Source organism: Urocitellus parryii, chromosome 3 (genome assembly GCF_045843805.1).
Source record: "Urocitellus parryii isolate mUroPar1 chromosome 3, mUroPar1.hap1, whole genome shotgun sequence".
NCBI classification, from domain to species: domain Eukaryota; kingdom Metazoa; phylum Chordata; class Mammalia; order Rodentia; family Sciuridae; genus Urocitellus; species Urocitellus parryii.
The window spans coordinates 22,482,513-22,748,532 of record NC_135533.1 but is presented as its reverse complement, the minus strand read 5'-3'; the positions used below and the strand labels follow the sequence as shown (position 1 = coordinate 22,748,532).

General features: G+C 38.8%; 4 protein-coding genes across 5 annotated transcripts; 1 reads left to right on the top strand and 3 right to left on the bottom strand.

The window, feature by feature from the left end:
• Positions 1–6,513: 6,513 nt before the first annotated feature.
• Positions 6,514–49,811, bottom strand: Cep41 (centrosomal protein 41). 2 transcript variants are annotated; one of them, XM_026392792.2, is made up of 11 exons: positions 49,698–49,811; positions 34,952–35,015; positions 24,973–25,020; positions 20,853–20,914; positions 19,768–19,837; positions 14,016–14,160; positions 11,875–12,026; positions 11,413–11,480; positions 10,260–10,374; positions 9,599–9,814; positions 6,514–8,945 (listed from the first exon to the last, which is right to left on the bottom strand). In XM_026392792.2, exons 1-11 carry the CDS (start codon positions 49,728–49,730, stop codon positions 8,797–8,799), a joined length of 1,122 nt encoding a protein of 373 aa, XP_026248577.1. In that variant the 5' UTR covers positions 49,731–49,811; the 3' UTR covers positions 6,514–8,796. The 2 variants fall into 2 exon arrangements, with proteins under 2 accessions (XP_026248577.1, XP_026248578.1); XM_026392793.2 differs by lacking the exon at positions 34,952–35,015 and having other exon boundaries at positions 49,698–49,771.
• Positions 49,812–101,698: 51,887 nt separating this feature from the next.
• Mest (mesoderm specific transcript) lies at positions 101,699–114,330 on the top strand. The gene is made up of 12 exons (XM_026392779.2): positions 101,699–101,933; positions 104,799–104,953; positions 106,512–106,591; positions 107,008–107,085; positions 107,206–107,342; positions 107,523–107,581; positions 108,717–108,757; positions 109,533–109,603; positions 109,854–109,955; positions 111,249–111,325; positions 112,070–112,133; positions 113,028–114,330. The coding sequence occupies exons 1-12, from the start codon at positions 101,908–101,910 to the stop codon at positions 113,143–113,145; spliced, it is 1,008 nt and encodes a 335-aa protein (XP_026248564.1). The 5' UTR covers positions 101,699–101,907; the 3' UTR covers positions 113,146–114,330.
• Position 114,331: 1 nt separating this feature from the next.
• Positions 114,332–245,874, bottom strand: Copg2 (coat protein complex I subunit gamma 2). Its single transcript, XM_026392778.2, has 24 exons — positions 245,774–245,874; positions 244,621–244,673; positions 243,967–244,047; positions 240,157–240,228; positions 237,059–237,138; positions 210,533–210,608; positions 208,325–208,417; positions 207,363–207,449; positions 205,360–205,517; positions 178,776–178,909; positions 177,818–177,885; positions 176,602–176,790; positions 169,970–170,065; positions 169,225–169,468; positions 166,798–166,873; positions 165,744–165,847; positions 165,059–165,184; positions 163,625–163,687; positions 163,014–163,153; positions 161,192–161,363; positions 116,709–116,806; positions 115,736–115,874; positions 115,349–115,447; positions 114,332–114,875 (listed from the first exon to the last, which is right to left on the bottom strand). Exons 1-24 carry the CDS (start codon positions 245,808–245,810, stop codon positions 114,745–114,747), a joined length of 2,616 nt encoding a protein of 871 aa, XP_026248563.1. The 5' UTR covers positions 245,811–245,874; the 3' UTR covers positions 114,332–114,744.
• A 307-nt stretch (positions 245,875–246,181) lies between these two features.
• Tsga13 (testis specific 13) lies at positions 246,182–255,030 on the bottom strand. Its single transcript, XM_077796418.1, has 6 exons — positions 255,025–255,030; positions 254,849–254,920; positions 253,707–253,913; positions 249,080–249,222; positions 248,106–248,233; positions 246,182–246,351 (listed from the first exon to the last, which is right to left on the bottom strand). Exons 1-6 carry the CDS (start codon positions 255,028–255,030, stop codon positions 246,182–246,184), a joined length of 726 nt encoding a protein of 241 aa, XP_077652544.1.
• Positions 255,031–266,020: the final 10,990 nt, after the last annotated feature.

Genomic DNA, 266,020 nt, shown 5'->3' with positions numbered 1-266,020 from the left:
GAATCCTGGGGACTGTGGCAGTATACTAGTGACTAGCACCACGGCACACAGAGTACCCCAGCTTTTTTAAAAATAAGACTCTACTTTTTTGCTTCTTTCTCCATATTTCTTAAGATGTAAATGTGGAGCTGGGGTCACTACCACAGAAGTCACTGGGGACGCTGGTGGGCCTGGACTAGGGTCTGGGTGAGGATGGGGACATCTCCCCGAACTGGCCAGCTCAGATCTCAAGCTGCCTCCAGCTCTACTGACTTGAATCTTGTCTTTTTCACAAAAGGTGGTCTGAAAGTCAACTTTTTTTTTTTTTTGTCATTTTATGAGGGATATGAGGGAGTTTTCATCTTGGAGTTCTATTTTAATAGTGCTTTTGCTACCAAACATTCTGAAAAACAAGAACAAGGCTGACTATACATACAGTATATGTAAACTGCATACATAAGTTTATGAGACAAGGTGAGGTGTTTGGGTATCTATAGAAGGATAACCTAAAGATTTGAAAATATTTCCTTTGTGTTATGTTTTGGGAAACATCCTCCTCCACCCATACAATAATATTGTAGATCAGGGCTGGGTTTGTGGCTTAGTAGTAGAGCACTTTCTAGCACATGAGAGGCTCTGGGTTCCATTCTCAGCACCACATAAAAAATAAAATAAATAAATATAAATAAAATAAAAGTATTGGGTCCATCTACAACTAAAAAAGAAAAAAATTAAACAAAACAAAAGAAGATCGTAGATCAGCTCAACCTGTTTTCACTGCTTAGTTTGGCCAAGTAGGAAGACAATCACCTTTTATTTAATAAAGCCTGGTAAGAAAAGAAAATTTAGTAAGATGACTTTAGTAATAAATCAATATCAATCATAATAAATGCTTATTAAATGGAGACATGGAAGTTATGAATACTTAAAATTTTTTTCAACTGTGGGAAGAGCTTTACATTTTGCTTGCAAACATTTTTCTCAAATGTAAAAATTATGAATAAAAACATAAAATAATGCATTTAGAAAATATCATAACTTACATGAAAATATTAATGATCTTGAGGGGGTTAAAAATACAAGTAAGAAAAGGGAGGTTTAAGGAAAAGACTAACAGTTCAAAAGATAAATAAACAATTCCCAAAGCAGAAACAGAAAAAGTAAATGTAAGAAAGATACTGATCCTCAGTGATTCCTTGCACATCAAAGAAAAACAAAGTTGTCATTTTTCTCTCATTGGCTTGGCTTAGAATAAAAGTCTGATGACTCAGTGTTATCAACGGCAGGAAGGAGTAAGGAGAGTCACATACTGTCAGTGGGAAGATAAATTTGTGCCACTTTTCTGGAAGGCATATTTGGCAATATAAGACATTTATATATATTGCTTCTTTGACCCAGAAAATCCACATGGAAGAATTTATTTTATAAAAACATTTGGACAAGTTAAAAAATATGTAGGCACAAGACTGGAATAGTAAAAAGTCAAGGGAAAAGAATGTAAAGAACAATCAGTATTGATTAGTATGACACACACCCACGACGGAATAACATCTCGAAGCAGTAAGATCTGTGTTGACATGGACAAAATGTTCACAGCACTTTAAGAGAAAGAAGCTGGCTACAGGTGGAAGCATTCCAAAACTGGATTGTGATGGCTGTGCAATTCTGTAAATGCATTAAAAAATCCTTGCATACTTAAAATGGGTGAATTTGACAGCATGTGATTTGGACTTAATATAGAGTGAGTATTTTTTTAAAAAATAATTTGGTCAAATTAGGAATACAAACAATAATAAATGTTGGAGAGGATGTGGAAAAAAAGGAACACCTTTATACTCTTGATGGGACTGTAAATTAGTATAAGCACTATGGAAATCAATATGGAGGATCCTCAAAAGACTAGGCATGGAACACCATATGACCCAGCTAGGTATACTCCTAGGTATTTATCCTAAGAAAATAAAGTCATCATACTACATATTTATAGATGAACAATTCACAATAGCCAAACTATGGAACCAACCTCAGTGTCTCTCAAGGGATGAATTGACTAAAAAAAAAAAAAATGTGGTATATATACACAATGGAGTTTTATTCAGCCATAAAGAAAATATGTCATTTGCAGGAAAATGGATGGAACTTGAGAGCATTATGTTAAGTGAAATGAGCCAAACTCAGGAGGTCTAGGGTCATATGTTTTCTCTCATGTGCAGAAGCTAGAAAGGAAAAAGGAAAAGAAAGTTGCAGGGAGCAGGAAACCACATGAAAATTAAAGGGAGATCCATATAGGCAAGGGACCAGGGGGAGACAGGATGGGAAGCAAAAGGGAAATACTGGGGAATATCAGGCCAATTATATTGTGTTTATATATGCATATGCAACAGATGCCACCACTATGTACAACTATAATGTACTAACAAAAATATGGAAAAAATAATTTGACTGTTGAATATGAATCCCATTTTTGTTTAAAACACACAAACAGGTGATACTCAGGACATATCCTCCAATAATAGTGTTAGTAGATTTGCTCTTTATGATTTTCAGAATTTCTTACAATGAGCTTTAATAATCAATGTTTATTTGGGGATGTTTATCCCCAAAGCACACCAGATAATGAATCTGTGCACAAAGCTGCCCTAACATCCTCTTCTTTTTAATATCAAACATCTGAATGGGCATCTTAGTCTTTGCTCAGATTCTTTTTAGAATTTGTCTAATCTCACTTCTTCTGTTCTGGCCTCTTATTTCACCATCTTTCCCGGAACACTGCAGTTTATCTTATCTTCAGAAAAATTTACACTCCAGATATAGCTGGAAGCAGTAGTGTTACTATCAGAACAGGGATTACTGAGGTCCCCTAAGCCCTTCCCTAAGCACTCTGCTGTAGTCCCAGTGGAAATTCCCAAGAGCCCTTTCTGCTCACATTCAGTTCCCTTCACAATCTTGGGAATTGATTATGCTAACGCCTATTTTCCAGGGCCCCTCAAAGATCTTTAAGTGAAGTCATTTTATTTCTTCCTTACACCACTACAGATGGTTCTCAAATGTTGCCTGGGGGCAGTTGGTGGTCCACAAGAATCTTTCAGGTAGTCTCCGAATTAACACTCAGATATGCACCTCTAGTTCTCTGGCTTTGGCCTGAAGTTAAAATTGAAAAGTCATTGAATAAGATCCAGATATGACCTCACTGATCCCTCATTCAGTGCAGATCTATTCATCATCCTGGCGATTGTTCTGCAAGGGCAAGTGGGACTAGGTGGATCTGAGGATGCACAAGGGCTCTGGTTGGAAGCACTATGGGAACATCATTCCCTGAACACAGTAAGATCCAGATGCTACTTTTAGAGGAAACTGGTATGACCAACCCATACATTCAGAGTGGTCAGGCCAAGGAAGGTCTCTGAGAAAAGAACAGAGCACACATTTTATCTGAAAAACTGTCAAAGGGTAATGAATTCTTCCCCAAAGCTTTCAGGATCCGCATTAATTTGGCAACTCAAACTGCGAGCATCATCTAACAACCCCAGAGACCAAGACTGCCAAGTGTTTATTGCCAAAGTAAAAGGAGAAAATTAAAAGTCTCTGCTTAACCACAGCTGTGGTATCAGCTACATTTTTAGAACAGTGCAGTGGAAATAAGGGCTTTGCTGACATGGGCTGCAGGTTTGCCTCTGTTTCCCCAGGAAACTCAGGCCTGTGGTCATGGGTCAGTTTTCACAATTTATGTTTCAGCCTGAATTAGAAACATCATGACAAAGGAAAGAAGAGATAGACACAAAGCACATCAAGATGGTTTATTAAATGAATAGTTCAATCCATCTGGAAAACAGCTTAATCCCCCACCCCCAATCTAGTTTGTAACTCTCATTCTTTAAGTAGAAGACATGGGTGTCCACTGACAAAATGAACCTCAGAAACCCCGGATCAATTTTCTTTTAAGATAGGACCCTGTACACTGACATATTCAGTGGAAAAAACCATATCATTCCAGGGCACAGGTGTTTTTAGTTCCTAATTTTCCACTGCCTTTTGTGCAGGTGGCAGGAGGAAGCCTTCCTGAGGAATCTCAGTGATGAGGAGGGAAGGGAAGCCAAGGGCAGGCTACATTTTCACTGGGAAACAGAGGTACTGCCAAGGGGGACCAAACCTGGCTGTGCCTACCCAGAGTGGGAAGCTCAGGGTAGAGTGCCTACGAGAACATGCTCCGCCATCCTCAGGCTGGGTCCTAGCTTCCCATCAACTACTCAATGATTCAGGGTGAGCTGCTTCATTCCACTCAAACTTTAGCCTCCTCAGCTGAAAAGGTAGACACCAGCCTCACAGGACTGCTTGAGTTAAAGGAGTCAAAACACATTGGAAGGACTATGGGAACATGTGAAGCACTGTGTTTGCTCCTCCATACACATATAAATAAATTAAATAAAGGTATTGTGTCAATCTACAACTAAATCTGTACACACACACACACACACACACACACACAATGTTGTATCTGAAAGGGCTACCTAACACATAGTAGGTGCTCTATAAGTGTCTGATAGTATCTGGAAAGCTTCAAGATTTGGAAAAAATCTCTCTGATGGGGACGGCAGCAACTTAGAAGGCTACTGAGAAGACAGTGAAAACAGACCTGGCAGGTGGCAGTCAGCCAGGGAACAACTACCCAATTAGCCCCTCTGAGCACCTTCCACAGAGGAAGATCCAAAAACCAGATGCACAAGGGGACAAAACAAGCTTCCTAAGCCTCCAGAACATACAGTGGCATCGAATGGCCACCATAATGGACTTCAGTCTTGATTTATGTATTAAAGAACACTTAAGGGCCACTGTCACAGAGTTGGTGATCTGCACCCTCTAGGAGATTATTAAGGTCTAAGTGATTTCAAAGGGAAGACACAGTGATCTCCTTTAACAGAATGTAGTTCATGAGTCAATAGCATTTAATAATCGATATCTTGTGGGCTACACATTTTACTAGGTGCCTCAGGATGTTACACAAAGAGAATTTGCTTTTGCATTCAAAACAACAATGATCAGTACCAGAAAGTGACACCATGAGGAGATCATACTGTGACAAATACAGTTTTGTCAACACAACAATATCATGTACCCTGTTCTGTCAGAATTTTGAGATGGACAATTTCTACCATTACATTTCTTTATGTGATAACTGACCTGGATACCAATTTAAGAATGCCATCACATTAATTCCAATAATCACTACAAATCTAGGGAAGTATTACTAGCCAAATGTATTCTGAACACTTTTTAAAGCACAGTGTCTTATTTTTGCTTTTATATGAAAAATATATTTGCTAATCAAAAAACTTGACTGCATGTATTTAACATGCCCAATGTAATTAAACTTATAAATTATAATCCACATGTTTCTTAGGTTTTGGAAAAGGAAAGTATTATGAGACATCTTTGAAAGAGATGTGAAGAAAATAAACTCACATCAAAGACACTGAGAACATTCAGTTTTGGAACTGGAGAAAGAAAGGATCTTAATGATTATCTTCAGAGTAGAGCCAGAAGGTAATCATGGATTTGAATCCAGGTAGACAGAAATTAGTTATCCCCCTAAAAAAGTCAAATAAAATAAAAGACAGACTCTATAACCAATAAACAACATGACAGAAACTAAAACCAACACAAGAAAAATCACCTACATATTTCTTCCAGCCTAGGACTCTGGCTTCACTTATATTCCACTAGGAAATTACAGAAGAAAAGGTTTTTGTTTTGTTCTGTTTTCCTGGTGAGTAGCTTAAAGTCTTAAGAATTTTTGTAGAATCTAAACAGCACCCCAGGAAAAGTCCCTGAGTGACTAATGAACATTATGTGTTCTCTTTTAATCCTGATTTATACCAGGTCCAATATGATTGTGTTGGTTCTGGCTTCCTATTGCAGAATGAATGAAATGAAAATTACTTTTAGGTCATTTGAATCATTCTATAGTTTTCAATAGACTGAACCTGACATTATTACAGCCCAGGAAGTTCTCAGTTTTTGAATGAGTCCTGCAGCTTTCTTCCCCCTCCTTTTCTGCCTCTCTTTTCCCCCTTCCCTCTTTGTTTCTTGCTTCCTTCCTTCCTCCACTCTTCTCATTCTGACGTACTCATCTCTTTGAGGCATCTAACATATTATTAAAATTTGACCATCACTGACGCACAGTAGAGCGGTTACTGCACATTGGTAAAGTGTCCTCCTTCTCAGGGGTCTCAGGCAAGGGCAGGGAATGAATGCCCAGAACACTGACAAGGAAGCTGTGACATGATCTGGCCATCAGTCCCTGCCTGAGCATGACAGGAAACCAGGCCTTCTGACCAGAGAGTGTGTCTCTGACTCTAATTGGCATGATTTCCTGATTCATTTATACAAAGAATATATGCCTTTCTAAGAGATGCAGGAAAAAAAAGGTACTATTTCCAATCACTCCAGTCTCCTGGGGCTCCCCCAAATCATCCTGACAGGGAGGAAGAGAGAAGTTGGCAGATTTCAGCACATTAATAGCAAACGACAAATTAGTAACTATGTAACTATGTTCTTTAATCTTCAACATTCATAATTGCACAAAGTATCACTGATCATTTAAATAATACATGTCAAACAATCTAATGAAGAAAGGAGTAAGGTACAATGTTAAAAGCAATAGCTTGAGCTTATAAAATGTCTGATAATAACATTTAACACTCAAAGTGCAGAATCTTGACAGGTCTTCTGAAAATTTTAAGTCCTTACCAATAGGGCAAAGCACTATAGATAAACACACACAAATATATTCAACCTGCTTCATCTCTCTGCTGAACACACAGCAATTCTGACTTCCAATATATACATAGTGTTTTTAACATATAAAGCTGCAACTGCAGAACAGCAACAGGGGAAACTATCCTTTACTTTCAAAATAGAATCGGGTGGGGTAGTCTAGTCTCCTGACTAGCCAACTTTAAAATGGCATAACCAGAACTTTGTTACAGAGAAAAATATTTTTCCTTAAAAATGTATATGTGTTAAAGATGGCTGAAAATCTTGTCCACGCTAGGGGAAAGTTGAGTGTGGAAAAATCTGCATTTTTCTATCTATGCCATAAAGAAAATAAAAAGCCAGAGCATTCTGGCATTAGCAAAAGGCTGAACTAAGTTCTCAGGCAATAAATTTATGGGGAAACATGACGGGCTTCTCATTAAAGCTATGTGTACATTGGCTGAATTTTATACAAGATTCTTGAATCTTGTGGAAAATTGGGCACGGCTTGACATCTGAACAATGTCCCTGGTTTGTTTGATTTCTAAAGCATCGGAAAATGTTGCACTTTGAAAATCAAGTAGAGAAGAATAAACACACTCTAAAACAGAACTGGGCTGCATCTGGCTTATTTTTCCATATGTCTGCATGAAATATTTATTACGTTTATTTCTCTTACAAACACAGCCCCCACGTTAGAAATACTGCGGAGTTTTTTTTTTTTTTTTTTTTTTTTGGTGGTGAGAAATAGTACTTTTAAGGCAAATCTTACCCAGCAGCAGTAACCACCTAAGGATAGGCAATTTTCAGTTGGCTTTCAGAAGCTGGTTGCCATGACGAAGAACACAATTTATTCCTTAGTCCCTTATCACAGCTACGATCACAGACCATAAAAATTAACAAGGCTCTTTTCCTTTTCTGTATGATTTCAGAGCTCCTCATCCTTACCTGAGGTCTTTTGTTCCCCCAATTAAATAGAATGAATGTCAGTCATCTAGCAATTCAATTAATGCTGATTCAAAATTCCGGCCAAAACCAGAATCTATAATCACAACCTCCTAATCACAGCTCAGTCGTGAGAATGAAAAGTAAGCAGGAAATTGCACTAATTACTCAATTAGACTAATACTGTCTTTTAAAGCAAGGGCTTAAGGGTTGTCAGCCTGACAAAGGACTTCAGAGTCCTCCTCACCTTGTGTGTTCCTGTTGCCTGAGTGAAACTCGTGTTTTCAAGTGGTCATAATTTCTACTCATCTAACGCAGATGAACTCCATCAGGCAATGGAAATTTACAACTGATATACAGACTACAAGTGAGGGACCGTTCTGGTGGCTTCTAGGGGTTCCCAACATAGGCCTGTACAATGGCCAAGATGATCCCTCTTCCCAATGTGAAGACAGGAGAGTGCACACCTTTCTGGCCCCAGGAAACCATTTAACGAGGGGGAGTGCTAAAGAAAAGTAGTGCTTCTCTACAAAATCTTAAATTAAGCCATGCTCACAGGTACCAGACTCTGAACTCCCAACAGAGCCACAGCATGTTGGCAGAGCTCTTTAGAAAGCCACTCACACCTGGTGTGGGCCTATGGGTGGCTGGAACCAAGGCTCATACACACCCTGGGGACTGTTGCCCACGCCAAGCCCACCTGGAGAAGCCTTCATGAAATCAATAATGAATAACAAAAAAACTGGTTGGGAATAACATACCAGCAGATGTGACTGAAATATTTACAAAACAACACTGGATATAGAACAAACAAGCTGGACCTTATTTAAAAGAGAGAGCGGTCCTTTTTTTCCTATTTAGTTTCAAAAGACTTAAATATTCTGTAAACAATAGGGAGGACACTAGAGCCTGTCATGCCTCTGGTTTTTGTGGTTATCTGTCAAAATCCTTCCCGAGCTGGCTGCAAGGAGAGGAGGGGGAGACAGGGAGAGGGAAGATGGCCTACCCTACATGGCATGGGCTTTTCTCTACAGCGGTTCTGAAAATGACCAACTTGGGAACTGCGCAGGGATTCTGAAAGGAGGGAAAACATTTATTTGACTAAGTGAGATAAAGTCTTTACTTCCAGGGTTTGCCTTGCAGGTGGCCACTGCCAAGTGCTCGGGGGTTCGAGTGGCCAGCAGGGATCCCAGTGGGCAGGTTCTGACTACTGCGGGCACTAGGCACTTTGGAGTCTCTTCCAGAGGAGTTAGTTTGGTTCAGCCGGCCTGGAGGGAGCAAGAAAGAGGAGCTGAGCAACAAGAATGATTCCAGGAACAATCCGCCAAGTATACTTTTAAGTTAATGAAGTCCTAGTCTACCACCACTTTTAAGCTAATGAAGCCTGGTGCAGCATGTACTTTGGGCCAATGATGACCTATTCCTCATCCTTGAGATCCACTTGCATTGGGGAAGGGGGGAGGGATGGAGTGAAGCTCGGATAGCTTTTTTGCTTTCTCACTGTTATCCCCAACAAACCTAGTCTCTCATTTTTCCTTTGGTGGAAAGGGGTACAGGATGAGGGGTGATTAGAAGAAGGAAAGAGGGGCAAAGGTAAGACATAAGGACAAACCAGAAAGTGCTGGGTGGTGGCTTAAATGTACCCAGAAGCAATGGAAGGAAAAGAAAACTTTCTGAGAAGGAATCTGAATGCCTTATGCTGCGCTCAACCCTGCCTGAGATGCACCCTTTGACTGATAAATTCTTCTCTATGTCTAATTCTTACCACTATCAGGGGTCACCCCTACCTCATACCTGGATCAGCCATATTTTCAGATAGTTAAAGAATCTGAATAGGAAAGTGAAGTTTTTCATATGATGAGGGAATATTTCAAGCTACAAATCTCAAGTTTCACAGAAAACAAAGGTCAAAATATCTTACTAGGATTGTCTGTGGGACCCTGATCCTCTTCCAGATAATATCCTATCTTTTTTAAGTCTTCTGGGGTAAATCTCCATTTGTTCTCAGCCGGTGGGGGTGGCACTTTGGGGCTGGATCGTTTCCGGGCAGAACCAGGAGGTGGGGCCTGCTGGCAAGATGCTGGCAGGGAACCAGTAATCAGTCCTTCTGGGAATTTCTGAGCCAAGACTTTTAGACCTAGACATAGAAGAGCATCAAAACAAATAAACAAACATAAAACAAAACAAAAACAAGATTAACATGGTAAGGCCACATCAAACCCTGCATGTCTCCTAATCTTTGGTCACCAAGTTGAAGCCAACACAAGGACATGAAATCTTTCCTAATGGTTTCACCATTAAGCAAATTACACCAGAAAATGTTACACGGGAATGTTCTGAGAATTCCTCAAGAAATCGTTTTGCTCAAATCTTCAGCATTCTTCCAGAGCCCTGAAGCAACACTGTTATTTTAGGAATTAAAAACATGTGCAATAGAGCTAAAGGACAATTCACATAACTCCTAGTTCCTTTGAGAACACTAAATTCCATACACTGAGAAGAAAAGGTGATGGGGTGGGTTGAAGGACTGTGAGTCCACAGATCTATCTTTTAAGTCCTGAGGAGAAGGTGGCCTTGCTCACCTCCAGAAAGCATGAAGAGGTTTTCAAACCCCCGCTCACACATGGTGGTGGCCGCCTGGCTGGCCAGTCTTTCGTCGTCGTCATACAGAATGATGATCTTGCCGTGAGCATTTTTCTAAAAGATAAGTTAAGGATCCAGGCACTGAGCTAATGCTCCCAGATTATAAGAAACCCCCAGGTTTCTTCCTTCTGAGTTCAGGAAATGTCAGAGGAGTCCATTCTTACCCATCACACCAGCAGTTACTGGATATTTCCTGTCATGGAAACCACATGAGCTAGTTTTCTTTTCTTTTGTGAACTAGTATTACCATAGTCTGAGACAGTACTAGTTACATACCTTATTTACACCCTTTGGTTTTTTTCATCCCAGGAAGTAAATACTATACACTCTAGTATCCATTTTACAAACAAAGAATCTGGAAAATTTCTAAATCCAATGTATTCACTGAAGTCTTCCTTATAATAGTAAAAAGATGGAACCATCCAAAAGTCCAAAATAAAGGAATGGTTTAATAAATTATAGTAAATCTGAAGATGAGATAATATACAGTATCAAAAATGGAGTTTACAAAGAGCTTATGTTAGGATGGGGAGACATGCTGTAATAAGAAGTGGAAAAAAGCAAGACACTATACATACAGTATGGTTTCAACTTTGTAACACACACACACACACACACACACATGAGAGTCCAGAATAAAATATACCAATAATATAACAAGAGCCAATGCTCCAACTGTGTGATTATGGGAGATTTCCATTTTCTTTTTTATATTTTTCAGTATTTTAATTATTTTCTACTTATACAATTTTTGTGAATGAAAATCTTTTTTAAATAAAAAATTTTAAAGGAGAAAAAATTAAAATAGAAAAATATTTATTTCTTAAGTTCTACTTGGGTAAACTTTCTGGTGGGACAATATCTTAGGACTACCTTTCAACAGATCATAACCTTTCACCTAATGTTTTTTGGCCCAGTGCAGCATGGTTTGAAAGCATCTGCCTTCATCGTCAAGATTCTAAGCAACAGTTAGAAATCCAAAGTCTCAAATATGCTAACCTGACAGCCTTCTCCCCGGGAACACGTTTTATGGTACGTTTGATTCTTGTAATCCTCATCCTATCCAACTCCTTAAAATACAACAAAGGATACATATTCAAGAATATCATTTGAATAGGGGTTCATCGTTCTAGACAGAGTTGCAATTGGGTAACTGTAAGCTGTGAAGAGAAGAAAATGTTTAGAAGTCTGTAGCTCTCAGTACAACTTGGCCCTAGTTCCCAGCTGGTTTAAAATTTAAGAGGTAAATACATTTTCAAAATCATGAGCCATAAACCTAAATACACTGGGGAATAAAAAGAAACAGGACATTATGAACAAAGAATGAAGCTTCACTTCACTGTTCACATCTAGTATTGGTGAACCCTGAGCCATTTGAGAAGCATCAGCAGCCTCTCTTAGAGCACATGGTGGAGCCAACCTGAGAGGTTTCCATAATGGATCTAGTACACACACGGACTCCCTTGTCAATGCTGGTTGTGGTTCAGCCTGCCTGGACTCAAGAACAGTCTCTGTTCCTGGGAATGAGGTACTATAAAGCCCTCTCTCTCTTACCTCCAATGATGTGGCACTGCTGGTAAGAATCTCTATCACGAACATCTAGCAGCAGGAAGGGGCAGTCAGAATAAGGTTTGTCTTTGGTGTTAGGCTCTGCTTTCTTCACTAGCCCTTTGTCTAGATCCAGTTCCCCGACACCACTGATGACGCTGTAAGGGGAAAAAATAGGTCAGGAGAAAACAGTCAGGGTTTGGTGGCTTAAAGGTCAAATGCATTTAGAACAGTGAGATGAGTGCTCAATGTCTTTTTAAAAGGCACTTCAAAGGAGAAGGTAAATGAGTACAGTGTTCTGCTTCTGAATGCAGGATCCTGTGGATTCCTATTCTATCATCCTGGACCCCAAGAGGGGGATCCATGTATCCATAATTACCTCCAGACAATGCCTGGTGATGACATGGCCAAGGGGGTATAAAGTGTCGGGCAGCATACAGAGAAAGAAAGAGGGGAACAGTTAATTCCAAAGGATTTTGAGGAGTATAAGGAAAGCAGAACAAAGATTGATAAGGACAGGAAAAAACTAAAGGTGTTTCTGTGTGTATTACATATAAATATAAAGTGGCAATAATATTTTATATATTTCCTATATAGCCAAACACCACATAATGACATTCTGATCAATAAAGGATGGCATATGCAATGGTAATCCCATAAGATTATATTGCCTAGTCATATTGTTGCCATTTTAGTTTGGTCACTGTGTAAGTACAATCTATGATGTTCCCACCATGAAAAAATCACCTAACTACATGTTTGTCATAATGTTCCATCATTAAGTGACATGTGAATGTACTTACACAAGATACTGAACCTTAAAACTTTGAACAGTTAGTTATCTGCACTTATGTCCATTTGACTCATTACAATGTTGAAGCTGAAGAGGTTTTTATATTTAGTGGCATTCATATAAATGAGACAGGAAGAGCTGGGATTAAACTGAGAGATTCATTACTGACAGTTCTATTTCTAAGGTCATCTAACTACTAAAATTAGTTGCCATCTTAATATTAGAGAGGAAATGTGGTGAAAACATGAATCAAAGGACTAAGACGACGAGGTGTTATGAACAAAATGGCAAGTGGTGAGCATATCTGCAGTGGACTGAGAAGATGGTTACTTTCCTAGGAATATTAAGACACATATGCTAAGCCACAGTTTAGTATGTGGTGTATTTCCTCTTCCATCACAGCACATCAAATTCTGCATTTAAATTTAATAAACACTATGACTGTATCCTATATAGTGCAAATTTTGTTGAACCAAAGATGAAGAAACTCTCTTTCATATAGAACTACATCCTCAGTAGAAGTCCTTTAGGCCTATCTTTTCTTGAATGCATTTTTAGAGTCTTTTCACAGTAGAGATACTGATGATGGCAATCTTTTTCTAGTAGAACCTAGTTTCTCTAGTAGAATCGTTCTACCAGTAGGAGGGATGAATATATGCTAAAAATCATCTCCAGTTCTATAATCAGTGGTTAATATTTGTGAGAAAGTGCTACATGAAATAGAGCCCAAGGAATAAGAAAAACCAGTCACGTGCAATTTAAGAATCAACACAAATTGCTGCTTTCACTCTCCTTTGCTGTTCTCTGGGCTTTATTTTTCTGATTTTAGACAGAGCAATTATAAGCAGCAGTAGGCAGAAAAGGGGGTAAAAATCCTACTCTGAATGAAAAAACAGTACTTATAAAGCTAAGTATTAATAATAAACTTACTACAAAAGGGCTGAGAATGGAACTTGGGAGGGAAAATGAGTACTCTTGTATTAATATAGTCATTATTGGGGACTGAACCCAGGAGTGTTCTACCAGTGAACTATATTTCCCATTCTTTTTTATCTTTTATTTTGAGACAGGATCTTGCTAAATTGCCTCCAATTTGCGACCCTCCTGCCTCAGCCTCCTGAGTAGCTGGGATTATAGGTGCATGCCATTGTGCCTGGCTAATATATTCTTATATTAATTCAGTAAGACTGCGGTGAAAAAGATTCAGGAGATGGCATTTAAATAAAGAAAAAGTAGAAGGGCCAGAATTAAAATATAGGACCTCACTACTGCCAGCTCTGTTTCTAAGGTAATTAAATCACTGAAATTGGTGTTTAGATTAATCTGAAGGTAAATGTGACTTGGATGAGAGTACCTCTGAAGAGTGGAGCGACTAGAGTCCCCTGCTCCCGCACTGTTGATGAACTGGACTGGGCTGGGTGACTGCTCACCAGGGTTCCCTTTTCCATTGGTCCTGGCAGCAATTTCAGCATCGGGGTCTGAAGTTGCAGAATCATTGTCTAAAATTTGCAAATGAGACAATTAAATTTAACCTCAGAATTTGTACTTACTTATATTAAGTAGCTCCACAGAAATGAAGTCAAGAAAAGAAAATCTTATCACCATTATTAAATTTTTCTAGAAGTTGTAATGCACAGGTTCTCAAAATGCAAAAGACCCCAGGAGTCCCCAAAACCCTTTCAGTGGGGGGGGTCTGCAAGGTGAAAACTATTTTTATAAGATGCTATTTATCTTTTTTACTAGGTTGATATTTGTACTAATGGTGCAAAAGAATTAGTGGATAAAACACTAGCTCTAGCGAGAATAAAGGCAATGGTACCAAACTTTACTAGCAATCCCATTTTCACTCTCATGTGTGCACTCACAGAAAATAAGTAGAGCAGTCACATAAAAAATGTCCCTGATAAACAATAATAATTAATAATTTTATTAAATCTCACTTTAAAGTGAGTACACATCTTTTTAATGTTCTGTGTGATGAAATGGGGAGTCCACATAAGTCAAGTATGCTACATATGTCACTGCCATGGTTATCTCAAGAAAAAGCATCAGAGTGACTGCTGAGCGGCAGCTGAGCCAGCTGTTTTTGCCGAGGACACCGTTTTTGCTTAGAAGGAAAACTGACAGGAAAGCTCTTGTTATTTACACTTGTGTATTTTGTAGACATTGCCTCAAAAATGAATTAAGTGAGCCTGTCAATTCAAGGAAAACAACGGATGGTATTTGTTGTCAATGATTTAATTTTGAGCAAAACCCAGGATTTTAGAAACTGTATTTGCCATCGGGCACTGAAGTATGAGGAACTGCTTCCCCATACTTATAGATATTTCTGGGAAAATAAATGGTGAGATTAAAAATGTGATTTTTTTTGATAGTGTGTAAAGAAATATGTCAATATAAGATCATCATAACTCAGTGAAATGATATTTTCCAAATGACCACTGCAAGATATAAAATCATGCATGGGTAAAAAATTCACTGAACATGCAAAACAGACCAATGGATTTCAATGTAACCAAGTGTGAATGGTTCATTGATTCAGATTCTACTTTACAGCTAGCCTTTAAGAAATGACAAGTTGTCAAGTTTTAGTGTAGTATCAATGAAAAATATCCAGAATTATCTGAAAAGGCTATTAAAATACTCTTCCTCTTCCAACTACAGGTCCATGTGAGGCAAGATTTCTTCATGTACTTCAACCCAAATAGTACATTACAACAGACTGAGTGTAGAAGCAGATGTCAGAATCAGCTGCCTTCTATTAAACCAGACATGAAAGAGATTTACAAAATATGTAAAACAATGCCACCCTCTCTGTAAAATTTTGTTTTAGAAATATAGTTATTTTTCATTAAAATGCGTTTTTATGAGCTCGGGATGTGGCTCAGTGGAAGAACACATGCTTAGCACACATGAGGCCCTAGGTTCAAACCACAGTAACATACACACTAAGTTTTTGTGTTTGTAATGGGTTTAATATTGTTATTTTTAACTGAAATAATAAATACTGTTTAAGTTGTCAGTTTAAAAAGTTAGCACACTAAATATTAATAGAAATAATCTATATAAACCAAGGTTCTTTGAGGTCCTCAATAATTTTTAAGAATGAAGAAGGACACTGAGATAGAAATGTTTGGGAATTTGCAGTTTAACCAATACAAGAAGAAAGGAAACAGAAATAAGAGGCCTCACTTAAAAAAAGGATATGAAAATTTAATATGCCTATGATATGATCATATACCTAGAAACTTCAAGAGAATACAGACACTAAACATGTGGTTAAGATTTTTTAAATGCTAATAAATATTTTTCCTAGGTATTTATTTGAACATGAAAAAAAATCACACAGTACCTGCAGCTGTGAAATAAACTCTCATAGGAATAAACCAAAACAACTGTAAAGGATTTATAAAACTTACAGGACTTAAGACAAATTTTACTTAGGGGTCTTAAAGAAAACCTCAGTAAAGAAAGTGCCACACCTTGCATATTTCTGAGTGGTTGTCTAAAGGTGAAATGGTGTTAATCCTTTTCAAACTTAATTTTCATCTTGTAATACTAATCACAATAGATTTTGTAAGTGGTGCTAGGGATTGAATTCAATCTAGACAAGTGCTCTACCACTAAGCCATATCCCAGCCCTAAAAAAAAAAAAAAATTTAAAGATGAACACACACACACATACATAAATAAAATTAAGGATAATTTCAACAAACTGCCTTATCAAATAAATAGTAACATAAATGATCAAAATAGTACAGAACTATAACAATGGAATATAACACAGAACTTGGAAACAAATCCTAGAACATACATAAAAAGTTAAAGATGCACAGCTCAAAACAGTGGGTAAAGTGAAAACTACTAAATGGGTGCTGGAAGTATTTCTCAACTATCTGAAAAGAGTCTAATTTAGATAATCACCTTGCATCATATACCAAAATATATAACAGATACTTTAAATATAGAAAACACACACACACACACACACACACACACACACACACACACACACACAAACACCCCAATAGAAGAAGATACAGGCAAACACTTTATCTTATTTTGGAGATTATTAGTCTAAAGCAATAAAAGAAAACACAAAAATAAAGGCTAATAAGGTTTGATTATATAAAAATGCAAATTTCATATATTTCAAAAACCAACACAAAGAAAATTAAAAGGTGAATAACAAATTAGGAAAAGTATTTGTAACAAAGATGTATATGCTTAATTTATAGCTTTTAAAAATTAGCTCTTTAATTGAATAAAGATCATGTGCACAGGGTGAAACTGCAAGCCAGATGAAACTGTTGCTATGGATTGAAAGCCCTCCCAGACCATCCTTCCAGAAACCTGTGTATATATTTTACTTCTTCTCCCTTATACATAGCCAGAATAATTTCATTCATACTGTTTTATACTTTGGGTTTTTATTTTGGTGTTGTTTTATTTTCACTTAATAATATACCTTGGAAATTGTTCCAAATAATCAAGTAAAGATTTTTCTCATTTATTTTCAAGGTTGTATTTTATATAAAGATATCAATTATTCAGAGCTCTTACAAATCAGTAAGAAAAAACAAAGAGTATCCTATTAAAAGAGCTCAGAGCTTAAAAAAAGAAGTATGTATAACTAAACAATAAATAAATATGCTCATGCATATACATATACACCCCTCAAAGTCATTATCAAAGAAGTAAAAAATAAAACTACTAGATACCATTTTTCATCCATTGAATTGGCAAATATATTTAAAAATGATAACTATTCAGCACTGGATAGGATGGGAGAATCAAGTCTTCCCATCACTCCCAATGGGGTGCATCTAGGTACAGCCATGCTGGAAAGTGGTAGTCAGCATGGAGTCATAATGGTTCTACCCTTTAACCATCTGCAGCAAATTATCTTCAGAGAATAAGGAGAGTCATAGCATTTATTTATTTTATTTTTTTTAATATTTATTTTTTAGGTTTTTTTTTTGGCAGACACAACATCTTTGTTTTTGTATGTGGTGTTGAGGATCGAACCCGGGCCGCACGCATGCCAGGCGAGCGTGCCACCGCTTGAGCCACATCCCCAGCCCAGCATTTATGTATATATACTGCAGCAGCATTTTATTAAAGTGAAAAATCAGAAAAGAATGCAATGCCCAACAATAGGAGGATAATTAAATTATGGTATATCCCTAGGATAAACCTACGACAACACAACCTTTCCAATCATTCTTTTGAAGTCTATTTAACAACATAGGAAAGTATGCATTGAAAAATGTTAATTAAAAGCAGTATAATACAAAACTATACACAAAGAATACGGATTTGATTGGGGTGAGGTATAAGATGCAGGAGGAAATGGACCAAAATGTTAACAATGATTATTGTTTATTTTTTCTTCTTTATATATATTTTTTAGTTTTGTAATTTACTAGGAAAATACTTTTAAGTTAGAAAGAAAGCAATAAACATTGTAAAAGGAGATTTCAGAATTCTTCAAAGATGACCAGTACACATTCAGATAGGATCTGTTCTACTGGCACTCCTGAGTGGGTTATTATCTGTGTAGAGCACTAGAAAAACACTAATATTACTCACACATTATGGTGTCCTACTTTACAAGAGCCTATTTTGCTGCGCAAATTTATCTCAGAAGAGAAAATTGCATGTGCCCATATGTTCTGGTGCTGCAATCTCAACAATGAATTAAAGGACCAAATCTAGGTTCTTATATAACCCAGTTAAAATTGGGAGTACTTGTATGAGGAGACTCAATTATCTCTGTTACAAAGAGCCCTTATTTCTCTGCCGTGTGAGAGGCATCTGTCAAAGATAAATTCCTGTCGTTTTCAGATTCTCTTTATTCTCTCTAACAAAAACCAGCCCAGGGAAATGACAGTTGAGTTGCACAAAACCAGTGTTCAGACTTCCTGAGAAACTTGTCTTGAATTCAGAAGTCAAATTCCTGACCTACATCAACCTTAACAAACACATTCTCCTTCAGTAAACAGCCACACATTGATTGCGGGGTACTTCAGGATAAAATCAAGACCTGAAGTCTATGTATTCTTTTCATGAGCGTACAACTACAGAGGTTTTATTTTCCACTCCGTATTTAAGAAAGGAAATCTGGAGCCTGCTTATCTTTCTAGCCTTATCTCCTATCCAGTGCCTACTCCTCCTTTAGTCCACGGTCAGACTGGATGAATTGATTCCCTAAACATGCCTGGTGTCCTTTCCTCTCTATGCCTTTCTCAGGCTGTTCCTCAACTTGTAAAATTCTTATCTTAACCTTGCACTCCCACAAGGCCCCTGTGGAATGCCTTGAAGAATCCTACTTCAGTCTTCCAAGTGGAAAGAACTTTTCCTTCCTTGTATCTCCCCTAGTAACCTGCATCTTTCTCAAGAAAATTTCCAGAATCCTTTCATGAGGTAGTGAGAAGACACTGGTTACATAGGAGACACTTGGATTAGTGTCCCAGGTCCATTCCTTGCTAGCTGTATCACCCTGAGCAAGAGATTTAACTTCTAAGACATGGTCTTCTTATCTATAAAGTGTATGCTCCTTCCAGAGTTCTTGAGAAGATTAAGAAAAGTAACATGAAGTACCTAGCAACATATACTCAACAAATGATGGTTGCCTTTCATTTTTCCATTATTGGATCCTGCTGTATTAGTAATTCTATTGTACTGTTTATTCTCTTCACCCAACACATGTACTGGTATGCATGTGTGCACATGTGACTACAAATTCCACATAAACAAAATTGTTTGGTTCGACTCTGTGTCTCATAGCCCTGAATTCTGTGACCTGTATATATAGAGAAAGCACTAAAAATATTTTGAAAAAAAGTAAATAGTATATGAAACAAATCTACAATGTTAGATGTGTTAGACATGCTCTACATGTGTTAGACCCAGAAAACCAGATGGCTTTTTTTAAAGAAATTAGAATTAACAATTTAAGCACCAGGCAGCATTTCTAGGAGTAACAATAGGATTAAAATAGTTATATCAAAGTCCTGAGTCCTTATAAACACACCAGCAAATGTAGAATGAGTACAATAAAGTGGTCAATCTTCTATTTTCCCCACGTCCTGGATTCTCATTACCTTCTAGCCTTTGGATCTCCTCAGTTGTCACTTCCAGTGTTTGATCAGATAGAGAAGCAACTTGGATGACCTGAGAGAAAAAGAACAAAATGTGTAAATGTGTGTATATTTGTTTAAGCAGAGACAATTCTGTCTTTTACAAAAGACCAGGAAACATCAAAGATCAAAGATCTCTTGTTTTAAGCAGCTGTCAGTGTCTTGAACTATAGACTAAGTCTCAGGCTTTTCTACTTTCAGGATGGTAATTATATTGCAGATGATCATTCCAGAAGAAGAGATTCATGTAAAATATTACATGACAAACTTAAAAGACCAAAAGGATAACTTAGGACAAGAAACATGAATAAGAGCTTAAAACTACATCTGTTCTCAACATATTGTTGGTCTCAACATGACACAGTATTTCTTAAAAATGCAATACTAACCTACAAAAAACGTATACAGTATTGACAATGCTCATGTAATGAGGAAATAAATGTAATTATGAATATACTTATTATATAATAAGTTACAGTACTTTATATCTAAATACAGTATTCATTTTTCATGCTTTTCTCATAACGTAGCTCATAAGGCCCAAAATCCAACTTGAGTTATGCCAATGTAACTCTTGTTTGGGGGCTAGAGAGGTAGCTTATCCATACATTTAAAAATGAAAGAAGAAAATGACTTGCCCAAAGTAACAAAATAAATTACAATGGAACTGAAAAGACCTCAGTCATAGAAGAAGGAAAATCACTTGGGTTCCACAGGGGACAATATTCAAAAAAATTCTGAATCTGGAATTCTAGATTCTAAATATTGAGTTAAACGTAGAAGGTAAAATAAAACCTAAGCCATAAATTTTAAGAATTTAAAGCAGAATGCACATTTACTTACTTTACAGAATTCTTACTGAAGAAAAGAAAAATTTCACACCATCTTTATGTAAACATTCAGACCGCATACCAATTAATCCTCCCACAGGTGAAATTTGAGGAATCAGAAACAATTCTTCTGCACAACCCCTAGAGCTGAATTTAGAAATGTTCACATAAAGCAGCACAAATTGGTTTTAACTCCAATAGAAAGATCATTAAACTTACCAGCTGGGCAAAAGTGGTAACTTTTAGTCTCTTGAAAAGCTCATCTTTTTTGTATCTATAATCTGAAAAGCAGAATAAGACATGTTTATCTGGGTCTATTTTGCTTTCTTAGAGATTAAGACTTTCTAGTCATCAAGTCATATGTTATATCTTTCTAGTCATTTATATGCTTTTACATGTATTATTTCATTTGATCTTCATGATATGCTCAGAACCAGGCAGGCATGTAATGCTACCATCTCTTCATTTCCCCCTTGGTTTTGGTCATCAAGAGCACAGACTGCCATTTTCCTTTTACTAAGCTGTCTCTACTGTGGTCATGTTATATGGCATGCACTTTTGTAAGCTGCCTCAAATCCTTTTCAGGACAAACAGGGAATAAATGTCTACATTTTACAAAGAAGGACAGAGATCCAGAGAAGCTGAGTTACCCCAGGCCAAATGGCTAATACAATGTTTATACCCTACTATTCTGACTTTGGCTTCAAAAGAGAGCAATCCTTTTCCTGTGGTTGAAACTATGCTAGAGTCATTGGGACAACGTGTGTGCATGCACGAATGCACCCTGGGCATGAAGTTGTGACTGGTTCTTATAATATCAGTTTCTCTTAAAAAATGAGTTTTGTAAGACAAAAAAGTTCTGAAGATCTGTTCCATAACAATGAGAATATACTTAACACTATTAAACTGTATACTTAAAATGTTCAGATGGCAAATTATATATTTTGTGTTTTTACCTCAATTAAACAAAAAAGTAAAAGCCAACCTAAAACACTGACATTTATTCAGTGCTATCTTTACAGTTTTTATTATAACTCAAATGGGGGGTACTTTATACTTGTGTTAATAGTTTTCATATCACATTAAACAGTTACTAAAAACTGAGCCAATGTCACTTTATCAAGTATCTAACCTGTAGATATCTGTTAGAAGTTAGTTTCCTTAAACTTCTGAAGATGACTGTCAATTCTGAAGCATTTTCAGTGTTGAACCCTGCCCACCCTTATCCTTCCCTCCTCTTCTAGCTTTTTGTGTTTGTGTCCAAGACTCCTTAAATACTGCCTCATTATTTCAGAATTACTGAAGGTTAGCTGGATAATTGCTATGGCCTTCACAGCATAAATGTCTCATAAACCAAGACTCCTAGCAACAAGGGAAAGGATTAAAGGTATTTAAGATTATTTACTTGGTGTTGCTAATCAGTTCCACGAATTCTCAAAAAAACCAGCATAGACCGGATGGTTACTTTGGAGGATAATGTAAGCTTGGTTGAACAAATACCTTGATATTCAGAGTCAGGAGATGACACTACCTTAAAAACTAGTCTTCTGTAAATATTTCAAGACTCTTTCTTGCAGGGAATTAAAACTTCTGTTCCAAAATGTCTTGAGGAGAAAAATTTGGCAAATAAACTATCACTTATAGAAAATTCTTAAGAGAGCAACTTCTTCAGCATATAGTAAGGTAATAAGGCTCAACAGAGCTTCCAAAATCTGCTAGGATGAACATCTGAACAGGCTGAGCAGAAGCTTCAAAAAGTGAAGTGAGTAACTACAGCATTCCCCGCCATTGCCACCAACTTCACACCAAAAGACACCTCCGTAAATCAAAACAGCAATAACTCAGTCATGGAAAAAGTCGATAACTTTCAAGTCATTTGTACATTTATCCACTGAAATTCTTTTAGTATGGTTACATAGTTTCAAAGACTTTTAAGCATAAAGCATTAAACATTAAAATCCCATTTAACTAAACAGAGATTACATTAGACAAACACCAGGCTTTGCTGCATCCTAAGGACTGGCATTCCTATCGTCCTCTGTACAAAGCCCCCTGCACTGCACCCTGGAGCCTGAATGCCACGTACCTGGTTCTGGTTTAGAAGAAGAGCCATCAGTAGAACTTTCTGACATTATTACTTTGAGATAAAAGATCAAATTAGACGTCTTATAGTAAGTTTTAAACTCTATCAAAAGGATGGCTTGGAAGGCTCTGTCAACCTTCCTCGCAAAAGCAAACAGCTTTAAGAATGGAGCTTCTGCTACTGAGGCTTCTCTCAGATGCTGGTAGGAGACTAGAAAATTCCAGCTCAGATGTGCTATCAAGGTTTGCTTCTCCAGTGAGCCTAGGATCTGAGTCTGCCTCTCTCGAGTTACTGGAAGGACAGAGACCTGACTATCTAGGATGTTTCACATTGGGTCCAACTAGTGTCATTTAACTACCAAGCACCAAGAATAGGCTTTGTAAACAGTCAATAGTCACAGTGTCTGTTTTCCCCAGGTAGAGTTGAAAGAATGTTCAGATTACAAAGGATTTCTGCATTTGCAGGCATCTGTTAAAATGTGTTATTAGCAAATAAAAGGGAAGTTGGGCTCACAGTGGAAGACAAATCAAAGGAAGTACCAGGACAAGGTCTGATTTCACAGCCAGACGTGGCATCTGAGGTAATGTGGGCAGTGATGGGTCTAGCTAGAGTATCTTGCAACACCTCCCTCTCCACCAAAGAACCCTTACAACAGAACAAGGGAGGAGAGAAGGAAATAGCTTCCAAAATGTAGATACCAAACCAGAACTAAATGAGCACAAAGCAAGTGATCAAGTTAAGTGGAAACTCTGGCCTTATTAAAAGGAAGCCCCCAACTTCTAAGGGAGGAAGGTGAGTGAACATTTTCAAGGATGCTATTGTAAGAGTATTTCTTTTTGGAGAACCTACACTAAGGGTTTAGATATTCAAGATATCACACTGTACTCTAAAGAAATGTTTTAAGCAAGGTTCTACCAATTTGAGTAGAATGGGACATTTTTATGGGACAATTTCTGGTGAGGACATGTGAGCTTACACTCAGCTACAAATGGAAAGGGAGTCAAAAGAGACCACAAACCCCAACAGAAGCAGGCTGGCTGGATGTCGCCTGCTCTGGCTGAATTGAGGATGACAACAATGAAAAGTAGGTAAGTAAACAAGATTTTTTTCATGGTTGGGAAATTCAATATATTTCATATACGTTTTCTATGGACACATGTGTATATACTTAAATAATACCACAAAATGTATAAAAAGAAAAGGGGAGGATCCTGGAATATTACACATTTTTAAAAAGTGTTTATAGCACAATCTCTTCTAACTGAACATGGTACATAAAGGCAGTCAGTACAAAGCTGCTCCCAAGTCTACATCTATAGTACAAGGTTTCCCTGCACTGCAACAATTCAAAAGGAACATTATCATTTTAAATTAAAAGGTCTGTTGTATATAAAAAAAAAATTCTCATGCATTCTAGATTTGTAATTTTCTCTTCCAAGAAGATATATTTTACCAGAGTCAAATGCTGGACTGTGACCACAGGACACTTCACTACCATTAGCTAAATACTCCTAGCACTGGGTTCTCCTACTTAAGACACAAGCAGATGCATCTTAGGAAACAGATGTTTCTAGTTCTTTAATTCTGGCCAAGGCATGTATATTTTACATCAGTTTTAAACACAGATTGAAAAATCATGATTTTGTGCAAGGGCAATATACTCTGTGACTTAGTAAGATATCTTTGCAGTAGATTAGTTTTTAAAAAAGGATGTGCATGAAATATGATTTTTAATTAAGAGAAAACAGACTGCAGTGAATGGATAATGCCGAACACTGTGAATAAGCTCGCTCTTTCTCACACCTTTAAGTCTTCCATGAATACTCTTTAATTTATACTCATAAGAATGTTATGAAGAGAGAGATTATTATCCTGTCTCAGGTACAGACCAAATAAGAGGAGCAAAAAGATTAAGTACTTTGTAAAAAGCCACGAAGGCTGCAGCACAATGCACCTAGAAACTCGGGTATGAACCACTTAAGCAGAGCTCACTCCACCAGACCCCACTCTGCATTCCAATGATGATATCCCCTAAAGGACGCAAGTTGGGCAGAACTGAGATTCACAGGCCACCATCTTAGCAGCTGGTCAGGAGGGTACCCAGTGATTCCCACATACTTCTAGGCAGCTGCCAGGCTCACCTGACTCCCACAGCTCTCCACACATGTCAGCTGTAGAGTATGGTGGTTAGCTGATAACCAGCTTACAGAACATTATGGAGCTCCATTTTTCCAAGCCATCAATAGTGTTACTCACTTTTTTTGATCTCTTCTAGCTTCTCAATGTATTTCGTCATACTGTTACCTAAAAAGAAGGAAGAATTTTAGATATGCTATAAATGGAAGAAAATGAGTAACACTGTGAAAACAGAATGGAAAACAAGTACTTCCTGAGCATCCCTGGCCTGTTCCTATGGGATTTTGGACAGTGGGCCAATGGGCCATACACAATAAACAGCCTTTTTGATTACACAGCATCATTAAAAGTTCTGGAACTGAGGAAAATGTTTTGGTTAAATGCATTTAAGCTAGGGTGCATCCCCGGAAAAACATTTAGCAGTCTCAGAAAATACTAATGATTATTTATATCCATTTTTCCCCTTTTTGAGTGAAAGCTCTCTACCTCCCTATACCCCCCCCCTTGTCTGTTTGTGGGGAAGATACATAGAGGACCACCAAAAAAAGAAGCAATTTTCTTTGAATGTCTGAAGTGTGCCCTTGTGGCTACCCAAGCAACCCTTTCCTCTCTGCTTTGTCTTTGTGGTCTCCTCCTCTTTCCTGAACTTGGTCTTCACTATTCATGCTGATGTTGCAGCCTGAACTAGACCACACAGTTTGGATGCTAGTATTCACCATAGGCTTGATTTGCTGAGAAATAACAGCAGGTTCCCACCACTATGGAGAGTCCCCAGCCCTCATGTTTTATGGTCTGGTTCTATAATACTAGGTTCTAGCCAAGGTGGTTTGGAGAGTTTTCATACTTTAAAACTGGGCCAGAATCATTCTGGTTTTCAAATGAATTAAATTCTAGCTCTCAAGCCAGGGACTATTATTTTTTACTGGGCATGCTGCAATTTGACTCAATTCAGCACAGCAAGCTCTATCTGGCACCTAAAAAGTATGGCAAAAGAAAAACATTCAAAATAATTTCACATTTCTAAAATTGTGCTCTTAACATTAAGTCTTGAGAGGGCTAAATCTAACTAGGCTAAATCTAACTAGATCCCAAGTTCGGATCAAAGAAATGCTTCCAATTAATGACATGGATTGATGTTTTCAAGGACTATTTTAAAGTTTTCTTCATGTTTGGGTCAGAGCAATGAGAGAAAAACCTTGCTCTGAAAACCCCAATACATTGTCAAAACACAACTTACTTCATTTGTTGTTATAAATTTTCTATCACAAATTCATTATGGAATAAAAATCTACTGTTTTGTTTTTCATTTTAAGACATACACTCTTTTTTTTTTTTTTTTTTTTTTTTTTTTGGTACTGGGGATTGAATTCAGGGGCACTCAACCACTGAGCCATATCCCCAGCCCTTTTATATATTTTATTTAGAGACAGGGTCTCACTGAGTTGCTTAGGGTCTCAGTGACTTGCTTAGCACCTCACCCTTGCAGAGGCTGGCTTTGAACTTTCGATCTTCCTGCCTCAGCCTCCTGCCTCAGCTGCTGGGATTACAGGCATGTGCCACTGCTCCTGGCAAGACATACACTCTTTATCGGGACTAGAAACAAAGATTCAGTGTAGTCCTAGACCCACACTGTGTTCTTCCAGAAGCTGAGAGAGAGATGAAGTCAGTTAGGACTACTCAGAAGGCCTGAGGCTTCTCAAAAGAGATGTATGGCCAGAAGAGGCACAATAACCACCAAAGAACTGATTAAAACCAAATATGATCTTTTCTAGGTTCTTCAGCCTACAATTGACCTAAGAAGTGATCAGAACTCCAGAGGAAAAAAAAAACATAAATTTTTCCTGGACTTACACATCCCTCCTCCCCACTGCAACTCTAAACTTCTAAACTTGGGCATGGAGTTACCTGATCAATGGAATGAGAGAAGACTACAGCAAATCAGTATGCTGTTCAGCTTCCCACCACCTTATTCTTAAACTATTGGAGCTTTTGGTTGTATGTCCCTGACTCCCCAACAGCTGCACAGTGTTGATGTGGTGGTTGGTGCCTTTGGCTAGGGAAGCTTCAGGCAGTCCAGTCAGAAATTTGGAAATAAATTTCTCCTGTGACACAGCAAGATAGTAACTAAGCCAGGTCCATTCCCAATCTCCCGGTTTCTAATACGGCTCACAAAACACCTGGCTTTTCTAGCTCTGTTGTTTTATTAGTATTTACTCATTTTTGCAGTATTACAAATTGAACCCCCTCCCTGCCCCCACCCCCCCAAAAAAGAAATTGAACCCTACCATTGAGCCACGTCCCCAGCCCTTGTGTTTTAAAAACACGATTCATTGTGAGGTATGAAGTGCCACTTCCTAGACCAAGAGAGATGGGGACCATCTGATGTTAATTCCCTGAGGGATGGAAAATAGAAGCCAACCTCATTTATACTGTCTTTATTATTAAAAGAGTACATTTCCAAGTGACAGTGTTTTCTACTAACGAAGTGTCTAAAATTAATTTCCTTATTAATTATCAACATTTTCAGTGTATTTATACAGCACTCCATCTTGCATCAGCAGACCCTCCCTCGAGGCTCTGAGGTAAGCTGTGCCGCCTACCTTTCGTTTTCCTATCAAAGGAGATGACAGACAAGATCTTTTGCAGTTATGCAGATATTTGGCAAATTTATGAAAAATTCAAGAGGCCCATTAATAAGAAGCTCTTTTTATTACAGACATTCATTCTATCTAAGTGTGGAAGAGAAAAGTTTGGAGGAGAAAAGTTTGGAGGAGAAAAGGAAAGGGAGAATTTCCATATTGCTTCTTTTAGGATGACTGACCCCAAATCAATACAAAATCCCTAAATGTGATTTTAGAAAGTATAAACAGAGGCATTGTATCCTACTGTACACACTTACATGTTAACTAAGTGCCTTATCCAACTATATCTAATTGCATCAGAAAATAGTTTTTTAAAAAATATTAATTTTTTGATTGTAGATTGATACAATATCTTTATTTATTTATTTTTATGTGGTGCTGAGGATCGAACCCAGGGCCCCAGATGTGCCAGGCAAACACTCTACCCCTGAGCCACAACCCCAGCCCAGAAAATAGTTTTTGACTACCTTTTAAAAAGACTAGAAGAAAATCAACTTCATAATTCACTTATTTATAAACACATTTTAATATGTAAAAAGAGTCTTAAAAACTACTAGAGAGCTAATTTTTTAAAAATATTTGAAATTATACATTACTGCCAAATTTTGCTAGATAAGACTAATTTAAAAGAAAAAAAGACAGAGGCTCTCCATTACTCACTGTCTAAAACTTCTTGCTCTACTACTGAAGATGCCAACTTACCCACCTCCTTCAGTGTTGCCTTAATTATTAAACTTGACAAACTTCCTGTCAGCCTTAGGTTCTCTAACATAATACCTTGTTAGCTCACCCAGCAGGAAGCAATCCGCTCCCTCCTCTGAACTCCTAAAGCACTGGCTTACCACTCACAAAGCATCTGTCACTGGACTAGATTAGTTTTATGTACTTTATTCAATGCAGAGTCCAAGATTATTTATCTGTGCACATGAACACATACACTCACAACCTTTATACCTCCCATTGTCTAGTGGAGGAGATGCTAAAAAATATTTGCTGAATGGAATATACTATAAGGATCTACCCTTTGAAAAATCCTAATAGTAAGTTGTTTAATAATGTAAATAATCACGTTCTAATCTGGCTTGAGTTTTTGCACTGCTGATTTTATTTAAACTATACACAATTTGATATATAAACAAATTATGTTTTGTTTTTACTACTCATATGACCGATATTGACTCAGGCAACTGAGAAGTACATAAAGTGGTATTTGGCTTCTGCCTTGTTACAACTTTAAGTTGCAATGAAAGATATGTAACAAAAGTTTTACAATTAGAATCAAGAGAAAGGAACAATTCAACTCTATCAATAGTCCTGTGCAAAGGTAGAGTACAATTGATTAACCGAGTGACTCATTCATTAGACATTTTTTCCATTGCGGCTCTATAATTTAATAACATTATTTGTACTAAGCCTGTAAGAAAAGCCAGTGATTCTGAGCAGCAGTAATCTAAGGTGGGTAAGATTTATAAGGCATGAACTCAGTTGCTAAGAGACAACTCTAAGGCTTTATTTTTCTTCAATATTTCCCTCCTCTGAGGAGAAGTTCTTTTGGCTCAGAATTAGCAGAAAGCGTGAAAAGAGGCACAGTGGTCCTTTGTTAACCTCAATAAGTTCTACGTGTGTATAGTGCACCCTGGTTTATAAAAGCCTTTCACATACATCTCTTCCTTTGACGTAAGAGACAGAATTAAATACCAAATAAAAATGAAGAGCACCCAGTCTATAATGAGTTTGAATGCTTAAGATCAAGGCTATTAGCAAGTATTCAGGAAAAGTAAAAACTAAAGAAGAAAAAAGGAAATGAAATATTCTAGTTTATGCAGAAATAATTAAAGGAAGAAAAATTTTATAAAAATAAAAATAAGCAAAGACTGAATGGAGAAAGTTTGCAAAATTTGGAAAGTGCAAAGAAATGTGAAATGAGATTGAATATAGACTGAAGTAAGAGGTAATGCATCTGGCAGAAGAGTTAGAAGAGACAAATAAAGGGAGAGCCCTGTGGCTTGGGAAGTGTCCCTTAATCAGTCTGCAGCACTGCAGAACAGAAACCCTGTGAGGGTGCTTGAGAACACACAAGAGCCCTGCCGAGCTGGCTGAACAAAATGCCGGCAGGGGTTTCGTCAGGAGCATAATCCACTCATGGATTTGGCAGTGCTGGGGAGCTGGGAAGATACACTCAGGCACCTATAGAACAAAAGAAATGTTGGAAGTTCAAAATAATTCTGAGTTTTCTAGCTATGGTTGTACATCAGTGTTCAGGTTTCTATGAGGAGTCAGAAGTATAGGAACAAAAAATAATCTTTATGTAGGAGTAAAATATCAGTTTCTGAAGAATTCAGCAGATGATTTGGGAGAAGATCAGAGATATTTGGTTCTTGATCGAATTCTTGATTTGTGATTAATTCTTGATTTGCTCACTGGTAAGAAAAGATTAAAGACCCATCCATTTAGCCTTGAAATAGGAAATGCTCATTCATTCCTGGGTCTACTTCCTCTGACTGCAGAGCTTAAAAACATTCTGTAGATGAGAACTCCTAACTCTTACTTGGGCTCTAAAGTCTGTCCTGTGTTTTCTTACCCAGGACTCCTCATCTTTTCCACCTCACGCCACAAATAGCAATGATAATATTTGGACAAAACGCTGGGGTTTGGGCTGCCCCAGGCTCTGCTGGCTTCAAAGGATGATGGGTTCTGGGTCTTGGTACATAACCACAGGTGCTGCACACCAGGTAGAAGACCTCCTCTGAACAGAGAAGTCAGTTACAAAAATGTACAGAACAGAATACCAACATTACAATAAAATCTCTCCCCTAAGTGGACTTTAAAATAGATTCTAAATTTGAAACACACACACACACACACACACACACACACACACACACAATCAAGTCCTAGAATAAGATTTCTCTCCCACACTAACTTTAAAATATTTTGAGCTTTAAAGCACTGAGGCATGCTTTGGCCCTTCCAAAAACTATTATGAAACTAGTTTGGGAGACTCTTGTTTCCAGGAAGATGGGTAGATATACTTTACTCCTCCAGCTGAGTACAACAAAAAATGCTAGAAAACTCATAGAATAGGAGAAAATATCCACAATGATTATATTTCTGTAAATAAAAATAAAATGAAAATAATAATAATCAATAGTAATAAAGGGAGAAAATACAATGATTATATTTTATAAATAAAAATAAACTGAAAATAATCAGTTTACTTTTCCAATTTTGATTATTCAATTTACCATGTAACCACAGTGATCAAGACTGGGTGGTAATGGTAGAGGGACAGACATACTGATCAAGGGAATAGAACAGAGTAAGAGTCTAATATCCAGAATAAATAAAAGAACTCTTGTAATACAAAGAAAAATAACCCAATTTTAAAACAGGCAAATGATTTGAATAGACATTTCTCCACAGGAGATATAAAAATTCCAACAAGCACATAAAAAAGGTGCTCAACATCATTAGTCATTAGGAACACACAAATTAAAACCATAATGAGATACTACTTCACACCCACAACGATGGCTATAATCAAAATGATGGACAATAACAAGCATTAGTGAGAATGTGGAGAAAACAGAGCCTTCCTGCATTGCTGATGGGAATGTAAACTGTGGCTGCTTTGAAAAAATAGTTTGGCAGTTTCTCTGAAAATTAAACATAGAGTACCATATGACCAGCAATTCAGCACCTAGGCATATACTCAAGAGAACTGAAAACACATGTTCACACAAAAACTTGTATACATTGATGTTCAAAGCAGCACTTTGGCCAGAAAATGTAAATAATCCCAATGTCCATCAACTAATGAGTAGATAAACAAACACAGAATAGATGTATAACAGAATACTATTTGGCAATAAAAAGGAATGAAGTATTGACACCTGCTATAGCACAGATGAATCTTGACAACACTATACTAAGTGAGAGAAGACAGACACAAAGGCTATATATTTATTATATGATTTCATTTTTATGAAATTTTCAGAGTAGACAAGTCCATGGATATAGAAAACATGTTAAAGGTTACTCAACAAAGTAAAGATGTTAATTCTTTCCAAATTGATGAACAACTCCTATCAAAATCGCAGCAAATTTTAAATAAGGTTATCACAAAATTTGTCTGAAAAGAAACTGGAATAGCTAATTTTGTAAAGAAAAATAATCAGCATAACCAATTTTAATTAATCCAGTTTACCATGTAGCTACAGTAATCAAGACTGGGCGATAATGGTAGAGGGACAAATACACTGATCAAGGGAACAGAGCAGAGACCCAGCAACAGAACCACACATTTATGCCCAACTGACTTTTGACAAAAATGAACATGTAATTCAATGGAGGAAAAGTAACCGTTTAAACAAACAATGCTGAACCAACTGTATACCCATAAGCAAAAAAAGTTAATCTTGATTAAGTCACACACCTTCTATAAAAATCACCCTCAAATGTATCATGGACTTAAATGTAAAATTTAAAACTAGAGAGTTTTTAGAAAAAAATCATTGAGATAGGCAAAGAGTTCTTACAGTTGATAACAGAATCATGATCCATAAAAGGAAAAACTGAAAAATTGGTCCTCATCAAAATTTAAAACTTTTGCTAGATGCAGTGGTTCATGCCTGCAATTCCAGTTACTGAGGAGGCTGGGATAGGAGCAATGTGAGTTTGAGGCCAGCCTTGTCAACCTAAAGACCTTGTCTGAAAAAAATAAAAAGAGTTACTTATACTGCTCCTATCCCAGCCTCCTAAGTAACTTGAGATATATAAGAAACTCTCAAAATTCAACAGCAAAAAGCCCAACAATTCAATTAGTACAGGCAAAAGACATGAACAGACATCTTACCAAAGATATACAAAAGGCAAATAAGCAAATGCAATGTTCATTATCAGCAATTAGGGAAAGTAAAATTGCAATACATTACTACACACCTATCAGAATGGCTATCAGAGATAATGAACCACTTAACCAATGTGGTGGGAACATCAAATAGTACAATGACTTTGGAAAACAGTACAGCAATTTCTTATACCACACAAATAAACTACCATGTGACTCAGCAATTGTACTCCTGGGCAATTATGAAGACTTATGATCACTCAAAATATCTACATAAGCCAGGCAAGGAGGTGCACACCTGTAATCCCAGTTACTAGGGAGGCTGAGGCAGGAGGATGATAAGTTTGAGGCCAGCCTCACCAACTTAGCAAGACTCTGTGTGGAAATAAAAAATAAAAAGAGCTGGGGATGTAGCTCAGTGGTGCAGCACCCCTGGATTCAATCCCCACGACTGCAGTAAATAAATAAATAAATCTGAATGAATGTTTATAGTACTTTCATCTGTAACAGCTCTAAAGTGGTAACAATGCAGATGGTCTTCAACAGGTAAATACCAGCCACTAATACAAAGGAATAAACTATCAACACATGTAATAACCTGGATGAATCTTAAGAATTATGCTGAGGAAAAAAATGACAATCCAAAGGTTACATACTATAGGATCCCATTTATATACTATTTGTGAAACAAAATGATTGAAACAGAGAAAGATTAGTGCCTGTCAGGGGTTAAATATTTGAGTGGGAGTAGAAAGGACAACATAAGGAATCTTGGGGTGATAGAAATGTTGTGTACCTTGACTGACATGTCAATGTCAATATCACAGTTGTGACAATATAGTTTTTTAAGATGTTTCCATATAGGAAACTGGGAAAAGGGTACATGAAATCTCTCTGTATCATTTCTTACAAAATGCATGTGATTCTACAATTATCTCAGAATAAAAAGCTAATTTTAAAAAGTAGTTTAAAACTCTCAAGATATACTAGATATAGATATTTAATATATATTATAAAAACCAACATAAGTATCTCAATATTACAAAAACTGAAATTAATTTCAGGCACTATTAGTGAATCAAATTTTAGTTATGAATTAAGAAACTGAAAAGAAAGAATGGGGTGGCATAAACCCCAGTTTGATTTTCAAGAGAAAAAGAAATTACAAAGGCATAGACGAATCTAAGTATCTTAGATAAATCTCAGTTTTTACAAATTTTAATTTCAAAGCTATAAAGATTTCAAGGACAGTAGTCTTTTAACATCACTTCTGGACTCTCCCATATCTGGTGCTTACCTCCATATCACTTATTTCAGAAGGGTGGGCCACTATTGCAATTAAGGGGGAGGTGGGTACAAGTGAAGGAGCTCAGAGTACAAATAATAGAAGAAACAAGGCTGGGGGAAACACAGGGTGGTGAGACACTACACTAGATTTGGCACCTACTCTCCAGTATTGACTTTCTCACTCTGCTGACAATCCTGGCTTTAGCTTCTATATTGAACTCTGAGTAAACCACAAAATCTCCAGGCCACAATTTCCATCTCCTCTAAAACAGTGATAATATTTTCACCTGCCCATCAAACAGGATATTTGCAAGGATAAATATCTGTATGACAAGGAGATGTTTGAAAGAAAGGTAAAAAGAAACAGTATCTGCATTTGAAACATTTAATTGAAGTCCAGGTTATTTGAGGAAACATGCGCAATAGAAGATATTGATTTTTAAGGAGACTGCAGAAAGAGAAAGACAAAATAAATGAGATCATTTAAACAAGGACAACACCCCCCTTTGCTTTCCTCAGTTGTCTTGAGGTACTGGTGGAAAATTCAGTACTGCTAAAGGTAGAGAGTCCCCCAATCCCCTAGCAAAGCCATCTTAATCAGGTAGATTTTCCACAACAGGATTTAAAGGGTAGAAAAAGAAAAAAACAAACAACCCAAACCTCACAAGACTGCAAATCCACCAGGATCTGGACAGCAGTCCTCATCACGACACTGAAGGATGTGAACAGCAAGGAAATAAGTAGGAAGGTACTTGTAAACCATATTTCACCTGAACTGCAGCACTAATTAAATTTTGTCTGATATTTTAGTTACTCATTCAAGTCTGTCTGCCATCACTTGAATCTAAGCTCTTTCATTGCAAAAACCACAATCCACACTCATCTTTCTATCACCCAAAGTCCACAGTTTCACTTGTACCTTCTGTGTGAACACCGAACAGAACAAGCATGCACGTGGATATTACCACCAGCTTGAAGCAATATATTTAAGGTACTTCAAAACAGAAGATGACCTCCTGATATTTACTTAGCATCAGCACCATAACTTACTGAACAATGGTTTCCATTTCTGGGATTTCATTTTCTCAATTTCTATTATTACTAATGTGGTAATGAAAAATGAGCTAAATTATGTAACTGCAAATTTTTACTGATAATTTGAAAAACAGTTTTCAAAGATAAGTCCTGAGCCCAAAAAGACATCAGGCAAGATAGTGAGAAACTTTTAGCTGTGATTTATACCAGTTTTGATGGGCTGCTTTCTGTCAAAAATTAGCTATTGTATTAAAAAAAAATTCTAACTTTCTAAATCTTTACTCACCAGTGTCCAGTCTTGACTTGACATGCTGATATTTTGGGTTCTGTGGTATCCTTTTAGTCAAATACTACAAAATAAGAAAATCCACAATTAATTGGGTTAATGTAAAGATAAAGGTGGCAAACTCAGGAAAGAATCAGATACTTAAAAATGGAGAAAAATAATAAAATTTCATCGACTTTAAGGATGAAAGCTACTTTAGAGATCTAACCATCCCTACCATATAGAACTCTTTGCTATGGCATTTCTTCAGGTGGAGACAGTTACCTTGTTTCTGTCAAAACACATTTTGTCAAAATAATCTCAGAGCACTATGTGATAAGAATAAAAAAAAAAGCTCTTAGAAATTATCTGGGGGACTAGGATTGTGGCTCAGCAGTAGAGCGCTCGCCTAGCATATGCGAGGCCCTGGGTTCAATCCTCAGCACCACATAAAAATAAATAAATAAAGGTATTGTGTCCAACTACAACTAAAAAATAAATAAATTTAAAAAAAAAGAAAAATAAATTACCTTGGAATTAAAGTCATCACATTATAGTGATGTTTATAGCTACACAATTCCCAATAGCCAAACTATGGAACCAGCCTAGGTGTTCCTCAATGGGTGAATGAATGAAGAAAATGTGGTATATATACACAGAGGAGTTTTATTAAGCCAGAAAGAAGAATGAAATTATGTCATTTGCAGGAAAATGATGGAACTTGAGAACATTATGTTAAGTGAAATTAGCCAAACTTAGAAGGTCAAGAATTGGATGTTTTCTCTCATATGTGGAAGCTAGAGAGGAAAAAGAAAAAGGTGGGAGGGATTTCATGAAAATCAAAGGGTGATCAGTAGAGAAGAGGGACCAGAGGGAGGAAAGAGGGGAATAAAAGGGGAAATACCGGGGAATGATATTGGTCAAATTATATTGTGTGCCCATATGAGTAAACAACAACAAATCCCACCATTATGTACAACTATAACTTACCAATAAAAATATATGGAAAAAGAAAGAAAAAAATAAAAATAATCTTGGGCTGGGGATGTAGCTCAGTGGCACAGTGCTTGCCCAGCATGTGGGAAACCCTTGGTTTCATCCCTGGTACTACAAGAAAAGAAAAAAAAAAAACTTACATTGAGCCAAAATTGATCTCCCTTCAATTTCTTTTTAATCCACTGTTGTAACAGAGTGAATCATCTGCCCCTGCCTCAAGAAACCTGTTAAGATAATGAAAGACAGCTATCCTGCCCCTCTTTTTTAATGTTACTCTTTTTATGAAGGCTTTGGGACACCCTCTAGATTTTATCCACAGATCATCTAAAATATAGCAGGTGGGATCCAGACCTGACCAGATGCTGTCTGGCCAGGGCCTGTGCTGGCAAACTCTGACACTGCTCCTCCAAATCTGGGGCTCCACATGTGTCACTGCCAACAGACTGGCTCTTGTGGCAGCTGAGGCTCATCTCAGGTTCAGGATAAGTTTATGGTTAGCAAAAATGCCTGCCAGGTCTCCCTTTTGCTGTGTTTTGATAGTTAACACTTTGAATCCAAGCACAAGACATTAACCCATATTAAATTCCTGTGGTGAGTGCAAAAGCCATTAAGGAAGGGAAGGATAAAAAAAAAAGGACACTACAAAATATGGCTTTTTTATAGGTCTTTTTCTAGCCTCTAAGTATGAAATCCATATGTTCAGTATAGGTAGCTGTGGAATATGAAATATGAAATTAAAACTGGGTAATATCTTTCCAACTTCATCTTCTGCACATGTGCTTATGGACAGGAATGTCCCCGTAATATCTCCAGTCTTGGAGATGTCTGCCTAGAATGCCTTTCCTCAACTTGTCCTTGGACAAAATTTATTTCCTCTGTAAAGCTGTCCAAAGTGGAATTAGGTACTTTCTTCTCCTATCCCCCAGAGTATCAATACCTGCCTACTGGCTACAACTAGAACTTCTTCCCTACTCTAGGATTTCCTTGAAGGTTTATATTTGCCCAGGACCCAGTACATACTAAGTGTACTTACTGATATTCAGTCAATAAATGAGTATCTGAATAAAGACTGAATTACAGCCAACTATCTGGTTCCTTAGGAGAGAACATTAAAACTTAAAAAAAAAATTACACCACTTGCTTTTGAAAACAATCTATAGTATATCCTATTGGGAGGATTGCAAAATAAATTCCATACTGAGATACCTTTTCAAATGACCTACAAGCATAAAAAAAAAAAGGTAGGATACTTCTATGTCTGAACAAAATATCTGTTGATCAAAGCTGTGGATTTCAGAGACCAAGAATAATTTTTAAAAACTTGTGGGGGGCAACTACAGAGAGTTATCAACTTTTAATTTTGCCAAGTAAGAACACAAAAAACAAAACCAAAGCAAAACCTTACAACTACCATCTGTTATTTTATTTTATTTTTTAAGAATTGTTTATTTTTAAATTTTTAATTTAATTTTTAGCTGATACATAAAAACATAAGCCATCTGCTATTTTTTTTTTCCCTAGTGCTGGGGATCGAACCCAGGGCCTTGCACATGCTAGGCAAGGACTGTACCACAGAGCTACATCCAGACCTGCCATCTGCTATTTTAATGCCTAAAAGGTAGAAAAAAAAATCCTAGAGTAAAAAGTTAAGTTCTGGGCTGGGGCTGTAGCTCAGTGGTAGAGCACTTGCCTAGCATGTGTGAGGCACTGGGTTCGATCCTTAGCACCACATAAAAATAAATAAAATAAAGGTATTCTGTCCATCTATAACTACAAGAAAAAAATTTTTTAAAGTTCAGTTCTTAAGTAATATTAAAAAAACTCATATGACATGGTCTTCATTTTTTGTTTCACACCTGGCAAGTAAAATCTTTATTATGAACAGTTAGCACTGGTCCTCAGATTCTTTTTGCAAGCATTGATCTGTTTCATCCTTAGAAAAAGGTTACTGATCACTTCTCATTATGATCTGCTGTCTATAGGATAAAGTGACTATAACGTCAATTCCAATTCCTTTCCATTTTCCCTAGATGAAATGGAGATGATTCTTAAGTAATAGAAGGAAAATAAACATAAGACTGAAAAGGGAGATTTAGGACAAGTTCCCCAAAGAGAGACAATTTCATGGCAAAATGAAACAAATAGTACAAAGTCAAAGAAAGCAAATTCTAGATTTCAGTTATCTGAAGTTAAGAGACTTTTTTTTTTTGGCACGATATATTTTTATCATTTCTATACTTTATTTCCTGTTTTTACTTTTGTTTTGTTTTTCCCACCAGTTTCCTAGCAAAGCTTCTCTAGAAAAATTCCAGGCCAGTCTCTGCTGAACCAAGGGGATTTGTCCATACCTAAGCCAAAATAGCTAAGAAGTGAGGGTATCTCTGGGGACCAGGTGTGGTGGCGGCAGAATGATGAGGGGAGAGTGTGGACAGCTGCAGCCACTGAGCCCTTCCCGCCCCCGGTTTTCCCTTACATGGACTAATGAGAAATCCATATGCTGCAGGAGAAAAATGTAGCGTTTCTTTTCCATGTTCCCATTTCAGTCCAACTTTTTTTATTGCTGATTTTCTAGTACCAACCACAAAGTAAAGCTATTTGTGCTCCACTGCCAGCACAGTGCGTGTTTACAGTACAGCCATACTTTCTTCTTTAAAATTCTTGCTTTTGGGGTGACTGCTTCTTGACCTACTGACCAACTGGCTTTATTTCGATGACATAAACAGGCTGGAATGGTGGAAAGTGAAAGAGCTGTGAAAAGCAGCTGTTTCAAGGAAGACTATTCATTCCTTCAACAAAGACTTATTGAGCACCAGCCATTCACTTACTGAATGCCCACCAGGAGCAGACCCCTATGCTGAGGACACATTCAGCTGTCACTGACTTCTGGATACACTCATGACAGACAGTGGGGTGAACAAGGAGAGGGAAGCAGGGGTGTGATGGGAGCACAAAAATGGTACCTAATCCAGATTAAGTGTCAAGAACCATTTTCTGAAAGGGTGCCTTCTGTGCTAAACTCTGAGGACCCAAGGTTTTTCAAGGACACAGAGCAGTGGGTGGGAGACAGGGCCTGGCAGAGAGAAAAGCCTGGGCAAGTAAAGAGATAGAGAAGGTATGGACAGCTTTAAGAAAACTAATGGCAACTGGTAGACCTGGAACACTGGGGGTAGTGTGAGGATGAATGACGCTCGAGAGGCAGGCAGGAGCAGATCACAAAGGGCCTTGTATACAGGCTAACAAATTTGGATTTTTATCCTGTGGATCTATGGGTCTTAAACAGGTGCACTTTTGCCCAGGAACATTTGTTAATGTCTAGAGACACTTTGGGTTGTCACAACTGGGTATTGGGGGTTGCTGTTATTATCTTATGGGTAAAGGTCAAGGATACTGCTGAATATTCAATAATGGACAGAACAGCCCTCATAACAAAGAAATAGCCTAAATGTCAACAATGCCAAAGTTAAGAAACCCAAGAGAAGATGATGGGGAATCACTGAAAGTTTAGGGAGCAGTGATGAGATTATATTTCCTTTTTTTTTTTTTTAACAAGCTCTCTGTTAAAAAACTCTGGCAGCAATTTGGAAAATTTGCTTGTAGTCAAGAAGGGAGACAGTCAAGAAAATTAGGTGGGAGGGTATTGTGCTAAGAGGAACTCTGGTCCTGAGAAAGTGGCAGTAGAGATGAACAGAAACCATTTCAAGAAACATTTAAAATGTTGAATCAAAACAATGGTCAATGGCCTGTTGTAACAAAAGGACAGTGGTACCATGCCCCCAAAAAGGGAGTTGAAGAGGAAGCATATATGGAAAAACATGGTATGTGCATAGTGTTGTTCGTCACCCCCCAGTTATTTTGCCCAGCCAGCCGGGCTGCGGCAGTTTAGGGCATGAACAGTACAAGATATCTGTAGGTTATCTAAAATGGAAGTGTCTAGTTGGCTATATGGATCTGGAAATCAGGAGACAGATGTAGTCTATGAAAAAAAAGATATGGGAGTTATCAGCTATAGGCAACTGAAGAAATCATGATAATGGCCAAAACCCACTCTAGAAAAAGTATAAACTGAGAAGAAAAACCCCAACATTGAAGGTTAGGTGGATAAGAGGCAACTTCTGAGACTCAGAAGAGGCCATAAGAAAGTGAGTCATGAAAACTTAAGAAGAGCTGCAGAAAGAAAGGAGGGGTCAACAGGGAACAAAGCTGTCACGTCAGAGAACAAGAGGTCAAGCATGAACAGGTGAACAAGAATGAGGGTCAAGTAAAGAACAACAGAAAGGTGAATTTAGATTTAGCAAAACAGGACATTGTAGATGGCCCTGGTGAAAGCAGTTATGGTAAATTGACAAGGGCAGATGCAAAAACAGCAGGTCCCCTGTATGAGAGGAGAGGAAGGAAAGAAAAGGATGGTAAGTAGACAGATGGTCTTTTTGTTTTTTTCCCCAGTCCAAGAGCTAAGGGATAATCTTTGTTGTTGTTTTCTTTTCTTTAAGACAGAAAGAGAGAGAAATTAATTTGAGAATGTTTATAGGTTAATGAGCAGAGGTTCAGGTAGAAGAGGCAGCTTTGGATATATTTAAAATAAAAAAAAAATTTAAGATAGGTAGTCATAATGAAGTTCATCAAGAAGAATCAGGAAGTTAAGTTGATGTTTGTGGTATTATTACAGGTTCTTTGAGAACAACCGAAAATGTCAAAGACCCTGTAAGGGCTACATCTCTAGGGAGGGTCAAATAATATGTAATATCCTCCTTGTGTACCTTCCTTACCCAGCTACTCCACTTCTTCTGACTCTTGAAACCAAGCACAAGCATGTCTCCTAGGAATTCTCCTTTAAAAGGCCCCAGTCAGAGGGAAATATCTTCCCTGCCTAGATTTTACTTCTCTTTGTTCCATTCACACATCTCGCTCCCTGCATTTCCAACAGGGGCTCAATCTTGTACATCTCTGTACTTCCCACAAAGCCTTGTACTAGTGAAAGAGCAGAAAGTACCTGCCAAATGAAGACCTGAACAACATAAGTGTGCATGCTGGTGCCTATGTAGGTACACAGACATCAGGGGCTCTGGAAATCTGAAAGGAGATGGCTCATACATTGTAGAGTGAGAAGAGAGTTCACAGAAGAGTGGGCACTGAAGCTGTGTTTCAGGGTTGAACTTCTGTGGATAAAAAGATGGGGAAGAAGGATGGAAAAAGCACTCCAAGTGCATTTTTCAAGATAGCCGCAAGAAAATTTCCCATCCTAGTGTGATGTTACCTTCCTCCTATTGAGTAGTGGAACCTATGTTTCCTCTGCAGAATCTGGGTGGGTCTGGGACTGTGATGGAAGTGATATCATGTGACTTCTGAGGCTAGATCATAAAAGAAGTACCGCTTCTACCTGGTTCTCTCAGGACACTTGCTCTTGGAATTCAGTGATCATGTGATAGGAAAGGCCACAGAAAAGCCCATTGCGTGGCCAATAGACAACAATAACACTACCCTTGTGAATGAAGATGTTTTCAAAGTAAGTTAGCTCCAGTTCCCATCTGTCTACAAAACCACATGAGAGATTCCAAGTGAGAACCACCTAGCTGAGCCCAGTGAATTTTCAGAACCATGAGGGATAATAGTAAAATGACGGTTTCTTTTTTAAAATAGGGAAACGGTTCAAAAGAAATCAATATATAATTAGAACATCACTCCACCCTGATTATTCTCTAGCTAAGCTTCTTAGGAATAATAATGTACATTGCATATCTGCCCTTCTCTTTGGTCCATTATAGTGCTGCTCACTGAGGATTCTACCGCAGCTACCCAACATCTGATCCCCTATTTGATGAATATAATGGATACTCTTCAGAGTGTAACTTATTTTTCTATACCACATGACACTGACATATATCCCCACTTTCTTCAGTTTCTACTCCCTTGGCTTTGGCGGTATTCTCTGATTCTCTAATGACATACAGATCATTTCTCTGTCAGCCACTTAATTACTGTGCTCCCCAGGATTCCATCTTCTCAATCAATAGGTTCTCTGTGAGCCAAACACTTAGGCTTATTTCCATTTATAGGCATCTAATGTCTGATTTGTGAACTTTCAGCCTTGACTTCTCTCAGCTTCAGAGATAGATAGATAGATAGATCTCAATCATACATATTCATCCACTTATTTGACAAATATTTATGAAATACTATTGTGTGCAGGTAATGAGACAATGCAGCAGATGAGGTCCCTATCCTATGTTCTTGTAAGTATGCCAGAAAGCAAACTAGTAAATACAATAATTACAGATGACCTATACTGGGCAAAGAGAGCAGACTAAATTAAAGCATTTTATTTCACTCCCACCCAAAACCTTCACTGAAAGGGTATTATTACCTTTCAGTATTATACCCACCCACCCAAAATCAAACAGAGTGGGAGAAGTGACAGCAGTAGAACACTAGATTCTTGAACTCTAGAAAGCAGATCAACAAGTGAAAATGCCTGATGTACTCAAGATAACTGAAGACTAAGAAGGAATAGGGAAAGAAGCCAAGAACAAGTCTTAAAAGGCTGAGAAGTTGACAGACTCAGGCACCTCCAAAAGTGGGGAGTAAAAGAAGTGGCTGAAAGGACTGGTGGAAGCCTATTTGAGAAGCAGCTGGATCTCCAAATCCCTCTCCTCTGTGTGACTGCCCCGTGCCCATCCTAGCAGACATCTATAGATTTATTTCCTGGAAAGGATTTCTGGAGTGGGAGGTCTCCACACAGTAGAAGGCAGAGATATCTTTATTGAAAATGAGAGGAATAAATGAATGGTGCACATTAGTGTTGAGATTTAATCTCTAGGTATAATCCCACCAGGCATCCATCTAGGCTTTTACTCTCAGGAGACCAGAGGAATTTTCTGGAGAATTTGACCAGGCACAGAGGAAAGGCTAAGAGTGCAGAGTTGAAAGGGGGAGTTCCTAAATCACAGCTTAGTGATATTGTTCTATAATAAAGCTCACCATTTGCAAGCCTCTCCCCAATATACAAAGACCTCAACCACCTTTTAAAATCTTTTACTCAAAGAGCAAACAGATCGGGGGAGCGAGGAGCAGAGGAAATAGCAAGATAATAGGAAATAAGATTGATTAAATTATGTTCGGTCCATATATAAAGAAAACAGAACAAATTTATTTTTTTCCTTTTTTTAAAGAGAGAGAGAGAGAGAGAGAGAGAGAATTTTTTTCATATTTATTTTTTAGTTTTCAGCGGACACAACATCTTTGTTTGTATGTGGTGCTGAGGATGGAATCCGGGCCGCACGCATGGCAGGCGAGCGCGCTACCGCTTGAGCCACACAGATTTCACTATTACATATAAGAATAATGCACCAATTAAATAAAAAATAAATCTCCTACTCAAAAACACAAATTAATAACTGAGAACTAAAAGAAGCCTGAGATCATTATCTCTTATCCAATAGAATTAATACGACTAGGGTCCTTATAAGAAGAGACAACAATGAACTCCCTCTCCCCTCACCTTCACTGTGAGCACATTTACAAGCCAGGAAGAGAGTCCTCACCAGAAACTGGACTCAGTGGGCACCTTGATCTTGATCTTTTAGACTCCAGAACTATGAAAAATAAATTTCTGCTGCTTAAGCCACCCAGTCTATGGTATTTTGTTATGGCAGTCTAAGCTGATTGATACAAAAACAAAAAGAAAAACAGATATTTGGAGGAAACAGAGACTATACAGGAGAAAAACATTTTTTAAAGCTATTATTAGTTGGAGCAAGGTACAGTGGCCTGTTGAGAGCCACAGCCAAAGGGGCCCCAGCAAACTTCCAGCTGCCAGCTGATGATTGGCTCACAGCGGCCCCAGCAACATCTAGCTGATTGGCTCCTCCACGGAGCTGCTCATTGGGCTGTTTCCCTGCCCATTCAGACCACGGAGCTGCTCATTGGGGGACTTCTTTGGCTCCGCCCACATGACCCAGCCAATCGGCCTCAAGAGCAGGAGGATTGTGGGAGGTGGTGAGGTTTGTGAGGGGGAGAGGCTTGTGGAAGCCGGTGGTGGCAGTTGGGCTCTGAGGGTTTTTTCCTGAGGAGCTGTTTTGTTTGGCATTTGTAGTTCTAAAAATAAAGTTAGTTTCTTTTGACAAGTGGCTCCTGAATTGTGCCCAGCCAGACTGCGGCAGTGGCCCACACCTGAAATCCTAGTAACTTGGGAGGCTGAGGCTGGTGAACAGCAAGTTCAAGGTCAACCTGGGCAACTCAGTGAGACCCTACTCATAAGAAAATAAAAGGGTTAGGGGGTGTGGCCCAGTATAGAGATCCTCTGGGCTCAATCCCAGTACTGCAAAAACAAACCAACCAGGGCTGGGGTTGTGGCTCACGGTAGAGCATTAGCCTAGCACATTCCAGGCCCTGGGTTCGATCCTCAGCACCACATAAAAATAAATAAATAACATAAAGGTATTGTGTCCAACTATAACTAAAAAAACAAAACAAAACAAAAAACACCCTAACCAATACTATCTAATACTATCCTTTGTTGACCTATTCCTGGATCTCAGCACCCAAAAGGGGAAATACATATATATGTGTGTGTGTGTGTGTGTGTGTGTGTGTGTGTGTGTGTATAATATATAATATATATATATTCATATAATGTATCATTAGAGAAATGAAAATAGCATATCCAGACAAAAATGTATATATGAATATTCACTGTAGCATTATTCATAGCCCCAAAATGGAAACAATCCAAATGTCCATCAATTAAAGAACAGATAAACAAAATGAGGTATATCTATGTGATAGAAGATTACTCAGCAATAAATGGAACGAAGTACTGATGAATGAAATAACAAGAACAAATCTTAAATATCATGCTAAGTGGAAGAAGGCAGTTACAAAGGACCATTTTTCACGATTTCTTTTATATGAAATATCTAGACTAGAAAATAGATTAGTGATTTCCACAACTGGATGGGAAGGAGTGATGGGAGGATTGACGCCAGCTAGAGGTTACAGTACTTCTTTTGGGGGTGATAACAATGTTCTAAAATTAACTCTAATGATGACTGCACATCTCTATAGATCATTAAAAGGAGTAAATTTATGTGTGGGGCTGGGGATGTGGCTCAAGCAGTAGCGCGCTCGCCTGGCATGCGTGCAGCCCGGGTTCAATCCTCAGCACCACATACCAACAAAGATGTTGTGTCCGCCAAGAACTAAAAAATAAATATTAAAAATTCTCTCTCTCTCTCTCTCTCTCTCTCTCTCTCTCCTCTCTCAAAATGAAATAAATTTTAAAAAAATTATGTGAATTACCATCTCTATAAAGCTTCTACTATAAAAAATTAAACTGTAATCTGGGTGCTGAGATAGGAGGATCACGAATTCAAAGCCAGATTCAGCAATTTAGCGAGGCTCTATGCAACTCAGTGAGACCTTGTCTCTAAAATATAAAATAGGGTTGGGGATGTGGCTCAGTGGCCAAGTGCTCCTGTGTGGTCAAGTGCCCTGGTACCCACCCCCCCCCCCAAAATAAAATTTAAATAGTAAAAAGAGAAAAATATTAAAACCTTTTTCTTTCAAAAACAGCCTTGCTACAGGATTTTTAAAACTACAGGGGCTGGGGATGTGGCTCAAGCGGTAGCATGCTCGCCTGGCATGCGTGCGGCCCGGATTCGATCCTCAGCACCACATACAAAGATGTTGTGTCCCGCTGAAAACTAAAAAAAATAAATAAATATTAAAATTCTCTCTCTCTCTCCTCTCTCTCTTAAAAAAAAAAAAACTACAGCCAGGTACACTGATACACGCTTGTAATCTCAGTGACTCACAAGGTTGAGGCAGAAGAATTGGAAGATAGAGACCACCCTGGGCAACTTAGTGAGATCCCATCTTGAATAAAAAATTAAAAAGTACTCAGGATATAGCTTGATGGTAGAGCACTCCTGGGTTCAATCCCCAACACACACACACAATACACACACACAAAAAAAAAAAAAAAAAAAGGAAAGAAAGAAAGAAACAACATTAAGCTACAGACCAGGAGGAATTATTTGCAAAGCACATATCCAGTATAGAACTAGTATCTCAAATATAAAAAGAGCTCTCAAAACTCAACAGTAAAAATGTTCACTGGTGGGGGGAAGAACAGAGGTAATTTGGACTAGACCAAGGGGAGTGAGGAGAGGGGAGGGGGCATGGGGGTAGAAATTATAGCAGAATGAATCAGACATTATTACCCTATGTGCATATATGATTACATGACCTCTACATAGTATGAGCAGATGAAAGAGAAGTTGTACTCAACATTTAAGTATGACGTGTTAAAATGCATCCTACTGTCATGTATAACTAATTAGAACAAATAAAAATATAAATATTTTAAAAATGTTCATTGCATCAGTGTTTATAACAGCAAAAGGTCAGAAACAACCTAAAAGACCACCATGGAGGAATGAATAAATAAAATGCTACATTACTGTACGGCAGTTAAAAGTTTTAAAGTAGACATATCCATCTATATGGATGGAACTCAAGCATAATTTGCATGATAAAAGTTGTAAAGATAAATAGCATATTACTTTTACTATGTTTAAGCACAGAAAATAATGTTGTATGCCATGTAAGAAAAATAAAGCCTGTAAATTGGAAAGATACACATTAAATGTATGGGAGCAGATGTCTATGGTGAAGGGAGAAGAATGGAAGGTAAAAATAATAAGAACTAAAATTAACTATAACTGGAGACTATGAAGAATTAAATATCAATCCATTTGCACAAATTAGGTTTAATATAACCAGAAAAAACAAACAAACAAATGATTAATACTATGATATGACCATATCAAGTACTTAGGTAAGAGTTAAAAGAAAATAATTAAGTTGAGCTATAGTTTTCTAACATGGAAAGATATCCAAGATATATTAAGTGAAAAAAAAGTCAAATAACCATATGTATAATATTATAACATTTATGTAAAACAAAATTACAATATAAAACTCTTTCTATACACACACACACACACACACACACACACACCAACTTTCTCTGGGCAAATGGAAACATTGTAAATAGTGATGTAAAAAAAATTTCTTACATTAGTCATAGAAAACATAGAATAAAGTAAAGGCAAAAACTCTAGGAAAAACAAAGAAACATAAGAAAGGACAAGTAATCTCAACGATTATTTCTGAAATAATATTTACACAGTCACCACCACCAGCCACACTGACAACATCAAACGTGGTAAAACCAAGATGTTACAAAACGTGGATATCTCATACACTGTTGGTAGAAACAGTATATAGTCTCTCTGGAAAATAGTTTGGCAATTTCTAATAAAACTAAACATATGCTTACCTTACAACCTAGCAATCGTACTCCTGGGTGTCTATCCCAGAAAAAGAACTACACCCAATGTTGGTATAGTTATTTTAAAAGCCCCAAACTGAAAACAACCAAAATGTCCTAAAACAGAATCCCTAAAAATTAAAAACATATTGGCAGAAATTAAAAACAATAAAAGGATTAGTAGATAAAGTTAACCTCTTGAAAAAAGCAAAAAATATAAGGAGAATAGGAAATAAAAGTGAAGAATAAAAATTAAAGAACCAGCAATATACATGCAATATCAGAATAATGAATTTAAGACAAAGGATGGAGAAAATGGGAGTTCCTCATTTAGATGGTCATCCATCACTCTCCCAAAGCTAATCAAGGAGTCTCCATGAATTCACCCCGTTAGTAGGCTTTTCATTGCTATAGTCAACACTAGACAGAAAGAACTTAAAGAAGGTTTTCTTTGGGCTCACTGTTGCAGAGGTTTCAGTCCTTAGTCAGATGGCTCCAAGGCTGAAACATGGTGGAAGGATGTGATGGAGGAAAGTTGCTAAGCTCCTTGTAGCCAAAAGCAGGGAGGTGGGGCTTGGGACAAGATACAGTCTCCATGGACAAGCTCCCAACCAAGCCCCACCTGTCTACAGTTTCTACCACCTTCCAGTAGTCCACTCAGTTATCAATGGATTAATCCACCAATAAATCAGAGCCTTCATAATTCAATCAATTCCCAAAACACCTGACCTCCAAACATGGCTTCACTGGGAACAAAGACTTCAACACATAAGACTTTGGGGGCATTCCAGATACAAACCATAATATGCCCCTTAAATATTGCTCCCCAATTCTGTCTCCAGTTTCAGTGGCCTCAGTTTAGATCTGTATCAAGTAACCTACCTCACCAATCTCCCTATCTCTAGTCCTGGCCTCCACAAGTCCATTCTCCTTCATGCAGTTACAGTCATCTGACCATGTAAATACCCATGTCACTCCTTACTAAAACTTTTCAAAAGCATTTCAAATTCTGACCAGCAGGTAAGAGAATTAATTACGTGGCAAACTACTACTCTCTAGTAGTCTAGTAATCTACCCCCCTTACTCCCCAGAGACATTTCTTACTAACATTATTTTTTTTGACAAACCATAATTGTATATATTTATAGGGCACAATTTGATGCATGGGCAACACACACACACACACACACACACACACACACACACCCCAGTGGAATGATTAAATCAACCTAATTAACCTATCCAATACCTCACTTAATTTTTTTGTGGTGAGACATTGAAATTCACAATGTATTAAGTGTAGAGATTCTGCTGTGCAATAGATCTCAAAAATTTAGTCCTCCTAACTGAATGAAACCTTATACCCTTTGACCAACATCTCCCCCCCCCCACCTCCCAACCCCAGCTTTTGGTGACACTATTCTACTCTCTACTTCTGAGTTGGATTTTTTTTAGATTTCACATGTGAGATTATACAGTATTTAGATTGATTAAGTTAGATTTACTAATTGATCATGGTATTCTGCACAGCCTGAACTCAGCCTTTCTCAACACTGTACCAAGGATTCACAGAGATGAAAGGATTGCAACTCGCCTTTGGGATAAAGGCTAAGAACTTTAGCAAGACATAGAAGACCCCTCCCAACTTGAGTCTCTATAGACTCCTGCAGGGGACTGTTCAGAGCTCAACACTCAACTGTTTGCTCATGCTGTTCTACCAGGGATGCTTTTTCACCGGCCTAATGAATGGCCTTGAAATGCCCAGGACCCTTCTCTCATTTCCTCCCTTGGTCTTATGTGTATTAAAATCTTGTTTACAGGTCTCCTTGAGACTGACTTCCTAAAGGGCGGAGGCCTCGTCTTGTTCTCTAAGTCTAGCACCTACTGCGTGGTGGGCATCTAATATTTGTTGACCTTAGATGGACACGAATGCAGCAAAGAACTTAGGGTGAGATAGATGAAGAAGTTAGAGGTTCTGGGGAGGGGGGTAAAAGTATTTCCTTGTTTTGTCCCCTTTTCCAATGGGTTGGTCTGCTTGTTTCTGCTCTTCCTGTACCAACACCATTAAATGACGGCTCCCTTTCCTCTGGTTTCTCTAGTGCTCAGAGCTTCCTTTGTATTTCACTAGTTTTGCAGCTGTCACTCCTAGACTGTAAGCCCTTTGAAGGTAGGGGCTGTGACTTTATGTACTTTGCTCCTCGCGGCGACAAACCATATTTGGACGTCCAGTCCATACTTGGGGACTGTCACCACCAGACGCTAAACATGGCCTGGAGCCCCAGGCCTTCCCCCGCCCCCGGCCCTGAGCTCCGACCCCTCCTCACGCCGGCCGCTTCCCGCCTTCCGGGCGGCGGAAGTAGCTGTCTGGTCGTCCCTGTCCACGTGGCGCCTTTTCCGGTGCGCCCGCCCCGTCCGGCTCTGAGGTCCGGACCTGGCCCTCACCTCAGGATTCCCAATGTGCCTCCGGAAAGACATATTTGCTCCAACCGACCACGCTCGGGGTTCTAGCCTCACGGGTTGCCTCTAACCCTAGCTTTCAACCCCTACCCCGACCTCGCTCAGCCGCCTCCCTATAATCTCTTCTCCGATTGGCCTGTCTTCCCAGGCCAGCCAATGGCTGCTCCGCTTACTGTCTCAGTTCAGGGTCGTGTGAGAGCGAGACTACGATCAATGGTTGCTAAGGACTACGCGGGACGCCAGCTAGCCCGGCCTTTTGTGCGGACGTGCTGGACCGCGAGCTCCAGCCTTAGCGCGGGAAGTGGGGTTCGGGGCGGGGGCCGGAGGGAGCAGATTGGCGCCTGCGCAGTGCCCAAGGCAGGGGAGGGTTTCGATAGTGGGGACGGAAGGAGCGTTTTAGCTGATGGGGGAGCAGGAATGCAGCATGGGACGCACCTCCTTGGAGCCCACTCCCCGCTCTTAAGGCCATTCTAATCAAACATCTGGGCTACCCCTCCCCAGTAGGGAATACGATATGAAGCAGGAATGAGAGTATATAGTTTATTGTTTTCAGGTTAAATTATTATGCAAATTATGCAAAATATCATGAGTAAATACAGTAATTATTGTTACTTTAAAAGCTTTTACGCTAGCGAAAGAACGGCAGCTTTAATTGCAAAGCACACACACCATTCAGTGGCTCATCATTCATTTAACAAGTATTTAATAAGCACCTTATGAGAAAAGCTGCAGTAGGTTTTGTGGAGGATGGGAAGATGACTAAAACCCAATCCCGTCGTCATGGAAACCATTGTGACTCCTGCCACCAGCCACCACCTGTTCTCATTCCAGATCTGAAAATTAAGTCCTAGCACCTTTACAAAACAATTACGCACACAGTTTGACTTGGCTCTTAAATGTCCCACCAAATCCATCAAAATTATTATTTCCTTTTACATGGAAGGAACAACACAGTAACCCTTTGTCCTTTGCTCTAAGTTGTTTTTTTCCAGGAATGGAAAAAGATTACCCTGAGCTGTTCATATTCACTGGTTCTCTGAATAATAGCATACATGTGAGCCTCTTCAGGGTCTGTGCATATGACCCATTCAACAATGTAGTCTCGCATGTCCCTGTCCTCTCAGGTCCTTCAGCAACCCATTCTTAGGGCCATACCTTCGATAGAGTAGCCATTCAGAGCTGTTTGATCTCCAGGGTCTTGAACTATGGTCACAGCTGCTTCTTGAACTGCATTCACTCTTTCATACTTAATCAAAATTCCCTAATGTTCTCTGGTGTTTATCATGATTCCTTTTGGATCCTTTAGCATCTCTAAAAGTTCCAGTCTCTCATTCTTCCACTAGAATAAGGAAGGATTTGGGGTTGCAAAAAACTGGAAAGGTGGGAGGTGAGGAGGATGCTCATTTAGAATCATAGCAAACAGAAGCTTCCAGACAAATTACTATTTAGAATACACTGCTTACCTAGAATGTTTTGGGGGTGCTTAGAGATTATGAGTAGAATAAACAGGAAAAAGCAGAAAGAAAGATAATAAGTGACTAAGGGGTGATGAAAAAGAGAAAAGGAGAGACTTAAAAGATATTTGTAGGCAAATAAACAGTTAATACATGAGAAAACAAAGGGGACAAGGAATAAGAAGGTATCTAGGATGACTATAATTTTCTTAGAAGACTGAGTAAATGGATGGTAATGCAATAATCAAGTAAAAGAATAATGGTCAAGAAGCTAAAAAGCCCATTTAGCTTCTGTTCACTGTTTGGCTCACTCCTTTGTACAAGCGTTTGGGTTCCTCTTTGGTTCCGAGGGTACGGGAATATCAGTTTCATTGACCTTAACAGTCATAATGGTTGTCAAACTGGGGCTGCATACGAAGCATACGGAGAGAGAATGGGAATGTGAGTTCTTAAATCTGTGCTGTGTGTGAAGGTATAGCAATTCACATTCACGTTCCCTGCTCCCAACTTTGAATCTTTTGCAAAAGGGTTCAACAGCCATGCATTGAAATACTCTGCTCCAGAAGAGCCACCTATTTCCTTCACATTATGTTTCAGAGAAATCTTTGGAAAGTTTAAAGGTATAACCTAAAGGCTTTTAACATCATGATTCCTTTTGGATCCTTCCATGCCAAAACTGGATCAATATTAAAGTGATTACCCTCGATAGGGGAAAAAAAAAAGGTACATGATGAAGATTATAATCCATAGAATAAAAACATTAAATAAACATATGAAAAAGTGTCTAATAATTACAGAAATACAAAGAAAAATGCTAGATCTATTTTCCAACTAACAAATGAACAAAGGGTATTTTTCCTCTCTTCTTTTTGATGGTAATGCTCAGTGTTCACTAATGATTTATGAAACAAACACACTTGTTTACTATTAGTGTGAATATAAAGAATATGACCATCTTGAAAAGCAATCTGAGAGTGGGTATTAAAAAGTCCTCAATTCTTGTCAAGTCCTAATAGAGTACCTGGAACACAAACATAATAAATAAACCAATTTCTTGTCTTAAAAAAAATCCTCAATTCTTAATATTCCAAACATTTCTCCAAAGGAAATTATCAGACTGATGTTCAGGGATCATACCCATAGATGTTCATTGGAATCTGATTCGAAATGATAAAAAATTGAATCAACCTAATTGATCATCTAGTAAAAATGGTTAAAATGGCATATAAATAAAAAACAATTTACGGACCCATGAAAACGTTTTGTCTCAAGGATCAATTAAGGAATGGTATAGTATATGTTCCTGGTATAGTAACTGAAAGAGGATGGGGCAACTTTTTAAAAACGTAATTTGATGCCGGATTTTCAAGCAGAAAAAGCATAGGTATGCACATGGAAAAATTGAAAAAAAAAATTTAAATGTAAACCATCTCTAGGTTTTGGAATATGGGTATTTATTTTATTTTTAATACTTTTATGTATTTCACAGATTTTTCTCCAGTAAATGTGAATTCAGGCTATACTTTAAAAATCACATTTTCCCTCTAAGAAACAAAAAAACCTGATGCAGAGTTCAGTCTGGAAACTGTCTAAGGCTTTTGTCTGGGCTGATTTAGACCAGAGCTGAATTCTGAGTAATTCCTCTATGTGAAGTGCCGCAGTTCTTGGCAGTAAAAGACTCTCCAGGCACTTGAACGAGATCCTTGCAATCAGAGTCGTGATTGCTAAGAGGTTCAAGCTTTGTTTGTAAGAGAAGAAGTTCTGATTCTTTTCTTTAAAAGTTCCTACTTCCACTGATTAATCTTATTTTTCCTGAAGTTAGAAGTGCTCTTGTGAACTTCCATTTGTTTGATGTCTTCTTTTTTAACCCTGTATGGGTTCCTGAAAGCTTTGGGTCTCTGTAGAACTTGGGAGGAGCCCCAGGTAGGTCTTAGTGGTCAGTATAAGGCTAGTTTGTGTTTTAGGTGCTTCTGATCTGGTCAATTCCTAGCCTCCCCTACCTAGAACTCAATGAGCACTTTGGTGTTAAGCAGGCTGGACATTTCCCATGCCTCAAATCCTCTGGACTGTCCATCTTGGATCCCTATGCTTGTCCAGTCTCATCATCTCCACCCAGTTAGCTCTCCATCCCTCCACCCTTGGGTGTCAAGCGTGGTTTCCTGACTAAAGCCCAGCACCCTCCCCCTCAGGCCTGTCTCATGATGTTACTTGTTGGATATGAGCCTTGGCTCCTTTTCTTGGCTTCATTTACCCTCATTTCCTAAGTGACATGTACTTCCAGATGATTAAGGAGACAATTCTGCTCAATCCAGTCCAACCCTAGGGTCATTCCCTTGGCCCCCAAAATGAAACTGCAGCTGAGGCAGGCCTGAAAGTGAACCCAAAGATCTGCAGGCTCATCCTGTCTTGAAGTCCCTCTGACGGTGATAACAAGTTGGTGTCATTCTCCTGGTGGTGAGATGCGTTCAAGGGATGAGCATACCCACCTCTGAGTAGGTGACTGGGCCTTTCCTCCCTCCGGCTTACGCTTGAAGGGCTGAGTCTGGACCCAAAGGCCTCAATCATCCCTTCATCTCCTCACAGGGGAGATGGTATTACTTTCTAATGAAACAAATAAATTGAAATAATTGACATTATGAGTGCTTTTTTATGGGGTCAGCATTCCTACTCATGCAGTTCTACAGCTACCTCTATGGACATCTTAATTTGTTTCTGTTGCTATAACAAAATACCTGAGATCAGGTAATTTATAAAGAATTGAGGCAGATTTAGGTCAGAGTTTTGGAGGCTGGGAAGTCCTGGAGCATAGTGTCATCATCTGCTTGGCTCCTGGTGAGGACCTTCTTGCTGGATCATAACATGGCAGAGGGCATCACATGGCAAGATAGAGCAATCTTGCCAAGAGAAGTCACTTTTAAAACAGAGTCATTTCCTTAATAACCCATCATTCTATCAACCCATTAATCTCTGAATGGATTGATCCACTCTTAAGGACAGAGTCTTTATCACCTAATCAACTCACACAGGTTCCTCCTCCAACTAATTTTAGCATATGAATTTGGGGATTAAGTCGCCAACCCATAAAATTTGGGGGATGCATTCAAACATAGCAGTGGGCTACAGGGAATGCCTGGCTATGGTAGAAGGGATACCTGGAGTCCTCTCTCTGGAGATCCAAGATCTCCCTGACCACCTGAGATGGAGCCCAGAGCATTTGGTTGTCCTATGTCATATTCCAGCTTTTGGCCTGGGCTTTGCAAGAATAATGTTCTGCCTTAGATCCATTTTGTCTCTGAAGAACCGACCTGGGTCTCAGGATGATCTTCCTTGAGGACATGAAGGAGGAATGAGGTTGGGAGGTACCTGTCACACTCTGGACACAGTGGACAGAGGGGACACAGTGGAGAGCCGGTGCCCTAGGAAAAGGCCAGCGAGTGTGGATGAAGCATGTCCGATGTCAGATCATCAATTTTTCAAAATAATTTATAAACTTAGGTTTTTATGTGAAATCTACAGGCCACTAATATACAACCACTGTGCTAAACTCTGCAAATATAATTCCTGTTTTTCAAGATTTTTAAATAATCAAGATCACACCCAGGTTAAAAACAAACCAAAAGCCACATTAATGGTATTTCTGCTTTCATTTGGAATATGAAAAGCTGCAAGGGAACATCACTCCCGTCTTAACTATAGGAAAAATGAATAATTTGCAAAATCCATCCCCCAAATTTTATGTGTTGGTGACTTAATCCCCAAATTCATGTGCTAAATTTTCTTGAATCCTTCGGAGAGCTAAGGTCACAAGGTAGTCAGTCACATAACTTGACTCAAAAAAGTGACAAGCCCCACTGAGGAGAGAAGAGACACACCCAACTTTGACATTTGGTAGAACACTGGAGAAAAAGAAGTGGAGAGGAGAAATCAGCTAAAATGTTCACCATCACCTGGAGGCTGAGTTTGGGTTAGAAGATCAGTTTGGAGTAAGGAGGCGGGGGCTATACTGGTTAATTTTATGTATCAATTTGACCAGGCCGTAATACCCAGATATTTGGTCAAAAACTTTGGAAGATGTTTCTATGAAGGGACTATTTAAAATGAGATTAACATTTAAGTCAGTTGACTTTGAGCAAAGCAGATTACCCTTTATAACATGAGTGGGCTTCATTCAATTATTTGAAGACTTTAGCGAAAAAAAAGACTGACCACCCCCAGGGCAAAGAGAATTCTACCAGCACTCTTCCCTGGGTCTCTAGCCTGCCCACCTAGCCTTTGGAATTGCCAGCCTCCATAGTCTCGATAGATATTTACACACACACACACACACACACACACACACACACACGGCTTAGAACTTCGACCAATATAGAGCCCCAGACACAAGAGTTTATGTTCACTTGTAATGTTTTCTCCATTAGTGTCCCTGAATCCTCAAAGAAAGATTGGGGGCAGGGCAGGAGGTCAGAGGCTCCCTTAGTGCTATAGATTTGCAGGAAGTGATTGCTGCTAGGGCAAACTCAATCCATAGTGCCATATCCTATGACACTCCTCTTATTAAATTGATAAAACCTTAGGCCATTAGGGGAGGTGACCCCGGGGAGGGATAGAAACAAAATCCATCTACATCTGAGGAAAGAAAGAAAAGCATCAAGAAGATAGAAGCTGGAATCATCTGAGTGTGATTTTTTGATAGATCTTTAAAGCAAAAATGTATAACAAAAATGGTGAATAGTTTTCTTTTTAAAATAAACTCTGTTTAATTTAAGGTATAACTTAAAAAAAAAAAGAAGATAGAAGCAAAAGCTGTTTTCATATGGGGCTGGGGTTGGTGGTCAAGAAAACCTCTTTTGGGGGCGTGGGTACTAGGGGTTGAACTCAAGGGCACTCAACCACTGAGTCACATACCCAGCCCTATTTTATACATTATTTAGAGACAGGGTCTCACTGAGTTGCTTAGTGCTTCGCCTTTGCTGAGGCTGGCTTTGATCTTGCAATCCTCCTGCCTCAGCTTCCAGAGCTTGAAAGCCAGAAGTCAGGCAGGCATATTCGGGCAAACCCTTCAGTGACCTACTCCCTACACCAAGTACGAGATCACAGCCCTGTCCGGTGCACTGAAGGTAATGATAGCAAAACCCACAGTGGAACCAGCTCAGCTTCTGAGTAGATTAACTCAACCCCTAACAATAGTAGCCTAGCAGAAAACAGGGCATGACCATTTACCAGCATAATACACTTTTTAGTTTCTACTAGCTTGTTACACATAATGTTCTGCATTCAATATCAAATTATGACATTAAAAGAAAAGAAAAATGAGAGAGAGGCTTATTGTCAGGAGATAAAGCAATGAAGAGAATTAGCAATTAGGATCCATCAGACAGGGATTTTTAAAATAACTATGACTAATATGGTAAAAGTTCTAGTAGAAAAGTTAGAAACACATATGTGAATATATGGAGCGTTTTGGAAAATATAATTTATTTAAAACAGTCAATGTGAGAAGTAACAGTAACAAAGATGAAGGATTCTATTTTTTTTTTAAGTGCTGGGGATTGAATTTGAGGTATTAACCACTGAGCTATATCCCAAGCCCCCTTTTTATTTTTTGTTTTTAGACAAGGTTTTGCTGAGTTGTTTAGAGCCTCACTAAGTTGCTGAGCCTGGTCTCAAACTTGCAATCTTCCTGCCTCAGCTTCCTGAGTTGCTGGGATTACAGGCATGTGTCACTGCACCCAGAAAGAATTCTTGTAATAGAATTATCAACAAAGTGAATACAGCTGATGAGAGAATCAATGACATTGAAGATGAAACAACAGAAATAATAATAATAATAATAATTATTATTATTATTATTATTATTTTGGTAGCAGGACTGAACCCAGGGCTGCTTAATCACTGAGTCACACCCTGAGCCCTTTTTATTTTTTGAGACACTTCCTTTTAGTTACTAAGTTGCTTAGGGCCTCACTAAGTTACAGAGGCTGACTTTGAACTTGTGTTCCTCCTGCCTCAACCTCCAGAGTCACTGGAATTAGAGGCATGCTCCTCCATACTCAGCAAAACAGTAGAAATTATCTAAAAGGAAACACAAACAGAAAAAAATCAGGGAAGAGCTTACAGAACATTAAAAATTGTGGGAAAATATCAAGGAGAAGCTAAAGAGGGAATTGGACAGAAGAAATAAAGACATAGGGCTGGTGTTGTAGTTCAGTGGTAGAGCACTTACCTAGCATGTGTGAGGCACTGTGTTCAATTTATGTACCACATAAAAATAAATAAAATAAAGGTCCATCAACAACTAAAAATATATTTTAAAAAAAGAAACAAAGATATAATGGTGAAGAATTTTCCAAAATTAATGAAAGACAACAAACTAAAAATCCAAGAAACTCAACAGCATAAAAGCAACCAAACCAAATCAAGGCCAAAACATATATATTCATCATGGTCACACTGCTGGAAGCCAAAGATAGGAAATTTTAAAGTCACCCAGAGAAAAAAAGATATATTACATACCGAAGAACAAAGATAAGATTAGAGCAAACTTCTGGTCAACAACTTTATAACACAGAAGACAATGGAGGGACATTATTTAAATTCAGAAAGTTTTTTTTAAAAAAATCAACCCTGAATTCTATATTCAAGACAAAGTATCTTTTTAAAATAAAGATGAAATAGATATTTTTCAGACAAAAGTGAGAGAATTCATTGTCAGTAGACTTGTATTACAAACTGTTAAGGAAGTTCTTTGAAAGAAAAGGTATGCTACTAGTGGAAATTTTGGTATACATCAAGAAATAAGTAATGAAAATGATAAAATGAAGGTAAATGAGAGAGATGTTTTCCAGTTAATTTTTAGTCTTTTTAAAAGAACATTTACCAAGTACAATATTATACTGAGTATGATATTTATAGCATCTAGAATTAAAACGTAGGACAGAATTAGCTCAGAGGTTAGGAGAAGTGGCAATTTACTCTCATGAGGTCCTTAAGCTACACATGAAATGATATGTTATTTAAAGGTAGACGGTAAAAAGTTTAATATGAACAGCAAAGCATGTTGGTGCACTCTTATCATCCCAGCTACTTGGGAGGATAAGGCAGGAGGATTACAAGTTAAGGCTAGTCTCAGAAACTTAGCAAGACTCTGTCTCAAAATAAAAAATTTTGAAAAGGGCTAGGGCTGTAGTTAAGTTGTAGAGTGTTTGTCTATCATGTTTGAGGCCCTGAGTTTAATTCCCAGTACCATACAACACAAAAAGCTTAACATACATATCGTAAATCTTAGAGCAACTAGTTTAAAAAAGAGAGAAAGAGAGAGAGAGAGAGAGAGAAACAACTAATCAGGCAACAGTGAAGATAACATAAATTAAATAAAAGGACTCCACTTTTTTTTTTCTGAAAATAGTGGAAGATAAAAAAGAGAAATCCAGAGACTAATGGGACAAGTAGAAAACAAATAGTAAGATGTTAAGTTTAAATCCAATCACATCGAGAATTAGAACAAATATAAATGATCTAAACCAGGGGTTGGTAAACAATGACCCTTGTCTCCAAGCTAGCCTGCTGTCTGTTGTAAGAAAAGTCTTGGTGGGATACAGTTTCACCCCTGAATTTATGTATTGTGTGTGGCTTCTTTCTCATGATGCCAGAGTTCAGAACTTACAACAGAGGTTGGATGAGTTGCAAAACCTAAAATATTTGCTATCTGGCCCTTTACAGAAAAAGCTTACCAATCCCTAGTACAAGCACCCCAATTAAAAGGCAAAGATTGTCTGATTAGATTAAAAAAAAAACACCAAGTATTGCTATCTGCAAGAAATACACCTTAAGTGTATAAGTACAGAATGGTTAAAATGAATAGAAAACGTTATCTATGCAAATACTAATAGAAAGAAAGTTGGACAGGAAAAAAAGACTATTTAGAAAAAAAATTATTCAGAAATAATTCTGGGAAAACTGGATAGCTCCATGCAAAAGAATGAAGTTGGACCCTTCCCTTCCCTTATACTAAATATAAAAAGGAACCCAAAATGGATCAAAGACTTGCTTTAGTCTGTTTTCTCCTGGTATCACAAATACCTGAGATCAGGCAAGTTATAAAGAATGGAAGTTTATTTGGCTCAAAGTTCCTGAGAAGTTCAAGAATACAGAGCCAGTGTCTGTTCATTACCTAATGAGGGCCTCCTGGCTGCATGTAACATGGTGAAAAGACATTGCCTGGTGAGACAGAGCAAGTGTGCCAACTCTCTCTTCTTCTTGTAAAGTCACTGATGCCATCATAGGATCCCTAGTCCCGTGACCTCTTCTAATCCAAATTACCTCCCACAGGCCCCATCTCAAATTCCATTAACATATAAATTTGGGAATTAAGTTTCCAACACCTGAGCTTTGGAGGAACAGATTCTCCATAATGAGGCCTTTGAGATTCTGTTCTCTGCCCACTGTTTCAGCCCAATTCCTTGCCATCCTGAAGGCTCTAGCCATTTTGAGGTGTAGCTCTTCAAACATGCTGTGTGGTCTATTGGCCCTGATTGGTTGTGTCCGCTATTCCTTCTGTTTGGTAAATCCTCCCACTCTTCATCTGGCTATCTCCTACCCATTCTTTAGAATAAAGATGAAATCCCCTCTTTCTGGGAACCCTGCTATCCCCTACCCGCATCCCAGATTTTGAGAGGTGCTCTATTTAAATGCCTTCAACACAGTCATTTAAAAAGGCCTCCAGTTGAGCGTGGTGGTACAGGCCTGTAATCCCAGTGGCTTGGGAGGCTGAGGCAGGAGGATTGCTGGTACAAAGCCAGCCTCAGCAACTTATCGAGGGCCTAAGCAAATTAGCGAGCCCTTGTCTCAAAATAAAAATATAATAAAGAGCTGGGTATATGGCTCATTGATTAAGCACCCAGGGTTCAATCCCTGGTGTAAATAAATAAATAAATAAATGCCTATGCTGTGATAGATGGTTTCCTCATCTGACTCCTTCACTACCCCATCATCTCCTTGAAGGAAGGGATATCAATCCTCATTCCTTTCATCCCAGAGCCTAGTAGGGCATCTGGCATAAGGAAGGCAACTCAATAAATATGTCAAGAATGAAATTCTGTCAACACGGAGACACGAACATGGGAAGTCTCCCCCTTAATCACTCTGGTAATTTTTGACCTTTTTTCCTGCTGTCTAGAGTATCAGGACATCAAGAATGGAGGTGAAGTATCTCCCCAATCAATAAGTAATATCATCCTTTGCTTGTTAAAATAATGAGATCCGCACACAATGGATGTGAAGAAATGTCTGCAAATGTCATCTTAGGAAACAGGATGCAGCAGCGCCTGGAAATCTAATCAAGGCATGACGGAATGTGAAGGCGAGCTGTAACCTAATCAATGGCCTTAACAGCTGAAGAAAGAATATGGGAGCAGAAGGGGGGTGGTCTGTAGGGAGTGCTGAAAAGTGAAGCCAAGGAACAAACATTTGTCATCATGTCTCCAGCCCTGTCAAGGGAAAGAGCTGTTCTTTGACCATTAGACACAAATATGCAGTCCACCCTACATCCCTATGGATGCCACAGAGCTCATCCAATTCCCTCCCTTTGTTCTAATTTCATGCTCACAAACAACCTCCTGATTATAATTTGGCTTCCCATGTAGATTTTCCAATTGGAGAGAATGCGCTGACCAGTCAACATGAACATCTGGTCCATTTGGCAAGAAGCATTCCCTTTGTATATGAATGCATTGGTGTTCTGGTTTATACATCAGTCAGTTTATACACCCCAGGGGCTACAGAGGTGCTCATTCTCCCAGCTCTTGCTAAGACTGCCAGAAGTCCTGTTCTCCTTTGTTTGCACCCTCCCTCAGCCTGGGTGGAGGACAAAGCATCACGAATGAGCCACAGCTCCCCTGGGTCAAGTCCCTCTTGCTTCAGGCTTACCTCTTCCCCACCAAGAAAGGGCTTTGGACGCACCATCAGTGGTGGTGGTCTCTGCTCACAATACAGTTCTTACTCTCCCATGGTTCTTTGACAGTATGTTCCTTCATCTTAGCAATCACATTCGAAGGTTAGGAATTAAGAGAAACACTTCCAAAGAGCATGTTAAGAGTTTTAAGAGTTGAGATGGTTCTGGTATCAAGGGCTCAGATACAGTTAGGATGGAGGAAGAAGAACGAGGTGATCAACCTCTGCCTGGTTGGGTTAGTCATATAGATGCTTCAACAATTCTGTAGGCACCAAGGCCTCCACTAATAACTTGGGTAGTTCAGTGGCTGTTCTGGGGTGCTTTGTCTCAATGAGCTGCTTTGAATTCTGAGAAAAGTTTAGGAGCTAAATTAATGGGATCTCTGAGAGGGAATGCCAAATGGATCAACAGTTGGTCAGGAGAAAGACTGCAAAGATATACAGAGAATAGAGAGAAGGAAGATGAAGTTAGTATCTAAGAAAAAAAATTGGAAATTTGTACGAAATGGAAGAGAGTATGCATTTATCCTTTTCTTTTAGGGACTGATTTGGGGGTAGGAAATAGCCCACCTGACTTAGTCCATTTTCTGACAATGTAACAGAATATCTGAGTTGGGGTTAATTATAAAGAAAAAAAAGTTGATTTTGGCTCAGAATTCTAGAGGCTGGGAAATCCAATACTGGGCACAAATATCTTTCCAGCTTCTGGTGAGGGGCATGTGCTATGTTATCTCATGGTGGAAAGCAGAAAGACAAGTGGGCTTGTACAAAAGACAGAAAAGGGGACTTCACTCTCATGAAAACTACCTTTTTTCCTTGAGAAAAGCATAGATCCATTCATGAGAGTTCTGCTTCCATTACTCAAATATTTCCCTCTAGCGTCCCACTTCCCAACACTACAACATTTTTTTTGTGCTATAACAAATGTTAGTATTTTCTTTTGTTAGATACACTGTGAATGAAGATACAATAAAAACAGAAGTGCAGCAATATGTTTAACAAAACGATTCCAACCAACACTACAACATTGAGGAACTAAGTTCTAATACAAGAACTCTGGAGGGACCCATTGAAACATGGCACCAAATAGTTGATGAGGAAAGCTCCACCAGAAGAATGTTAGCAATCAAAAGCACAAGAAATTATACAATAAGAAAAACAATATTTTGGAAGCCCTCATGAAATTGTTGACTCAGGCAAAGAGCTTCATTCATTAGTGTTAAAAAACTGGTGAACAGTTGTTGGGGAGTTAGATACTTGTGCAGTGCTAAAACACAATACTTTTTGTAGAGGCAAAGGGGAGCAATCCATACAATAAAGGAATAAGGCTCTCCTCACCCTCATATCTGGGTGTCAATCTTAATGCTACAAATGCTAGTCAATAAGATAGATATTACACATCCTCTGATGTGACTATGTAGAATACACAATATAATCTATGGTGTGTTCTAGCCAAATATATTTAACTCAAATAGTTTAAATATCAATTTCTCTCTCTCTCTCTCTCTCTCTCTCTCTCTCTCTCTCTCTCTCTCTCTCTCTCTCTTTAATTTTTTGGCTAGGAGAGTACTCTACCATTGACCTACATCCCCCATCCAAAATATCACTTTTATTTTATATGCAAAATAGGAGATGGAGGAAAAAACTGGATAATTCCATGAGTAAGCAACCAGACAAGTTCAGAGAAGAGGATATTGTGTATTAAATGCCCTGACCTCTTAAACAAGTCAAACTCATAGAAAAGGGACTGTGCTATGTTCAAAGAGACTTGGGGCATCAAAGCAAGATGTCAAGTAGTGTCCTGAGTCAGAGGTTGATTTGAGCAAACTAGCTATAAAGAACACTTTTTCAACAAATGAGAAATTCGAATGTGGACTGAGTATTAGATGAAAGGAAAACTTACTAAAACAAGATTTCAGGGTAGTAATCTATCATTTAGTTAAAAAATACATATGGCGTAGAGAAAGATTTTAAAAGATATTGATGTGGGTCTTAGGCATAGTATATTAGCCTTTTATGTCTGGCATGTATCACTCAGCATGTTTTCCAATTTCATCTATATTGTTGCATGAATCATTACCTTTATTCCTTTTTTTGATTTATCCATTTATGGATATGCCACATTTTCTTTATCTATTCATCAGTTGATAGACACTTGTATCATTTTGACTATTATGATTAATGAATGCTGCTATGAACATTCATGTACAAGTTTTTGTGAGAATATATTTTCAGTTTTCTTGGATATATGCCTAGGAGTGGATTTGTTTGTCATATAGTACCTGCGTGTCTAACTTTTTGAGGAAATGCTATTTTTCAAAGCAGTTGCAGTATTTTACATTTCCACCAAGCAATGTATGAGGCTTCAATTTCTCCACATCCTTGCCAACACTTGTTCTTTCTTTCTTGTCTTTTTAGTGGTAGGGGATTGAACCCAGGATCTTAGGCATTCTAGGCAAGAAGTCTGCCAGTTCAGCTACATCTTCAATCCTAACACTTGTTATTTTCTGTTTTTTTTTTGTTTGTTTGTTTTTTCTTGATAATAGCCATCATCCTACTGTGTATGTAATTGTATACACACAATAAATGGTTTGGCTTTTCATTTTTCTTACCACTGACGGTAAGCATCTTTTCATGTGCTTATCGGCCATTTATATATATGTATATATATTTTTTGGGGGGGGAGGGGATTGAGGGTCACTAGGGATTGAACCCAGGGGTGCTTAACCACTGAGCCCTTTTTATTTTTTATTTTGATACACATTCTCTCTAAATTGCTTAAGGCCTCACTAAGTTGCTGAGGCTGGCTTTGAACTTACCATCCTCCTGTCTTAGCCTCCTGAGCTACTGGGGTTACAGACATGCACCATAGTGCCCTGACATTTTATATCTTCTTTTTAAGAAGGGTTTGTTCGAGTCCTTTGCCAATTTTAAAATTAGGCTATTTTGAGGCCTGAGGTTGTGGCTCAGTGGCAGAACACTTGCCTAGCATGTGTGAGGCACTGGGTTGGATTCTCAGCACCACATATAAAGAAATAAAATAAAGGTCTATTGACAACTGAAAAATATTTTTTTAAAAGAATTAGTCTTTTTTAAAAATAGTTGAGTTATAAGAATTATTTCATACAATTTAATACAAGATCCTTGTTGGATATATGATTTGGAAATCTTTTCTCCTGTATTTTTCACTTTCTTGACTGACCTTCAAAGCACAAACATTTTTTAAATTTAATGAAATTCAATTTATCTATTATTTTATAATAGTTCTTTTTTCAAATATTTTTAGTTGCAGATGGACAACATACCTTTATTTTATTTATTTATTTTTATGTGGTGCTGAGGATCGAACCCTACCACTGATTCAGAACCCCAACCCCTATCTTTTTTTTTTTTTTTTTGGTGTTAAACCTAAAAAGCTATGCTACTCTATATAAAGATTTACCACTATGTTTTTTTCTAAGAGTTTTATATTTTAGCTCTTATAGTTCAGTTAGTCTTTGATCCATTTTGAGTTGATTTTTGTATATAGTATGAGGTAGGGGTCCAACTTTCTTCTTCTTCATGTTGGTATCCAGTTGCCCCAGAAACATTTGTTGAAAGGATTATTTTCCCCCACTGAACTGTCTTGGCACCCTTGTCAAAAATCAAATGACCATAAATGTATGGGTTTGTCTCTTAATCCTCAAACTTCTTCTATTCATCTATATGTTTATCCTTCTGGCAGAACCAGCCAGCCTTCAAGACTGTGGTTTTAGTGTTTTGAAATTGGGCAGTGGAAATGTGAGTCTTTTGGTTTTGTTCTTCTTTTTTAAGATTGTTGGCCTCTTCTAGGTCTCTTACATTTCCATTTCAATTTGAGGATCAGCTTGCCAATCTGTGCAGGAGGGGATAAAAAACACAACTTCTTTGTGATTTTCCTAGGGATTGTATAAAATCTGTAAATAAATTTGGGGAGTTTTGCCATCTAACAATAATAAATCAGCATGTGTTTTCATTTCTTTAGGTATTCTTTCACTTATTTAAACAATATTTTATAGTTTTCTTTGTGCAAAACTTGTATTTCTTTTGTGTCAATACAAGCAAACTCGAAGGGTCTTTGCTGATCACGTGCACAGCTCTGGGCATGAGCATGCTGTATGTATACACACAGCTTTCCCAAGAACATAGAGATCTTTTTTAAAGCCCCTCGGGACATTTCATTCCCAGATTTTTCTTTTAAGCTTTTTTGGTTAGTCTATTATTTGGCCTAACCATTATTCACTGATTCAAGCCACCATGAAGTTAAACAATTATCTGTAATTGTTTTTGACAAACATCCTAGGAAAAAAAAAATTTTGCACTGATGAACTCTAATCAAATAAAGCAAGCCTCACAAGTGGGGTCTCCCAGGGAAACACTGGATAGGTAAAATAATGACAATTCTTTGTGAATAAGGCTTTTAACTAGCTCTAACTCCTTCAAAGAGGGGAGAGGGGAGTGCTGCCCTCTCTGTATCTGCTAGGCTGTTGATCTTCACTGCAATCATGGCTTCTTTGTTTTCAAGGCTACTGTGGAACTGGGAAGAGGGGAATAGTAATGGAGCAAGTTAAATTATTACAAAACTCACTGATTTGACTGAGATTCATCTGTTTTTCTTAAATAAATGCTCTCTTAATTGCTATAAGCCTTAGTTAATTTCTGGAGCTCTGAAAAAAAATTGATTCTGGAGTTTTTTTCTAGTCTTTCTATTGCTTTTATGAAGGAGAGGATTTTTAAGTTCTTAGGTCAGTCTTTTTGTTAACATTACCAGCAATGTTAGTCTCTTAGTGATGGTCATATAGTAATTTATTTTGTAGTGTCAGTTTGTTAAATTTTCTGATTTTTCTACAATATACATAATGTATATTGCAATAATAAATGGTCATTTATATATAAAGTAAAAGAAATAAAATCTAAAGCGAAAGTTCCTTAGAACTTCAGTTTTCATCTCAGAGTGAATTTTGTCTATTTAAACTAGGGACCATGAACTAGTATCATTTTTTAAACTTTCCCTTATTTGTTATTTCCGTGATCACTAATACTTTACATCTATTGACTAGACCTAAATTCCTTAACTAATTAATTAATCAATTAATCTTTTTTTTTTTGTGTGTGGTACTGGGGATTGAACTGAGGGAAGAGCTCCCACTGAGGTATGCTCCTAGCCCTTTTATTATTTTAATCTCGAGACAGGGTCTCTCTAAATTGTAGAGGCTATCTTTAAACTTGCTTATCTCCTGCCTCAGCCTCCCCAGTTTCTGGAATTACAGGTGTGTGCACCACTGTGTCCACCCAGCTGAAATAAAACCTTTAAAATGAGAAGTTTGTTTATATTTTTGTAGGGGTAAATAAAGAGAACAGTGTAGTGACGTGGCTTTCTGGTTAGATTTGAGAGAGGGGACTCCTTGGGATGGAGAGGTAATTATTACAGTGATTGTATGCCTGGTTTTCCTGGGACAATTACAGTTTATACCTGATATCACAGTATTATAATTAATAGTATCCACTTTTTCCTCTCAAAAGGGGTCCCAGTGTAGATGATAACTTAATTGTTGAGAGCAGCAGGTGAAGGGAAGCCAACCTGTGATTCAGAGACTGCTTCAAGAATGGAAAACGTGGGAGGCCGGTCTGGCACCAGGAATAGGCCTGGGGTTGAGCAATTGGAAGGTCTGAGCATGGCGCCCCAATAAATGCAGAGAGGTGTTTCACATGATTTCTCAGGTATCTTTGGGGCCTCCATTTCAGGGGAGTTCTTGGTTCAAACTGACTTCTTCTGAGTTACTACACTGTAATCACCAGGTCTTCCTCCCAGCTGCTCTGCCAGCAGGAGAATTCAGGCCCACCTCCTCTCCTGCAGACATTTCCCATTATCATTGGTAAGATTACCACATGATTATCCTTCTCTGGGCTCCTCGGGCCAGGATACAACTTGGGATTTGTGGTACTGAGTTCTCTGAGTGTAGGAAATGCTGCTTGGATGGTATTCTGGAGTCTGCAGTCTGTCTGATGCTCCTTTGGAGGTGCAGGAAGAGACATATTGGCTTCAAGAACTTAGGTACATGATCAGGATTGGAGGCACAAAGGCCAAATCCTGCTTCCAAGAGCTGAGGGAGAGCAGATTCTCAGGATTCAGGGGGCTGTTAAATGCAAACTCTGGCTTTAGTCAAAAGAACTCTTTGGATTCCATGGGTTGAGGCAGGCAGCTCATTTCGCTATCTTCTTGGTTTTGGTGGAGTGGAACACCAGAAAGGAATTCTCCTTGCCTGGGGCAAATATCTGAGTGTTGCTCATTGAGAAACTCAAGCACATAAATTGAGAAACCTTGTCAGTACTACTGTACTGCAAACCCTTTCTATGAAAGGGATCTTTCAAGGAAGCAGTCAAAGCCAGGGGAAGGTTCTCCTCTGAATACTTGCTCTCACCCTCCTGCAGGTGTGAGCCTGGGTGTTGATAAGGCAAAGCTCTTTCAAAATAGAGTTGGTGATGAGGTGTAAGGCAAATCAGCAGGTGGGGTAAAGCCCATATTGAACTAGACTCTGCTGGAGGGAGGCTTGTTTAAAAGGTGTATCTACAAAATCATCTGTCTCATTTACCTTTGTCTAATCAATGTAGTGAATTCCATCAATTGATTTTCAAATGTCAAGCCAATCTTTCACTCTTGGGGTAAACTTTACTTGTTCATGATGTATTGTCTTAAAAGGAATTATCCATTCACTATATTAATTTTTTTTCTAGGTTTATATAAGGGATATTGGTTTGGAGTTTTATTTTATTATCATATACATGGGTTTTAGCTTCAAAGTATTTCTGGTCTCATAAAATGAATTGAAAAGTGTTCCTCCTCTAATTTCTGAAAAAGTTTGTATTTTTTGAAAGATTGGTATTATTTCTTCCCTAAATGTTTAATAGAAACCAGTGAAACCATCTGTGCCTGGAGTTTTTCTTGTAGAAAGATTGTTTACACTCAACTTTATTGAGTATAATTTACAAGCAATAAAACGCACCAACTTCAAGCATACAATCCAATGAATTTTGACAAATGTATATATCCATGTAGCCACAACTGCAATCAATTCTATCACCCTTCAAAATTTCCCTTCATCTCAGTCCTGGCAACGTACCTCTCTGTAGTCCTAGGCTACCACTGATCTGCTTTTGTTACTGTGGATTAGTTTTGCATTTTCTATAATTTCATCTATGTAGAAACATAAGGGTATGATTACCGCTATTAATCATACTTTTTTTTAAAGTGTATTTTTATTTTTAAATTGGCATACATTAAGTATACATATTTATAGGGTACAGTGTGACATTTCAATCATACATACATTGTGTAAAATCAGGTAACTTGGGGCTGGGGTTGTAGCTCAGTGGTTGAGCGCTTGCCTGGCATGCGTGAGGCACTGGGTTTGATCCTCAGCACCACATTAAAAAATAAATAAATAAAGATATTATGTTCATCTACAACTAAAAAAAAAATTTTTTTAAGTCAACTTAAAAAAAAAAAAAAGGTAACTTGCCTGTCACCTCATCTTACTGTTTTTTAAGATTTATCCATGTTACCTTGGGTATTAGTCCTTACTTCTTTTTGTTACTGGGTATGGACAGACCACAATTGGTGTATCCATGCATGTTTTAATTGACAATGGATTAATTTCAGATTTTAGCTTTTGGAAATAAAGCTGCTTATTCATGTACAAACCTATATAGGGGCACACTTTTTTTTGGTACTAGGGATTGATCTCAGGGGCATTCAACCGCTGAGCCACATCCCCAGCCCTATTTGTATTTTATTTAGAGACAGTGTCTCACTGAGTTGCTAAGTGCCTCGCTTTTGCTGAGGCTGGCTTTGAACTTGAGATCCTCCTGCCCCAGCCTCTCAAGCTGTTGGGATTATAGGTGTGTGCCACTGTACCTGGCTATGTTTCTACTTCTCTCATGAATTGCTGGTTTGTATGGTGAGTGTATATTTAACTTCATAAGAAACCGACAAATCAAAGTGACTACACCATTTTTCATTCCCATCTGCAATATATGAGAGTTCCAATTTCTCCACAGTTTCTCCAGCACTTACTATTTTAATCTTTTAAAACTGTCTTCATTTTAATGGTTGATTAGTGGTAAATTATTATGGTTTTGGTTCATATTTCTCTGATAACTAATGATATTGTGGACTTTGTGTGTATTTATTGGCTAATTGTATATCATCTTTTGTGAAGATCTCTTCAATCCTTTGCCTATTTTTAAAGTGGATAGTTTGTTTTCTTTTTCATGACTTTTAAGAGTTCTATATACATTTTGGGGCTGGGATTGTGGCTCAGTGGTAAAATGCTCCCCTCACACGTGCGACACCCTGGTTTTGATCCTCAGCACCACATAAAAATAAATAAGTAAAATAAAGGTATTGTCTAACTACAACTAAAAAATAAATATTAAAAAAAAGAGTTCTATATACATTTTGAACATAAGTCCTTTGTCTCAAATCTATGTTGTGAATACTGTTTTTTGGTATTAGTTATAACTTTTATTTTTCAGGACTTTCTTCATTGCATTTCAAATTTGTTGGCATAAACTTATTGATAATATTATTTTATTATTATTATTATTATTGTACCAGAGATTGAACCCAGGGTGCTTAACCACTGAGCGACATCACTAGCCTTTTTTTTTTTTTTTTTTTTTTTTGAGACAGAATCTTGCTAAAGTTGCATAGGGCCTCCCTAAGTTACTGAGGCTGGCTTCAAACTTGTAATCCTCCTGCCTCAGCCTTCTGAGCTGCTGGGATTACAGGCATGCACCAGCACACTCAGCCTTTTTTTTTTTTTTTTAATCTTTTAGTGTCTATAGGATCTGTGGTGATGGCCTCTTTTCATTCCTGATATTAGTGTTATGTGTTCATCATTCCTTGATCCATCTAGCTAAGGGTGTTTCACTTTTGTTGATGCTTTTATAGAAGTTCCTTTTTACATTGTTTAATTTTACCTTATTATTTCTCTCCTTGTTAATTTGTGGTTCTTACTTTTGTGGATTATAGCTGCCTTTGCTCTTCTCTTTCTAGTTACTTAAGGCAGAAGCTGCCGTTACTGATTTCAGGTCTTTCTCCTTTGGGTTGGGTCTGTTTCCCTATGAACACTGCCTTAGGTGCATTCCAGAAATTCCAATATATTGCATTTTCATTGACATTCAGCTCAAATTATTTTCTTATTCTCTTTGTGATTTCCTTCTTGATTCATGAGTTTATTATAAATTTTCTCATTTAATTTCTTTCGACTTAGTTATGAAGACCATAGGAAAGACTATTGGTATTTTACTTAGTACTATACACCTCTAAGGGTTTTTTCCTGCCTGGGTTGGTTGCCTTCTGCAGCATTGTGATAAAGTTCAGGTACCCCTAGGTCCCACAGGCACATGTATCTGCTTGCCTACTCTCTGAAATCTCCTGCGAGGTGAAACCTCTTTCGGATATCATGTTGGCAGGACTTCTCCTTTATAAAATGTCACCTATTCCCTGTGCACGCTTCTTCTGTGTTCTGAGCTTTCTCCCAGAAAGCCATCTTTTCTGCCACTCACATAGGGATTTCTATTCTATGTGAGTAATTAATATTCCTTTGATTATATTAAAGGAGTATTGTCAAGTTGACATCCAAACATAAAGCTGGTGCATTTCTATGTCATGGTAAAATTGCTATAACAGGTTCTTATTGAGTTCTAATCTAATGTCTTTGTGGCCAGAGAGTATACTCTGTGTAATTTCCATCCTTTCACATTTATTGGAAATTTCCATGTTCCAACATGCAGTCTACCGTGGTGAATATACTATGTTAACTTGAAAAGAATGAGCATGTTGGGCTGCGGTTCTGGCTCAGTGGCAGAGTGCTTGCCTTGGTGAGGCCCTAGGTTCCAACCTCAGCACCACATGTAAATGAATAAATAAATAAAGGTCCATCAACAACTAAAAAATATTAAAAAAAAGAATGGGCATGCTAAAATAATTGGGAATATGTTCTAGAATGTCAGGTCAGTCTAGTTAATTGTGTTATTCAAGTATTCTGTATCTTAACCAATTTTCTATTTTTCTACTAATTACTGAGAAAGTGTGTTTCTTAGTTTCATTAACATTTGCTTTATGTATTTCAAAGCCCTGTTGTTAGGTATAAACACATTAAGTTTTGCTGATGAGAAGAATTGATTGGTTTAGCATTATGAAATATCTGTGACAGAGTTCTAAGATGACCCACAAAATTTTGTGCCCCTCTAGTGGACATGACCTGAATAATCTCCAGGACTCTAAAACGATGGATTTTAATATCAGGATGAGATTATGTTAGAAAGGCACTATGGAGCTTAAGAGGGGGAGAATTATTGGTGGGTCTGATCTAATCACTTGAAGGTAGCACATCACAGAAGGAGTCAACAATTTGAAGCATGAGAAGGATTCAGTGACAGGACACTGGCTTGCATTTGGAGGGGACCACATGTCAAGAATGGCAGGACTGAGAGCACTGGCAGCCAGCAAAGAAATAGGGAACTCAGTCATAAAGCCATAAGGAATCGAATTATTCCAACAACAAGAGTATGCTTCCAGATAAAGATCAACTTGGCTGATTTCAGTCTTGTAATAACCTGAGTAGAAAATCCAGCCATGTGCAGAACTCTGAATTCACGCATGGGAAACAACTAAGCTTGTAGTAATTTATTATGGAGCAATAGAAAACAGCTACAATTCTTCTTTATCTCTGGCAGTACTTCTCATTTTGAAGTCTACTTTTTCTGATATTGTGTAGTCACCTTAGATTTTTTTTATGATTAGCATTTGCATGTTATATTTCTTTTCATCTTTTTATTTTAGTCTATATATCAAGTGTGTTCCTTGTAGCAATCATATATTTGAGTCTTGTCATGCACTCTGATAATTTATACTCGATAATTGAATTTATTTATTTATTTATTGGCACTGGGGATTGAACACTGAGCCACATCCCCAGCCCTTTTTTATATTTTATTTAGAGACAGGATTTTGCTGAATTACTTAAAGCCTCACTAAGTTACTGAGGCTGGCTTTGAACTTATGATCCTCCTGTCTCAGCCTCTCAAGCCCCTAGGATTACAGGCCTGCACCACTGCACCCAGCTATTTTTATTTATTTACATTTAATTTAATTACATGTGTGGTTTGATTTATGTCTACCACCTTGGTATTTTGTATTTGTTCCATCAAATTTTTGATCCTTTCCTCCCTGTCCACCTTCTTTTGCTTTGATTGTATATTTTTTAGTGTTTTCTCTGTTGTGTTACTAGCTGTGGCTCTTAGCTTTATTTTCCAGTCGAGGTTCTATGTCGTTCAATATCCATACTTAACTTACTACATGGCATCTTCAAGTCATATCACGTCACATTAAGTATGCAATTGTACATTATGGAGAGTTTTCCGGTACTTTATGTTCTTATTTTCATACATTTTGCTTCTACACATACATCCACAAAACACTCCTATTACTTTAGTTTAAGCAGTTAGTTAATTACATTTGAAGAAATTACAAAAATAGAAAAATTTATTTCGACCCACACACTTACTGATTCCTTTTTTTGGGGGGGAGGGGCGTGTGTTGTGGGTAGAGAACTGACATTCCTTTCCTCAAGACGGAATCATTTTCCTTCAGACTGAAAACTTTCATAAACAAATGTTGAGGTCTGGTAGTACTGGAGACGTACTTTTTTAGCTTCATGTTTGTCTGAAAATATCTTTATTTCACCTTCATTTTTAAAACCTATTTTGAAATAAAAGGGAGTTCCCCTACGTCCCTGACCATTTCTCCTATGATTAACACTACATGACCATGGTCCATTTGTTAAAACTAAAAACCCAACATGGGTACATTTCTAATAACTCAACTCCAGACGATCTGCATTTCAGCAGTTTTCAATTAATGTCTTCTTTTTCCCTCTACCACTTTGCATTTTGTGGTCATGTGTGCCTAGTCTTCTCTGGTCTGTGAGAGTTTCTCAGTCTTTCCTTGTTTGTATTTCTTTGACAATGTTGAACAGCAATGGTTAGTGTGTGTGTGTTCTTTTTTTTTTTTTTTTTTTAACAGAATGTGCTTCAGTCAGGGTTTTTCTGTGTTTTTCTCCTGATTGGATGAGGGCCATGGGTTTTTGGAAGGAAGGCCACAGAGGTCAAGAGCCCTTTTGGTTGAATCCTCTGAGAAGCACATCATTTTTACATGACATCACTGGTGACATTAACCTTGATGACTTGCTTAAATCAGTATTTTGTAGGTTTCTCTGTGGTGGACTTAATATTCCTCCCTTTCCATACTTGATTATTTTTGTTTTTTAGTAGTGAGTCACTAAGTCAAGGAAAGAAGGGCTTAATTTCATCCTGCTGGAGTTGAGAGCGTCTATATATGTTATTATATATATTATTTGGTTCTTTTTTTAATCAGCAAAGGAGTTTTTTTTTTGATGAAATGTCATATAAAGTCAAGGTTGGTGAAGACATAGAAAATGTGTACCTTGTGTCCTACTATCCTCTCACCTGTTATAATTTTGAGGGAATTAAATGTTTAATGAATGCCTGCCACATACTAAGATATTGGCTTAAATGCTTTTGCATGAATTATCTGACTTAACTCTCAACAAATCATGAAATAGGAATGATTTTCTCTAATTCACAAATGCAGAAACAGTGGTTCTGAGAGGTTAAGTTGCTTCCTAAAATTACCCTGTTATAAAAGCACGGAAATAGATGGTCTAATTCTTTTTTTTTTTTTTTTAGCTTTATTGAGGTAAAATTGAAGTACAGTAAAATGCACATATTTGAAGTATGCAATTTGATCAGTTTTGACATGTATGTAACCAATACGATGAATATAAAGAGCATTTCTATTACTTAAAAAAATTTTATTGTTGTTGTTATTGATGGACCTTTATTTTTTATATGTGGTAATGAGTATCGAACCCAGTATCTCACACATGCTAGGCAAGTGCTCTACCACTGAGCCACAACCCCAGTCCTCCATTACTGTTTTTAAAATTTGAAATCATTCAGACTGTGTTTCCTGCATGATTTATTACATTAGAAATCAATCACCTTGGGGCTGGAGTTGTGGCTCAGTAGTAGAGCACTTGCCCAGCATGTGTGAGGCCCTGGGTTTGATCCTAAGCACCACATATAAATAAATAAATAAAATAATCCATTTACAACTAAAAAATATTTTTAAAAAAGAAATAAATCACCTTAAGATATATAGAACCCACCCCCACATGTCAACTATTTCAAAATTAGATGGCACACTTATAAATATTTCAGAGGTCAAGAAGAAAGCATAAGAAAACTAATTAAAAAGTGGTTTGAACTAAGTGATAATAAAAGTTTAAAATACCAGGGTCTCTGGGATGAAACAGTACTCATGTGAGCATTTATAACTTAAAATACTTGTATCAGAAAGAAGCTAGAATAACAATCAAATTATTTTCAAGTTATGTAATATGAAGGAAAAATAAGAGTAGGAGCAGAAATATATAAAATAGAAAAGAAATAATATAGCCAAAATTTGAGTAAAAAAATCAAATCTAATCAAGGAAAAAGCAAGAGCACAAAAATTAACATCAATGGAAAGGGAGCTATCAAAATGACCCTATGGATGCTAAAAAAAATATTAAGGTAATATTACAATTGTATGCCAACATATGTGATAGCTTACATACGTGGTCTATATTAGAGAAGGAACTGTGTGCTGCTGAGAAGAAAGTGTATTCAGTCACTGATGGATGAAATATTCTACATATGTCTGTTAATTCTAAATTATCAATTGTATTTTTTACTTTGATAACTTCTTTAGTAGTTGCTGTTTGGAGGATCTATCCAGTGCTGACAGAGGCATGTTAAAGTTACCCAGTATTATTGTGTTGTGGTCTATTTGATTCTTGCAATCGAGAAGGGTTTGTTTGATGTAAGTAGATGCTCCATTGTTTGGGGCATAAATATTTATGATTATTATGTCTTGTTGATGTATATGTCCTTCTTTGTCTCTTCTGATTAACTTTGGCTTAAAGTCCACTTTATCTGATATGAGGATAGAAACCCCTGCTCCTTTTTGTGATCCACACAATATGTTTTCTTTTTTTTTTTTTTCCCCATCCTTTCACCTTCAGTCTGTGGATGTGTTTGCCTAAGAGGTAATTCTCTTTGAGACAGCATATTGTTGGGTCTTGTTTTTTAATTCAATCTGCCAGTTTGTGTCTTTTGATTGGTAAGTTTGGGACACTAATGTTCAAGGTTATTATTGAGATCTAATTTGTATTCCTGGTCATTTGAGTTTACTTGTAGTTTTTAATTTGAATTAGTTTCCCCTTTGATTGACTATTCCTTTAGTGTCCTTTAGTGTAGTTCCTCCCTTTGCTGGTTTTCCCTTTCTTTCTTTTTTCTTTCTTTCTTTCTTTCTTTCTTTCTTTCTTTCTTTCTTTCTTTCTTTCTTTCTTCTTCTTTTTTCATTTTCATCTTCATGGAATATTTTGTTGAGAGTGTTCTGTAGTGCAGGCTTTCTAGATGCAAATTCTTTTAACTTTTGTTTCTCAAGGAAGGTTTTTATTTTATCTTCAAATCTGAAGGTTAATTTCACTGAATACAGGATTCTTGGTTGGTATCCATTTTCTTTCAGAGCTTGGTATATTTTATTCCAGGACCTCCTAGCTTTGAGGGTCTAGGTTGAGAAATCAGCTGAGATCCAAATTGTTTTCCCCCTATGTAATCTAATATTTTTCTCTTGTAGCCTTTAAAATTTTATCATTATTCTGTATGTTAGGCATTTTCATTATAATGTGCCTATTGTAACTTTGTATATTTGGGGTCCTGTAAGCCTCTTGTATTTGATTTTCCAACTCATTCTTTAGGTTTGGGAAATTTTCTGATATTATTTCATTGAAATGATTGTGTATTCCTTTGGTTTGTATCTCTGTGCCTTCATCTATCCTAATAATTCTTAAATTTGGTCTTTTCATTTTTAAAAAAATTTTAAATATTTTTTATATAGACCTTTATTTTATTTATCTATATATGGTGCTGAGAATTGAACCCAGTGCCTTACACATGCCAGGCAAGTGTGCTACTGCTGAGTCACAGCCCCAGCCCTAGTCTTTTCATCTTATCCCATAGTTCTTGGAAGTTATCATGGTTTCTTAACATTTTCTCTCCATGGTCAACTCTATTTTCAGGATTATATATTTTGTCTTCATTGCCTGAGGTTCTGTCTTTCAAGTGGTCTAGTCTGTAGGTGATGCTTTCTATTGAATTTTTAATTTCTTTTATTGATTCCTTCATTTTGAGAGTTTCTGCTTTTTTCCCCCCAGAATCTCTGCCTCTTTATTGAAATGATCTTTCACTTCCTGTATTTTCATTTCTTAGACCATCCTTTTCTTTGCAGATCAGTTTAACTAAGAACATTCTAAATTCCTCCTCTGACATTTCTTCCACTGTCATTGTTGATGGATTCTGTTATTGGAGTATCTTGGCTTGTTTGGGGTGGTTTGTTCCCTTGCCTTTTCATGTTCTTTATGTGTCTACCCATCTAACAGTATGGATCTGAGGCAGTAGAGTTTTTACCTTGTGAACTTATAGTGTCCCTGAAGGTTTCCAGTATCCCACTGTTTAGGGGAAGACAAATAATAACAACCAATGCAAACAATATACAGCATTAAGCCAAATAGTTCCTACTATAACATCTACAGTGTTAATTATCACAATAAACAGAAAAGATATGATTGGTTATTGCCTACAATGAAAACAGTACATTTGCAAAATGGTTTATGATTTCAAATGGTGGACAGAGAGAGAACAAAAGTGATATGGATGTGATGATCATGAAGGAAGAAGTGTCTGTGCTGCTGGGAATTTCTCCTTATTTTATTATATCCAACCTCCTGAATCCCTGATCTGCTTTGATTGTTCAATTTTAAATTCCAGTAAAGTTCCCTGCCTTTTTTTTTTTTTTTTTTTTTTTACTCACCTTGCTGAGAAGCTGCCTCTTTTCTTGGTTTCACTCTACCAGGAGAATTTTATTCTTAGTCAAGAATAGGAGAATCAAGAGAGAGACTCACAGATCAATTTCTCAACCCTTTTGGGGTCAGGAGGTTACAGATACAGGGTGAAAGAAATGAGGGGGAGTGATAGACTAATCAAAGAGAGGAATATTCAGGTCCTTACTGGGAATGAGTGGAGATTTTCCAGGAATTCAGGTGCTACTGCTTTTTGTTCCTTTTGTATTTTTTTCCTGTCATTGGCATGGCAATTGTCCACTGTCGTGGTGCTGAGGGGTGTGTCATTGAGCTTGCAGATAGAATTATATGAAGTCAGAGGCTGTCTGGAGGTTACTCTGGCAGCCATCTTGGATCCAAGCTGTTTTGGCCAACCCACCTGAGGAGGGACCCCCAGCCTAAAGGTATCCTGTCCTCAAAGATAAACACATTATTTATTTCATATCTAAAGAAGATTGATCTCTTTGCTTTCATTTTATTTTATTTTTGTTTGTTATGTATTTACTTAATTCATTTAATCATTAGGGACTCCAATATGTTTGCTTTGTACTTTGGATTATAATTCAATGCTGATTTGTGTTATTGCTCAAATTGTTCCTGATTTGGGGGAGTTGGGAGGTCTTTAGGGTTGATACCTTATGTTCCTTTGGCAGGGCCTTATTTTGGGAGATTTTGAGTATTTTCTTAATTTCTGTTACAAGAAGATGTTCCAGGTTTACCTTGGATTTCCCCCTGCTCAGCCCTTAGAATCAGTATTTTTTTTTTCAAGATAAGTATTTTGTTTTACTTCATTTTAATTATCATTGTTATTCTTATTTTGTAGAGCTGTAGATTGAACCCGCAGCTTCATGAATATTACGTAAGTGTTCTACCACTCAGGTATATCCCAGTCCAGTTTTGTTTTAATTTGAAAATGTTACATAGAAACCAAAATCTGAGCAATAGATCTGTTTGTTACTGCTAGGCTATCATTGTTTTTAGACTTTCTGAGTAGACAAAGCTAGAAAATATATGTATGTATGTAAATTCATAAACACAAATACACTGCTAATTGTTTTTCCATCTGTGTGTGTGAATCCATACTGATGCCTGTCCATCCAGCATCAGAGTCCACTCCACCTTTTCTGTCTTGCTTTTCTGTCACTTCCCTTTCCAACAGTGAGAAACCTGGTTTCCAGCATCCACCATCTACTTAATTTTTCTTTTTTCCTATACATGTAGAACAATTTCAGAATTGTTAATCTGTACTCCAGTGGGAAATTAATTAACTATCTAGGATACAGTGTTTATATACAGTTTCTTTTGTCTCTAGCCTTAAAGCTTCCAGCTAAAACTTCCAAGGTTACTTTCAGCAGCTCTTTTTTTTTTTTTTTCTCTCTCTCTCTCTCCACCGTGAAGAGTGGTTTTGTCATATATTTGTAGTACAGTTAGATTTATTGAAATAGTTGACATTCCATTCTGGGATTCCTCCAACAACCTGGCTGATCTTTATCTGTATCTACATCTAATCACTATCAGGATTTCTGTAGTGTTACAGCAATAGTGAGTCTTGAAATCAGGTAACATGTTCCTCTTTTTCAGAATTATTTGACAATTCTAATTCTTGAGACTTTCCTTGTGAATTAAAAAAATATATATTAAAAGCTACCAAAAACAAACAAACAAAAAAAACCCAAACACCTGGCTTTGTTTTTTTTTTTTTTTTTTTTGATTGGGACTTCATTGAATCTATAGAGCATGTTTGGTAGAATTGATACTTTTTTTTTTTTTTTGATACTGTAACCACTGAGCCACATCCCCAGCCCCTTTTATTTTGTTTTGAGACAGGGATTTGCTAAGTCATTTAGGGTCTCACTAAATTGCTGACTTTGAACTTGTGATCCTCCTGCCTCAGCCTCCCACGTTGCTGGTATTACAGGCATGTGCCTCTATGCAGGGCTAGAATTAATATCTTAATATTGTCTTCCAATCAATGAGCATGATATATCACTCCATTTATTTAGATCTTCTTTTATATCTTTCATCATTTTTTTTTTATTTTTTCACATATAGACTTTGCACATATTTTGTTAGATTTATAATTAAGTCCATTTTTTTCTCCCCCCCGCCCCCACCACAATGGGAAGGTGCTATTGTAAATGGTACTGTTTTGTTCTGTTTCATTGTTTCAGGTTCTAATCATTCAGTCTCCGACTATAGGAATACAGTTGACTTTTGTGTGTTAAATTGGGATCCTAACAATTTTTATAAGCTCATTGGTTAGTTTCAACAGATTTTTAAATGTAGATTTTTGGGGGGATTTTTATATATGCAGTCATGTTACATGTGACCAAAGTCAGCTTTAGTTATTTCTTCCTAATCTTTATAGCTTTTATTTCTTTTTCTTACCTTATTTTACTAGCTGAGACTACAGTGTTGAATAGAAGTGGTCAAGAGGACATCCTTTCCTCGTTCTATATCTTAGAGGAAAGATATTCAATCTCTTACCATTAAGTATGATGTTAGCTATAGGGCTTTTATTTTTTCTTCTTTTTTAGCTATTAGGTTGAAGAAGTTTTATTCTACTCCTAGTTTGCTGAGAGTTTTATCATAAATTAATGTTGACTTCTCCCAAAAGTTTTTTCTACATCTACTGATTTGATTATGTGATTTCCTTCACTTAGTCTATTAGTACAGTGAATTACATTGATTTTTGACTTTTGATCCAGACTAGTATTTCTAATATGTATCTCACTTAAACCACATGAATTATCCTTTTTAAAAGTTGAGGAAGTCAATTTGCTAATATTTTGTTATGAGTTTTTGTGTCTATGAAAGGTGTTAGTCTGTGGTTTTTCTTGTAATGTTTCTAGTTTTTATGTTTAAGATAATGCTGGCCTCATAATGATAACTCAGGGATTTTTCTGTTTTTTTAAATGTTGTGGAAGAGAGTGTGTAAAGTTAGTGGTATTTCTTCCTTAAATTAAATGAAACCATCTTGCTATGGAGCTTTTTATGGGGAAAAGTTTTAATTACCAGTTTAATTTCCTTAATAGATATAGGGTTATCAGAACTATATCTATTTCTTCTGTAGCAAGTGTTGGTAGTCTTTAAAAGAATTGGTCCATTTTATCAAAGTTTTTGAATTTAACTTAAGGGATAGAGTTACTTGTAAAATTGCTCAGTTGTTCTTTTAATATCTGTGGGATTTCTCCTCTTTTATTCTTAATATTGGTAATTTGTATCTGCTCCCTTTTTTCTTGGTTATTTTTTTTTTTAACAGAGAAGGGTCACTTGGGGGACATTCAAGGAGTATTGACATTCCTAGAACATTATACAATATGCACTGAACTCAAACATTAGTCTAAGAATACCTGTAGAATTTTTATTTTGGACTAGAATTAGATTTCTTAGCATCAGGAAAACCAATCTTATTGATCCTTCTGGGGACTCATATATCCAGATAGATAGTAAATTTATATTCAAGCATAATTTCTTAACAACTTGAGTTACTTTAGTTGTACCAATTAGGTAAGTCCCTTTAGATACTAGACTGGAATGCTCTTGTGATAAGGGGGAATAATGACCCAGGTTCCTGGAATCTTGTTTTTAGAAGCTCATTGTTCTTTGGAAACCAATGAAATTGATAAAGCTACAATCATCCTGATGAGGAAGAAAACATAAAGTACCAACATAAGTAATGAGTGAGAGGATATCGCTACTACTCCTACAGATATTGAAAGGATAATAACAGTTATGAAAGACTGTATGCCAATAAATTTGATAATGATATAAACCACCAAAACACACTCGTGATGAAATGGGTTACCTGAATTATTATATACCTTTCTTAAAATAATTGAATTGTTTTCAATTATTATATGGAGAATTGAAATCAGAAAGGGTCTGGCTAAATTGCTGAGGCTGGCCTCCAACTTGTCATCATCCTGCCTCAGCCTCCCAAGTTGCTGGGATTATAAGTGTGCACTGCTGTGCTAGGCAAAGTAATTGAATTTGCAGACTAAAAACCTTTCTCCTCCACAAAGCAAACTAAACAACAGAAACAAACAAAAAACAAACAATAGTAACAAACCCTCCAGGCTGAGATGACTTCACAGATAAGTTTTAACAATTCTTTTAAAAATTTCTATTTATTTATTTGGTGGTACCAGGGATTGAAACCATGGTGTGCTCTACCACCGCTTTTTATTTTTTATTTTGAGTCAGAGTCTTGCTAAGCTGCTTAGGGTCTTCCTCAATTGCTGAGGCTGGCCTCAAACTTGCCATCTTCCTGCCTTAGCCTCCCAAGTTGCTGGGCTTATAGGCATGTGCCAACATGCCTGGCAAGTTTTATAAAATATTTAAAGGAGGAATAATACCAGTTCTACACACAATTTTTCATAAACTGAAAGAGGAAGAACCACTTCCCAACTCATCTTGTTATGTTAGGTCAGCATCACCTTGATACTAGAACTGGACAAAAGTATTATAAGAAAATGAAAATTATATGCCAAAGTCTGTAAAGAACATAGGCACAAAAATTCTTTTTAAAATTTTGCTCTTTTTAGATATACGTGACAGTAGAGTGTACTTTGACATATTGTACATACATGGAGCATAACTTCCCATTCTTGTGGTTGTACATGATTAGACACAAAAATTCCTAACAAAGGTTTAACAACTTGAACATAAATTAAACAATAAATCAACAGTATTTACTTAAGAGAAATATGTCCGCACTAAGCCTTGCACATGAATGTTGAATAATGTCTTTAGTTATGATATCCTAAAATGGAAACAGCCAAATGTCTATGAGTGGCCAAATAAATGAATAAATGAACAGATTGTTGACGGCTATATAATTGATTCCACATAATGGAATACACTCAGCAATAAAAAAGAGTAAGCTATATACACAACAGCATGGATGGAACTCCAAACCATTATGTTAATTGAAAGAAATGGGTCAAAAAAAAAAGCACATAATGCATGGTTTCATTTATATATATAATTCTAGAAAAGTCAAACTAATTTATAAAGACAGCAATTGGATTTGGATCACCAATGACCCGGGGATAGGGATAGTAGATAAAAGGTGGGGCAAAAGGAAGCGATGAATTATAAAGGAAACAGGGAAACATGGGTGGGGAGCAGTGATGGATTTGTTCATTACCTTGAATATGGTGATGATTTCAGAAGTACGTATACACATGCTGAAATTCATGAAATGACATAGCTTTAAATATGTGGTGTTTTTTCTTTGAGGTATTAGGGATTGAACCTGGGGCCTCACACATGGCAGACAAGGGTCTGGCTTCATCTCAAGATGAAGATGCTCTTCATCTTGAGAGCATAGAGTGCTACACTAGACTCTGCCACTGAGCTACACCCCCAGCCCAAATAGTTGTGGTTTATTATACCTCAGGTATTTCTCCATACAGCTGTTAAAAACTCAAAAAAAAAAAAAAAGTGGAGTGAGGGCTGAGAAAAGCCTTAGATGGACTTATTCTCTGGCAGTCACCCATTTCTGGCTTTCCCACTTGCCTAGTTCTCATCATTGGATTTCCTGGGGCCTTGATCCTCCCTCATTTTGGCTCTGTGTCTTAGCTTCTATTTCCTATTGCAATGTCAGCAGTTTACAGGGTTAGAACTTGGAGAAGACTCTCTTCAATCTTTTGCTAAGCCCCCACTATGTCTTTAGTTTGCCTTCTCTCGTTTCCAAAGCTAAGACTCTTTCCAGAGCAAGTGTTTGTTCCCTATGTATGTCCTGTTTGTAGTCCCTATCCCCACTGGCTGGGCCCTTCTACTACATCTATGTGAACCCAAAAGTTGAATAGTAACAAGAACAGGTAGTTTGTGTTTAATGCCCTTGAGTTTTTAGCTGTAAAACTCTATCCTTGGATTGCAGAAGACAGTCTCACTTCTGATGATGGTCTCTGCCCCCTGTATCCAGGGCTTTGGGCCCCACCTCTAATCCTTCATATGCAATTTTCTTTCTTTTTTCCAGGAATCATTTTAACCAATTCCACAGCTTCCAGCTGCTTCATCTTGAGAGCATAGAGTGCTACACTAATAGCAGGCAGTTCTCCCAGCGCAATTTATGGCTTCACAGTTCTGAAAATGACAGTCATTTACAGTCTTCTCCATTAGTGCCCTGACCCCATCCTGTTTTGTCTGCATGTTTTTGGTTCCTGATGTCTGAAACTTCTTGTTGCTTTCCTACCTGATCACTCCAAGCTGAAAATGTTCCTTTTCCATTTTTTTTTTTTTTAATGGGCCTCTCATCTGTAGACCTGCTCCATATTAAGATCACGGATCACCTTTGTTTGTTTTCTGTTACTGGGCTCACTAATCCTTTCATTACAAACCCTTAGTTTTCCATAATTAGTTCTTCTAAAGGGGAGAGATGGTCACTCTTTCCAAAGTCCTATTGCATAAGCTGGTGCTGTCTATTTCTCTTCTATGATTGGGCTAATTGCTGTCTCCCCTGTCGCTCCAACACCTGGGTCAAACCCAGACTCTGCTTCTTGAGGCTCCCAGTTAGTGAGTCTTGCTATTTATTTAAGCTGACCCAGAGCGTTTCCTTGTTTATTTGTTTGGTTTTTTGTTTTTGCTTTTTTTTTTGTTTTAGGTACTGAACTTGAACTCAGGGTCCTTGTGCCACCGAGCTTAAACCCTTTTAATTTTTTATTTTGAAGCAGGTTCTCACTGAGCTGCCTAGGTTGGCCTCGAACTTGTGATCCTCCTCCTCAGCTTCCTGAGTACTGGGATTATAGGTGTGTGTCACTGTGCTGGCTGGTCTGGAGTTGTAAGGGAGTCCTGCCCCTCAGCTATCTTGAGCCCAGCAGTCAGGGCTGCTATATAATAGGGTGGTTCTCAAGCTTTGGAGTATATCAGAATCACTTTGAGGGCTTGTCAACACAGATTGCTGCTGGGTTTTGACCCCAGAGTTGCTGATGTGGGGGGAACTGAGTATCCGTGGTGCTGAGGATCCAACCCAGGGCCTCACACATGCCAGGCAAGTGCTCTACCACTGAGTCACAACCCCAACCTCCCCACAGCCTTTCTTGATGGTTATCCAACCTCTGTGTTGCTCTTCCCTTTGTCATTATTACTGTTTTCAGCTCCATATCTGTCCTTTGTGCTCTTTCTCAGGCTTTGTTCTCTCACTTTTCTCTTATCTCTAAGCTCTTGGACCGGTCTCTCTGGCTCTGCCTTTTCCAGGTTACCCAGGTAGGATCCCCTTCTCTGGTTCTGGCTTCTCAGGGTCCTCAATTCAGTACCAAAACCCTAAACCACCTTGCAGGGTGTTGTTCAAACCAACTCTGAATGAATCCAAACACAAACTTCCTGACTAACTTTCCCAAGCCATTTCTCATGAATCATTGCCTTCAAACTGGCCAATTAATATCAATGCATTTCACATTAGCTCCCGATTTCCTCCTTTCTCATCTGCCACTTCAGATTATCATTGTGGGTATCAGGGACAAGGTGCTGGAATTTATTTTTATTCTTACTTTTCTATCAGTGGTTCCCATGAACACATTCTGCTGGTATGCTCTGGGGCGGAGGAAGGAGATAGGCAGGTAGATCCCAGTCTGTGCACCTAGCAGATTCCCTGTTCCCTTCTGTTAAATCACTTGAGTGTCTGATCACCCATCTTCACCACTAAATGGAAACAACGAAAACAGCTTTCTTCTTCCTAACTTCATTTTTCAAAGCAGATAAATCTCTATTTGTCCTTTTAAGTATATTTCTTTCATGTAGTCTCGTCTGGTTTCTAAGAGTTCAACCATCTTAAGTAGTGCCTTTTTTTTTTTTTCCCTCCTTCTTCTTTCTCCCTTAAGCCCTTGTTATTTTCCTATTTGCCATTTCCAAGCTAAGACTGTCTCCAGGGCAACGGTCCTCTGATCCCCCGCGAGTCCTCAGCCCTGGCCCCTCCTTGGCAAAGGCCCTTCCACTATGTGCAAATTGGATTTTCAGAACCTAATGTTCCAGGTAGAAGCTGATTGTCTTTTTTTTCCTCCTTCCCCCTCCTTTCCCCCCCTTTGGGTTTATAATTATTTAATTTTTTCAACCCTTCAGTCAAAGAAGCTATATTGCCAATTTAATTCTCCCACTTAACTTCACCTGTTCCTATTCTCTGTCCTTTAAAATACACGGTGATAATCAAGATTTATTGATTAAAAATTTCAGAAGACCCCCAACCAAGAGAGACAGAATTGGCAGTGTCCTTGGACGTCTTGTGGTCACAGATTTCATGCTGATTTCCAGGAATTGGTCTTTTGGCTTTTTTTTTTTTTTTTTTGTATCAGGGATTGAATCTAGGGGCGCTTAACCACTGAGCCATATCACCAGGCCTTTTTATGTTTTATTTAGAAACAGGGTCTCATTAAGTTGCTTAGGCCCTTTCTAAATTGTTGAGGCTGGCTCTGAACTTGCAATCCTTCTGTCTCAGCCTCCCGAGCTGCTGGGATTACAGGTGTGCACCACCATGCCCAGGGGTTTTTTTTTGTTTGTTTGTTTTTTAAGCTGAAAATACAATACAGTTCTTTATTATATGTTTAACTTATAATTTATTTAAATTAATACAATTAACATACAAACTAGTAACAGTAATTGTCTTTAGGTTCAATAAGTACTTCAAATACAGAAATGGTGGTATGGCAAATCTTTATTTAAGCAAGTTAATCAACGAGTCAGCCTGGTTTTGAATACAGTCCTCCTGGGATAATTTTTATATCATCCCAGAGTGCATGAAGAGAGAACTCATCCTGTCACTGACTCCCATCCTTCAGAATGATGTGATCTATAATAAAGATTCTTTTTTTTTGTGTGGCCTGTGTAATAGAAAAGAAAAGAAAGAGAAAAGAAAAGGCCAGGTATCAGCTAATGGACTTTTTTCTTCTGGGGAAGGACTATCACTTTCCATTTTGTCTTAAGATTTTTTATTTTTATTTTTATGACCCTTTGTGGAGTTCCCATATTTTATTAAACCTGTGAATTCAAAGCCTCTGGGCTCCATCTCTGTCTTCCACCAATTCTAAAGTTAGGAGCCGGCTCACTAGAGCTTGTTTTGAGATGAACTTTCTCTGACCCCAGAACTGAATCTGCCTCTCCAAGAACACTAGATTCCTACTCTTACCAAGAGACATTCGTCCAGACCCTCAGCCAGGGCAGGATCCCATGCTTTCCACATGAGATGTCACCCAGGAATGCAGCTGCTCTGAGGGTTTGTGTGAGCAGCCCCCAAACCTCAGTCCCTCATGCATATGCTTATATTGGTTCTGCCAAAGCAGCCAGATGTTAGCCTTGTCCTCAAAATCCCAAACCTTTCCTTCTGAATCCTTGCCTGGCTTCCTCTTCTGGCAAAGTGTCTGAACACTGTAAAAAACAAAACAAAACAACAACAACAAAAATCCAAGAACATCCCTGATCCCCAGCCCTTATTCCTTATTCCTTAAAGAGGTACTTCTCAAATGTTTCCCCAAAGTCTTCCAGATGACAGCAGAGAACATCCTGAATTTACATGAAGTGGAGAGTGAAAGGCAATCTGAAGGGGTTATTGAAAGAAAGAAATGCATATTTGATCTTAAAAATCATGCAATATTTGTATTTGCCTTCATAATATATTTCTATTCGTGTTACTTAAAAGAGTTTCAAATGATTGATCATCAGGCAAAATGGGTGTGACCTTCAGAAGTGTACCTCTTGCAGATAGCATAAGAAGTGACCCCCACAAGTGTTTCATCCCATCCATCCCCACACCCCAGGGCATCCCTTCATACAATCTGACCCACACTCAGCTTGGCTCAGAGACCTTTTATTCATCTATAGAGCTAACTTTCTGTGTCATTTCCCTCAAGGGATGACTCTACTAATGCCCTCCAAGTCCAGTCGTAAGTCCACCTCTTTCTACAAATTATCTTCCATTTCTGTAAGAAAAGAGTTCCCTTTGGAGGGCATCTTTTCCAATCCATTTCGGATAATGTTGGTAAGTGGGTTGAAGAGTGAATCCCTCCCCATCTATGATATGCTGTCTTAAGATCACTAAAGGATATTGCCTTGGGCTCAGTTATTCCAAATATTTTTTAAAAATAATATTCTTTTTTTCTGATTGCAAAACTAGTAGATTAGACTAGTTACCTGCTGCCTCTGTTTGACAAGCTGCCTACTCTGATATCAGACCCTCCTTTTATTACCCACCTGCTGCTTTTTGGAAACCACTCCTCAGTGTGGGGCTGATTCAGCCCTGTTCCTGCTCAGCTATGGATGGTCTTGTGACTTGGGCCTGTCCATCAGTATCAGTGCTCAGGGAAGGGCATCTGTCTAAGCTGGGCCATTAAGAATTGGTCCAGAATTTACTCTATATGTTCTTCTGTGGGGTTTCTAAGCTTGTTGGCTGCTCTGTCATCATCACAGGGGGAGAGAGGCAGCTGGAGAATGAAGACTTGAACAGAAGGAAGAGCTGCCAATAGATGGGTAAAGCCTTATTTGCAAAAAATTTATCAGGGGCCCTGGATTCAGCTATGTATGAATCCACCCCCAGACTCTTCAGGCCCATGAAGCAATAACTTCGTCCTTTTCTTAAGTTAATTCATTTTGGGTTTCTGTTATTAGTAACCAAAAGAATCCTAATATAGAAGTCTCTTTGTACACAGATTTAACACTATAGAAATACATAATGAAGTGAACCAAAGTGTTTTTAAAAATATTTTTATGTTCTGGTTAAGAAGTTATTGCCTAACTAAAGCCCAGTAAGAGTTTTCTTTTGTAACTACTATTACAAATAGTTACAGTTCTTAACAATATTTAGGTATGTGATTCATTTTGAATATATTTTTAATATTGTCCATGATTCATTTTGAATTAAATTTTGTAATTTAGGTTTTTTTTCATTTTTTTGTGTGTTTTGCATATGTATATCCAATTGCTCCATTTTCCAAAAATATTATCCTTTTACTACTGAAATGCCCTGGCAACTTTGTTGAAAATCAAATGATCATATGTATGTGGGGCTGTTCCTATGCTCTTAATTCTGTGACATGGTCCTACCTGTCTATTTTCATATCCACATCTCTTTTTCCTAATTATTATAGCTTTATAGTTTTGAAATAAGATAATTTACATTCTTTAAGTTTGTTCTTTATTTTAAAAATTGGTTTGGCTATTGTATATCTTTTGAATTTCACATAGAATTTAGAATCAGCTTGTTATTTTTATGATGATTGTGTTGAATCTATAGATCAATTTGGAGAGAATTGGCATTTTTAACAAGGTCAAGTCCTCTAATACATGGACATGGCATAACTTCACTTATTTAGATCTTCCTTGGTTTTTCTCAGCAATGTTTTCAGGCTAGAGTAATATTTATTTATTTTCTTTTTAAAAATTTATATATGACAGCAGAATGCTTACAATTCTTATTACACATATAGAGCACAATTTTTCATATCTCTGGACAAGGACTTAGGAATAAAACCAGAGACCCTGTATCTAATAGAAGAAAAAGTAGGCCCTAATCTCCATCATGTGGGATTAGGCCCCAACTTCCTTAATAAGACTCCTTTGGCCCAAGATTTAAAATCAAGAATCATTAAATGGGATGGACTCAAACTAAAAAGTTTCTTCTCAACAAAAGAAACAATTTGTGAGGTGAATAGAGAGCCTACATCTTGGAAGTGAATCTTTACCCCTCAGACTGGAGTAATATTTAATGTTTTCACAGTATTTCAATATTATTAGATGTTACTGTAAATGATATTCTTTAAAACTCAATTGTCAATTGTTCCTTGTTGGTAAACAGATACACTATTAATTTTGTTTAACCTTGTGTTCTATAGTCTTATCAAATTCACTTATTGGTTTTGGAAGTTTTTGCATAGGTTTTTTGAGACTTTAACATGCACAATCATGTTGTATGTAATAGACACAGTTTTACTTCCTCCTTTACAATAGGCATAAATTTCATTTCTTTTTCTTACATTATTCCTTTGTTTAGGCTTCCCATACAGTGCTAAATGAAAGTATGAAAAGTGGATATCATTGCCTTATTCATTATATTAGGGAAAAGGCATTAAGAATCCTCTTAGCTGTAGGTTTTTCATAGATGGTATCCTTTACCACATAGAAGAAGATCCCCTCTATTTGTAGTTGGCTGAGAGTTTTTTTTAAAAATGGAGTTTGGGGTTTGCCAAATGCTGTCTTGAATATATTGAGGTGTTTTTCCTTCTTCAGTCTGTTAATGTGATGAACTGCATTAATTGGTTTCTGAATATTAAAACAATCTTGACATTTCTGAGATAAGCCCCATTTAGTGGTGATTTATCATCCATTTTATATATTGCTAGATTCAATTTGCCAAAAAAAATGTTAAGGATTTTTAAATTAATGTTCATGAGAATATTGGCATACAGTTTTCTTTTCCTGTAATGCCTTTTTTTGTAACTAAATAATGCTGGCCTTATAAAATGTGTTGGGAAGTATCTCCTCCTCTTCTATTTCTAGGAGACTTTGGGATCATTTATTCCTGAGATGTTTGGTAGAATTCACCAATGAAATCTCGTCTTAGGCTTGGGATTTCTTCATGGGAATGTTTTTGACTATGAGTTCAATTTATTGGTTAGATATAAGGATATTCAGTGTATCTCTCCTTGAATGAGTTTCATTTGTTTGTATTTTTCAAGGAATTTGTTTATTTCATTAAAGTGATTAGATTTATTGGTGTAAAGTTGTCCATAAAATTTCCCTTTCACCTTTTAAATGTCTGAGGATCTGCAGTATTCTCTATTTATTTATTTTTCAGTGCTGAGGATCAAATCCAGGACTTCATGCATGCTAGGCAAGTCCTCTACCACTGAGATACACTTCCAATACCTCTTTTCTTCTTGATAGTAGTAATTTTCTTTTTATTTCTCCTGATTAGTCCAACTAGTTTTGTTAATTTTATTGATTTTTTTAAGGAATTAGCTTTTATTTTCATTGATTTTTTATATTGAGTTCCTGTTTTCTTTTTCATCACTTCTCTATTATTTCCTTTCTTCTGTTTACTTTGCTCAAGTTAAAATTGTGGATTTACCTTTTTTTCTCTAAGTTTTTGCTTCAGTTACTCTGAGGTCTAGTGTCATATTGTCACAAGTTTATACATTTTTAGGATTCTCCTTTTCTTTTTCTGGTAAATTGGTTCCATTTTTTATTGTGAAGTCTTTCTTTATCCATGGTAGTATTCCTTGTTCTGAAAAAATTTAAATGTCAATTATGCTTTTCTGCTCTTTAAATTATCTTGGTATAGGTATTTTATTTTTCAATAAAATTATTATTGAGATATAATTTACATGTAATTCACCTATTAAAATATATAATTCAATGTTTTTTAGTATATTCACAGAGTTGCATAATTATCACCACTATCAATTTAGAATATTTTCCAGCTCCATAAAATCCCTGTATCCATTTGTAATCACTCCCTTCTGTTTCTCCTTCAACTCCAGACAACCACTAATCTACTTTCTGTCCCTAGAGATTTGCCTCTTCCAGTTGTTTAATAGAAATGGAATCATACAAAGTATGTTCTTTTGTGATTGACTTCTTTCACTTGGCATATTTTCAGCATGTATCCATATCATATTGTCCATCAGTCCTTCAATCCCTGTTTAAAAAAATTTTTTTTTGTAGTTGTAGATGGACAGAATGTCTTTATTTTATTTGTTTATTTTTATGTGGTGCTGAGGATCGAACCCAGTGCCTCACACTGTGCACGCTGAGCTACAGCCCCAGCTCCCTTTAATCCCTTTTATTGCTGTGTAATATTTCATTGTACAGATAGTCCACATTTTATTTATCCACTTATCAGTTCATGAACATTCAGTGGATTTGACTTAAAGGACTTGAACATTCTTGAGAAGCAGTGTTGTGGGACAGAGATAGTGGAAATGGGGGTGGACTGAGTGATAGATGGGAACTAACCCTTCTATGTTCATTTCAGAGAAATGAAACAGTCAAAGAGATAAGTAAATCCTGGGTCTGGCTTTCTTCATGTTTCAGTCTTTCCTGTTTGGTGCCATGTTAAATTCCCCACTGTTCAGACCACAGATGAGAAAGTCTCTGACATACCGTTCAGTGAAATCTTTTCAAATAAATAATATAATTTGACTGAAGAATTTTCTTTTTAAAATATTTTTTAGTTGTAAATGGATATTTATTTACTTATTTACATGTGGTGCTGAGGCTCGAACCCAAGGCCTTACACATGCCAGGAAAGTGCGCTACCACTAAGCCACAACTCCAGCCCCTCAACTGAAGAATTTTCAGTGGATGAAATGCATAGTATGGATCTCACCAGTCTTTGAGCTGCTACCCCACACACGAGAGGATGTTTTATTTGGAAGTGTTTTTTTGTTTTAGTTTAAAGTTAGGGTAGGGGCTGAGGTTGTAGCTCAGCGGTAGAGTGCTTGCCTAGCATGTTCAAGGACCTGGGTTCGATCCTTAGCACCACATAAAAATAAAATAAAAGAAAGGTATTGTGTCCAACTGCAACTAAAAAATAAAAATTTTAAAAAGAATAAAGTTAAGGTCAATCTTTGCAGACTGTAGAGTTTCTGTTGTTGCTTTTTTTCTTCATTATCTTGAAGTTAACTGTGAAACCACTTGTTCTTTTTTCCAGACAACATGAGCAGACCTTGACTCAGGGTCATTCCCCTTTGATTTCAACCAAACCTTGGGTGCTGACAATGCCCACTTCCTATACAGCTGGTGCACACAGAGCAAAGAGGGAGGAATGAACTCCCAGGCAGGAGCACTCGTGGGAGGGTAGTCTCAGGGATGACTAGGATCAGACAGAGTGGGCCTCCCACAGTGCACCGGGGAGCTGCCCAATGACTCAAGTGATAAACTACAGGATATAATTTCCAGGGGGTAGAAGGAAGGGACAGCGAGCCCAGACATTCTTTTAATTACAGCAGCTGAGAAAGAATTTTAAAGGTTTCAAATCTGGGGTTCACAATTTATCTTTGCTTTCCAGCTAGTTCAGATACTCTTTGCTCCTTATCTGGGCTATCGCAATAGCTTCTAAACCAGTACCTCTTTTTCAGGATCTTTATTCTCCTCCAGTACCAAATCTCCTTGACGGGCAAAGATGGCAGTCTCCTGCCCCACACTCCCTAAAGGTACAAAAGTCATGTTTGCTTGCAGAATAGAAATGGAAAGTAAAGACTAAGAAGCACACTTTCACTTGCCCTCACACCCTCATTTCTCTTCTCCTGTGAATTTAGAGACCAAATAACAACTGAGGGAAGAAGGGGGTATAAGATAATAGGGAGGAATAGGGACTGCAAGGTGGCTCCTCCTTAAGGTATTCAAATTTAAATCTAAAACCAACCAACCTATCAAACAAATCTTCCTGCAGACATTTCTTCCTGGACTGTCAATTTTCTACTTCTAGGTCTTTCCAGGCATTTCAAATATATATATACATAGACACAGATATTAGATAACATGGTACATACATGTTATTACACAAGCAGGATTGCAATATACATAGTTAAAATTTTTTTTTTTTTAGTTGTTGATGGACATTTATTTTATTTATTTTTATTTGGTGCGGTTGATCGAACCCAGTGCCTCACACATGCTAGGCAAACGCTCTACCACTGTGCCACAACCCCAGCCCATACATACAGTTTTGAACTTAGCTTTTTCATGTAACATTGAGAAGCTTTCCATATTAGATTACTTTGTATTAAATACTGGATCATAAATTGTATCCTATAGATGGACATTAAGGTTATTTCTAGTTTAGAAAAAAAAAATTCCAAATACTGCAGCATTGTTCATCCTTGGACACATGTCAGGGAGTATACACATGGGATAATTTGCAAAGTGGGATTGCTGGGTCAGTTTTGATAACCACTGCCAAAACACCCTCCCAAAAAGTTGTATCTATTGAATTCTACCAACAGTGTTCCTCTGTTTAATTTTGAACTTTTTTCCCCTTCTGTGTCTCATTAGTTATTCCCATCAGAATAGCTGCCCTCTTTTCCCTGGGCCAGAGTGAATTACCCACAGTAAGTTTCTTTACTCTGTTTATTGAAGAACTACAGGAACATAAATATGTTTTGCCTACATAAAGTTAATGGCCTGTGGTAAAGAATGTAGACTTTTAAGCAGCCTTCCATGTCGTTTGGCTGGGGAAACACTGGATTAGTGTGCTAGACACCTGGCATGGGTTTGAAGGAAAGAGGTGGGCCTTCTTGGGCCGCGCTCGCCAAGTTGGACCACAGCCTCCGAGGCCTACCCCTTTCCTCTTGCTTAATGTACACATCACCATGTCTGTGCTCAACTGTTTCTCCTCTCTAAGGAGGTACTGGAGCCTGGGGGATGGGAATGTATTTTCCCTTCATGGAGTCTGATTTTCCCATTTAGACTACCCGGTGGGGCTGGAACTTTCTTTGGGTACTGAGATACACCACCATAAGCTTATGTGGCCTCTTCCATCTCTCATATCATCTTGGTGAAAGTCTTTCTCCTTAGCCCAGTGGCCAAGCCTCCTGCCTGACAGGCACAAAGGAATGCTTGGAATGGTGTGGGCATTTTAAACCTGATGGCTTCTAAGAAACTGAGCCTCTTGTAGTACAATATTTTGCTGACAAATATTTTTGCAAAAGCTAGATAGTATTTCTCTGGTTCTAGCAACTTGCTTATTCTTCAATCACGGGATCTCTGCCTACCATCTTGTTTCCCTGCCATTCTTCTGATTCCCTGACAGATCCTCATCTCTTAGAAATTCCCACAGAATTTCCATCATGGATGCATTATATCACTTTTCACATTGCTTGTTGTCAGCTATATGTTTATCTCTACACTGAATTGGAAACTAGTTGAAGTTCTTAACAACACCAGTAAGAGTGATAATAGAGGGCTTCCTATGTGCTGGGCACTCTACTGAGTGTTTTACATATGTTAAATCATCTAGATTTCACATATCCTTCACAATATCTTGATATCGCCATCTCTGGCAACTTCTTGAAAAGTCTATATTGACTTTCAACTTAGATTCCTCTTGTCCCACTTCTCCAGAAGCTTAAATTTTTTTTAAATTGCTAATTGATCTTTTATTTAATTTATTTATTTGTATGCAGTGCTGAGGATTGAACTCAGGGCTCACACATGCCAGGCAAGCACTGTACCACAACTCCAGCCCTTCCAGAAGCTTTTTGTAAAAAAAAAAAAAAGTATTGGTTTACAATACATCAGTCCCTTAGCAAACATACTCATAATATTTATATAATAAGGACATGATATAGAATAATAAAAGCATTGTCTTTTCATTTAGCCTGACATCAAGAATATTTATTTGGCTTTATATGCCATTAGTTTAAATTAGAACACTTTATTTCCATCTACTAGACTAAAATAGCTATGTGCTTTCCCCTTAAAAGATAAATTAATTCTGTAAGCATTTATACTTTCAAGAAATGATCTGTGATTTTTCAAATATCATTTTAATTCTACCATACTTTTCAATAAATGGATAAACATGAGGCGATAGATCTGGATTCATATCCTGACTCCACAATTTACCAGCCCTACAATCTTGGCTAAGCTCCTTAATCTGCCAAAGCCTTTTCAGCTGTCTTGTTGGCAAAATTAGTATAATAACAGTTCTTCTTTTGTAGGATAATCACCAGAAGTAACTAAAATACATGAGGAGTTGGGTGCAGTGTCTGGCATAAAGTGATCAACAAACATTTGCTGTTCATTCTTCTCACCATGATAAAATGTTAGGTTGAGAAAAGGGACACAGAAATCAATGACACTGTCCCTTTTCTCAAGGAGCTCAGTCATATGGTAGAAGAGACAAGGTAGACCTGCAAACATCACTGTAAAACAGCATAAGTGCAACTGTGTAAGTGTGTCCAAGGGACAGAGTGCACAGGGAAGGAGATGTTCTTTCTGTAGAAGATTTCCTGGAAGTCATGTAAGATAACATTACAACTAAATTGACTTTTGAAGACTGATTAGGAATTTTTTAGGTAGCCAAAGCAGGGAAGGATATTTGGTCAGGGAAAAGGGCATGAAAATGTGGAGAAAGAAAACTGGATGGTGTTTTGGGAGGAACTAGAATTAGTAACATGAAGTCAAATTATGAAGTTTTGGGGGATGGACAAGATGGAAGGAATGAAAGAGAAGATTCTGGAGGAAGGCAAGGGCCAGGTTTTGAAGTGTTTTGCATATCAAGATAAAAAGGTTGAATTTAAAGTCAGTAGAAAGTTTTAGAAAAGAGGTGTGCTCAGGTTTGCATTTTGGAAAAATCACTGCCCAGAGTGTGAATGATGAACTAGAAAGGTGTCATGGTGGAGACCCAATCAGGAAGCAATAGTCCAAATGAGAGATAAAGAGGCTTGAAGAAGTGCAGATGGCAGTAGAATTGGAGGGCAGCAAGAGGAGTTCAAGAGAGACTTGGGAGGTCAGATGAAAAGGACCAGGAAGATTGAAATCCCTGACAGCCTGAACTCTGGGTCTCATTCCATCATGCCCTGAGTTCTGGCGATCTTGTGTGGGAAACTTGAGTGGATGGTAGTGCCATTAGTCAAGACAGAGAATATTGAAGGAAGCAAAGATTCTGGAGACAGGGGTCAGTTTGTGGTGTGGCAAAGAGCGGGTGGAGAAAAGGTGGTGAATTTTACCTAGCCATTGTTGAGTTATGAAAGTTTGTGTGTTGTCATGTGAAGATAAAGAGAAGGCAGGCAAATAATTCCGATCTATAGTGTGGGGGAAGAGGGTAGGGCTGGGGATTAAAAAAAAATGATAGTCTTGAGGTAACTATGAAATTAGTGTAATGGGTGAGGTAGGGGAGGTTCACCAGGATCTCTCCCTAGTTAGTAGCTATCAAAATATCGCTTCTTGGGCCTTCGCTTTAATAATCTAACGCGGAAAGTACTCAGATCAGGCCTTATATAATTCTATTCTCCTTTATCCACGCCTTAGACCCCTGTCCAAGGCATGGCCTGCCATTTCATACCCTTTGCAATAGGTGGCGCTGACGCCTGGCAGGGAGAAGGCAGCAGCACATGCTGGGCTCGGGGGCGATGGGCTTGAGTGCCGAGGAGGCGACGCTCTAGCCCGGAGCCTGATATTCGGTGGCTTGGCCGAGTCTTCCCTGGGGACTGGGTTAAGGCCGAGAACCTCTGGCCCCAAGGAGCGCATGCGCGCCCAGTCCCCCAAACATGGAGTCCTGTAGCCCAGGTCTTACCTGAGTCAGGTAAGAGACGGGCGGGAAAGGAGTGGAACCTCCACCCTCCCCCTCGCAGCCCACCCAAGAGTGGGACTGGCCCCACTTGGGGTAAATGGATGGTGCAAATGGACCACGCCTGTCCTGGGACCCAGCTGAGTGACAGTGGCCTAAGGGTGCGAGGATCTGGCGAGCGCAGGGTGCCCGGGGGTGTGTGGGTGCGCGCACGAGGCTTGCCACATGGGCGAGGGCCTCGGTCGTCGTCTCCCAGATCTCGGCCTGGACCAGAACACAAAAGGGCCCCAGCCATCGCCCGAGGCCTGGCTCCCCTCCAGCGTTTCCCCTTTCCGTTGGGCAGCCTGACCAGCCCTCCCGGGCGCCCTGGGGGGCTGCGCTTTCCCTCTTGGGATCGGCCTTTGTGTCTGGAGAGGTCGCAGGCACACCGATGTGACCGAGGGGTGGAGGGCGAGGCGGGGGCCAGGGTGGGAGGTGGAAGGAGCGGGGGTGCGCGGCAGCCTGGCGCGCGGGGGCTTCCCGGGGCCAGCGCTGCGGCTGCAGCGGCGGCATGGGACGGGCTGGGGCGCCCAGGGCAGGAGAGCTGCACTGGTGGCGTGGGCGGGGGCCCTGCCAGGCGGCGGTGGGGCAGTACAGCTGGGGAAGGTGTGAGATGACGAGAGCAGTAGAGGAAAACCGAAACACCTGCTCGTGGGTTGACTCATCCAGGCTAGGAGGAATAATCTAATATGGAAAGTAATGGGGGGAAAACGAGAAGGAGCCCTGTGCTGTAGCCTTTCTTCCCGGGCAGCTAGGAAGAAGTTGCCTATCAGAAAGAAGGTTTTCTTAGAGGGCTGTGGTGAGCGGCAGATGAGATATGTGAAAGGTCAAAGAGCTGTACACGTGTAAGATACTATTATCTATTAGGATCCTTCAACCTACTTATCCGTTAGAGTGGCTAAAATGGTCTTCAGGAGTAGAATTATGGGGTAGTAGTCCCAGGACTGGGATTGTGGGGTGTGTGAAGTAACGTAAAGGGTGTGTAAAGATAATTTAGGGGTGCCCAGTAATTATGTAATATATGGAGACAACTACAGTATCTGTCCTTTTTTTTTTTTTTTTGGTTCATCTGATCCTGGTTACAGGGGTTGGTTATTCAGCTGTGTTGTTTCCCTCTACCATTATCTTTGGAGATTTCCTGCAGAGATTGTTATCCACATATGGTTCCAAAGAGGGAGAAAGACAATAGTCACTTTAGGAATATGTTGGTTAAATTTGAGAGAGGATGATGTGATTTTATTGGTAATTTATTCAATTTGTCTTGCCCTCAGCATGAAAGCAGTCGGTTGTACAAAAGTGCTGGGCTGAGGGAGACTTGTCTCCTGGGTAGAAGGACCACCTTGGCCAAGTTCCAACAATTCTCTGAACTTTAGTTTCTATCAGGAAGGAAAAGAACTTAAAGGTCATTCAGCCACATACCCAGAGCTTGCATACATTCCATAGGGTTACCCAGCCTCTAGTGACAGGGAATTTGTCATGTCCCAAAATGGCCAAGCCACCTCATCCTTCTAGACACTCCTTCCTGACTGTTGGAAAATTCTGTATGTTGAATCGACATCTGTTTCTCCACAGTTTGCACTCACTGGAGCCATACAGAGTAAAATGTCTAATGCTGCTTCCACAAATATTTGAGGACTGCTAACACATTTCCTTCTTCCACTCACTCCACAAGGCTTCTTTTCTTCAAACTAAACATGCCCAGTTATTTCAAACAGGGAGGCAATGTGGGGCAGTGGAAAGAACGTCAGTTCTGGAGCCAGACACATCTGATTCCGTTCCCAGTCCCTTCACATACTAACACTTAGCGCTCTGAGCTGCTATATCTTTCTCTGAGATGTGTGAATGAAAATACTCATTTAGCTGGGTTCCCGAGAGGATTAGGGATAAATTGGGTGATGATCCATGCTCATAGTAGGAGCTTAAAGTATGAGAGCTGTTACACCTTTTATGACATGATTTGCAGTATATTTTAGTTGATCTCTGAACAGCACTGCTGTTTGTCTGTTTGTCTTAATATCTGCTCTGTAGAACAGAATAAAATACTCTCTGTGAGGTCTAGCTAGCAGAACAGTGTAGGATTAGCTTATTTTGAATACTTCTCTATAGTCTACAATCAGTAGTTTTTTGGAGTGGTATCACATTGATTTACTAAACTTTTTTTGTTAACTGAAATCCTAAGTTTTACAAAATGCTGCTGTTCAGGTTTCTTCCATTTTGCACCTTTTTAGTTTATTCAGATCTATAATTACTGCTCTTAAAAGTGGCAGCCCCAGTTCTATGCTGTTTTTGTAAATATCCTTGAATTTGGGTCTAAAATTGAGGTTAGAAAAGTATGATTATTGAGCCTGTGGAACCAGCCCTGACGATTTCCTAACGCTATTGTGCATCAATGAGATGGAAAATGCAGAGCTTTCTACACTAATTTTTGCACAAATCTGAGGTCTTACTGTGATAGAGTTGGAATGTGATAGGAATGTCTGATAAGCTGTTGTCTGAGGAAATACTGCTGCATGTGATGTTGGTCAAGATAGGATCCCTTTGGAAGAACTGAAGGGGTGCCCTGAGAGCAAGCCAGAGGCTGACTTAGTATTTATGTACGGTCTGTTTTCTCAGGCACTTCCAAGGGTTGTATACCTCGGGCCAGATTCTCCCTCTGCAGAGAAGCTTCCTTCTGGAATTAAGTCGGGCACCATTAGAAGATTCCTTAACTCTTTGACTCCTGGGGCATCATGGTCAGCATTTTCTCCCTCCACTTCCGAAGGCAAATTCCCGGCTTTAACCAAGCTGATTTGTCATAGAATGCTCTGCATTTTTCCGACTCATTGTTATTGTGCAGAGATTTTTTCCCAACTGGAATGCTTTTTCTATTTAACCAGGTTCTGGGCTCCACGGCTATCGATCTCCATTCCCCTTCTCCAAAGAAGTTTTTCCTAGTCACTCTGTGCAGGGAGGATTTCTCCTCACCATCAGATTTGGGATTTCTGTTAGTTTTTGGGAGCTTTTCCTGGCTCTCCTTTTTCCCCTAGGGGCTTACACTGTTTCTCCCCCAGTCTACACACTTGTTCCATGTGGGTAGATATGTTCTGTGGCCTTCAGAATAGGATCCTTTGTGGGGCACTTAGTCCATTAATTAGAAAATTGCCTTCATCTTGGATGCTGGTGCTTCTGGCCTGTGAGAATGAAAGTATGGAATTGTTTGTAGGTCTCAAAGGTTCCATTGAGGATAAATATGAGAAATATATAATGCAGAGGCCCTTGCTATTGTTTTCAATAGTTAAAATAGGAATGTCCTTACTTTGTTGAAAGGACCAGTTTAAATCTTGCTAAGTAATTCAGTCTTTAAAAAGTGGCAGTGGCTAGTTAGTATAGGTAATCCTCAACTTGTAAAGAGACTCATTTAAATTTTGTTAAGTAACCAATTAAGGCCTTTTAGGATTTAAATCCATCTGTGGCTTCTCTTTTTCTTTAGGACAAATTCCAGCCTCTTTCCGATGGACTACTCTTTCTAGCCTAATTTTTTGTCCGTTGGGGCCCGGGGGCCCAAAGGTCGTGCCTTTTTCCCCAATGGTTGTGCCGTCCTGAGCCTCCCATGCTTTGCAAATGCAGTCCCCTCTGGCTGGAATGTTCTTTGTCTCTCCCGGTAAATGTCTATTCATCATTCAAGACAACCCTTCCCCCCTCCTCTTAATTACTTCCTCCCCTTTGCGCCCTCAAATTTTTGTACTTATTCATGCAGTGTTTGTTAGGGGCCTGCTTTGTGACTGGCACCGTGGCGGGCTCTGGGGATACAAAAGGTGAATAACACTTGGGTTTGGTCTTTGAGGGCCTTACCGGTTGGGGAGGAGGGCGCCGATCTGTAACAAAATGTTGCTAGGAAATCAAAAGGAAATTTTTAAAAGCATCAATTCTTATCTCTACCCACACCTCCAGATGGCCAGTGTCTTTCTCTGGGGCAGGAGCCCTTTCTCATTTATTTTGTACCCGGCTCTTAGTGCTACGTGCTAAAACAAGCATTTGTTTCATGCCCCTCTTAATCAGACCTTGGTATACCCTCTATGCGCCACACGTTCTGATGACATGTTCCTAAGGCTGGCGTCTACAGAGTCTGGTGGGTGGCCCTAGGCTCCTGGTGCGATTAGATACCGGCAGCCTCGGCTAGCCCTGTGGCCAGACTTTTGCCGAGTGGTGCTGTCTGCACTGCTGGCCTAAGACTCCGCGAAGTATTGGAAAGGCTTCTGCCCAGTGCGGAACAGAGGTCTGCAGCGCCCCCGCTGGACCGGCCGGCTCTGGGATGCTGCCTCACTTGTTAACGCTCAGCCTGATCGCGGCCATCAAAATTTCAATTTATAGACAGAAAATGTATGTAGATACTCTGATGCTCGACACTTCTCTTTTCAAAGGTGTAATAAATGCCTTTTAAAGGACTATGGGTTAAAGAAAATCCCTTTCCTCTTTCCTGCACCTTTGGTGTCTCTGCATTATGATTTGCTGCACATAAAGGGGGTCTTGCTGCCCTGATTGTGTGGCAGGTCCAGTGCCGCGCGCGGAATCTGCGCTGCGGTGGCCTCCGGCATGCCAACCACGTCGCACTGCTGTAGAGGAAACGTGTCCCGCACTGCTGCGGTTGCCCGAAGGAAACCACACTTTGTGCAACTTTGGCCTGCTTTGCTCCGTAGCAGCCATCCTATATGTTCCCCCTAACCTGGAGAGTCCCACAGAGCTTATGGTTCCCTTGGTCATTACCCATACTTAGAGACTTGGGAGATGTTGGGTGCTCGCGGTCCGCTCTTTCGGACATGGGCACTCATAGGATTTGGCATCCACACTTTGGGCATTGAATGCAAACAGGCGCCGCGGCAAGGACCACAGCCCTGTTCTCCTTTAGGTCAATCGGCCACCCTCTAGGGCTGGGGCCTGTGGTTACTGTTAGGGGAGTTTTGGGGTCTCAGGGGTCTGCCATCTTTGCCTCAGGCCTTAACTTCCAAGGAAGGGTTCTGCAGCAGAATCACGAACTCAGGGTTTGGGGGTCTGCAAGGAAGCGGTGGGATGCTGGGGGCGATCTACACTTCTGAAGGCGCGTGAGGGGGGCACCCCACCACTGCGGCGGTGGCAGGGCTGCTGGGAGGGGCTCTGCGGCTGGCGCGCTCGGGAGGGGCGCTGCGGTGTGGTGGGCGGTCCAGGGGCGGGGCGCGGGTGGGCTCTAAAAGTCGGTGCCCGCTCGCTCGGCACTGCTGCGGCCACCAGCACTTCTCAGCGCCTCCTGGCAGGCGGCGGCAGCCCGGGCACCTCCTCTGCGGCAGCCGCGCCTCGCCAGCCGGAGCAGTGCCGCATCGCCCAAGTAGCCGCTCATTGCCGCCGCTGCCGGCTGCCGTGTGCCGGCGGTGGGCAGCGTTCCTGCCGCCACCGACCTTGCACAGCTGCAGGCGCCTCAGCGCGCCCAGTGCTCTGCAACCCTGCGGCGGGCGGCATGGGATAACGCGGCCATGGTGCGCCGAGATCGCCTCCGCAGGTGGGTGCGTGCGGGCTGCGGTGGAGGGCGCGTGGGGGTGTGGCCGGCTGATCCTAGTCTCGGGTGCCGGCCGATGCTGGGGACTCTGCCTGGCAGTGCCCAGCTGCCTTGTAAAGAAAACCCCACCCAGCCGGCCACCGTTCTGTCTCCTTGGTGTTAGTGGGGTCACTTCGGTCAGCCGTAGAATGTTTCAAATTTGGGGTCTCTGGCTTATTTTTAAACCCCGGGGTCGCCCAGTTAAGGTTTGAGATTTTTAGACCATGGGCTCACCCCAATATGATGTATGATCTCCAGACCCCCGGTATCGCCTTGCTGCGAATTAGGATTTTTAGATCCGGTCATCTTTGTAGTGTGACTTATGATCTTTACATCCTGGAATCACTCGTGTGGTTTACGATTTTTAAGACCCCACCATTGACGTGGTGTGATTTAGGATTTCCAGATCTAGTCATTGCTGTGGCGTGACTTATGATTTCGCGATCCTGATAATGCCCAGTTGTGATTTAGGATTTTTAGACCCTACCCTCACTGGCTTGTGACTTGGGGTTTCTAGACCCCAGTATTGCCCTGCTGGATTTGATTTCCAGACCCCTGGTATTGTTGTGGAGTGATTTAGACCCAGCTATTGCAGTAGCGCAATTTAAGATTTCCAGATCCTGGCGTCTCGGTGGCGTGTTACCGCAAAGGTGTGACTAGAACTTGCCGCGCCGTATCTCCAAGATGTTAAGTATTGTTCAGAGGTCGGTAACGAGATGTGCGAGGGGTAATTGGGATGCGACCAAACTGTCGTGCTGTAACCGGCAATGTTTGATTTAGCGGGTTTACAGAGCAGTTCGTCCTCTCACAGCGATGCCATCAGGTAATATTAGACAAATGCATTTTTCCCATGTACAAGATGAAGAAATCAAGGCTCAGAGAGGTTAATCGCCATAGTTTTTACTGGAGTTTGTTGAATTTATACTCTGAATCATGACTCCATCAAATAATGGGAATTTGGCAAAAAAATGGATTAAAATGTTAATCCATTTTATCTACGTACTTGCTTCACTACTAAAAATTCTAAAATGTCGGTGGAGCAATTTTACCGAGGCAATTAAGACAGAGAATAACTCTCTAAGGGGCTGATTTGCTTCTCAGAGTAAAAGAGGGCCAGTGGTGGGTTGTGCAGGAGCGCAGCGTGGGTATCGGGTGTGGGGTTTTTGCCCCCCCCCCTCATGGTTTGCTGCCAAAGGAGTCCCTCCCTGGTGCTTTGCTGAGTCACTGCAGATTCTGCTGCTGGGACTGTGAATGGATGCCAGGAGAGATGATTTGAAAAATAAATTAATTGAGGTATAGGGCAGATAGCACTGAGAAAATGATAAAGAAAACCAATTGTTTTTTTGTTATTTAGGAGGCGGTACTGGGATGTAGCCTGCCGCTATTGCGCGGTGCAGATTGTGATATAACCCTCTTGTTCCAGCACTTTTCCAATCGTTTCTATTATTACCTTGAAAGGTAGAACTAAATCTTGGTTTCTGTTTTATAGGCAGGTACTTCAGGGGCGGGGAAGACTACCCTAGTGATGGCTAAAAACCATATGCAGGGAACTGAGCTTAAGGGACATGGTTATTTTAGCATAGTGGAATCATGGGTATATTTTTTAGTAAAAAAAAAAAAAAAGGCATTTTTGTGAATGGATTTGCTCACGTTGGGTAGGGGTTGTGGCCAGATTACGGGTAACACAATGGCAGGGTGAGCGCATGGACGCAAAGCCGGTTTCACCAAGGTGTGAGCAATTGATCTCCTTTATTTGTGGCTATTTTAATGACAATTTTATTGACATCTCTTATTTTAAGTTTTGGAGGATATTGTTTCCATTCTGGCTGTTTGATAAAACAACTGGGAATTCTTTCCCTGGTGACCATGGGGAGTCGAAGACTGGACACAGGAAAAGGTTTCTAATTCAGTGTGCATGAATTATCTGGATCTTTGAAGTTCTGGGCATGGCAAGACTGGGTGTAGAACAGTGCTTTCTTTCCAAAGAGAAAAAACAATTCTCACATGCTGGGTCTGTCATATTTGGGGTGGTGGGGGGGTTGGGGTGGTGGTGGGGGGTGTCATGAAATTAATTAAATGAGTACTTAGAGTCTGCTAAGAAAAGGAGGAATATAATCTGTTGCCCAGACTTATTTTTAAGAGATTAGATATGCAGGCTCATAACAAAGCTGCTTATGTTGGAATATACAGTGGAGCAGCTGTCTTGTTGCTTTTACAGACTCTTTACCCTAAATGGTTTCTCAGCCCAAATCTGGACAGTAGTGCTAAAGGGAGCTTCTCTTGGATCAGAGGGTTGACAAGTATTTAAAATCAGAAGCAGCTCTCTATTTAAGGACATGTGATAAGTCAGTCTGTCTCTCTTTCTCACACACACACACACACACACACACATTTTAAGACATTAGTAGCAAGTATATGTATTTTAAACATTAGGGGTTGTTGAATAGGTGTTAGAGTTTTTAGAATATGCAGGAAGTTATATTTTTCCTTGGGAAACCTCTTTAGCAGATATCAGGAAGAGCACAAAGGTATATGTGTGTGTGTGTGTATGGGGGAGCTGAGGGGTTAAAGTGGCTGAAGGTAGGTAGAAGGTTACATACTCAAATAATATATTTTCCCCTTAAAAGTAGAGTGGTGAGCAAATTATGGTGATTGCCACAGCCACAGAGGTGTGATCTAATTCTACTTGATAAACTTTTTGCCCTTGGTGGTGGTGGTGGGGGGGCTGGTGGGCAATATAGTCACTGTATGGTACAAAAGTTTCCCACTCCTTGCTCCCAGCTCAGGTTGTGGAAGTGTACCATATTACCCCAACTGCTTTTCCCACAGGATGAGGGAGTGGTGGGTCCAGGTGGGGCTACTGGCCGTGCCCCTGCTGGCCGCGTACCTGCACATCCCACCCCCTCAGCTCTCTCCTGCGCTGCACTCATGGAAGACTTCTGGCAAGTTTTTCACCTACAAGGGACTGCGCATCTTCTACCAGGGTAAGAACTGGATTACTGGAATACCCTATGGGAGTGATCCTCCTAGGTCCCAGCCAAGGTACTTATTTTGTGTCCCTTGGTCTCTATTGCCCCTTAGTGATGGAGGGGAGTAACCCTTTCTCTGTTTAGTGTCCCTGAAGGAATGAGGGGCGTGGATTAATTCCCCTCATTCACTGGAGAGCCGGTTGACTCAGAAAGCTGTGGGGGTGGGGGTTGGAATTAAGAGTCCAATCTCTGTATAGGACTTTTTAGTAAGTATTTTTTTTTTTTTTTTTTGGTGTAGCTTGATTTGTATTCAGATATTAGTTTTCTCTTCTGAGCACCCCTAGTGTCAGGTTATATGTACAGTATTCAGAGATGTAGCTACCATTGTTTTTCTCCCCCCAATTCCTGATTTAATTTTATTGAATTGTTTTCTATAAAGATTTTTAAATGTGATTTAAGTCTTATACTGTTGTATAAATTAATTTGCTAATGATAATTACTATGACTGTACTTACTAAGTAATAACCATATGCCAGGCATCGAGTTACATTTTCAACCTTCATTGTTTCATTGAATCTTTACAACAGTATTTGGAGATAGGTGCCATTAATCTCATTTTATAGGTGAAGAAACTGGGAAACAGACTGGAAAAGATTTCTTTTGGGCGGGGGTCAAGAGCAATAACGAAAAATGTTTGTCATAAACCGTTTTTCATTATTGCTCCTGACCTCCTCTCATTTGCTATATTCAATTAAGTAAGTATATATTATATTGGTTTGGTTTATTTCCAGATCTTCAATATTTGTTGTTGCACAGATTATTTGTACAGATTAAGAATAAAGCTTCTTGGCTAAAGTATATAACATTTTTAATTGCTGTAAATTATTTTAAAAAATCTTATTACTGAATTTTCATGCCACAGGCAGTATATAAATGTATTCATTTTAATCCAGTATTATTAGTAAGGCATTTTATTGTCTATCTGGCTAATCTGAAAGATGTATAATTACTCCATAGTATCATATGCATTAAAAAATGTTCCTATGTATATTGATTAATGCTTTTTTGTAGTCGATATAATTGTATAATAGTATTGTATAATAGTTTGAACATTATGCTTTTGATACCAGATTGGTTTTCTTCTAAAGGCTCACAGGAAGAATTGCTCAGTATTATAGAATTTTTGTAATAAGTTACTGATAAATTACAAAAAATTTTTAGTTTATGTGTTGATGATACATTTTTAACTGGGAAAGTTTACTTTTTACTGTGAATAAGCTTGTATTTTAACTTAATATAAAAGAAAGGGAGATATAGATACGCCTTTCAAAGGAAATTTAAGTAAAGCAAGCTACCTTCATATTTTCACAGGAAGTATCCTATTTATAATTTTTCAATATACAGAAAAAGTGCCTGTTATTACTTGAAGCGATTAGCTTTCATTTTAAAAAGCAATATATCAGTTTAACTTGGTTATAGATTTTTGTCCTTTATACCATATTAGTTAAGATTTTAACATATTCAAAGTTATTTTTATAGGGAGTTGGCCTAATCGATCTGCCTTTTTTTCCAGACTCTGTGGGTGTGGTTGGCAGTCCTGAGATAGTTGTGCTTTTACATGGCTTTCCAACTTCCAGCTATGACTGGTACAAGGTAATGAAGTCAGATTTCTAGGTCCTACTATGTCTTAAAAAATACAAAAATCAAGGATTTTCTTGTTAGCACTACAAGGCTCTTGAAAATTTAAATCACTTTATGAAATAGCATTAAACATTTAACTGTTTCTCATTTACTGTAAGGGAGTAAAAAACACTTTGGCAGTCTGGAAAGGCTCATTGCGAAGTTAACAATGCTGGAGCTTCACCTTCAATAGATTAATCACTAGGAATCAAGCACTTTCCAGGAGGATCAACTCGGGGGTGGCTAGTGGTAGTTTCATGAGGTTTTCACTTTATCAAAGTCCATCTGTAAAGCTGGGATAGGGATGAAGCTTCTGTGCTACTGTGGGTCACGGGAGGGGAGGCGCAGCGCAGGAGCAGAAAATCCAAATCATCCTTCCTTTCTTATAGATTTGGGAAGGTCTGACCCTGAGGTTTCATCGAGTGATTGCCCTTGACTTCTTAGGCTTTGGCTTCAGTGACAAACCGGTGAGAAGCACCTATATGGAACCAGTATTGGGACTGGGGAGGATGTGGATGGAGGGGTCAGGCTGGCAGAGAGACCTGTACGTAACTTTATCCTGTGTATCTGGCCTTTCCTTTTCTTAGAGACCACACCACTATTCCATATTTGAGCAGGCCAGCATCGTGGAGGCGCTTTTGCGCCATCTAGGACTCCAGAACCGTAGGATCAACCTGTTGTCTCATGACTATGGAGACATTGTTGCTCAGGAGCTGCTGTATAGGTCAGTGAAGCCAGATTTCTGCCTCTTCACAGGCTGCACACTAGCTTAAGATGCTGGGAAAGTAAATTGTTCCTGGCCCCCTGCTATTCTTTTTTGGGGGGGGGCGGGGTTGTGATCAGCTGCTGCGCTGGTGTCAGTCTGCTCAGCTAAGTGTGTGTGTTTCCTCATCCCCTGCTCCAGGTACAAGCAAAATCGATCTGGCCGGCTTACTATAAAGAGTCTCTGTCTTTCAAATGGAGGTAACTGTCTGTCTTGGCAGAGGGTGGAAAAGTGGGGCATAGCCTAGGAGGGCCACCTTTAGATGATATAGGGACATCTAAGTATAATCTGATGATACTGCAAGCAGACACAGTCTTGAAGATCTTTTATCTTTTTTGTGCCGTGAATTGCTTTGGTGGTTGATGACATTTATGAACCCCTTTTCAAAAGGATGATTTTAAATATAGAAAAATAAATAGGCTTACAAAGGAAAGTGATTATGTTGACATACAGTCAATAAGAACCTGTATCACAGTAATATGTACTGCTTTTGTAGTGCATTAGACAGTGAGATCTAATGGTGGGTCTGGTAGCACTCTGATTAGAAGTAATGAGGAGGGTAAGTGCTGCTTTGATGTATTTGTAATGACTGTAGCAGGTTATGAAAAAAATAAGTCATAGATACCATAGATATATGGTATAAGTATTAGAGTCTTAAAATTCTTATTTGATGGCAATACCAAGTTTCAGGAGGAAATCAGTGGGCCCCAGATTAGAACTTTTGGAAATATTTCTTTTTCTTTGTGTGCCATTGAGCACTGCTTTAAATCCATGAATATCCAAATGTCCCCTGAATGCCTTAAGGGCAGCTTGGGAGAAGAGTTAAGTCTGTTCCTTTTTCAGCAATATTTATGTCTTTCTTCCATTGATTCTGGAGAGAAATGGAAAAGAAAAAACTAGTTGTCCCCCCCCCCCCCATTTTCTTTTAGGACCTTCACTTACTGAAAGAATCTTGTGTTTCTGAAGCCCAAATCATTAACAACACTGTGTTCTGTGTGGTGGGAGGAAATGCTAAGTGGAGTCAGCCTAGTCATCAGCATTATGGATAGTTGTGTAATTATTTTTCCCACCCTTAAAATGGGGGAAAAATTCCAGTAGGATATAATTTAATTAGGTAAACACAAAACACTCTGGAGAAGTAATCATAGAAAATAATAGTCATGCCTTGCTTAACGAGGGGGATACACATATATGCAGTCCGCTGTTGGTTGAAATTTGTTATTGGCTAACGGCCCAAAAGGTGACAAAGGATAGGGTGGATACTTTCTGATAACAGTCTTTCTTTTGACTTAAGAGTTGATGGTAAATGACTAAGAGAAATCTCTTCTTCTACAGGTATCTTTCCTGAGACTCACCGGCCTCTCCTTCTCCAAAAGGTTGGCTACTTCCCTGAAGAGGTCCTCAATTTTAAGGCTTGTGTTGATATTAAGTAAAGTAAACCTTTTAAGGGTTATACCTGCTGTAATGAGCTACAATTAATTTTCTCCTCCTTATGAATTCTTAGGCAAACAAAGCAGTGGAAGTGGCTCCTACATAAAACTGAAAACTATTTCTGAGAATGAGATGAATAGATGAACTATGTAAAGATCTGTGTCACAAGTATGAAGTATGATATCTGAACAAACTGGGATCCTAGTCTAAGCTTGAATACACAAAAGTTAAAAGCCCTAAGGATTTATGGCCAGATGCTATGGAGTACACCTATAGTACCAAGCTACTTGGGAGGCTGAGCTAGGAGAATGTCTTGAGCCCAGAAATTTAGGGCCAGCCTGGGCAACATAGACCCTGATTCTTTTCTTTTTTTGAGACGGGTCCCACTTTATTGCTCAGACTGGCCTTATGTTTTTAATCCCCCTGCGTCAGCCTCCCAGGTAACTGGGATTACAGGTGTGCACCACGGTGCCTGAGATACTGCTTCTTTAAAAAGAAAAAAGTATATTAGGGGTTTAGTGAAGTATAGAAGTGTAATCGTAATGATAATTAGAAATATATTTGTCTTCTATGAGAGAATAATGTGGGTAGACAAAACAAAATTGAAGCTAACCATGGAACTTTTCAGGGGGAGCTTTTTAGTTCCTAGTATAAAACTTTTTGTCCTGATGAGTTGGTTTCTCTGGATTCTTGATTTTTACTTTCACTTATTATCTACAGCTACTTAAAGATGGAGGTGTGCTGTCACCCATCCTCACGAGGTTGATGAACTTCTTTGTATTTTCTCGAGGGTAAGTCTTTATCAAAGATGGGAGTATGGCCTGGGAACGCTGTAGTGAAAAGTTGCTACCATTACAATTCAGGGCCAAATCCTGGGGTTTGAGATATTCAGGCAAAGGTGTTGGCCACTTGCCAGGAAAGTAGTAGAAGGAATTCATAAATCAGTTAAGGGTCAGACTTCATGACCTCTGAGGTTCCAGCCATATTTAACATTCTGAATTCTCTCCACACTTATCTTCCTGCATTCTGGCCTCTTTTCAGTCTTACTCCCGTCTTTGGACCATACACTCGACCCTCCGAGAGTGAGCTGTGGGATATGTGGGCAGGGATCCGAAACAATGACGGGAACTTGGTGATTGACAGGTAAGAAATAAACCTTTCCTTTGGGTTCTGGAGAGGCTCTTTTGGAAAGTGGGGCAAGATGCAAGATTGCTTCTATTTGATGACTTGTTCTTATCACAAGAAGGCTGGTTAGGACCTATGAGGCAAACTGAAAACCCGTCTTGGTCTCTGCTTTTCAAAAAGAAATAGATACGGTGAGCCCTGTGCCTAACCATTTGGTGCAAGAGGGGTGGATAAATAGCTATGAATTCTAATGCTAATTGACTGATACACTTTAGATGTCTTTTTTAATGCTTCAAAATGTCCAATCATAGTTGTGAAAGGAGCCTAGTACCTCTCAAAAAAGTATCAAGGCTCTTTCTTTTGCATATCTTTTCAATAGCAACAGGGAATGAGATGCAAGACTTCTCTGTCTTATACCAAGAACTGCCATGCCTTGGTTCTTACTGAGGGACCTAGAGATGGTAATATCCATAACTACTTGAGGCCCTGTCTTTTTTATCAGTGGGGTCAAGTAGCATCAGTGTTTTTAACTGATGACTTTGCTGGGATTGTGTGTTAGCAGGAGTCATTCCTCTCCTAACATAAGTCCTTGTGAAATCCTTCAAGATTAGTTTTAATATAAAAAACTGAAGAACAAACATGATCTCCTTAAAAATTCTTCAAAAAAGTGAATAATAAGAGGTGATATTTGGGTTCACAAATAATAATAATAATAATAATTATTATCATCATCCTGGAGTTGTCAGGAAGAACAGTGCATGAATCTGGGAGCTGAAATGTGGCTACAACATTTTGCACTTTAGGAAAAGGAATTCTCCCCATTCTGTCTGTGATCAGATGAAGTACAGAGATGACATTTTTATGTTCATGAGCTTCTACACTTAATTTTAGAGGACGATGTCAACTTAGAGATCATGTAGTTCATTCCTCCTATTTTAAAAAAGAGAAAACTGAGATCAGAAGATGTGTGTTATAACTTTGAGTCATTGAGCTGGTTAGTGGTGGAGCTAAAATCAGAACCTTAAGTCCAGGTTTTAGTCACATATGCTCCAAAGCAACCTTCAGCCTTCCTGAGCTCTCATTCCCTGCTTAATAAATGCATAGGCCCATTTGTGCTTCTGTTGATATGAGAGGTGTGATCACTGCTGTAGCCAGAGGGTACTTAATACAAATGGATAAAGTGGGCCATTCTCAGGACATCTAAGTTGCTTCCAGATGCAAAAGTGTTCCTTGTGGCTCAGATCAGGCTTTGGAGTTCCACTAATAATCAAGGTTTCTTGTTCTGCTCCTGCTGACTTACCTGTCCTATAGTCTCTTACAGTACATTAATCAGAGGAAGAAGTTTAGAAGACGCTGGGTGGGAGCTCTTGCCTCTGTAACTATTCCCAGTGAGTATTCTTACATTACTTTTGATAGGAAAACTTAAGTTAAAATAACTGCAACTCAGTTAAATCTGAATTTTAGCTAAACAGTAACTATATTTTGAGAACTAGTATCAACAAAGAAAACCAAAATTTTTGTTTTTTACCTGAAATTCAAATTTAACTTGGTGTCCTTTTATTTCATTAGCAATACTACTTCTAACATCTGGAACACCAGTGATGTATGTAGAGTCAAATGTATAAACCACTGAAACATGTAGTTGGCATTGGTGAACTACTGTGACAGGAGGCTGTTGAGATTACTAATCAAGAGGATATAGGTGGTTTGAGCTCATTGGTGTCTTCACTCTCACAGAATGAAAATATTGACATAGGCCTCACATACAGTAGTTAGTGCTCAAGAAATTATTGGTTGATTTCAAATAACTGTAGAGACTTTTAAACTATGACAATATCTTGGATTTACAAAATGAGAATGTTGAAAGCTTATTCTTTTTGGTCCAGGAACAGAAGACCTGGAAGGATAAAATGGCTGTATATAGGAGAAAGTGTGCCAAATGAAACAACTGACTTGTTCCCATTTTCTTTGTAGTTTACCTATTAAAAGAAGCTAGGTTTCCTATCAGAAAAAAATTTGTTTAATTTGCCAAAAAAAAATTTTTTTTTTGAGGTAGGGGAGTTAATTTTAGGATGGCAGTAGGAAAACAGAAATGAGAGCTGTTGGTAATTCATCCCTCTTCTGTTTCTTAGTTCATTTTATCTATGGGCCATTGGATCCTATAAATCCCTATCCAGAGTTTTTGGAACTGTACAGGTGAGTCTTGCTCAGAGGTGTTTTGTCAGTATTTCATCCTGACAGGGGTAAACAGAATTACCTGTTGAGGCTGTTGGCACTAGCTATTGTCTCTGACCTCACTGGCTGTTCATCCAGAAACCATATCATGGAAAGATCAAGAAACTGAGTTATATATTCTCTTATTGTGTATAGCCTGTTTTCACTATTACGGCTATTTCATATTCCTAGGTATAGAGATAAGAAAAAGCTATCATGTGAACCAAGGAATGAAAGTGGATATATCTTAAATGTTTGTTTTAATCTGACTGTAAAGCCAGTTTGTTGACCTAAACTGAGCAGACTGATAGGAGAGATTAAGAGGAAAAGTGCCTTCTCATTAGTTGTTATGCTCTCTGGGTACTTACTTGGAAGGTGTTGGAATATGAAATCTTTTTGACTATGTCATGTAAGACTGTTCCATACCTTCATATAGCCTAGTGGACATATATGGCCTAGTAGTAGATGGCTTGCTTGTAATTTTAGTCAAAATCCCCTCTCTTATCACCTCCTGAGATTAAGGAAGGTCCTTGGTTATCTTTGCTTGGGGCAGTGAGTTGCTGAGTGATCCACTTGTTCGATGCTTCATGCTTCTCTAAAGAGCTGAAAGTCATCCTGTTTTGCAACTGTTGCAAAAGTGTTATATTTTCAAGTTGTTGTGTGTTGAATTATGAACAATTAAAAACTAGTCTGCATAAGTGGAATTGCAAGTTTATCTGCCTTAGATAATTCCAAAGTAGAAGGCGAATAAGCTTTTTGTTGGTTCCTTCTAGTGTGATATATATCTGCAGGGGCATTTGGTGGGGCTTCCCACTGGCTTACCTCCTCCCTTCCCTCCAGCCTTAAGTTCACCTACATGCTGTTCTCTTCCACTAGGAAAACGCTGCCGCGGTCCACAGTGTCGATTCTGGATGACCACATTAGCCACTACCCACAGCTAGAGGATCCCATGGGCTTCTTGAATGCATATATGGGCTTCATCAACTCCTTCTGAGCTGGAAAGAGTAGCTTCCCTGTATTATCTCCCCCACTCCCGTATCTGTTGTGTATTCCACTTAGGAAGAAATGCCCAAAAGAGGTCCTGGCAATCAAACACTGTTTTCTTACAAAAGTCCACTTTACTCACATTGATGGATCAGAGTATAGAAAAAAGGCAGCAGAAACTCTGACAAAATAGCCCACCTCATTCCTTTGACATCTGATGAAGTATATAGACTTGTCTTTGTGTTATTAGGAAATTCTGATGAGCATGACTTCTCATGGATGCATAGAGACAGGCATTAGACATTCTTTTGCTTAGAAGACTTTTTAACACTTCTGTGGAACTTTCCTGAAGTATCTAAAAGTGCTAATTTCTGGCCCAACCCGAATTAGAATTCCACAGTAGAGAATGAGGAGTGGGGCCTGTTATCTCTCCTTGAACGGCTTGAAGGGTACATGGTTTTTAAAGTTCTCTAGGCAACATAGTTTAAGTGAGAGTGAATATCCCTTGTCATACTTTGGATTAGTTTCATCAGCTGCTTCAAATTATAGACTTTTTGTTAAAATATTTGTGTTAGTAATGCAGTATTTTAAAGTATGGTATAAGAGTGTGATATGCCTACACATTGTATATAGTTTATAAGGACACTAAAATGGCAGACCTTAACTCTGCCAAAGTAGTGAACCTTATTAAATGTGTAATTTCTGAGTAAACTAAATCCAAATTTTTACAGAATTTCCTAAAATCACAGACACTAAGAACCAATTGCATCTGTGCCAGAGATTTACTGTTATTAGCTGGAAAGATAAATTCTAACAGCAAATAATAGTCTAACTACTCATACCTCAGTGCTTAGAAGCATGTCCCTCCTGGGCTGAAGTGTAGGGAGGGGACCCTTGTATACTCGAGTTACCTTGCTGAAGTACACTGACTCCTCTGGTGATGGTGGCTTAGCTTTCCATTGGCTCTCCCAGAGAGGGTTTCTCATGCAGCTCAGCAGTTCCTGTACTTAGCCGACAGGATAGTTCCCAGACACTTTAAGAACAAATTCTCAAAGACCTATAAGCAAATGGTGCTGAATAGTTTTTTTTAAGCCACAGTTTCACTGTCTTAGTCAAAGTAGGATTATTAAGTGATTAATTTTAAATTCGTTTTTTAAAAATTAGGAACTTCAAGTATAACAACTTTGAAACTGGAATAAGTGTTTATTTTCTATTAATAAAAATGAATTGTGACTAAAGTGGATTCTGGCTTCCCCTCCCCCACCACCCCTTTGGGATAAAATTTTCCAACATTGCCAGGAGCTTTCACACATTAAACAAAAGAATACAATGAAGTTAAGCAGCTGGAATATAGGATAATATTTGATTTTCAAGCTCACCCAAAGCTGCACTGTCATACCAGAGCTGACCAAGTGAGAAAGGAAAAATCCAAAACCAAGGAACACCAAAACCCATGCACAAGGACAGACATTGGCTTAATCTGCTGGCTCAGAGCCAAGCACTTAGTTTGTTTAAAGTGTGATTTTGGGAAATTCATGCCGCTAGCCTAAAAGCTCTCTGACAGTGATGTACATACATACACATCAACTTCATCTTGCCCAGTAAGAACTTATCCAACAGAAGCCAAGATAACATCTACAGGTGTTCTCTCTTTGCTTCTGACAGTCACCTGCATGGTCACTCCATCTGCTAAGGCCAGCCTGGACCTCACCAATAAGTCAAAGCCACCTCTGTATATACCTGAGAGGAAAAAAGTGAGGAAAGGAAAAAAGTGAGGAAAATCACATTTAAGAACTCAAGCTCTAAATAATGAAATTTATCATGCTCTGCCTACATCTCCTTTCTATTATTTTAGTTTAGCTTTTCTAGAAATTTGTGGGAGTTGAATCCTTCATATAAATTCTATTTTTAAACAATAGTCTCATGAGACCAGGCACACAGAAGGCATTGAATAATATTGATTTGGAGTATTCAAAAGACAGAGGGAGAGGCAGCACTGGTAGCTGTGTAAGACTTCAGTATCTTGGGCCAGATATACATCTTAAAAGAACCTAAGAATCGCATGCAAAACAAATTATTCATTTTGACTGTACTTCAAATTCTTGCTCACATAATGGGATGATGGACAATAGCAGGGCACAGGATGCTCATCCACATCCCTTCCTATTAAATTTGGAACAAAATTTAAGAGAAATGTGATCCAAGTCTCTTACCTGCCAGATAGAGTGAGTGGGAATTCTTGTTCTCAGGTACTTTATCTGACCTCTCACATGGCTGCATGCCCAGAAATGTGATGATATTGCTGACAGCTTCTGTGTAGAGAAGGTTTATGCAACAGTATTAGAATAGTTCAGCACAGGGATCTGCCGCTGTTCTGGGGTGTCTTGGGAGCTGGGGGTAAACAGGGGTATAGATGGCATATAGGGAGGGTACTGGCCTAGAAAATAGTTGACTTAATTAGATGATGAAGACAGGAACCTGGCCTTTTAAGTAGATGAGTTATGAAGGATTTAAAGAAAAAGGAGTTCTGGAATAATATATATGTCTATTAGGTTGATACTGCTATCAGGCAATAACACTGGCAGCAAAATTGTTCTCACCTTCAAGGGTTTTTGTAGAGCTGAGGGCAAAGGTTTCCTCCTTCTCAAAGGTATCTCCCACCTCTTCCCAGGCGGCAGCAAAGTTAGGTTTCAGAACCTTCTGAATGTGATCAGACACAGTCACTTCAAGATCTTCCAGCTAGGGGTAATAAGCAAGGATCGATAAATAAAAATCCTTTTTGGTACAGAACAAAGAGGGAAGGAACATAATCATTTATCATTCTATGTTAAATCCCTGTTGGGGCCTAAGAAAAACTCTGTTACCACAACAGTTTAAGTTATGTAGTCTGTATAAACCTAATGTTGTAGGCCTTAACACAAGCAAGTAAGAAAACAGGACATCTGTCAGATCACCACCTGTAGCCCTAAAGTGCACAGCAGTCCTGTTGCCACACCCAACTATGCATTTCAGGTTGTTCAGTACCTTCTAAATATTACATTCACAAACAGGGTTTTTTGTTGTTTTTTTTTTTTTTTTTAATTTAAAGTTTTCCCTCCTTTCTGTGAAGGCTTTTCAGTCCCTGATCTGGCAGTAAGCAAACTAAAAGTATTGAAGCAGAAATAATACAATCCACTTTTAATAAAACTGATCTCATTTATTATAATCTCATGAAAAAATCATAATTATTTCCATCTCTTAATTATCCCTTTTCCCCTTATATCTTGGTGTTCACCTTAAATTCCCTGTAACTTCTCATTGTATCAACCAAACCATTTTTAGTTTGAACACCAAGATATAAGGGAAAAGGGGTTGAGTTTCTTTGTTTTAACTAATCTTGAAGTGGTCAATTTTAATTCTCTTTGCCATAATGCAATCCCATTAGAGAATAGGAGTAGTTCAGGTCATCCTCAACTGTAATCTGTTTAATAACAGGAAGCCCATGGGTTCATGTCAGCTGTTCCTAGAAAAACACTTCAAGGCAGAAGTCACTTAGTGTTGTAAAGGTGTCAAAGCTCTGCAGGGTCGACTCACCACATACTCATCATCATACCCATCCTCATCTGGAACTCCAGTGTTAGGGTCACAGTCCCGGACTGTAAACTTCAAGGTGCAGCTAAATGTGACTGCAACTGGGAGAGAAAGAGCAGGCAAACCCACATCAGTGGGTAGTGCAAGTTTGAAGTTTCTGTCACTACTTAGGAAGCACCATCCATACTGAGTACTGTGCTCCACGTTTTCAAATTACACACCCACATGCCCTATTTTCTAGAGTTATAGTTATCAAAGCAGCCTGCAATGAATGGGTCCAAAAGGCAGTCTCACTGAGTATGATGCTATGGATTAAAACAGTAAAGATGACATGGGCAAACAGTTTTTATATTGATGTGAACAAAGCAGCCGGGGAGAAACTTTTGGGGGCTTTTTGCCATGCCTGTCAAAAGGGTGTGTATGTTGAAAAATAAAAACAACCAGTGTTCCGGGACCTGACAAAGCAAAAAATACTGATGTAAAAAGCATACAGATCATCAAATTTACACTGACCAAGTACATCAGAGTTCAGTATTAAATACCATCTTTAGACTGTGGACTGACAGGGAGTCCACGGATCATCAGAATGAACTTGCTGTAAAAGTCAACTTTTAACCTACAGTTAGTAATTACTGTCAATTTTCGAGGTTCTAATATTGATAAAGTCAATGTCTTTAAATGGAAAAGTAAGTGGGCATCTTACTTTTATGCTTGAGATGACTGGTGGAAGTATTAAGAAATGGAGTTGTGGGCACATTTTTGGAAGGTGAAGTCTTCAGGAAGATAGGACTATCTAAGCTGTTTGAAGGAGGGAATTTAGGCAGAAGGCACTTAGGGTCTAATCCATGGTTTAGGAAAGGCTTACAGGTACAAAAAATATTAGAAATTGGAGCACTAGTTTGGGGGATGGGTAAGGAGAATAGATGCAAATGTAAAGATTACACATGACAGTTTGGGTAGTAAGACTTTCATCTACTCAGTCTTAACTTTAAACTCCATCCATCCATCAGTTCATCCATCCAACATACTGACATTTACACATAAAGGTATAAGCTAATGTGGCAGACACTTCAGACAAAAAAGGTGGCTGAGGCATGACCTCTCTAAAAACTGATTATGCTGTAGTTAAATAAGTGTGGTTTGTGGGAGTGTGACTTATCTATCTATAATATAAATTTTAATAAGTGCTGTGTGAGCTTACAGGATTAAGTGACAGGATATAACAGTTCAGTTGGATCTCAAAACTTGGTAGAAGAGCAAAAGTAAAGAGGGAAAAGTCCATGGGTAGTTGGCAACCATTTTGTTTAGTAACAAGTTGTGAAATACCTTGCATTTAAAATTATTTTATGATGACTTTGAGCAGCTGAGACTGAAAGATTAGAGGCAAGATAGGTAAGAGAGTGCTTAATTCAAACCACTGGTGGGAATCTTATTAAGAATGAGTCTGATGGTTTCAGGAGAATGCAGAAAATAGAGGATGGTAGTGAGTTGACCCATATAGGAAAGAGTATACTTATCAAGAGTGCAGAATCTGTTTCAGTATTATAAGGGGTGATCAAATTCTTGGGACTGGTTAAATTAGGTAGGATTTTCTTCAAGAGGAAGAGGAGAGAAGTGTATGTTAACACAAATGTAGCACAGGTCAGCTGAGAGAGATAGGACTATGGAAGGAACAAAGGTCATGATCAAGTATGAAGAGTCAGGATACACAATAAGTAATAATGAGATGTGTTCATATTAAGCAGGGGGGCTATAGGCAAACGAGGAAAGGGAATAAGAGACAAAACCAGAAACAATGCTAGATCACAGACTGGAGACAAAACTGATTGAATTTAATGTGGAAGTAAAGACAGAAAACTGGTCAGGAAAATGTTCCTGAAACTTTTATGGCATTTATTTTTGGTAGTGGGAACTAAACCCAGTGGTACGTTGCCACTAAGCTATATCCCCAGAGTCCTTTTTATTTTTTTATTTAGAAACAGGGTCTTTCTAAGTTGCTGAGGGTCTCACTTGAGTTACTAGGGCTGGCCTTGAACTTAGATTCCTTCTGCCTCAGCCTCCAAAGTCACACTGGGATTATAGGCATGTACCACCATGCCTGTCTGGTGGCATTTTTTTTTAATTAAATGGTTTGGTTGATACAATGAGAAGCTACAGAGAATTTAAGATGAACACCAATAAAAACCACTGGTAGTAATATCTCAGTGTAGTCAGAAAGGATGATTGACACTGGGTGATGAAGAAAGGAGGTAAGAGTGGTTTTTCCAGGGCAAAGACACAAATACCAAATGCACCACCATAATATCAAGATGAGCACTTAATAAATAAGAAAGGCAAATAACCAAAGGGAACAAGGAAAGTATGCCCTGAAGAGCTACATTAAAATTATTTTCAGAAGTGAGTCTCCTCTTATGAGGGCTGGCTGAAAATGAGAGGCGACTACTGAGGTGATTTGTATGAAGAGGAGGCAGAGTTAGAGAAAAGATGGATGCTAGAAATTAAGTAAGGAGAGGGGTATGTGAAATGAGCTAGGGTGTACAGCATATCATGTAGCAAATGTCAGAGTGGGGAATTTGGAAGGAAACTGTCAGGTCTCAACCAGTGGTATCCCTCAGTGGAGGGAAGACTGACAGAATAAGAGGGGGGGTGGTTAGGAAAAGAGTCCAGAAAGCTTTGTAGGGATAATAATTAAAGGAAAGGGTTGTGTTAATAGGGCAAAAGAGTAGGAAGAGGGTAAAAAGGGTGGATCTGAAACAGGCCAGCTGCAGCAATCCACATAGATCTGGATTGAACTGAGAAGGAACAGATAGATGCAGTGTAGTTTGTAGGAGGGTGAAAGCATGTTGAGCAGTGAGTGCCAAAATGAGCAGACACCTACCCAGAAGACAGTCTTCCATCCTTGGGCATGCTACACAAATGGCAGGAGGGCTGTTGAAGGTACTTAAAAGGTTTTTCTCTAGGACAAACAGGAGGAAGGGAGGAACAGTACAGAGAAACACCATTAAAGTTGCCCTCTGCTGTAAAGGAGTCAGTTACTAATGAATGACAGATGACTTGGAGGATAAGGCAGCATTCCTGGGCCAAACGTCAGGAGGAAATAAGAAAGAAAAGGGAAAGCTGGGGCTTTAGCTCAGTGGTAAAGTGCTTGCCTCGAATGTGTCAGGCACTGGGTTCGATCCTCACTACCACATAAAAATAAAGATACTGTGTGTTCATCTACACTAAAAAAAAAAAAAAAAATTAAAAAAAAATAAAGGAGAATGGAAGCAAAGGAAGGGACTAATATATAGTGGGAGGCCTATAGGCAAAGCAGGTATAGAATAAAGATCTCAAATGGGGCATCCTATAAGCTCAAACTAGGTCTAGTTGGTCACATTTTACGCACAAAGGAAATGGGAAATAAATAGGGTGAGAGACAGGACTTGAGTAGGAGGCTGCAGGAGATTAGGTCTTGAAACTTTGGAGAGAAACTGTTAAAGTAAAGGACTTGGTTGAAAGGAAAGTTTATAAGGAAGATGATTAAATGATTTGCTAATAGAAAGTTATTGCTGACAACTTCAGAGATATTGGGCTTTCTTATTCAAGAGTATGAATATGTAGTTTGTCCAGAGAATGGATTTCTGCTATTAGATGGGGAATGATTGAAGATTATGAGGAAGGAAATGTATCTGAGGAGAAGAATTCTGCATCCATTTATTTTGTAGCAAGATGGTATGTGAAAGTAGGACAGGTGGTTAAGATATTGTAGATTACTGTATAGTGGTGTCATTAAAGTTGTTCATAAAAGTTATCCTGCTTTGGGGAGATAGGCTAAAAGCAACACACATTTCCTAGGGAGAATACCACAAAGGACAAGATGGAGGCTAGAAGCTAAAAGGGAGAAAAGAAGTAGGATTTAGTCTGGGAGGTATAATACAAAATGTGGGTAGGGAAGGGCATTAAAGAGGGCCAAAATGAAGAATATGGGAAGATGGCAGAATTGAGTATGAGGAATATGTAGGTGAGAGTTAAGCTAGATTATAACTATAGGTGGAGAAAGCATGTGAAGAAAAAATGGCTAAATAAGAATTTTTGTCATGAGGGTGAGAATCTTTGCTTAAATTATATTTCAAAGAACAATTATGATCAATAGACTGAAAGGCCAAGGAGTTTAAATGGGATGGATCTGAGCCATGGTCAGTGGCAGGAACCCCTCCTATGGTCTGGACTAAACTAAGAATGCAAATGTATTCAGAATAATGTAGGAAACAAAGGAGATGAAAGAAAGAACTATCAAATCCTTGAGAATGACCTAAAGATGGCAGCTGAAGAAAAAAGCCATTGTGTAGGTAACAAGGGTTTCACTAGGGTCAATCAGGAAAGAGTGGAAGAGCATGCAGAAAAGATGGAGTCATTTGAAGACTGGCAGGTATTGATAAGAAGGATATGGCATGATAATTATACTAAAGATCACAATTAAGTAAGAAAGGGAAGACAGGAAACTAAGTTTTGGGAGCACTATATGAAGAGTAGTTAAGAGCAGGAGGAATGGCATGGGGAGATAGGATGAGAAATGGTGTTTCCCAGAGTGGGAGACCCTGTAAGACCTTATAATGTGAGTCTTTTGGTCAAATGTTGGCTTTTAATGCCAGACTTCAAAAAGCAGCACATGCAATGGGAGAACAAGGGTCTGACCAGTTAAAATGATCAGAAAGACAAGAATTAAGATGAATTAAAGAACCAGGAGAGAGCTCTGAGTATTTTTTTCTGTAGAATAGATTACCATACAAGAGTGTCTGGAGATCATGCTGGGAATGTAACTAAAGAGTAAAACTTCATTTGTTATTTCCATGTGTAGATGGGAGATGAGTTTATGCTATATGTAATTAAGATACTGGAGGGAACCCTCGGTCACCAAAGGGAGATAACAAATGAATATCATGTAACGTGCTCTTTACATGATGCACTGAGGTTACTCATAGAAGTAACTGTCATATGACAGGTCCAACTTAAGTCATTGAGGACCTTTATACTGTAAGTCACTCAGAGACCCTCCTGTTTGGGTGGAATCTCTATTTCTTAATGCTGCTCTCTCTGCAAGCATCTTTGGGGTAGGGAAGAAAGCACTAGGGTATGTCACACTGGCAAAGAAAAGTTTCAGCTTGGAAGTGATACCGACGGCCAGAATTGATCACATGGCTGCCTACCAACCAGCAAAAAGGTTCAGAAGTACAATCATGCCTTGTGTCTGGAACCACAGGAACATTTGCTGTACAGGAGACCAATGGACATAATAATTTTTCCAATTTACAATGTTAAACACCTTAAATCATCTGAACCTGTATTTAAAACTTACTATTATTAAATTTCCCTTCTCATTAATTCAATTATCTTTTTGAAAAACAAACTTTACTGAAAGCATAAATAAGTTTTGCAAATATAATGAATTAAAAAAAAAAGCAGTAACTCCATCATGTGAAGGTTTTTTTGGCAAATCAAAGTCAGATCCTAGATAGAGAAGCTGGATAGGGAGTACTGTTCAAAAGTAGACTGAATCCATTTGAATGAAACATAGGTTTCTAAATGAAGGGAGCTTGGCAATAAGGCGTTTCATTAGTTCATTCCTCCCTTCCTCCCTTTCCTTTCCTGTTTGTTGTTGTTTACACTTTATAGCTCAAGCATGGGTCCCTGGATAAGTTATCAAGAAGGACAGGAACAGGAAAGCAACAAATGAAAAGATCATCTGAAGGCTGCCAGATACTGACTGGAGGGAGAAGGCCTCATTTGGGCCAAAAGAAGAGGGATTAAAGCCTAGAGGAGCACTATATAACCTAGAGAATGATTCTGAGGTGGAATGGTAATAAGAAAGACCACAGCACCATAAAGATTCCCAGAAGGGAGAATTCAGTCAGATCCAGAGTGGCCTGCATAGTCAGATTTGCACAGAGAATTCAGTAAGATCCAGAGTGGCCTGCGTAGTCAGATTTGCTAGGCATAAGGCCAGATTACAATGATAAGTATATGGGAGCAAAACAAAGACCTGAACAACAAGCATCAAAAGTAGACTTATTTTTGATGTCTTCGTGGAAACTTTTTAATTAAAGGATTTGGCTGAAGGGAAAGTTAATGGCAATGCTTCTTAAATGTAGTATGATAGCATTACCTAGGAATTTGTTAGTAGTATAATTTTTTTTCCCCACACCCTGACCTTAGACCCACTGAATCAGAAACTCAGAGTAGCCCCTGTCAGTTTGAGCTTTAGTAATCTATAGTTTGGGGACTACTGCTTTAGACAAAGGCAGATTAAGAATAATTCTGAAATAGAACCTTTTCTAGCAACTGTCATTAGAATTAGCTGAAAATTGGAGAAGCAACTGAGGAAACTTGTATGAAAGGATAGGAGAGAGAATGAAGAGGATGAAGGCTAAAAATGGCAAAAAGATGAGGCTGGAGGGTGCAACTGGTAGTGTGCTGAAATGGCCAATGGGTAAGGGCATTAAAGAGTGACAGGATGAAGAACACAGTCAAGGGGTGAAGAAAGTCCGGAAGAGTGATTTTAATCCAGGAAGATGGCTGAATTGAATATGAGGAATATGTACTAACTGGAGGGATCTGGCAAAATACTTGGGCCAAAAGTCATGATGGAAAAGGAAGAGGAAAAGTTAGATGCTATCTAAGGGGGAAGCACATCTAAAGAGCAGAAAATTGGTTCTGAGTGAAGGGGAGAGTGGGGACATGAAGAGGAGGAGACCTCAAAAAGAATATATGTCCTTCATTATGAAAGGTTAGGATATACCTGGGAAATCTCCAAAAGGAAATCTAGAAACACCTTCTATAAGAGGAACACCAAAGATGTACTTAGAAATTAACATGTTAAGATTTGTCAAAAGTGAGGGAAGCAACTGAGGAGATTTGTATAAAAAATAGTAAAGAAGTAAAGAGTAGAAGATGGACATTGAATGCTAAATAAAGAGAGAGGATGTGTGAATTAGGCTAGAAGCAGAATGTACAGTATAGAAAATGAGCTGAACAGCAACTTTAGGAAATGGGAATTAAAAATTTGTCAGAGTTGTGTATTAACAAGGAGAGACAGTGAGATAAGAATGTGGCCGACGTATAAGGCTTTGCTGTCCAGAAAGCTTTGTTGGAAAAATACTAGAGGTTATCTGTGTGGTCAATATAGTGAGAGGTAAGAAAGAGGCTAAGTAGGACGGGCATAAAAAATAGGTCAGTAGCAAGATCCTACCAGATTTTAGGCTGAACTATGAGTACAAGCAAATACAGTAAAGAAAGTAGGACACAAGGGGAGATGGCAGTGCACTGCACAGGGAGGGTTCAACATAAGGCAAGTATCCAGAGGAAACAATTGAATCTGTAAGAATGTCATGTACATGGTAGCTGAAAGGAGGGTCAAAGGATAGGGCTGCATAATTCTCTAGGATACAATAAGAAACAAAGGGGAAAGAAATGGAGGAACAAAGTAAGATGAATGATTTGAATAAGGGAAGAAGTTATAGATTGATGGGTTATGGCACATATTTGAACCTAGGTTATGATGGAATAAGAAGGAAGTGTTTATTAGCTGAGTTAAGGACTGATGTACAAAATACAAAAGAGTTCATGGAGGGGCAGTGAGGTAGATCAGATCAAGTGTCTGAAAAAGAGATCCATAATGGTCAGATCTCAAATTAGGCCCAACTGGTCAACTTGAATGGGAAGGCTCAATGGTAATGAATGGGGTATCTAACAGAGGTTCAAGGACCTGGATAGAATGGGAACTAGTAGACTAGCTCATGATGCGATACATTTTTAATTAAAATTTTGGTTAAGAGCAAAGTTTAAGGGCATTTTAGTAAGATAAATTCTAAACAAGTACTGCTAGCAACATTAACATACATCAGGATCAACCAGCTAGGGCGTCTACAAGGTGAGTGGACTGTCTGTAGAGAAGAATAATTTTATTTCTTGAGGAATCATGTGAATCATGAGGGACTTGTACCTCAGGAGAATACTATATCCTTGGCTCTGATGAAATGATGGTCAAAATGAACAGGTGAGCTATGGTAGAGTATAATTAAGAAAACAGAGAAGGACTTTAGTGATAAGACGAGGAAGTGTGAATTAGAGCAGGGTTCTGGGTAGTCAGAGCAGTAAAAAGGCAAAGAAGCTATGGATTTAAGAGTCCTAGAGGGTTCTTGAGAAATATGTCAGATTTCAAAAGGGGCATAACTGGTTAAATGTTTGGTGTTATAGATTGCAGGGAATGAGTGGTGTAGATAATGAAAGGAGAAAAAATCTGGCTCTGGAAAGTAGATTAGTTCTTGATATCTTTTTTAAAGAATTCTTTTTAGATATACATGACAGTAGAGTGTATTTTGACCTATTATAATACATGGAGTATAACTTATTCTAATGAGGATCCCATTCTTGTATATGATGTGGAGTTTCACTGGTGGTGTATTGACATATGAATATTGAAAAGTTATGTCCAATTCATTCTACTGTCTTTCTGTTTAGTTCTTGAAGTCTTGATGGGAATTTAAAAAAAAAATTATATAAATTTAAAACCCTTAAGACAGTATTACAAATGATTACTTTAAGAAGCACATTAAGATAGTGAATTTCTCTTGGAAAGGAAAGTGGTAAATGATTTGGGGAGTGGAAGACAGGAAGTCTCGATTATATGTGCAATATTTTATTTCTTTTAAAAAGATCTGAAACAAATACCACTAAGTTATGAAGTAAGGAAGTGGGTTTTATGAATTTTGGGTTTTAATTAAAACTTAATTATTAAGAGTTGGGCTGATAAGAAAGGTTATAGGGGAAGATTAGGATGAATTTTGATAAAAAGATACTGACAGCAATGTAAAAGACATTGACTTGACTAGAGAGTGTGGGTGGGTAGTTTATTTGGTAAGAGGATTATCTGTACTTCGTAAGATTATCTGTACTTCGTAAGAACTAAGTGGTACCATTAAGGGAGTGCACCTCAAAAGTACATGCCTAGAGAAGAATAATGTATTCATTACTATGATTATAGATATAAGATAGTGCAAATAATTGAAAAAAAAAAACTAGGAAGAACTGTTCAAGTTTGTTCAGAAGTCAAAGTGTCATGTTAGAACTGGGTGTAAGAGAAACTACTGAGACATATAGAGAGAGAAAAGAGAAAGATGGAAGTTGAAATGTAAGTCAGGAGAAGGGGACCTAGGATTTAGGCTGGGGTGCATAGCATGCAGGTTTGCAAAATGTTAGAATACCTAGGGTATCGAGGAGGACCAGGACAAGACACACCGAAGGATAGCAGAACCAAAGTTCTAAAAGGGGTGTCTCTGAAACCAGATATCAACCAAGGGAGATGAGAGGAAGGCAAGAAAATGGCAAGATAAGAAATGAAGAATGGTATCTGGCTGCCCAGAAAGTCTTGCTGGAAAAAAGATTTGAAGCAATTGGTGCAGAAACAGAATGAGAAGTTGGAGTGAGATTAATGTGGATCAGAGCAGGAATCCTAGCAAAGTCCAGACTACATGGAAGGTGGAAACAGATTCAGTACAGAAATAGGAAGACAGAAGAAGCCTGAATAGTGCTGAATATACATATCCAAAAGAAAGACTATGTCCATTAGAATGATCTAGCTGAAATAAGAAATCTTGGAAATGTAAGGATCTGCAGCAAAAGGAGGAGAAAAAAGAGAAAAGAAGAGCCATGTTCTAAGTTGTTAATAGACAGAATGACATTATCTGAACCATCACAGAGTTTGACAAGACAAATGGCTATTGCTTCATACTTAGGCCAAAGGTCATGACAGAAGAAAAATGGAGGCTAGTCATTAAGCAAAGGGACATTGTTTGAATTAGCAGTTTTTAAGAAGGTGGAATGACTGGGCTGGGGTTGTGGCTCAGTGGTAGAGAGCTCACCTAGCATATGTGAGGCCCTGGATTCAATCCTCAGGACCACATAAAAGTAAATAAATAAAATAAAGGTATTGTGTCCAACTACAACTAAAAAAATAAAAATAAAAAAAATAAAAAGGTGGAATGACAAGACTATAGATTAGGCATGAATTAAAAAGACAAAGCTGTCAGTCTCAGAAGTGTGTAGAATGGAGAAGATCAGGGGTCAGAAAAAGTGTTAAGGATTACATGGGCTGGTGCTTGGTCTCTGTGGGAAATCTCAGTGACTGGAGTGATTGTTTGCTAGGAAATGTCAGAAATTAAGATAAAGCCTGAAGCAACCATTGCTGGAAGCCTTGAAAACATTAGGATTAATCTTTTTTAAAGTAGACATGAGAGAGTGTTTTGGTATAACAAATAAGTTCTACTAGTTGAGGATGGCTGGAATCATGATGAGGTAAAACTCAGGAGATCAATCTAGATTCACTGATGTATCAGAGTTTGTGGAGGAAAGAAGTTCAGAATGTTTAAGATAGGGCAGGGCAAGTGATCAAAGGGAGTTTAAGGAATCATGTCAAGACTGGCTAAAAGTGAGAGAAGCAACTAAGAAAACATATATTTTAAAAAGAGAGAGAAAAGGGGAAGGAAGAGATGTTTGGGTAAAGAGGAAATGTATGAATTAGGTTTGGTTTGGAATCTGCAAGGTACCATATGGCAAATAAGACTGAGACCAGAAAGAAGAATGCAGGTATCACCAGCATTCCTGTCACACAAATTAAATACTGCTTAACATGAAAAGTTCTTATATATAAAACTTCATGTGCTTGGAAAATTTGGTACAGCGAGTTACCATTCTTGTGCTAACAAAAACAATTGCTTGCACACAAGCCTGCTTGAAATGGTACATTTTTGCTGTGGCCATAGCTCTTCTATCAGTAGGCTCGCTTCCTATTCTGAAAGATTTTAAACATGTGCAATATTCCTGTCATCTCCCCAAAATATGAGTGGGACAACTTAAGCAACTCGTTAATTGGTAAGTAAACATTTCCACATTTTTTCTTTATATATTTCGTTTAAAAATACGTTTTTGTTATTTATCTTGAAATTATGTCATTGTTCCTTGCAGTGTAAAAGGAAAATGCAATTATGATCTTTATTTTAATATGGGAACTTCTGTACCACACACAAACATGTCTACTATTGATGAAATGTATGTAAGATAATGAGGCAGGTGTCCTTTAAAATAACCAAGAAATTTGTGAAAGTTTTCATCAGTGTTTTAATGATGGTTTGGAAATTATGTTGGGTTTTTTTAAAGGGAGATGGATTGGAGCTGTTTAAAATTTAAGATAATGCAATATAAATGATTATTACCAAAAACCGTTATTTAAGCGCAAAGGATATTGAAACTTTCCTGTGCTCATATGGCAGTTAAGTCAAGAAGAGGACTGTGGAGTGTGGTTGTTTTTAAAGAAAGATGAAAAGAAAATGCATTTATAAAGAAAAGTCTAATCAATAGAAAAGTCGGTGACAAGTTCAGTGAAGTGGATAAAAAACAAGGCAAGTGGTAGGAATCTTATCAGAAACAAAGAGAGAATGAAAGCAACTCAGCACAGTATATAAGAAAGCAGAGATTCAGAAATGGATCAAGCAATGAATGTAGAAAAAGAGGCACCTAACAGAAAGATACCAGTGAATGAATAGTGGTGATACAAGAGTATATAGGTGCTAATAAAAATAGTTTTTCCAAGGCTAAATAGGGAAAACAGAAGAAAACCAGTGGATAAGCAATGTAAAATTTACTTTTAGATAAAGGTCATGTAAGGTTGACATATTGCCAAGATTTGGCACTGTAATTATAACAAATGGAGCAAGAAAAAAATATTAGGAGGAAACTAAGTGAAATGAAAACATTTTGGAGAAATCTGAATAAATATAGAGCTGATAGCATCACAATTAGGAAACCTAGAAACAATGAAGTCAGTAAAACAAGGGCATAAACCAAAAAAATGGACATAGGGTTAAGAGAAACCAGTTACCCAAGAAGAAAAGAGTGAAGGTGAGAGACACTAAAGTGAGAAGACAACTATATGTATCAGAGTGGAATGTTAGATTTTCTAAGTCTGGGATTAAAGTAGATGCTGAGAAAAACAAGAAAGAAAAATATCATCAATATACACAAGGAAAGAAAAAACAGAAACATGTAGATTAACAGGAAGAATGTAGATAATGACCATATTACAGTGCATTAAAAAGAATGTGTGATGGGGATAGAAGTAGACAGTAAGGGATGGTCCTACATGCGGGATCTGGTGACACTTGATAGTACATAATTTTAAAGACAGAAAATGTTAGTACAAAACAAAAGGGAATTAAGAACATGGGCAGCTTTTGGGGCTGGGGTTATGGCTCAGCAGTAGAGCGCTCACCTAGCACAAGTGAGGTGCTGGGTTCGATCCTCAGCACCACATAAAAATAAGTAAAATAAAGGTACTGTGGCCAATTACAACTAAAAAATACACACACACACACACACACACACACACACACACACACACACATATATATATATATATATATATAAATATAAAAGAATATGGGCAGCATTTATATATCTAAGCTTCTGGAAAGGTCAAGTTTACAACCTAGATATTTTAGAGGAATCACTTAAAAGAGTGTGAGTGTGAAGTAGAAAAAAAAAGAATGGGAGAACAAGGCACAAGCAAGTCATGGAGGCTTCCATGAGAATTCTGGGTTTTTATCAAAGTTTAGAAAATAATGACAATGTAAATGTAAGAAGTATAAATGCACAATGGATCAGGTACACAAAAAAGAAAGATAAAGCTTACAACATAGGTTAAAAGGAAAAAGGAATTGTCTGACTCTCTAAAACAATGATTTTGAGGAAAAAAAGATGAAAATGAGGGGGAGAAAACATCAATTGAGTAATTTAGGCTGGGGTTGAGGCATGTTGTATGTGAAGGAGTAGACAGGGAGGGGAATGGGGTAGATCCCAGTGGAGAGTGCCAGGTCTAAATCAGAGGGGGAAGTGCTGAGATCCTAGAGCGAGGACCTACGATGGTCACCACTGGAGGAAGGGTGGAGGTAGGAGATGGGAGAGTGAAGTCCAGAGAGTACAGGTGCCGTCCACACCAGTGATTCTTAACCGGGGGTGGGGGGGGTGGATTCCACCCGAGGGGGGGCTGTGGGCACGGCCCCCAGGTAGGCCTATCAGAGCATCACGGGGAGCACTGATTTGCTCACAAACAGAAACAGCAACAACAAACTGACCCAAAGATGACTCTGATAGGCCACCTGGGTGTCGTGCATCCCCGGGTGGGAATCACTGGTGGAGGGGGGAGAAAGGAGATGGGGCAGAGATGGGAGGGTGAGCACCTGACACCTGTGAGTCAGGGAAGGTGGAGGCATCAGAGATATGACTGTCAATCATGGGAGGAAAGGCCCATCAGACCAAGGAAATGGATGAAGCAGAGAGGCACCTGGGAGGATGGAGGCTGAGTGGGGGTTTTCTGCCAAGGGCAGGGACAGCAGCACCAACAGTGTGGTTCCAGCTGAGGACTGAGGTGGAAGAGTGAGGCTGAGAGGGGTGGGTGGCACACAGGAGGACGATGTGTGGGTGTGTGGGCAGAGAGGAGCAGGCTGGTAGTACACAGGAAAGGAAGGGGCAAAGGGGAGTAGAGCCAGCACTGAAGGTGAGCTCATGGAGGAGCTGACTGCCAATGAAGGAACAGAAAGAGCAGAGGCGATGGGTGGGGATGGATGGCAGTGTCCAGGAAGAGACTGTTGTCAGGCCCAGTGTCAAGTCAGGCTGAGAATGGGTGTGTGTGCACTGGGATATAGTGGCAAGTGCAGGGCAGGAGTGAGGGCAGGAGACAAGTGTGTGTGTGTGTGTGTGGGGGGGCAGGAACAAGGTAGATGAATCAGGAGACGCTTCTTAAGAGCCTTTTCAGAATGTGAAAGAAAGAATGTGAAAGGCCACCTGAAAGTTTTCAGGGACTCATGGACCCAGAGCTCCAAATAGAACCCACAGCCTGCAGCCACAGGGACTGCTGGGTAGAACATGGAGGTCTGGTACAATCTTTGTGATGCAAAGCTCACTGAATGTGGGGGAGCAGTGGTTGTGAAGGGCAGGTCAAAAAGGGTGTGCACACACAGGAGGACTACTGGATCAGCCAGCTGATTCACAGATGGCAGCTGAAAGAACGGCAGATGGGGAGGAGATGACTGGCCCTTGCTATGCAATAGAGACAAAAGCAGGAGAAAGGATCAGCTGGGCCCAGGAGAGGGCAGAGGAGGTGAGGGGTTTGCAACATGTTGCAGAGCAGTGGGCAAGAAGAATGAGAAAGAGCAGAGGAAGGAGCCCAGCAGCTGGGAGAGGAGAAGGCTGTTGAGAGATTGGGGAAGGTACTGCACCAAGAAAGGCGCATCAGGACTGAGGAGGGAGAAAAAGTGATGAATCTGGATGAGCAAAGGCAAGCAGAAAAGAACATGGCACGGATAAGACATGAAGGAGAGGTGCGAGGAGGTCAAAAGTAATGAAGTTTTAGTGCTTGGATCATTTTGGAATCAGGTGATCAATGGTTGAGAGAATTACTCTGATATAGCAAATGACTATCTCCAATACTGCAGAACTGAGAAGCTAGGAGTATTAAGGATCAAATCTGACAGCAGATGGACTCAGTAGAGCCCTCTGGGGGCAAAGAGTTTGACAATGGTGGCAGCAGTGAAGACAGGTCAAGAAAGGAGCCATCAGAAAGAAAAGACTCATGAGTTCATGGATTATCTGGCAGGTGGCAGGGCAAGTAGGAATGATGACAACGAAAAGTAGAGAGTCTCTGGAAAAGTAATGGTAGAAAATGCAGGGGATTGCTATGCAAGGGTTAAGTATGTATCCAAGGTGGAGAGAGAGAGAAATGGATGTTGGGCTGTCATGGGAAGATGGTATACGAGATATCTGTTATGTAAAAGAGTCAGCTGAATAATAAGGGAATAGGAGGCACATGATGGGGACAGAGACTCATAAAGTAGTAGGGGGTCAGTTTTGAACAGGAGCTAGTGAGGAGCAGGTACAAAGTAGCGTCCCCAAGATAGAGGTCTTGGCAGATCTCAGGGCACAAGTCAGTAGGATGCATGGTGTCAGGGTCTGACCTTAGAAGCAGAGCACAGAATCAAAATCTAGGCATTTGCAGAATGGGGCCCTACAGAGGTAGTAGGGCAATGATCCACAGTGAATTGTGTGAAACAGACAAAACCAGGCAGCAATGCACTTTAAGATAGCTCCTGCATAGATGGCACTGGCAGGTAACCTCAGGGACATGGAGATGGATCCATGCAGATGGGTCTCCAGAATATGGATAGAAAGATGCTTGCAAATGTAGATGAGACAATTTGTAGTGTTCACTGTTTCTGTGCTTCTACCATTCCAAGGTTGCTAGAAGGCTGGACATGTGGCCTGTGGGGGCTGACTCCACAGGGAGTCATGCTAAACTCAGGGAGGGGTGAGAAGTTGATAGTGGAACCCAGTGGGGCTTTATGGATTTAATATGAGAAAGTAATGAAGACAGCCAAATGCAATTTAGGAGAAAGCAAGTTTTTAGAGTTGGAGAAGTTTGGGATTTGAAGAATTTCTAATTTGGGTCAATTCATCCAGAGGATAAGAGTGAAGGCAGGAGAACAGGATGGAAAGTTAGTATCTGTATAAGGAGAGACTCTTAAAATTTGAACATGAGTGATGTGAAGGTTGTATGTCAAGAGGGAAAGAAAAAACAAGTGGACTCTGGACACGATTAGGGGTACTATGAGGGCAAACTCCTTGAACAGGGGTGCATTTGGTCAATGGCGCTTTACTGGGGAAAATGGAAATGATGGAGAAAAAGAGGAATAGGAAAAAGTAGCAGGACTGACTGTAGAGTTTTGTGGGAACTTGCTTGATGGAATGGGAAGAAAGAAGAGAAAGAAATTATAGCAGAAAAGAAGTAGGAACAGGAAGGTTAAGGAAAGTAAGAGGAGGGAATCAAAGGAAGAAATGGTAGGTCAAAGGTTCAGAAAGAGAAAGTGGGACAGGGAGAGAATATAAAGAGTTTGAGCAGTGAGAGCACATCCAAGAAGTGAGAAGACTCATAGGGAGAAAAGAGTGAATTCAAATAGGTGGCAGGCACTAGGCCACACCATAGGGAGTTCATGCTGAAGTGAGAGTGGAGTGCAAAGTTGACAGTGAAACCCAGTGAGGCATCATGGGTTTAATATGAGAAAGTAATGGAGGCAGCCAAATGGCAATGCAGGAGAAAGCAAAGTTCTGCAATTTAGGGATTAAGGGTTTCTAAGATAAGCATGGGCCATAGAGATGAGGCAGGGATCCTTCGCTTGTCCAGGCAGAGAAAGAGAAAAAATGGTGTGAGAAAGAAAGGCAGCAAGGTGCCGGGCGTGGTATAATCCCAGCAGCTTGGAAGATTGAGGCATGAGGATCATGAGTTCAAAGCCAGCCTTAGCAAAAGTGATAGTGTAACTCAGTGAGACTCTGTCTCTAAATAAAATACAAAATAGGGTTGGGGATGTGGCTCAGTAGTCCCGGTGCCCCTGAGTTCAATTCCCAGTACCAAAAAAAAAAAAAAAAAAAAAAAAAGGATGTAAAATGATTCATCAAAAGGGGGAGTAGGGTCAGAAGACACTCAAAAAGGATAGAGTGAAGAGAGAGGGGTGGTAGGGAGATGGGCCAGTCCTGGAGTTGCAATGAAGTTACTTAAGTGCTCAGGCTAGACTGCAAGCCTGCATGGAAAGCAGAAACGGGTTGGGCATGGAAGAATATGTGCATTTAAAGCCTTGAATGTTGTTGCATGGGTGCAAATTTAGGGCCAGACTCTATTATAGGGAAAGGTGGATACTCAGATGGGTGGATATAGGGATTGAGGTTTCAGACAGATTGGGTTGGGGTATACTGGGTTGTACTGGAGGACATGTTTAGGAGAAGAAATGTTAGTATTGAAGGTAGGAGTGGACTTGGACCTTCGGGCAGGCCTCAGACATAGAGAGGTAATAATCATCTTCTACCAAGCTGGTGGACTATTCCATTTTGTTGTTGAGGGTGCTGAATTCAGGCTAGGGAAGACCAGAGTCAACTCAGAAAAGAAAGAGGAATTTTAAGTAGGGAAAAAGGAAAGGAAAAGGTAAGAAGCTGGTCTGTAGGAAAACTAGGAATTTGGAGACCAAACTGGCAGGATCTGTAAGGGCTTTTTTTCTGGTTAGAAAGAAGAGGATAGATTAAGGAAAAGAGATATTAACAACACTAAAGGATCAGATTGATAAGAAACCTGTGAGTGGGAGACAGAGCCTTCAAAAGAACAACTCTCTTGTAGACTGGAGTTGGAATAGATCCTGAATGAAGGAGTAAATAGGGAGGGAAATTTGGTGGATCCCAGTGGAGAGTGCCAGGTCAGAGAGGGAAGTGCTGAGATCCTTGAGCGAAGACCTCCAGTGGTCACCACTGGAGGAAGGGTGGAGGTAGGAGATGGGAGAGTGAAGTCCAGAGAGTACAGGTGGCGTCCACACCAGTGATTCTTAACCGGGGGTGGGGGGGGGTGGATTCCACCCGAGGGGGGGCTGTGGGCACGGCCCCCAGGTAGGCCTATCAGAGCATCATGGGGAGCACTGATTTGCTCACAAACAGAAACGGCAACAACAAACTGACCCAAAGATGACTCTGATAGGCCACCTGGGTGTCGTGCATCCCCGGGTGGGAATCACTGGTGGAGGGGGGAGAAAGGAGATGGGGCAGAGATGGGAGGGTGAGCACCTGACACCTGTGAGTCAGGGAAGGTGGAGGCATCAGAGATATGACTGTCAATCATGGGAGGAAAGGCCCATTAGACCAAGGAAATGGATGAAACAGAGAGGCACCTGGGAGGATGGAGGCTGAGTGGGGGTTTTCTGCCAAGGGCAGGAACAGCAGCACCAACAGTGTGGTTCCAGCTGAGGACTGAGGTGGAAGTGAGGCTGAGAGGGGTGGGTGGCACACAGGAGGACGATGTGTGGGTGTGGGCAGAGAGGAGCAGGCTGGTAGCACACAGGGAAGGAAGAGGCAGAGGGGAGTAGAGCCAGCACTGAAGGTGAGCTCATGGAGGAGCTGACTGCCAATGAAGGAACAGAAAGAGCAGAGGCGATGGGTGGGGATGGATGGCAGTGTCCAGGGAGAGAATGTTGTCAGGCCCAGTGTCAAGTCAGGCTGAGAATGGGTGTGTGTGCACTGGGATATAGTGGCAAGTGCAGGGCAGGAGTGAGGGCAGGAGACAAGTGTGTGTAGGGAGTAGGAACACGGTATGTGAATCAGGAATATGGTTCAGAAGATAGTGTAAGAAAGGATGTGAAAGGCAATGTGATGGGTCACCTGAACTCTTGGATGTGGGGTGCTGGAAAGATTTCATTGCTGGGCCACAAGGCAGTGACCATGAGAGTCTGAGTAACAGGTGTACATCAGTAGTGTTATGCAAGTTGAGTGAATGTGGTTGAGAAGGGAGTACACATCAAAGAGGACTACAGAATCAGAGTACTCACAGACAGTAGCCAAAAGCATGGTGGATGTGGAGGGTACAAGAATACTGTCATGCAGTAAAGGAGGAAAGATGGAGAAAGGATCAATCTGGGCCCAGGAGAGGGAAGAGAAGTGAGGAATTTTCCAGTAGGTTAGAGCATGATAGTAGCTGTTATAGTCCACTGGGTAAGAAAAATGTGAAGAGAAAAGGAAGGAGCCCACAGCTGGGAGAGGAGAGGCATGCTGAGAAGCCTGGGGAAGGTACTGTCCTAAGGGAGAGATGGCAAGGACAATGTACATGTGAGTGAATAAACATGAGAACTGTGTCTTAATGCAGGGGAAGAGCACAAGAAAGCCCAGCAAGGACAAAGAACATGGGCAAGATAAGGGGTGAATGAAGAGGTGGTGGTAGGAAGTCTAGGGAGAATGAGGCTATAGTGATAATGGTACCTTGAAAATGTTGGGAACCACTTTTTAACAAGGTGCATGGTGAGATGATGAAAGGGTAGGGCAGTGGCTCCAAGTAAGGGGACAACTGTCTCTAAATGTGGCAGTACTGAGAAGCTAGGATTTTCAGGGGTGAATTCAGGCAGCAGATGGACTCTGTAGAGCACCTTAGGAACAAAGAAGTTTGCGATGGTGGCAGTAGGAAGGGGTGGGTTAGGAGGTGCAGATGTGGAGAGAAGGACTCCTGAGTTCATGGCCTGACTGGGAAGTGGCCAAGGACATATGACTGAATGACGGAAAGGAATCAGAGGATCTCTGGAAGATTAAAAAGTGTGGGGAAAATGCAGGAGATGCCCTGGCAAGGGTTAAATCCACATCCAGGATGGAAAGAGAGAGACATGGGAATTGGATTGCCATGGGAAGGTGGTATCTTTGATTTGAGTTGTTTTGGGGGAGTTGATGGGGAAGAATGGCACTCTGGACATAAGAGAATATGAGCCTGTGGTAGACTCAACACAGGTTAGGGAGCTAATATGGAATAGGGGGCAGGTAGAATTTATGCAGAGTTCCCAAGCCAAGGATTTTGGCAGGTCATAGGGACAAGCTGGTAGGATGGGCAGTATCAAGGCCAGGCCTTAGGAGCAGAATCAAAAGTCAGCATTTGCAGAGTGGGGCTCTAAGAAAGGAGTGGAGCAAGGGGCTACAACAACTTGTAGAGAACAGATGAAACAGGGCAGTGTTGCTCTTTAAGATGGGTCCTATATGTATAGCACTGCAGATACCCTGGGGACATGGGGTGGACTTATATAGAATGAGTCTAGTATGTGGGAGAGATGCTTGCAAAAGAGGAAGAGCAGCTGGGAACCAATGCGGAACAGGCATTTTGCAGTGACCAATCTGTTCTTCTGCTGTTAAGAGGTGGCTGAAAGGAGAGAAGTGTACCATACAACAAAGAGATTCGACGGAGGACATAGTAAAGCCACAGGGAGGTAGAAACCAGAACCCAGTGAGGCATTAGTTTGTATGAGAAGGTAGCAGCGAGGGTAGGTAAGAAAGAGAAAACAAGGCAGTCCTGGACAGTCTTCAGGTACTGGGAGGGTAACTGTGATGGGCAGTGGTGCATTTCCTGTATGAGGCCCTATCCAGAGGAAAGAGAAACACTGGAGGAGAGGAGAGGTTGAAAGGAAACATAGGAGGTACCATAACTTCTGTAGAACCTGCTAAATGGAAAGGAAACAGAGATGTAACTATAGTGGAGCGGGAGAGATGAAAGAAAAAGCAGCCTAAGGGTAGGTAGAGGCCAGAATTAATGGGCAATCTGGGGAGTGACAGCTGATGGTTGCAAAAGAGAAGGTAGTAGGAGGAGGAAGCAGTATGAGCATGACAGAAGGTTCAAGAGGAGAGCAGGCTTCTATAATGAAAAAAGAGATGTGAATCTGATGATGAGGTGAGTCCTAAAAGTCACTGAGAGAAATATGGGATATAGAGATGAGGTAGGGTGCCTTCTATAGGCTCATGCATCAGAGAAGGTGTACATAACAAGCAAAAAATGGCAAGTAAAATTTGCCTATGGGACAGTAATGAAGTACAATAGGAGAGTCACCTAAGGAAGACAGACAGGATTCAGGAGAAACCAAGGGAGGGCAGACAGCAGAAAATGGGGTGGAAGGACACAGGCTGGACCGTAAAGGAAAGCCTGAAGAAGGAGGTGGTGCTAGAGTCCGAATGAAGGCCTTGAATGTGCAGACCAGCCTGCAAGGCTCAGAGTGGGAAAATAAAAGCAAAAAAGGAATGGACAGTACAGAAAGGAAGGAACATATGCCCTGAAGCTTCACCATTGTTGCAAGGATGGAAATTTGGGCCAGGCTCTTTACTACAGATATGGCAGGGAAGGGTGGGTGGCACCTAGGAGGATGGGTGGCAGGGATAGGATTTTGGTTGTGGTTTATTGGGGAATAGGAGGGCAAGATTGGAAATAGTGGACTGAGAGTGGGGAAAGGGAGTGAGGGAGGATAAGAGACATGAGCCAGGCTTCAGGCATTGAGAAAAGAACGCTATTGATCTGACCCAGAAGAAGGTTCCATCTCCAGTGCTGGCAATAATATTCAATTTACCCCAAAAGGAAAAAGAGACTAGTTGCCTGGAGGGTGAAAGGAAAAGCAAAAGTAATTACAAAGAATTTTCAAATCAAAGCAGAAGGCTCTGGAGGGGCTCCTGTCTCTGACAGAAAAAGAAGGGGATTAAGAAAAAGGGATAATAGTTAGCAAACAGAAAGATTAGATTAGGACCAAACATACTGACAGAATGCCTGAGAATCTATCAAGTGGGTCATGAGGACTCTGAGGGTGGGTGTCCGGGCAAACAACAGCTCTCTTGTGCACACTGGGGTGAGGTAGGTCATAGATGATGAGTAAACAGGGAGGGGAATGGGGTGGATCCCAGTGGAGAGTGCCCTATCCAGTAGTGTATGAGACCCTATCCAGGGGAAAGAGAAACACTGGAGGAGAGGAGAGGTTGAGAGGAAACATAGGAGGTATCATAACTTCTATAGAACCTGCTAAATGGAAAGGAAACAGAGAAGTAACTATAGTGGAGCGGGAGAGATGAAAGAAAAAGTGGCCTAAGGGTAGGTAGAGGGGGAAGTGCTGAGATCCTAGAGTAAGGACCTCTAATGGTCACCACTGGAGGAAGGGTGGAGGTAGGAGATGGGAGAGTGAAGTCCAGAGAGTACAGGTGGCGTCCACACCAGTGATTCTTAACCGGGGGTGGGGGGGGGGTGGATTCCACCCGAGGGGGGGCTGTGGGCACGGCCCCCAGGTAGGCCTATCAGAGCATCAGGGGGAGCACTGATTTGCTCACAAACAGAAACGGCAACAACAAACTGACCCAAAGATGACTCTGATAGGCCACCTGGGTGTCGTGCATCCCCGGGTGGGAATCACTGGTGGAGGGGGGAGAAAGGAGATGGGGCAGAGATGGGAGGGTGAGCACCTGACACCTGTGAGTCAGGGAAGGTGGAGGCATCAGAGATATGACTGTCAATCATGGGAGGAAAGGCCCATTAGACCAAGGAAATGGATGAAGCAGGGAGGCTCCTGGGAGGATAGAGGCTGAGTGGGGGTTTTCTGCCAAGGGCAGGGACAGCAGCACCAACAGTGTGGTTCCAGCTGAGGACTGAGGTGGAAGAGTGAGGCTGAGAAGGGTGGGTGGCACACAGGAGGACGATGTGTGGGTGTGGGCAGAGAGGAGCAGGCTGGTAGCACACAGGGAAGAAAGAGGCAGAGGGAGTGGAGCCAGCACTGAAGGTGAGCTCATGGAGCAGATGAGTATTGAGGAGGGAGGAGGAGGAGAGGTGGTGGATGGATGGGAGTATCCAGGAAAAGACAGTTGTCAGGCCCAGTGTCTATGCAGGATGAGAGTGCGTGAATGTGCTGGGATGTTGATGGGCATATGTGGGATAGGAGTGATGGCAGAAGGCAAAAGGAAGTGGGGACAGGAATGTGGTAGGAAAATTAGAGGCATATGTACATTTGAGAGCGTTTTTAGAAGAGTATGAAAGAAAGGACATGAAATGGAAGGACACTTGAAAGGTTATAGGCAGCCATTGTTGTTTGAGCCAGAAAAAAACACATATCTTGGAGACAGAGACATGAGCACGAGCTACCAAGTAGAGTATGTGAAGTTGGTACACTGTGTGTAATGGAAGGAGAAATGAATAGTTTGACTCGTCAGGAGCTGCCAACAGATCAAGGAATAGTACACACTAGAATGGACTGCTGAGCGACTGGACAAATCACAGATGGAAGCTAAAAGAATTACAGATGGGAATGGTGACAGTACTTTGCTGTGCAGTCAAAGAGGAAAGCAGGAGAAATGATTATACACTTGTGCACTAGGAAAGAAGGTGAGGAATTTATAACCCATGGAAAGCATAAAAGGGGCAGTGATTCAGTGGACAAGAATGAGAAAGACCAGAAGGAGCCTAGTGGTCAAGGGATAAGAGGTGGTTGAAAAGACCAGAGAAGGCACTGTGCCATTAGAGCCACCACAAGGACAATATAGGAGGGAATTAACGTGGGGAATTCAGAGCCTCTTCCCTGCAAATGGGGCAAAGTATGAGGGAAGTCCACTGAGAAGACAGATCATGACATGGATAGGAAAGCCAGGAATGAAAAATAGATAGGAGGGGCCTAAAGGGAATGAGTTTGTAGTAGTCACGGCACGTAGCAAAGGCTGGGATCACTATGTCATCAAAGAGCATGCTGAGGAGGCTGGGGTTGAGCTCAGTGGTAGAGCTTGACTAGTATATGTGAGGCACTGGGTTTGATTCTCAGAACCACATATAAATAAATAAAATATAGGGGTCCATTGACAACTTAAAAAAAATGATAAGATGAACAGAAATCAGGGGGAACAACTCTAAGAGAGGAGATGACTGTCACCAAAATAGTGTAAACAAGAAGCTAAGATGGTTAGGAGTGAATTCAGAAGCAGACGGACTCAGTAGAGCACCCTGTGAACAAAGAAGCTGGCAATGGTGGCAGCAGTAAGGACAGGTCAGGAAGGAAATAGACATGGTAGAAAAGACTCCTGAGCCCATGGAATGACTGTGAGGTGGCAGGAGAAGTATGAAAACTGGATGATGAAGAGGAAGCAGAAGATCCCTGGAAAACCAAAGTGGGAGAAAATGCAGGGGATGGCCTAGTAATGGTTAAATTCACATCAATGGTGGAAAGAGAGACACAGGATTTGGGCTGCCATGGGAAGGTGGTATGTGGGACATGTCCTGTTTCAGGGGAATTAACAGGAAAAGAAAGGGATAGGAGGCACTTTGATAATGAGTGAATGTTATATTTGTGGTGGCACCAGCATGGGATAGGGGGTAGGGAGACTGCAGAGTTCTGAAATTTGGCGTGTTGGGAGATCTCATGGATAAGGAGGTGAGGTGAGCATTATCAAGGCCAGACTCAGAAGTAGAGCAGAGAAGAGAAGCAAACCACAGGTGTTTTCAGAGTAGGCGTATGATGGAAGTAAAGCAAAGGGCCAAAGTGACTTGGGGAAAATGATGGTAAACTGGCAACTATATTAATTAAGACAGGTGCTGTACATATAGCACTGCAGGTACCTCAGGGACATGGGGTGGTCCCATGCAGAGTGAGTCCAGTATATGGAAGAAAAGGTTTCCAAATAGCAGAGGAACAGCTGGGAACCAATGCGGAACAGGCATTTCGCAGTGACCACTGAATCTGTTCTTCTGCTGTTCAGGGGTGGCTAAAAGGAGAGAGGTATACCATGCAACAGAGACTCTGCAGGGACACAGTGAAGCCAGGAATGGAAGGAACCTTCCAACCCAGTGAGTTTCACAGGCTTAGGGGAGACACAAAGGAAGGCAGTGAAATAGTAGTATACAGTAGAGGAAGGCCCTGAGAGGAAGAGAGGAAGGCCCTGAAAGGAAGAGAAGAAGGCCCTGAGAGGAAGAGAGGAAGGCCCTGTGGGGAGCTTAAGTATTCAATTGCCAGACTTCTTTCTTGGGTGGCTTGATCTAGAGATAAGAGAGGAGGAAGGCAGATTAGATTGGAAAGTGGTACCTGTGGAAGAAGAGGGTCTTAAAATGTGACCATGCATGTTGTGAAGATATTACAGTATTGATAGAGAAGGAAATGGGAGAACAAGATGACCTCAAATGGGTGGTGAGAGGCAATCACAATGGGCTTCAGTCACTTTATGGGGCCCTTCTGTGGAGAAATGGAAGTAAGAGATGAGAAGAAAGGAAGATTAGCACGAAGTGCAGGCATGGCTGTAGGGTGTTGTGTCAGTCTGTTTATGGAAAGGGAAGAGAAAGGAGGAGAAAGGTTACCATGCAAGAATAGAAGGAAAGGCCACCAAAGGGACTATTCCATGAATGGAAGATCTGGACTAATGAAAGTGAATGGCTGCAGGAGAGAGGGAGGGACAGGAATGGAAAGTTTCTGTAGCCAGAGTAGGTCTAGGGTGGAAAAAGACTCTGGAGAACAGAGGAGTGAATGTTATGACATGGCAGGCATTAGATCATTAAATACAGGCTGCAAAGTGAGGTAGGAAGCCTGACCTTCGCCAGAAAGATAAAGAGAAGAAGCAGGTCACAAATGAATGCAGCAAATAAGGATGTGACTGCAGAAGGCCCCGACAGAGGATGGAGAGTAGGGTAGCAGGGAGACAGGCTGGACAGCAACAGAGGGAACAAGGAGAAGAGTGCTCTCAGAGGTGAAATGGAGGCACTTAGAGTGCTCAGGTCAGCCTGTAAGGCTTGGCTTGGGGAAGGGAAAGCAGAACAGGGTGGACAGCAACAGGCAAGGGGAAATGTCTGAAATTTTAGGCCAGGCTCTTTACTACGGATCCGGCGGGGGAAGGGTGGGTGGGTGGGTGGGTGGGGAGGGTTGGGGTTTATTGGGTTGGTGGGGAGGGTGGGGCTGGGAACTGGGGTGGGGCGGGAGGTTGGGGCACGGGTGGGGGTGGGGTTTGGGGTCAGGGACACGAGCCAAGTGCCAGGCACTGAGAAATTAAACCTGTTGTTCCGATCTTAAGAGACAATAACATGTCCACTGTTCAGACAGACAGACACCTTCTGGGAAGACAGGGTAGCTTCAAGTAGGGAAGACTGGAAAAGTGAGGGTAAGGGGCTGGTTTTATAGTAAGGAAGAAGAGATTTGCAGACAAAGCAGAAGGCTCTGGAGGGGCTCCTGTCTCTGACAGAAAAAGAGTTGGGATTAAGAAAAAGTGATAATAGTTAGCAAACAGAAAGATCAGATTAGGACCAAATATACTGACAGAATGCCTGAGAATCTATCAGGTGGGTCATGGGGACTGCTGAGGGTGGGTGTCTGGGCAAAGAACAGCTCTCTCATACACACTGGGGTGAGATAGGTTGTAGATGAGGAGTAGACAGGGAGGGGAATGGGGTGGATCCCAGTGGAGAGTGCCAGGTCTAAATCAGAGGGGGAAGTGCTGAGATCCTAGAGCAAGGACCTCCAATGGTCACCACTGGAGGAAGGGTGGAGGTAGGAGATGGGAGAGTGAAGTCCAGAGAGTACAGGTGGCGTCCACACCAGTGATTCTTAACCGGGGGTGGGGGGGGTGGATTCCACCCGAGGGGGGGCTGTGGGCACGGCCCCCAGGTAGGCCTATCAGAGCATCAGGGGGAGCACTGATTTGCTCACAAACAGAAACAGCAACAACAAACTGACCCAAAGATGTCTCTGATAGGCCACCTGGGTGTCGTGCATCCCCGGGTGGGAATCACTGGTGGAGGGGGGAGAAAGGAGATGGGGCAGAGATGGGAGGGTGAGCACCTGACACCTGTGAGTCAGGGAAGGTGGAGGCATCAGAGATATGACTGTCAATCATGGGAGGAAAGGCCCATCAGACCAAGGAAATGGATGAAACAGAGAGGCACCTGGGAGGATGGAGGCTGAGTGGGGGTTTTCTGCCAAGGGCAGGGACAGCAGCACCAACAGTGTGGTTCCAGCTGAGGACTGAGGTGGAAGAGTGAGGCTGAGAAGGGTGGGTGGCACACAGGAGGATGATGTGTGGGTGTGTGGGCAGAGAGGAGCAGGCTGGTAGGGAAGGAAGGGGCAGAGGGGAGTGGAGCCAGCACTGAAGGTGAGTTCATGGAGCAGATGAGTATTGAGGAGGGAGGAGGAGGAGAGGTGGTGGATGGATAGGAGTGTCTAGGAAGAGACAGTTGTCAGGGGTAGGCAAGTCAGGTTGAGAGTGGGAGAATGTGTTGCAGGTATGTGGGGCAGGAGTGAAGGCTGAAGAAAAAAGTATGTTGTGCAAATTGTGGCAGGTGAAACAAGAATATGGTTCCCAATAGATTTTTTAGTAGGATCTGAAAGAAAGAATATGAAGGAAACATGAAGATTACCGGGAGCTTAGGTGGGAGGAGCTGGAAAGAACCCAGACTAGAGCCACAGGGACATCACCATTTGTATGTGGATTTGCTATTCTGTCTGACACAAAGATGCTAAAATTTGGTGGAATAGTGGGTATGGGTGGAGGCTAAGAAAGGAATAGTCCTGAGAGTTCTATAGAATCAGTTGGGCAATTGACAAATCTTAGCTGAAAGAATGCAGGTGGGGAAGTTATGACAGTACTTTGCTAGGCAGTACAAAGGAAACCAGGAAAAAGGATCAGTTAGGTTCAAATGAGAGCAGAAGAGGAATTTACAGACCATAGGGGGCATGACATAAGAGAGGCAATATGATGTGCTGGCTAAGAAGAATGAGAAAGAACAGAAGGTAAAGTCTCAGCAGATGCTGTGAAAGAGGGCTGTTGGGAGCATCAGGGAAGGGACTGCACCTAGAGAAACAAGGCTAAGAAGGAGAGGGTGTGAACATTAAGAATCTAGAAACTCTTCTCTCAAACTTTGGCAAATTACCTGATAAACCCATGAATGAGAAAAAAAACATGACATAAGTAAGACAAGTGAGGATGCAAGAGAGATGAGAGGAGGCCAAAGGAGAGCGAATCAGCACAAGTAGTGGACCAATGTTCAATGAAGGGCATATTGACATAATGAAAGGCTAGGGAACAACTCCAAGAGGGCTATTAAATGTTTCCAGCATGTAGATTTTTAGGGGAAAACAGATAGATTTAATAGAGCATGGTGGGGACAAAGCAGCTGGCAATGGTGACCACAGTGAGCAAAAGTCAGGAAGGAAGCAAATGCAGAGGGAAAGAACCTTGAGCCCATGGACTAACTTGGATGTAGGGAAGTACAATTGGACAGTAGAGAGGAAGTAGAGGGTCTCTGGAAGACAACAGAATTGCATGGCAAGTGGTAAATCCACATCTAGAGTAGAAAGTAAGAAACAGCAATTGGGCTGCCATAAGAAGGTGGTATGAGGGACTTGAGAAGGGAAAGAAAAAAAAAAAAAGGAACGGGAGATGGTCTGGACAGGAGAGGACCACTTCATTAGAAATGGTCAGTGTGGTATAGGTGCCAATATGGAAGAGGGGAAAGTAGAATGCAGAGTTTGCAAACTGAGGGCATCGGCAGATTCCATGAAGCAAGTTGTTGAGATGGGGGCTATTAATGCCCATCTTATAGGCAGAGCAAAGCAGAGCAAAGAATCAAAAGTCCAGGTGTTTACAGATCCGGGCCCTTTAGGGAAAGAGGGTAAAGGGACAAAGTGAGTTGAGTTAAATGGTGCTGCACTTTAAGTGACATCTACACAGTGGAAGTACAGGTACTGTAGGGACATGGGGTAGACACAGGCAGAGTAAGTTCAATACATGAGAGAAAGATGCTTGAAAATGGTAGAGGAGCAGTTGGGAACCAGTGCGAAACAGGCATTTTGCACTGACCACTAAACATGTTCTTCTATTGTTCAAGGGTGGCTGAAAGGGAGTGTCTGGCAGACAGACCCATAGGGGGATCTGCTTGGTGAAGGGGTATTATAGTTTTGATGCAAGAAGGTGGCGAAAGAGCCAACTATTACTGCAGAATCAAGCAATGGCTGTGGGGAATGTACAGATTGGGGCTTGGCTTCTTTTTTGGAAGTTATGGTTCAGAGGAGAAAAGAGGAAGGAAGTGGTTGGAGAGTGGGCCCTATGTAAGAAGACAATGTTAAACACTGAACGCAAGTGCTTTGAAATTAATGACAGTAACAAAGGATGAAGAAATGGGAGATCTGCACTGAAGAGACAGGTGGCTTCCAGGGCAATGGGCAGGGGTGCATTTTGCTTCATGAGCCCTCTTGGTGGCAAACAGAAGTGACAAAGGAGAGGAACGGATGCAGAGCAGGAAGTTAAGGACTGGTTGTAGTTCTGAGGGAACCAGCAAAACCCTAATGGGACAGGAAGAGAAAAGAATAAAAGGTTGGATTGGAAAAGGCAACCTAGGGGAAGGCTAGGTCAAAATCAATGAAAGATATAGTTGGTGACAGCTGATAGTTCTAGAAAATCAGAGGAATATGGAAAAGAAGAAAGAGATTGAGCAGTGAGGGTGGGTTCAAGAGAGCAGTCCCTTACTGGGTGTGTGTTGGGGGGTGGGCAGGCATGAATCTGATGATGTAGAAGACACTAGGTCACTAGATAAGTATAGGTCACAGATGAGGCAAGAAGTCTGCCCTTGGCCAGGAAGACAAAGAAAAGAAAGGAGGGCTGGTGTTGTGGCTCAGTGGTAGAGCCCTCGCCTAACATGTGTAAGGCACTGGGTTCAATCTTCAGCACTATATAAAAATAAACTAAAGATATTCTGTTACCTATAACTAAATAAAAAAAAAGGGAATCACAAGTAAAAAAAAAGCAAAAAGTGTGGCTATAGGAGGATGCAGAGCACAGGAGTCACCTAAGGGAGGGAGACAGGGAGCAGAAAGACCAGGGAGGATGGAAAACAGAGAGCAAGATGGAAGTGACAGGTTGGTCAGCAACATGTGGAGCAAGAGGGAGAAGGGAGCGATACCAGAATCAGAATGAAGGTCCTTAGAGGGCTCCAAATTTTGTGTCAAGCTTCTTATTAAGGATCTGGCAGGGAAGGGTGGGTCATAAGGATGGAACTTGGAACAGGAACTAGCTTGGGGTTGACTGGTTGGATGGGAAGATAGGGTTGAGGAGTAATGGAGTTCAGGATGGGGACACGAACCTAGCTCCAGACATTGAGAAGACACCTCACTGACTGAGCTGGTGAATGATTCCATGTTGTGTTAAGGAACAACTGGAGACTGGGAAGACTACTGAATCTACCCAAGGAACAACAAGAGTAGCTAAGGGAGGGTAGAAGGGAGGGCAAGGGGCGGTTTGTAGGCAAGGTGGAGGGACCAGAAGATCAAAGTGGTATGTGGAGGAGCACTTGTCCAGGAACCTTAAGTGAAAGGAGTGATTAAGAGAAGGGCAATAGTATTCTCCCAGAGGACCACATTTGGGTCAAATATACTGATAGCTGCATTGTAGTCTCATGGGTTTTGTGGTTCAGGAGGGCTGGGGTGAGGTAGGGCCTTCAAGAGAACAGTTCTCTCATACATGCTGGGATGGGTCAGATCCTAGATCAGGAAGGGGAATGAGTAGACAGGGAGGGGAATGGGGTGGATCCCAGTGGAGAGTGCCAGGTCTAAATCAGAGGGGGAAGTGCTGAGATCCTGGAGCGAGGACCTCCAATGGTCACCACTGGAGGAAGGGTGGAGGTAGGAGATGGGGGAGTGAAGTCCAGAGAGTACAGGTGCCGTCCACACCAGTGATTCTTAACCGGGGGTGGGGGGGGTGGATTCCACCGGGGGGGGGGGCGGCTGTGGGCACGGCCCCCAGGTAGGCCTATCAGAGCATCAGGGGGAGCACTGATTTGCTCACAAACAGAAACGGCAACAACAAACTGACCCAAAGATGTCTCTGATAGGCCACCTGGGTGTCGTGCATCCCCGGGTGGGAATCACTGGTGGAGGGGGGAGAAAGGAGATGGGGCAGAGATGGGAGGGTGAGCACCTGACACCTGTGAGTCAGGGAAGGTGGAGGCATCAGAGATATGACTGTCAATCATGGGAGGAAAGGCCCATCAGACCAAGGAAATGGATGAAACAGAGAGGCACCTGGGAGGATGGATGCTGAGTGGGGGTTTTCTGCCAAGGGCAGGAACAGCAGCACCAACAGTGTGGTTCCAGCTGAGGACTGAGGTGGAAGAGTGAGGCTGAGAGGGGTGGGTGGCACACAGGAGGACGATGTGTGGGTGTGAGCAGAGAGGAGCAGGCTGGTAGCACACAGGGAAGGAAGGGGCAGAGGGGAGTGGAGCCAGCACTGAAGGTGAGCTCATGGAGGAGCTGACTGCCAATGAAGGAACAGAAAGAACAGAGGCGATGGGTGGGATGAGTGTCTAGGAAGAGAGAGTTGTAAGGTCCAGTGGCAAGTCAGGTTGAGAGTGGGTGAATTTGTTGGTAGGTTATGGGCATGTATGAATCAGGAAGAGGGCCGAGGACAAAAGCCATGTGGGGACAAGAGTGGTAGGCGAATCGGGGCACAAATCCCCAGCATGTTTTTAGAATGTGTTTCTGAATGGACACTAGAAAGGTTACAGGAACTATGATTGTGATGAGTCAGAATGAACCCATGGCTTGGGGCCACAGGGACATAAGTGTACGCTTGCTGGGTAGAGCACACAAATTTGGTATAGTTTATGTGATGTAAATATGACTGAATGTGGTACAGCAGGGGCCTGTGGACAGGTCAAGATAGGAGTACACATAAGAGGACAACACAATCTCTCAGATGAAAGAATGACTGTACCTCACTAAGCAGTAGAGAAAAATGAATAGAAAGCCTCAGCAGGGCCCAGAGGAGAAAAGTGAGGAATTTGTAACACACTGGCAGAGCATGACAGATGTGGGTACACCAGGCAAGAATGAGACAGAGCCAAAGAAGGAGTCCAGAAGATGGAAGAAGAGTGGGCTATTGAGAGAATAGGAAAGGCACTGCACAACGGAAGGACAGAACATGGAGAATCCAGGAAGGGTCAGTGTGACTTGGGTTCAACAGAGGAAGTTGGACAGTGTTGTGCACTGGGATAGCTCCTTTACAAACAACACTGGCAGGTAACAACATGGACTCATGTAGATTGAATGTAGTTTGTGGAAAGAGAAAAGACCTGAAGTGCCAGCAAAGTGGGAAGGAACAAATGCAGAGAAGATGTTTTGTCATCATCAGTAAGTCTGTGCTTCCACAGTTCCAGGTTGATGAAAGAATGGAGATTTAGTGGGCACATATCTTTGCAGTATACTACAGTAGCTGAGCAGGGGGTGAGGGTGAGGGAGATGGTGAACTGTGGAAGTGCAGAATTAGAGGAAGAAATTTAGAGAAGCAGATATTTGAAACAGTTGGAGAGAACAAGGCCAGGTGAGGGTATGTTAGCAGTATGAATTCTTCCTTTTTGGGTGGCTTGATCAGATGATGAGAGAAGTTGACCGGCACTAAGGATGGAGAGTGGTCCCTTTAGAAGAAGATGGTCTTAATATCTGAATATGGCTCTTGTGTAAACAGTGTTGAAAAGAGAGAAAATGAGGAGAGAGAGATATGGACAGCCTCAAATGGTAGATAGAGAGCAACTCTGATGGGCAGGGGTGCATTTCTTTGGTGGGGTCTATGGTGGGAAATGGAAGGGATGGGGGCAAGGAAAGGATGAAGAGAATGAAATGCCAGGATGCCTGTAGCGTTTGTAGAATTTTGTGAGAACTAACTTGTTGTAACAGGAAGAGAGAAGAGGAAGAAATGTGGGAGTGGAATGGATAAGGAAAAGACAGCCTAAAAAAGTAAAGTGAAGGCTAGAATGATGGCAATTCCAAATTAGTGACAGCCAACTGTTCCATGAGAGAAAACGAGAGAGAGGTTGGAAAGAATTGCAATTGTGAGAGTAGGTAAAAGAAGTGTGCACACAACTGTACAGAAATGGGACCACCTCAAAGTGACAGGCACAGGGTACTTGAGAAAAATATGGGCACAGTGAAGAAGGAAAACTGCTTTATCAAGGATGCAAAAAGAAGAAATGGGTATGACATATACAACTGGTAAGCAACTGTGGGACTATAGGACAATAATGCATTGCAGGAGGAGATATACCCCACGGAAGATAGGGTGGAAAAAGCAAAGAGTGGAGGATGGAGCCCAGAAAGCAGGGTGGAAGTGAGACAATACAGAGTGCAACAGGAGGAGCAAGGAGAGGAGGGTGGTTCCACAGTTGGAAAGAAGGCACTTAGAGTACTCAAGCAAGTCTCAGTTAGGGGAAGCAAACACAGAAAAAGGGTACATAATACAGGAAGCAAGGAACATGGACTGTAAAGCCCTCAACATTAGGGAAGGATGTAAATCATTGCCCATGCTCTTTATTGAATGTTTGAGCCAGGTTTTTATTATGAGTCTGAAAAGGGAGAGAGAGAGCTGAGGTGGATTTCTGGTTTGGATCAGGGTTGATAAGGCAGGGTTTGTAGGCAGAGGGGTTTGGAATTGGGGGGGGGGCATGGTGGTAGGAGGGTATGGCAGAAGGAGATGAGACAAGTTGTAGAAAATTAGAAAACAATCTTCTTGGAGTGCGGCAGTAGAGGATTCCGCCAGTCAGTGCTGAGGGTAATGAATACAGTCAGGAAAAAGACAAGTGTTTCCATGGAAAAAAGTAAGAGAGTAACTTCAGGTAAAATGCAAGGAAATGCAAAGGTAAGTAGAGGTTTTGAAGACAAAAGGGATAAACTCTGGAGGAGCACCCCATCTCTCACTGGAAAGAGATAGAGGAAAAGAGATAATAGTAAAATCTTACAAGGCCAAGACTGGGATCAAAGATTGATCAGGAATTCAGGGAAACATATCCAGAGGGCAAGGCATTAAAAGTAGAAGACAGGCTTTTAAAAGAACAACACTGATGGAGACAGGAGATAGGTCAGGTCCTAGATCAGAGAGTAAACAGGGAGGGAAAATGGGGTGAATCCAAGAGGAAAATGCAGGGTCTACATCACAGGGGGAAGTGCTGAGATCCTAGAGGACCTCCAATGGTCACCACTGGAGGAAGGGTGGAGGTAGGAGATGGGAGAGTGAAGTCCAGAGAGTACAGGTGGCGTCCACACCAGTGATTCTTAACCGGGGGTGGGGGGGGGGTGGATTCCACCCGAGGGGGGGCTGTGGGCACGGCCCCCAGGTAGGCCTATCAGAGCATCATGGGGAGCACTGATTTGCTCACAAACAGAAACGGCAACAACAAACTGACCCAAAGATGACTCTGATAGGCCACCTGGGTGTCGTGCATCCCCGGGTGGGAATCACTGGTGGAGGGGGGAGAAAGGAGATGGGGCAGAGATGGGAGGGTGAGCACCTGACACCTGTGAGTCAGGGTAGGTGGAGGCATCAGAGATATGACTGTCAATCATGGGAGGAAAGGCCCATCAGACCAAGGAAATGGATGAAGCAGAGAGGCACCTGGGAGGATGGAGGCTGAGTGGGGATTTTCTGCCAAGGGCAGGGACAGCAGCACCAACAGTGTGGTTCCAGCTGAGGACTGAGGTGGAAGAGTGAGGCTGAGAGGGGTGGGTGGCACACAGGAGGACGATGTGTGGGTGTGAGCAGAGAGGAGCAGGCTGGTAGCACACAGGGAAGGAAGAGGCAGAGGGGAGTGGAGCCAGCACTGAAGGTGAGCTCATGGAGGAGCTGACTGCCGACGAGGTACAGAAAGAGCAGAGGCAGTGGGTGGGATGGATGGCAGTGTCCAGGAAGAGACTGTTGTTAGGCCCAGTGTCAGGTCAGGTTGAGAATGGGTGTGTGTGCACTGGGATATAGTGGCAAGTGCAGGGCAGGAGTGAGGGCAGGAGACAAGTGTGTGTGTGTGTGTGGGGGGGCAGGAACAAGGTAGATGAATCAGGATACACTTCTTAAGAGCCTTTTCAGAATGTGAAAGAAAGAATGTGAAAGGCCACCTGAAAGTTTTCAGGGACTCATGGACCCAGAGCTCCAAATAGAACCCACAGCCTGCAGCCACAGGGACTGCTGGGTAGAACATGGAGGTCTGGTACAATCTTTGTGATGCAAAGCTCACTGAATGTGGGGGAGCAGTGGTTGTGAAGGGCAGGTCAAAAAGGGTGTGCACACACAGGAGGACTACTGGATCAGCCAGCTGATTCACAGATGGCAGCTGAAAGAATGGCAGATGGGGAGGAGATGACTGGCCCTTGCTATGCAATAGAGACAAAAGCAGGAGAAAGGATCAGCTGGGCCCAGGAGAGGGCAGAGGAGGTGAGGAGTTTGCAACATGTTGCAGAGCAGTGGGCAAGAAGAATGAGAAAGAGCAGAGGAAGGAGCCCAGCAGCTGGGAGAGGAGAAGGCTGTTGAGAGATTGGGGAAGGTACTGCACCAAGAAAGGCGCATCAGGACTGAGGAGGGAGAGAAAGTGATGAATCTGGATGAGCAAAGGCAAGCAGAAAAGAACATGGCACGGGTAAGACATGAAGGAGAGGTGCGAGGAGGCCAAAAGTTAATGAGGTTGAAGTGATTTTGACATATAGGAAATGTTAGTATCAATAAAAGGCATGGCAAATGATGAAAGCTCACAAGGTTCACAAGTCTCAGACCAAAATTAATGTCTCTCCTAAAGTGGAATTGAGAGGCTAGGATTGTTAGTGGTATATTTAGATGGCAGATGAAGTGATAAAAGCATACTGGGCACCAAGAGGCTGGCCATATGGCAGCAGTGAGGGCAGATCAATAAAGGAACAGAAAAAGAAGGAGGACTCCTGAGTCCGTGGACTGACTGGCAGGTATTGAGAAATTATGACTGGATATTGAGGAGGAAGCAGAGAGTCCCAGGATAAGTAAAGTAGGGGATGTTTTGTTTTCCCAAAATAAGGGATGTTTTGGCAAAGGTGGAATGAGAGACACTGGAATCGGAGTGCCACTGGAAGGTAATATGAGGGTTTCAAGTTGTGTCCAGGGAGTGATGGGGGAAAAAAAGGGGCACTTTGATCATGAGATAATTTCATGAGACTTTATTGGCTTCAATATTCATGAAGACGCCAATATGAAAAAGGGGGCACATGGAATGCATGTTTAGTTCCCAAACCAAGGGCATCAGCAGATCTCAGGGAATAAGTGGGTATGATGAATGGTATCAATGTCCACTGTAAGAGCAAAGCAGGGAAGAGAAGCACTTGTAGAAGTGGGCCCTTAGGAAGAAGTAGGGAGGGGGGCCAAAGGGACTCAGGTTAACTAGAAGAAACTGGGTGGTGTTGCACTTTAAGATGGGTCCTACACAGACAGCACTATAGGTACCTCAGGGACATGAGTGGACCCATGCAGAGTGAGTTCAGTATGTAAGAGAAAGAGGCTTGCAAATGGCAGAAGAGGAGCTGGGAATCAATGTGTGACAGGCATTTCACAGTGACTACTGAATCTGTTCTTCTGCTGTTCAAGGGGACTTAGTGAAGCCTGGGTTGGGGAGAACCTTCCAACCCAGTATGGTGTCATGGGTTTAGAGGTAGAGGTTAGGTTAGTAGCAAATGGACACAGTCGGAAGGAGCCTGGCCCAGAACACAAGGGTTGAGGGATAGATAGAATGGGGGCTTTTCTTCTACAGGCTTTATCTAGAGGGTGATGGAGGACATGAAAAAGAGGGTGTGGATGCTACATACATAAAAATAATGTCTTAAAGTGAAGGTAGAGTGGTCATATGGTAATAAGGAAAAAAGCAGCAACACCAGAGGGCCACAGGGGCTGTCAGTATGACAGGCAGGGTTGTATTCTCTATGGTACCTCTTAGAGGGCAAATGCAAATAATGGAGGTGAGAAAAGAAGAGCAAGCGGTGGCAGGACTGGATAGAATTTTACATCAGCCTAGTAAATGAAAGGGGTTAGAGAAAAGAGAAAGGTTGGCATGGGCAAGATGAAGAAGGCATCTAATGAAAGGAAGAGGTGGAATAAATGGAAAATTCAGACCAGTGACAATGAACAGCTGAATAAGAGAAGGTGAGAGAGGGAGGTAGAGAGATTGAGTAGAAGAGCAAGTCTAAGAAGGGAGCAGAACCCTATGAAGAACAAAGTGAATATGATGACATGGCAGGGACTAGGTTGCTGAGAGACATACAGGTCAAAGAGATGAGCCATGAAGCCTACTCTTGGCCAAGGAGGCAGAGGAGAAACAGGTCACAAGCCAAAAAGTATCAAAAAAGGATGTGGCTGTAGAGGGTACTGTAATGCATAGGAACATCACACACAGAAGATTAAAGGATGCCCCAGGGAGGATGGAGACTAGAAAATGGGGTGGAAGGGGGACAGGCTAGAAAACAATAGGGAGCAAGAAGAGGGTGATCTCAGAGTTGGAATGAAGGCAATTAAGAGTGCTCAGTTCAGCCTGCAAGGTTTGGCTTGAAGAAGAAACCGGGGTGGACAGCAAACGGCAGGGAGGAACACATGCTCTTAGAGCCTTGACCATTGTTCCAAGCATGCACATTTTGTGCCAGGCTCTTTATTAAGGAACTGGCAGGGAAGGGAGGGTCACAAGGATGGAACTTGGAACAGGAAATGGATGGGGACTGGGAGGGGAGGGTTGGGGAACAGTGAAGTTCGGGATGGGGACACGAGCCTAGCTCCAGAAATTGAGAAGACATCTCACTGACTGAGCTGGTGAATGATTCCATGTTGTGTTGAGTAACAACTAGAGACTGGGAAGACTACTGAATCTACCCAAGGAACAACAAGAGTAGCTAAGGGAGGGTAGAAGGGAGGGCAAGGGGCTGGTGTGTAGGGAAGGCAAAGGGGCCGGAAGATCAAAGTGGTATGTGGAGGAGCACTTGTCCAGGAACCTTAAGTGAAAGGAGTGATTAAGAGAAGGGCAATAGTATTCTCCCAGAGGACCACATTTGGGTCAAATATACTGATAGCTGCATTGTAGTCTCATGGGTTTTGTGGTTCAGGAGGGCTGGGGTGAGGTAGGGCCTTCAAGAGAACAGTTCTCTCATACATGCTGGGATGGGTCAGATCCTAGATCAGGAAGGGGAATGAGTAGACAGGGAGGGGAATGGGGTGGATCCCAGTGGAGAGTGCCAGGTCTAAATCAGAGGGGGAAGTGCTGAGATCCTGGAGCGAGGACCTCCAATGGTCACCACTGGAGGAAGGGTGGAGGTAGGAGATGGGGGAGTGAAGTCCAGAGAGTACAGGTGCCGTCCACACCAGTGATTCTTAACCGGGGGTGGGGGGGGTGGATTCCACCGGGGGGGGGGGCGGCTGTGGGCACGGCCCCCAGGTAGGCCTATCAGAGCATCAGGGGGAGCACTGATTTGCTCACAAACAGAAACAGCAACAACAAACTGACCCAAAGATGTCTCTGATAGGCCACCTGGGTGTCGTGCATCCCCGGGTGGGAATCACTGGTGGAGGGGGGAGAAAGGAGATGGGGCAGAGATGGGAGGGTGAGCACCTGACACCTGTGAGTCAGGGAAGGTGGAGGCATCAGAGATATGACTGTCAATCATGGGAGGAAAGGCCCATCAGACCAAGGAAATGGATGAAGCAGAGAGGCACCTGGGAGGATGGATGCTGAGTGGGGGTTTTCTGCCAAGGGCAGGGACAGCAGCACCAACAGTGTGGTTCCAGCTGAGGACTGAGGTGGAAGAGTGAGGCTGAGCGGGGTGGGTGGCACACAGGAGGACGATGTGTGGGTGTGAGCAGAGAGGAGCAGGCTGGTAGCACACAGGGAAGGAAGAGGCAGAGGGGAGTGGAGCCAGCACTGAAGGTGAGCTCATGGAGGAGCTGACTGCCGATGAGGTACAGAAAGAGCAGAGGCAGTGGGTGGGATGGATGGCAGTGTCCAGGAAGAGACTGTTGTCAGGCCCAGTGTCAGGTCAGGTTGAGAATGGGTGTGTGTGCACTGGGATATAGTGGCAAGTGCAGGGCAGGAGTGAGGGCAGGAGACAAGTGTGTGTGTGTGGGGGGGGGGGCAGGAACAAGGTAGATGAATCAGGAGACGCTTCTTAAGAGCCTTTTCAGAATGTGAAAGAAAGAATGTGAAAGGCCACCTGAAAGTTTTCAGGGACTCATGGACCCAGAGCTCCAAATAGAACCCACAGCCTGCAGCCACAGGGACTGCTGGGTAGAACATGGAGGTCTGGTACAATCTTTGTGATGCAAAGCTCACTGAATGTGGGGGAGCAGTGGTTGTGAAGGGCAGGTCAAAAAGGGTGTGCACACACAGGAGGACTACTGGATCAGCCAGCTGATTCACAGATGGCAGCTGAAAGAATGGCAGATGGGGAGGAGATGACTGGCCCTTGCTATGCAATAGAGACAAAAGCAGGAGAAAGGATCAGCTGGGCCCAGGAGAGGGCAGAGGAGGTGAGGAGTTTGCAACATGTTGCAGAGCAGTGGGCAAGAAGAATGAGAAAGAGCAGAGGAAGGAGCCCAGCAGCTGGGAGAGGAGAAGGCTGTTGAGAGATTGGGGAAGGTACTGCACCAAGAAAGGCGCATCAGGACTGAGGAGGGAGAGAAAGTGATGAATCTGGGTGAGCAAAGGCAAGCAGAAAAGAACATGGCACGGGTAAGACAAAAGGGCATGAAGGAGAGATGTGAGGAGGCCAATGGAGAGTGGGGCTCTATTTTATTGGGTACCTTGACAATTTTGGAGACCACAATGCTATCCAAAGACATGCAAAATAACAGGTAGTAGGTGCAAGTCCTTTAGAGAACAGCAAAGCACCTGTAAATATGGTGGCACTGACAAGGTAGCATGGTTAAGGGTGAAATCACATAGCAGAGAGAGTAAAGCCTTCTAGAGACAAAGAGGATGGCTACTGGCAGCTGTGAGTATAGGCCAGGAAGAAAGAAGACACCAAGGAAAAGGCACCTAAGCAATTATATCGACTTTGACAAGGTGGCCAAGAAGTCTGACTGGAGTTTATGAGGAACAGGAGGATCTCTGGAAAAGTACAGTGGAAGAAAATGTAGGGAATGATTCACACAAGGATTTATTCCATATTCATTGTGGGAAGAGACATTACAGTAGGTAGCAGTAAAAAGAAAGTGATGGTTGTAAATTGAGATAGGTCAGGTGAATTGATGGGATATGAAGTAGACTGGACAGTACAGAACCTCCTGAATTTGTGGGTGCTCACCCTCACTAAGGGGGTCTGTGTGAAAAAGCAGGAGGTAGAATAGAGTTCTCAACATGGAGGTGTTCTCACATCTTAGGAGATAAGTCAGTGAATGACATGTAGGATTTCAAGGACAGACCATAGGTATAGTGTAGGCAGAGAAGTTAGTGTCTAGAAGGGAAGCAATGTCTTGCAGAAATTACTTCATTGATTCAGAAAATAGAACAAAAATATACTTATAGGAGGATACTATACATTTCTATACAGTTAAGGCTAAATTACAGGGAAGGTAGTGGCAAAAATCATTGAGAGTTCAGGAATTGGAAAGAACAGAGTTCAGTATAAAATTCCCAAATATATGAGATTTGAACATAGGTTGAGTTACATTTAACATGGTTTCCATTATAATTAACCTGGTTAAAAGACAAATATTAGTTAAAGTCAAAATTGGGTTGAGGGCATAATATTCATTTAAAATTTTCCCGGAAATTTCCTTACAGAAATTATTTAGGAAATTTTGAGTTGATAAAATAGATAGTATTTCCCTTTAAGCTTTAAGTACAGAAAAAGAGAAAACAAGAAATTGTCCCTAGATAATTTGGTGGCTGCCTGAAAGTTCCATCAGATAATCACTTGATGAAGCAATAGAGTCAGGAGAATAAATGCACATATAGAGATAAATTTGTGAAGTGGAATCTGAAGGGAGAGCCTGACCAGAACCTCATAAAACCAAGGGTGCAGGCTGATTGTGTTGGAAGGTAAAAGGGTAGAGATGTTTGGTCACTGAGAGCAGGTTAGTAAGTAAGCTAACACATATTCACATTGGGAATCTCATTTCTATGATCAATAGATCAGGTTTTTCCACTAAGGCAAAAAGATTAAATGAGTGTGTACTCTATGTTTAAGTTTCATTCTGGAGATATGCGATCACCTGAATAAAGTCAGCAGTAAAGATTAATGACATCAAAATGATGGGATCATTATATTTCTCATCATCTGGAACCATTTCAAATAGGGAATATCAAATAGGATAGGAAGATGGCTTGAAAAGAAAATTCCAGTGAGTTTAAAGAAAGGCAGGCTGAGTAAAGATAAATGAAACAATGAAAAATAAATTCTCCAGTAGGAATCTAGTCAGATCCTGGGAATACTGGCAGATCTTATAGTGGGTCCAATTGTAGAATATTGAGTTTCAGGCCGGACTTAAACAAATTCGAGTTAAAAATAGAGGAGATGGTAGTTGAATATTAATGTGCTATCAAACATGATCTTTCAGTATTTGACCAAGAACTCAGATTAAATGCTTAGCATGGAAGAATGCAAAGTTTCATTATGGGTTATTAATGTAGATCCCAGTGAGTAAATAGAGGTGAGTCAAAGTAAAAAATTCCAAGGTAAATATTACTTAATTGAAGTTGTGAATTCACACAGAATGCTAAGAGTTAATATGGTTAATATAGAACAAAAAACAGTGAGTTGGAAGGCTATAGATTCAAAGAAGAATTCTGGGTCCATCAGATTGCAGTGGAAGCTTAAGTCAAGATGGCACTTCAAGGACATGTGGGCAGGAAGTCCAGAGTTGAAGTATATATGAAAACATCATGTGTTGTTATATGGCAGGCAGTATCCCCTAATGAAAAACAGAGAAAAGAACTCACATACCTGTACTGTTGGAAATTGATTTTAGAATAGATGTTTTGTATCAAAGACTGTTTTTAAAATTAGTTATTTATAATTGTGAAATGGTTCCAGATAATGAGAAATATGATGCAATAAGGACTGGTAGTAAAATAACAAAAGCAATACAGGGTTTAGAATGGTTCTGAATAGGTAGTAGAATAAAAAGGTCAAGAGGTAGGGCCAAAATGGGGAGTAACTGATTGATGTTGCATATATACTATATATTGTTAACTGGTACAAGAATTATTTAGAGGAAAGTAAAAACAAAACAAAACAAAACAAAAAACCAAAAAACATTTTTGCTAGGCATGGTGGCACATGTCTATAATCCCAGCTACTTGGGAGGTTTGAGGCAAGAGGATCACAAGTTGTGCAAAGTCCTGGGTTTAATCCCCAGGATTAAAAAAAAAGAGAGAGACAGAGAAAGAGAGACAGACAGAGAAGAGAGGAGAGGAGAGGAGGAGAGGAGAGGGGAGGAGAGGAGAAAAAGGAAAGAAAGGGAAGAGAAGGGAAAGGAAGGGAAAGAAAGGAAAGTTGCTGAATGAGGATGCAAAAAAGGAATGTTGCCTTGAAAGGTTTTCTAAGCCTCACTGGGTAAATGAGTAAGAGAACAAAAGACAGTAAGTAGGAGTAATTGAGTCAAAACTTAACGAGGTTGATAACTTTTTCAAGAAATTACCCAAGCTTTGAAAGGAGGTGTTATGGTAATATCATGATGCTTGATTAAAGTATTTTTTTTTTCAGATAGGGTACATTTTTTGTACATTTATGAAGTAAGGGGGTGCAAGGAAGTTTAAAATTTCGAGAAGAAAGGTATAATTGAAGGAACAACTTTCTGGAGGATACTGGAGGGTGTATATCTTTTCACCTATGGAAGACTAGATTTTAAAGATGATAAAGGGAGAAAATAAATAATTCCAGAATTAAAATAGCATCTATTATTTACTAGGTGTCCAGCACCATGTTAAGTACCTTACTTAATAGGCTTACACAAAATAATTTGTCCAAAGTCAAAAAGTCAGTATGTAACATGTCCAGAAATCAAAACCTATATATTGTTTTCAAGTTGAAGGAAATCACGACCAAGTATTTCTATTTTTTTCCCTTGTAACTATAAGGAAAATATTTTTCTTAGATGAGATGTAGAGGTGACAGATTTTGATGTAACTGGTAAAATTGGAGTAACTGTAATGGAAAAAAGAAAGAAGAAAGGAAAGGAAGGAATAGTAAGGAGAGAGAGGAAGGGAGGGAGAGAAAGAAGGAAGGGTAAAAGACTTTCATTACCATCTATGCCCTGGTATTTCACTTTTTTCATTGAATATAGAAAATATTTTGGATTGGCCATGGATTAAAAAAAACAAAAAAACTAAAGAATAGAAAGGAGTTTGTAATGGGTCAGACATTATTAATAACTAGCACAAATTTTAAAGTCTACACATTGAGACAAGATACCAATTTTTTTTTTCTGAAGATGCATTGGTAAGAGTTTATAACCACATTCTATCACTGAGTTTAACATAAAAGAAAGGAAATTCTCTAATTGCCACATTTTTAATCAATGAAAATTAAAAGAGTCCACAGCCAGAAGACCAAAAGTTGAAACCTCTGGGCTAATTTGTAAGATAGGTTTCAAAAAGAAATATAAACATCTTAATGAAGAGGGTCGAGAAAACTTCCTCTTTCTTCCTCTCAGTGGAAGTGCTTTCTGTTATTGTTGTTGATGTTGTTGTTCTCCTATAATATATGTAACTTCTGTAACTTCAATATTATTGTATTGTGTATTTTGGTATTGCAAAATTGTACTTATTGTATTCTGTTAATTCCACTCCCTGGGGTATGGGGCACCTGTGTTATCAGTTATCAAAATGAAAACCTGGGGAATGGGAGGAGCTATTATTCTCAATTGACAAAGACTAGATTTTTCAATGAGTTCAGCATTTCATTTCCCTCTGAAATTAAATGACAAATTAATGGCATCCCTTAAAAAACAGAAATTTGGTGAGAAGTACAATGGGAGAGGAATTTTGAAGCAAGAACAGATGGCTACTGGAAAAAGAATGATACAATGTAGAGACTCCCAGGATGATGGCAGAAGCCACAGGGCTACATTAAGCAAGGCTGGGCCCAGATACTAGTTTGGATAAGGGTAAATAAATCTAGCTTTACTTAAGAGTACAGCCAGTTTAATTATTGGCTAGTGGACACATTTCAGGCATATCTAACTGGAAAGGAAAACAGAGCAGCAGAGAAAGTGAAGCTACAAGGAAACAGAACTTGAGGAACCTCACAAAGGGACAAAGGAGGTAATTAAAGGTTAAAGCCAGATGGCCTAAAGCTCAAAGGAGAAGTATCAGAGGCCAGATAGGAAAGTGCCTTCCCACCCAGGAGGTTATAGATCCAGGGTGGCTGTGGAATAAAAGTGCAGTTCCACCCAAGACCAGAGGGAACAACCTGGGATTCAGACTTAGCAATGGTGCCAACTTGAATCTACCTCGTGCCAGAGTCTGAGTAGCTTGGTATAGCACCCACACAGATAAGAATGGAAAGGGGCTCCAAGGAACCAACATTAAAGAAGGGAGTTAGAAGAGAGGCTAAAGGAAAGCAGGTTAAGTCTCAAATGTTAATGAATGATGACCAGGGATAACTATTTACTAGTACTTTTATGATTTCTTGTAACTCTGTAACTTCCCCAATATTTGTTAACTTTGTTAACCTTTGCTTTTCCTGTACTTACAAGTAGTAAAAATTGTTCAAAACATAAATGTGATGTGTGCTTATTCTGTTAAAACTGAATAAAGATTAAGAAATCAAGTACAAAAAAAAAAGAAAGAAACGAGAAGAAAAAAGAAATTAAATACAATAGATACTTGACTTTTATAAGTGATAGATCACAAATCTTGTAAATACTATACTATTGGCAGTAGCAATTAGCTCTCTTTTAAGGTCCACCCCTTACCCCTATATTCATAAAAGTAGAGAATTACAAAGCTTTTCTCAAATATGAATACACAGTGGTTGGCTAAGCTCCTCATTAGGCTGAAACATACAACCACAAGCTTTATGCTACAAGACCTTTAAAAAAAAGATGTATTTTAAAAATGCCAACCATCTATTAAATAAACGAGCTTTTCTAGGATGCCCCCAAAAGAAATATCAGGAAAAAGTTGATCATGATTCTTCACAAAAATGTCAATTTTTTACACTTACACACACTGTACACACACGCACACACATACATCATTATTATTAAATTAAGGAAAAGAATCATGTTCTTGAACCTTGAACATTTGTCCAGACATTTTAAGAGCTCAAGAGGTAATGCATGCACAATCACATAAGTATCTTCTGCCTTATGTGGGTTAGTACCTGCTGTAGGGTCCTCATCAGGTAAACGAACAAGAGTGTAACATATTCCTGGTTGATTATAGGTGAGGCTGGGGGCTGGGATACAACAGAGTACTTCATAGGAATCTGATGGCTCCATCTGCACTGTCACTTTCTCCAGAAGCTGATCATTCAGAGTATTGGTACAGTCAAACTAAAAAGTCAGCAAATGAAAAACATGTGAAAAAAAAGAAATGTTTTTCAATCAAGTTGTTCCTGTCCTCTCACATAATCTAAGATTCAGTTCTGGAACCCAGTACAACTTCCCTCTCTAAACAGCACTATAAGTTTCCTAAGATTTTTTTTTGGGGGGCGGGGGGGGGTTTGGCATCAAACCCATGGCCTTGCACATGCTAGATATGTCCTTTATCACTGAGCCATACCCAAGCCCCATCTATTTCTATCATTCATGAGTTTTTCTCTTTCTGATTCCTACAAAACAAGATGGCAGAAATCAGATGGCTGTCAAATCTAAGTTCCCAGCTCATTTAATTAACTTTCCTCCATCCCCCAGTACTGGAGATAGAACCCAGGGCCTTGTGCATACTAGGCAAACACTCTAACACTGAACTGTATCTCTAGCTCCCTCTTTTTAATTTAAAAATGTTTAAAAAAATTTATTTTGAGACAAGATTTCACTATATTGGCCTTAAACTGGTGATCCACCTACCTTGTCCTCTCAAGTAGCTGGGATTACAGGGTTACGCCACCATGCCCAGCTTACTTTGATGTTAAATGTTAATTTTTAAAATGGTTAAGACTTTATATTGTCTAATTTCTTCAGATATTTCAGTTTAATGTTCTTTAAAAGATTTTAACCATCAAAAGTTACACATCATATGAAGGGATCTCTATAATTCTGAAAAGAAAACTAAAATTGCTGCTAAATTAATTCTTTATAAAAGGAACTAGACAATTCAAAATAGCCAAGCTATGGAACCAACCTAGGTGCCCTTCAACAGATGAATGGAATATTACTTAGCTATAAAGAAGAATGAAATGGCATTTGCTGGTAAATGGATGGAACTGGAGAATATCATGCTAAGTGAGATAAGCCAGTCCAAAAAAACCAAAAGTCAAATGTTCTCTCTGATATGTGGATGCTAACCCACAACAAAGGAGGGTAGGGAGAGGAAGTACAGAAGTTCATTAGATTAGACAAAGGGGAACAAAGGGAAGGGAAGGGAGCGGAGATGGGAATAGAGAAGACAGTAGAATGAATCAGAAATAACTTTCCTATGCTCATTTATGAATACACGACCAGTGTAATTCCACATCATGTTCAACCACAAGAATGGGATCAAAATTGTAATGAGTTGCACCCCGTGTACATAAATGTCAAAATACACCCTACTGTCATGTATATCTTTAAAAAAAAGGACAAAATAGAGATTTGTAAACATGTGCAAATAGATAAGATAGATAAAAATAGCATCATTCTAACCTAGCATGGTGGCTTGTGCCTATAATCACATTTACTTGGAAGGCAAAAGTTGCAAGTTCAAGGCCAGCCTGGGCAATTTAGCAGTCCTTGTCCCAAATTGAATTAAAAAAATAAATTAATTAAAAGGGTTGACCCTGGGGTCAATCCCTAGAACTGCAAAAAAACAAAAAAAAATAAAATAAAAACATAAAAATAATATTAAAAGAAACAAAAATAAAATGCCCGATTTACAAGTCAAAAAATAAATATATAAAATTAAATGAAATGAGCTGGAATCATAAACTAAAGGGGAACCAACTTTGTCTCCAAACATACCAGTTTATACTAATTCCCTACAGGAATCAAGGGTACTTATCTCACCTGGAACACAATATGATTGGTAAACATGTGCTTGATACATCGTACAAAATATTCTGTCTCTGCTTCTGTAAGTTGAACAGGCTCAGATGACTTGAACAAGGGTCCTAAATTCATAAACTCAGGAATGGCTGCCAGTTGTTCTAGCAAGAAAAAAGAAAAGTAGGAAGAAAGTTAAGACATGACAAGGACAAGGACAGGCTTTACTAAAATATTTTAGTTTCCACAAAATGGGAATATATTTCAGATTCTATAGCCTTACTAACAGTTGAACACTCAATTAGTATGTTCCCAGGTGAATGCATCTTTAAGTTAGTGAGTTTAATGAATTACTAAAAGCAAAAAAAGAAACTAAATTCCTAACTTCTTAGAATCTCAGTTCCCTGTTAAGCAACAAGGCATAGGTAAGAACAATATTCCCAGAGTAGTTAGCAACTGAAAACTAGAAAATTCCATAGACTGTACATAGTTCAGTAACTATAACATATGACCTCAGCCATACACAGACATTCTAAACTGAGAATTAATCAAACCGAATAAAAGCAATAAAATTCATTTTATTTACAATGCATGGGGATTAAAGAATATTACTTCTACCTGTAAAATCAACATACCTTGGAAAATGTCTTGCCTGGAAGGAGCTAACTTCTCTGGCTTCGGAGTCACAAGTGTGATTTCTACAAATATAAGAGCCATCAAGTGAGCTTCCACTATTAGCTCACAATGCAGACAGAAAGAGATGAAGGCAGAAACTTTTGGTAGCTATACAATGAGCTACTGCTAAATTATACCAATAAGGTTCTCTGTCGGTTTGAGGGAAGTGGGTACTCACAATGCATTTAATGAACAAAATCTTATGTAATAATAATAAAGTCCTAAAAATATAGAATTTGCCTTAAATCGACAAGATTCAAAAAAATTACTTATAAAAGGTAAAATAATTTATAAAACAATTCTTATGATCCAAACAGGAAATAATACTTGTATAGAACTCCTTAAAAAAACCTGAAAATTAAGCATAAGATCTTTCATTCCCAGTTCTTATGTGTTCATAACCACTAAATACTTTTTTTTTTTTTTTGAGTTTTAAAGTTAAAACACACACACATACACACATACACACGTATAATATATCTGTTTTGGGGGATGGGGGTAGTACCAGGGATGAGTCAGGGCCTCGAATATGACAGGCAAGCATTCTACCACTAAGCTATATCCCAAGTCCTTTATTTTATTTTGAGACAGGGTCTCTTTAAGTTGTCCAGGTTGGTCTTAAATTTGCAATCCTCCTGCCTCATCCTCCCAAGTAGCTCAGATTATAGGAACATGTCATTGCACCTAGTTTCTTTAGAAATTATTTTTATGATCTTGCCCTATATTCTTTCAAGATAAACTACCAGTAGCAAAATTAAGTAAGAGATTACACAATTCAGAAAATAAAAATAGGTGGTCACAGTGTTATTACTATTACTGCTCTGAAATACATATTGGCAACTAATTTCAAATGCTGTTTAACACTTTGCATTAAAAAAAGAAAAAAACTTTCATTTTGGGACATGTTTAATATTCTTGCTCCTTATACAAAAAGCAATAGATGTTTAAAAAAAAAAAAAACTCCTAATAAAAAACATCATCTAGGGCCCAGTGGTAGAGCGCTTGCCTAGCATGTGTGAGGCACTGAGTTTGATTCTCAGCACTGCATATAAATAAATAAAGTAAAGGTCCATTGACAACTAAAAAATATTTTTAAAAAAATCATCTATCTTAGGGGCTGAGATGGCGGCTCAGCGGCAGAATGCCTGCCTCGAATGTGTGAGGTCTTGGGTTTGATCCTTAGCACCACATGAAAAAATAAAAAGATATTGTGTTAACCTACAACAAAAACAAAAACAAAAACAAAAACAGAAACAAAATCATCTATCTTAGTTGTCAATGGACAAACAAGTTCTAGTTTTATTTCCTAGTTCAGAAAATATGCTAATATTTACTAGTTTTGCAAAACCTATTTATACACAAAAAAACCTAACAGAGTTAGCTGTTGCCATTACCTGATTTTTGTTCAAAGACAGGAGCCATAGCAAGAGGAATTGATTTCAGATCAAAGGGTTTTTCTGAAGGCTCCAATGTATACTGATGTAAGGCCTTTTCCATCCCGGGAACAGAGACTGTCAGACCTGTAAATGCAGAGAAATCTCAGCATTGTAACCCAAGCCAATGACTGATAATGTTTATGTAAACTTTCAGAAGGAAGAGAAAAATAAAACCACAGACTTTAAAACCTAAGTAAAAATGAAGGTTACTATATAAACTTCCTTATCAACTTATAAACTGCCTGATTTCTTTCAAGAAAACAGAGCAAAAAACTTTTCAACAAACTGTAAGTACCTCTCAGAAAAGAAACCATTTTAGCTGTATTAGAGCAGTGAGAGCATAAGGAAAGGGAAAAAGAGCCAACACATTCAAAAGGGAGATCAAGAAGAACCAGGAATAAGCAATATTCTTTGGGCCCTTACATGCTTTAAGAAATACATTCTCACAGATTATTTTGCAGGAATTTCCATTCCCAAATTAGAAAATATCCTCGAGCACACAGGTTTCCCTAGAAATGGAAGTGCATTCAAAGACAAAAACCAAGCATTTACCTAGTGGAGTCAGCTAACACACAGATCACAAAATATGCTTCCAGATACCACTGGGGAACTAAAATATATCTATTTCTTGACTCTCACTGACCATTGAAGATGTATGTAGCATTTAATGCCATCTGCCTCTGCTGCAGCACATTCAGATAGAAGGTAGCTCTGTCTCGTACCTCATCATCAGTATCCATCATACACCTGACCAGAGGACAAAGAACAGGCATGTTACCTCAAAGATTTACAATAGTTTACCACCATACCAAAAGGACACAATTCAAGTCATCTGATACTACCTTTATAAAATAATTTGGTAATTGCCAATATTGGCTCCTAATGTCTCCACAAATCTTGGGAATTCATCTGAATTACTACAGAAATACTGTCATAGTGAATCAGAAGTACTACATAGGGAGGCATTAAAAGAACTACAAAGAACATAATAACATGAGACAGCAGTTGGTAATCTATTCTTGCATATGCAACTACACACTTTTGTATAATTACAAAATAGAAATATTATACTTTCCCAGGATACTAAAAAGATAAATAGCATTCCGAATCCAGTCATTGTTATTGTTCGAATAGCAATTTGTTTCATTTAAAATCAGTCAGCCTTTGACTTGTGACTTATCTGCTTCAATTATTAAAATGCAATCACAGAGCATTTACTAAAGCAAATCTTTTCCTTATCAAATATGGCATTATAGAGACCACAAAAACCTAATATTTTCAACTCTGCGTATGAATCACATAAGATCTCCTTAACATTAGTGTCTTCTGGGACTGGGGTTGTGGCTCAGTGGCGCTTGCCTAGCACGTACAAGGCACTGGGTTCAATCATCAGCACCATATAAAAATGAATAAATAAAATAAAGGTATTGTGTCCAACTACAACTAAAGAAAATATTTTTTTTTAAAAAGTTAGTGTCTACTATACAAATTGAAGTACATTTATGTTTACTTTATCAAAATCCAAACTCAAATTTTATTTGTATCTAGCACATATGTAATTATCAGAAAGAAAAAAAAATGCCATTTGCCCTTGATTCACTATATGAGCTCTATTCTTAGGCCCTATAATGCATATAATATGGTTCAAATAAATCACTACATAGCCATTTTTTTAAAAAAGTCGTTCTTTTACTTACCTTTGTAAGAGTACAAGGATACTTGGGAGAAGACTCTCATTCTGAGCCCCAAATTTTGCCAAAGCACTCACAGCAGCTATTATGAAGCATAAAATAAAGCAACATAAATACTGCCTTCTGAGTTAATCAATCATTCAAAAAAATTAGATAAGCGATCCGTGTTCAGTGAAGTCTCATGTTTTACTGAGTGTTTCTTGATCTTATTTCTTTAATACATTAAAGTATAAACAGAACTCTGAAGGCCCTTGAGAGCTCTAAAGAGAAAATTCCCAAAGAATTGAGGATAAAGAATCATGTACATTTTCTAAAAATTATCTTTGCTTCACTACAACCTCCTACATCTCATTGGTGTGATTAAGTTCTAATCCAAAATAAGGCCTAAGTTTAAAAAGAAACACTATTATTAAAATTCCTTTCACTGACTATTAGTAAAAAGGAAGGGGATGGGGGAGGGAGGAGAGGAGGGAAGGAATGGTAACAGGAGTTGGATATGATAAAATGTTATATGCATGTACAAATATGCTACAATTAAACACATTATTCCATACAATTAAAATCCACTAGTAAAATCTTTTACAATTCCTTTCATTCAATTATAATTCATAGCTTACCTAACTTCTGTCAAGAACTGTAGTAGGTGCTGGAGGTAGAAAGATAAAAGGCATGGTCTCTGACTTTAAGGAGTTATACTGCAGTAGGAAAGACAGGTTAAGTAAAGAGATACTTATAACACACCATAGTAAGGCCCTGGTAGAACTATATCCAGAATGTTGGGTAAGTACAGAGAAGGAGATTTAAATCAGAATTGGTGGTGGAAAAGAAAGACAAGGAGTTGACCCTTATTAGTTGAGCTAAATTTTGAAGAATAAGTAGTGTTTTAGCTAGAGGGAAAAGAGCATTTGAGGCAGAGTGAATAACACATCCAAATACTCTCTGCCCAGAGCAGAAAGCATAGTACATTATTGAACCCAGGTGAACAAGACTGAGCACAGGACTCACATTGGAGTGCAAAGGAGACAAGTGAGAAACCAAAGATAAAAAGTGGATATGGGCCAGGCACCAGTGGTGCACGCCTATAATCCCAGAGGTTTGGGAGGCTGAGGCAGGAGGATCGAGAGTTCAAAGCCAGCCTCAGCCAGGCACTAATCAACTCAGCAAGACCCTGTCTCTAAGTAAAATACAAAATAGGGCTGGGGATGTGGCCCAGTTGGTCAAGTGCCCCTCAGATTCAATCCCCAGTAGCAAAAAACAAACAAACAAAAACTGGATATGGTTTAGCCTCAAAGTTGTTATTGCAAAAACATTATAGAAAGAATAAATTTGCATATTTTAAAGATCATTCTTTTAGCAAAGTGTGGAAAAGGGACTGGATATGTGTGAGACTTGCAGCAATCAAATCAGTTAGGCATCTGAAATGTGGTGAGAGCCTAAATGAGTACCCATGACAACAGATAAGAGAATGAAGAAAAGGTAAGGAAATGAAACTGGTAGGTCTCTGCTAAAGAACAGATGGAGGCTATAAAATAGTAGAATAAGTTTCTGTTTTCACAGCTGAATGTACAATAAAGGTGGAGATTTCAATTTGGGTTACTTTGAATTTCACATTGAATTTGAAGTACCTTAGGAAGGCTGGACACAAAAGTTCAGGAAACAGACCTGACTTGAATGTCACAGTATATTAACAGAACTCTAAAAATGATCACTAAGAAGAATGTGTATGTTGAAAGAAACAAAACCCTAAGGATAAGTACTGTGTTAAGGAATAGATCTAGGAAGAGAATTTGTATAAATAAGGCTAAGGAATGTAAGAAAAATGCAGGCTATTAAGAAATCAAGGGAGGACTTCATGAAGAGTTTAGTTATATTGATCTGAATGAGGTGAACAAAGATAAGAACTTTAAAGTGTCTAACCTGATTTTTCAACCAGTTTTTAGGTAATTAAATAAAAAACAGCTATCAAAGATTTTTAAGGGAAAGGGCTAAATTACATAGAGCTGAAGAAAAAATGGAAAATTAGTTCATGAAAGCAGCTAGTAATGGCTACTTCAATTTATCTCTGAGGGAAGAAAAAAGTGTAGTAGGTAGTTAAATGAGAGACAAAGGATTATAGGAGGGCTTACATTTTTAATGAGATATTAGTTAATAGAGACGTATTTACACATAAATTCTATATGCATTCATATTTATTGCTATAATTCTGAAAAAAAATGGAGAAGCCTGTGATAATATTCTTATCTTACTGAAAGCCAATCTAAGGCAAAACTCTGCATGGAAACTAGAACTAACATATACAGGCCCAGTGTATGCTCCAAGATCCCACCATCAAATAAGTCTTGCAGCTTCATTTTCCAATTTCATTACCACCCTCTGAGTTCAGTATTTCAAAAGTCCAGCAGTTATATAATCATCAGTGTTCCAATAACTCACCAGCTCTGACAGCCTCATTCTCTAGGACGACCCTATTAAAAATGAAGCGGATGTACTTGGAGGGGACAGGTGTTCTAGGGCCCTCTTTGCCCAACAAGTGTAAAATCTTAGTAGCCAGAACAGTATGTTCACAGTCCTCAATGAATTCACAAAGGTGGGCTAGACCTGCTTCTTTACTCTCAGGGTTCTCTTCCACAATGTTGATTATGCAGTCCACAATGGCCCTCTTGTATTCAAAGCCTCCCTGGCAAAAGACAAGATAAAACTGTCATTCATTCTAAAGGTACTGGAGAAATGTTTATACTCCAAGACTTATAATCTTCAAATTTTAATTTCCTCCTTCTTTTTTTGGGGGAGAGGGGCAGTTCTGGGGATTGAATTCAGGGACACTTTACCACTGAGCTACATCCCCAGCCCTTCATTTTATTTTGAGACAGGGGCTCACTAAGTTGCCCAAGCTGGCCTCCCAAACTTGCAATCCTCCTTCCTCAACCCTGAAGGGAGGGGATTACAGGTGTGCAGCACTGTGCATAACTCTCCCTTTATTTAAAAAGAAAAACGAACCAAGTGTTTTTTCCTCCAAGTGAGAAAGGAAACAATATCATGTTTAGTAATGATAAAGTACCAACCAGAATCTTGAGAGGCATACCATGATGATAAAGAAATTTGCATAAAATACTGATATTTAATGGCATTCATGAGAATTTAAGACAGCAACTTCTTGGGTTAAAAGCAGTCTACTTACATCATCTCGGAGCATGTTGGAGAGGAAAGTCATCATGACGCTGTGCTTCCTAGGGTACTTCTGACAGAGAGCACTAATTGCCTGTACAACTACCACCTGCAGAAAAACAAACAGAATATTCACCATAGAATGACAACATAGAATGACCATCACCTGTAAAAAAAAAAAAAACACAAAAAAACACAAGACAAGCATCTTCACAACTTTAACTGGGCATATTTTCCCTGTGATTTAATGCAACCTAAGAAGGTGCTATAGTTACCTAAAATGACAATAATGGGTTTTCAAGAAAGCAGAGAGACCCCAAAAGGAAATAAGATATAATAGAAAAATGAAGTTCATTCAAGGGATCCAATATTTCTCCCCCAAACACATAAAATTCTTAAATTGAGCAGTAAAAGATAAAAAGCTTGAATAGTCTGATTTCTCATAAAGGAAACCAAGAAAGCCCAGGAACTATTTCATAGAGGTTTCTTAGGAAATGTTATCACAACTTTAAAGACAATGTCAAGAACTGTGAAGGGTGTGAGATTTTACCCTCTTTGGAGCTAACCTTCATAATTTCTTAGGTGATGGTAGCAAAAGACTCCTATATCAGAGATGAAAAATAGTATGTTATAACAACAGCAATAGCAAGAGTATCAGCATTTTGGAGCTGGCTGCTTCAGCCCCAAATTGTATAAGGCACATGCAAAGAAACTCAGATAATACCTGGGTCCACAGTGCATTGTGTCACAGCATAAGGATCCTTACCCATAGAATTTGATGATTTTATAATTGGCAATAAGTATGCCTACACTTTGGATTGAAGGAAAACATTACTAGACTAGATAGTAAATATGCTGCTTTTGTGCTCCAGAAGGAAGCACTGTTTTTTCTAGAGTTGTAAGGAAACCTTCTTCTTTAGAAGGATATTTTATCTATCTTCTAAGGCTGGAAGATACCTTGTGCTATACAAAGAAAACACAGGTAGGAGAGCAGAAACATAGGGCAGTTGGCACATAACTTATAAGGTGTGTAGAAATACAGTGAGACTGGTGGGGAAGTGAGTATTGTCTCCCAACAACAAGCTAGCACATAATCTATATCTAACACACTGTTTCAGAAAACAGAAAATGTCCATTATTTTTTATGAAGCAAAGATACTTAATCCTAATAAATTTCGTATACATGCATGGAAAGAAAAAAATTATAGACTGAAATAATTTGTGGATATTAATGTAAAAATTCTAAGGAATATATTAACTAAGAGACTCCAACACTACATTAATAATACAACCATGAGGAAATGGGATTTATACCAAGAATGCAAAAATAGTTAAACATTAGAAGACTGATATAAATTATCTTATTGATGAGTCTAAGCAGAAAAGGTGTATGTTTACACCCAAAATGCTTTAAAGCCTTCAATAAAAGGCTTTGTAAGGTCAGAAACAATGTAGGATGCCATTACCTACATTATTATTTGCCTTTACTCTGGAGATAATAATCAATGCAATTAATAAGAGAAAACAACTAGAGGAATAGAAACTGGAAAAAGACAAAATTCTATTTTCAGATGACATGACAGAATACTTGAATATCTTACAGAATCAATGATAAAACTAAGTAAATAAAATATTCAGCAAGAGAGCAGAATATAATATTACCATAGAAAACATTAATATTTATCTACAAGAATAACAACCAGTTAGAAGAGTTAGAAGATATAATGGATTAAAAGGGGAAAGGTGATAGAGGGAGGCTAAATAATGGGTACCAAAAGTTATATAGAAGGAATAAGTTCTAATATTCCCAAGCAGAGTGGGTGAGTATAGTTTACAATAACCTATTATATATTTTACAAAGAACTAGAAGAGAGGAATTCAAAGTCTCCAAAAATAAAGAATGATGGGCTGGGGATGTGGCTCAAGCGGTAGTGCGCTCGCCTGGCATGCGTGCGGCCTGGGTTCGATCCTCAGCACCACATACAAAGACGTCGTGTCTGCCGAAAACTAAAATAAATAAATAAATATTTAAAAATTTCTCTCTCTCTCTCTCTGTCTCTAAAAAAAAAAGACCATTTCCCACCTGCAGCCCTCTTCTAACTTCCAACCACTCTTCATCTGGCTTCTTTCTCTATTAAAATAAATAAATAAATAAATAAAGAAAGAAATAAAGAATAATAAGGAGATGGAAAATGCCAACTACTCTGATTTTATCAGTATATACTATATTCATGTGTTGAAATTTGATAATGTACCCCATAACTGTGGAGTTATCACACATTAATGAAAAATAATTAAAAAGTTATAACAGCAGTGAAAGGAATAAAATATTCAGGAACAAACACTTAGAAAATATTCAAATCCAATATGAAAATTCTTTTTTAAAAATTTTTTTAGTTGTAGCTATACCCAATACCTTAATTTTGTTTATTTTTATGTGGTGCCAGGGATCGAACCCAGTGTCTCATGTATGCTAGGCAAGCCCTCTACCACTGAGCCACAATTCTGGCCCCATGAAAATTCTTGAAAGGCACAAAAGTAGAATGTGAACAAATTAAAAGACATCTCTTGTTTTTAGTCAGGATATCTGAATATCATCAAGATGTCTCTTTTTCCCTAATATTAACTTACACATTTAAGGCGATCCCAATAAAAATGCCAATGAGATTTGTTATGAAGCTAGAAAAGTTAATACTATTAAGTTCATAAGGAAAGTAAACATGCAAGAATAGCCAGGAAAACAAGGAACTGTAATGAGGGTGCTAATAGATATTAATACAGACTACAAAACTTCTGTATTTTAAAACAGACTTGGGGCTGGAGTTGTGGCTCAGTGGTAGAGCGCTCACCTAGCATGTGTGAGGCCCTGGGTTCGATCCTCAGCAACACATATAAATAAAGGTATTGTTTGCAACTACAACTAAAAAATAAATAAATATTTTTTAAAAATAAAATAAATAAAACAGACTGCCCCTAAAACTCCTAAATCCTTGTCCAAACATTTAAAATGGATCTTCAGTATTCAATTATCTTGAGATTATACTTAGGAGTGAAATTGCTGGGTCATGTGGGATATGCATTCATTCAGCTTTTGTAAATACTACCAGTTTTCCAAACTGTAGTGACTTACATTCCCACTCAGTGTATGAAAGTTTTGGTTTTTCTCACCTTCATCAACATTTGTTATTTTCTGACTTTTCATTTTCATCTTTCTTATAACTTCATTATAGTCTTAGCTACATTTTCTTGATGATAATTTTTTTTTCATTTTATGGCCATCTCTTTATCATTTAATATAGGACTGTTAAAGACTTTGCACTTTGTTTTTTCTAGCACCAGAGATTGAATCAAGGGCCACTTTACCAATAAGCTACATCTACAGCCTTTTTATTTTTGATTTTGAGATAGGGTCTAACTAAATTGCTCAGATTGGGCTTAAATTTGCAATCCTCCCATCTCACATTCCCAAGTAGCTGGGATTACAGATGTGTGCCACCATGCTTGGCTGTACTGTTTAAAATGTTTTTATTATCTTTTTCTTTATGATTTCTAAGAGTTCCTTATATATTCTCAAATTGAGCCTTTTAAAGCTTAACTATATATGTTATTGCAAATATTTCTTAATCTCTGGATTGTTTTTTCCCATTCTTTATGGTGTGTTTTGATAAATGGAAAAATTTTTTTTCCTTTCTTTGGAAAAAGAAAAAGTAGGGTTTGTTTGTTTGTTTTTGCTTTGCTAGTGTGATTCTTCCCAGCAGGAGAAACAAAGAGTTTTTAAAGAGGTGTTTCAAAAGCCACAGTCTCGGTATGCCCTGATGGGGGAAAATGGAAAATGGAAATTCTTCAACCAGGTCTAGGTTATAAAATTTCCTTTGTGTCTTACTTTTAAATATTTTTTTCACTCTAGAATCATGAAGATGTTCTAAGTTTTCTTCTAAAACATTTACTGTTTATGCTTTTTATATTTAGATATGTTATGTACCCTGGAACTAATTTCTGTGTATGGGTATGAGGTAGGGTTTAGGATTTACTTTTTTCCCCGTTAGAATGTCCAACTGATAAACTTTCATATTGTTTTTTTTTTTTTTGAGTTCTTTTTTTAATATTTATTTTTTAGTTCTCGGCAGACACAACATGGGTGCTGAGGATCGAACCCGGGCTGCAAGCATGCCAGGCGTGCGTGATACCGCTTGAGCCACATCCCCAGCCCTTCATATTGTTTTAATAATATTTTCATCTTAACACAATCATTACCTGATATCAAAGATGTCAGAAAAGGCAGACAATTAAAAGCAAACAAACAAAAAATCCAAAGGCCAAAGTCTTAAACAGACCCTCTATAAAAAGGACATAAACACTAAAATGTTAGGTAAGAATCAGCAAAAGAATCAGAATGGCTGGGGGTAGAGAATGCTTTTGAAATTAGAAAATGCAGATTTTGGTCTTGGCATTTTTAGTAATTCCTTTATATTATAAAATTCCACACAGTCAAAGAAAATAAGAACACTTAATTTTTCAGAACTTGATAAAATTTATTTTATAGGGTTAAAAAACTAGACAAATTAGTGTCACAGGAAGGGATAGTGCCAATTGTAGAGGAGTTTGCCTTAGAAAATTTGAAATGGGTTTTTGAAACTTTTTCTTATGACATATTTCATACTACATATTATAAATATATATTAACAAACCTTTATAAAAACAAATGCCTATGTACTTACCATACGTTGTTTTTTTTTTTTTTTTTTTTTTGGTCCTGGGGATTGGACTCAAGAATGCTTAACAATTGAACCAATCCCCAGCCCTTTTTAAAATTTTTTTGTTTTGAGACAGGGTCTTACCAAGTTGCTTAGGACCTTGAGAACTTGCTGAGGCTGGCTTTGAACTTGTGATCCTCCTGTCTCGGCCTCCCAAGTCATGGGGGGATTACAGATGTACAGCACCACACCTGGCACCATACAGCTTTTTTTTTTTTTTTTAGTATTTATTTTTTAGTTTTAGGTGGCTACAATATCCTTATTTTATTTTTATGTGGTGCTGAGGATCGAACCCAGTGCCTCACACGTGCTACGTGAGCACTCTACCACTTGAGCCACAACCCTAGCCCCACCATACAGTTTTTTAAAAAGATTTCTATTATCTGAAATTCCTGTATGCCCCCTAGCTCCTCTGATCACACTTCACTGATACCTTTCCAGAAATACTCTCCTCACTACCTTAACCATTTCCTCACTTTACTTCAGTTTCCAAACGTTATCAGTGTTTTATATTTATATGAATACTATCGTATTGTATATAATCTTCTGTAACTTGCTCAACATGATATTTGCAAAATTAATGTATGTGATTGAAATGGTGTCATGGTTCCAAAGTGGAATTATGGGTTCTTTCTTTTTTTTCAGAAAATATCATCTTCAGTTTTTGGATTATTTTCAAAAGTAGTTGCATACAGGAATATACAGAGATTTCCATTGTTCCAAACCCTCAAGCACGATATTTTGATGTACTTTTTGGTGTATAAGCCTTTTGATTTTCTAAAACTGAAGCCAGTAAACTATGGCTCTATTTTGTCTGCATCCCATTTTTTACAGCTAAGTTGATTTTTAAATTTTTAGAGAGTTGTAAAGAAAGAAAAAAAAAAGGAAGACTATGCAACAGATAATGGAGGGAAAGCCTAAAATATTTATTTTATGATCCTTTAAAGAAAAGTTTGTCAATTCCTATTCTAAAACATCCATTACCAAACTTACTTCCTTCACAATCCCAATTTATTTTATAAAATGCTGCAAAAATGACTGTCATCACCTCCTAAGGTTCTCCAAAGATTCAAAATGCCCACTAGAATATATAGGCTTAGCTTATTTGTTTAAAATTTTAGAAGTATACTTAGTGCAGAGAGTAATGGGGTCAATTATATGAAATGGCTGAAGTAAGAATAAAACAATAAAATCTTTCTACTTTCATTCTCTTAACTGAAATTTTATTGTTTTTTTAAAATTATCTCTAATATACTCTCATTAGTTCTATTCAACACTGTACTGGAAATACTAGCTATTTTAATAAGGCAAGAAAAAAGAAAAGAAAGATATTTTGATTGGAAATAAAGTGAAACTGTCTCTATTCAGAGATGAGATGATTGTGTACATGTTCCCAAGGAATGTATATAATAATAATTATAACCAATAAGGGAACTTAACAAGGTCAAAGGATATGGAATTAATATGGAAAACTAATAAAAAAAGCTTTTATATACTACCAGTAAACAATTAATTGGTTATTTGCTTTTCAAATAAAGATGCCAAAGCATTCCAATGAAGAAGTATTTCAGATAAATTATGTTGGAATAACTGTACATCAGTAGAGAGAAACACTGAAATTATCATACAAAAATTTATTCAAGTTGGGTCATAGACCAAAATATAAAAGCTAAAACCATAAAACATTTAGAATAAAACAGCAGAGATTATCTTTATGACTTGGAGATTGATAAAGGTTATTTAGATTGTATGCCTAATGACTGTGAAAGAAACAAATTGATAAATTGGACTTTTTAAAAATTAAAACTTCTACTCCTCAAAAGACTTTGTTAAGAAAAGAAACAGATAAGTCACAGATTGGGAGAAAACACGTTCATGTTTGAACTTTTACCTTGAACTCATCTGAAATTTCAGACACAAAAGAAGATATCTGCTTCATGAGCCTGTCCACACTGCTCTCACTTCCTGTTTTGAGCAGAGTAGTAATGGCTAGGGTAGCAATGCTTCTGTTTGAGTCTGTGATCAAGTTTTCTAAATCCAGATTGCAGGCAGTAACAGCAGAGGGGTGCTTCATTGCCACCTTGTGGAAGGGCAGGAAAAAAATTAGTAAGCATACTGACATTGATAAAGGCTAAAACTTAAATTTTAATGAAAATAAGCAGTAGTTAAAGGGGACAATAAAGGATAAAAGTAATTGTTCTGGTAGCTCAGTGGTAGAGTGTTTGCTTAGTGTATGCAAAGCCCTGGGTTCACTAATCATCATTTAAAAAAAAAAGTAATTGTTTAAGGATTATTTTTAATAAGGTATAGTATATGATTTATTAAATGATTAATTGCTACAGTATAGCACAATACTCTCTTATTGCCCTATAACAAAACAATATCACAGTCTTTTATTATAGTTGACCTGCATTTCTTTATAGTACATGTGTCTATATCTATCTACTCTTCTAGATGTTAGATCTGAGAACAATATCCACCATGGTAAACAATGCTCAACTGATATTAATATATTATCACTTAGAAAACAATTCTGTAATTAAACAAGCAAATTCTAGCCAAAGTGCATTTCCCATGGTCACTAAAACATGTCTGTCATTCTCCCATTTCCTTGCTTTTGTTGATGTTGTTCCACCTCTGTCTATCTCAGATTGGTACAGAGTCCCTGACTCACAACTCTGAAAATGTGAAAATGCTCTGCAAAGCACTATCATTAAAATTCATTTAACAGCAAAACATTACCCAAATTAATGAAAAACTAAATCTTCATTTGTCCTTCTTAACAAGGATCATCATAAGTCTTGTGCAGAAATATTAGTGTGCCTTATGTTGCAGTAATTTAAATTTAAATAGTCACTGTGGTAAATAGTTACCATACTCAACAGTGTAGTTCTTGAACTTAAAGTGCATAAAAGTGAGAAATGAATTATAATATTCTGCTGAATGATAGTGTAAATGGCCATACCTAAGGCTACAAATCCAAATGAGGTGTTGTAGAAATGAAGACCATAAATTATATATACTAACCTTGAAAAGAAAGCCAAATGATCACATTTAATGTTTCTCAATCAGTGATGTAAGTCCATAGTTAGCAAAAGGAAACCTACCTTGTTAAGGGTCCTTACAGCTGCGTATCTCAAGGCTGGCTTAGGTGAGCTGCAGAAAAGTTGAAGAACTAAAACAAACAAACAAAATCCCTACATTGTTCATTTCATTGTATACGTTTAGATGAAAATACGTAATGAATCATTCAAAAAATGAATAAGAAAATTAGATTACAGCATGAAAAATTTACATGAAAAAAATGGAGCTGGGGCTGTGGTAGAGCGCTTGCCTGGCGCACGTGTGGCACTGAGTTCAATTGTCAGCACCACATAAAAACAAAGGTATTCTGTCCATTTCCAACTAAAAATATATATTTGAAAAAATGTATTATATCAGAAATAGGAAAAGCTATTAAACTTTATAAAATAAAGTTTGCTTCTAAGAATTATTGTACTCATTAATATCTGAATTTAAATGACAGAAAAATGGATAATTACAGACTGGGATGTAGCTCAGGGACAAAGCACTTGTTTAGCATGCCCAAAGACCTGGTTCAATCCACAGCAATACATGCACGTACATGCGCGTGTGCGTGCACACACACATATTATGGGAGCAAATGGACTTTCTAAACATTAAAGAAAACTTGAAGACATTAAAGTTATTTGTCTTCTAAGTAAAAAAGTTTTATATGAGGAAACAAATTTAAAAGTAATAAAGAACAACTCAAATAAATTACACATAAGTTATCAAAATGAAAAGGCTACATCTATATATAGTTAAGGTTCAAAAATCATTCTTTGGATGGGTTATGGCTCAGTGGTAGACTGCTCACCTAGCACTTGTGAGGCACTGGGTTTGATCCTCAGCACCACATAAAAATAAATAAATAAAATAAAGGTACTGTGTCCATTTACAACTAAAAGATATTTTTTAAAAAATCATTCTTAACACCTGTTCTGTAGATATCAAACTTAAAATCTTAAGACCATAAAAACAGTTATCAAATACACAACTAACCTGAGACAGCAGGTGCCAACTCTCTTGCAGTACAGTTAGGAAGATGGATGATAGCAGAAGCAGCTTCATAAATAACCATTTCATGTTTATTTCGCAAGCAACTCTCAATGAAATCAAAAAGTGGACTGTCATGGCTGCCAATAAAAAAAAAATATATATATATATATATATACACACACATATTTAGAAGAGAGAGAGAGAGACAGAGGTGTCATTATTTAGATATCAAATAGAGAAATAATAAGCACAGTGGCTAAAAGCACAGATAGACTGAGATACACTTTTGGAATGATGAAGGACGTCTGAAAATTCACTTCTCCAAAAAACAATGACCAAAAAATTTATCTAAACCAGCATTTTCAAAACTCTAGCATCCAAATACTTGCAATAATCCTTTAAGCATTAATTAAAAGAAAGAAAAAAGCAGCTGAGTCTTGATTAGAATGATAAGCTTTCTAGTGTTTTAACTTACCCTACTTCCAATTTCTATTCTCATCTTCCCAGTTTCATTGCAGCCCTGGAAACCAGTAGCCTCAGAACCACAAAAGCTATGAAAACCAGAAGCTTAGCAAAGTTGGTTTAACAACAGAAAATCAATTCATGTTATATGCCACATTAATACTACGAAGGATGAAAATCAGAGTTTGTTTTTTGAGAAAAAAAATAATTCTGAGCCATACAAAGAAACAGTAAAGTATGGTGCATATGTTGGGGAAAAAAGCCATCCACAGAAATTATTCCTAAGGAAGCCCAAATGTTGGACTTACTAGGTAAAACTTTAAGTCAGTTAGTTCAAATACATTCAAGAAACTAAAGGAAACCATTCTAAGAGTTAATGGGAAATATAATAATGATACCGCTCCACAGAGAGACTATCATCAAAAAGATACAAGTGATTTCTTTTTTTTTTTAGTTGTAGTTGGACACAATATCTTTATTTTATTTGTTTTTATGTAGTACTGAGGATAAAACCTCCTCACACATGCTAGGCGAGCACTCTATCACTAAGCCATAACCCCAGCCCCAAATGATTTCTTTAAAGAAAGAAATTAAAATTATAGATTTAGAAAGTACAATGACTGGAACAAAAACATTAACTAGGGAGGTTCAATAGCAGACTTGTGCTGGCAGATGAAAGAACCAGCAAGCTTGATAATAGGTCATCTGAGTTAACCAGTGAGGGAAATAAAGAAGAAAAGACGAAGGAAAATGACAGAAATTTGAAGACCTGTGTAATATAAACAAGGGTACCAACTCTGCATAATAGGAATCTTAGGAAGAGAGAGACAAAGAAGCAAAAGAATATTCAAAGAATCAACAAAAACTTCCCAACACTGATTCAAAGACTAAGATAATTCACTGCTTTACAAAAAATACTAAAAGAAGAATGCTTTAGACTTAAAAACTGATTTTAGTGACATGAAGAGCACTAGGAATGTGGGACACAAAATTCAGAAGTTTTCTCATTTCTCAACTATTTTAAAGGACCTAAAATTTTACAAACCAATAATTATAACACACTATTGTGGATTTATAACATATACAAGTATCATAAGTGATAACAGCAAACAAGAAAGAGGGAGAAGGGAATGGAACTACATTGGAACAAAGATTCCATATTTTACTAGAATTATATTAGTATCCATCTGAAGTAAACTGTGATAAATTAAAATACCTATTATTATCCCTACAACAATAATTAAAACTGGGCTGGGGTTGTGGCTCAGTGGTAGAGCGCTTGCCTAGCATGCATGAGGCACTGGGTTCAATCCTCATCACCACATAAAAAATAATTAATAATAAGTTATTAAAAAACAATAATTAAAGCTAAAAAGTTACAATACTGACAGGAATTGAAATGAAATTATACACTTAAAAAGTAATTAAAGAGGATTCGAGGAACAACAATAAAAAGAACAAGAAATTTAAAGAGAACAAACACCAAAATGGCAAGGGTAAATCCAATGATATCAATAATTATATTACTATGAATGGTCTAAAACATCCAAAAGATAGATTGTCAGACAATTTAAAAAAGCATTCCTCCTGTGTAAATACATATACTTTAGATTTAAAGTCCCAAGTAGAATGAAAGTAAGAAATGGAAAAAGATATGACAGGCAATAACCATAAGAGACCAGAAATAGCTATATTAATACCAGATGAAATAGAATTTTAAAAAATATTGAGACAAAAAGAGACATTTCACAAAGATAAAGAGGTCAATATATCAGAAAGGTGTAACATAAGGATAAATATACAACAATAACAACCTCAAAAATACATGAAATAAACTTGACAAAAATAAGATAATCAGGACTGGGGTTGTAGCTTAGCAGTAGAGCTCTTGCCTAGCACGCGTGAGGCACTAGGTTCAATCCTCAGCACCACATAAAAATAAATAAATAAAATAAAGGTATTTTGTCCAACTATAAGTAAAAATATATTTAAAAACAAAAAGGAAGATAATTATTTAATAATAATAGCTGGAGTTGTTTATATCCCCCTCAAGTAATTGACAGAAAAACCAGACAGAAAATTTATCAAGGATACAGATGACCCGAACAACATAACTAACTCAACTTGATCATATAAAACAATCAATCTGCTGGGCGTGGTGGCAGTACAACTTGCCTGTAATTCCAGTGACTCCAGAGGCTGAGGCAGGAGAATCAAGAGTTCAAAGCCAGCCTCAGTGACTTAGCAAGGCCCTAAGCAACTCAGAGAGACCCTGTCTCTAAATAAAAATATTTATGAGAAGAGCTGGGATGTGACACAGTAGTTAAGCATCTTGCAATGACTATAAAAGCACATCACCTTTTCAAGTGCATATGGACCCTTTTCCAAGGATAGATTAGATGCCAAGTCACAAAACAAGACTCAACACATAAGGACAGAAATCATACAAAAATCAAAGAAACGCAAAGTTTTCCTTTTGCCTCAGTCCCCTGAGCCACTGGGATTACAGGCAAGGCATACACCACTGTGCCCAGCAGACTGACTATTTTATATGATCAGGTTGATTTGGTTGTGTTGTTCAGTTCATCTGAATCTTTAATAAATTTTCTGTCTAGTTTTTCTGTCAATTATTGAATGGATATAGACAACTCCAACTATTATTATTAAATTATTATCTTCTTTTTGTCAAGTTTATTTCATGTATTTTTGAGGTTCTGTTGTTCTGTATGTATGTTTATCCTTGTGTTATACCCTCCTGATATATTGACCTCTTTATCATTGTGAAATGTCTCTTTTTTTTCAATATTTTTTTAAAATTCTATTTTGTTTATCTTTTCAGATCAACACAGCTTCATCTAGACTAACCAAGAAAAAAAGAATAAAAGCCACAAATAGGAATGAAAGAGGACTATCACTACTGATCCAAAATAAATTAAAAGAATCATGGGAAAATATTATAAACAACTATATGTCAAAAAATTAAGAAACTTAGATGAAACAGACAAATCCCTAGAAATACCAAACCACCAAAACTGACTCAAGAAGAAATAGTCTAACTTCTACGGAGTCAATTATTAAAAAATCATCCCTTAGCTGGTATGGTGGTGCACATCTGCCTTCCCAACAGCTTGGGAGGCTGAGGCAGGAGGATCACAAGTTCAAAGCCAGTCTCAGCAACTTAGCAAGGCCCTAAGCAACTTAGTGAGACCCTGTCTCTAAATTAAAAGAAAAAAAAAACAAGGGCTGGGGATATTGTTAAGCACCCCTGGATTTAAACCCTAGTACCATACCCCTCCCCCAATCACCCCTTAGTCAGGCAAGTTGGCATGGCATACCCCTCTAACTCCAGTGACTTGGGAGGCTAAAGCATGAGAATTACAAGTTTAAGACCAGCTCAGGCAACTTACACATTTTTGTTTTGTTTGTTTTTTAAAGAAAGAAAAAAGGGTGGGCTGGAAGTATAGCTCAGTGGTAGAATGCCCCTGGATTCAATCCCCAGTACAACACACACACAAAACCCACCTCTCAAAGAAAAATACAGATATAGATGGCTTCACTGGTTAGTTCTATCAAATATTTAAATAATAATACCAACCCTTCACAGACTCCTTCAAAACAGAAATGAGAAGGGAATACATACAACTCAACTAAATATATGATGTCAGTATGACAAAAATTCACAAGAAAAACAATTACAGATTCCAACATGGCGGCAGCCGCGGAGAGATCAAGTCTCTGACCTCTTCAGCTGTGCAGGCATAGGGAGTCATAAACAGCCTAAATCTGTTTGCTCAGGATCACTAGGCAATGCTGAGCTGACGTGGATCTGGGGCGAACAGTCTGGGCCTCTCAGAACACACACCGAGCCCAGATGGGCTGAATTCAAGCTCCCGTTAGCCTGTTTCCCGCAGACAAACAGCTGCGACTCAGCACTGATCCATCCGGCTGAAACAACTGGTCAGCCCTTCTGATCCTACGGAGGTAAATGCCAACCGAGCCTTCATAGGTAGTGGCCACAGGTTTGAAAAGGGGCTTGGGAGAGAAAGTAAGGACCCACCCGTTGCATTGGTCACCCGGCAAAGGGAAACGAACTGTCGCCATTTGCAAGAGATACCACCGTGGCAGAGAACTGACGTCATCAGACTGCGGCGGAGGAGATAACTTCATTGAATCCTGCGGCTACAGGTGTGTAATCCCCTAGCCTTCCCTCTCCACACATCGGGGAAACCTTAAGGGGCCCTCCCAGCTCTCCCGAGAGCGCGGAAGCCAGACTGAGGGAATTAGAGGTGGCGCAGGACCCGAGGTGCGGAACTACCGCTCCCACCAGTGCTGACAGCTGAGGTCTCTTGCACCAGCTACCGGGGGCGTGGCTACTGGAGGGCAAGTAAAATTCGCTGAGGATTCTCAGCCCCAAGCTCTACAAACTTAGGGTCTGAGGGAAGGGCAAACAGGGAGAGTGTGCCCAGTCATTCATGAAAACAGGGCTCCCAGGAGCTGCAGACCTGGCGTGTACCCAGTATTGTGGTGAGCGGCACCCGTGAGAGGGGCCTGGCTAGAGGAAAAGTGGGAAGTGACTAGACACAAGAGGAGGCCCTAGGCACTCAGGATTGGAGACTCGCCCAGTCTGGGAGGAGGAGCTGCTGCACAGTGATTGGTTCCCGGTATTGACAGGAGAAACTTGGCCTGGTGGGCACAGCGCCACCTACTGGAAGAGAAGTTAATCAAACTCTAAGACTGCATTTATTAGTTTTTTTTTTTTTGATTTGGGTTTTTCTTTCATTTTTCTTTCTTGTTTTTTAATTTTTTTAAATTTTTTTCTTCCAATTTTAATTTTAATTTTTTTATTTTTTTTTTAATTTCCTATTTTTTTCTTCTTTTGTCTTTTCATTTCTTTTCAATTATCTTATCCCCCCTTCCTTGAATTCTACCTGCCTACTCTCATTCTCTTTAGTGACATCTTCCCTTCCCTTCTAATACCTTTCCTCCCAAGCATCAAATAAATTTATAGGAGTAAACAGTAACTTAGCAGTCAAACAGAACAAGAAGCAACATGAGCAGCTTCAAAAAGCAAAGAAGAAAAGGAGTACAAACAATGCAGGACAGCCTAAATATTCAGGAGGACCTAGAGTCATCAGAAAAATGGTCATATAAAGAACTCAAGGAACACCTTAGACAAATGGAATGGAACCTTAAAGAGGATACGAGACAGCAAATTCAAGCAGCGAAAGAACACATTGAGAATGAATTACATAAACAGATAAAAGAAGAAGTTAAGCATCTTCATCAGGAGATAGAGAGATTATAAAAAATAAACAATAATTCTAGAAATGAAGGAAACGATAAACCAAATTAAAAACTCATTTGAGAGTATCACTAACAGAGTGGAGCAAGTAGAAGCCAGAACGTCAGATAATGAAGACAAAATATATCATCTTGAAAAGAGTCTAGCCAACTCAGAAAGGCTGGTAAAAAATCACGAGAAAAACATCCAAGAGTTATGGGATAACATAAAAAAACCAAACTTACGAGTCATCGGGATAGAAGAAGGTACAGAGATTCAAACCAAGGGAATGAGTAACCTGCTGAATGAAATAATTACAGAAAACTTTCCAGAAATAAAAAAGGAAACAGATATACAAATTAAAGATGCATACAGGACACCGAGCACACAAAATCACAGTAGACCAACGCCAAGACACATTGTTATGAAGATATCCAATATACAGAACAAAGAGAAAATATTAAAAGCTACAAGAGAAAGGAGACAGATTACATTCAGGGGTAAACCAGTAAGGTTAACAACGGATTTTTTAACACAGACACTGAAAGCAAGAAGGTCATGGAACAATGTATTTCAAACACTGAAAGACAATGGATGCCAACTAAGAATTCTGTATCCAGCAAAATTAAGCTTCAGGTATGACAACGAAATAAAAATCTTTCATGATAAACAAAAGTGAAAAGAATTTGCAGCCAGAAAACCAGCATTGCAATGCATTTTGAGCAAAACACTACACGAGGAAGAAATGAAAAACAATAACCAAAACCATCAGAGGGAAGTGCTTCGGTAAAGACAGAGGGCGAGGGGAAAGATAATCATGGAGAAACAAACTAAATTTTTTTAAAAAAGGATAAATAATCAAACCTGGATGGAAGTACACACCATGTATCAATAGTAACTCTGAATGTTATGGCTTAAACTCTCCAATAAAGCGACATAGGCTGGTATCATGGATTAAAAAAACAAATCCAACAATATGCTGCCTCCAGGAGACACATCTGATTGGAAAAGACATACACAGGCTGAAGGTGAAAGGATGGGAAAAAATATACCATGCACACGGTCCTCATAAGCAAGCAGGGATGGCCATCCTCATATCGAATAAAATCGACTTCAAGACTAAGTTAATCAAAAGGGATAAAGAAGGACATTATATACTGTTAAAAGGAACCATTCACCAACAAGACATAACAATTATCAATATTTATGCACCAAATAATGATGCTGCGATGTTCATAAAACAAATTCTCCTAAAGTTCAAGAATCAAATAGACCACAACACAATAATTATGGGTGACTTCAACACACCTCTCTCACCATTGGACAGATCCTCCAAACAAAAGTTGAATAAAGAAACTATAGAACTCAATACCACAATCAATAACCTAGACTTAACTGACATATATAGAATATATCAACCATCATCAAATGGATATACTTTTTTCTCAGCAGCACATGGATCCTTCTCAAAAACAGACCATATATTATGCCATAGGGCAACCCTCAGTAAATATAAAGGGGTGGAGATAATACCATGCATTTTATCTGATCATAATGGAATGAAACTGGAAATCAATGATAAAAGATGGAAGGAAAAATCCTACATCACATGGAAAATGAACAATATGTTACTGAATGATCAATGGGTTACAGAAGACATAAAGGGGGAAATCAAAAAATTCTTAGAGATAAATGAAAATACAGACACAACATATCGGAATCTATGGGACACAATGAAAGCAGTTTTAAGAGGAAAATTCATCACCTAGTGGTCATTCCTCAAAAAAAGAAAAAACCAACAAATAAATGAGCTCACACTTCATCTCAAAGCCCTAGAAAAGGAAGAGCAAAACAACAGCAAATGTAACAGAAGGCAAGAAATAATTAAAATCAGAGCAGAAATCAATGAAATTGAAACAGAAGAAACTATTGAAAAAATTAACAAAACTAAAAGTTGGTTCTTCGAAAAAATAAATAAGATCGACAGACCTTTAGCCATGCTAACGAAGAGAAGAAGAGAGAGAACTCAAATTACTAACATATGGGATGAAAAAGGCAATATCACAACAGATGCTACAGAAATACAGAAGACAATTAGAAATTATTTTGAAAACTTATATTCCAATAAAATAGAAGATAGTGAAGACATCGATAAATTTCTTAAGTCATATGATTTGCCCAGACTGAGTCAGGAGGATACACACAATTTGAACAGACCAATATCAATGGATGAAATTGAAGAAGCAATCAAAAGACTACCAACCAAGAAAAGCCCAGGACCGGATGGGTATACAGCGGAGTTTTACAAAACCTTTAAAGAAGAATTAATACCAATACTTTTCAAGTTATTTCAGGAAACAGAAAAAGAGGGAGCTCTTCCAAATTCATTCTATGAGGCCAACGTCACCCTGCTTCTGAAACAAGACAAAGACACCTCAAAGAAAGAAAACTACAGACCAATATCTCTAATGAACCTAGATGCAAAAATCCTCAATAAAATTCTGGCGAATCGAATACAAAAACACATCAAAAAAATTGTGCACCATGATCAAGAAGGATTCATCCCTGGGATGCAAGGCTGGTTCAATATACGGAAATCAATAAATGTTATTCACCACATCAATAGACTTAAAGATAAGAACCATATGATCATCTCGATAGACGCAGAGAAAGCATTTGACAAAGTACAGCATCCCTTTATGTTCAAAACACTTGAAAAACTAGGGATAACAGGAACTTACCTTGACATTGTAAAAGCTATCTATGCTAAGCCTCAGGGTAGCATCATTCTGAATGGACAAAAGTTGAAGGCATTCCCTCTAAAATCTGGAACAAGACAGGGATGCCCTCTATCACCACTTCTATTCAATATAGTTCTCGAAACACTGGCCAGAGCAATTAGACGAAAGAAATTAAAGGCATAAAAATAGGAAAAGAAGAACTTAAATTATCACTATTTGCAGGTGACATGATTCTATACCTAGAAAACCCATAAGAGTCTACAAAGAAACTACTAGAACTAATAAATGAATTCAGCAAAGTGGCAGGATATAAAATCAACACGCATAAATCAAAGGCATTTCTGTATATCAGCGACAAAACTTCTGAAACGGAAATGAGGAAAAACACTCCATTCACAATATCCTCCAAAAAAATAAAATACTTGGGAATCAACCTAACAAAAGAGGTGAAAGATTTATACAATGAGAACTACAGAACCCTAAAGAGAGAAGTAGAAGAAGATCTTAGAAGATTTATGGAAAAATATACCCTGTTCATGGATAGGCAGAACTAACATTATCAAAATGGCGATATTACCAAAAGTTCTCTATAGGTTTAATGCAATGCCAATCAAAATCCCAATGGCATTTCTTGTAGAAATAGATAAAGCAATCATGAAATTCATATGGAAAAATAAAAGACCCAGAATAGCAAAAGCAATTCTAAGCAGGAAGTGTGAATCAGGCGGTACAGCGATACCAGATTTCAAACTATATTACAGAGCAATAGTGACAAAAACAGCATGGTACTGGTACCAAAACAGGCGGGTGGACCAATGGTATAGAATAGAGTACACAGAGACTAATCCACAAAGTTACAACTATCTTATATTTGATAAAGGGGCTAAAAGCATGCAATGGAGGAAGGATAGCATCTTCAACAAATGGTGTTGGGAAAACTGGAAATTCATATGCAACAAAATGAAACTGAATCCCTTTCTCTTGCCATGCACAAAAGTTAACTCAAAATGGATCAAGGAGCTTGATATCAAATCAGAGACTCTGCGTCTGATAGAAGAAAAAGTTGGCTCCGATCTACATATTGTGGGATCAGGCTCCAAATTCCTTAATAGGACACCCATAGCACAAGAGTTAATAACAAGAATCAACAAATGGGACTTACTTAAACTAAAAAGTTTTTTCTCAGCAAGAGAAACAATAAGAGAGGTAAATCGGGAGCCTACATCATGGGAACAAATTTTTACTCCTCACACTTCAGATAGAGCCCTAATATCCAGAGCTTACAAAGAACTCAAAAAATTAGACAATAAGATAACAAATAACCCAATCAACAAATGGGCCAAGGACCTGAACAGACACTTCTCAGAGGAGGATATACAATCAATCAACAAGTACATGAAAAAATGCTCACCATCTCTAGCAGTCAGAGAAATGCAAATCAAAACCACCCTAAGATACCATCTCACTCCAGTAAGATTGGCAGCCACTATGAAGTCAAACAACAACAAGTGCTGTCGAGGATGTAGAGAAAAGGGTACTCTTGTACATTGCTGGGGGGACTGCAAATTGGTGCGGCCAATTTGGAAAGCAGTTTGGAGATTCCTGGGAAAGCTGGGAATGGAACCACCATTTGACCCTGCTATTGCCCTTCTCGGACTATTCTCTGAAGACCTTAAAAGAGCATGCTACAGGGATGCTGCCACATTGATGTTCATAGCAGCACAATTCACAATAGCTAGACTGTGGAACCAACCCAGATGCCCTTCAATAGATGAATGGATAAAAAATGTGGCATCTATACACAATGGAGTACTATGCTGCAATAAAAAATGACAAAATCATAGAATTTGCAGGGAAATGGATGGCACTAGAGCAGATTATGCTTAGTGAAGCTAGTCAATCCCTAAAAAACAAATACCAAATGTCTTCTTTGATATAATGAGAGCAACTATGAACAGAGCAGGGAGGAAGAGCAGGAAGAAAAGATTAACATTAAACAGAGACATGAGATGGGAGGGAAAGGGAGAGAAAAGGGAAATTGCATGGAAATGAAGGGAGACCCTCATTGCTATACAAAATTACATATAAGAGGTTGTGAGGGGAATGGGAAAATAAGCAAGGAGAGAAATGAATTACAGTAGATGGGGTAGAGAGAGAAGATGGGATGGGAGGGGAGGGGGGATAGTAGGGGATAGGAAAGGTAACAGAATACAACAATTACTAATTGGGCATTATGTAAAATTGTGGATGTGTAACCGACGTGATTCTGCAATCTGCATTTGGGGTAAAATTGGGAGTTCATAACCCACTTCAATCTAATGTATGAAATATGATATGTCAAGAGCTTTGTAATGTTGTGAACAACCAATAAAAAAAATAAAATTAAAAAAAGAAAAACAATTACAGAACAATATTCCTTTCAACAGACAAAAACATTTTTTAACAAAATATCAGCAAATGGAATCCAGTAACATACATAAAAATTATATACCGTAGGTAAGTGTATTAATCAGAGGAATACAAAGTTGGTTTAACACTAGAAAAACAATGTAATATAGTACAGTAATTTAAAGGATAAAAAATATAATCATCTTCATATATACAGAAACAGCAACTAACAAATTCTAACACCCATTCATTATTTTTTTTAATCCCATAAACTAGAAATAAAAGGTATATCCTCAACTGAATAAAGCACATCTTCAGAAAATCCACACTTACATCATGCTTAATGCATTCCTAAGATTGGGGACCAGAAAAGAGTATCTGCTTCCATCACTTCTACTTAGCACTGTGTTAAAGGCCTGAGCCAGTGCAATGCAGTTCAAAAAGAAATTAAAGACATCTAGTTTGGGGGAAAAAAAAAAGAAGTAAAACTGTCTTTGTTCACAGATGGCATGATCCTGTGCACAGAAAATCCCCAGGAATACAAACAAACATATGCACACATACCCAGAACTAATAAAGGATCATAGCAAAGTTACAGTATACAAGATCAACAAATAAAAATCAACTGTAGGGTTGTGGTTGTGGCTCAGTGGCAGAGCACTTGTCTAGCATGTGTGAGGCACTGGGTTCAATTCTCAACACCATATATAAACAAAAAGTAAATAAAAGTCCATCAATAATTAATAAAAATTTTGTAAAACCCATAAGATGGGGCTGGTATTGTGGCTCAGCGGTATAGCGCTCACCTAGCATGTGCAAGGCCTTGGTTTTGATCCTCAGCACCACATAAAAATAAATAAAATAAAGATATGTGTCCAATTACAACTAAAAAATAAATATTAAAAAAACCCATAAGACATGCTGCACAATGCAAAATCCTTTTGAGAATTCGAAATGAAGAACTAATCATAGACTAGAAACTTCTTTATTATCAAGATGGAAACTGTCTCACATTCATTTATTTAAAATACATCTGCTGTTTTTTTCAGTGCAATTCTTATCAAAACGGAAGTAGGCTTTTTCTTGTAGAAATTCAAAGCTATTCCTAAAATTTACATGAATATGCAAAGAACCTAGAGTATTCAAAATGATTTTGAAAAACTTTTATTTCCCAGCTTCAAAATTTTTATAAATTATATAATAATATATAAGTACTATATAATTTTACATAAAAACTATATAATCTTACTTAAATAAATCATCATAGAGTAGTATTGGCATGAGAATTTTACACACACACACACACACATACACACACACACACACACAGAAACAATATTTAGTGTTTCTTTCCTTTATAGAAATGGGTGTTCAGCTGCACATTTACTTTATCCTGTTTTTTTCAATATTTTAAAAAGATAGAACAATATATATGGTTATAAATTCCATTACAAGTGTAATTGATTTCTCATTAAATGTTTATATCTATCCTATATCTAGACTTTTTATTCAATATTTTATTGAATAGATATTAAAGAGTCTCTTGATATTCTTACATTATAAATAATATCAGAAATGATTTTTTTATTTGTCTACTTATGTATGTGTATAAGTGTTCCACTGTAGTGGATTCTTAAAGAAAAACTGCTGGATCACAGGCAATATATGTACTCTTTAAAAGACACAGCCAAATTACTTTACAAAGTACTTGTACCAATTTATTCTCTCAGCAAGGTAGTATGTGAATATCCACATTTTAGCCAATATTTGATTCCAAAAAACATTTTACATTTTGCCAATTTGATGGGAAAAAAAAAATCTTGTTTTAATTTGCATTTCTCTGATAGTAAGGTGGTACTTTTTAAATAAATTAATTGCAAATGTGTTTCCTCATCTAAAGGTGCCTGTTAATAATCTTTGTACAATTTTCCTATTTGGTTATCTTTTCTCATGATATGTAGGAATTCTTTATATACTTGGATAATTTCTTCCATGAATATCAGATACATGTGTAGCAAATATTTGCTTCCAGTCCATTTTGTCTAACTCTATGAGATCTTTTTCATCATAAAAGAATTTAACTTTTTGTTGTGGTAAATCTTATCTATATTTTTCAATATTTTTGACTACCAAAAGTTGGCAAAGTATTTTTCTTATGTTTAACTTTAATTGGTAAAATTTTGGGGTTGTTTATTTAGGCTTTTACTCCACCTACAATGTATTCTTATGAATACTGAGATTTAAATTACTCAGAGTACCAACAGATTAGAAAATTATATGAACAGATTAAGGTTAAACTACATTAACAGATTAAACAGAAAAATCATTTGATCTTCATAATTTCAGGAAAAACATTTTGACAAAATTAAAATTCTATTAGTCATAAAAATTCCACAAACTAGGAAAAATAAGTACTTCCTTACTTTGATGAAGAATATTTTAATAAAATACACACATACAGCAACATTATATTTAGTGCTAAAACACTGAAATTATTATTTTTGAGAGTAGAAATGAAATGTAGATGCCACTATTATTTTATGCTGTAGGTTCTAGCCAATTCAGTGAGATGGGGGGAAAGCAGGCTCAGTAGCACACGCCAGCAACTCTGGAGGCTGAGACAGAGGATGGAAAGTTCAACCAGCCTCGGCAACTTAGCAAGACCCTCAGCATCTTATCGAGACCCTGTTTCAAAATTAAAAATTTTTAAAAAAGGACATGGGATATAACTCAGTGGGTAAAGAACCCCTGGGTCCAATTCTCAGTACCAAAAACTGAAAAGTAAATAAAAATTTTTAAAAAGGGAAGAAAAAGGGGGAGAAAATTATGGGAGAAAAACCAAAATGTCACTTTTTAAATACCATTTATAAAAACATATATTTGTGTGCCAAAACAACATTTTAGTTGTTCATGAGCAGTAGACCACGTATATGATAGACTGCATATACAATGCATATGTAGATCTATGAGACTACATCTAGTGGTGTCATAGACATCTAAGTTTAGGTAAATACACTGTTTTTCATGCAACAAGAGTTACCCAACTACACACTTCTCCGAATGTAGGCCCATCATTAAGCAATGGATGACCATACACAGAAAATCCAAAATAACTTACAAAGGAATTTTGAGTATTAATAAGTGAGTTTAACATGTGACAGTCATTTTATCCAAGTGATCTGCTGCCCCTTAAATCATTAAAGGAGTTTTCTTCCTATTAATCACCATCAGAAGATTCCTCAAAAGACCAGACTGAAACTACCATATGACAGAGCTATACCACTCCTTGGTATTTATCCAAAAGAATTAGCACAATATAACAATACATGCGTACCCATGTTTACAGCTGCACAATTCACAACAGGTAAGCTATGAACCCAGCCTCAGTATTCATCAACAGATGAATGGATAAAGAAAATGTGGTATGTATACACAATGGAGCTTTATTCAGCCATAAAGAAAAATAAAATTATGTCATTTGCAGGAAATGGATGGAGCGTGACAGCATTATGGTATGAGAAATAAGCCAGACTCATAAAGTTCAGGGTTGTATGTTTTCCTTTATATGTGGAAGCTTGAGAGAAAAAGGAGAAGAACTTATGAAAACAGAAGGGAGACCAATAAACTAGAGAGAGGGGACCAGGAGAAGGAGGATTGGATGGAAAAGCTAAGTACTGGGGAATGAAATTGACCAAACTATGTTATATGCATGTACAAATATATGACAAATACCGCTCTGTATAATTATAATGCACAAATTAAAAAATTCTAGCCCCTGAGTATGCCAGGAGGGGCTACTGTGCCTCAAAATTTATATTAGGCTGTTAAAACAGAACTGAAGCCAAAGTTCTGCCACATTTTGTTGCTTCTGCATCTCACCTCTGATCACAATAACTGAAACTTCTATATTTAATGCAGTTTAAAAGTCTTAAAACACAAGAGTCTTAATTCCTGTCAGGGTGTTAAAACTGCCCTGCTAGGCTTCTGTAAAGTGACCTAGAATGAACAGGCAACAGAGGAACCAGAGCATCTGGCATTACTCCATTCTCTTATCATTGCATTGGATGGAGTTTCCATCCAATGCAATGATAGTCCAATAGGCTCTATATGAATTCTGCTTGGCCAATTGTGTTTAGTTGCACAGAAACTGTCACAGAAAACTGGGAATCAGGTTGGGTTTCTACTGTCATTTTCTGAAAGTGAATTAAAGAATCAGAGGTGAAAGATTCATTTTGGTTGGGAGCAATAGCACATGCCTATAATCCCTGCTACTGAGGAGACAAAGGCAAAAGAATTGTGAGTTCAAAGCCAGCCTTGTCAATTTGGTGAGACCTCATTTCAAAAAAAAAGGCTGGGGATGTACCCTGTAGTAGAACATCCCGAGGACTAATCCTCAGTACAGAAAAAAAGAAAAAAAAATGAGAATGAAAAAAGAATCATTTTGGCAGCATAGTAACTCACTGGGATGCCTGGTAACTAACTGCTGTGGGAAATAGCCCTAAAGTACCAATGAAGGAAAAGTCCAGAAGTTAATATGCCCATGTTAGAACTCCTTGGTTGTTATTAATGGCTTTGGTGGGAGTTTCCCAAGAAGGAACAAACTCCCTGAATGGAAGTTTAAACAATGCCTGATAAAATTATACAGACTTACACAGAAATAAGTATGCAAAACAAGAGCTGGAAAATACTTTTACAGAAGAGTAAGTAAGGAGATTTTCTCTAGCATACATCTACACTATTGTAATAAGGCAGAAGTATATTGTTGGTTCAGGAACAGAAATAGCAGTTGAAAACATGAGCCTTGAAACAGAACAATGCATGTAAGGATACCTGATTTATAACAAAGCTGATACTGTATGTCGGTGGGTATAGACAAATATTTCAGCAAGTGGCCCAGAGAATACTGGACATTCATATGGGGATAAATGAAATTAAACTGTTATTTTATATCATATCCAAAAAATAATTCCAGGTAGACTATAGACTTAACACATGAAAATCAAAACCATAATTCCTAAAGAAAATAAATACAAAGGATATATTGTGAACTTGGGCTAAGAAAGGATTTCTTGAGCAAGGCAACAAAAATATAATCCCTGTAGTAAAAGATTGCTTAATCTGATTTTCTTAAATTTATGAAGTTCTATTTATCAAAAGATACCAGAAAACAGGACAAGCTAAAATATAGGGAAATCTATCTATAATACATACATCCAACAAAGGATTCACATCTAGAATACATAAAGAACTCCTGGATATCAAAGCAAACAACCAAATAATTAACTAGGCAAAACTCAAACAGGTATTTCAATAGAAAGAATATTCAAATGAGTAATAAACACAGAAAGAGGTTGTCAAAATCATTAGCCATTAGGGAATTACAAATCCAAACCACAATGATTAGATAAGAATGCCAAATAATTCAATAGAAAACAGTCTTTCACAAAAGGTGCTAAGACAACTAGATTATCTACCTGCAAAAAAAAAGTGAAGTTGAACCCCCACCTTACTCCACATTAAAAAAAGAAAATCATCTCAGAATGGATTTATAAAATTCTGAGAAGAAAACAAATCTTTGTGACTTTGGATAGGCAATGGTTTCTTAGGTATAACACTGCAAGCACAAACAAAGAAAAAAAGATAAATTAAGACTTGATGAAAAGTTAAAATTTCCTAACATTAAACAATACTATCAAGAAAGTGAAAAGACAGCCCAAGCAATGGGAGAAAATATTTTCAAACTCTATATCTAATAAAAGTATTACATCCAAAATATATAAAGAGCTGTTATGATTCAATAATACTAAGACCAAAAACCCTAAATTATTAATGGGCAAAGATTTAAAAAAATTTCTCCAAAGGTATAAAAATGACCAATAAGCTCATGAAAAGATGTTCAACATCATCAACCTTTAGGGAAATGCTAACTGAAACCACAATTTGATTCACACAACCTATTCAAGCCTATGTGGGGGGCTGGGGATGTGGCTCAAGCAGTAGCGTGCTCGCCTGGCATGCGCGCGGCCCAGGTTCGATCCTCAGCACCACATACAAACAAAGATGTTGTGTCTGCCGAAAACAAAAAAATAAATATTAAAATTCTCTCTCTCTCTCTTAAAAAAAAAAAAAAGCCTATGTGGGTGGGTATAATAAAAAAAATAATGATGAGTTCTTCGGAAAGTTTAAATACAGAGTTACATTGGGATCCAGCAATTCTACTTCTAGGTATGTACCTGTTTTAGTCAGCTTTTTCACTACTATGACTTAAAGACCCTACCAGAACAACTTTAGAGGAGGAAAAGATTATTTGAGAGCTCAGGGTTTCGGAGATCTTAGTTCACAGAAGGCTGGCTCCATTTCTCCAGGCTTGAGGTGAGGCTGAACATCATGGCAAAAGAGTGGGGCAAAGGGAAGCTGCTCACATGATGATCCAGAAGCAGAGAGGGGTCTCCACTCTCCAGATACAAACTATATACCCCAAAGCCATGGCCCCAATTCCTACCTCCTCCAGCCACACCCTACCACTTCAGTTACCACTCAGTTAATCCCTAACGGGAGATTAATTCACTGATTGGGTTAAGACTCTTAATCATTTCTCCTCTGAACCTTCTTGCACTATCTCACATGTGAGCTTAAGGGACACCTCACATACAAACCCTATCAGTACCCATAAGTACTGAAACCGAAGTTCACATAAAAAGTTATACACATTGTTCAACAGCAGCGTTGTTCATAATAGTTAAAAAGTGGACAGAATCCAAATGTCACTGAATGCTTGAATGGATAAACAAAATGTGATATATCTACAAAATGTAATAGTATTCAGCTGTAAAAAATGAAATCCTGATACTTCCACAACAAAGATGTACCCTGAAAACATTACATTAAGTGAAGGAATACAGGAAAAAAAAAAAAGGTCATGTACTATATAGACTCCATTCATAAGAAAAGTCCAGAATAGGCAAATCCATGCAGATTAAAAAACAGGAAAGGTCAGAATGAAGACTGACTGTTAATGGTTGGGGTTTCTTTCTGGAATAATGAAAACATTCTGGAATTAGTAGGGATGGTGACATAAGTTTGTAAATATACAAAATCACTGAACTGTATGCTTAAAAGAGGTGAGTTTTATGGATTCTGAGTTATATCTCAATAAAAAAACATTCAAGATACCTTTTAGATTAGAAAAAATTTAAAATTTTACAAACATCAAGTTTTGGCCTCAGGAAATTTCATACTGCTAGCTAGAATGTAAAATGATACAATCACTTTGGAAAAACAAAGTCTGGTTGGGCTGGGGATGTGGCTCAAGCAGTAGCGCGCTCGCCTGGCATACGTGCAGCCCAGGTTCGATCCTCAGCACCACATACAAACAAAAGATGTTGTGTCTGCCGAAAACTAAAAAAAAAAAAAAATATTAAAAATTCTCTCTCTCTCTCTCTCTCTCTAAAAAAAGAAAGAAAGAAAGAAAGAAAAACAAAGTCTGGCATTACCTATATAAAGTGAAGCGATACATATCCAATGATCTAGCACTCCCATATCTAGAGAAAGGCTAAGGTAATTGCTAGGGTCTGAAGGTGTCCCCTAAATGTTCAAGTATTAGAAATTTAATCCCCAAATTCACATGTTAATGATATGTGAAGTGGGTCCTTTTTGGAGGTAATTAGGATTACATGAGGTCATGAGAATGGGGCCCCATAAAGGCAGTACTGTGTTTATATGAAGAGGAACCAGACATCTGAAGCAGCATATTTTTTTTAATATTTATTTTTGAGTTTTAGGTGGACACAATATCTTTATTTTATTTTTATGTGGTGCTGAGAATCGAACCCAGTGCCTCATGCATGCTAGGCGAGCGTGCTACCACTTGAGTCACACCCCCAGCTCCTGAAGCAGCATATTTGATGTGTATCACCATGTGATGCTCTCCACCATATTATGAGAAGTCCCTCACCAAATGCTGAGTAGATGCTTGGAGTATGCTCTTAACTAGAGTCTTAGCCTTCATAACTGAGCCAAATAAATGACTATTGTTTATAAATTTCTGGGTCTCAGATTGAGATGTTCCTTTACTTATGATGGGGTTATGTCCTGATAAACCTGCTTTATTAATATTGCTATACTGTATTTCTTTGTGCATATATACCCATATATATTTGTAATTTATTATGTTTCCTTGTTAACTAGGAAAAGATCAAAATTCAAAGTATAACTTATATTGCATGCATACTGCTTTTACACCACCATAAAGTTGAAAAATCCTAAATCAAAGTATCATATGTCAGAAACCATATGTATTTTTTATAGCAACAAAAAAATGGAGTAAGACAGGATTAGTGTGGTACTAGCACAGTGATGCCATTTGTAGCATTTTTAATCATAATGGCCCCAAACAGAGAACAACCTAAATGTCCATTAATAGAAGATGAATAAATAAACTGGAAAATTATCAAGGAAATTTAAATAAATGAGCTGTCAGCAAAACCAAGAGTGACTCTTATAATAAAATACTAAATATAAGAAAATGACACAAAATACAGTATGATTCTACTGATTGTTCAAAACAAGACACAACTGTACTGTTTAAGGACATATACATAGGGTGTAAAAAGCTAAAGCAAAGAAACAACTACCTTAAAAGTCAAGGTAATGGTTTCTTCTGGAGGTAAATACTTGTGATGAAGTAGGATACATAAAGCATTTCAGGGATCCTAGAAATGTGCCGGAACCAGACAGCTAATGATCACAATGTGTGTGATCATTAAATAAAATTTTCGTAGCAATTTTATACATATAATGCACAAAAACCTGTGAGCTTTATATATTTTTCTATATGTACATTATTTTTCTCAATTAAAAAGTTTAAATAACATTGCATATTCTTTATTGGATACAGAATTCTAAATACAAGGTCGGTTTTGTGATCAGTGATATATATTTTTCTAAGTACCGCTCAATTTCTGAGAGGGATGTGCCTCCTAGGAAGAGATGCAGAGGACTAAATTTCCTATATTTATTTATGATTTTAATTTACATATTTTGAAACAAGTTCATTCATATTATATTGTTTTTTAGACTGTTCTGTCAAAATAAAAAATCTCACTTTGTTATTTTTAACGCTGTATACTGATTCTTATTCTGGCTTACTAATGTTGCTATATTATATTCCTTGTGCATATGTACCTAATACATATTTGTGAATATTTATTATAAATGTTTGTCATTTTGTTTAGCAGTGTATTTATAAAGGCATAATAGTTCTCCTGTTTCATTTATTCAATCTGAGCTCTTTTCATAGGTAAATCCACTTACATTTATTTCAATAAATAATATATTACATGTGCTAGTCAGACTCCGAGATGCCCCCACAAATCTAACTTCTGAATAAGCACATCCTTATGTAGTCCCCTCCCACATTATACCAAGGTTGCCAATGTGATCAAGAATACATGAAAGATAATGGCATGTCGCTTTTCAAGTTTGGTCATAAAACACTGCAGCTTCCATGTCAGGTTCTCTCTCAATTAACTTGTTTTGGGAGAAGTCAGTGGCCATACTACTTGGAGATTGAGAAACCCTACAGTATCTCACTAAAATGGAAATTGACACATCTGGCCAACAAGCAGGAAGAAACTGAGGTCTGCCAACAACTACGAGTGAAATTTGAATCGAATCCTCCAGTCCCAGATGACTGCAAACTCAAGGGGAACCAGGAGCCAGAACCAGACAGCTAAGCCCTTCCCAGATTCCTGACCACAGCAACTGTGAGACAATAAATGTTTACTATAAGCAGCTAAGTTTGAGACCAATTTGCCACACAGAGAGTGATACCTAATACATTTACAACTTCCACCCAATTTATTTTGCTTTTTATTTACATGCTTTACTTATTTTTTCTCCTTAACAATTTTTAATCATGTTTTCCTTTTTTTTCTTTAACATTCTGAAAGCTTTACATTCATTTTATATTAATACTGCTGTAGTTTAAATGTGCCCCCCAAAATTCATGGATCAGAAACTTCATTCCCAGAGCAACAGTGTTGAGAGGTAGGACTTTTTTAAGACTTAGGTTCATAGGGGCACTGCTCTCATGAATTAGGGCTGTATCACAGGAGTGATCTCAGTGTAAAGGGGGAGAATTGTGCCCCTTTCTTCCTGCTTTTTTCATGCATTTGTATGGTCTCTCATGTGTGATACCCTCTACCTTGTTACACGTAGCACAAAGGCCCTCACCAGATGCTAGTGCCATGCTCTTGTATATTCCTGTATCCAGAACCATGAGCCAAATAAACCTCTATTGTTTATAATTTACTGTTATAGCAGCAGAAAATGAATTAAGCAATTAATAACTGATATACTTTTCTGACAAAGTTAAATATTAAGCATTATAATAACTTCCTCCCACACCAAAAAAAAGGTCTACTTTTACATCCAATATCACCATTTACAATACTGTTTATCATGTTGCCATCCTCTAGAACTTTAGACCTTATCATTCAAATTTTAAGAGCTACAAAAAAAATCAATATAGAATTACCAACTTTTATAATAATTCTATTGCTCAGTATTACTTCTTAAATCTCATCGCTGCCTTCTGGGTATCTATTTCTTCTTGCTGCAGAAAATCTGTTCTTATAAAGTGATTGGTAAACTATTTATGATAAACCTATATGTCTGAAAACATCTTTCACCTTCATGGTTGAATAACAGTTTGGCTGTTCTGGGTTGCCAGTTATATTCTCACAGCATTAGGTGGACATTGCTCTACTGCTTTCTTGTATTCGATGCAGCTGAGAAAACTCTTAAGTATAACTACAGGTCAATATCTTTATTTCCATATGACTTGTAGAATTTTCTCTTAACTCTTGATGTTGAAAAAAAAAATCAATGTGCAAATGTGTTTATCTTTGTCCTTCACTTTACTCAGCACGTTTTTTTTTTTTTCAATCGTAGATCTTTCTACAAGTCTGAGAAATTATTGGCCATTTAAAAAATTTAACCTTGTAGTAAAATTACATCAAAAATACAGAAGAGTGTACAAAGTAGCTTTTAAGGACTGAATGTCTGTGGCCTCCTAAAATTTATATGTTGAAGCACCAATCCCCAGTATGGCTATATTTGGAGATGGAGTCTTCAAAAAAATAATTAAAGTTGAATGAGGTGGGACCCTCATTACACAGGTGATTACACAGAATTAGTGTCCTTTTATGAAAAGACACCAGAGAGGGCACTTGTGCACTTTCTCTTCCTCTGTCCCTATGTTTTTCCCCAGACAAATACTGAAGGCAGCCATCTACAATCCAAGGGAAGATCCCTCACCACCAGAAATTAATATAAATACAGAATGTATTCTTTTATGTATGACTTCTTGGAGAAATTTATCCACATGGTTGTCTTTATTCATTTCCATTGTTGCATACTAACACCATATTTTTTTATTCTAGCACTGATGGAAATTTGGACTGTTTCCGCCTTTGGGCTATTATTAATAAATTGTCCTATAAACTTTCTTTGATATTTAAAATAAGCTGATTGGGATTTTGTTTGGGAAGGAATTCATGGAATCCATGGGTCAATTTAGGAAGATATGACATCTTTGTAATACTGAATATTCTGGTCTAAGAACATGATATATGCTTCCATTTATTCATGATAAATGCTTCCATTTATTCAAATAATTTTTGTAATTTTCTGTATATTTATACACAATTTTTGGAAAATTTATTCCTAAGGATTTGATTGCAATATGGTACTATCTTTCCAAAATTTTATGTTATTTATTGGTTGCTAGAATAAGAAACAAACTGATTTGTTAACAGTAGCACCCTATTTACAGGTACCAAAATCTGTTTTAGTTTTATTTATTGCTGCTGATCCTGTACCCAACAACCTTGATAAATTCATGTTTTAATTCTAATAGATAATATAGATTACCTTATAGTTTCTATGTATATATAATCATGTTATCTACAAATAAAGAGAGTGGTACATCCTCCTTTCAAATCTTCAGATATTTTATTTTCCCTTTCTTATTGCACCAGGGAGAACTACTAGTAAAATACTACTTAAGAAAAAAAAAAAAAAAAAAAAAACAAGGGGCTGGGCTCAGTTGGTAGAGTGCTTGCCTTGCATGTACAGGCCTGGGGTTCAATCCCCAATACTACAAGAGGGGAAAAATACAGAAATAGCAGACATCTTAATTCACAATTTCAAGGGAAAAATCTTTAATAGTATACCTGCCAGCATCATGATGTTCCTTTCCAGTCCTGGTTTGTAAACAGATTTTTAATCACAAATTGGCACGGAATTATCTTTTTCTTTTTCTTTCTTTTTTTTTTTTTTTGCACCCCTTAAAACATTAAGACATTTCTCCTTCATTTTTTAAATGAGGTATAGTTGTGTTAAATTTTGACTGTTAAAAAAACACCATATTCTTAAAATAAGCCCATACTGGGAAATATCCATTATTTCTTCAAATATCTTCTAGATTCCAAATACATATATGTTAGGTTACTTGATATTATCTCACAATTCTTTGAGGTTCTCTTTATTTAACCTGTTTTCTCTCTGTTCTTCAAATTAACTACTTTCTATTGCTATATCTCCATTAATTTTAATGTATTCGCTCTTTTACCAGTCTTCTCTAATTTATTATTAAGTTAATGAAGCAAATTATTCATTCCAATTACTGTCCTTATGAAGGCAGTACAACCCCTCTCCCAAAGAAAATGTCAATGCCTTCACCTCCATAACTGGTGAATATGTTACATCATAACATGGCAAAGGAATTCTGCAGGTTTAATAATTAAGGTTATGCAACTGGATTATCCAGGTGGGTGTGCAATCTATCAAATGAGCTCTTAAAAACAGAGATGTGGTGAAAGAAAAGGAGGAAGAGCTAACACACAAAGGACTGAGAAGAGGCCTTCAGCTGTTCATTCAACGTATGAAGAATGGGGACAGCTTTAGGGGCAGAGAACAATCTCTGCCTGAAAGGCAACAAGGAAACAGGGACCTACAGCCTACAACCTTTAAGAAATTAATTTGGAAAACAACTTAAATGAGATTCCTCCCCCAAAATCTCTAGTAACAGGCACACTGCCAACACCTTGACTTCAGCCGCATGAGACCTGAGTCAGACTTTTAATCTCCAAACTGTGAGAAAATACATGGATGTTGTTGTAAGCTGTTACATTTGTGGGAAATTGTTATGGCAGCAATAAAAAAACTAAAACAAGTATCTGTTGGAACCTGTAAATAGGGTGCTACTGTTAACAATTATCTAAAAATTATGGAAATGCCTTTGGAATTGGGCAGTGGAAGCTAGAAGGATTTTCAGGAGCATAATGGACAAAGCCTAAACTGCTATGAACAGATCTATTAGAAATTTGATCTTTAAGACAACTGGTGGTGAGGACTCACAGACTGTCCATGGAAACCTGAACTTGAAGGACACTATAAGTGAGGACTCAGAAGGAAGTAAAGAACAAGCTCTTGTAAACTGGAGTAAGGTGGATCCTTTGTATGTTCTGGCAGAAAGCTTAGTGAATTTGTGTCCTGAAGTTATTTGGGAAAAAAAAACCAAAAACTTGTAAATGATGAAAATGATATTTACTTGAGGTAATTTCCAAATAAACTCCACCATACCTGTGATGTTCCCTTCCTGACTGCTTCCTCTACGGATTTGGGGCTTACCTAGTCAGCCCCCAAACTGCATGCACCAACTTCTTATAATAAATCTCTTCATGTATTTATATCCTGAGTCTGCTTCTCTGGTTGAATCCTGACAAAGTACTTTTAAGCTCTAGAACTTCTTTCTACCTTTTTTTTTTTTCTTTTAGGTTTCCATTTCCCTTGTTCATTCAAAGATAACTATTTCCCTAGTCCTAGACAAATTGATAAGAGATCCTTTAAAGTTTTTATCTGCTAATTCTAATATCCAAATAATATCAAAGTCAGTTTCACATTTCTCAAATTCTTTGCACTCTAGTAATTTTTCACTATATATTAGATACGGTGAATGATATAGTGCAAAGACTGTAAAACATGATATTGATTGAGACAGAACTCTAAACTTCATGTTCTCCACAATGAGTTGCAACTGAATTCTCCATTCAGTGCTTTTACCTTAACAGTTCCTGCTCTAATCCAGGCTCCTAACTTCTTCCCCTGTACATGCACACTCAGTGGTCAACCAACAAGGTTCTTTAGAGTTTAGACTGAATTTGAAACTCACTTCTTTTCAGAATTTCCACGCTATGTTTTCAGTCACTCTTCTAACCTCAAGCTGTGTTCTGACTTTGTCCAGTAAAAACTATAGCTTTCTGTCATCTCATACCCAGGAATTGTGGAATGATCTCAGAAAAAGAGTCATAAATGAACTTCACCCAGAATAGTTTTTGTCTTCTAGGCATCAACTGTTACCTGCTTTTCACCATTCACTTTCTTTTTTTTTTTTAATTTTAATATTTATTTTTTAGTATTTGGCGGACACAACATCTTAGTTTGTATGTGGTGCTGAGGATCGAACCCGGGCTGCACGCATGCTAGGCGAGAGCACTACCGCTTGAGCCACATCCCCAGCCACACCATTCACTTTCAAATTCTTGTGAGTTTCCTTCAACTGTTAGAGGCATATTTCTACACTAATGATATAATCACTTTTTGCAGAAGGGTTAATCTGACCAAGTCACACCACTGCACAAGAAACGGGAAACTCAAATGTTTTAAATATTCTACTTCATCTCCTCATTAGCTTTATTTATTCATTTACTTGATTGCAGTACTGGGGATTAAACCCAGGTGTGCTCTACCACTGAGCTATATCCCCAACCCTTTTTTATTTTGAAACAGAGCAAGTCTCACTAGGTTATCCAGGCCAGCCTTGAACTTGAAATCCTCCTGCATCAGCCTCCCAAGACGCTTAGATTACAGGTGTGTGCCACTATATCCAGCCTCTGTTAACATTTAAGGCTTTTTAGTGATTACAACATTCATCCTCATAAGATTAGAATATTCACCATACTGTAATGTAATTAAGTATAAATTAAGCCATAATCCTTTGCACAAGGGAAGAAGGCCTTTTTACTCTCTAGATTCAGTTCCAGCTTACTGTACCACGAAAGATTTCTCTCCTCTTCCTGTTCTTTTCTTAAGGCTCCAAAAGACTACTAAAGTATATCTTGTAAGGTCATACATGCCTCAGACTTGCAGAATGATCTTGAGAAGATTGTTAATTCAGTAACTTTTTTAAATAAGAATAAAGGATATCTAAGATGATTTTTTTTAGTTGTAGATGGACACAATACTTTTATTTTATTTATTTATTTTATGTGGTGCTGAAGATGGAACCCAGTACCTTACACATGCTAAGCAAGTGCTCTACCACTGAGCTATAACCCCGGACGATTCTTAATGTCTTTCCAGCTTTCCTATTTAATTGTTTGTATATCCTATAATCTATAATTATTTTGTTCAATATCAGCTTATTAGTATATTATTAGCAATTGTAATCTATTAAGTACATATACAAAAATCTATATTAAAGTAAAAAAACTGTATTGCTTGGAATCCTCTAATTTTTTTTTTTTAATTTGGAAAGCATCAAACTTATCACTAAAGTCAGCACTGCCATAAGATATTCATAAAGTAAATAAACTCTAAGGTGTTTTACTTTGCAAATAGAAAATAACTCAGGTTTACATGAAGAACTTACCCATCCTCGGCTTCTTTCAGTAGGCGACTAGCAATTCTGATCAGCATACAGTAAGCAAACTGTGATTTAAGGCCAGATTTAGTAAACTTATTTAACATTTTGGAAACAGCAAGACGATCATTCTTTCTAAGGTGATATAGGACTCCCAATGCATGGTACTGAAGAACAAGAAAAAGAATGTTGCATGCAGATTAGACAGAAGTCAAAACACTTAATATGAAAACAGAATCACATGGAACTATTAAGATTTTTAGTAAAAGGATACTCAAGTCAAAAGTACATGAACAGAATCTTTTTCATACTGAACTAAACATACTCAAGACTAAAAGGAGAAGAGGTTTTAAATAATCCTAGAAGTTGTAAATTCAGATGGAAAGGGTATGAAGGAGGTGACATACAACCTGAAGATGGTTCTAGCAGGTTCAACAGCTCCAGATCCAAAGCTTTACCAATGTTACAAGTCTCTTTTATCTATTCATTTTTATTTCTTTTGTCTGTTTATTTAGAGACATGGTTATGTTACCCAGGCTGGTCTCAACTTCTTGAGCTCATAACTCCTGCCTCCGTCTCCTGAGTGACAGACTATAAGCATGCACCACTATGTCCAGCTACAAAATTCTTTTAATGGCGTTAAATCATCTATGACCACCTTAGGAGGTCTAGAATTAATCTCCTAAAGTAAGCTAAAGGAGTATTATTATCAAGACACTTTATATAAAAACACAAAAATGAAAGTTAGGAAAGCGAGAATATATTCCAAGAGAAAATTACTACTCTCTTTTCTTATGATTAAATATGCTAACACAAGAAGCTATAAACATCAAAAAGACATAAATATCTTCTCAAATACACATGGATTATTGTACATAAAACTGCCAGTTACGAATTTAATCCTGTTCCTTTTAATAAGAAATAGCTTAATAAATACCATAAGGAGATCTTTTTGACAAAATGATTTCTAAATTTCATAAACTAATAATTAACAAGAACACTGAAAATATCTTTACATGTTGTGTGAGTTGTAGTACTTTAAGTGAATTACATAATTAGAAAATCACTGTTCCTTAATTTAATACAATTTAAAAATTGATTTTCTATAATTTCACTGGAGCTGAGAAGAGACAACCTAGGGAAAGAGGAAGTGTTCCAAATAAAATCTCAATTTTAGCTAATTTCAAAGTGATTCCAAATAAAACTAACTAAAATGAAACAAGAAGCTCCAGAATCTGGAAACTTTTTTTTTAATATTTTTTTTTTAGTTGTAGAGGGACACAATACCTTTATTTTGTTTTTTATTTTTATGTGTTGCTGAGGATCGAACCCAGAACCTCACACGTGCAAGGTAAGTGCTCTATCACTGAGCTACAACTCCACCCCTGGAAAAAAACTTTTGTGTAAACTTTTAGTCTAGATTTCTCACAAAACACTTAGTACAACACTTAAATAATAGAACATTAAGCAGATGATCTTACTATGTGATTAATACTAAAACTGATGCAAGAATGAATTCTGTTCAAAGCTGCCCTTGTAATCTCTTTGTCTTTCCTTTTTGGTTCATGATCTTATAAGTTGTTTCAATTGTCATGCTGGTGTATATGCTTAATAAAAATTAAAAACCAATGTTATATAAAACAATTTTAAAAGTAGCTTTTTATTATTTTTAAGATGTCTATAATCAAGGCTTGAGAAATTTGGGATGGAATATCTTTCTACTCAAATTATTTTTCAAATAAAAGACTGTAATGCACTATGAAATAGACTGGTATTTCAATCTACTACAAAACATAAGATTAGTTCCCAAAATTCCTATAGGAGGTCATCTAGCTTCTATTTGAAAGGCCTATGGCATTAATCATGATTACTGAAACACTTACTTGAGAATATGCACCAGTAGTCAGCTTAATATGCCAAAGAATTTGCCTTTAATTAATGCTGGAGAATCAATACATTGCCCTTTAAGAAAGCTGATTCTGAGACATGCTAATGTGATTAAATGATAGTACCTGGACCATAATATTGTCACTTGATGCAGCTTCTTGGGCTTCATTTATCCAGCGTTTAACCACATCATAGCTTATCTTCATCATATGCTAAATACAGGGGGGGGGAATGAGAATAGAAATGCATGATCATTAAAGTTTAGAAGCACAAATTTATTTCCTTGCAAAATTACTAACAGACATTTCACAAAAAAAGAAAACTCTGTAACTGTGCAAGTCTATTCCTAAAACAATAAGCCAAAATATTTTCTTCAACATCCCTTCGCAAAGGTAAATACATGTAAGCTGGAAGGGGTGTGTAAAAGGAAATAATAAGAGGGGAAGAAAGGGAAGGAATGGATGTTAACCTGCTTTACTTCCAAGAAACTCCCTTGGAAGAAGGAATAGAATACAGTGTAACCCCTGCTATAAAAAAAACCCTGACCAATGACATTCCAAAATCAGGAGGTCTTGTGATTCAGCTGCTCTAATGCATTCACACTTTGAAAACTGATTTTAATCAAATACAATGCAACAGGTTTTAATAAATACAGTTTATTTTGAAGAAAAGGAGAAAAAAAAAGGCTGTTATTAAAACAAAAACTACTTCCTTAGAGGAAATTCAGATTTGGGACAGAAGACTTGGGATTGAAAAACATGTGCAAACAGGGCACCTAGGACAAAGAGGTAGTATGCAAGTCATAAAGGAAGATTTTTAAAAAAGAATGCCCTCAGTTTCTTTGCTGTCTCCTCCCTCTCCCCCATCTTCTTTATGTACACAACTTTCAGATTCCCAAAACTCTTCAAATGTGTTTCAGTTTTTACTGCTCAGTGCTCCTCTAGATAAAACACAGTTGGATAAAGTAACAGAGAAGCAGTATGTACTTTTTATCTGTTTCATTTATAAGAAAATCATAGTAATGTTATGTTTTAGCAATTAGAAACTACATCATACTTAAGAATCAGGAAGATGTTTGCTCACTTACTAAGGAAGACACTAGTGCTGAACTGGACACGCTGGAGACTTTATCCACAATGGCCTGTTTCATGTATCTTTCAATGGCTTGTAGCATTGTTCCCTAATAACATTCAAAAAGAAAAAGCTGTTGAAGAAAAACATGTCATGCAAAATTACTACTTTAAAATAACTCACAAAAACCAGTCATATACTTGTTTCTGTGCAAATATCCAGATGCCTTAAAGGAATTATCATGTAACACAGTAATCATAATCCAGAGGGCAGAATCCAATCAACCCAGTAGAAGCTTCAAGGAAGAACATTTAGCTAGGAATGGTGGTGCACACCTGTAATTCCAGTAACTCGGGAGGCTGAGGAAAGAGGATTGCAAGTTTGAGGCCAGGCAAAGAAACTTAACAAGACCTAGTCTCAAAATAAAATATAAAAAGGCCTGAGGATGTAGCTCAGAGTTACAGCAATATTGGATTCAACCCCAATTTTAAAAAAATTTAAGATTATTTGTAGGAAAACATAACTGTTCAACAATGAAATAAACAGTCTCAAAATGGAGAATTACAGTTTAAAGAGAATAGAGAAGTTAAACCTATAAATAAAGGATATTATAAAGAAATTTCTGTATAGAAACAAAGGCCAGTTTTGAAGTTATGAAGATACTTCTATGTGAAGTGCATATATTATATGTGAATCCCAGACAGTCCTATAAATTAACTGTAACTCCTGATTATCTTAGACATATAAGAAATTAAATGTGTAATTGTAATATCCTACTATAGTAAAACCTCAGTATGGAAGTCTTGAGAAATAAAATTCTTTTTAACCTTCACTGGGAAAAATGTGAGCAGTAAGAAGGTGGTAATACAGTGGTGACAGATAAAAATGAGTGAACCAAGATCAATATTCTGGCATGGTCAAATCTTATGCTACCAATCAAACAATGAACATAAAAACAACCACAATGAAACAAAAAGGCAGCAAAAAAATTAACCTGTTTATATTATTTGTTCTATAATCCAGATTTACTAAATTTACAATTTGATCAGGCCCAAACTTTAAAATGTGAGAAGGTTGCAAAGATATACATAAGATATATCAAAGCATGAATTATAGTACAGCTGTTATTCAATCTGTTTGGCAATGCTGGCCTACCTTCATTTTAATCTTTTCTACTCAGAATTCCTAGAAAGGAATAACCTGATGTACTTTATATGACCCAATCCTTCCAGACACAATGGACAAGATCAAAGTTAATCACCTGACTCAGACCCAAGTGGATACAAACTACTGGCTTTACTACGGGATAATGAGATTCTCTTAAATATCTTGAACAAGGGGGCCTAAATCTGGTAGATGATAGATCATCCCAGTAAATATCTGAGAAATCTTACTGCTGAGTTAGTTCCCTTAGAGCTTTCTATTTCTTGTTCTGGTGACTAGTTATAAGCCTCTAATTCTGAAACACTTGTGTCCTATAATAAAGTTTTTTATTTTTAAAATGAAATTTGAATGGGTTTTTGTTTCCTATAACCAATGTGCCTGTTATAGTTTAGATATGAGAGGGTTCCCCAAAAGTTCATGTATAAGACAATACAAGAATTTTTATAGGTGAAATGATTAGATTATGGGGTATAATCTAATAAGTGGATTAATCCATTGATATGGATTAACTGGCCAGTAACTGTAGGCAGGTAGGGTTTGGTTGGAGGAAATAGGTCACTGAGAGTGTGCTTTTGGGATTTATATTATGTCCCTGGTGAGTAGAGTTCTCTCTGCTTCCTGCTTGCCAAGTCTTGAGCTGCTTTTCTACTCCAGGCCCTTCTACCATAATGCTCTGCTTCACCTCATACCTAAAGATATAGATTCAACTGACAATGGACTGAACCTTTCAACCCAAGAGTCAAAATAAACACTTCCTCCTCTATGTTGTTCTTGTCAGGTCTTTTGGTCACAGTGACTAAAAAGCTAAATAAAAACAGTGCCCTAATTACAATAAGTTTGTGAGGGCAAATACAGAGAAAATAGACTAATATGAATAAATAAAAGGAAAAAACAAACTGAAAGAAAAAAGAAAAAGCCTAGAATCACAAAAGCCTTTCTGGTGGTCTTGTTTCTCTAACACAGAAGATTGACCAAGTCAAACTAGGGGATCATACTAAATGTACACATCATTAGCAGTTAAAAAGCTCCCTTAGGTAACTCAGTAAGACAGAGAACTTACATCTGTGATTCGGCAGAGAGCCCTGATGGCTGGACCTCGGTATATATCTTCCTTTCCAGTCATGTCCTTAGTCAGACTAAAAAAAACCAAATTAGTTAAATGGACATCAATTGAAATGTTCTCTCCTAAGGAGTCCACTCCTAGCTAATTCTCAATTGTTCCCATAGTTATCTTAACACAGTTACTGAATTAACAAATGTTTGCAGAGTAAATTCTTTTTTAAAAAATATTTATTTTTTACTTTTTAGTTGTACACAATACCTTTATTTTATTTATTTACTTTTATGCAGTGCTGAGGATCGAACTCAGGGCTTCACATGTGCTAGAATAGCGCTCTACCGCTGAGCCACAACCCCAACCCCTGCAGAGTATATTCTTTTTGTAAGTGCTAAATCTATTAGAAGTGGACTATTCTATGCTACAGAATACAATGATAAAACAAAGTCCTTTGCCTTCACAGAACTTAATGCCAGTGGAAAGAGAGATAAAAATCACATAAACAATAACAAGGGAAAAAAACACAATTTAAAATATTGAAAATCTGCATTAAAAAATAAAATAAGGACAACAGTACTGAGAGGCCTAGGCTGAAATCCACCCAAATCCTTTAGTAGACAGAACTTTTTATAAGCAACTCTCAAAAATTATTAACCCATGAAGTCTATCTCACCCTCCTGTACAACTTTCTAAAATAATAATCAACAGCTTCAGATATTTCTGCTGAGCTTTAGAAACAGGTATAGACATGAAGACTGAGCAACAAAATTCTACACCCATACTTTAAGAAGGTTTTTAACGGAGGACTCTCCCTTCTCTTGTCTTCCATGCACTTACACTATCCCCAAACTATCAATTCCCCATTCTTCAACTCCTCTTACATAATCCAAAATAGCCCAACTCAAAGCATTAGGACACCAGAGGAAAAAGTTGAGAGTAACCGAGAGTCCTCTGATTTCTTTCTTCTCAAAATTATAAATATAATTCATTTAACAATATATTTTTAAAATATTCAGAAAAGTATAAAACAATACTTAAGTCTCTGCCCACCTACCTAGCCTTTAATATCACTTAGAAACAACCATTGTGAACAGTTCTTTATTAAAGAAGTTTTTAAAACGGTATACACATTATCAAAATGTACATCAATGGATGTTCACTCCTTTGACACCTTTCCTTTTTTACTTAATAATATGAGAATTTTTCCATATCAGCACTTACTATCTATCCATGTATTTTAAAATATACAAATACTTCTAAAACACATAAATATTTCTAAAATATCTTTTTAGTGGCAGTATAAATTTACATTGTTTACATATAAATGATTTATTAACCATTCTTTTTAAACAAAATTTACATTTTAAATTTAAAATGGAGGCTTCTGTTACTCAAATTTGGAATAACATGGCATCACAAAATTATATAATGATAGAAATGATTTATAACAGAAAGAATAAAAGTCCAGGATTCCAAACTGATGACCAAAAAAAAATTTTTTAAAGGCATTTTTTTAAAGGGAATAAAGTTATTTTTTAAAGAACGTCAAACAATAAATGATAAAAATGGGGGAAAATGACCATTTTCAACCACCATAATAATAAAATCAGGCAAGTAATATCAATAAATTCTAAAATTATTGGTAAAAGATTGTCAGGAAAATAGATATGCATAGTATCAAAGTAAAATAGTGAGTTAACTTTTGTGAAACTTGTAGAACAGAAATCCATATTGCCTTTCCCACCCCCCAAATGGTAGCCTTTATCCCAGCTTAATAATTCTTTTTTAAATTTTTGCACTGATTGGGAATGTTGGGGGTTTTTTTTCACTATTTTTTTTTACTTAATATAACTTGAAAATCTTTTAATATGAGCACTTATATAATCAGACTCTAGCAATAATCTGCAATGCCATCTTTTATATACTAAAGTCATATGTGAATTTGGGTTTATTTCTGTACTTTCTCTTATATTACTCTTATTTGGGGTTTTTTAAAAATCCTTTTCAGTGGAAGTTTATTTTAACTACTATACCACCATACAATTTTTTTTTTTTTAATTGAGAGAGGTTTTCCCTGCCCTCATTCTTTATCTAAGTTATCCTGGCTATTGTCAGACTATTTCAGATGAGATTTAGAATCATTTGCCAAATATTAACATTTTACTTAGATAACAATAAATGTTGGCAAGGATGTGGGGGAAAAGGTGCACTCATACATTGCTGGTAGCTCTGCAAATTGGTACAACCACTCTGGAAAGCAGTATTGATATTCTTCAGAAAACTTTGAATGGAACCACCATTTGACCCAGTTATCCCAATCTTCAGTTTATTCCCAAAGAACTGAAAATCAGCATATTATGGTAACACAGCCACTTCAATGTTTATAGCAGCTTAATTCACAGTAACTAAGCTATGAAATCAATCTAGATGCCCTTCAATAGATGAATGAATAAAGAAAATGTGGTATATATACACAATGAAATATTACTCAGACATAAAGAAGAATGAGATTATGGCATTTGCTGGTAAATGGATGGAACTGGAGACTATCCTGCTAAGTGAAATAAACCAATTCCAAAAAAAACAAAGGCCAAATATTCTCTCTGATGTGCAGGTACTAACAAACAATAATGTGAGGGGATAGAAGTTCACTGTATTAGACAAAGGGGAATGAAGGGAAGGGAGGCAGGATGGGAATAGAAAATGGAATCAATCGTCCGTAACTTTCCTATGTTCATATATGAATACATGATCAGTGTAACTCCACATCATGTACAACCACAAGAATGAGACATTGTACATCCATGTATGTATGTCAAATACACTCTACTGTTATGTATATCTAAAAAGAACAAATTTTTAAAATTCTAAAAACCAAAATTAAAAAAAAAAATTTACTTGGAAGTGTCCTGTACTTAACACAGAGGCTAACAAAGGATGGATTTTTTTCCAATTTTCTAAGCCTTCTTTAAATGATCCTCAATAGTTTTAAGTTTCATTGAGATAGGCCCTATACATTTAAATTTGCTTTTCAATATTTCATCATTTTTGTATGCCACTATAAATTGTACCTTTTATTATATGTTCTAATAAGCATTTGAATATAGGAATACTACTAATTTAATCTCCACAAAATCCTAATGAGAAGGGATTAGTACTATTATAGATTAAAAAAAAATACCAGGGCTGGGGTTGTGGCTCAGCAGTACAGCGCTTGCCTAGCACGTGCAAGGCCCTGGGTTCAATCCTCAGCACCACATAAGAATAAATAAAATAAAGGTATTGTGTCCAACTACAACTAAAAAATAAATATTAAAAAAAAAAAACAAAAAACCAAAGCACAGAATAACTTGTCTGGAAAGCAAAAGGGTAGGGGAATTCAAATCCAAAAAGTTTGTTATATTAATCAATCATGTTAAATAATAATTTTGCCACCTTCTTTACAGTATTATTTCTATCTTGCAGTTACTGGTTAATGTGTATAGAACAGTGGTAATATTGGTTATTTCATATTGTTCCTGACTTAGTAAGTATGTTTCCAGTTAACTATAATGCTGACTTTAGATTTATAATATACCTTTCTTTTAATTATGACAACTCTTTCTCTTAGAGTTTTTTAAAAAGAACAGGTATTGAATATTGACAAATATCTTCTGGGCATATAATTATGTGGCTTTTACCTTTGATCCATTACTACAAGAAACTATATTTGAAAAATTTCTCACATTAAAGAATCCCTGAAATGAGCCCTCTATATTGTGATAAATTCTATTTGTCAAAATTTTATTTAAGAAATGATTTATTAGAAATGATACATAATATCACTCTCTAGTTTTCTATACAACACTTTTATAAGCCTTTAAGTGCAATCACTTTATTCTACCAGTATGGTCTACTTAAGGCTTTCTGTCTCTTTGGGGGTCAGTTTTGATAATTTATGTTTTCATAAAAAAAATTGCTCTGAATTATCTATTATTTTTCTCAATCAATTTTTATTCATCTCTGATTACCATTGCTAACATCTTCCTATGGCTTTCCTTGGGCTTTTATAATTTTTCTGACTTCATAAATAAAATACATAATTCATTGCTTTTCATATTTTCTCACTGCAGAATATTATAAGTTGAAACACTGAAAACAAACATACTTCAAATATCCCTTAACATTTGCTTTCCTTTTCTGCTGGAAAACTAAGAATCAAACTTCCTAAACTCTCAGCAGCTAGGATACACACATATGACCTAAGTCTGCCATGTAGACATAACTAAGTCCATTTAAATACAGAAGTAGGCAATGTGTAGGAAAATAAGATTTTTTTCTTTTTTCATTTTTTAGTTGTAGATGGACACAACCTTTATTTTATCTATTTTTATGAGGTACTGAGGATCGAATCCAGTGCCTCACACATGCTAGGCAAGTGCTTAACCACTGAGCTATAACCCCAGCCCCAGGAAATAAGAACTTTAGTTAGAGACAGCTGCTTTTTTTAGTGTGACTGAGGTGGAACTTTGGACATTTCTTGAATGTATTACAGTGCTTAGCAGGTGACCACAGCAACAATATGTTGCTAAAACACTTCTGTAGTGTGAGTTATTTTCCTTGATGTTCTCTTTCTGGCTCTGTAGGATGCAAGCTTGGTTCTTTAGACTTCTAAAAAGTCTACAAACTAGATTCTATGGTCAATGGAGAACCGTAAGGAATACATTCATTTAGTAATTTCAGTGCTAATAACTGCAAATTTTCCTTTGAGCTGGGCCTGTGGCTTAGCAGTAGCGTAGCACACTTGCCTGGCATGTGTGAGGCACTGGGTTCGATTCTCGGCACTGCATATAAATAAATAAAATAAAGGTCTATCAACAACCAAAAAAAAAAATTCTTTTGAGTGTAACTTTAGTTGAAATAATAGCTTTTGATCATTCATATTTTTAAAATATACTGCAATTTCAATTTTCATTTATACTCAGGCAAAAGATGAGGCCTCTTTTTTATTTTTATGTATATTTTTATGTACCTTAATATTGTTATTTCCTTTTCAAATAAATTTATAGTTTCCACTGTAACAAAAAATATAGTCTCTACTATATTTCCAATCTCTGAAATTAAGTAGTTTCAGGGGATGAATGTATGCTAAACACTTAACAAGTTTTCCATGAACACTTGTAAAGGTAACTTTTCTATTATAAAGGTATAATTTACATAAAAATTAATCTTTATAAAGCATAATAGTCAGGGAGCTGGGGTTGTGACTCAGTGATGCTCACCTAGCATGGATAAGGTACTGGGTTCGATACTCAGCACCACATAAAAATAAATAAATAAAAATAAAGGCATTGTGTCCACCTACAACTAAAAAAAAAAATTAAAAAAAAAAGCAAAATAGTCAGATCCTTTCTACCCCTTGGTGGGTTTTTTTTTTTTTTTTTGCCTTCTATTTTTAACAGGGACTGATACTATTTTGTTTCTGTTTATATTTTTTTGTGATTTTTGGTGATTATACTTTGATGCTATATTAATTGGTAAATAATAATTCATTATAGTTCTATTCTTGTTTTGGGTATTTATAATGTACTTGTAAAGGTAACTTTTCTATTATAAAGGTATAAGTTACATAAAAATTAATCTTTATAAAGCATAATAGTCAGGGAGCTGGGGTTGTGGCTCAGTGGTAAGAGTGCTCAGTGGTAGAGTATTTATAATGTATTCTTCATTCAAAACTTTTCTGCACTAAAACCAGTTTCCTAATATTATCACTTGAGCTTCCTTTCAATACATCCTTTCACATTCCGACTTCATGACCTTGTTTACAGTATATAGTATCTAGTTAGTTGTATTTTAATTTTTAAACTAATCTGCATTTCTTTTACGGGGCATGTTTAGGGTTAGTTCCATTGATTTGTTTTGTGTTAGGACTATTCTGAACACTTCTTTTTCCTAAAAGGCAGCACTAATAGAACTTTCGGCTATGATGGAAATGTTCTACATTATCCAACACAGTAGCCATAGTTAGATGTGGTTACTGGGCGCTTACAATATACTAGGCAAAACTATGTAACTGAATTTTAAATTTTATTTAACTTTAATTAATGTTCATTATACTTTTTTATTTTTAGTTGTAGATGGATATAATAACTTTATTTTGTTTATTTTTTATGTGGTGCCGAGGATCAAACCCAGTGCCTCACACATGATAGGCAAGCACTCTACCACTGAGCCACAACCCCAGCCCTAATGTTCATTATAATTTAAGTACACACATATGTGTATACAGCTAAGGGCTACTTGATTGGATAATACAGCAATAAGGGTTGTGTTGTGTTTTGCAGGGTTGTGGGGTTTTTTTCTGAAATGTGGAAAACTTACATTCTAACTTCAGTTCTTTTTGTGGTTGCAATAAGTTTAGATAAAACAGTTGTCCTATGAAAGCCAAGAAAATTAGTGCACAATGTCTCCTCTTTCATCTGCCCTCCCTTCTCTATTTTTGTTAATATCACTTTTAGTATTATCATGAAAAACATTTATAATTATGCACATTATAACATTTAATTCTATCTTTAACCATAATTCCGAAAGTGGTTTAACCTAATTCTGTAATTGAATAAATTTAATGTTTACTGCTAACTTATTTCCTACACTCTCGCTATTACAGAATTCATTCTTTTGACTTTTGAATTACTATAATTTGAATTTTTAATTTTTAAAGAAAAGCTTATAGGTATTATGGTCCCTGAATTCTGAAAGCCTGATTGCTTTCCCTATACTTGAAAGACAACTTGCTTAGCTATACTATTCTTGGCTCTCATTCTTTTTCTTATAATTTTGCAGACAGAGTTAGCATACTTTTTCCAGAAAGGATTGGTTAGTAAATATTTTCAATTTTGTAGGCTATATGTCTCCTCCACACTATTCATTCCTTCAGCATGAAAACAGCATACTTAATACATTAAAAAAAAAATGTGTGTAGCTGTGTTTCAATACAATTTTATTTACAAAATTAGTAGTGGCTTTGGCCATGGGCAATAGTTTGCTAATCATGCTCCATACTTCTGTCTTTGCTTGGGCTGCCCTAGATGCAAAGGCTTGACTATAAGACTTTTATTTAGGAATGTGTTCAGAGGACAAGTAGAGCACAGGGATGTTGAACAGGGACTAAAATCAACATAAAGAAGTTTTCTTGAGTGGGTTACTGGTACAGGCAACTGGTTGTCTAATAAGCATTCTTCTCAGAAGCTTTATGAAATACATTTCAGACCCACTAGATATTGATCCCTGGCTGAATATTAACCCCAGAATGTCAATTCCTCCATGCTGAGGAGTAAAATGTGAACTGCAAGTGAGTAATGAACATCAAAGGAAAACAAACACAAAGGCACTATTAACGTGAGTGGGCTGAGCCCTGCAAAGAATTGCTCACCACATCATAGCTTGAGTCAAAGATGAGATCATGCAAAGTGGCTCAGAAAAGGCATCTAATACAGTCTATTCTGTGCACCCCTCAAATTTGTACATGTCCTTCATTAACTCCAATCTACCACTGAGGTTTCAAGGTAGTAACCACCAGAAGACTAAAGATAGGAAGATAAGTAGAACTTGGTATAATCCTTGCTGCTACAACTCATTCTAAGACCATACTGGATAAACTTCATCTCCTTCCTATAACCACCTATACTATTTTCCCCTCAACCTTAGTCAGCACTTCATCTAGTCTTGGTTACTTGTCCAGTGGCTGATTCAAATACCCTAAAGGATCTGATACCCAAGTTGGACCACTGGTTGTTCCTTATTCCCTATACACCATTGTCACAGGCATGAAAAGAACTAAAATATGCCCAAGTAAATTCTAGAAAAAGTCCTCCTTACCACCATATATAGAAATAATCCTAGCTTCTGACTGGAATCAAGATCAATTAGTTACCTCTATGAGTATAGTAGCACCTTTTTTACCTTCACTAACATCATGAATACAAAGTGACCCAATAGTAGTCATAATTCCAGATCTGCAAACTGGCTCACTTCCCGCTCTAGATCTTCTGACATGGGAGTGTGGGATGCCTATGATTGACAACTTCTCACTTAGGCGTGTATAATGGAGAAGTGTCAGGTATTTCTGTGCTGGCAAAATTCCTCAACCAACAGGAACTAGGAGCCCAGAGTGAAATGCATCTTCACTTTCATCCCTCAAAAACATTATCCGCTGGAAATTAGACCTCTAATCTCAATTCAGGGTGGCAATTATATGCCACCTTAGTCCATTCTGCTTGTATAATAAAATACTTTAGACTGGGTAATTTATAAAGAAAAAAAAATTATTTGCTCACAGTTCTGGAGTCTGGGAAGTCCAAGATCAAGGCACTAATGGATTCAATGAAGGCCCATTCTTTATAGATGGCACCATCTAGGTGTCTTCACATGGCCAAAAAGATGATGGAAGAGAGGAAGGCAGCTCTCTGAAGCCTCTTTTATAAAAGCATTAGTCCCATTCATGAGTTCATGGACTAATCACCTTTCAAAGGCCCTATTTCTTAATACTATTACATGAGGAACTAAGTTGCAACATGAATTTTGCAGGGACACAAATGTTTAAACCATAGCAGATACATATATTCTGTCACTGGAATGAGAGTGAGATGGTCCAGTCCTACTTCCACTTCTTAATTCCGAGACTCATGTATTTATTGGTGACATTTCCATATACTTGCCATCAAATCAATGCATATACTGCATCATGGAGGAACATTCCCCAACCAATCACAGGGTCCCATCTCCAACCAGGTATCTCACCTGAGTATTTGATAGGCTATATTACCATTCCATTAGGCTGCCTTCTCGTAGGTGAAATAGAATATGATAAAACAATTGTATCTCATAGTCAAGAGTCCACTGTCACATTACTGTATCATAAAATGGGTGGCAAGGTCAAGCAGTATACCATGACAATAACTGAAAAGAGCTGTTTGTATCACAACTTAGACCTATGAAAAACCCTTAGTTCATTTTATATTCCATTGACATGCTTTTACAAAAATTATGTATTCAAATTCATCAACCTTTTATTATTTCTGGAATTTTAGTCATAAGTAACAAAAACTTACCTTAGATGAATATTAAAGAGGAATATATCCATGTTTTCTTCTAGTATAATATGTATAATTTCATTTTTTAAAAATTTATATTCCTTATTCATCTACCGTTTATTTGTGTGTATGAGATATGGATTGCTAATGGTTTGATTGTGTACCCCAACAGTTCATGTGTTGCAATCTAATACCTGTTGTGAGGTATTAAGAGGGTAGAAACTTAATCTGACTATAGGGTTTAGAGATGAAGCCTTTGGGACGTGATTAGATGATGGAATTGAATCCTCATGACTGGAATCAGTGCCCTTATTTTTAAAAATATTAAAAAGAGTACAGAGAGCTAGCTAATCTCTTCTACCAAGTGAAGATCACTTTGGGGTTTAGAACTGAAAAAATATGAATTTAAGGCGACATGATCATGTAGACCCTAGAAGGGGTTTTAAATTGTTTTTCCTCTTAGAAGTTTTGTATCTGTACTATCAAATTTATTCCCAAGTATTTAATCTGTTTGGTTCCTGTTGTAAATGGGAAGGTCTATCACTATGACCTCTGTGTGTCTATATGAAATCTTCTGAGTTTTATGTTAATTTTATACCTTGCTACTACACTAAAATTTTGAGTTCACTTTACTATTGAGTATCTAGAGTTTCCATGAATTCTATTACATCATTTAAAAAGAAATTTTATACTTCTTTATTGATTCATTCTTTTAAAAAAATTGGTTTTGTTTTTTTAGTTGCAGATAAACACAATACCTTTATTTTATTTACTTTTATGTGATGCTGAGGATTGAACCCAGTGCCTCACACATTCTAGGTGAGTGCTCTACCACTGAGCCACAACCCCAGCCCTTAATTCATTCTATGTTTCAAATTGGTTTCTCCTAATTGCATTGCATAAACTTCTAGTACAATGCTGAATAGCAATAAAGATAATGAACACTCTTGCCCTGTTTCTGATCTTAGTGCAAATAACTTTAGTGTTTCCCTGCTTTTGAAAAATATTAGGGTCATTTTTAGCAATTTGTACTTCCCTAGGAAGTTATACATTTCATTTAGATGTCAAATTTATTTCAAAGAGCTCTATAAATCTATTTTAGGATTTTTACATTTCTGTTGTATTCATTATTTCTTCCTTGTCATTTCTTATATTGTTTGTGCTTTTTCTCTTTTATCTTTATGTCCTTTTTTATCAATTTAATTAGTGGTTTCATATTTTTGTTAACTTTTCAAAAAGCAGAATTTTGATTTATTAGATGTATTTTTCCATTATTTTCTTCATTAATTTCTGCTTTGATCTATATTTCCTACTCAATGTCTTCTTTTGAATTATTTTGTTATCTCATTTTTTAGCTGAGAATTTAATTTATCCATTTGTATTCTTTCCTTTTCATAAATAAACACCTTAGTGCGTTCCCATATGAATTTTAAAATCAGTACTATCAATTTCTACAAAAAAGCCTACTGGGATGTTTGTTGATGGATCTGTAGATCAAACTGGAGAAAATAAGTATCTGAACAATATTGAGCCATTCAATATTGTGCAGAGTTATAACTAATTAAAGTTATAATTAACCTCTCCTTCTATCTTATTAAATTTGTATCAGCAATGTTTTATAGTTTGCAGTGTGCACATGTGATACATCTTCCAACAGATTTACACCAAAGTATTTCACATTTTAATGCTATTGCAAATAGTATTAAGTTATAATTTATTATTATTCTTTGCTAATATATTGAAAAGTAATTGATTTTTGTATATTGATCTTATATTCTGCAAATTTGCTAAACTCAACGTATTAGCTCTTGTAGCTTTTGTTAGATTCTACCAATTTTCTACATAGATGCCACAGGCAAATAAACAAGTATTGCCTTTGTTGTTCAAGTGTTCACATCCTTAATAATTTTTCTGTGTACTTGCCTTATATTTTTGAGAAAAAAGTATTAAAATTGCTAACTATAATTATGGATTTGTCAATGAAATCAACTCATTTAGTTCCAGATTGGAAGTTACACCTGTCCTGTATATGTTAGTCCAATATCAGTTCATATTTCAAAGCTTTTGTTATGCTTTTGGTTTCTCTCAATATTATCAAGATGATCCTTCAGGTGTATTCCATACATGTGCTGCTTTGGTAAGGCATCCATTTTTTCTAATGTCTCCTCATGTCATTTCTCCTATATTCTCTGGTTGTCAACGACCTTTTTTTTTCCAAGTTCTTCTTATATGGGGTTCTCTCAGAGTTTTAGCTCACTGTGCTACTACACAATTCTACACAAGCTCACCCTCAGGACAAATAGGTAAGAAAGACGACAAAAAAAGAAATGATAACAGCTTGGATTCCCACACACATGCTCATACAACAGGAGTCCCTTTGCTCAGAAATAGTTTTTAATTTCGAGATTTTAGGTGTCCATATCACCATTGTTACATCACAGAGAAGTTGTTCCACAGCAGGGACTACCCTCAGGACAGGAATAAGAGAGCAAAAGAGAAAAAAAAAAACAAAAAAACAAAAAGAGAATTCTCCTCCATGCTCTGCAGGGTCCTTAAGAAACCAAACCAACCAAAGTAAAGTACAGGCCAAAGAAATTTAATTCTCTCTTGATTCTTATTGACCCTGCCCACTAAACAGTTCAGGATTCAGCCTGCCCTTGGGTCAAATCTCAGGTATAAAGAATAATTTACCATGGAACTCACTGTTACCATATTAGTCATTCATTAAGCACTGTTTATTCTCCCTAATTCATCTGCTCCTATTTACTTTCTGGAGGCCTCAGATAGTCATCGTTGTATTTTTGTCTAGGGATCTTTGTTGTAGTTTCTGGGAAATATGGGCTGTAATGGCCTTATTTTATGTCAGCTGAAACTAGAAGTCCCTTGCTTTCACTTTTATTCACTATTGCTCATTTCATTACAACTTAGAAAGGAAGTTTTACGATGTGGCATCATTTCATTATCTTTCCTCAAAAGTCTGCTACAATTTCATTTCAAAAGGGAGTAACTATTAATCCAAATAATTCAGGTCAGTTGGCTTGCAGACAAGGCAGGAAAAAGCAAAGGGAAGCAAGACACAGAAAGGTTTCTCATTACCCATCAATGAAACCACTTTCTGCACTCTGCCCACGTGTAAGTGCTTTCTTGAGATAGCCCCGATGATTCCTTATGATTCCAACTCCTTACTTGAAGGAGAAAAATGATTATATCATGTTTATCTCCTGCAACAAACTTTGGTTGCATGTCTCATACAGGAAAAGAACTTTTCCATGTATTAAAAATGCAAAGTTATATAAGATATGGTTCTTTGTTCTCAAGAAACAGTACAGAGAGCAGTCAAATATACAAATAACTGCAGTAGAGTAAAGTACTAGAATATAGGTAGAAGAAAATTATTATGAGAACAACAAAGGGAATAACAACTAACCTGTCAAGATTAGGAAAGTTTGTGCAAAGATACGTATTTCTGTCAAGAAGAACAGAGAAGTCAATACATACAATGAGCCATGTGGAAAAGGAAATAGGATACTTCCAGGCACAGAGAGAAATGTGCAGGGTATTAAATAGTATAAGAAGTTTGAGAAAGAGCAATGGCACTGCTATAAACTTCCGAGAATGCCAATATTTAGATGACAGGCAGAACAGTAACCACTTCTAAAGAAGAGTAAAACAGGATCATCAGAGATGGGAGGAAAAGTAGGACAATGGTTTCTGGAAGCCACAAAATTATAGAATTCAGGAAATGTTTTTTAAAACTATGAAAGAAGTCAAGATAAATGTGGACTGGAAATTCGCTTTTGGATCTTGCAATTAAAAGACCACGGGGGGGGGGGGGGTTGCTGTGGTTGTGGCTCAGTGGTAGAGTGCTTGCTTAGGACGGGTGAGGCCCTGGGTTCGATGCTCAGCACCACATAAAAAACAAAACAAATGACAACAAACAAATAAAATAAAGGTTACAGTCTTTAAGAAAGAAAGCAAAAAAACACTGTGTGATCCTTGAATGGGAATTTCACTACAGTGGAGGCTAAGTTAGATTATAATGTCTCACTCCCTTTCTTGTTCAAAACCACATCCTGGCAGTCACTCCTCAGAAGCAATTCTTCAGGGACAACTGCATCTTTCAAAGAGAAAAAACTGTTTCAGGCTTTTATATTTCTTACCAAATGGATGGATTTGGCTTTTAGTTCCTTCAGGAATCTCAAAGTCTCTATCACCTACCCCCCATTCCATACCGAACACACATATTATCCTACAAATGATTTCAAAACTGTGTGCGTGGTGACAATCTCTACAACTCATATATTTCGTCCCAACTCATGGTTAAGGAACTGTTCATCTGTTTTACTGAGATGTGGCATACAACTTACCACATATTGATATCCACCCCCTCCAACCAGCCCCACAACAATACTTCTGAGTGAAGGATCATTCCTGAGAACAGACTTCCAGAATCTAAGCACTCCTCAGATGTAGACTTTCAATGGGTGAGTCCTTCTAGTAATGGATAGGATAGTATCATTGAATGCTCAATATACTTTGTCCTTGAAAGAACGATCAAGGCTTCTTTGGCAAGGCTCTAACGCGCAATAAAGCAAGGGGAGAGCAAGGGGAGCACCTTTACCCAGTGAGCTTGGTGAGCTTAGTCCTTTCAACCTTTCTGGAAGCCTGGGGGCAGTAAGGGCAATGCAAATGCCAAGGGAGTGATAGCATGTGAGCCAGTCCCTAAGTTACCTTCGAGGTGAATTCTGGGCCATTGTCTGATTGGATAGAAGTGGGCATCCCAAAACGGGGGATTATGTGAGTCAACTACCGTGGAGGCCTGCTTGTTAGAAGTGAGAAAGGCTTGTTTTTTACTCGGGGCATGTTGGTGAAATCAATCTGCCATTCTGCAGCTTGGGTATGACCGCGGGCCCGATGAGAAGGGAAAGGTTTAGATTTTAATGGAGTATTGGTATTGGTTCTCTGGCAGATCTGACAAGCAGAAGTGATCTGTTGTAGGAGGGTCTTATCACATGGGGAAAGGGTGAAAAAGGAATGAAGGAAAGTTAGTGAGACTCTGTGGACTAGAATGGAATAGAGTGAAGAAACTGGAAGAGTTGTTGGGGATCTTTGGGCCGATCCCTGGTGGTAACGAAGAGTAGCAGAGAGGAGGTAAAGCTCTGTAGGGCAGCTGATCGAGCCGCTTGATTGGCCTTGGAATTCCCCATAGTAGTAAGGGAGGAGTCAGTTTGGTGGGCCTTGCAAAGGATTATTCCCAGTTGGGAAGGCAGCCTGGAGGCTTATAGTAGACCAAAAATAAGTGTGGAATTAATGACTGCCATCCCTCTGGTGGTAGCCCCCCTTCTTTCCAAATGGCTGCGTGGAGAGATCAGGATATGGAAGACATATTTGGAATCTATATATAGGGAGAGGGTTTTTCCCTCTGCTAGCTCACATGCCCTTGTGGCAGCCATGAGTTCAGCTTGTTGGTTGGTGGTATTGGGTGGGAGAGGTTTTACCTCTATGATGGATGAGAGGGAAACGACAGCATACCCCGCCACTCTAACCCCTTTGTGTATAAAGGAGCTACCATCTGAGAACCAGACGAGGTCTGAAGAGGGCAGGGATCCTTCAGAAATGGTGGTAGGGCAGGGTAAAATTGTCTCTAATACCTCTAGGCATTTGTGAAGGGGATCTTGTGAGGGAGAAGATGGGAGGAGGGAGGCAGGGTTTAGAACCCTGGAAGGAGGAAGTGACTCTAGCCCCTTGTAAGTGAGGAAATCCTTTAGATGGTGAGGAGATGAGATGGTTAGTGGGGAGCCAAAGGTAAGCTTGTGTGCTTCTTTCTGGAGGTCATGGGCTGCTGCTAGGGCTCTGAGGCATGAGGGCTAGCCCCTGACAGTGGGGTCGAACTGTTTGGATAGGTAGGCCACTAGTGCAAATGTGAGGCCATATTCCTGACCCAGAACGCCCAGACTTTGTCCCTGTTTTTCATGTACATAGAGGGTGAAGGGTCGGGAGAGGTCGGGGAGATGCAGGGCGGGTGCCCAGAGGAGGGTCTTTTTGTAAAGGGCTTCCCTACAGCTGAGGGTAGTGGTTCATCTTGGGGACCCTTGGCTAGATTACATAGCAGCCTGGCGAGGAGGGAGAAATTCACAAGCAATCCAGGCCCTGAAGTACCCAGCCAAACCCAAGAAGGAGAGTCAATTTTGGTCTTTGGTGTAGGTATAGACACAACAAGCTGTTTTCTTTCTACTGTAATGGCCTTTTTCCCTTGAGAGATACAGAACCCTAGATACATGCTATTTGGGCCTTTTGTGGAGAGGCCCGATATCCCTTTAAGGCCAAGAAATTAAGTAGGAGAACTATGTCATCTGTTGAGTGCCCTTTAGATGCGCTAGAAGAATTTGTAGAGGTTTGCAAGGGGTGCAGAGAGCAGGATTGGATAGGAGCAAGAAGAAAGCCTGGAAGAGATCCCTTAGAATGGAGGGATCCAGGGACCCAAAAAGGGGCCATCTGCTTTGGTTGTCTAAAGGATAAGTAGGCCAGGCCTGGGTGCTATATTTGATCCAAGAGGCATTGTAGGGGAGAGTCGACCGGCAGAGAGGACACATTACCCATGTAAGGAGGAGGGAAGAGGACGCAGAGAAGGAGGAAACTGATTTATTGGCAAAAGGGGCGTCCCTGCTAGAGCCAAAAAATCAGGAGTGCCTAAGTAGCAGGTTCGAGCTGCAGAGATTGGTTGTCACCGAATCCTGAGTCGAAGCTCTCGTCCTGGACATGGGACATGGGAGACCTTGGCCAAGGCTTTTCGGGACTCCTCCTGGAGAGGCCGGATACTCCCAGGGCCAGAAAGAGGGGAGAGAAAGGGGAGGGTAAGTGTCTCTCTAGTGGCCGAGTCTTAAAGTGAGAGGACTAGGACTTTCGAATCTGCCCAAGGAAGGAGTCCCTGAGGGCCACCGTAGCCTTAAATGCTGTGGTGGGGTGCTTTCCTTCCCGCAGGTGGGCAAAGAGATTTGCCAGACGATTATCAACATATTGCAAGAGGGTGGATTCGGGGCACTGGGGGTGAAAAGATTGGAGATGGAAGGCCAAGGTTTGTCCAAAGAGGTGTGGACTATCTCAAAATCCCTGAGGAAGGACAGTCCAGGTTAAAGGCAAAAAGATATCCTTTAAATCTATGACCAAGAAGTGGGTGGCAGTGTGGAGGATCTGAGACAGCAGAGTATGGGTTGGGAACCAAAGGATGTATGGGCCTAATGGAGGTGTTGATGAGTCGTAGATAGGACCCATTGGGCTTTTTTACTGCTAGTATGGGAGTATTGTAAGGGGAATGAGCAGGATGGAGGTACCCCTTGCTAAGAAGGTCCTGAATAATAGATTGTAGGCCCAGAAGAGCTTTTGTGGACAGGGGGTATTGAGACTGATTTGGGAAGGTGTTAGGATCTTTGAGATGAATATTAACTGGTGGGCAGGAAACGGTGGAGGGGGTGTGGGTATCCCATACAATCGCGTCAACCAGGTTAGTATGGTATTTCATGTCAGCCTCACAAGTGGAGCAGAATGGCCAGTCTTCTGCCAAAAGGGCCAGAAAAGATGAACAGGCCGATTCTGGGGCCTGACTAATGACAGGAGCCCATGTGTTGATTGTTGTATTGAATTTAGAGAGAATATTTCGGCCAAGCAAAGGAACTGGACATTGGGGCATAACTAGGAACGTCTGAGAGAATGGGAAGTTGTCTATGGAAGAGAAATAGGGGAGTCTTTCTTGGATAGATGGTCTTTCCTCCTACCCCGACAATAGGAGAGGTGGACGGCACTGTTTGCCCCCAGAATTCTGTCAGGACTGAGAAGGTAGCCCTGGTGTCAAGGAGAAAGTCAACCTTGCGTCCATCCACCTGAATCTGCACCCTGGGTTCCTGTCTATTGATCATTACGGCTGGGGACAAGTACCCAAGGCACCGTCAATCGATTGCCATGCCCAGAAAGTCGGAGGGTTCCCTGGCCATAGGCCTCCTATTGGATCTAGGTCAGTCAGAGCCCCAATGACTTTGTTGTTGACATTTAGGGCATGGAGAACGCGGAGTGCGGGTTGTGGGGCATGCCCTGGCCAATGTCCCTCCTTGCCACACTTGAAGCAGACACCCAGGGGGGTTTTCAGTGATGGGCAGCGACCTGGGGAAGCACCCTGCAGGGCCTGGGCGAGCATCTGAAATGTCTCAGTCTAGGGGGTGGCAGGGCCATGTTCAAGCTTTTTTAGTTTGGCTCAGATGTCTGCGGGGTAGCTCTGCGAGAGGAAATATGTCATAAGGACATGACGGCCATCTGGGGTTTTGGGATCTAGGTTAGTGCTGAAGGGCTTTCGTAAACCAATCCAGGAATTCCAATGGGGTCTCTTGTAATTTTTGGAAATTGACGGCCTTACGTGACGCTTTTTTGAACCCACCAATAATACATGCGGAGAATCGGTCCCTACTCTGTATGCCAGCTTGTGTATTATAATCCCAGTCGGGAGTTTGATCTGGGGCAGCAAGTGGCCTGGGAGGGTGATTGGGATTAACTCGGTGAGTTTCATCCACATGGGCTCTGGCAAGTTCCCAGACTCTGGTATGTTCTCAAGAAGGAGAGTATTAGCCAATAACATATAAGTGAGGCTATAAGCCTAGAGGACCCATTGAAACTATCTTCTGTGGTGAATGAGCCCAACCTTCGCTCGAGTTGCGTGAGGTCATTCACAGAGAATGGGACATGTACCCGGATAATGCCCTCAGGTCCAGCAACCTCTCTTAAAGGGGCCATGGTTTGTGGGACTAGGGGAGGGACCTAGTTTGGGGGGGACTAAAGGTGTTGGCCGAGTCAGGGGGAGCACCTGAGGGGCTGGACGGAGCCAACAGGAGGTGGTCGATAGGGAGGAGGTTCATCTGCCGGATAGGTAGGGGTGAAAATGAAGAAGAGAAAAAGCCTCAACATAGGGGAACTCCTTCCACTTTTTCGAGCTCTCGCAGAAGTTAAACAGATCTCTGAGAATTGTGGGCTCTAGGGATCCTCCTGGGGGCCATTGACTTTGATGGTCTAATTGATAGTAAGGCCAATCTTGTGTGCAGAATTTAATAAGGGGGAGTCTGAAGAGAGGGAAGAAGAGGCCCCCATAGGTCAGGAGACGACAAAGTTGGTTGAGAGAGAGAGAGGGAGGGAGGGGAGTGCCTATTCTTCCACCCTTCAGGACCTCTCGCTCATGAACTGGGTTCCAAAGAGTCCACCGTGACCTTGAAGGTCATGGTGGGGTGCATTCTCTCCTCCAGATTGGGCGTCAGAGGTTTGCCGGACGATCACGGTCAAAGCCCCTGCATAGCCCGTCCAAAGGGCGCTCAACAGATGACACAGTCCTCCTACTTAATTTCTTGGCCTTAAAGAGATATGGAGCCTCTCCACAAAAGGCCCAAATATCATGTATCTAGGGTTCTCTATCTCTCAAGGGAAAAAGGCCATTACAGTAGACAGAAAACAGCTTATTGTGTCTATACCTACACCGAAGAAGCCTTCTAATGTCTCACCTTACGAAGTCATGTATGGCCGTCCCCTCATTCCTCCCGGATTGCCTACAGAACCCCTACCCATTTCCGAAACCTATGCCCTGCCCCTCCTCTTCCATCTACGCTCTGAACTCTGGCACTATCAAGACTGGCTCCTTCCTGACCCCAGTCTCTCTCAAAACCCTACCTCCTTAACACCTGGTCAACTTGTTTACTATTGTCCACCAGGGGAAAAGTCCCTCTAAAACCAAAATGGGAAAGTCCTGCTCAGGTGACTATGTGCACTCCCACGGTGGCCAAACTCAAGCTGTCTAATAACCAACTTACCCGGTGGATTCACATTTCCAGGCTTAAGCCCAGCACTCCTACACCTTCATCAGAATAGCCAACAATCGTCACCTGTCATTAAGTACTCTTGTCATCCCTCCCCACAAGATCTCCTGAAGCTCTGCCTCTCCCGTGTCTCTGTTCTTAGCCCAATGTCCCATAAATGGGTTCTGCTAATGCTCCCCCTCATTTCTGGCCCCTCTTGGGTCCTCTCTTTGCCCTATATTCAAGGCAAGTGACCCTAAGGGCCCCCTCCAGCCAGATCCCCTTCTCTTCCTTACAGACCCCCTACTTGCTTGGATCTGGCCGGTAGTGGGACCGTTGTGTGTTGTCCTTCTGACAAACCACTTAGGTGTCCAGAGCATGGTGACCCCTGAATAAGTGTGATCATAAGAGAGCACTTTACCAGTTGCCTTCTGGGCCTAAGGAGGAACATTTGTGTTTTGTTTACCCTCCCAGTTTTGTAAGAATTTCAAGTATCAGTATTTAAAGTTGAGGTGTTTCACATAAAACCTGTAGAGATCTGACTGCTCTCAAAGGGAAATATGGTAACAATGGGCCACCATCCTCCCTTGGCCCTTGGCCACCTTCGAGAAAAGCAAAGAGAGAAGCAAGCTGGTACAACCAGTTAGGAGAAAGTTTGAAGAGCAGCCTTAATAGAGAGGGGAGGGAGCTAGACTGGACTAGGAATGAAGAGTGGAATTGAGGGTGTTAGGTGCAGGACAGGCTGGTCTGCAGGTCATGCCAAACAAAGTTAACAGCAGGATGACCTGGCTTCTCAAACCCTCTATCTGGTTCTTTATCACCTGTTTGCTTCAAGCTCAAATGCCCAACCCCCCACCCCCGCTCAAGGCTGAACACTTAACCCCCCCTTGTGCCAACAAGGCAGCTTACAGACCCAGAGACCCCATTAGATTTGGGCTATAAAAACTCCCTGTACCTGTTCCTTCCCTTTATCATAAAGTTCATTCAGACTCCAGCTTCTCCTCAGGAATTACCAACTCCTGGTTACTGATGATACCTCCAGTCGAGATCTATGCCGAATGAACTGACATCATCATGATCTGTGGTGACAAGGAACCTTCGTTGATACCGGTCTTCTCTGCCCTCCTGTGGGGGCGTCTTACTTCCCTCCTCTCTCTCTCTCACACTGCCCCATTTCAGCAAGAAGCAGCCAGAATGAGTAGATGCCCACTCTCATTTAATAACAAAGAGGGGGGAATGTTGGGAGTTGCCCTGGCTCCAAAGACTAACTTCCCCATCCCTCAAGAAGAACCTTCCAATGGTGAGCCCTGCTGGCTCACATGATCCTGCCGTCCAATGGTGAGCCCTGCTGGCTCACATGATCCTTACTCACCAATCAGACTAGCCCTGCTGGCTCACATGATCCTTACTCACCAATCAGAAAGCACCCCAACCATTAAACTGTCATGTTCAACCATTAAACTGTCATGACTGTCAAACCGCCCCCGGCTCTATAAATATGCAGAGCTGTTCCTCAATAAATGGGCATTTTTTCCGATAGCAAGCCTTGATAGTTCTTTCAGTTCTTAAGGCACTAACTAAATCTCTTCAAGTTATTTTTTTAACTGAGTTATAATTTACATACAATAAAAACAGACATGTTGTTTTGGCAATTGTGATTACCCATATAACCTCCATCCAAAATAAATTACTGAACGTTTCCATCACCTCAGAAAGTCCCCTTCAGTCTTTTTCTAGACTATTTCCTCTAACCCACCAGACTTCTGGTTTCTATCATCACAGATGAATTTAGGTTATTCTAATCTACATCATCTAGGTTGTATTCTTATGTGTTTTTCTCTTATTCCAACATAATGTTTGAGAAGGTTATCCATGTTGTTGCCTGAATAAGGAATTTGTTCTCTTTCATTACTGTGTAAAAGTCCACTGCATGAGTATACCACAATTCATTTATCCATTCCTCCACAGATGAACATTTGGGTGGTTTGAAGTTTATATAACAGAGCCCCTTTGAAATTAAAAGCTCTAAAATACATTCCCCCCAACTTTCTGGTTAGTATTTTCTCCATCTCAATGAAAGCTAAGAAACTACACCCAAAGCCCAAGTGGCACCCACAAAGATTAAGAAAAAGGAATTGTGACATGTTCTCTGTAAATATGTACATTTTCTGCCTTTTGTTCCATTATCCCCCCTTCTCTTATTAAAGCTGTTTGAATTTATGAGCTCCCTGAAGATGGAGATTTGGGACAGAAAAGCCTCTATCTTCCCCAAGACTGGTTTTGAATAAACTTATTCTCCTTCAATCTCTGTCTCCCAAGCTCTAGTGGAGCAGTAAGCAGTAGAACCTTTGATTCCCAATAACATAGAGGTCTATCACAAGTGATCAGAAATTCTTGTACAGTCTTTTTTTGTGGCTATGTTTTCATTTCCTTTGTGTAAATACCTAGAAATGGTATTACTTGTCACAGGGTGAGTATGTGTTTATAAGAAACTGCCAAACCTTTTCTAAGGTAGTTAGACCAAGCCTCTTTCCTATCTACAATTTGTGTTTCAACTGATCTACGTAATACTCCATACTAGAACAGACTTTTTTGATTTTGGTATTGTCAAACCTTTTTATTTTATCCATTCTAGTCAGTGTAGTATGATATTTCATTAAGGGTTTTATTTATATTTTCTGGGATAATAATGTTGAGAATATTTTCATGTGCTTATTGTCTATTCAAATATTCTCTTTTGTGAAACATCTGCCTTCTGGTTTCCTTAATCTCTATAGTTTCTTGCAATAAAACACAGCTGTCTATGTATACAGAATGGTCATCTACAATATTAGTCTTCTATTCCTTTTATGACAAATTACCATAGCTAGGGACTTAAACAACATAAATTTATTATTTTACAGTTCTGTAGAATAAAAGTCCAACATCTCACTGGGCTAAAAATCATTATGTCATTAGACCTGTATCCATTTCACATGCAAAAATACACTCTCCCAACCCCAAAATCTCCCCAAATTTTAACACACTGCAGCATGAATTCAAAGTCCAAAATCTCACTGATTCAAAAGTACCCCAGTGGCCTATTTCCTCTAGCCCCACCGCCCAATAAGAATTTCCTCTAACTAGGCCCTACCATCAAATATGAATCCCTGAATGGGTTAATCTATTTTAGATGAAGTCAGAGCCTCCATGATCCAATCACTTTCCCAAATCCTCACCTTTAAACACTGCTACACTGGGGACCAAGCCTTTAACACATGATTCTTTAGGGGACCATAACAGTGAAATTCTTTTTTTTAAGAGAGAGAGTATTTTTTTATATTTATTTTTTTAGTTTTCGGCAGACACAACTCTTTTGGTTTTGGTATGTGGTGCTGAGGATCGAACCCAGGCTGCACGTATGCCAGGCGAGCGCGCTACTGCTTGAGCCACATCCCCAGCCCCCAACAGAGAGATTCTTGATATAAGCCATCCTAAAGCAACATTCCTCTTCATCTCTGGACCCGTGAAATCATACAAGTTGCCTGCTCCCAAAATACAGTGTGAGAATGCCATAAGATAGCATTATGAATTATTCCCATTCAGAAACAGACAAAATAGAAAGAAAAAAGTCACTGGTCCCTATTTTAAAATCCAGCAGGCAAATAGGAATAAGATTCTGCCTGGGCAGAACTCCACAGAGTTCTCACAGCCACCCCATAGGCTTGTGCCTCTGCCCTTGGAGTCACCACCATTCCTTTTTCATAAAGGGTGGACTGCATGTATTAAAAGCTGAGTAGTTCTAGTAGCCTATTTCCTGCCTGGAGAATTCTGGGCTGTTGACAACTTTCTTTCACTTCATCCTCTTTCACTTTGTGTCCAAGCTGATAGAATTTCTGCTGGCATAAGATTCTCAAGAACCTTGTGGGTCTACCATAAAAGTACAGAGACTCACTCCATTACACAAGAGGCTCCTGTACAGATCTTGCCTAGATAATCCCATCTCTATTTTCGGCTTCTGCTTAGATGCTAAGGGAATCTATGAGTCTCATCCTTGATCTCTTAAGTGTTCTGTGTGAGTAACTACTCTGAACTTTTGATCTGAGGTTCCAGCAAAAGGTTGTGCAGTAACTCCTTTAGCTTTTCCTCTAAAAGTACACTTTCCTGGCTGTGAAACTTTTGATTTAAGCACCTTTGCCTTTTGGGTAGACTGCAAATTTCCAAAATTATGAAGTCCTAACTCTTTTTTCTTTAATCTCCTCTCAGTTTACTTCTCTACTTTAAAATTTTACTAAGAGCAGCAAAAATAAACCAAGTGCTTCTTCAACACTTTGCTTGGAAGCCTGGTAAATAGTCAAGTTCACTGCTTATAAGTCCTGCTTCCAACATAATCTCAGGAGAGAATTCTGTTAAGCTTTCTGTCGCTATAATAATAAGAGTCCCCTTTTTTCCAGTTTCCAACACTTCCTCATTTTTCTGAGTCACCCCAGCAGCACCTGTAGTGTCCGTATTTCTACCAATTCTGTTCACAATGATTTAGGTCATCTCTAAAATGTTGATCTCTCTATCCCACTCATTACTTCTTGAATCTGATATAGCCATTTACATCCATATTTTTGTTAACAATCTAGGATTGTTCTACCATCTCCCCAAAATGCTTCTAGTCTGTTCTCATTGTCTAACTCCAAAGCTACTTCCATATTTTTAGGTACTTCTTATGGTACCACCCCTCTTCCAGGTTCAAAAATTTGCATTAGCTGTGTGTGTGTGTGTGTGTGTGTGTGTATGTGTGTGTGTGTGTGTGTGTGTATATATATATATATATATATATATATATATATATATATATATCAGGGATTGAACCCAGGGGCACTCAACCAGGGGCAATGAGCAACATCCCCAGACCTATTCTGTATTTTATTTAGAGACAGGGTCTCACTGAGTTGCTTATTGCCTCGCCATTGCTGAGGCTTTTAGACTCATAATCCACCTGCCTTAGCCTCCCAAGCTGGGAGTACAGGTGTGTACCACCATACCTGGCTTGCATTAATTTTCTATGGCTGCAAAATACCACAAACTTAAAGGTTTAAGATAATATTCATTTCTTTATCTTATATTTGTATGAGTTAAAAAGTCCCAAGTAAGTCTCACTTGTCTAAAATCAAAATATCTACAGGGCTGCATTCGTTCCTGGAGACTATAGGGGTTATTATGGTTTGAATATGTTCCCCAAGAGTTCATGTACTGGCAGATTAGTGCCCAGTAGTAATGTTGAGGTGGTGAAACCTTCCAGAATTAGGACCTAGTAGAAAGTAGGTTAGGTCACTGGGGGAACCTTCAGATGGAACTAATGTAGTTCTCTCAGAACTCAATCAGTTCTTGAAAGAATGAGTTGTTATAAAAAGAAGAAGCCTGGCTCTGAATCCTTCTGGCTTCCTATCTCACCACATGATTTCTTCTGCACATACTACTGGCACTGTGATGTCATTAACCATGTGGCCCTTGCCAGAAGTCAACTGGATGGGACTATCAGATCTTAAACTTTCAGCCTCAAAAACATAAACTAAATAAACCAATCTTTCTAAAGTACCCAGCTTCAGGCATTTTCTTTATACAATAGAAAATGGACTAAAACAGGGTAAATCCATTTTTTATTTCGGCTTCTAAAGGTCACCCATGCTCTTTGGCTCATGGCCCCTTTCCTCTGTCTTCAACTCCAGCAACAATGGCACCTCTTTGACCTACTTCCATCATCACTCTCTTTACTGAACCTCTTCTTCTGCCTCCCACCTCCATTTTTAAGGATCCCTACCCTTACAGGACAATTATTCTACCTACATATCTAGTAACCACTTAAAATGAACTAGAAGTAAACCATAATTCAAGGTAGTCTAGTAACACTCAGAGAAGTACTAATGACTAAAAGAAATAAACAAAAAGCAGGTGACTACTTAAACTTTCCAAATATTTAGTAAATCTAGCAATATAACTATTTTCTGTTTCTTACTTGCAGCAGACACTGTTAGGTGAATAATCCAACACCCATTTGCAATCCCTTCTCCCTTGCCTGCCCCTAATACTTGGGCTATAAAAGCTAAATACTCACTTTCCTGGCCTCCTAAGGATAGTCATATAACACAGTTGTGCCAAATGAAATCTAAAAATTGCCTTGGGAAAAGCAATTGCATTCCTGATAAAGAGGCAGATGGTGCTGGCACTCTCTGGCCCACTTCCCAGTAGCCCTCCTGCCTTGAGTGTGGTGCACTGCCAGTAATTCAGGCATCTATTTTGCAATAATGGAACATATCCAAAAGAACTCAAGAGACACCAGCCCTGCCACTGTTGAAAGACTGAACCAACACCAGCTAGTCTGTGCCTCCAGACTCATGGTTGTATGAGGAAAAATAAACTCTCATCTTGTTTTAAATCACTGTTTACATCTGCTTTCCTGACTTCAGCTAAAATCTTTCCTAATTGAAACTATATACTGCTGGTTAAATACCAAAAATGTATTTTGTTTCCAAAAACCATACCCAGTTAAATAAGTTATAATTAATAATTAAAAAGGCAACTTTTAAAAATAACATTTATCATACATTTTAGAACTATAAATTGTACATGGTCATTCTAAGACATTTTGAAATTATCAAAAGCTTGGGAGAAAAACAGACTGTTAGCCACAATCCCCAAACCAGAGATAACCTACTGGTAACATATCACTATACTTCCATCCATGATTTTTATACGCATACATAAAATATTTTTAGTGAGACTATATGGAATACATAAATTAAATCCAACTCTCAGCACTAAATTTAGCAAGGACTTTTCTGTATCATTAAGATGTATTAAAAATATTTTCAAAAACTTAAAAATATTTCATAGAATGATTATAACATGGTTAAATCATCAATGATAAAATACATAAGTTATCCTTTTTGCTACTGTAAACAGTGCTGCAACATACACTATTGTATATCAGTTTTGCTACCTCTGATCATTTTCTGATGATAGTTACAGAGATGTGGTATTACTAAGCCAAGGGAATAAAATCTTTTTAGTCATTCAATAAATGCTACCAAACTGCTTTATAGAAAACCTGAATCAATTCATTACTCTACCTTCTGTATACAAGAATATCAGTCTCTCTTACTAAATGTTGCCTTTTTGATTTTTTTTTTTTGTCAATTTGATGAGTAAAAATATTTAACTAATTGTTGAATTTTTAATGTACATTTTTTTGGTCACTAAAAATTTTGTGACTCTCTAAAGATATTAAGATCCTTTACACTAGCTATTTTAAGAATTATCACTTGGTATTATTTTTAAGAATAAAAGTTCTTTATATATTATGGATGGTAGCCTTTTAATGTTATACTGTAAATATTTTATTTCAGTGTCTCACTTACTTCTCAGTGCTACTTATATATTTTATGAACATTTTTAAGGTAATAAATTCTATTGGCATTACTCTATGATTTATTTATGAGGGGTGGTTTTTTACATGCTGATATCTGCATTTTTTTAAAAGAATGCTTTAAAACACAATATTCTTTTAGGCTTCCTTACAGTAAAGAAAAAGGAAAGTCAACAAAGGAGAACAGAAAATAGTTCATAAATATATCATCCAAATTTTGATACTAGAAGTCACATACCTGCTTGTGACAATTATCACATCCTCCGAGATGGTAGCCATTTCTTTGATGGTAAGGTAGCACATTCTCCTCAATGTTTGCTGAAAAATTATTTACAGAAGGTAACAGGTTATTCAGAAAGAAATGTTTTCTTTAATTTCCGAAGTAAGGATTCATAGTACAAACATTTATAGAGTCTTTAACATATTCTTACCTACCAAAAAAAAAATCTTTTAACAAAATGTCTAGGTAAGAAAATATTTAGAATATTATTATTTCCAGGGCTGGGGTTGTGGCTCAGCAGTAGAGTACTTGCCTTGCAGGTTGAGGCACTGGGTTCAATCCTCAGCACCACATAAAAATAAATACACAAAATAAAGGTATTTTAAAAAGAGAGAATATTATTATTTCATAAGCACAAATACTTGATGCCTAGACACCCTGGGAAAAAAGAAAAACTGAAAAATTCAGTTATATGGGTCTTTTTACAGAGAGTTCTGAACTTAGACTCTGATAGTTTTAGTTCAAAGACATAGTTTTCATCAAAGTGTTAAAGGCTTGTCATGGAAGAAGTATTTTTACAATTCTTAAAAAAACACGTATGGAGAAATGTTCAGCCTCTCTTCAGTGTATATCAGTGTTTCTCCTGAATAATAAATGATTTGTGCCAACTTTCACTTATCTCCTCCTTCCCTAAAAACACTCTGAATTTAAAGCTTATGCTTTAAATGTATCATTTTTACCATCATATCTGGTAACATATAGACTCCAGGTTACTTCCTTATTTAAAAAAAAAAAAAAATTACACACACACATACACACTATTACCTTGCTCACTGTCACTCTAAGAATTGGTGATCTTACCAGCCATATAGACCTTATCCCTGAAACTCTGACTTCTCCATTTCCTGACCTCCTTTTAATGATCCTGTCCTTTCTCCCATAAAAAATCATTCACTTCCATTGTCACAACCTATATCATTGAGAGTATCCCTTTCCATTTTATTTCCAAGCAACTCACTCCCCAAATACCACTCCTGATCCAATCATTCTTTTCATTCCACCATGTCCTACAATTTGTTGATCCTATCAACTTATGCTGACCCAATCAGGCCTACCACCAGAAACCTGGCTGCAAAATCAGAGCCACACAGAGGCAACAGCCTTCCATGACTTTTATAACAGCAACCCTCTAAGATCCACTCCAACAGTGTAAAATGCCTCATTTTCTAGTCTCATGCCTCTAATAAATACTTAATCCCATAATATTCTTAGTGATTCCACTTCCCTGATTGAACGCTAAATTTCTGGAACAGAAAGAGGTTAAAGGGAAACAGTACCTGCTATGAACTAAGATTATTTCTCTGATTTGATTAAAAGCATTAATGACTCTGTTTCCAGTGGTAAAACACAAGTAGTCTAAGGTATACAGAGGCAAAATATTTAAATTACCATCTGCAGGCAAGGACCTATGAAAGATAAAGTAAGCCGATGACATCAGAGAACATTTTAGTAAAAATAAGTTGCTAAAAATTTAAGTTGTTGGGTTGGGGATGTAGGTCAGTGGTAGAGCACTTGTCTAGAATGCACAAGCCTTGGGTTCAATTCTCAGCACCACAAAACAAGTTTTTATTATAAGTTGCTCAATAAAAATAATGAAATAACTAGTTGTTCCTTAGTATAATGGAAAGCTATTATGAGGGTAAAATAAAAGGATAAGCTTAGAGCTTTAAATGCACAGCTCAAGATCTGTATAAGGGATCAAAAATCTTCTATAACTACCTTAATGTCAAGTGGCCACAGAATGGGAAGGCAAATCCTGCAGGTAGCTGAATTCCAATGCAAATTTAATTCAAACTCTTGCAGGAGCAGCTTATGTTAAAATTAGCACCTTGACTGGCAAGAGGGCCTTGAAAATTGAGATGGGGACACATGGACAGATTCTGATAAAGGTGAGTACCTAGAATTCCTAAATTCTGCCAAGCATTCTTTGCCAACAGAAACAGTTCTTCTTTTCATGTCTGAGGAAATTAGTCCCCCTTTGCCTTACAGGGTCCTGCTGATCTACCTAAGGACCTACTCCTACAACCTTACATTAATCTAGACACATGACCAGACTCAAATCCCAGGAAATCCTGGGGATAGAACATAAAACATGACCTGTGCTAATATGCAATACATATGAAAAGAACAGCAAGACTGGCCAGCTTGGGCTGTAGCTGTAGCTCAGTGGCAGAGCACTTGCCTAGCATGTGTAAGACAGAGGGTTTGATCCTTACTACCACATAAAAAGAAATACAATAAAGGCATTCTGTCCATCTACAAATACAAAAGAAAAAAAATTTTTTTTAAAGATTGGTCAATTTATGCTAATAGCTGAGAGAGAGATATCCTAGATCACATTTCTGTATGTTTCTGTGTTAGAATTGGGCAGAAGAGAAATATGTGCCACATTTACATGAAAAGAAAAGCAGCAGCCATTACTCTCTGAAGGTTGGGTGGTCTGTGGTAATGAGAGGCAGATGCAGAACTGCTGGCAGAATTAGTTTGTCTCACTCTTCTCTTTTGCTATCCCCTGCCCCTTCTCTACTCCACAGTCAGCTCTTCTTTTTTTTTTCTTTTTTTATTGGTTGTTCAAAACATTACAAAGCTCTTGACTTATATATTATATCATATTTCATACATTAGATTCAAGTGGGTTATGAACTCCCATTTTTACCCCAAATACAGATCAGCTCTTCTTCTTTACTGCAGCCCTGCTGACCAAAAACCTCAAGTACTCCAGAAACTTGACTACGAACTGACAGGTGTGGCAGCTTTGCACACTGACTTCTATACCAGTCCACCTTTGCAGTGTCATGGCAGAAACTGAATATTAACTGTTTTTTATGACTGCAGGGTAGATCTGTGGAGGAATAGCTATAATACTATATACTTTATTAACTCAATTCCTTCATTTTCACACGTCCTTTAATGAGCATTTAAAAGTTTTATAAAGACAGTTTTTCAGTAATTTTAAACATTTCAAGCAACCCTCCCCTAATTTAGAACACTCTAAGTTCCCTGGGAAAAACAAATTAAAAGTTTTTTTCATTGAAAAGAATAAAAAAAGAACTTACATCATTAGATTGAAACAATCGGGTCATTGCAAAGAAGGCTTCTGTAGCTTCCACAGTTCCAAAGTGTTCACCCTAAGTAAAATGTAAAACAATTTAAACAGAAATATGTATGTGCGTATGTGTGTGTGTTGTGTGTGTGTACACACATATACACACACCCACAACACACACACACACACACACACACACACACGATTTTTTTTTAGGATATTTTCTTATGCAAAAATCTTTTAGAATTCAGGAAAAAAAAATTCTTTGTAAACATTCTGCCTCTTGGTGGTTTTTCTGGCTTTCGATTTATAAACCCACATGGCTATTTATCCACTTCTTACTTAAAATAATTCAGTATCACACACTACACTTAAAAGTTCTAGATTAGTGTTCTCTAGGCTTTCAGCAGAAATTGTTTTTATTTCCTTCAAGAAGGATTTACCAAGAGGCAAGTACAGCTACTAATCAGAATAGAATGGTACTATTATACTGCCAAAGAGCAGAGATCATACCTTATACATTTCTATAATCTAATGCCCAGCACAATGCCTGACATATGATAGGAGCATAATAAATATGAAACTGTAAAGAACTGTCCATGAGGAATCCCAGAAAACGCAGCAAACTGGGATCCAACCAAAAGGGTCAGACTCAGATTTGTCATATTAATAAGATTTACAGGGCTCCTAGAGATCTGAAGACACTGGCCCAAACCTTAAAATATGATTCAGAACAGAGCTTTACAAACTTAAATTGCAGATTTCAAATCAGTGGAATCCTAGGGTGAAGGCTGAGATTTTTGCATTTGTAACAAGCTCCCGATGATGCAAAGGCTGCTGATCCAGGAATCATATTGAGTAATAAGGTGTAAGATAACCTACTGTCACTAATTTTCAAACCATTCATATCATAGAATATCTGAAATAATGCCATTTCAATATTTAATTTCTTCATTAAGAGCAATTTATATAAAATTTTAGGCTAAATCTCTTTTCAGAGCTTCAGATTTCACATCAAATATAGCTAGTTTTCAATCTATTTACCATGGGTGTTAAGAATAACTTTTTTTTTTTTAAAGAGAGAGAGAGAAAGAATTTTAATATTTATTTTTTAGTTTTCGGCGGACACAACATCTTGTTTGTATGTGGTGCTGAGAATCGAACCCGGGCCACACGCATGCCAGGTGACACACTACAGCTTGAGCCACATCCCCAGCCCAAGAATAACTTTTGATTAAAAAAAACCAGCAAAAGTTTTGATTTAAAAAAAAAAAAAGTAAAAAAGGTTTGACCACTATTCTAGAAGTGTGTGATACTGAATTATTTTAAGTAAGAAGTAGATAAATAGCCATGTGGTTTACAAATTGAAAGCCAGTGAAAGTTTAGAATGAAAGACAAAGTATAATAAGAATTTTCAATTATTTAAATCAGAGTGTTCAACTTGCTCATTAGCAAGAGATTACATTCTTTCTGTCATAAAAATTTACTGAATACCTAGAAGCCCATGTACTTTATAGTTCTATTAGAAAACCTTAAATCCCTGCTTTTTTAAGCCATAGTCAATTTGGATAAATTTTTGTAGCACACTTTGTGTTCAAATTGGTTAAACCTACTTTTTGACTTGAAATTCAGAGAACATATGGCTCTGTCAACTCCAGTAGAAACTGAAAAGTATTTTTCCATAAAGCTCTAATAAGAACAAGGAAAAAAGATAAAAATGAATGTTCCCAAACCTGTTTATGTAGTTAGCTATGTTTTTGCTATGCTTGATAATTTCTTTATCAAGATAATTCAGTGTTTCAACATGAGTTGTCCTATTAAAACTGATATTGGCCAATGTAAAAATATGGATACTCTGAATCAACTTTGTTCTAAATTATTTATATAATAGGTTTAACCAATTTGAACACAAAGTATGCTACAAAAATTTATCCAAATTGACTGTGACTTAAATGTTTCTAATATGCTGTCAAAGAGGGGTTATGCTGTTTGTGAACAAATATATTTTATTTAAAACTATATGATTGTTGCCCAGTCTCCATTTGCAAAAAATGTAGCTTCATTAAATCTCTGGATGAGGTTTTCAGTTACAAAACAGTAAAGGTAAAATATTCTCTCAGAATTCAAATTGGAAGCTAAGTTTTCTTAGCATCATATATAAACTACCTGATACATATGGTATATTATATGCGTGTGTATACATGTGCTTATATACATAATACAAACACACACACACACACATATATGGGATCAACAAAATCATAAGGCTCTATGATTTTGATCATATGATCAACAAAATCATAAGGTTCATGTTTTTTAAACAGTTTGAAGCAAAAAAGTAAATAAATAATAAAATTAATAATAATAGAAAGAAGAATCTACATTCTTTTTTTTTTTTCCTGGTTGTATACAAAGTATATTCACACCAATTCGTGTCTTCATACACGTACTTTGGGTAATAATGATCATCACATTCTACCACCATATATAACCCCATGCCCCCTCTCTTCCCCTCTAACCCCTCTGCCGTATCTAGAGTTCATCTATTCCTCCCAAGCTCCCTCTCCCTATCCTACTATGAATCAGCCTCCTTATATCAAAGAAAACATTCGGCATTTGATTTTTTGGGATTGGCTAATTTCACTTAGCATTATCTTCTCTAACTCCATCCATTTACCTGCAAATGTCATGATTTTATTCTCTTTTACTGCTGAGTAATATGGCTCAGCGGTAGAGCACTTGCCTCGCATGTGCAAGGCCCTGGGTTCAATCCTCAGCACCACATAAAAATAAATAAATTTGGGCTGGGGATGTGGCTCAAGCGGTGGCGCGCTCGCCTGGCGTACGTGCGGCCCGGGTTCGATCCTCAGCACCACATACAAACAAAGATGTTGTGTCCACCGAAAACTAAAAAAAATAAATAAATATTTTAAAAAATAATAATAATTAATTAATTAAATAAATTGGAGACTGGGGATATAGCTCAGTTGGTAGCAGGCTTGCCTCCCATGCACAAGGTCCTGGGTTCAATCCCCAGCACCACCAAAAAAAAAAAAAAGAATCTACATTCTATGACTACAATTTTTTTTGTTTATTTTGTCCACTATAACCCTAGTGCCTAGAACAGTGCATAGGACATAGTAGGCATGCAATAAATATTTGCTGAGTGACTCAATGAAAATCATTCTTGAATGCTACTGTGGGTTCAGTACTATTTCCATTGCTTGATATTTATTTCACTTAATCATTATAATTCTATACAACAGATATTATCGTAATGCCAATTTGCAAAAATGGACATTAAGGCAATCAATGGTTAAATTACTTGCCCATAATCAGATTATTGAACATGAATATTCAGTAGTAATATTGAATATTACATTAATAATGAGTAGTGGAATAAGAATAATAAGTATAAATCTGAATATTAAAAATCAAAGCCTTAAAACATCACTATTATACAAAAAAAATCTAAAATTTGTCTGACTTTACAGTATATTTTCAGAGAGACATAAAGACCCCTAGATAAATGTAAACAATGTGTGCTAACTAGTGGTTATTAAATTCAAATCAATGTATTTGTTGAGAATATACTATATGCTTAAAGCCAGTTTAAATACTTCATCATATAAAAATAAATAGATTTCATAGTCCCTTGCTCAAGAAGTTTTACACATTGTTCTGGTGAATACACATTTTGGATTTTAAAATTAAATGAATTTTTTAAAAAATAATTATACTTTCCAGAAAGTAGTTTCTGTATGTTACATATGTGTTTCTATTCTAGGACACAAATCTAAGGAAAATAAAAATAATTTACCTGGTTCAGTAAATAAAGAATCTTTGTAAGAATATGCAAACATCTTCTTGGATTGATGGGGGTTTCATTGAATATACGAGCCTACAGAAACATGCAAAATATTACTGTTACATATAGTGTATTTTCTACCTTTTTCTAAATCAGAATACAACAAATCAACTTTAATAATGAAGACTTTTAAAATACAATATCCAAAGAATATAGTTGTCTCTAGTCCTCAGTTTACTATGGTAGCTGATTAATTATTAGATACGGCCTTGATTTTCCAGTCTGTATTTTCTAATTCATTCCCTAAGGTCTATTACAACTTTATGGGCTTTATCTGTTAAGAAAGAGAATTTTTACCTACCTCATATGAATGCAAAATGCTCAATATCTAACTTCTTCTAACAACCTTGCACTAAACACCTCTTTTCACATTTTATTTAATATTACCAACACATGGCAGAGCCTGCATGTCTTTGCACTTCTCTCAGCTCTAGATTCTCCTGTGACAAGTTAAGTCCTCTTCCTTCTCCCTCCAGTTTATATGCTCTGCAATCAGTTACATTCCTTAATATTTATTTCGGAGGTCCTGACTCTAGTATCCCAGAGGTTCTCTGCCCGCCATTCTAAAACAGAAAAGAGGCAGCACAATGTAATTCCAAGTCATACCTCCTGTAAGACAGCACTCTTCTCCAGATGCTGGAAAGGATTGGAACCACTACCTAAAGCATAAAACAAAAGAATGTCTTCAGTAGCTATCCTACATACTTATTTTCTAGAGAAGGGTACTGAATGCTTTAGAAATCTCACCTAAGTGAGACCTCACTTGGCTACTACAGTGATAGTCATTACTAATATGTATATAACTTGAATAAAATCATTTTGATTTTGATACGAGTTCTGTCATTTGACACAGTGTAAGAGGTTGGACTTCTCTTTTGCAGGAGTGTCTTCATTCTCTACCCTCTTTTTTATTCCCATGAATGTTTATAAATATGTGTCATTTCCACAACAACCAAGATTAATGAGATTATGGTAGGGAACTTTTGATTTTCCTAAAAGAAAGCCTTATTTTATGTGTTTTTAACATTTACTGAGAGGCAGAATTGGAAGAATTTTGCAAAGAATTACATAAACAAAAAGTTGGATGGGGCTGTGGAGGTTAACTACCCCAACCTCTTAACGCACTACGTGAGAGTAGCCATCAACACTGACAATATTTTTCTTTTTTCAGGTGACTTGGCATATTCCCGGTTTGCCTTGGACCACAGGCGGGTATAAAGACGCAAGTCACTTTTGGATGCCTGAGCATTAGTCCATCAGTGTCCCACAGGGCAGGTTGGGCCCCCCGCCCCAGGAAGATTAGAAGGTACAGACACCTCAAAGTCCATATACACGCATACGCTGCATCGTCGACCCCAGCCCCGAGAACAGGGCGCTCCCATTCCGAGCCTAACCCCACCAGCAACCCCCACGCTGCCGCAGAGAGCAGCGTACGCACTCCTTAGCCCCCGCCAGGGACCCTCCGGGAATCAGCGCGGAGGGGCTCCGTCGGGGGCGGGAACGGGGGTGGGGACAGGGGCCGGGGCGGAGCCGCCCTTCAGGCCCAGGCAGCGCCGCGCGCCGAAGCGGGAGCGCGCGGCCCAAGGGGAGGCCCCGGCACCCGGGGGAGGGGCTACGGGCAGGCCCCCGGCAGGAGCGGACGGCCCCTCGCACGGCGGCGCCCACGCCCCCAGCCCCGCCGTTCCGGAAAGCAGGTGGCGGCGAGCGAGGGAAGGGGACCCCCGAGGCTGAGATTGAGAGTCAGAAGCCCCGCGCGTACCAGACTCTTCGTCCTTCTTGTCGAATTTTTTAATCATCTTGGACGACTTCCCAGCGCCCAGACCCACAGCAACCGTCCCAGGCGCCGCTGCCGGCAAGCGGAAGAGGCTGCAGGAAGGCCGGCCCCGTGTTCTCTCGCCGGTTGGGCCTCCAGGCCGTCACTCGGGGCCAAGGCCCGCCCTCCCGGGCCGTCGTGGCCGCCTTCGCCCCCTGGGGACGTAGCCACGCCCTCCCTGGCCGCGCGGGGGCGGGGCCAGGCGCTGCCCCAGGGGCTTGTCCCGCCCACCCAGCTCGCGCCTCCGCAGCCCACGCCTGCGGCAGCTGCAATGTAATTTTATTTGGTCAGCGATTTCTGCAGACTCCTCCTATCCCTGGAGAACTAGGCGGGAGGCCTTAAGAGGTTTTTTTTTCACTTAATGACAGTGGCATTTTTGATAATCCACTGTTGAGCCTTTCCGTTGCGGAAGGAGCTTTCCCCTGGCACAATTCTGGTGGGCTTCTCTTCTAGCAGCGATGAAAGTGTGAGTGGTTCCCAAAGCATCTGGGGAGTCAGCATTTCATTCACAGACTTCTTGGAAACTACGACAAAGCACAGGACACCTTGATGAATGTGCATTTCCAAAAGTAGTAGAGGAATACTTACTGAGTGGCACGGAAGGTCCAGAAACCTGGTCTTTACTCTTTATCAAGAGTAACTATCATTTCCAACCTTCTTTATAATTCCGGATCCTTACTCTTCATCAAAACCCATATTGTCAGTTTAGGATCTTCTTTGCCTGGTCCCACCCCTTTTAAGTGATTTCCTCTGCAATTATATTGACACTTCAGTCACAATTATTATCATGCACTCATTCATGTGCATAAAAGGCCTTTACTCAAAATGTATGTTGGCTTTCTATTGTCTGAGACTGTGACAAACTTTTGCTTCATTTGACTTCAGTGATACCACTTTAGTCAGGCTCTTTTTCAATCTCCACCTGTTCTTTGCAAGTTTCTATCGTTGGATCTTCTTGCTTCTGCCCTTCCCCACTTTTGGACACTTTTTGCCTTGTAAATATCCCTTGAATCTGTACACTTATTCCAAGCTGCTCTCACCTTGGTTCAGGTCCTATGGTTGACCTCTTACCCTCCTTAACTAGATTTCACAGCTTCCACCCAAACTGTTCTAAGTGTACTCTTTCCTGATTTGGATGCCTGATAAACAAGGGGCATTATAGGGGGGTGGGGGTGGGGGTTGAGGAGATATTAGCTGTTCCTTTGCTTTAAGTGGGAATATTGGTTCAACTCTCCAGCAGATTCATTTTTGTATAGGAAATGCATCATGACAGACTTTATGTACAAAAGCAGACTAAGTATCCTTTGATTTTATTTATGTGTTTTTATTAGGAAAACTGAAAAGTCACCCTAAATCTAAAGAAAAGCTACATACTGAGATATTAAAGAGTTCTCTTTATAATGTAAATGCATCCTGTGCTCTTGCAAAATTAGAGGAATTCTAATCTAGGTTAGATTCTAGAGAAATTCCCCCACATATGGATTTAAGCTGAACTGCCTCTATCCTACATCTGGTATCATTTAAGATTTAACTTCGACTTGACTAAATGTACTATATTAACTATTATATTTGTTTTATCTGACTTATAAAGCTCAAACCATACTTTCCAGGTGAAGTTTCTCTCTTGAAAAAAAAAGATACTTGTACATCTGAAATATTCTGGGACTGAAAACAGACATAGTATTTAGGACTTTTTTTTTTTTTTTTTTTTTTGGTAGTACTAGGGATGGAACTCAGGGGCTTAGGGGTGCTCTACTACTGAGCTATATTCCCCAGCCATTTTTACTTTTTAATTTTGAGACAGGTTCTTACTAAATTGCCCAGGCTGACCTTCCTGTGTCAGCCAGTGGAGTGACTAGGATTACAGGCACGTACCACCATGCTCACAGGACAAAAAATTTTAAATCTTTAGGCTGGGGGTATAGCTCAGAAGTAGAGTGCTTGCCTAGCATGCACCAGTAGTCCCTGGGTTCAATCCCCATCAGCCAAAGGGTGGGGGAAGGATTTTGCTAAGTAAATAATGGGACAAATAATACATAAATATGTGAAAAACTATGAAAGTGGTAGATGATAGAGTTTGGAAAAAACTGCTAGTGCTTTCTTGAAATTTGAGGATTTAAACTTCTTTTAGTTCTCAGCTTCCTTGCTACAAGGGAAAACAATGTCTAGAACCACCATGACAGGTGCCAATCTGCCCATATCTCTTAATCCCTGTAGGTTCTACCTCCAGCCCACATCTCAGTCCAGTACACCACTGCATTGAGAGAAAAGAGCTTACCATTTTTCCTCATATCCCTTTCACAGACTGGAGCAAAACTGAGCTGAGGGTACATTTTTTTCTGTTTCTTCAAAGCAAACACTTTTGAATACTTTCCTTCACTTTTGAAGTCATTGTCAGTGGAAAACCTTAACAAAGACAACAACAGAAATTCATTTAGTAGACCCTAGGGCAAGAGGTTAATGGTACCAGTCACTTTAAAGTTGGCTACATCCTCAGAGATTCTGTGGGAGAAGAAGGGACAATGCCAAGAGACTGCCCATAGGGACAGAGAGGCAGTATTAGTCAGCTGCAAGGGACATTTATATTACTTAGCACCATAACCATTGGTGCCAAGTTAACTTGGAAGTAACTTCAAAATCTCTTTCTTCTCTGCAAACTAGATAAAGGTTGCTCCAGTAACTAATTTCAAAGAGAACTTCTTTTGTCTTTTTGCTCTTATTCTATAGTTCTTAACTTGTGCTACGGGTCTATGTCTTGGGTTTCCTTAAAACACAGATTAGAATACAGCACTTTTCTTCACTCTTGAAGTCTTTGTCAGTGGAAAGCTTTAGTTATGCATTACTGTTTCTCTTCCATTAGCATGGAAATGAAGTTGAAGGTCATGTCAAGAAGCTATTAGACATGTTTCCCACAATCAAAATTTTGTGACAAGCATTCTTTTTTTTTTTAAAGAGAGAGTGAGAGAGGAGAGAGAGAGAGAGAATTTTTAATATTTATTTTTTAGTTCTCGGCGGACACAACATCTTTGTTGGTATGTGGTGCTGAGGATCGAACCTGGGTCGCACGCATGCCAGGCGAGCGCGCTACCGCTGTGACAAGCATTCTTATTGCCCCCTTTTTCATACAACCTTATCCCAAGCCCCTTGGAGCCCCCTTTCAAGTTTGTTAAATTGTATACAGAAGAGACAGTAACACAAATAAGGAAAAGATAGGAAAGAAATTAAGTTAAAAAAAAAGAGCCAGAATTTCACCTAAACCATTGTTCTCGCTTGGATGTAGGATCATCTGGCCGTTTCATAGGGAAGATTGGTTTTAGTCTGGATCTTAACTTTTTTTTCTGAGACATCAGGGGCAGGAAGAAGTTCTCACTGGGTTTTTGATTATGATGAATTTCCTGTGGCAGAGGGAAGAAGAGAAAGTGAGGAAGTCAGCCCAGTCTCTTGGAACTTCAAGGTTGAACCAAGTTCCTGGACTAAGTTATGATTCCCCTAAAACTATGCAACCAAATATATCAAAGTGGGAAGTGGAAACTCAGAAGCCAGAACCATAGGAAGCAGTGCCCTGAGCTGGATAATATGTATTCTTTCATTGCCAAATGATTTGTCCAAAGCTTGGTCAGTTTCCTAAGCAATTGATCAAACTTGCCTACTGGCCCTTGGAAGTGAATGGCAGGGGAAGTTGCCCAGTTTAGAGAAGGATTCTGTTAGTGAATTTGTTAACAAGTTGAGAAATAGATCCCATATGGAACTCTACCTTCCTTTTTTGGAGATGGCTATGTTATCCACATTACTTTCTCCATCTACAGGGATAGGGCCATGGAATGGGATGTTTTGTGAGGTAATAATTTCATCATTCTTAAAGGTCATAGAATTGAAGATTTTCAGTCTTAAAAGTTATCCAGTATAACTGTTCATCTGATACTTTTATCCCCTCAATTTCATTATCAAGTGATCAGTCTTCCTATGCTTCAAAACAAAACAAAACAAAACAATTTCATCTTTGATCAGCTATCTCCCTATAACTTTTACCCAGTAATCCAAACAGAGCAAATCCAATGCCTCTTTCACAGACAAATTTTTGAAGAAATCTGTCATGTTCCTCCTAAGCTCTATTTCTTCCGGGCTGAACATTGCCAATATCTTGAAGTTTTCCTCATATGACATGGTTTTGTTTCCCTTATTCTCCTGATTTATCTCATTTGAGAAAGTTACAATTTATATTTTTCCCCAACATGTGGCAATCTAAAATAAAAACTATACTCTCGCCTTAGGGATTGCATCACCAACCCCATTTAAAGTGTCTACTAAAAAATCATTATCACTTCTGATAACCTTCCCTAACTACACTATCTAAAGTTGTCTTTCACAGTCCATCCATTTATCTTGCTTTGGCATGGTATCTATCATGTTATGCATTTTCTGTATGATTTTTACTTCCTTATGGTCTGTCTACCTCGCTAGAATTAAACTTCATTGAAACAAAGACTGGTTAGTCATATATATATATATATGTATATATATATATATATATATATATATATACACACACACACACACACACACACACACATATATATATATATGTATATAATATATTATTATATATTATAATATATATTTGGGGGGACCAGATATTGAATTTAGGGGCACTCAACCCCTGAGCCACAACCCCAAACCTATTTTGTATTTTATTTAGAGACAGGGTCTCACTGAGTTGCTTAGTGCATCGCCATTGCTGAGGCTGGCTTTGAACTTGTGATCTTCCTGCCTCAGCCTCCTGAGCCACTGGGATTGCAGGCATGTGCCACCATGTCCATCTAGTCACTAATATATTGCTAGTACCTCAAATGGTGCTTGGCACATAATAGGTTCTTGCTAAGAGCCATAGCCAAGTAGTATTTTTGGTTGAAAGGTGACGCCAGCAAGCCATTGAGATGATATGATTATGTTAAGATCTGCATTCTTATGGATATTAGACCCCTGCTGTCCACCTTGGCCTGCTAAGGGACTCCTGGAGAGTTCCCATTGGTTGGGGAAGTGCGGTAGGAGGGAATTCCAGAGGAGGGACTTCCTGTTGGGTTCTGGGAGACCACCACATGTGTCGGTTGGCAGTTTTTTCCCTGGAGCGTAGGGGGTATTGGCAGCAGTTTCAAAAATAAAGTTTGTTCCTGCTTGAGTGGCTCGTGATTCTCAACAAATATTGTTTGAATGAATGAAAGAATGAATGAATGACCAACCTATTCATTGACATGTCAAGCTTTTTCTTTCAGAATGTTAAGTCCTTTAAAGCTGCTGCTGAACCATGATTTCTTAATTCTGAATTCATTGTCTTTAATTGGTTTTAGTTTTATTAAAATCTTTTCAAGTTACCTCAACTAATAGGTGTTTTAGTGAAAGAGCAAATGTGTCTAGGAAGTAAAGACATAGCCAATGACTCAGCCATAAAAAGAGCAGAAACCTTAGTAGAACTGTATTTCATGGCAAAAAAAAAAAAAAAAAAAAAAACTAAAAAGATATTTGGAGTCCAAAATGGCACTATAAAAGGACCACCATTTTGACTCTCGCATATCACTAACATGTCCCTCCTACTTTCTTCCTGCTTCCTTCTTCTCTACCTTATTCATTCCTCTCTCTCTTTCCCCCACCCTCTCCTTCTGTATTTCTATTTTCCTATAACTTGAACCCACCCATACCCTACTTTCATGGCCCCTGCAGTACCCCTCTTCCTCATGTTTTGGGTCATGGCTTTACTCTATGAATCCTTTCTGCTTTCATTCTTACTGCTTTCCCAATTCAGGTGCCTGGAAACAAGAATCTGTGTCGCTCAGGAATGTCAGTTATTACTAAGCTGGTTGACTTCTGTTTTGTTTTGGTTCATTTTGGTTTGGGGGTACCAATCCATACCACAGATCACTAACCAGACTATGAATTATGCTTCACTGGGTCCAGTATCCTTCTCTGGTCCATGCTAGAAGTAGAGATAGGTCAAATTGTACAAAATAGAATAGGGGATATTCCCTTCTTCAGGAGACTGTGGGAAGAGTCGTTTCACTTAAAAGGGACTGTAACAGTCATCACTGTGATAGACACACTAGTATCATTCTACAGTTTGCCTACTGGAACCCACACTCTTCTTCTACATGGACCTGGGCATAGTAAAAGAATGCTTTTCATGTATACAATCCTAAATTCACAAAAGATTGTCTTTCCCAGTCAGGGAATGAGAGGATGCAGCGTGAATATTAAAGAGCCATTGTAGATATTGCAAAATCAGTCTTTAACAATCAGAGCCTAACTTTGTCTATTAATTCAATTTAGTCAGTTCCACAATTTGCTCATGAATATGATCAGGTTCTGCACCTAACCAGCTGTTGGAAGAAAGCTCTTCCTGCACCAGCTTACATGTTAGCCTTGCATTTCCTTCTCTGTGTTGAGCAGGGCAATCCTAGCCTGGCATTTATTTCTCTCTCAGTGCACATTATATCCATTAACAGGAGAAATGACCTCTGCACTTACTTTCAAAGTGCACCCGAGAGACCACAAGCAATGAATTCATTAATTTCTTTGTCAGTATATTCCATTAGATATTAACATTTTATCTTCTACTTGAAGAGGATACTCTGATTGCTATCCATCTAGGAACTAAGGAAACACTGACTCCAAATGCACCACATTTTATTATAAGTGTCTCTCTTGGGATACCGAATTTCCAGAATCTAATTTCTATCAAGATTCTTTTGTTTGCACTTTCACTTATCTCATTTAATTTCTTCCTGTTAGATTAAGCCCTCCCTCAAGGCTGTCAAGATCTTTCTTAGATCCTGATGCCTAAATATCTCTTAAATCAATTTGCTTTATTTCCTCTGCTATTGACTTAGTTCAAATATTCAGTATCTCTCATTTTGACTATTATAGTAACATGAAAACTAATCTTTCTAGTTTTTGTCTCTTGGATTACTAATGCACCTTCTTCAACCTGCAAAATGCTCTTTCTAAAACGCAAATTTGATTACATCCTTTTATCTCCTACCATTTACTCTCTACATCTCCCTGAATGTGCCTGGCTTTCTCATTTCTCCATGCCTCCACACACTTCCCTCTGATTGGAACATTCTCCTATTCCTTTGTCGTGAGTCACCTCCTTGATTACTCCCTTTTCCCCAACAGAGGTACTGTTCTCTATTCTATGTTACTTCTGTATCTTGTCGATTCTTCAATTATTCATATATCCTGGTGAGTTAGAATTACTTTTTTATATCTCACTTTTTTTTTTATCTTTTGGATTCCAACTTCCTTCAAGATAGAAACTGTCCTGTGATCCATCTTTATATTCTGGTTTTTACCTTATTGAGTGCTCAGCAATTGTTTATTGAATGGCATTCGAACATCTTTAACTTATAATGGAGTTCCAAATGTCTATCTATGGTAATGGTTAATTTCCTTTTCCTCTCTCCTATCATCCAGAAGCAATGGGTATAATTTATTGACTCTCTTCTCATTTAGATACCCGCTTTTCTTCATTACTCATTTCCTGATTCATCTTTTACTATTTTATTCTCGATTACAAAGCCAGTGGACAGTTTCCCCTTTGTTACAAATGTCTTTGACCAAAAACTCAGGAAGAACACTTTCTAATTTACACCCCATCTTCTCCCTGAAATAAAGTTTCATGGCTTAAGCTGATAGAATTCCTATTCTGCCTATTGCCAGGCCCTCCAGATTCTGTTTTGTGAAGTATATATCCAGAAATGAGAAGGAAGAGGTAGTTTCCTGAGTACCATTCTCCATGTTGTTAGTTCCTTAATCCAGATTAATTAATTAATTTCTAATTCTTCAGAGTTCATACTTGAGTTGCCAGGAAAATCCCTGGGTGCCTTACCTCGAGCAATAACTTTTGGGAAAAGTATTTTGGAGTGCCATCCTTTTCCTGCTGGTTGATTGAGTAGGGAGGTGGGTTATTGGTCATAATCAGTAAGGTCAAATCCTGATCAAACTCGGTTACTTTTAACATGAAGCTGGTGGTTTTCCTGTTTTGATCCAGGAATTTCTGTAGTACAGTGGATTTCAAAGGTTCATAGTACCGGGCCTGAGCAGATAGGTTTCCAGAGAGACAAAGAGATTAGATCAAGAGAAGACTAGCAAACCAATTGACTCATCTTTCTTCTCTGTGGGGTAGAGTGAGAGGTTGAGCAGTGACTGGGAAAATCTGTCCCCAAAACTGTTGATCCAAAACCACAGGAAGCTCTTTGTCCCTGACTTCCTTCAGAGTATTAATTCCCCTGCAAAAAGGCCCAGGGGCTGAGGCAAGGCAACAGAAATGTTCACACAGGAACAGGAACAAAATGATTTAATTCTTAAAAAAAAAAAAAAAAAAAAAAAAAAAAAAGGTGTAACATAGTATTCAGCACAGTGGGGCAAACCAAGAAGTATTTTTGTGACCCAATGTTACCGGTCTTGTCTCAGCCACCATCTCTGAGGCAGAGAGTTTAACCAGGGACCCAAGCCCCTTGCTCAGGGAGTTCTCTAGGAGCATGTGCAGCTTCCCTTACTTCCCACCTGCAGACACCTCTCCCCTGGCACAGCAGCCCTTACAGGCTTTCATAAGCACAACTAGAAAGAAAAGACAGTCAAGAAACACACAGCATGTCACTTAAAAGCGTGGGAGGGCAAGGGCCGGCCCACTAAATTTGCTTTTCCAGCAATAGGATTAGAGAGAGAGGAAGGGAGGAGGAGAACTTGGATTATACATATGTTCTCCCTGATTATAAATATGTTTTCTCAACTTAAAAAATACCAACTGCGAGGACCACTTTCTGCCCAGGTCTCCCCTCCCACCTCACCACTAGGATCCGAGCTCCGCCTCAAACCTTATATTTCCAAGGGTGCTCTGCCTCCCTGTCCTGGGAAGGGGACCACGGCATTGGGAGGTTATCAGGGAATTAGGGGTACTGTGTGGTGGGCCTCTGCCTTGCTGCTAAATTTGTCCTTAGAGATCTCTTGGAGAAACATTTTTCCACCTACCAAATTTGGATGAACTGAGTAATACCGAAGGTTCTTTAGGACAAATTTGGATTGCCCGGTGTAATCAAAAACCTAAAGGCAATAAAAAGAAATATTGATTTCAAGTTACTCCTCCTTATCTCACCTTAGTCTCACTAAAAAGGGCTGTCCAATGCACCCTAATCTGAAACACTGGCCTTCATGTTTTGCACCCTGGTTTTCTGGAATGAAAGCCACAGCAAGGAGAGCAGGGGTCTGAGAGGGACGTTTGTAAAGGAAATGAAGACCAGACTTATGAAATGTCAGGTAAGGCTCTTTCAAGGTGAAGTAGATAAGCATAGCATCCACGCTCAGACAGGGACAAATCCCCAAGGAATCACACCCCTTGCTCTGCCTTTTCCTTATCTATAGGGGTCAGATGGAGTGGCCATCAACCTGGAGGACCCTCTTGAAGGAGAAAAGCAAGTTACAAAATGGCAATAAACCGGGGGTCGTGGATGCTAGGGGGCCATCAGGACAAGTCTGTCAATAGGGCTGGGAACAAACACACAGGGAAAGGGAGAAGAGATGTTGCATTTTTGAACATCTCTCTATGATTCTTCCAAAAACGTTACAAAAAGTAATTGAATTTTAGTATTGCTCTCTCTACTACTTTGCATTGGTGGTGGTCGAGCTGGTTATTTGTGGATTTTTTAGCGTCTCCTCTGGTAGTAGAGGAGCTGAGCCTCCTTCATCCCCTGCCTCCTGCTCCCAGCAGTGCTACCTCCTACTTGCTTAGCCCTAGGTTATTTAAGTATGAACCCAAGGGAGGAACACAAGGAGTGCGTTGTGTATGAATATAAGGAGTTGAAAGCTCCGAATTTCCTTCTTTTGCCTTGGCAAAGTCAAAAATTTGGGGGGAAAAAAAGGTAGGGAGCATGATCCTATTTTGGGATCAGCATTTCTAAAGATAGCTTCACCCACCAGGAGGTGATATGGTTCAATGTGGCGCAGGGGAAAAGAGACAAGCATGGGAAGGTGCATAAAGCAAGAAGGCAGACTGAGAAGAGGGAAGAAGTCAAGAATGGGACACAACGTGGGAGAGGAGTCGTTACTCCCCTCAGGGAGCAATATTGCAATTCTTGGGGGTTGGAAGAGGACTGGAAGAGGACTCACTTTTGGAAGGGTGAGATGAAATATGGGACAAATCCAAAGATACAGTTATTGTCGGGAACTAGAAGGAAATTCTCCTTCAAAGATTAGCCTGACAGCCCCCTGGGAGACATCCTGCCTGGAAGGCATCCTGCAGCTACCTATCTCCCTGGAACATCCTGCAGTTATCAGGATCATCAGACATCTTGCAGCTGGCAGTTTTACCACCCACATCCAGCAATTGCGGAGACCTTCCCCATCCCCAGCATATGAATACCTACCCACATCCAGCAATTGGGGAGACCCCCCCATCCCCAGCATATGAATACCCACCCACATCCAGCAATTGCTGATTAGAGAGCTTCCCCATCCCCAGCATATAAATACCCCTGTGTGAACAATAAAAGTTTGCAGCTTGATCAGAACTTTTGTCTTGCTGTCACCTTTCGTGTCTCTTGTCCCTTCATTCCTCCCCATCTAGGTTCGCTGCCCATGTTGATGTGTCCTGCCGGACGGGACATTTGGCGCCCAACATGGGGCTCGAGCCTTTGACTGAGAAGGAACGCTGTCCTCCGGGAAGACTTGGCCAAGCTGGAGCGTGAGATCGCCTCGGCAGACACGACCAAGAGACAGATCCGGGAGGAGAGCGAGGACGACGCAAGGTGAGTGACCCACCATGGGACAAGCAGTTTCGTCACATGAGTTGTTTTTGTCAGGCCTCAAGGAGGCCCTCAAGACATGGGGGCGCGTGTTAAGAAAAAGGACTTAAAATTATTCTTTTCATACGTAGGAGAATTGTGTCCATGGTTTCCCCTTGAAGGGACCATTGATGGTAAAAGATGGCTTAGAGTAGGAGAATGTTTAAAAGATTATTATGAATCCTTTGGCCCAGAAAAGGTGCCTGTTTCCACCTTTTCTTACTGGAACTTAATTAATGAACTTCTTAAAAGTTCACCCTTTGACAATGGTACCTTAAAACTTGTCAGGATTGGGGAAGAGGCTATGCATGCCCTTCAGTTAGTATAGACATAGACCCTTCCTAGTCTCCCCAGGACCCTGGGAACCTTCCTGGTCCCCCTCAAAATCCCGCCCTAATCAATAAGGCTCCAATGGTTACCAACCGCCTTTATCCAGTTTTAAATCCTGGAGACACATTAACCCCTGGGGAGGAGGCTACCTTGGAGAAGGAAGCAGCTCGCTACTATTCAGAAGACCCGCCACCTCTCAGGACCCTGCCACACCCTATAGGTCTTACACATCCACCTCCCTCCTATATCCCTCCTGCCTTTTGTGCTCTGGCCCTTCAGGGGCCAACTGCCCCCTCAGATATTTTTTCCCCACTTCCTCTGCCTAACCAGGCCTGACCCTGCTTAGTCAGTTTAACCAGTTCCTTCCAGACCTCAGCCAGGACTTACATTGATATGCAAATAGAAGAAGCCTGGAGTCCTCTCAGTAGGAGATAGAGTAAAAGCGTCTTTTTACCTGAACTCAAACTAGACCAAACCAAAAAGTAAATTGTATGGTATTTACTAATTACTGGCCGGTCATCTTTTTTAGGACTCTTGCTTTTTCTTAGATTCTGTATTTTTTTTGAGCTCATGATTTTCATCCTACAGACAAGTTAATGTTTTCTGATCAGTTCTATTTTTGATCAACTGTGGAGTTTTTAAACATTGCAATGGAGATTTCACCTGAAAAAACAGCTACAAGGCCTTGTATATGTGTGCACACTTGTGTTATGTGTTGTATGTTGGTATGTCTGTATGTGTGTATGTCCATATATCATGCAGTGTTATGACAATTGGCAGATATATGAGGAGCGCTCATAAAAAATTTAAAAAATGGATCCAAATATCTTTGACTCACATGATTCAAATGGTTCAATTTAAATTGGGTAAACAGATAAAAGTAAAGATGTCTTTAAAATTAAGCTTATAAGTTTTTCTAGGTGTTCAAAAAAAAAACCTAATAAAATGTTGATGTCTATGAAATAATTGCTTAAATTCAGAATTTACAAGTATTGTTTCAAAATGTGAACAAAAAAGAAGGTTAACAGATGGAAAAGAAAAACTAAAAGGTTCTAGATATGGATTTAATAGAGGGAAAATGTGTTTCTGGATAAGAAAGTCTATGTGATTAAGTTAATAAAAGGGTTTAAGTAAGTGATAAAAAAGGTCTGTGTAAATTGGTTATATATGTAAGTTTTTGAGCAAGTAATCTTAACGAAATTAAAAATTACACAACTATGGTTAAACAACAACTGTTATTTTTCAATATTGTAATGTTATTTGTTTAAAAGCTAAACTTGGTTAATATAAAAACATCAATGTAATTATGGTGCTATTAATGTGTTCATATCTTCCAGGTATACAAGTCTGTAAGGTAGAAGCTTCAAAAGAGCATTATATCAAGCTGGTGTTCTAAAATTGTATGGTAATTTTAGGCTTAAAAGAAAAACATGTTGGAGATTTATTTATATCATTTGTGTTCTATAACTGTACTTATTATCAATAAGTTATGTAAAGTTCTATGTTACTTTTACACTGAGATACAATTTAAATGTATTTTTAAGTTAATGAGAGCCTAATCTATGTAAAGGTTTTATTGCAAAACACAAAAGTACTTTGCTACTTTTCTACAAAAGGTTAAAAGCTCTCAGCCTTTCTTTAACTCATGTTTTAGATGTGATATTATGTTGTGTTAGCTAATATTCATGTGAACTTGAACAACAATTTATGTAGGCTTTGTAAAATGATGTCTAAAAAGCAAAGATCAGCTTCAGAACTATAGTATTTAAGACTTATGAAGAGTCCCATCTTACTTGAGGTAAGGCTCTATGTCCCATCTCACTGCATGTGAGTGACTATGAAAGAAGTAGGCCAGATTTCAGTACATTTAAAGTTGTGTCCAAAAGTTGGTTTTTGTCACTCTGCCAAAAATTCAAGGTAGCTATTACATGAACTACATATGTTTTTACTCTTGATAATTTTATTTTGTAGTTTTCTTATAAATGGCTTAAAGATTGCCTGTTAATGTTTTACAGAGGTGCTGATTTAAGAACACACAACCTGGGTTAATTAAAGATTAATGAGTTATCACCTACAGGAGAGAGACAGACATTAAAGCCCAGTACTCTTAGTATAAGGCTGTTGAAACTTATTTGCTGGATGTTTAAGATTAAGTTTTAAAATTAAAGTTAAATAAAAGGGCCAAGAAAACCAATATTTGGCTCTTGCCCTCTGAGTCAGTCTGAGTCAGGGATAGGGGACTTCTCCAAAGAACTTTGCAACTCTGGGCCACATAACCTCCTGATCAGGGAGATTAATGAGACCAGTGGAGGACAAAAAGCCAATCAGTGCATTTGCTGTGAAGAGGAGGGTCATCAAAGAAGGGAGACATCCCTGATGCTTCTGAGGGAAGCCACATGGTCAAGCGAGGCCTGGACCCATCCTAGCGCAGATGGCACTAGCAGAACTGAGAAGCTTGTGGCCCAACATGGCCGCCGGCAAAGAGGCAGTACATTCAATGCGTCCATGGTAAGGGGATCAGAGAGACTCATTAATACACCCACATGCGTCAGGCTGAGAAACTTCAAGCAAAATTCCACTGAAAGGAGACCTACCGGGAACTAGTAAGTTTAATTGGAGGTGTCTGCTTGTCACAGACTACTGAATCTCGGCAACGCAGAGCAGGGGCACAGCCCCGCCAGCCGCCGCCAAATGGCTGCTGCTCACTCGTAGCAGCAATCTTAGGAGCGGGCGTGGCCTGCCTGGGCCCACACCGGCCCGGCTCCGTGATCCACCACCAGCCACTGCTGGGTGGCTGCAGCCCACACGTTGCAGCGAACGTAGGAGCAGACATTGACCACCTGGGCCCCCGCCGCCCGGTTCTGTGAACCGCAGCCAGCCGCTGCTCACAAGTAGCAGCAATCTTAGGAGCGGGCGTGGCCTGCCTGGGCCCACACTGGCCCGGCTCCTTGATCCACCACCGGCCGCTGCTGGGTGGCTGCAGCCCACAGGTTGCAGCGAAAGTAGGAGCAGACATTGACCACCTGGGCCCCCGCCGCCCGGCTCTGTGAACCGCAGCCAGCCGATGATCACTCGTAGCAACAATCTTAGGAGCGGGCGGGCCTGCCTGGGCCCACACCGGCCTGGCTCTGTGAACCGCTGCTGGCCGCTGCCAGACGAGCGGCCCACACGGTGCACCAAGCTTAGGAGCGGGCGTGGCCTGCCTGGGCCCACACCGGCCTGGCTCCGTGATCCACCACCAGCCGCTGCCGGGTGGCTGCAGCCCACAAGTTGCAGCGAACGTAGGAGCAGACATTGGCCGCCTGGGCCCCCGCCACCTGGCTCTGTGAACTGCCGCCGCCCACACGCTACAGCAAACTTAGGAACGGGCGCTGCCTGCCAGGGCCCACGCCCGCCGCGGCTTTGTGAACCGCCCCGGCTGGCGCCAAGCAGCCGCTGCCTGCAACCTTGCAGTGAGTGGGGGAGCTGGCTCTGCCTGCTCGGCCCTGGCCGGCCCGACTCTGTGAACCTCCTCTGGTGGTTTGGAGCTACAGACGACCACCCCCCACCTGCCAGCCCAGTGCTGCAAACGACCCCTGACCAGCTCTGGGAAAGGCCCCGCCCACAGCAGGAGTGGAGACTCGCCCAGTCCGGGAGGAAGAAATGCTGCACAGTGATTGACTCCCGCCTACTGAGAGGAGAGACTTGGCCCGGTAGGCATAGCTCCATCTACTGGAAGAGCAGTTAATCGAACTCTACATTTATAATTTTTTTTTTTTTGCTGTCCTTTTAAATGTTTTTTTAATCCATCTTATTTTATTATATTCTATTTTTAATTTCATTTTTCATTTATACTATTATTATTTTTTTTAATTCTTTTAAATTTTCTATTTTGTTCTTTCCTTCTTTTCTCCTGCCTTTACATTTCTTTTCAATTTTCTTATTCCCCCTTCCTTGAATTCTACCTGCTTACTCTCATTCTCTTTAGTGACTTCTTCCCATCCCTTCTAATACCTTTCCTCCCAAGCATCAAATAAATTTATAGGAGTAAACAGTAACTCAGCAGTCAAACAGAACAAGAAACAATATGAACAGCATGAAAAAGCAAGGAAGAAAAGGAGTGCAAACAATGCAGAGCAGCCTAAATATTCAGGAGGATATAGAGTCACCAGAAAAATGGTCATATAAAGAACTCATGGATCACCTGAGACAGATGGAACGGAACCTTAAAGAGGATACGAGACAGCAAATTCAAGCAGCGAAAGAACACATTGAGAATGAATTACATAAACAGATAAAAGAAGAAGTTAAGCATCTTTATCAGGAGATAGAGAATATAAAAAAGAATCAAACAATGATCTTAGAAATGAGGGAAATTATAAACCAAATTAAAAACTCAAATGAGAGTATCATTAATAGAGTGGAGCAAGTAGAAGCCAGAACGTCAGATAACGAAGACAAAATATATCATCTGGAAAAGAGTCTAGCCAACTCAGATAGGCTGGTTAAAAATCACGAGAGAAACCTACAAGAGATATGTGATAATATAAAAAAACCAAATTTAAGAGTCATTGGGATAGAGGAAGGGATAGAGATTCAAACCAGGGGAATGAGTAATCTACTAGATGAAATAATTGCAGAAAACTTTCCAGAAATAAAAAAGGAAACAGATATACAAATTGTAGATGCATACAGGACACCGAGCATACAAAATCACAGTAGACCAACGCCAAGACACATTGTTATGAAGGTATCCAATATACAGAACAAAGAGAAAATATTAAAAGCTACAAGAGAAAAGAGAAAGATTACATTCAGGGGTAAACCAATAAGGTTAACAACGGACTTTTCAACTCAGACGCTGAAAGCGAGAAGATCCTGGAACAACGTATTTCAAACACTGAAAGACAACGGATGCCAACCAAGAATTCTGTAGCCAGCAAAATTAAGCTTCAGATACGACAACGAAATAAAAATCTTTCACGATAAACAAAAACTAAAAGAATTTGCAGCCAGAAAACCAGCGTTGCAAAGCATCTTGAGCAAAACACTTCACGAGGAAGAAATGGAAAACAATAACCAAAGCCAACAGTGGGAAGTACCTCAGTAAAGACAGACGGAGCGGGGAAAGCTAATCATGGAGAAACAAACGAAATATTAAAAAAAAAGAGAGAGATAAATAATCAAACATGGCTGGAAGTACAAACCATATATCAATAGTAACTCTAAACATTAATGATTTAAACACTCCAATAAAGCGACATAGGCTGGTAATATGGATTAAAAAAACAAATCCAACAATATGCTGCCTCCAGGAGACACACCTGACTGGAAAAGACATACACAGGCTGAAGGTGAAAGGTTGGGAAAAAACATACCACGCACACGGTCCGCGCAAGCAAGCAGGTGTGGCCATCCTCATATCGAATAAAATCGACTTCAAGACTAAGTTAATCCAAAGGGATAAGGAAGGACATTATATACTGTTAAAAGGAACCATTAAACAACAAGATATAACAATTATCAATATTTATGCACCAAATAACAGTGCTGCGAAATACATAAAACAAATTCTCCTCAAGTTCAAGAATCAAATAGATCACAACACAATAATTATGGGTGACTTCAACGCACCTCTCTCACCATTGGACAGAACCTCCAAGCAAAAGTTTAATAAAGAAACTATAGAACTCAATACCACAATCAATAACCTAGACTTAACTGACATATATAGAATATACCAACCATCATCGAATGGATATACTTTTTTCTCAGCAGCACATGGATCCTTCTCAAAAATAGACCATATATTATGCCATAGGGCAACCCTCAATAAATATAAAGGGGTGGAGATTATACCATGCATTTTATCTGATCATAATGGATTGAAACTGGAAATCAATGATAAAAGAAGGAAGGGAAAATCCAATATCACATGGAAAATGAACAATATGTTACTGAATGATCAAGGGGTTACAGAAGACATAAAGGAGGAAATCAAAAAATTCTTAGAGATAAATGAAAATTCAGACACAACATATCGGAATCTATGGGACACAATGAAAGCAGTTTTAAGAGGGAAATTCATCGCCTGGAGGTCATTCCTCAAAAAAAGGAAAAACCAACAAATAAATGAGCTCACACTTCATCTCAAAGCCCTAGAAAAGGAAGAGCAAAACAATAGTAAATGCAGCAGAAAGCAAGAAATAATTAAAATCAGAGCGGAAATCAATGAAATTGAAACAAAAGAAACTATTGAAAAAATTAACAAAACTAAAAGTTGGTTATTTGAAAAAATAAACAAGATTGACAGACCCTTAGCCATGCTAACGAAGAGAAGAAGAGAGAAAACTCAAATTACTAACATAAGGGATGAAAAAGGCAATATCACAACAGACGCCACAGAAATACAGAAGATAATTAGAAATTATTTTGAAAACCTATATTTCAATAAAATAGAAGATAGTGAAGACATCGATAAATTTCTTAAGACATATGACTTGCCCAGACTGAGTCAGGAGGACACACACGATTTGAACAGACCAATATCAATGGATGAAATTGAAGAAGTAATCAAAAGACTACCAACCAAGAAAAGCCCAGGACCGGATGGGTATACAGCGGAGTTTTACAAAACCTTTAAAGAAGAATTAATACCAATACTTTTCAAGTTATTTCAAGAAATAGAAAAAGAGGGAGTTCTTCCAAATTCATTCTATGAGGCCAACATCACATTGATTCCGAAACCAGACAAAGACACTTCAAAGAAAGAAAACTACAGACCAATATCTCTGATGAACCTAGATGCAAAAATCCTCAATAAAATTCTGGCGAATCGGATACAAAGACACATCAAAAAAATTGTGCACTATGATCAAGTAGGATTCATCCCTGGGATGCAGGGATGGTTCAATATAAGGAAATCAATAAATGTTATTCACCATATCAATAGACTTAAAGATAAGAACCATATGATCATCTCGATAGACGCAGAAAAAGCATTCGACAAAGTACAGCATCCCTTTATGTTCAAAACATTAGAAAAACTAGGGATAACAGGAAGTTACCTTGATATTGTAAAAGCTATCTACGCTAAGCCCCAGGCTAACATCATTCTGAACGGAGAAAATTGGAGGCATTCCCTCTAAAATCTGGAACAAGACAGGGATGCCCTTTATCACCACTTCTATTCAATATAGTTCTCGAAACACTGGCCAGAGCAATTAGACAAACGAAAGAAATTAAAGGCATAAAAATTGGAAAAGATGAACTTAAATTATCACTATTTGCAGATGACATGATTCTATACATAGAAGACCCAAAAGGGTCTACAAAAAAAACTACTAGAACTAATAAATGAATTCGGCAAAGTGGCAGGATATAAAATCAACACGCACAAATCAAAGGCATTTCTGTATATCAGTGACAAAACTTCTGAAACGGAAGTGAGGAAAAACACTCCATTCACAATATCCTCAAAAAAAAATAAAATACTTGGGAATCAACCTAACAAAAGAGGTGAAAGATTTATACAATGAAAACTACAGAACCCTAAAAAGAGAAGTGTAAGAAGATCTTAGAAGATGGAAAGATATACCCTGTTCATGGATAGGCAGAACTAACATCATCAAAATGGCGATATTACCAAAAGTCCTCTATAGGTTTAATGCAATGCCAATCAAAATCCCAATGGCATTGCTTGTAGAAATAGATAAAGCAATCATGAAATTCATATGGAGAAATAAAAGACCCAGAATAGCAAAATAATTCTGAGCAGGAAGTGTGAATCAGGTGGTATAGCAATACCAGATTTCAAACTATACTACAGAGCAATAGTAGCAAAAACAGCATGGTACTGGTACCAAAACAGGCGGGTGGACCAATGGTACAGAATAGAGGATACAGAGACTAATCCACAAAGTTACAACTATCTTATATTTGATAAAGGGGCTAAAAGCATGCAATGGAGGAAGGATAGCATCTTCAACAAATGGTGTTGGGAAAACTGGAAATCCATATGCAACAAAATGAAACTGAATCCCCTCCTCTCACCATGCACAAAAGTGAGCTCAAAATGGATCAAGGACCTGGATATCAAATCAGAGACTCTGCTTATGATAGAAGAAAAAGTTGGCTCCGATCTACATATTGTGGGATCAGGCTCCAAATTCCTTAACAGGACGCCTATAGCACAAGAGTTAACAGCAAGAATCAACAAATGGGACTTACTTAAACTAAAAAGTTTTTTCACAGCAAGAGAAACAATAAGAGAAGTAAATCGGGAGCCTACATCATGGGAACAAATTTTTACTCCTCACACTTCAGACAGAGCCTTAATATCCAGAGTATACAAAGAACTCAAAAAATTAGACAATAAGACAACAAATACCCCAATCAACAAATGGGCCAAGGACCTGAACAGACACTTCTCAGAGGAGGACATACAATCAATCAACAAATACATGAAAAAATGCTCACCATCTCTAGCAGTCAGAGAAATGCAAATCAAAACTACCCTAAGATACCATCTCACTCCAGTAAGATTGGCAGCCATTAGGAAGTCAAACAATAACAAGTGCTGGAGAGGATGTGGGGAAAAGGGTACTCTTGTACATTGCTGGTGGGACTGCAAATTGGTTCAGCCAATTTGGAAAGCAGTATGGAGATTCCTGGGAAAGCTGGGAATGGAACCACCATTTGACCCAGTTATTGCCCTTCTTGGTCTATTCCCTGAAGACCTTAAGAGAGCATACTACAGGGATACTGCCACATCGATGTTCATAGCAGCACAATTCACAATAGCTAGACTGTGGAACCAACCCAGATGCCCTTCAATGGATGAATGGATTAAAAAATGTGGCAGTTATACACCATGGAGTATTACGCAGCTGTAAAAAATGACAAATTCATGGAATTTGCAGGGAAATGGATGGCACTAGAGCAGATTATGCTTAGTGAAGCCAGCCAATCCCTAAAAAACAAATACCAAATGTCTTCTTTGATATAATGAGAGCAACTAAGAATAGAGCAGGGAGGAAGAGCAGGAAGAAAAGAT

Coding starts and splice junctions, on each gene's coding strand:
- Tsga13 (XM_077796418.1), bottom strand. Junction 253,914..254,848: donor ACTCAGTTCATCCAAATTTG/GTAGGTGGAAAA, acceptor CTATCTGCTCAG/GCCCGGTACTATGAACCTTT. Junction 246,352..248,105: donor AAGGGATATGAGGAAAAATG/GTAAGCTCTTTT, acceptor GCTTTGTCGTAG/TTTCCAAGAAGTCTGTGAAT.
- Cep41 (XM_026392792.2), bottom strand. CDS start 49,730: ATGTCTTTCCGGAGGCACATTGGGAATCCTGAG. Junction 35,016..49,697: donor GGCACATTGGGAATCCTGAG/GTGAGGGCCAGG, acceptor CTTATTTTGTAG/TATTTGACTAAAAGGATACC. Junction 11,481..11,874: donor GCAGTGCCACATCATTGGAG/GTAAGAGAGAGA, acceptor TTCTCTTCACAG/CTTACAGTTACCCAATTGCA.
- Copg2 (XM_026392778.2), bottom strand. CDS start 245,810: ATGATTAAAAAATTCGACAAGAAGGACGAAGAGTCTG. Junction 240,229..243,966: donor TTCTTTATTTACTGAACCAG/GTAAATTATTTT, acceptor CATTTTACTTAG/GGTGAACACTTTGGAACTGT. Junction 163,688..165,058: donor TGTCTTTGAACAAAAATCAG/GTAATGGCAACA, acceptor TTATATTTGTAG/AAATCACACTTGTGACTCCG.
- Mest (XM_026392779.2), top strand. CDS start 101,908: ATGGTGCGCCGAGATCGCCTCCGCAG. Junction 107,343..107,522: donor GCTCAGGAGCTGCTGTATAG/GTCAGTGAAGCC, acceptor CCCCTGCTCCAG/GTACAAGCAAAATCGATCTG. Junction 112,134..113,027: donor GAGTTTTTGGAACTGTACAG/GTGAGTCTTGCT, acceptor CTCTTCCACTAG/GAAAACGCTGCCGCGGTCCA.